General features: G+C 33.6%; 17 protein-coding genes, 3 long non-coding RNA genes and 1 pseudogene across 24 annotated transcripts in view; 8 read left to right on the top strand and 13 right to left on the bottom strand.

The window, feature by feature from the left end:
- Positions 1–7,067, bottom strand: part of LOC133196487 (uncharacterized) — an 8,671-nt gene extending 1,604 nt beyond the window's left edge. Inside the window, exons 1-4 of the long non-coding RNA XR_009722359.1 lie at positions 7,000–7,067; positions 4,651–4,665; positions 1,562–1,600; positions 405–437 (exon numbers count right to left, since the gene is read on the bottom strand). This is a non-coding gene — a long non-coding RNA (uncharacterized LOC133196487). The remainder of the gene's footprint in view (positions 1–404; positions 438–1,561; positions 1,601–4,650; positions 4,666–6,999) is intronic.
- Positions 7,068–50,063: 42,996 nt separating this feature from the next.
- LOC133196061 (uncharacterized) lies at positions 50,064–52,083 on the top strand (annotated as a pseudogene).
- A 1,202-nt stretch (positions 52,084–53,285) lies between these two features.
- Positions 53,286–57,623, top strand: LOC133196486 (protein phosphatase 1L-like). Its single transcript, XM_061332372.1, has 5 exons — positions 53,286–53,559; positions 53,973–54,164; positions 54,478–54,646; positions 55,536–55,666; positions 56,188–57,623. The coding sequence occupies exons 1-5, from the start codon at positions 53,386–53,388 to the stop codon at positions 56,575–56,577; spliced, it is 1,056 nt and encodes a 351-aa protein (XP_061188356.1). The 5' UTR covers positions 53,286–53,385; the 3' UTR covers positions 56,578–57,623.
- A 3,805-nt stretch (positions 57,624–61,428) lies between these two features.
- LOC133197468 (myosin essential light chain, striated adductor muscle-like) lies at positions 61,429–65,824 on the bottom strand. Its single transcript, XM_061333525.1, has 6 exons — positions 65,693–65,824; positions 65,183–65,210; positions 63,412–63,558; positions 62,531–62,698; positions 62,289–62,375; positions 61,429–61,963 (listed from the first exon to the last, which is right to left on the bottom strand). The coding sequence occupies exons 1-6, from the start codon at positions 65,693–65,695 to the stop codon at positions 61,923–61,925; spliced, it is 474 nt and encodes a 157-aa protein (XP_061189509.1). The 5' UTR covers positions 65,696–65,824; the 3' UTR covers positions 61,429–61,922.
- Positions 65,825–70,090: 4,266 nt separating this feature from the next.
- On the bottom strand, positions 70,091–78,493 carry LOC133197466 (myosin essential light chain, striated adductor muscle-like). Its single transcript, XM_061333524.1, has 6 exons — positions 78,419–78,493; positions 78,045–78,072; positions 72,828–72,974; positions 72,426–72,593; positions 71,115–71,201; positions 70,091–70,720 (listed from the first exon to the last, which is right to left on the bottom strand). The coding sequence occupies exons 1-6, from the start codon at positions 78,419–78,421 to the stop codon at positions 70,680–70,682; spliced, it is 474 nt and encodes a 157-aa protein (XP_061189508.1). The 5' UTR covers positions 78,422–78,493; the 3' UTR covers positions 70,091–70,679.
- Positions 78,494–80,169: 1,676 nt separating this feature from the next.
- Positions 80,170–83,131, bottom strand: LOC133196485 (uncharacterized). The gene is made up of 3 exons (XR_009722358.1): positions 83,056–83,131; positions 81,726–81,796; positions 80,170–80,291 (listed from the first exon to the last, which is right to left on the bottom strand). It is a non-coding gene; the product is annotated as an uncharacterized LOC133196485 (long non-coding RNA).
- A 5,662-nt stretch (positions 83,132–88,793) lies between these two features.
- LOC133196060 (peroxisome proliferator-activated receptor gamma coactivator-related protein 1-like) lies at positions 88,794–92,186 on the top strand. The gene is made up of 3 exons (XM_061332009.1): positions 88,794–88,807; positions 89,220–89,281; positions 90,214–92,186. Exons 1-3 carry the CDS (start codon positions 88,794–88,796, stop codon positions 92,184–92,186), a joined length of 2,049 nt encoding a protein of 682 aa, XP_061187993.1.
- An 8,313-nt stretch (positions 92,187–100,499) lies between these two features.
- On the top strand, positions 100,500–104,383 carry LOC133196484 (uncharacterized). The gene is made up of 2 exons (XM_061332371.1): positions 100,500–100,577; positions 102,034–104,383. Exons 1-2 carry the CDS (start codon positions 100,535–100,537, stop codon positions 104,238–104,240), a joined length of 2,250 nt encoding a protein of 749 aa, XP_061188355.1. The 5' UTR covers positions 100,500–100,534; the 3' UTR covers positions 104,241–104,383.
- Positions 104,384–113,782: 9,399 nt separating this feature from the next.
- On the top strand, positions 113,783–115,443 carry LOC133196483 (protein enabled homolog). The gene is made up of 2 exons (XM_061332370.1): positions 113,783–113,871; positions 114,572–115,443. The coding sequence occupies exons 1-2, from the start codon at positions 113,826–113,828 to the stop codon at positions 115,243–115,245; spliced, it is 720 nt and encodes a 239-aa protein (XP_061188354.1). The 5' UTR covers positions 113,783–113,825; the 3' UTR covers positions 115,246–115,443.
- A 793-nt stretch (positions 115,444–116,236) lies between these two features.
- Positions 116,237–119,272, top strand: LOC133196482 (uncharacterized). Its single transcript, XM_061332368.1, has 2 exons — positions 116,237–116,364; positions 117,026–119,272. The coding sequence occupies exons 1-2, from the start codon at positions 116,319–116,321 to the stop codon at positions 117,877–117,879; spliced, it is 900 nt and encodes a 299-aa protein (XP_061188352.1). The 5' UTR covers positions 116,237–116,318; the 3' UTR covers positions 117,880–119,272.
- A 3,283-nt stretch (positions 119,273–122,555) lies between these two features.
- Positions 122,556–125,716, bottom strand: LOC133196481 (uncharacterized). Its single transcript, XM_061332367.1, has 2 exons — positions 123,965–125,716; positions 122,556–122,701 (listed from the first exon to the last, which is right to left on the bottom strand). Exon 1 carries the CDS (start codon positions 125,092–125,094, stop codon positions 124,072–124,074), a length of 1,023 nt encoding a protein of 340 aa, XP_061188351.1. The 5' UTR covers positions 125,095–125,716; the 3' UTR covers positions 122,556–122,701; positions 123,965–124,071.
- Positions 125,717–132,955: 7,239 nt separating this feature from the next.
- Positions 132,956–146,924, top strand: LOC133196059 (uncharacterized). Its single transcript, XM_061332008.1, has 7 exons — positions 132,956–134,537; positions 140,280–140,411; positions 141,056–141,138; positions 145,445–145,513; positions 146,076–146,223; positions 146,556–146,626; positions 146,827–146,924. Exons 1-6 carry the CDS (start codon positions 132,956–132,958, stop codon positions 146,621–146,623), a joined length of 2,082 nt encoding a protein of 693 aa, XP_061187992.1. The 3' UTR covers positions 146,624–146,626; positions 146,827–146,924.
- A 2,782-nt stretch (positions 146,925–149,706) lies between these two features.
- Positions 149,707–195,013, bottom strand: LOC133197465 (serine/threonine-protein kinase mig-15-like). 5 transcript variants are annotated; one of them, XM_061333519.1, is made up of 35 exons: positions 194,718–195,013; positions 194,289–194,354; positions 193,850–193,906; positions 193,683–193,727; positions 193,252–193,332; positions 192,886–192,934; positions 192,625–192,686; positions 192,164–192,254; positions 191,981–192,053; positions 191,733–191,790; positions 191,450–191,504; positions 191,164–191,242; positions 190,660–190,829; positions 189,890–189,968; positions 188,815–188,859; positions 187,049–187,269; positions 185,112–185,192; positions 182,071–182,105; positions 181,343–181,482; positions 180,610–180,624; positions 178,958–179,019; positions 178,540–178,637; positions 160,338–160,431; positions 157,229–157,356; positions 155,707–155,953; positions 155,387–155,452; positions 154,643–154,788; positions 153,976–154,039; positions 153,645–153,745; positions 153,085–153,234; positions 152,141–152,200; positions 151,077–151,155; positions 150,661–150,741; positions 150,417–150,556; positions 149,707–149,958 (listed from the first exon to the last, which is right to left on the bottom strand). In XM_061333519.1, exons 1-35 carry the CDS (start codon positions 194,766–194,768, stop codon positions 149,875–149,877), a joined length of 3,153 nt encoding a protein of 1,050 aa, XP_061189503.1. In that variant the 5' UTR covers positions 194,769–195,013; the 3' UTR covers positions 149,707–149,874. The 5 variants fall into 5 exon arrangements, with proteins under 5 accessions (XP_061189503.1, XP_061189506.1, XP_061189504.1 ...); XM_061333522.1 differs by lacking the exon at positions 152,141–152,200 and having other exon boundaries at positions 194,718–195,012; XM_061333520.1 differs by lacking the exon at positions 180,610–180,624 and having other exon boundaries at positions 194,718–195,012.
- Positions 195,014–209,607: 14,594 nt separating this feature from the next.
- On the bottom strand, positions 209,608–210,054 carry LOC133196899 (uncharacterized). The gene has a single exon (XM_061332747.1). The coding sequence runs from the start codon at positions 210,052–210,054 to the stop codon at positions 209,608–209,610; it is 447 nt and encodes a 148-aa protein (XP_061188731.1).
- A 10,477-nt stretch (positions 210,055–220,531) lies between these two features.
- LOC133196898 (uncharacterized) lies at positions 220,532–221,004 on the bottom strand. The gene is made up of 2 exons (XM_061332746.1): positions 221,000–221,004; positions 220,532–220,913 (listed from the first exon to the last, which is right to left on the bottom strand). The coding sequence occupies exons 1-2, from the start codon at positions 221,002–221,004 to the stop codon at positions 220,532–220,534; spliced, it is 387 nt and encodes a 128-aa protein (XP_061188730.1).
- A 2,497-nt stretch (positions 221,005–223,501) lies between these two features.
- Positions 223,502–224,799, bottom strand: LOC133196480 (uncharacterized). Its single transcript, XM_061332366.1, has one exon. The coding sequence runs from the start codon at positions 224,686–224,688 to the stop codon at positions 223,744–223,746; it is 945 nt and encodes a 314-aa protein (XP_061188350.1). The 5' UTR covers positions 224,689–224,799; the 3' UTR covers positions 223,502–223,743.
- A 4,966-nt stretch (positions 224,800–229,765) lies between these two features.
- Positions 229,766–230,470, top strand: LOC133196478 (uncharacterized). The gene is made up of 2 exons (XR_009722357.1): positions 229,766–230,001; positions 230,289–230,470. It is a non-coding gene; the product is annotated as an uncharacterized LOC133196478 (long non-coding RNA).
- Positions 230,471–233,123: 2,653 nt separating this feature from the next.
- Positions 233,124–238,329, bottom strand: LOC133197464 (uncharacterized). The gene is made up of 3 exons (XM_061333518.1): positions 238,272–238,329; positions 234,000–235,641; positions 233,124–233,656 (listed from the first exon to the last, which is right to left on the bottom strand). The coding sequence occupies exons 2-3, from the start codon at positions 235,627–235,629 to the stop codon at positions 233,610–233,612; spliced, it is 1,677 nt and encodes a 558-aa protein (XP_061189502.1). The 5' UTR covers positions 235,630–235,641; positions 238,272–238,329; the 3' UTR covers positions 233,124–233,609.
- Positions 238,330–255,731: 17,402 nt separating this feature from the next.
- LOC133196897 (uncharacterized protein F54H12.2-like) lies at positions 255,732–257,445 on the bottom strand. Its single transcript, XM_061332745.1, has 2 exons — positions 257,130–257,445; positions 255,732–256,969 (listed from the first exon to the last, which is right to left on the bottom strand). Exons 1-2 carry the CDS (start codon positions 257,443–257,445, stop codon positions 255,732–255,734), a joined length of 1,554 nt encoding a protein of 517 aa, XP_061188729.1.
- Positions 257,446–265,469: 8,024 nt separating this feature from the next.
- On the bottom strand, positions 265,470–266,543 carry LOC133196477 (uncharacterized). Its single transcript, XM_061332365.1, has 2 exons — positions 266,120–266,543; positions 265,470–265,903 (listed from the first exon to the last, which is right to left on the bottom strand). The coding sequence occupies exons 1-2, from the start codon at positions 266,538–266,540 to the stop codon at positions 265,470–265,472; spliced, it is 855 nt and encodes a 284-aa protein (XP_061188349.1). The 5' UTR covers positions 266,541–266,543.
- Positions 266,544–268,188: 1,645 nt separating this feature from the next.
- LOC133196476 (phosphatidylinositol 3,4,5-trisphosphate 3-phosphatase TPTE2-like) lies at positions 268,189–279,064 on the bottom strand. The gene is made up of 14 exons (XM_061332364.1): positions 278,763–279,064; positions 277,515–277,721; positions 276,954–277,046; positions 275,674–275,840; positions 275,321–275,385; positions 275,139–275,199; positions 274,731–274,812; positions 274,429–274,579; positions 272,055–272,135; positions 271,330–271,435; positions 270,447–270,544; positions 268,981–269,076; positions 268,723–268,796; positions 268,189–268,336 (listed from the first exon to the last, which is right to left on the bottom strand). The coding sequence occupies exons 1-14, from the start codon at positions 279,059–279,061 to the stop codon at positions 268,234–268,236; spliced, it is 1,683 nt and encodes a 560-aa protein (XP_061188348.1). The 5' UTR covers positions 279,062–279,064; the 3' UTR covers positions 268,189–268,233.
- Positions 279,065–288,358: the final 9,294 nt, after the last annotated feature.

Genomic DNA, 288,358 nt, shown 5'->3' with positions numbered 1-288,358 from the left:
ACTTCTATCTAGCATAGCTAAGCTCATTAATGTTAGATTTAGGAAATTTGGTTCATCGTAAAAAAGAGGACATATTCAGCAGAAAGAAAAGCTTCGTATATCTTAAATTTGAATTTTTACAATATGTTGATTTTACACAAAAATATACCTTTTTATCAACAAATAGAAAAAATAAGAAAAATAAAAATCTTGGTTTAATCTTGTCAAAATATTGCTGAAAACAAAACAAAACAAAACAAAACAAACAAACAAAAAAAAAAAAAAAAATATTTATCTCTAAAACATTCTTGCATTTACGCTTGCATAGTCTTTTTATAATGTATATTAAAGGACTTTAAACATGCATACCTGAAACAAGAATTAGAGAATTAGAACTGGAAATGTCATTCCAGAAGAATACATACCTGCCGCAGATCTAGCAATTCGAATTGGAGTCACTGCAATGCAAATCAATAAAAAAAATTTTTAAATAAATTAATATTACGAAACAGAATAAATCACTTTAAAATAAACAAAATATGGATCTTTCTCAAACTGGTAAATGAAAACTTATATACGTTGCTTCATTCTTCATTCATTCATTCATTTTCTCTCTCTCTCTCTCTCTCTCTCTCTCTCTCTCTCTCTCTCTCTCTCTCTCTCTCTCTGTGTGTGTGTGTGTGTGTGTGTGTGGGTGTGTGAGGGTGTGTTTGTGTGTGTGTGAGAGTGTGTTTGTATGTGTGTGTGTTAGTCTCTCTCTCTGCAAAACCTTATATTTTAACAATTGTAAGAGTAGAGATCTCATATTTTGCTCACGTAGCAATGATTTTTGTCCTTTGTGTTCTGTTTATTATCAGGGGTTACCAAATTCGTGACTATTGAATCCATACGTTTTAAATTTTCATTTATCAATATAAATCACCTTTTATTTGGCAAGAAATTTTTGTGTTATTCCGCATGGCCCTATGCCTGCAAAATTTCATTTAAGAATGTATTTCTATTATTTTTAAATTTTCAAATACTATAATATTTTTAAAATTTGTCTTATCTATACCAAAAAAATGTTATTAGTATTTGTTGATCTACTGTATTTGTCGTCGACAAAAATGGCAGCATGTCCTTTACCAACATCCACCTAATTTTGTAATAACGTATGGTCTATTGTTAACAGTGCTATTGAACCTGTTAACGCCTATTCGTCAAGCAAACTTAAATTATGACATAGTATGTAGTGTGAGTTTACCTTTTCCAGTAATTCAATTTGCATTTTTCTTAAGGTTTTTCCTTGACTGAGTAAGTGATGTAACCCTTTGACAATTTTGTATTGAAAATAATTGGCTAACAAATTGTACAAAAATGCCGTTCAATATTTAAGAACAATAGCTGTACAAATTGGTGATTGTGAACTCATACGTGATGCCTCAAGCAAATTGCTATCTACCTCTTAGAGTGTGCAAAAGGAGATTGTTATTGGGGGTAAAGGTTTCATATTGGAATATCTCATATGCAGACTTTTCTTTGTTGAAATCTATTATTAAAAGTTCCTTAAAATAGGTACTGAGAAATTGTCAGTTCCACTTACCATGACGCGCTCCACCAAGACCACGTCCTTCAACTTGGGCTGTAATAAAGTAGAAGCTATCATAAACTATTTATAGGGATGCATTGCTTATTGCAGCATGGAGGACTGGGCTGCTCTGAACATGTAAGTTTAAGTTTTGGTGTATGGGATTGAGGTGGAGAAGTTACTCGGAATTAAATGTTAACTATACATTAAAAAGCTTATACATCGGAATGTTCTCCCTTTATAAATTACGAGATACACAATATATTTACTTCCATGCAGTACATCTTTTAAAAATATATATGTTTTTCATATGTAATTTACAAAGTTGCTTATCATTTACTATCTATGAAAGCCTAGAAGGGTCAAGTAAAAAATAAAAAAAAAATTTAAAAAGTCGTAATAACGAGATAAAAAGTCGTTATTACGAGATAAAAAGTCGTAATAACGAGATAAAAAGTCGTTATTACGACTTAAGAAAGTCATAATAACGAGATAAAAAGTCGTAATTACGACTTAAGAAAGTCGTAATAACGAGATAAAAAGTCGTAATTACGATTTAAGAAAGTCGTAATAACGACTTTTTATCTCGTTATTACGACTTTCTTAAGTCGTAATAACGACTTTTTATCTCGTTATTACGACTTTTTATCTCGTTATTACGACTTTTTATCTCGTTATTACGACTTAAGATTCTTAAGTCGTAATAACGATTTTTTATCTCGTAATTACGATTTTCTTAAGTCGTAATAACGACTTTTTATCTCGTTATTACGACTTTTTATCTCGTTATTACGACTTTCTTAAGTCGTAATAACGACTTTTTATCTCGTTATTACGACTTTCTTAAGTCGTAATAACGACTTTTTATCTCGTTAATACGACTTTTTATCTCGTAATAACGACTTTTTATCTCGTTATTACGACTTTTTAATTTTTTTTTTTATTTTCTTATTTGACCCTTCTAGGCTTTCGTAACTATCGACAAAACGACAGGTCCCATTTTCTAGAAAATTTATTTTACTTATCGCATAAAAACGTACTTTAAACAGTTTGTGTTTTATATTCATTAAGTCAAATATATTTTTGATGATAGGTGAAACATGTGTCTGATTCTAATTTATACTTTATGCAGCCAACAATTACTTGAGGAAATGATGAAGTTTAAAATGGTATCGTTTTTGTTCGATTTTTATCCGATTAGAAGCTTTCCGTATATCTTCTCGACTATAGTCTCGATCATTCAGACGCATGCCTTTATCACACAAATCGAAGCGGTTTGATGATCAAGACTAATTTCCATTGTTATCGGAAGAATTTGGTTTGAAACTTAATCGAGTTCATGATTGATCTTGCTCGTGACATTAATTGTCCTCACTAATAATTAGTACATCTTGCATAAATATTTGGTTGGTCATTTTCCACACTTAACTCATGAGTGATTTTGAGATCTAAAGGTCAAAGGTATGTTTATACATGTATAAAGTAGTAATAGTAATATCTTAGTTATAAATATAGGACCATGAAATCAATTATACAATCTGGGAGATCAATTTGCTTGATTAACGAGTGTTGACAGATTAAACTATGAATGAAAAAAGCCCATTCACTTAAGTTTTATTTTCACAAAAAGAAAACAAAAAAAAAATGATGGCGTGAGTACCTTGTCTCAAAACTAAATTTAAGAATATAGGAATTACAGGCACGTCTAAATAAAACAAAATCATGATATTTTACTACATTTATTTCCCGGGCGACAATTGATGGCAACATCAATGTTTTCTTGTGTATAGTGCTACATGTTTATTTATTTCGTATTCCGATCTCTCACTTTATTTTTCATTCATATACAATTTAGAAGAAAAATTAAAATATATATATATATATATATATTTTTCTCACTCTCAGACATTGGCAATGTATTTTTTTTCTATCATACAAATTTTGATGGTTTTAAAGATTCGCAGACTAAAGACAAATTGTCTCTAAGAATATCAAGTAAACTATAAAACTTCTTTATCCATACAAATGACTTTTTTAATGATCATTAAAATATTTTGGTCTGCATTTATAATAATTGAATGGATTTTTACAGAACTCTGGCAATTTTCATAGAGCAAAACTTTGTTTTAAAGTGTTGGTTAGAATCATTTAGGCCTACCATTACGGTCGCCCGCGTGGCGCAGTGGTTAGAGCGTCTGCTTTAGAGTCCCGGAGTAAGGAACGGATCCTTACGTCGCGGGTTCGAATCCACTGAGACGTGGAGACCGGTCGTTCGGATGAAACCGTATAAACCGAGGTCCCTTGTCGCAGTAGGTGTTGGCACAAAAAAGATCCCTCTATGCTCAATGGCCCTGAGTGCCGAGTAAAGGTCTACATTTGAAGCCCTTCACCGGTATATGGTGACGTCTCTATACGAGTGAAAAATTCTCGAGAGGGACGTCAAACAACAAACAAACAAAACAAATGAAATTCTCAATTTTTTCTTCATAATTTATTGTACTTACATTTAAAACATGATTTTGCTTATTTTATCAAATGAGATATATGTACATAGCTACCATATTCAGGAAAGTTCGTTGGTTATTAGAGTTTTTAGTAGGTAGTCATTTAGATATAAAAGGGATCAAAAGAAATAAAGCAGATGTCGTAAACATAATTTAACTATTGGTATCATATTATTTTTTTTAAAATATGCAGAAATGGAATAAAAAAAACTTTGAGAATTCTCTTTAAATAGCGCTCGATCAAATGGGATTCCAGGAATCACATGTGTAAATGACTATTATTTCCTTTTGGGAAAATAAAACCAATGAAAACAATATACAAGTTGAATTTTAAATTTTCTGTTTTGTATTTATTTTTCTTTCTAATTCTTCAATTTCATATGACTCAATATACTATATATCAAAGTAACTATTTTGAAAAGCTACCAGTCTAGATTATTAAATATAATTAGTGTCTGACAATCTGTTGTTTACATATTTAAGCAGTTTTTATTAGGACTTTTTACAAAATACATACGAATAAAAAAATCCAAAAGCAGACATTATGATCAATAAATGGCAATACAAATGATTTTGTCAAGAGTGGAAATGTTAACTTACCAGTTCCCCAAATACCTAAAAAGAAAAAAAAATAAAGATCACATTTTCCATCTACTCTTATTTCATGTGCAATGTGGTATTTCGCAAAAAAGCTCTATTTCATAATATTTTTTTAATTTAGTAATGAAAGAAATATCACGTAACACATGAACAGGTAGTGGCGAAATTTAGTGTATAATAATCAAATTTAATTCTAAAAGCATAAAATATAATTTAAACATAGGTAAATACATTTAGGTATTGTTATAAAATCGATTTTTCAAGAATCAAAGATATAGCGATGTCAATTCTCAAAAATGTTATTTGAAACACAGGTCAAAAACATTAGTTTTGATCTGAAATTATCAACAGATTCTTGCAAACGATATACGATTTATAAGAGTGTTATTAGCGGACCTCTCCAAAATAGCCTAGAAAAATTATACATCCGACTTATAAGCGGATCTACTAAAAGACGAGTATATAGGGTACTGATGTATGCTGTAATACAAGTAGAGCTTTTCCAAAAAGCTTACCGTCTTTAGCAACAACCTTAAACTATAAACTGACCTAAACAAGACTATAATTCTTGAAAATTTCTTGGCTTTGTATTTTTTCATTTAGTTTTTTCCGACATGAGCCCCGGTTAACAGATGCTCGGCTGTCTCCGTAAACTTCAACTCTGCTGCCAGGTTCATTTGGCAAACCTCGGCTGATTCCCTCACCTTTGTGATACATGTAACTCGATACCTCGAAGTCCGCTGGACCGAGGAAAAACTTCGAGAGATCAAGAGTTCGAGTTTTCAAGAGTCCGGAATTTTCCGGATTTGTTGACAGGTTTTAAAATTAGTCTTGCCGGATGTAATGATTTTCATGCAGTGCTAACCTTTTACACGTGGTTTTTATAAAACAACGATATTTTTTCGTAATTTAGTTGAATATTTCATTAAACTGAGTAAAGCGAAAATGTATATTGTCATTTCATGTATATTTATTTAATCTTTGTAATACGGACATCATATTACGCATTCGTTACATGAAAACGACATTTTACAGCATCGTACATAGCATTGACTATTCCAAACATGATCATTGAAAGCAGTTCTTTAAGTATTTGTCCAATAATAGTCGTCATATTGACATTGAGGCTGTTTCTGCTTTTTCATATTTCTTTGACACTGACTCGAAATAAAAATCAACTTTGTGTTTCGTCTTTTAATCAATATATTACTACTTTTCACTGACATTGTGTCTCTAAATGGTCGTAAGACAGTCGCTGATAATTATTTCAATAGGATATAGGCAAAATATGATTAATTATAAATCAATTATCACCTTGTAGCATAAGTGTCACCTGAATAAACATCTTGTTCCTCGAGACCCGCGTCTTCTGCCGGGGGCCATTTAAATGTCCAGGTAAAGGTGCTAATTATATAACCTTGTGAACACATAGCCAATTCGAGGTATCGAGGGTAAATTCTAATAGAATATGCATAGCGGGACTGCATTTTGACTTCGAGGGATCAAGGGTTTCGAGAGATCAAGAGTTCGAGAAATCAAGAGTAAATTTGCTTAGTTATATAGGGGAAAATTCGGGACCGGAGACTCACTTCGAGCGATCAAGAACTTCGAGAGAACGAAGTTCGAGCCATCAAGAGTTAACTGTATGTAGAGTTGTACGAATCGGCCGAGTGCTGCCGAGATTAGAAAGACTGAGCAAAACGAAGGGAAAAAGAATACATACAAACTGTAAAGCTTGCATGCAATAAAGATAAATTCTGTTAACAATGAAAATATGGAAACTTTTTTTGTTAATTGCTATAAAAAACTATCATGTTATTTCGAATTTATTACTACCAATTTCCACTGTTCGTTTTGTCATATTTTTTTACGATTGAAAATCTTGAAAAATTGTAAAGTCATACGAAAATTAGATCATCAGAAAATTATCTCCCTTGCCTTGAACAGCATTTCAACCAATGAAATAATTGAAAATTTTCTCATCATGCAATTAATATCAATCAGAAAAGAGAGGAAGTGCATAGTCCTAAGACTGTAAAATACTTCAACTCTGTATACCGTCTTCCAAGGAAGACGGTAATAATTGCTATAACTCGTCGTTAGAATTTTTGGAATGAAATGCCTTCCAGATGCTAAAACAATTTGCACTATGATTCAAAATTTAACATCACTGCATAATGCAAATGTAACAAGGTAAACGTACTATTTTCTAAAATTACTGAAACTCAATATTGAAAATATAGTGAATGTAGGCTTCTCAATATTAAAATATCTAACACTTAATGCATTTTTTATATTTCTCTTGATTATGAAGCAACTCACATGAAGATAAATTTAGAAATTACTTACAGAACAATACAGCAAGAATCAGGACAATCTTCATTCTGCTCCTCTGGAAGAGATAAATAAAGTTCCCACAGAAGGTCTATCATATACACCTGCTGGTGACGTTATTGATTTAAGGAATAACTGTCTAATTTTTTGGATTCATGATGTGATCAATCGAGTGGCTTGCGTGATAATTTGCATAAAATTATCACGCAAGCTAATCGATTGATCATCGTCATGAATCCAAAAAATCTGACAGTTATTCCTTATATTTACATGCTCCTGATTCTGCAAATTCCCGTGCTAATAGCCCGCTTCTCTATTTGTCCCGCCCTGCACGTGATTTTTTTTAACAGCGCCTATCGATGAACCAGTAGATTTATGTAGAAATAAAGATTTTTTACAAATTATAATTTTATCTCGGACAAAGACATTGGAAATGTAAATATTTGTTAATAAAGAAAAAAGTCAACATTCAATTGGTCAATTTTCTATCCAATCAAAATGTTTTTCTTGTCACTCCAAAAAATACTTACATGTAGCATATAAATTCCAAATACTGCAAATACTGCCAAAAAATACATACATACGAGGTTCGTTGACTGAGGTGATAAAATTGATACTATTGTAACCTATTCTTACAAAATTTACAAGGAACACAAGTAATAGCTTTTCAAAAAGCTTGCCTGACTAATCAATCAATATCTATGGAACGTATATGCAAGAGAGGTGCTAATCGTTTCCGTCATCAAGGAGCGACATAGTTGCGATACTTCATTACACAAGATTCTCAAATTCATAACCAAATACTACAGATTAACGAATATCTCAGACATGCCACTATTTGGTCATTTATTAGTTAGCCCACGGGCTGACTAGTTACGTTGGTGCACTAGCGTAGATTATAATCAAAGGCGGATCCCGGATCCAGCACCGGTGCGCCGGGCGTACGCCCCCCCCCCCTACATATAAGTAGAACATATATGTTTATCATCCTAAAATCAAGGAAAAACACCTTATTAGTAAGAATTCGTCAGCTTCCGGGGGCTTCGCCCCCGAACCCCCATTAGGGCTTTGCCCTGGACCCACTGGGGTTTCAATACAGCCCCCCCAGACCCCCTTCCTTCTACTGCGCCCTCCCGTTATGAAATTCCTGGATCCGCCACTGATAATTCTGGGGAAAATAGTTAGATGATTCGTTTTAAAGAAATTCATATTACATGTACTCTCTTACTAGAGGGCTCACTTCTTCATGCACACTCCCTGGTCAGTGATAGATTGATGAGACGGCCTCTATTTATAGACTGGTCTGTTTTCCGTCGTTCTCGACGACGAAGTAAATTATGAACAGTTTTAACTCAGAAAGTTGTCTTGAAGTGTTTGAGACAAAAATGCTTCAATGCTGCTCTAGAAATCAAAGTAAATGACCTGTACATTTTATAGCTAGCGCAAAACAAGAATGATACTAACCCCCCCCCCCCCCCCCCTGGACAAAACTCACGCGATGATGGTCTTACCATATATATGTACATGTACTATAAATGAGTTTAAAATACATCTTCAGTTATATAAAGTTTTGAAATTGTTTAGTTTTTCTTTTCAATCGATTTCAGGACCTTTCTCAGTTTTATAATAACGTGCTTTTTTATGAAATGAAAAATGAAAAGTACAGATCATGATGTCTTCTTCATTTTGCCGATTCTTTACTTGGAACCTTACGGGAGTGAAGCCCATTCCTCTACGGGTACTGACCTACACTCTTGTCACTGTATTAAAAGGAAACCCTTGTTCATCACAAAGCATGAAATAATATGCTACTCGCTGGCTTTCTAAGCTTTTTTTAAAAACCTAACCTTGCAATGTACATTATTAATAAATGTAATATTGAAAGAAAGGCTAGGTGGAAAACAGACTGAATCAAGAAGGGATGTCCAATTTACTAGGTGGAGGGAGTTTGTTTATGATTAGACAAGTCCACTTATGGGATAAATAGTAAGAATAATCATCAAATCCATTGCTTTAGTCAGGGACCTATATACTAACTAGTACATAGGTCCCTGCTTTAGTGTTGCCTGTCCATGTACAATGTGTTATCTAATAAAATGAGATAAAATTTACTGTTAATAAAAAATCTGGAGCTTAAGAATCATGTTAAAAGAATAAACTTTATTTATTTCCATAGAAGTTATCACACCCATTTAATAGAACAACCCAAGAAAAAGGCGCGAAGATAATTTTCATGTGACATTTGGCGCGAAATCATTGTGTCACCCCTTTCTTAGAAGGCAAATGGACTGATCCAGTAGTTTAGAAACGCAGAAAAAATGTTACACGGACATGTCCGTACAAAGAATCGCAAAGAATAAACATGTGCATGCAAAAGAACTGAAGGAATTAAACACATTATTATTTTGCATCAGTTATATGATTCTTTCTTCTGCAAACTGTATTTGTTTAAATGCAGGTAACAAATTCCGATGTAAATCAGCTTGCACAAAATCTAGTTCATTAAGAATGATTGCTTAGTTTCGGATCCCTGAAATATTAATCCTTATACTGCCTGACGCACGTGGCGTCAGGCAATAAGATAACAAAAGTGTTAGAAATGTTGAAAATTTCAGATTGAAACGTTGATTATTTGCCAAATTATTACCAAATAAAAAAGACATTATATGATCACCCGGCGCTGTCTCTGTTTAGTTTCATGACGTCCGACAACGTCATTGTTTCTCAAGCCCGCTTCCTCTACCTCATACACTTATCTCGATGCGATTCTTTGGGGTTAAGTAAGGACTTAATCCTGTTTTGTTTATATGACTTTAAAATGTCATGAACAGCTGCTTTCGATGCATATAATATTATAAATGGATCTATACATAGGGAAATTCCTCACTTGATTATGTCAACATATTTAGCTTGTCGGAGTTCAATATTTGCTACTCATGATCAATGTCACTTTTCGACATGACTGACTTTTGACTCCCTGACTACAAATCGACAGTAACTGTACATCTCTCATCTCTCTGAATCTTTTTTGCATTTAAAAACAAGTACTCTGGATACACTTTATTTCACTGTAGTCCGTTTAAACATTTCCTAGGTCTATACCAGTCTTTCCAAGGGTGAAACTTTATAGAATGTTAGAAAAAGAAACCCCTCCCCCTTTTCGATGTAATTTTCAAGTCCTTAATTGTTTTGACACTCCATAGAAAATGAACGATAAAATTTTATAGAACTTACAGAATTAGGTAAAAATTGCAAATTTTACGGAACAATCATGCCATACCACATTCCTGAATTAACAGGCTTTTTGGATGACAAATGCTCGTATCAAAAGAGTTTTTCTCAGTTAAACTCAGATAGAAAAAAAAATGTCATATTCGAGGTTGCGCCGACTGGACATACCATTGCTGACAAAAACATTAACAATTTATTAAAAAATAAAACTAATGATTTATGGTTTATTCTACAGATAGAAAAGATGACGCTAACTAACTGTGTTAAAATTCATTGATGTACCTAAAGCGGTTTTAATTTTATGGCACTAGTCCACGAACTTTTTAGATAACCCCTCGTACACACACACACACATATATATATATAAAATTGGGGGCTTAATGAATTTATTAGATAATTCAAAAGCCAAACATTCACGAAAATAACAAAGAAATAAAGAAACATTAAAGATATTTATTTCTTCAAACGTCGCCTTTTGAATAAATAAACTGAAGAGAAAGAAAAATTTAAGAGTCAGTTAAATCACATTATTTATCATTTTGAAACTCTGAATAGCTTTGCATTGATGATGTATACAAAGTGATTAAGTAATTTATTCAGCTGTACAAGACCAGGTTCACAGTGCTTGACAGTAAAGTACAGTCTAAAACTACATTAAATACATCTTTCATTTACTCAGTTATCGAAAAGACCCGATGGACTTGTCAATGCAAATTTCTTTGATTCATTTAAGGTGCATGAAACTTTCACAGTTTGTATATGCTTAAAGGGTGTTTGTTTTGAAAAAACGCAGAGTTTATTCGGTGAGAAACAGAAATGATCGTTTTTTTAGGGAACATCAGCAGTTTTATTGTGCATCAAGCTTGCAGCTCAAAATCTGGTCCATGCTAATGATGTTTCCTGTATAATTGAGTGCAAATGTGTAACAGGTGAAGATAACGAACAGTGATCGATCTCAAAAATCTATAAACAAAACAAATATGTGAAGAGAGCATGAAACACGGACCCCTAGATATTCCAGAGGTGGGATGAGGAGTAAGCATCCCCCATTGACCGGTCACACCCGCCGTGAGCCCTATGTATTGATCAGGTAGACGTAACTTTCCGTAGTCAATTCAGTATAAAAACAAAGGCCTAACAATTGGTGTGAATCAAGTCAGCCAAAATACGACCCAATGATAGGTTATATATATTGCTAACAAGGTCATTATAATGACCATAACGTTTTCGAAATGCCGACATTAAATAAAGGTATTGAAATCCCTATAACATCAACTTATCAGTGAATAGCATGCCTCGCTTAAAAAATTTATCGTACTCGCAGCAAGCTCTTGAGTAGCGAATAAGTTGAGAGACAAAACACCATAAGCAGGTGATAGTGGGATATTACTACATAAATAAGGAAAGTTGACGATGGAAAAGCTGAAATTATCTTGTTTGTCATACAGTTTAGTTCTTAATTGGCCTTTATCGTCTATAGTCAGTAAAACATCCAATACCTTGCTAGAAACGTGTGTCTTTTATTCAAAAAACCTCATTTGAAAAATAGGTAAAATTCATACGTAAATCATTTTTTCTAAACTGACTCTCCATTGATTAAGATATAAAAGGTTTGCTATTTTAAACCGGCATTTTTCAGATGTATCATATTATTAGTACTTTAAAACAGAAAACGGAACTTCCCTCTTCCCTTTGTTAAAAAACAATAATGATATCACAATTATTATCATTGTGAAACTTCAAGCCTTTCATTTTGTCATTTATAAAACTTTTTGTCTTTATATCTAGACAGTTGAATATCAAAACATTTCACACTTTTAATTGTGCGTATATTACTATTGAAATACCCCTTCGCGAAAAAAGCATACAAAACTTACCCGCCAGTGAGTGTGTAAGTGGGTAAATGGGTGAATTCATGACAAACGGAAGTAATTTTGTTAACTGTGGGATTGCTCAAATTTGCGAAGCATTTAGGCTTGTTAATATCCTATAAGCATTTTCTTATTCCAAATTTTAAGTTATATTCATGTATTAAAAGGGATTCGAAATTACCGGAATTATTCTTCCGATGAATTTCATTATCTTGTTAGCACATACAACCTATCATTCAGTCAAATGCTGACTGACGTTCTTCATACTAATTGTTAGGCCATTATTCATACACTGAACTGTCTACGGATTTTTCCGGGTTTTTTCCCGATCATGACGGGGGCGCGCAGCGGGTGTGGCTGGTCGGCGGGGGATGCTCACACCTCCATGGCACCTGATTCCACATCTGATATTTCTGGAGGTCCATGTTTGCTCTGCTCCAAATTTGTATTGCTTCATTGGACTTTCGAGATTGAATACTGTTCGTTATATCATATTTCATTTCCTTTATTAATATAAATTATATAATAATGTCATATTATAATATAATTATATATTTATCTATTATTAATTATAATGTAATTATAATATATTATAATATCTTTCATTCATATGTCGACTCGATATATCCTAGTGAACGTGAAATAAAGGACACCACAGAGTCTGCCAAATCTGTTACATTTTTAGATGTTTTAATGACTTTAGATGATAAGGCCAACGAACAACTAGAATGTATGACAAACGAGATGACGTCAGCTTTTCCTTATTTATGTAGCAATATTCCACAATTACCTGCCTATAGTGTTTATAAATGTCTCCCAACTTATTCGCTATTAAGAGAATAAGCGAGGCTTGCTATTCACTGATAAGTTGATGTTACTGGGATTCCAACAACTTCGATTCAAGTCAGCCTTTCGTAGATTCTATGGTCGTTATAATGATCTTGTTAGCAACTATAACTTATCATTAGGTCGTATTTGGTCTGACTTGTTTCATACTAAATGTTAGGCCTTTGTTTTTATACTAGATTTGACTAGGGCTTACGGCAGGTGTGACCGGTCAATAGGGATGCTTTCTCTTCCTAGGCACCTGATCCCACCTCTGGAATTTCCAGGGGTCAGTGTTTAATGCCCTCTTTATATATTTGTATTATTTATAGATTTTTTTTTAGATCGATCACTGTTTGTTGTCTTCATCTTTTACATTCTTGTTTTCAAAATTGATTCAATATTGTTATCCAGTATATCAATGCTATTTTTTTTTTTCAAAAGATTCGAACATTCTGTAACCTAGTATTTTGCATTTATTAATAAGCTTATTTTAACAGATTCGGTTTTATTAAACTCAATTCACTAGAGTATGTCCTACTGACGAAAATTTTACTTGGTGGTCCGGAATTCAAACGGTATAATTAAAGTAGTTATAAGTTGTGAACTTTTTTCCTCTGCTTATTCTTGACATTCGGACATTTTTTTCTATCAAGAAGAAATGACAGGATGTCATAAAATCTTATTGTTTGTTTCGTTGGTTAATGTTAGTGTCTTATTAGCTACAAACGGAATTAACTTCAGAACAATATGTATTTAAATTATAGAAAGTATTTCTTTCAAAGAGGTACAATAAGAACTGCTTTATAATGCCTTTGTTCATAAACAAATAATATAGTGAAGGGTCAGGTATTAACATTAATGTATATTTACATTCAGTGTAATTTTCTTTATGAAATCCACTGGAAACCTACAACATTCGATACCCAATAACACACGCGAAACCTTGTCACTGTGTGGTAGTATATACATGGTAGGAACTATATGCATTTTCAATGCTATAGGAACACCAGAATGTATATTGTTTAGCTCTATTTGATTAAAAACAATTATCTTATTAAATTATTGTAAAATCATAACAATTTTACGTTTAAAATTAATTTGTTATTTTTTCCCTCGCAATATTCATTTGCGTTATTTACCTTTCCAAAGTTACAATGGCTCTTACGTCTATTAAGCACACCAGTTCTGAAAGGCGCTAAATTCATAATAAAGATTAAAGAAATTAACAATTAACAAGAAATAAAAATAGAGAATGTAAATATAAGCATTGAATTCTTATGTTTGGATGTCGTCGGTCCTATAACAGCACTTGTCCGTGCCGACAATTTATCATACCGCGCTAACGCGCGGTATTCAATTTGTAGGCACGGCCAGTTGCTGTTATAGGACAGACAACATCACAAATAATAATTCCATGCTACAATACAACACTTGTTTTCAAACCGAATAATATGAATTATGTAGAATTAAGTTTGTAATATGTTTAGAAAATCTTCGGGAATAAATGTCGGACCAAATGATTCGGAACGCTGGAAATCTCTTCATCTAAGAATCAACATGACCCACATAGGAAAAGTCGGTGAGTTCAATGAAAGAACAGAAAGTTTCTCGAATTATGTGGAAAGACTTGAACAATTTTTTGCGGCAAATGAAGTTAAGGATCAAAAGAAAGTAGCAGTATTTTTGTCGATTATTGGTCCAACGACCTATGGAGTTTTGAAAAAAAAAAAAAAAATAGTGCAACCGGACTTGCCAAAAGAAAAAGAGTACAAAGACTTAGTAAAAGTGTTGCTGGGGTATTACATGCCCAAACCATTAGTGATTTCCGAGAGATTTAAATTCAACAAGTAATAGTTTTTCAAAAAGCTTGCCTGACTGAACAGTTAATATCTATAGAACACATAAGCATGATAAGAAATAAATGTTTCCGTCCAGTTTTGAAGTTAAGGGGGGGGGGGTCATAATATTTCATTACCTTACATTTTTAAGATTTATACAAAACATCACGATTTTTTTATCTTAACTTTTTTGCGACTCTTCAGAAGAATGGAAACTTATGGAAAAGTAAACATTTAGATAACGATATTTATTTTATCTCAAATAACAGGAATACAAGTGGAATGTACATGCATAAGGATAACATTTGAAAGAAGTTAACATGACATGATATTGAAGATTCCTTAAATAGTTTTAAATTAAAATATAGTAAGTAAGGAAAACAAATTAATGTGATTAATTTGTGCTGGGAAGCTGTGGCTTTGTAGAGGTTACATTAATTAATTTCAAATGCACAGAAGATCAGAAATGCCAAAAACAACTGAAAATATGATAGCTATTCATAATACCAATTGAAAAAATTTAAAATGAATATCGAATTGTAGCGTGCACTTTAATGCATAATTATTTTACGGAGAACATTAATCTCAGAATTTTGAAGACAAATAATAATTTATTTCACAAACTTAATATAACATTTCCGAAGGGGGAGAGGGGGGGGGGCAAAAATTGACAAGCCAAAAAAAAGTAAACTGCAAAAACTCGAAAATCCTCTTTCATAGTGGGGGGGGGGGGGGTTCTGTAACTCCGATTTCTCGGCACATTTTTTTTAATGCTGAAATTTGCTTGTGTTCAACTGTACAGCAGCAAAAAGTGGGAGGGGGGGCAAGTAGCTTCAAAACGACAATTTACATAGTAAAACTATATCAAAAAGGCTATTCTCAGAAAAAATGGGGGGGGGGGCAGCCCACCATCCCCCGCCGCGTACTGAAGGCCTGTATAAGAAGTAAGGACATATAAGGACGTGCATGATGAAAGTTCCACAATGTTGGATCCAGGGCAAAATGTATCAAACCAGTTGACCAAATGTTCAAAAGATTATCATTATAAAGTAAAACTGCACACAATTTCCCTTGTTGGTGTGGAGTCTATTGAAAAAAATCGTAAATATAATTATGTTTGTTTGTTTGTTTGTTTTTTTTGTTTTGTTTTACGTCCCTCTCGGGAATTTTTCACGCATATGGAGACATCACCATTTGCCGGTGGAGGGCTGCAAATTTTGACCTATACTCGGCACTAAGGGCCACTGAGCAGTGAGGGATCTATTTCGTGCCAGCACCTACTGCGACACGGGACCTCGGTTTTACGGTCTCATCCGAAGGACCGGTCTCCACGTAACGCAGTGGAGTCGAACCCGCGACGTAAGGATCAACTCCTTACTCTGTAATTCTATAGCAAACAGTCTAACCACTGCGCCACGCGGGCGACCGTAAATATAATTATGTCTGAAGACTAAAGATTGATTGATTATTTGAATGAATATTGTTTAACGTCCCATTTGAGAAATTTTCACTCATATAGAGATACCGTGTGTTATGTTATGTTATTTAAGAAAGAGAAATTTTTTAGTTAAAAAATTTTAAGAATGAGGTTAAAAGAACAAACTTTATTTCCATGGAAGTTATCACACCCTTTTGATAGAACAAAAGAAAAAAGCAAGACAAATAGACTAATCCAATGGTTTAGAAACGCACATATGTTTGTATAGGGAATACCAAAGAATAATCAGGTGCAAGCAAAAAAAAAAAACCAAACAAACAAACAAAAAACAAAAAAAAAAAAAAAAAAAAAAAATTAAAAAAATTAAAAAAAAAAAAAAACCCAAAAAACTGAAGGAAGTAAAAACCTCAATATTTTGCTTCAGTAATATGATTCTTTCTTCTGCAAGATGTTTTTGTTAAAATGCAGGTAACCAATTCCGATTAATATCAGCTTGTTCAAAATCTATCTCACTAAGTATGATCTCTTTAGGACCATGGAACAAATTGATCCTTATACTGCCTGACGCTTGTGGCTTCAAGCAATAAGCGAAATCATCAGGAGGATGAAAGCGTGAACTCGTATGTAGTTGAGTTTAAGAGGCTATCCACACATTGTGAGTTTGGGGGATTTTTACCTGAGGCACTTAGAGATCGACTAGTTTGTGGGTTACGGTCAGAAACAATACAGAAAAAGCTGTTATCGGAGACAAATTTGGATTTCAATAAAGCGGTCAAGATTGGGAATGCCATGGAAACAGCTGAAAAAGACATGTTGACATTTTTGACTCCTGATCAAGGCATACACAGTGCTGAAACAAAAAAATATGTGAGAAAATCTAAGAACCGAAAGAAATTTCAAAGTCAATATGCAGAGGAATGTTACCGATGTTGGAATAACCATAGCCCAAAGGAGTATAAATTCAAACACAGTAAGTATTTCAAATGTCAGAAAGTTGGCCATATAACGAAGAAGTGCCACTTGAGAAAAAAATTGGAAAAACCAACATTGTTTGTGACTAAGCAGGATGATGAGACAGATTGATCAGATTGCATTTGTTGTATTTTCTGTACCAATGAAACTGACCATAGTAGAAGGAAGTTGAATATTAACATAACTGTGGGAGATGAAGAGGTTGTATTTTTAGTAGACGCCGGGAGTGTCCGTACCATTGTAGTTGAGGCATTTTACAAAAGACAATTACCGGTAGAGCATTTCAAGCTCACAAAAACAGATACTGTTCTTCGTTCATATACTGGAGATGAAATTGGACTGCTGGGAGTGCGTAGAGTTCATGTAAAGTACCAGGAGCAAGGGTTTGCCCAGCTACCATTGCTAGTTGCCCAAGGACATCGACCTAGTTCATTGGGGAGGGACTGGCCGTCAAAAATAAAACTCAACTAGGAAGAAGTCTTTGCAGTCACCATGAAGTTGAAGCCCTAAGGAGGGAATACAGTGACATATTTCTACCAAGCACAGAACCAATAAAGGGTTTTAAAGCACAAAGTAGATTGAAGGATGCATATGACGGACATCCGATATTTTGTAAAGCACGTACAGTACCGTATGCCTTTAATGGAAATAGAACTGAGAAAATTAGTTGAGAGAAATGTTCTTAAAAAAGTAAAAAACAGCTCATGGGCAGCTCCTATTGTGGTGGTTCCAAAGGCAGACAAGTCAGTAAGGATTTGTGGAGGCTATAAAATGACAGTTAATGGGGTCATTAGTGATGAGCGGTGCATACTGTCCAATACAGATGACATGTTTGCTAGCTTAGCAGGCGGACAAAAATTTACAAATTTGGATCTAAGTCTAGCCTTTTCTCAGCTAGAATTGGAAAGAGAATCTCAATAATACTTAACCATCAATACTCACCTTGGATTCTTTCGATATGCCAGGCTACCTTACGGAGTTAGTTCTGCAAGTGCAATATTTCAGTCAGTGATGGACCAAGTTCTATTGTGATTAGATCATGTGGTATGTCGAATAGATGACATTCTAATTGCAGCGACTGATGATATTACTCACCTGAATACGCTTCGAGAAGTGTTCCGACGTCTGCGAAAGCATAACACTAAGTTGAAAGCAGAGAAGTGTGAGTTTCTTGCAGACCACGTTGTCTATATGGGGTTCCTGTTAGATCATAATGGAGTACACCCAGCTGAAGAAAAGGTCAAGGCCATGAAGGGCATCTAGACCCACCGAAGTAAAAGAATTAAAATCTTTTTTTGGTTTGGTGAATTACAATGGTGCTTTTCTGCCAAACTTAAGTACTGAGTTAAATCCACTCCATCAGTTGTTAAAAAGCATGAACCGTGGAATTGGACTGCTGACTGTGAGGAAAGTTTTAATGTTTGTAAAAAGATGATCACTGAGAGCAAACGTTTAGTGTTTTATGATCCCAACAAACCTGTACGTTTGTCGTGTGACTTTTCCTCTTATGGGGTCGGAGCACTTACGTCACATGTAATGAAAGATGGTTCGGAGAGACCAATAGCTTTTGTCTCCAGAACACAGAGTGAAACCGAGAGAAGCTATGCTCAAATAGAAAAAGAGGCATTATCATCAGTATTTGGAGTAAAGTAATTACATACGTACCTGTTTGGACGCAAATTTACGTTGGTGACGGATCACAAACCATTGTTGTTGATTCTTGGACCAAAGAAGGGTCGGAGTTCTTCCATAAGCTGCAGCAAAAATGCAACGTTGGGCGCTGATCCTGGAAGCGTATCAGTATGACATGCAGTACAGATCGTCTGAACAGCATAGAAATTGTGATTCCTTATCGCGATTGTCATTACATGAGATAGAACAGGAGGAAACAGAAGAAGGAATATTTACATTGGATATGTGCTTAACAATCTCTAGTCAGGAGATAGCGATAGCTACTCGAAGAGACCCGATTATGTCGAGAATGTTTGATTTCACTCTGAATGGTTGGCCGGCTCATGTAGAGGATGCTGGTTTGCAACCTTTCTTCGATAGAAGGAATGAACTTACACTGTAAAAGGGATTGATCTGGTGGGGGATGCGAGTGATCATTCCAGAAATGTTTAGAGGTCGATTGTTGCTAGAGCTGCACGAGGAACATTTGGGAATGTCTCGCACAAAAGCCTTAGCCAGGGGATATCTTTGGTGGCCTTATCTAGACAGGGATATTGAAGACATGGTTGAAAGAAGTTCAGCTTGTGCATATACAAGAAACACTCCAAAAGAAAGCCCCCTGCATTCTTGGATTTGGGCTTCTAGACCGGGTCAACGGGTACATATAGATTATGCAGAATATGAGGGACACTTCTTTCTTGTTATTGTAGACAGCTTTTCAAAATGGCTGGAAGTCATACCTGTGAAGTCCACCACAAGCAGGAATACCATTTAAAAATTAAGGACATGGTTTGCCTCATTTAGAATACCTGAAGAAATAATAAGTGACATTGGACCCCAGTTTACATCTTCGGAGTTTCAAGACTTCATGAAGCAAAGTGGAGTTAAGTATTCAATTGTACCACCCTGTCATGCTCAGTCAAATGGTTTGGCTGAAAGAAGAGTACAGATTCTTAAAAAAGTATTAAAGAAGCTAGACTATGATGGTCATAGATGGTCTCTTCAGCAACGACGTCCCAACTCTCTGTTAAGGTATCGCATCACTCCACATAGCACTACTGGTATATCACCACAGAAATACTTCTTAAGAGTCAGCTACGAACCAGGCTGAGTTCCATTAAACCTAATCTTCGGGAGCGGGTGGAGGAGAAACAGCAATAGATGACAGAACAACATGATGTGTGAACATTTTAAAGTAAGGGAATTTCAGAAAGGTGAACAAGTTCAAGTGAAAACAACTGTTCCAGGACAAAAATGGAAGTGGATATCTGGTGTGGTTCATAGGCAGTTAGGACCCTTAACGTATAACGTAAGAGTTGGAAAACGCATTGGTTATTGCCATATAGATTATCTATTAGCATCGTCTGCTACATTGCTGGAGCCAGAACCTACATCACAACCACTTCATGTAGGGTTAGCATCTTTTATGGAAACAGACACGGATAGGGCATTGAAGTCTCCGAAAGAACCAGAGAAGGAAGTTCCTGAGATGGTGGAAAAGCCAGCAAAGCTTCTGGACTTATGGAAAAAAGGATATGGAGGTGCCTGATCAGACTAATGCAGCACCCGAACGTCGCTATCCACTCAGGATGAGGAAACTCACCCAAAAAAATTGTAAAGTGAAATATTAGGTGAACTAATACGACATGTTGTATTACCTGCCTAACGAACAGGATTAATAGATTTATACGCAACAGATGAATTGATTCCATTGAAATCAATTTTTTTTTTCAAACAGATTTAAGAAAGAATTGTCATCAACTGTAAAACGATTCTAGTGAGTTCATCTTTAATTTTGCGAAAACTGTTTCATTTCTTAAAGTATTGCTGACTTTAAACACTAATGGTTAACTAAGCTTTAAACTTTTTTGCAAAATGCGTGATTTAAGCTTTCCCATGTCAACATTTGTTTTCTTTATAGCAGTATTATATTCCTCCTTCACCAACGAGGTTATAAGGCATACTATAAAACATGACCTGGTCCGTCCGACCGACAAGGTGTGTCATCAAAGTGACCCGACCCTTATATATCTTCAATCCAAATTTTTGTCAAATTCTTCTTTTTTTAATTACGCTAAATTTTCAGAACAAAGGACTTTATTTTACTTTGATTTAATACCTCCTTAACATCCTTAAAATGCAACAAATAAATATATAAATAAATGAAATAAAGAAATGAATAAACAAAATGATCCGCATGATGCTCTAGCAAACAGGATAATTTTTCAAAATGTTTACTTTAATCGACATTGTTGGAAAACTCTGTAACGTCATCTTTTCAAAGGTTTAGAACTTATTGTCGAGTTCATTTAACCGTCACGGTAGCTCTGTTGTTAGAGCCCTGTTTCCTTGATTGGAGGGTCGTTGGTTCGAACCTCGGGCGCGACCGGCCTAAGATAAAAAAAAATAATAGGTAGCAACTGTTCCTTTCCCTAGCGCTCGGCGGCACTTTGAAATTGTGGTTCTTTTGGATAAAGCCTTAAAAACCGAGCTCCCGTATCACGACAAGCGTTGGCACGATAAAGAACCCACACTGCTCGATGGCCCTGAGTGCCAAGTAAAGATCTAAATTTTAAGCACTTCACCGGTATATGCTGATCATCTCTATATGAGTGAAAAATTCTCGAATGGGACGTAAACAACATACAATCAATCAATCAATTAACTACATAAGAGCATGCACTACCTGCTAACAATTTTTAAACCAAGGCTGACAAATTAGATGATGCTACAGTATTATCACAAACCGGATAATAGTCAAAATTTTCACACTCTGTGGTCGACACAATTACCCATTTTGTAAATATATCTGTCTGTCGTTATGTGGAATGTTGACTGAAGCTAGATATTCAATATTTAGTCAATTACATGTATTCAATATTTAGTCAATTACATGTATTTTCATACTGCAATATTTCCATTTGTTGTGTTTTTCTACTAAGCCAACTGTGAAATTGATTTGAAAGTCATTTTTGCGTATACTCACGCGTAGAAACTTAAAAACATTCCTTAATTGTTAACAGTTTTTTCGATTTACCAGATCATGAAAAAAGTGTCCGTGACTCAGTGGATGCGTCTTCCTCCATTGCACAAGTCTGATTTTTACAGGGTCGATGTTTGCTCTAGATCTGCTTTCAATTTCATTTTTTTCAAGTGAAATTTTAGCTCAATCAGTGTTCGTTATCTTCAAATTCCAACGTACCCATGGCTGCTTTTGTGTATAGAATTAGCTTATTGACATAATCATGTTATACAGGCGATAGTGTGTTGTAACTACATTAGAAAATAAATTTAACGATGGAAAAACTGAAACAGTCACCTTTGTCATATACTGTAAATAGAAGTTCGAATTAAAGTCTATAGTCACGAAAAAACATTCAAATATGAAACAGCTGTTGAAAACAGAAATGTAATATGTATATATGACGAATGGTGATAAATCTCTAGCATCAAGTAATGAACACTATCAATCAAATCTTGCATAGTCGTATTTTTTCAAAAAAAAAAAAAAAAAAAACTTGCATTAAATTTTCAACATTTTCAAAAACAAATATTTGCTCTTATATTTAGAGCATGACACATTGCTTGAATTAAATGCTCCGACATAATGCTTATAATAATTTTTATGAAAAAGGCGAAAGATAACGAACATTGATAGATCTTAAAAAACTACAAACAATATAAATCTATTAACAGGGAATAAAATACAGACTGTTGGAACCTCAGAGGTGGGATCAGGTGCCTAGAAGGAGTAAGCATTCCCTGTTGACCGATCAAACTCGCCGGGAGATCGATGTTTTGATCAGGTACACGGAATTTTCCCTAGTCAAATTAAGCATAAAAAGAAAGGTCTCGAAATTGGTATGAAAAGCATCAGTCAAAAATAAAACCAAATGATATGTTTGCTAACAGGGTAATCACAACGACCAAAGAAATCTGACATGGTGAGTTTGCCTTATCTTTGTACATATGTTGCTTAGAATATACAAACCCTGAATCATACTACTACCCTATTTAAGCGTGTGACTTCATTGATTTTCTTTTCATGTAAATTTAGAAGCGTTTTGTGTTAACCATGCAACGTTTCGGGGAACCCGTGAAGTGAGCGTTCGATAAGCGTATGGGAAAAGTAGGACAGATGCCATTTTATTTTAAATATGGTTGTCGATTGGATAGGATTTCAAAATGTGATGTTTGTAACTATCAATATCCGGCTAAATTATATTTGTGATGTTTTATGAGTGATAATAAAACAGACCTATACGTAAAATTATTATATGTCGTTGCGTATATCATATATATATCTTTGGTTTTTTTATTCTTCAGTGCAAAGCTAGACAGCAAATGAACGTGTGAAAACTACTATTTGTCATATGAAAACAGCAATTTTAAGGACATTAAATTTGATACTCCGAGAGTGCTTTATGCTATCCTAGTTCTTTTTTTTTAATTACACAATATAATTTTTAAAATTAATTAAGCTCTTACACTTGCTTTTAAAATTGTTGCCTTTAACTCGATATTTAGATATATCAAAGAATTTCATGGGTCTTTTTTTGGCTGACTTGTGAATTAGTTGTTAATGTGTCGTCGATATTTCTGAATGTCGATTTCAAGGCCACAATAAGTCTTCTTCTCATGTTTTTAAAAGTCTTTGAATAAATTCTGCTTCGTATGAACACAAAAATAGGTCTGCAAAAATAGGGCGCAATTGTTACCAATGGGAATATTGTCAATCATCTTAAAAGCCTTACAAATGTTTTGCGGACAAGTAACTTGACGTAAAGAGGGGTTTGTTTCATACCCTTTTTAAAGGAAAAACACCATTTTGCAGTTTTGAACAAATTTTCTACAAAAACATTAAAATCTTGACACATTTGCAAGGTGAATTGTTGATGCAGGCAGATTCAGTTCATGTTTCTTTACTAAACTAAATTACTTGCACTAAATTTTCGAGGTAGCAGCTGTTCTAATAAGCCAAAACTTTCTCGATAGAATATGGGTGAAACAACATTCCATGTTACAGTCAATGTTGGTTAGTACAATAAATAACCCTAAAGTTCTGGCCGTCAGCACCATTCATATGAAAAAAAAATTACCTAGAGCAGTTGTCGTTTTTTCTTGTGGAAAAAACATATCGAATGGGACCATAGACAACAGTCAATTAATACCATACATACTGATAGCAAAATTCAAACACGTTTTAAAAAGAGATTTTGTAATAATATTTTCATGTGTCTCTAATGAACTTCAGCGTTTCTTATTTTCTAGAGAAACACATACCCTTTCGTAGAACTTTGTAGTTTTCTTTTGAAAGTTCTTATATGTTGATTTTCTTAAAAGCAATAGTCTAGTTTGCGATCGATCTAATCTGACTTATAATTTGATAACATATTTTCAAACTTTTATACATTTTGGACATGATAGCTTCCTACCTTTGTCTGAAAAATTTGTCCAAATATTTTACCGCAGGTTGTGATAGAATTCTCCATGAGGTTCAATTCCTTTTAAATCACTATTCACTAGCAATTTATGACAATGTAACTTTCTTCTCTAGTATGAAGCTTACATACTATTGTCACGTCTTATTAAACTTCAGGGTTTTTAGGAACAAAAGTCAATAAGAACAAATAAGAATAATTATACAAACTTAGATAATTTTGATAATGCAGCAAATATGATATATTCTTTCCAAAAAATTAAAAATATAATTTTAGAATATGCAAATTTCCTCTTTAGAAAAAAACTAGTTGTCAGGAACTCTTCTAAAGTACCAAAGTACCCACAACGTTATTTTTGACATAAAAATACGATAGGATATAACAGGAAACAATTATGGAGCGATTAGATTATAGAAAGTATTGTTCTTGTGTGATTTCATATTTGCTTTATTCTACGAGATAAAATGGTGTAAATTCGCAAGGTTTGCAGAACGAATGTACATCTTCTTAATGACATTCATAAAGCAAATGTAAAAATTACAGATGTTTTGTTTATCTCATATGATTTCAGTTTTTAATACTTTGAGGCTGTAAAAATATGTTGATTGATTTCTTCCGAAATCCATGACGCGTAAATCGTTGACATAAAAAAACTTTCCTAATAATAAACTCCAAACTACGAACCTAGCCCCGGGGTCATGAAGCATTTTTGGACTTAAGACACAATGTGTACATTGTCAACAAACTTATAGAAAGCAATTAAAATTTAAAATATTATTAAAATTTATTTCCTTTTTAATGTTAAGTATAAATTTCAAATGTTAGTTTTTGATAAATATCCTTTTTGAGTTACTGATATTTCGACTAAAGTCTTAGACTGCTTCATGATCCTTGGGCCTGATGCACGATTTTGACTATGAAACAAAACTGATTGGATTGAAAACTCAGTTTGTCATAAAATCTATAGTACAAAATTTTATGGGCCTTCTTTGATGCATGTAATTGTTTATTATAAGTTATTTAGTATGTCTATTTATTTAAAGAATTTAAAATTTTAAAAAAATGTGAATTTTAGGGATATATTTGGGGGGGGGGGTTCCCATTTTTATATAAAAATAAGGTATGGAGAACATGTATGTATACATGTAAAACTTGATTTTTTCAAGATTTTCATTTTACTAGAAACCCAACACCCTCTTCTCTTTCATCTACATTAGCATATTTCATATTTTTATTTGCCTTAGCTTCCAGTGATTCGCCATGACATATTAATTGCCCAGACAAGATTGCACGGAACGATAAACAGACGAAAAACTTCAATAGCGGAGGATTAAATAATAATTTTTTATACATATTTTTTTATACATATTTAGATATTCAGTCAATATTGTTGCATTTATATTTGAATCGTTTCAATAGATTTATTTACGATACATTTGAATGGAATCTCCCCGAATTGCTGGTCATAACCATCCTTACAACATTACAAACTGCTACAGTGCATTTCAAAGGGTTTTTGTTGTAAGCTAAGCATTTAATTATGATTTTTTGAAAGATGAAGTCTCGTAACTGCAACGGTTTGTACAAAGAAATGAAGTAACTCGTGGTAGCGCTTTAAGAAAATTAGTTTGCAGACACCATTGCAATTATGAGACTACATCTTTTTGTTAAAAATGATTATTCAATGCTTATATTTACAATTTTCACTCACTGTCTTTTCTGCAAATGTGATTTTTATTTCACAATCTCTGTGTTATCCCTAGAATAAGTTTCACTTAACGAAAGTGTCATTTAAATCTCTTCAATATGATCGTGAATTTGATTTCCGCACTTGCAGAGCGTACAACGTTTATTACGTCAACATAAAATCAGAACTAAAATCCTAACTTTTTTTAACACCGTATGCCAAGGGCTTATGAGGAGAGTAGCGTATCAGAAACCCTTGGCTAGCGAAGATGTCCACTTATATGAACATAACATTAAGGCACATATAGTCTTGGGTGAGGGTTGGGTGGGGGCGGGGGGATGTTGCAGGGGCTGTCCCACTCGCCACCTTTTTTGAAAAAATATTTTTTTATTTTAAATTTTAAAGATAAAAATGTTCAATGAACGTTCCCTCCCCGTTTATGGACCTTAACTTCCCATTAAATTAAATTCTGAGTAAGGAGAATTATCCTTTTACGGGGGGTTGGGGTGGGGGTGAGGGGGCGGAGGAGCTAGCCAAACATTTTTTTAGTTAAGTTGATAATTCTTTTCTTATCCTGCCCCTCCCCATTTTTCAAAATCGATCCTATGTCCTGACATTTATTTTCTTTACATTGCACCTAATATAGAGTTAAAAACTCCAAATTAATACTACTGGTTATGTCAATTTTAACACCGTTTTTCTCATTATGTTTGGCAAGTACTTCATTGAATGTAAACAAGTAACATGGCATAGATTGTTTAATGTGTTTGTGTCATCTAATCATTGAATCATACAATAAAACAATTATTGCTGGGGGGTTTTCGGTCAATACGATGATTTAGCCACCTTCAAAGTACAATATTCACCTCGCCCTTCGGGCTCGGTGAGTATTGTACTCCTCAGGTGTCTTAATCATCGTATTGACCTCAAAACCAGCAATAATTGTATAATATAATCAACAGTAAATAATTGCTAATAATAATTATTAATACCTAATAATAAATATTATAATAAAAATAGGTCCGTCGGGTATTTTTTAAATTAGCTTGGGCGAGTAATGTAGCGTACAGTATATAGGCAGGGAAATACTTCATCGATAGAATATAGCTTTTGACGCTGAACCACCAAAGAAATTCCAACTTTAATTTTATTATATGACCAATGTATCCAATATTTTGAATCATTTCATTTTTTAATTTAATGCTTTGAAGAAAAATCATAATAGTGCGGCACATGGCAATTGGACAATCATTTATACAAAAGAAGGAACGAATTCAGGTGTACTTTGCAACAATATATTTGACAAGTGGTGTAAATCAGATGTGGATACTAAAAAATTCCAAGGAACTTTTGGAAAATTTGAAATCACAAAATTTTACCAAAATCAATAACATAAAAACTTACGACTTTTCAACTCTATATACAACTATTCCCCAAGATAAATTAAAATCCAGGCTTTTTGACATCATTGACAACTGCTTTTTCAATAAAAATGGAATTCGTAAATTTACTAACCTTGTCATTGGTAATTTGCAAAATTATTTTTGAAAAAAAATTCTGAATGTACACACATGTACTCTGAAGTTGATATTAAAAAGATGCTTGAATTTCTGATTGACAATAATCTATGTAGTTTTTGGAGACCAGGTCTTCAAACAATCTGTTGGAATTCCCATGGGTATCAATTGCGCCCCGTTATTAGCAGACCTATTTTTGTATTCATATGAAGCAGAATTTATTCAAAATCCTATACACGAGAAAAAGAAAACTCTTGTTGTGGCCTTCAACTCGACATTTAGATATATCGACGACGTGTTATCAATTAACAATAGTTATTTCCATTCATATGTCTACACAATATATCCAAGTGAGCTTAAAATAAAAGATACCACAGAGTCTGACACATCTGTTTTATATTTGGATATTTTACTAGAAAAAAGACGTTAATGGTAATCTAACAACAAAGCTTTATGATAAACGTGATGACTTTAACTTTTTAACTTTATACCCTCATAATCTACATATGGGGTTTATATTTCTCAGTTGATTCGATACGCAAGCACATGCTCTACGTATGAACAATTTAGGTAAGTTATTGACAAACAAGTTGAAGAAACAAGAATATCAACAGTCTCGTTTAAAGTCGTAATTTTGCAAGTTTTATTTCGGTCGATACAATGACCTTGTCAGCAAAATCAACTTAACACTGAGTCAAATGCTGACTGACATTTTACATATTTGTAAGGTCATTATTTACACACTGAATCGTCTACGGTTTTTTTTGTTTTTCCCGATCATGACAAGGAGCCACGGCGGATGTGACCGATCGTCAGGGGATGTTCGCTCCTCCATGGCACCTGATCCCACATCTGATATTTTGGAGGTAAGTGTTTTCTCTGCTCCCGATTTGTATTGTTTGAATGGACTTTTGAGCTTAAATGCTTTTCGTTTTCTTCATATTTCACTTTATATACTCGTGAAAAAAAAAATCGCGTCTTTATACACCTTCTTGAAGGCTGAGAAAGATTTTTTAACAAAACATTATTCGGTTTTGGTAATATTCTAGAAAGACTTTCATTAATATTCTTGAAAAAGTTCTGAAAGAGATGCTTTACTTTTTTACTGGTCCACATACTTTCAAGCATATGTCCACTTACCATTGTAATCTGCATCAAGGTCACGCCCATCAACATTGGCTGAAAAAGCATAGAAAGTAAGAATGCAGTATTATTGAATTTGATTGATTTAGATTTAATTCTCCAATTTCATCAGTTTATATTTTTGATGTACCATTTCCCGTCTTTTTAATAAATAACTGCTAGCTTCTAATTCCCCTTCTTAAATTAAATATAACTGAATTTAGTATACAAAGTATGAGGCTTCATAGAAGAGTGTGGACACCGTAACTTTCACAGACTTTGACAATTGCGCTGCAAAAACGGTGACATTTCAACCAATATCAGCCGATCTATTTTTACCCGGTAGTATTAATTCTAAGCTCAGCACATTTCTGATGTATTTAAACACACAAGTGAAAAGCATTTCCACACAGACATTTATCAAAAGTATACATTATGTTGAATCTTGGTGAATATTTTGTACATATTACCAATAGAAGAAATTCTGTCCCGGAACGTTAAAAAGCCACAGATTAGACAGCTTCTGGGAAAAGTGATGGAGCAAGGTCTGCTTTGAAGAAAATCCTGATTAATCCAACTCATGATGGCCGCTTGTGCACTCTGCAGGTGCATGGTGAAGAATGACAAAATTTGGACGATTGTATTTTTATTCTAATTGCGTGGACCAATTCCCAGCGAAAACAAAGCCAGAAGTAACAAACAGGAAGTTATCATTATAATATATTATATGTTAAACTAGCAATATTGTAACATGCAGTTATGTCATTAACATTTGTTACAAGGAGTTTGATGATAGACATTGAAAAAGGGCGGGAAAAATTTGCCTCAAATATCTGAAAAACACAAAAATTCTTATTCGAAGTTGAATTCGATCAATTGTTTTCTCAGAAGCCCGCGTCGAACTGTTCCTTGAGAAAACATTAAATTAAATTTTTTAGGTGATATTTTTCTGAAGCTGTTATTATGTTATTATTGATAGCTGTTTTTTAATTTTTTTTAAATTTTATTTTACGATGAAAAATACATGAATGTTACCTCTGTGGTTTTATATCGAGGTCAATGTTAGATAAATTAATACGTTTTCTTTTCCTTCAATAGGTAATGCTTATAATCAGGTATAAAGATACCAGTTTTAATTATGTCAAAACTGGAAGGAATCAAACTGCCAAGAATTTGTTGTATTACAAAATTTAATAAAAATATATATGATAAAACAAATATAAGCATTTTTTTAAATATCTTTCATAATGTAAAAATCGAAAGTTTATTTTTTATATGTAATATTACTATGGAAAAAAAAATCAATAAAAGCATGACAAATAAGTAAATGCTGTTTTTAAGAGAATAATGCGGCATCAAAGATTGAGAATAGTACATAATGATTAGACACTCGCTCTGTTCAATGCAAAGCAAACATTTTAAATTAAGATCTAACATTTAAATTGCCTATTTGATTGCTTATTTGAACTACAGAATAGAGGTATAAATATTGCTTATCACCACAAGAACGAAACATTCAACTGCTTGATTACGAAATGTCTAAATCATATATTCTGCATCTTCTCATTACCTTCACAGTTCATTATTTTAAAGTTGCCAAACCCACAAGATTTATGCAAAGTTTTGCAGAAGAAAAAAACTTTTATCCAAAAGACTCCTGCATCTATTTCAATAGTATAAGGAGTAGGTTCATGTGCCTTGGTACTTGCTTGGACATAGTACATGGTTATTATATGTTTAGTTACAACAGGCATTCCACTATATGCATGTGTTGTTTTGAACCAATGCTGGGAAATATCCTAACGGGGCCTGCGTGGGAATCCTTCGTACCGTGTAAGTAGTCAACGGAGGAAATGTCATTTTTCAAGCCGGTTTTTTTTTCTTCCAGAAATAAATATTTATTTTGTTTTCTTTGTCAACGTGCGTGTTAGGTGCAAGAACATTTTAATTTTTTTCTGACGGTGTATGAAAAATTGATGATAAGTAACTGCCTACATTTATAAAAATCACCAGCCTTCTAAATATTTGATTTCAAGTAACATTTAGGCTAGTTATGAACTTGATATATGACTTATATTCAGAATAGCTTAAAACGTTTTCATTTTGAGCTTTCCGTTATGTATTCAAGAAGTATTCAGGAAATTATAAGACAAATGAATAATTCATGTGTATCAATTTGATATATCTAATTGCAGCGAACTGCTTTGCAAATTATACCTTCTATGACACAGAGGAATTTAGTATTTGTTTAAAATACTACTCTGAATTGAATACTTACGAGAAAGCACGTCAGAATTGTCAGGCAGAAGGAGGTGATCTCGTCAAAATCGATTCTAAGAGGAAATATGACATCTTCAAAATTTATTTGGGTAATATTTTGTTTGATTTTGTTTCTTGAGGATAAGATATAATTTTTAACTTGAAGAATTTAATATAAGTTCAAAATAATTAAGATTATTTTCTGGTAGTGAGTCATGTTAATTCTTATGTGAGCAAAACATTGTCATTAAAGAGACAAACCACATAGAATACGTATGAGTGCCACAAACATTGATCCTGATAATTGATCACAAGTTTGTATTCTACAAAATTATTGTTATTGGCGATTTTTTCCATTATTTTTCAGAACTATTCAAAGCAACTGGAGAGTTTTTAACCTGGATCCAAGCTGAATTGGAAAACGGAACTTGGAAATTTCATGATGGAACACCGATACCAATGGAAGGGGCCTGTGAGTTTGCAAATTCAAATAAACCTGGAGAAAACCACATGAGAACCAAAAGCAAAAATGAATTTATCTGTTCGGATATTCCTGGAAGCGTTGAAAATGGTTATGTCTGTGAAAATATTCTGAGAAGAGAATAGTGAAATTTCATGATAAAAAACTGTGTGAAATAAATTACTTCCGTCGTTTATTGTCAACTCTGTTTTTTAAGGTAGGTCCCTACTCGAGTGACGTCATCGTTAGTGGTACTTAATTGAAAATACATAATTATGAATAATAGAATTATTGTAAACTTTTTAAAATGATATTGTATTAATAGCAGTGCGGTGTGAACTTGATTCCATGTCTAAAAGGATCTGCTTTTCAACTTTACAAAATGTTGTAATTGACGTGAATACACACGCACTTTGTATAAATCCATCTACTATTCATACAATATTTACAGTAATAACTAAATTCATAAAAACAGTAATGTAGTGTTTTCTTAAAATAAAGACTCTTACTGTTTATCAAAACAAACAAATGAAGTCAGTCAGCTATTTTCTGAAGAAATATGTTTCATTGATAGTTTTCAAGTTGATTTTGACTGATTTTTAGGGGGTATACATGTTCTAGAAGTTGTAGAAAGAAGAATTGTCTGTGAAGTACAACAAAATATTAATTCTTTAAACAAAATAGATGTAAATCTAATATTCTGAAGAAAAAAGAAGGCGTTAACCATGAAAATCTGAGAATACGTACATAAATGTCAAATTTTGTGATAATTTTAATTTTTCCATTTGGTATACTTTGCCCCAAAATTTTAATCTTTGTTTATATAGAAATGAACGTTATACTAATTATGAATTTTTAACATAAAAGCAGATACTTTGATACATTTTGAAAGTTATTTAAGGAATTAATTTACTAGCTACCCAATTTATACGGTATAAACTGGGGTTAGGCAGTTTTTGCTTAATAAACCGCGGAGCGGGTTATGAAAAAGCGTAAACTGTTCCAACCCAGTTTATACCGTATAAATTGGGTAGCTATTAATTTCATTCCTTACAATTTAATTTTTCATTCATTTAGTGTAAGAAAAAAAGATGATTTCCCTTAAAAAATGACTTCAAATTGTACAAAATTTAATTGTAACATCAGGCGGATCGATACGTTTTCGACGCAAGTCATTGTGACGTAGGCAACCCAATTTATACAATATAAAGTAACTTTTTTATCCAATCAAATATTGCGTTATAACCAGAATTAAATTATTTTGCTATAATTTTGTGTTTAGATTACCAAAATATATTTTCATTTTAGATAGTGTGATGAAAGAAGGGGGCATACGTCTTCTATAGTTTCTGGACTGAAACGTTACCTGTCAAGATGTCTATTTTTGGGGCTTTTTAAAAACATAAGATATTATTCCAATGATTTAAGTGGAAAATATTACTCAAACCAAAAATATGCCGAGTAGGGACCTACCTTAAATATAAAGGAACGAAGAAAATAAACTATATTATAAACATTTTGAGTAAGTTTTTCTATTATGCCACAAAAGTAATGAGTTTCACTATATACCCTGAAGAATGCTGAATCACATCGGGAAAAAGTTATAACACACACCGGAAACAGTTATAACTCACGACGGAAGCAGTAATAACACACGATGGAAACAGTAAATGTTATAACACTCTTCCGATCATTCTTGCGTGCTTTTATGATACATAATTGACTATTTTACAAATATTGACTGGGGTTGAGGGCAACATTGATTATGTTAGCCCCCCAAGGGATGAAATATTGCCCGACGCGGAGCGGAGGGCAATATTTTCGTCCCGAGGGGGCTAACATAATCAGCGTTGCCTGAAAACACAGTCAATAATTGTTTTGTTATATGAAAAACAAAATAAATCTTTTGATTTCATTCATGAATATTCAGCAACTCATATGTATCCAATTCATTATCTACACGTTGATCTTCAAGTTGTCATGGTGTTACCTGGGGTTTTTTTTATGTGACGTTATGTTATTTGGAAGTCGCGACGATATCATTACGTCACAATATATCAATCTACTTATCAGAATCAAAATAAATGATATTGTGGGAAAACTCTCTTTGCCGGTCAATAGATAGAGAATATTACATACTTAAATCCATATCATATGTCATATCAGCCCGAGTGGCCCCATATCAGGCTAGCCCGAGGGCCGAAAGGCCCGAGGATTAATATGGGGTCCGAGGGCTGATATGGCATATGATATGGATTTCCGTATGTAGCATTCTTTTTATATATCTAAAATACTTAATATGCGATTTCACAGAAAGTCATTTAAGAATGTTTTAAACGTGTTTATGACCCTTTTTTAAAAAATCTAATAGAGCCAATTTCATGTATTTGAAAACAAACTAACTCCACAAATTTAAGTAAAGAATTAGAATTATATTACATGCATGTATTTTTAAATAAAATCAAGCTAATTAACTTTTAAACTTTATACAAACGTTACTTCCGGTTTGATATGGATTTTTGCACACCGGTCCGATACTTGATATGGATTTTCGGACCGGTCATTGATATGGGGTATTGTGACGTCACCCGTTACGCACAGTGCGGAATCGGTGTATTTACTACTTAGTATATGTAATGAAAATTAAATGACCGTCAATATTTTTCGGAGGAGCTAATACATGTATCAGTTATGTTGACTGTTTCTCTATATAGAGAATATAGAGACTATTCTTTAATGAATATAACAAACCAGAATATTTGCAACTATGTGACAGAAAAGCCCTGTAGTGTTATGTCACCATCTGCCTTCGGCATCAGATGTGATATATGTATAATATGACTATGCCGTTTACTTCGATGTATATGAACAAAATTGCATTCTATTTCTCTTTTTTGTCTTATTAATAGTAGTCTTTTATTTATTTTATTTTTTTTTTTTGGGTCTATTTTATTTTAAATAAAGCAATTCTAGACTAATGTTAAGATAATTTTATTGAATTGATATATCGAATTTAGAATGAATGTTTTCTCTCACTTTATTCGATATTTATTAAGTTTACAGCTATTATTAAGCTATAAAAGATACCACGAAGACTGACACATTTGTTTCGCATTTGGATATTTAACTGACAATACATCCTCTATTTTTAAGTAACATTCTACTATGTTTACGTCCACTGAATATTATTTCCTTTACTTCTTATGAAAACCATTGCCGTTTATCAGTCAGTTAACAACACTGAGCAAGCCACTTGCAAAGATTTCTTGAGCAATGGCTGTTCCATCAATTAAACATACAATGATACACACATCTACAATACAATATTTAACATATTTATACCCCCGCTCCGAAGGAGAGGGGGGTATACTGTTTTACCCTTGTGTGTCTGTCTGTCTGTCTGTCCGTCTGTCTGTCTAGCTGTCTGTCTGTCTGTCTGTCCGTAACAAATTTTGGTCGCAGTTTTCTCAGCAACTACTCATTGCAGATGCTTGAAATTTTAACACAATCTTTGTTTAGGCATGCCATATGGTGGGATTCATTTTTGTACTAATCTGATGTCAACTTCCTGTTTATCCGTGCATCTGTCCGTACCATGCATAACAAACTTTGGTCGCAGTTTTCTTAGCAACTACTCATCGCAGGTGCTTGAAATCTTAACACAATGATTGTGTAGACATGCTATATGTTGGGATTCATTTTTTTACTAATCCAATGTCAATTTCCTGATTATCACTGTGTTTGTTCATAACTGAACTTGTGTATTCACATCAGAGCCGGGGTATTATTAGTGAGCATTGGCTCACAGGCTTCTTGTTAATTTTACTTTGAATGTTTTTATACAGATATAAATATAAACAATAAAATGTCTTTCTTTGTTTGTTAGTACTGGAATTAACGTTTTACATGATTTACATAACCCGCTTACGAAGGTTATTTATTTTTTCTGCAATAGCTGCGACATTAATTACCGTACTAACAACCAAAGAAAGCATTTTATTGTTTAAATCACCCGCAATTCGCGTTTATGTCTCCAAAATGATTCTGTACGCAAGAACATGTTCTCAGTTTTTATAACAAGAGGCTACTGAAATGTATGTATTTACAGGGCTTTGATTGATTGATTGATTGTATGTTGTTTACGTCCCATTCGAGAATTTTTCACTCATATAAAGACGTCACCATATACCATATACTCGGCACTCAGAGCCATTTAGCAGTGAGAGATCTTTATCGTGCCAACGCCTGCCGTGACACGGGGCCTCGGTTTTTAAGGTCTCATCCGAAGACCCTCAACTTTCACCTCAAAGTGCCGAGCACTTGACAAAGGAACAATTGCTACCTATTTTTTATCGACTTAGGCCAGTCGCGGCCGATATTCGAACTCACTACCTTCCGATCACGGAGCGAGCGCTCTACCAACTGAGCTACCTTGACGGTTACAGGGCTTTAAACAAGCTTGTATAAAGTAAGCATTTTGCAATTTTCTATGGTCGATATAATGACAATGATTAAAAAACATATCGTTGGATCATACTTACTGTTGGTTACGCTTTCTTATTCTAATTCCAACTTTTTATATACTCATACTCTGAAATACATAAACATGGTGAAAATAAATTCACTGCCACAAAACCTTATATTAGTATTAATATTTTTTATGACCCAAAGACAAATTCCATACTCTAGCGATTTTTTTTCCAAATACTATTAGCAAATGAATTCGGTAACTTAAAATATTTTTTTTTAAATTTCCTACCTAAGAACACGTTATGTTTCTCTGCATAACATATAGTTTTATTTTAAAATTATATTGAATATATATTTGTCAATCAAATATCAAATTTGATCCAGATGATTTAAAATATTGAAAATGCAACATCATGCAGCAATATCGATATCGTGATTATTCTCAATGAATCTCCTGAACTCCATTAGATATGTTTGTCTTTCGTCCTTGATTAAAGGATACGAATAAAGCAATATACACATTCATGGGCATTATAGATTAGAAATCTAAATATCCATAAAACGATACCTTTTATGAATAATCCATAGCCACTTTACATTAAAAGCTTCCTTTGTTAATTTCTAGCTTAACCTTTTTGTTCTTGAATAAGATGAGTGCATTTCGATTTTTGAATTTGATAGAAAAAAAGAACTGTTTAGATATAACATTTAAATCTTAATTAGGATTATTAGTTTGCTGTTGTTTTTTTTTTTTTTTTTTTTTTTTTTTTTTTTTTTTTTTGTTTTTGTTGTTGTTTTTTTTTTGTTGTTTTTTTTTTTTAAAGAAGGGAAAAGGTAAAGCGTTATTCGCTTTAAACGATGTTATCAATTAAAATATTCATTAATAAAAAATAATTCCTCTCTTTAATGTGAACTCTAAATAATTCATTATACTGATAAGACCTAATGGGTTTATGGATCAACTTTTAAAAAGTGAAATAAAAATAAGACACTATAGGATCTGTCAAATCTGTTTCCTTTTTGAATGTTGTACTGATTATAAACGATCAGCTAAATGTATGACAAAAGAGATGACAGCTTTACCATCGTTAACTTTCCTTTCTTGTGCAGTAATGTTCCCTTATCACTTGCATATGGTGTGTACGTCTCCTCAACTTTTTCAATACTCAAGAGCATTCTTCTTAAACCGAGACAACCTACTTACAGATAAATTGACGTTACGGGGATTTCATTAAGTTTTTTCAGCATTTTGTAAATTCCATGGTCGTTAAAATATAACCTATCATTTGGTTGTATTTTGGATGAGGTGTTTCATTCCAGTTGCTAGACCTTTGTTGTTGTTGTTTTTTTACCTAAATTTAACTGCGGAACGTTCCTTCTACCTGAGCAATAGTGCTCACGACTGTTGTGACCGGTCAACAAGGGATACATATTCCTCCTAGGCACCTGATACCACCTCCGTAGTTGACTGAGGTCTGTGTTTTATGCTCTGTTGACAGATGTGAATTGTTTTTGGTTGTTTTTGAGATCGATCACTTTTTATTATCTTCACCTTTTTCATATCAATCGAAGTAAAAGGATGGTGTGTGAAAATTGTGGTTTAATTAAAACATTTTATCATTACTTGTTACTGATATAAATAAAGCTGTTATCAGTATCAACGTAATTGACAGACTCTTCACTTACAAAAAAAGTAACAAGAAACAAGCAAATTCAAAGAATTGTGTCCCCCACTTTCGGTATCTTAGTGGATGGGATGCCATTATTAATGACATATTGTGGCTGTCTTGTTTGTGTGTCCTGTTTTCTCTTGTCTTGTCTTGTCACAAGTAATGCACATGTGAAAGAAAATATCAAAAACCAGAGTATACAATAGGAAAGGTCTTGAATAAGGTAATGCACATGTCAAACGTAAATGCCATATCTTCTCTCAATCGAAAGTTATCAGCAATGTTATAATTTTTGAAAATTAGGTCAAACTTGGAAGTTCATGGAATTCAAAATCATAGTACACTTGGAAATGCTTGTCACGGGTAATGCACATGTCAAATATGAATGCCCTATCTTCGCTCCTTCAAAAGTTAGCAACACTGATGAAGATTTGAAGATTAAGTCAAACTTGAAGGTCAAGGTCACGGGGTCAAATATCATAGCACATTCGGAAACATTTTGCACAGTTAATTAATGCACTTGTCAAATAATAACCCCTATCATATGTCATTCAAAAGTAATCACCAGAGTTAAAAGTTTTTAAAAATTAGGTCAAACATGAAGGTCAAGGTCAAGGGGTCATAAATCATAGCATGCTCGGAAACACCTTGTCACAGGTAATGCACATGTCAAATATGAAAGCCCTAACTATTCTCAATCAAAAGTTATAAGCAAAGATAAAATTTTAAAAAGTAGGTCAAATTTCAAGGTCACGCGGTCAAAAACCATAGCATATCTGGAAAGGTCTTGTCACAGGTAATGTACATATATAATATGAAAGTCCTATCTTTTCTCATTCAAATTTTATGACCAATTTAAAATAATGTTAAATTTTGAAAGGTAAGTCCAATGTCAAGGCCAAGGGGTCAAAAGTTATAGTATATTTGGAAAGGCCTTGTCACAGGTAATGCATAAGTGAAATATAAAAACCCTATCTTTTCTCAATCAAAAGTTATAAGCAAAGATAATTTTTTTGAAAAGTAAGTCAAACTTCAGTGTCAAGGTTACAGGGTAAAAAATCGTAGCATATTTGGAAAGGTCTTATCAAAGTAATGTACATCTTTAATAAAAATGCCCTATCTTTTCTCATTCAAAAGTTATAACTAATTTAAAGTAATGTTAAATTTTTGAAAAGTAGGTCAATCTACAATCTACAAGTATATTTGGAAAGGTCTTGTCAGAGGTAATGTACATGTGAAATATGAAAGTCCTATCTCTTCTCATTCAAAAGTTATGACCAAGGATAAAGTTTTTGTTACAGACAGATTGACAGACGGAGAGACAGCTAGACTGACAGACGGACAAACTTACAGACGATTGAGATTTAGTGTCGCCTCGCTTTCGCGAGAGGGGGGGGGGCAAAAAAATAGATTATTAAGATTCAAATTCATAAGAACAATTAATATTTTAATATATCAGAACTTGGACACTCACTTTCATGTATAACTTTTTTATCGTAATTAGACTTAAACAATTTTAGATTAACTTTATTTGCCGAAGTGACAATAATTCCAATCAAACAAGGCTAATCTGCATAATTAAAGAATATGCACTGAAATGAAATTTGATACATATAATGGAGACTCAGTTTCTACATTAATCTGTGGATACTTACATATAAATATTTGAGTAACCAAAGGTCAAGGAGAACATTAAATCGTGAACGTATCAATAAATATTGAAGGAGATGAAAATATTTTTGAAGTTATGTTTTATCTGTTCTGTGAGTGTTTGAATTGTGTTAAAAACATCAGTTTTTTTAAGGACATGCGCTATAATTATGCAGTTAAGGTTTTCGATTTCCCAGCGGCGTCTTGTCTAGAGTTCCACTCTATAAGAAACGGACTTCATTGCTTCTCGAAGTGCTTTAAAAAAACACTGCAAACCTTTTACATGTTTAGTCACAACGTGTCGAACTGTCGTTGCATGTGTTGTCTAGATAACACTGGAAGTGTTTTAAATGATTTCAGCTGGAAATCGTGTAGCCTTGTGAGTATTAAATATTCCGTGATTAACAATTCAAACCTTTGAAAAGAAAACGGGTATACATATTTCCAAAGCAACCACTTAATCCACATCGCTAATAAACGGTGATTTTTGAAAATATTTTTCTTAACTTTGGGTTAAAAATGTACCACTCCCGTACTTTGTTTCGTATCACATGCTGTTAATAGCCATCAATATAATAAATGGTGAAAAGAAAAGACAGGGTAATAAAAAAAAAAGTTTGAAACCCAGAACGAACAAACAAGCTTTATTATTGTTGAAAGACTTATTTCCTTCTTTGAAAAATGAAGTCAAAAGTATTTAAAGATCAATTTTGCATCAATAGGAGTTTTGTATCATAGATATTCGCCTTTGTTGGATGGCAAGATTTCATCTATATCTAATTTATATCGATCACAAATTGTTTATATTAGGGTACATATTGACGACTGTTGAAATATATATATATATATAGTAAAACTCGTACACGGATATAGCGAATTTACGAATATAGCGAAGTTTTTTGCAATCCCCGGCAAAATTATTGACAATTCTTTGTAAATTTATCATAAAGCTTTGTTGTTAGTTTATCATTAACGTCTTTTTCTAGTAAAATATCCAAATATGAAACAGATGTGTCAGACTCTGTGGTATCTTTTATTCCAAGCTCAATATACCGTGTCGACATATGAATGGAAATAACTATTGTTAACTGATAATACGTTGTCGATATACATGTATCTAAATGTCGAGTTGAAGGCCACAGCAAGTGTGTCTTCTTCTCATGTATTAGATTTTGAATAAATTCTGCTTCTTATGATTACAAAATTAGGTCTGGTAATAGGCGTAATTGGTTCCAATGGGAATTCCGACAGATTGTCGGAAGACCTGGGCCAGGTTTTACAAAACAACTTACGACTAAGACCAAAATGTAATTTTGCGAATAACTTTCTTTTTCACATTTATTGGAAAATGGTTTTAATCTTTTTCAAAAGCACAGAGAGTTATATTTTCATGCTAGCAATTTTTAACATAAAAATTAATTTTGCAGGATTTTACAATCAACTAAAGATTTTGGACTTAGTCGTAAGTTCTTTTGTAAAACGGGCTTCTGGTCTCTAAACACTGCATAGATATTGTCAATCAGAAACTCAAGCATCTTTTTTTTATCAACTTCAGAGACTCAGTACTTGTGTGTACCATCAGAATGTTTTTAACAAAATAATTTTGCAAATGACTAATGACAAGGTTAGTAAATTTTCGAGTGTTTTTTTTTTTAAGCTGCTGTCAATGATGTCAAAAATCCTAGACTTTAATTTGTTGCGGGGAATGTTTGTATAAAGTGTTGAAAAGTCGTAGGTTTTGTTGCTGTTGATTTTGGTAAAATTTTATGATTTCAAATTTTCTAAAAGTTCTTTGACGTTTTTAAGTATCCACATCTGATTTACAACACTTCTCGAATATATTTTACAGTACTCCTTAAGTTTCTCCTTCATTGCTGTTAATATCTTAGTGAGGAGTAAAGAAGGAGGCTTGGTTGAGCAATTACTGGAACCCGCTATGTATCTTTGTTTGTAGGGATTTTTATGAAGTTTAGGAATCCAGTATAAGTATAGGTATCAAATAGGTCTTTGCTATACAGAATATCACTTTTTATCCAGTTTTCATAACAAAGAGGTATAGAATCACATTGAACAAGATGTGTTTGTGAAACACTGATGCCCCCGTATAGCAGCTTATTGCGAAGGTTAAGTTTCTCAAGTGATTGTTTCAAAACTTGTTTCAAAGAACATACTCTTGAAATATGGAAGCCCTAGCCCAAATCATTGCAAAAATATGGCGAAGGTTAGAGATTTTTTTCAAAAGTAACCCACACGTCAAGGTCAAATGGTCAAAATTAATGGTGCCCAAGGAAAGGTCTTGTCACAACATATAGACAAAAGAAATTTGAAAGCCGTAGCACCAACCATTCAAAAGTTATGGCCAAGGTTTAAGTTTTTCAAAAGTAGATCAAAAGGTCAAACTCCAAGGTCAAGGTGTCAAAATTATTGGTATGCAATGAAAGGACTTGTTTCAAAGAATATATTTGTGACATATGAAAGCCTAAGCACCATCGTTCAAAAGTTACGGCCACGGTTAAAGTTTTTAAGGTCTTTTAATAGACACAATCGTGAAATATCCCTAGCATCAACTGTATAAAAGTTATGGCCAAGGTTAAATTTTTGTAAAGTTTTGCAGAAGTGTATTTTCCAAATGATTTCCGCTAAAAATCGGTCACTCTTTAAAGTACAAATTTGTTTAACTTTTTTTTTTTTTTACATTTGTTAAAGGCAGAAGAGCTTCACCATAAAAAGCGGAATTCTTAACATTAGAAAAAAAACAACAGTATTTCCAAAACCACAGAGACCTATTTTAACTTTATAATTAACTGATATGTTTTTAAGATTTTTAATATTATTCAACATCTTATATATTATACGTCTTTTATCCAATATTCGTCTCATTCAAGACGCATGGGCTACAGAAAATTTACTCTCTCAATTAACAGTGCTTATTCCACCTTGTTCAATTTTTCCAATTCACGTATTTCTCTTTTATATGTATTTGGGCCTCTCACATTTAAGGATTAATAATAAAATTTATTCATATGGATGTTGAGATTGTTAATTCATATTATTTCGAAGCAGATTCTTTTTCATACGTTTTTTTTTTTAATTTTGGATAAAAATATCAAGTTTCTGTCCTCGCTATGAGAACCCTTCCACGGTACCACGGTACGGAGGCACTCCTGGGTTCCTTGTATATTTGAGAGCAATTTGTTGGACGATGACTCCAAGTTTGTTTTCACCAGGCCATTTTGATGGATCAGTGTGAATTGTCCTAATGGTGTCTAGGCCCGTGCCCCAGTACACGTTAACAGTAGACTCGGCAAAAATCGTACAAGTGCTAGAAGCTTCAAGTTTTTCTCGCATTATAATTACTTGTTTTTCAGCTTTTGCAGACACTATTTCCTCCATTAGTCCCAGATTTTGCTGACCTTCCGGGTCCCTTATGGAATTTCCTATTTTTTTAGCATCCAGCGCTGTGGGAGCTCTTCGCATCTTCTCAGCTGCATCTAAATTAACTGCACGTAGCGCTTTTGTCATCTGATAAGTACTAAGTATATGTTCAGCTGACTGGTGGTGTTCGCCATAGACTTTTATGTCGTAAGGGAAAAAGTTTGTAATTGGATTTTCTTTACCTTGAAATGCAACGACATTTTCAGTCTGCTTATAATGATGGCAGTCCGGAGATCCCAGGCCACACTCTGCAGGCTTTTTCACTGATGCATTGCTGAGTTCTATGTCCAAATTCTCAACAATTATAGCACTGAAGCTTTGGTGGGGTGGTAACTTGACCATAATGGTAGAGAAGACATTTTAGACCAGCACATGTAACGTTTCTCGGAAGAGATTTGTTAATCAGTGGTGCGATGGATAAAAATCTATTGCCGTTGAGTACACTAGTCACTGGATGGATAAGAGGATGTCTGATGTTCTCATGTTTGAGATCGCTTTCGATAATAACGTTGTTCAACATCTCAAAAATCGCACTATCGTCAACAGACAGGTGTAAGCTATTGATAATTATCTTGAGGACCTGGTCTTTGGAGGTTTTGTACTGGTTGAGTAGGGATTAGTGTAACAAACCTGAACGGAAATGTTTAATTCGAACTTCAATCCTTTTGTAGTTTTGACCGCGGTTCCACACACGGGAGATAAACTTGAAATTTTTATAAAACGTTTGTTTTAGGCAATTTTTCGAATTGTGATGGTATAGATTTTATCACAAATATGTCAATCAAAGATAATTTATGAGAAAAAAGTCGAAAAGGCCTAGGGGTCTATACCGGGGGCATGGGCGTCCCTGTCCTCAAGCACCCATGGATGATTGGGGTGACATGCAAATGAGCATTAAAATTTCGGAATATTCACTTTTAATCTAGGGGTCAAATGGGGGTCGAAAAGCAATTTTTTTATTTGATAAAAACCTGGTCCCCAGGACTCCTCATACATTTTACACACTAGCCATCTACATATGTAATGTCATGCAAGATGTTTGGAAGGGGGTGCTTTGTAGATGTGCAATACGGTTTTGGAATTTTAGATTTTCACCCAGAGGGTCAAATGGGGGTCGAAAAAGTACGTTTTTCATTTTATATAAAAACCTGGTTTCCAGAAATCAGTAGCCATTTCATCTTTTGCAAGATGATTGGAGGTGTCCCGCAGGTGTGCATTTAGGTTTTTGAATTATCATTTTCACCCTTGGGGTCAAATAGGAGCCAAAAAAGGTTTTCAACTTCCAATTAGGGCCTTTTTCTTTTCAGTAAAAACATTTTTCTGAAACTTTTTCTTTAAAAAAGCAGTATTTACTTCACCACAAATGTGAGTTTCAGACATGTAATGGATTTAATGTTTTAAATACTAACATAAGTGGCCCCTGGTCAAATGCTCACCTGTGCATTTTATGCTCAATTTCATACATGCATGTATACATATTTTATGGAAATTGACTTTGTTGCTTCTTCGCTACTCAGGTAAATGGGAGCTAGCGTACATTAAGAGGCAAACAGTTACGTGCCGATATTACTGGCTTTTGACAGCATTTAGTTATGGCTGCTTCAGTTCGATATTGCTGGTATTGTGTACACAAATGGGTTGATCAAAAACAAGGTAGATCTATTCATGCTTCCTGGGATAACAAAATTCAAATATTTAGACTTTATTTAGAACTGGGAATACAAAATTACCAATTGAGACTTGTAGATAGTTTAAAATCATTAGAGAGAATAGAATTTGTGAATTATGTAACTGCAGTGAAATCGGGAATGAATTTCATTACTTTTTTAAATGTACTTATGTATCTATAAAGAATTCAAGGGCTATGTACTTGCCAAAATATTTTCAATCGAATCCAGATGTTTTGAAATTTGAAATTCTTTTTAATGTAACAAATATTAATCAATTTAGCAAAATTTGTGAATTGCTAGACATATAATTGAGAGAATTGGCTCTCTTCGTTGGTATTACACTCTGTTATCCTATGCATCTTGTGAAATGGTGATTCTGCAACTAAATGCAATAAATTATAATTTTTTTTTCTTATCATCTTGTACTAAAAGCAAAGGATATCGAAAAGTAGGGAAAAAAATGGTTAAAATTACAAAGGAGATGGATTTCACTTTCAATTTTTATTAAAGTTTTCTCTTATAAGATATGTACAACATTAGTGGTAACTAAGAGACAATTTAGTTCAGTTTAGTTTAGATCAACACTAACAGTAAAGGGTACTTTGGAAACGTAAGAAATTGACACGCTTCATTAACGGCAGTGATATTGACACGCTTCATTAACGGCAGTGATATTGACACGCTTCATTAACGGCTGTGGTATTGACACGCTTCATTAACGGCAGTGGTATTGACACGCTTCATTAACGGCAGTGATATTGACACGCTTCATTAACGGCAGTGATATTGACACGCTTCATTAACGGCAGTGATATTGACACGCTTCATTAACGGCAGTGGTATTGACACGCTTCATTAACGGCAGTGATATTGACACGCTTCATTAACGGCAGTGATATTGACACGCTTCATTAACGGCTGTGGTATTGACACGCTTCATTAACGGCAGTGGTATTGACACGCTTCATTAACGGCAGTGGTATTGACACGCTTCATTAACGGCAGTGATATTGACACGCTTCATTAACGGCAGTGATATTGACACGCTTCATTAACGGCAGTGATATTGACACGCTTCATTAACGGCAGTGGTATTGCATTTGCTATACGAAATTTTTAGTAATGAATATCGTTCTCTACATTGAATCTTGGAAGCAACTGAATGCTAGGACCGATGTTAGGAACCAGGCAATATTTATCAGCAGTGTGCAAAGCATGATGGGACAGGTAATTTTAGGGGCATTCATAAGCGTGGGACAAGCAGTTTTTTAAAAGTAATGTAGATGGGAAATCTATATTTTTCTTCTAAAAAACTGTATGAACCAAAAATTATCACAATTAAAACAAATTACCATTAGTCATACAATATATGTACACTGTAAAAAATGTGTTTACAATTCAAACACTTTTCTAAACACTTTGTTGTCATCTCCTTTTTATATATTTAATTCCTAGGGATGTAATATTTCTTAACATGTCTTAGAAAGTGTTTAGCATTTAAACACTTGTGTGCTTAGAAATTAAACATATCTAAACACATAAACACAAGTGTTTAAATTCTGAACACATAACAGCAGAAGTGTCTAATATCTAAACACATCATAAATATAATTTGTTCCTGAAGAAAAACATTTGAAAAAACACTCTTGTAAATTAAGGCACAAAAAGTATACGTTTTTTAATGCGCATAATTGTCTTTGTTTGATAATCACCGTAGCTTGTTGTGTTTTCTTTGTTTAGATAAGCGCTCAAATTAACGTTCAAATATATGTGTGTCATTAATATTTCCGGGAAGATAACTCTGCACTTACAGTAAAACGTGTTTAATTTCTAAACGCGTTTTGATATAAAACATGTTAACGAGGTTCGCTCCTGAGCTTTTGAGCAGATTTTTATTTTAACCTATATCTAAAAAAATCTGAGTAATGCTTTAATTCTTACAATAAATTTGGATTCTACAATGCCAAATAAACTATATTCAGTTAAAACTCCATGATTAAATTCCATACCAAAAGCATTAAGTGAGGAACTATATTTTGTGGCGGAAGGTTTTTTAGAAGAAAATGATCATTTTTTCTCTTTTGAAGTATTTAAAGTATGTTAAGTTTGGATTCCTATTTTTACATGCAGTCTGCACACAGAGTTATTTTGTGCAGTGAACTGTTTTATACTGGTCCTAAATTATATATTTAATAAACTGTCATAAATTCAATCATCATATTTGATAAGTAAATCAAATATATTGTGAAAATCAAGAAAAAAAAATAGCCCTAATTTAAGCTCAAAATTAGCACTATTTTAGTAATATCTAAAAATTAACATCACAGACCCCCACTTTTAACTTTCTTTTCTGAATATACAAGATACTTTTAACCATTCTTCTTAAATTCAGTAAAATGTCATTACTTTTAAATGAGTTTTTTGCTTGTTAAATTTGTAATGCTAGCAAAATGAAATTTTTTGAGTGCAAAAAGGTCAAATAATTGAATGTGCGGAGTAATTTAAAAAATTTTTTCGTTGTCAAAAATTTTAATGGGTCTATTCAAGATGAAATAAAACTGTGTTTGTTCCCATAACTTATTTGAATAAAAAATATCGGAGGAAAAACTTAAAAAGTTGATTTATGTGTAAGACGTTTTTACAGTGCAAAAAGGTCAAACTATATGCTCTGTTGCGCCAAAAGAAGCGCATTGACCCCAGTTTTTTGTTTTGATTTTTAATTAAGCTATGTGTATAAATTCCTAAAATATACTTGATAAAAAATTCTCATTACTTTTAATGTCAGGATCCAACCTCCTTAAGACTTAAGTGTTTAGTTGTTAAACACAATACTATACACGTTTAGATCTAAACATGTAATAGAAGTGTTTATTTCCTAAACACAATTTTTACATTGTATGGAAATACCTTACTATGAAACATAATACTATTTTTTTAATATTCATATCAATGTATTTAATAATGAAGTCAGAGAACATTTCATAGTCAATATAATAGGAAACAATCACTCTAAAGCGCAAAAAATAAAAAAAAATCTATACTTATAAATTAATAAATTTTGCAAATAAATTCCGAAACTGGTGAACCAGAGTTCTTTCTTACTCCTCTAACAATACGCTATATACAAGATTATGTCCGTAAACTATATTTAGATTTCACTCGCATAGGAAGTATCGTAAATTAAATCAAAAGTCTACTTACATTTTCTATAAACAGCCAAGAAATAGCAAAAACTTGAGTACGGTGGCGTTTCCTGTTGGCGGATCTAAGTTACTGACAATTTTTAATGAAACTGACAATAAGCAATTGTTTATTTATTTCGTAAAACGTCATCACTGAATTATTCAATCAAAACTTGATTTAAATGATGTAAAAGAAATACAGTGTAAGTTATGATAACCGATTAAAAAGAGAAAGTGTAAATTATTTTCGTAATTCACCGATCCTAATATTGACGGAAGCTTCTAGAACATCATATAGCATCGAGCCCGATGTTAAAAAGAAAAACAAGGTGATTATAGCTGCACGAACATATACTTCGTTATAATCTTGCTTATATGAAAAGAGAAAATTAATTAATAAGGTATTTTCAAATACAATTAAAGGTGTAAAATTTTGTCCTTTAATCAATACATTTCAGTTTTTTCTCTGAATACAGTCTTTTGTATCAAATACTCAGCCTATTCATAGGGCGTTAAAAACTTAAGCTAATTTTTACACAGATCCTGTACTTGGGTTTTGGTTTATAAATATGCATGCGTGTACCTTATTGATATGTAAAAAAAGTAAAGTACATTTTTTAAAATATCAAAAAGGTACATAAATATTCATAAACCAAGACCCAAGTACCTGTGAATTTTTACCCCCCCCCCCCCTCCGCAAATCAATTTATCAGTAAAATGTGCATATTCGCTGCTTATATCCTTGACGGAAATGAAATAAGAGCATCTGAAGTACGAAATCCATAACATAGTATAACAGGTTTCACAATAAACGTCAATTAATAAAATTGTTATTTTTCAAGATTTTTACAAAAAGGGGGGTGGGGTGGGGGACGTACATCTACTTCATGCGGGATTTTGAACGAAGTATTTCTTCCTGCTATAAGCCTGTAGGCCTGTAGGCTGTCAGTAGAAACTACAATTATATATTTTCTGTCGGTAGTGGTATAAATTCAATTCCCCGCGCTTGCGTGGGATTTCATTTAGTAAAAATACATTTCTAAATATAAAAAACATTATAAGGAATAAAAGGAATGTTGAATGACATCGGAGATAAAAATTCAGTATTTATTACAATTATAAAAATTTAAAATATGAAATAGTTGACGGATCTAAGGTTTTAAAATAAGAATCAAAATACAGTACGAGCAGAAAAAAATAATTATAATAAAATAATCAATTTAAGAGTCACTGACGTGATCTTGTACATAAATTACCACTTGAAAAAAGAATCCCTGTCAATGAAAAAAAAATTAACAAAATGCCTCCCTAAAAAGATGGGTTTTAAGAAATCTTTTAAAAGTGTGCACAGATGATATGAAGGTAGACAGTTCCAGAGGGACGCTGCAGCCACATCTAAACTTCGATTGCCATATGTGGAAGTTTTACATTGCGGTCTTCGCAGTGTCTGCTTGTTTACTGATCTAAGAGAACGACCAGGTTGATTGATGTTGATGAGCTCCACAATCATCTTCATGGCCGTAGGAACCGGGGGGGGGGGGCACGGGGGGGGTGTGCCCCCAATAATTTTGCCGATATATTATAGTATACTATAGAAAGCATAGCTACTATATGCATGTGCCCCCTCAATAAAACGTCTGTTGCCACCCCTTCGAATTCCCCCCCTTTTTTTTTTGCTTGTCAAGGAATTTTTGGTAGTTTATAGTGCCTCCAACTGATAATATATGACTGTGCCCCCCCCCCCCCCCAAATTGAAATTGATTCCTACGGGCCTTATCTTCGCTAGCCAAGGGTTTCCGATCCGAAATCTACTTGTAGTAGAGTAGACCTTTGGCTAGCAAAGATGCTCCACAATGTACTTTGGTACTTTACCTAGTTATTTAGTGAGGCGACCAATGTAATGAACCTAGGAAGATACCGAGATACTGTCGCTGAACAATTGTACTAAAAGCAACAAGAACCCAGTATAATATCTGCGAGGTTTTCATGTCAAGTTATGGACAAAACAATTACGTCGTCATTTTCCTCTTTCTTGAAAAGAAAACCTGATGTTGAGACGATGGTTTAAATGCTACTTTAAATGATAATTGGACTTAATATTACAATTAACAGAAGATCACTGCTCCATCCAATATTAAAAAAGAATCATTTTAAGGAAATCATTGATGCTATATTTCATTGATAATTTCAATATTTCTAGTCTTGTGTAAAACAATAATTGACCATTACAAACACAAAAAAGTTTATGCTGCTTTTATTGATCTTAGAAAAGCATTTGACACTGTATGGAGATTAGGTTTATTTCATAAACTCCTTGAATCTAATATTTCCCAAAATATGTTTAATATTTTATTTTCTATGTATAGTTACAAAATAAGTAGAATAAAATTTTCTGATGGATTAAGTGATGTATCCAATTCTGAGTGTGGAGGAGATGTCTTAAGCCGCACGCTCTTTAATGTATTTATTGATGGTATTGTCAGTGACTTGAAAAATGGAAAATATGACCCTGTGCAGGTAAACAATATCCATGTAAATTGTCTCTTATATGCTGATGATATTATAATCTTTTCTGAAAGCAGAAGTGGTTTACAAACTAGCCTTGATATTCTCAGTAACTATTGTTTCAACTGGAAACTGCAAGTCAATGTAGATAAATCCGAAGTTATGATATATAACTCGAATGGCAAGCCTCAAGGGAATGAATTTTATTTCAATGGTAATACAATACAAATTGTACCAAAATATTGCTATTTAGGTAATACGATGAAATGTACATGTAATAGGAGGTTTAATTTAGCAACAGTTGTGCTTATTGAAAAAGCTAGAAAAGCATGTTTTAAAATGAAAAGAATTATTGGTTTTGATACATGTAACCCTTGTAAGCTTTAAGAAAAACTTTTTGATGCTATTGTACTTCCAGTTCTTCTCTATTGTAGTGAAATATGGGGAGTGGATTCTCTCATTCAAAGATATTTCAGATAAAGAAAAATTTCACTTAAAATTTATTAAAGATATTCTTGGAGTGCATTGCAAAACACCCAATACTGGTTGTCTTGCAGAATTTAAAAGTTGAAAATTTCTGATTCTTTGGCTTTTAAACTTTACCAATCCACAAGTAATTGCAATTCTTGGACTAAGAAATCATTTTCTATTCTAGATAATCTGGGATTTTCAAACATTGCAAAATATAAAGGTTCCATTCAACACCTTTTACCCAGCATAAAGCAAAGAATTATTGACCAGTGCACTCAAGAGCAAACATCAACAAGATGTGTTTGTGAAACACTGATGCCCCCATATGGCAACTTATAGCAAAGGTTAAACTTTCTCAAATGCAAATCAAATATGTTGGTACCCAAAGTAAGGTCTTTTTCGAGGAATATACCTGCGAAATATAAAACCCTAGCAGCAACGATTGAATAGATATGGAAAAATTTAAAGATTTTCAAAAGTAAGTCAAACATCAAGGTCAAGTTCAAATGGTCAAAATTAATAGTGCCCAAGGAAAGGCCTTCTAACAAGAAATACACATGTGAAATATGAAAGCCCTGGCACCAACCATTCAAAAGTTATGGCCAACGTTAAAGTCTTTCAAAAGTAGGTCAAACTCCAAGGTGAAAGGGTCAAAGTTGTTGTTATCATAAGGAAGGTCTTGTCACAACGATTACATATATATGTGAAATATGAAAGCCCTAGCACCAACCGTTCAAAAGTTATGGCCAAGGTTAAAGTTTTGCAAAAGTAAGTCAAACTCCAAGGTCAAAGGGTCAAATTTTAAAGTTGTTGGTATTCAAAGGAAGTCCGAGTACATGTAACAAGGATTACATATGTGAAGGATGGAAGCCCTAGCTCTAACCGTTCAAGAGTTATAGCCAAGGTTAACGGAGTTTTTTTTCAAAAGTAGGTCAAACTCCAAGGTCAAAGGGTCAAAGTTGTTGGTATGTGAAGGAAGGTGTTGTCACAAAGAATATAAATGTGAAGTTTGAAAGCCCTAGCACCAACTATTCAAAAGTTATGGCCAAGGTTAAAGTCTAAAAAAATTTCAAAAGTGGGTCAAACTCCAAGGTCCAGGTCAAAAGGTCAAATTTTATAGTACCCAAAGAAAGGTCTTGTCACAAGAAATACACACGTGAAATATGAAAGCCATAGCTCCAACCAATCAAAAGTTATGGGCAAGGTTAAAGTTTTTGCGGACAGACAGACAGACAGCTAGACAGACAGACGGACAGGGCAAAAACTATATGCCCCCGAATCTTCGATTACGGGGGCATAAAAATCTTTGGTTCAGAAAAACTTGAATTCTATAAAAAATTATACTCAAGAAAAAGAAGTCTATTTGTTGATTTACTCAGAAAAAGATCTCAGAGATCCTCTCTTAGTAGAATTAGGTTTAGTGCACATAAACTTGCAATAGGAAGTGGTAGATATATTCCACACCAACAAATGAAAGACGTTGTAATGCTTGCAATACTGATGTGATTGAGGATGAAATTCATTTTCTTTTCACTGTAAATCTTATTCTAAGCTAAGAAACACATACCTTAGAAATATTTATAACATAACAAAGAAAAATATTAATCTTTACAATGAAAGATACATGTTACAATTATATGTAAACAGTTATATACATAACGTCTTAAAAGTTACTGTGAAATTTAGAAGTCAATTACATAATACTACATAAAAAGTATGTAAACATTATCAAATAATGTTCAGTGGGCCTTTGCCAATTATTGTAATTGTGTTTTTGCCAATAAATATTTGTATTTGTATTTGTAAATTTTGCTACGCGTTCACATCACCGAAAATACACCAGGAGTAAATTAACTCGTATGTAAAAGTTAATTTTACACCTAATTTGACTAGATGTAAATTTTACACTAGGAGTGGAAATGCTCACGAGCAAATCTCTCCCCAATACCGTTCAAATGCGCTAAAATGCATCCTGATGCAAAATGTGCATATATGTAAAATCTTCCCACCATTTGTGCGGATGGTCCACTTTTTCATATATATAGAAATATGATATCTTTTTAAAATGCAATTAAATTTCAGCGTTTTTTTTTTAATTTTGAAGTGTGTTTAATCAGACATGAAAAACACACGATACACAAAATACACCATGTATCCAACAGTCTTAAATGGATTTTTGTGTTTGTGTGTTTGGGCACTTTGTTCGTTTCTTTTGCTTTGTTTTTGTTTTAATTTTATTTTTTTTTATTATTATTATTATTATTATTATTGTTTGTTTGTTTATCTATTTTTTTAAATTAGTTTCCAATTTATTCGCAAAACTTTTATTCTTCCGCGAAAGTTATGCGTTTATTCATTCATTTATGCGTAATATCCACAGGCACTTGTTTCTGTCATAATTGTTTTAATTAACCCAATAATATGAGCTAAAACATTTACATGTTTTACTGACAGAAACCATCAGGGGCTCGGTTTAATGCAACGGAAGGTTTTGTATTTTGTGTATGTCTGTCTAAATATACCTGATATATACATGTACTCATTAAAATAAAAATCGCTGAAATTCACAGTTAAAAAACTTTTTTCAATGTAAATAAAAGCATTGAAATACGATTTATAAAACTGCGAATTTCAGAGATTTTTGATTTTTATGATCATCAATAGTTAATAGGGCCGAACTAGCAAAGGTCCGAAATATCTGGAAACCCATACAAAGCATTGGGTACATCTACATTCAGGATGTGGCACTTTTAATAGTGTATTACGAACAATATAAGTGACTCAATATTTATTTTTTGTTTCATATCATAAGCATGGTTTTATTTCATTTGAAAAACATTAAAATTAGCAAAATTCAATTGCTCCTGATCTTTTATAATTGTAAACTCGAAGGCAATTCTTTCCACTAGTTTTACCGCCATCTTTCATTTTTTGACAACAACATCCTCTCGGCTCTCTTGCGAGTGGGACCATCAGACGATGCTCTCCTGAACACATCCCTCGCGATGACAGAATGACTGTTGTATCCCTCCTCAGTAGATTTCTGAGGAAGTACCTGTTCAGTGTCGAAGCTTTGTTGTTTCTGTGCCTGGTGTTTTTCTTGTATCACTCTGTCTACAATTCGAACCCCCTGTGGAGGTACATATTTCCCTCCAGAGAGAATAGAAACGATGCAGTAAAAAATAAGGTCAGTGAAATGTCAGGTGTAAGCATAAAAGTTATAAGTTATGAGAGATAATCTCGGATTTTACCTTTGGCTTTTGTTCCAACTGCTTACCTGTCACTTGGTCATTAGCCTGTTAGCAGTGTTCATGAATATTCATGACACATATCATGCAGGTATAAATCACAATAAAAGAATTGTTCAGGTACTAGTGAGCCATATTTGCTTACTTTGCTTTTTTTACAGCTAAAAAATAATAAATGATTTGATTAAAAGAAAAGAAAAAAGAAAATGAAAACTAAAGACTCACTTATTTTCAATTTTTTTGCAATCTTTTATGGTTTTTGTATATAAAATGAACAAATCACACATGGACATACCTCATGCTCTAAATTGTTCCCTGTGTGTGTTTGCATCGATGATCTACTTCTTGACAGACAAATAAACACCCCAATGTTCTCATGCCGCAGCAGTCTACTGGAGTGTCATGGGAACTACAGAAAGAGGGAGCGGCAGCCTATGCTATACAGGGGAGGAGGCCCCACATGGAGGACAGGTTTAACATCGTCATAGACCTGGAAGAAACTGGGACATCTATTTATGGCATTTTTGATGGACATGGAGGGGAGGTATGGTAAAGTCACTCATGAGATAAAGCCAACCTATTCATATGAGAACAAAAATTTTTAATATTATTTGAGTAACCCTTAGTTTGGAGCAGTATGATAGGTTTGATTGCCAGTGACCAGATAGCTTAGCTGGTAGAGCACTTGTCTTAGGTTCAGGGGACACAGGTTTGAATCCTGACTTGTCATATTTTCTCCCTTCCTATTACAAACATAACAGGAATGTCTTCCATTGTCTTACAGTAGTTTTATGTTTTCTCATCTTTCATTGGTAAGTTTCAGAATATTGTTGATTTGTTTTCTTATTGTTTTACAGTTTGCTGCTGATTTTACAGAGAAAACTCTCTTTAAGTACTTAATGATTCGGATAATGAGTTCCTCGTTAGACGACCAGACCGGGAATTTTACTGAGATGATAATAGATGAGGTGTTACGAGTGGATACACAGCTGATGCAGATTGCTAGGAATAATTCTGACATATCAGGTAAAGTCATGTGATTATCAGGGAAGGTCATGTGATGAATTATTACCCCCCGTAGCTTGCTTATCATTCACACATGGTAAACATAGCTCAGTGGTCGTAAGTGTTTAGTCACTAACCAAAAGATCACTGGTACAAATCCCACTATCAGCACTAGATGTTGTGTTATGTCCTTGGATAGGGCACTTTATCTACAATGACTAAAGTCCACCCACCTGAAAATGAGTACTGGCTTATGCTGGGTGTTAACCTATGATGGATTGGAGTCCCATCATGGGGAGTCAAAGCCATAGGAACTGGGGGGGGGGGGGGCACAGGGGGCTGTGTCCCCCAATAATTTTGCCGATATATAGATTACTATAGTAAATGTAGATACTATATGCTTGTGCGCCCTCAATAAGAACGTCTAATGACCTTTTTTTTTTTGCTTGTCAAGGAATTTTTGGTAGTTGATGACCTTTTTTTTCTGCTTGTCAGTTGAATGCCCCTTCAACTGAAAATGTATGGCTGTGCCCCCTCCCCCAACTGAAATTGCTTCCTACGGGCCTGGGAGTGCAAGACTCTTACCCACTCAGTACCACAGAAACCAGTTGTAAGAGCTGGCTCTATGAGTTCCATATTGGCTTTGGAAGGATTTAATTTGTCATTCATATAATAATTTATTAATATGAGAAGAAATGTATTATGTGTTTTTTTTTATGTGCAGAAACTTCAGCCATTGACCAAGAGTTCAAATTTTTTAGTTGGGGGGGGGGGGGACTTATATTTCTTATTTTAGAAGAACCACTCACTGATTTTGATATGATTGTGACATTTTTAGTCTTAAGGTATGACTGCACTATTTGGTTATTTTTATGTGGTATTTTGCACCACTTTTATATTTTTTATTTAGGTACCACAGCATTGTTTGCATTTCTGCGAGGGGATATCCTAACAGTGGCCAATGTTGGTGATTCCAGGGGCGTACTCTGTGATAAAAATGGAACAGCGATACCTCTGTCTTATGACCATAAACCATACAACGTAATTATATATGGTTTTACAGTTAAGACTATAATGCTTCCCACCAAGTTCATGACTTGAACAAGTATTCTAAACTGAAACAAAATGATGTTTTCTTGCACTGCTATAAAATAAGACCATTTAGGACTGTCCAAGATGTTATATAATTGTAACTCCAAAGAAGCTATTACTGTTGAATACTGAGTATGTTAGAGCTGCTTACATGTATGTCTGCAGGAATTTTATCACTGAAACAATTTGAATTAACAAACATTGTTAAATAGGTGTTTCAATAGTGTTTTTCACAACCCCAAATCACATCTAAATATGTGTGTAAATGCATTTTACCATTGAAAATTTGGTCATTTCCCCCCAAATTAACTGTGTTTTCCCATTTTTTTTTTTAAATTTCAAATTCTTCTCAAAATGGATTAAAAAAGATTGCTTTTAAAATATGGATAAAAAACACTGTTCTAGAATTAATCTTTTGAATGTTTAATGATTGATAATGTTTAACGATTGATAATGTTACTTATTTCCAGGTAAAGGAAAGACAAAGAATTAAGGAGGTGGGGGGCTTTATCAGTTTTAACGGAGTCTGGAGGGTAGCAGGGGTCCTGGCCACCTCTAGAGCCTTGGGGGACTTTCCCCTCAAAGACACAAAAATGTTGACTGCTGTTCCAGATATTCTGACCTTTAACCTCCGGTTTCTTCAGCCCTATTTTATGATCTTAGCCTCGGACGGTTTGTGGGATGTGTTCTCCAATCAGGAAGCGGTAGACTTCCTTAAAGATCGCCTGGACGAGCCTCTCTTTGGTGCTAAAAGCCTTGTATTACAGGCCTACTACAGGGGTTCCCTAGACAATATATCTGTTATGATTGTTAATTTTAGCAATGGAAGAGTTTCTAAATTTTCCAGCAAAAAGTCTTGACATATTTATTTTTGGATTATTACTTGACAAGATTATATTTTGTAGTCATATACTCAGTTTTAATGCTAAATGTCTTGGTGCAATTTTTTTTCATATCATGCTCTGCAATGTGCCTGGATCTGAAAAAGATGCGATTTATACATTTTTTTGAAAACTGTGTCAGTTTTCAAAATATAATTTATGTTTATATTGGTGGCAGAATTTAGATCTGTACATATATTTTGATATGCAGCAATATTATGACAGTTTATATATTTGTACGCAAGTTGGAGGAATAACTCTGATAATTGTAGTGTATGATGTAGACACAGCGGTCAGTTCTGCTGGTCTTTAGCTCTGGGCATTGGGCAATACAACTTAAAAAAGAGAAAACATATTACCCTGTGTTATTTGTTAAACCCTAAGACACTGCCATGTCAAATTGAACTTATATTTGTATGATCTGATTAAAGCTGTTACATGTATTTATATTATTTTGGATACATTACCAATCATTAGTGTTGTGATACATTTGTTGCAATTTAAACCTAGTCAATATATTGAAGTATGTGTGTATACTGTATGGTGAGACACAGCTTTTTATCATTTACAAGTATATTTCAGATATTCATTTTGTTAATTTTGCCAGCATCACAGTGTCTTGACTTAATCAAAATGACAGGACTTTATAGTTTTCTTTTTAGAAAAATGTTCAGTTCAGTTTATGAACTTTTCTGCTGAACATCTGATTCCATTCATTTGAGTTTATAACATTCACAAACTCTTTGAGTAGGCAGCTACATGTAACAAAATCTCCAGCTTTAGTCAGTATATGCAAGAATTTAGCAAATGTACTTAAAGAAAATTTATTTTTTATTTTATTGTGACCAGATACTGAGTATCAGGGACCTAGATTTATGAATGCTGTTTTGTGATGCATCCATGATGTGTTTACTGCATTTTTACATAAGAAGTTTTGAAAAATATAATTTTGTGACTGCAACACTAGACAGTACATACAACTGTGAGGTTGAAAATAAAGATTTGATATCATTGTATTTTATACACCTCTGTGTTAAATTATTTTTACAGAAAAAGAAACAAAACCAGAAGTCTCTGATGAGACTGTAGTTCTACTGGTTTGTACTTATAACAAATGAAGATAAAAATAGCACTTGGACTTGAAACTTTGCAACAGCAATAAACAGAATGAAGATCCTTGGTTTACTCTCTTTTTGTGGCAAGATTTATTGCAATCATCAAAACTGTAGGAGGAGTAGCCTTCTAAAAACATTTTACAGAAATTTCGATTTTAGTAACCATGGCAACAGCATTCAACAAAATCAAAAAAAAAAATAAATAAATTAAGTCAATTATGTATCTTAGTGTAGTCTGCTTGTGTGCCAAGTTATATTGAAATCGGATCAAAACTGTAGGAGGAGTAGTGTTTTGAAATTTTTCACAGAAATTTCTATTTTTTGTAACCATGGCAGCACCGTTCACTGAAACCAAAAACCGATACACAGAAATATTTACATTAGCTGTGTTTTTCTACTAAGCTATGAAATTGATTTGAAAGCCATTTTTTGTACTTTCAAGCGTAGAAATATACAGGAAGAAACTCGCGCTAAAGTGACGTCACAATGAGGCTACAGCGACGTTAATAACAATATGACGATATAGGGCAGCGAGAAATTCAAACATTTAGTACATTTTTGGTGCATTTAATCCTATAAAATGTAAATATAAGGAATGTTTTTAAGTTTAGTGTGAATTATTGGTGTGTAAATCACACAGACTTGCACGTACGCATATTTTTCATGAAGCGCTAGCACGCTTCATAAAATATGCCTACGTGACAAGTCTGTGTGATTTACATACCAATAACTCACACAAAACTTAAAAACATTCCTTAATTATGTGTCTTAGTGTAGTCTACTTGTGTGTTAACTGTTAAGTTATATTGAAATCAGACCAAAACTGTAGGAGGAGTAGGGTTTTGAAAGAATTTCACAGAAATTTCTAGTTTTAGTAACCATAGCAACACCGTTCATCGAAATCAAAACTACATTTACAGAATTATGTGTCTTAGTGTAGTCTACTCGTGTGCCAAGCTATATTGAAATCAGACTAAACTGTAGGAGGAGTAGCGTTTTGAAAAATTGTTTACAGACAGACAGACAGACGCTATACAATTGAGAGACACATTGTGTAAAATATTACAGTATGGGGTTACTTTCAGTACTTAGATCCATAGTGGGTGCATTTTCTGTACATTCTTTCACACTGCTGTTTTATGTTCATATTTTTATTACAGAGTGGGTGAATTTAAGTGCAGGGTTCTGCATGTCCATAGTTACTATAGACAAGTCCCATATTTTGTCTGAAAATTATTGCGGGGTTGAAGTTCTTGGAAAATATTACATGTATACTCTGTACAAGTATGCAACCCATAAAGGTTTTTTGTTTGTTTGTTTTTGTTTTTGTATTGTTTTTGTTTTTCTTTTGTTTTGTTTTGTTGTTGTTGTTGTTTTGTTTTTTGTTTTTTTTTTTTTGTTTTTTTTTTCTTTCTTTTCTTTTCTTTTTTTGTTGATTCCTGTAACATAAATATCGCCGAAAATACCGTAAATTTAATTGGAGTTATCTTTCTTGATACATCTGCGTGGTAAACGCAAGCATACTGGATACCTGTTACTGTGTTTTAGTACATAATTTATATTTAGAAAAATGTATTTTTACTATACTTATATGAATACAATAAAATTTTATTTCATTCAATTTGCAATGTATGAGATTTTTGCGACGCTGACGTGAATAGTAAGCACTCAAATTAATCATCAAATGAAATGGACAACCAATGAGATGAAAATTGTATTTTGTTGTTGTTGCTGTTTTGGTTAATACCGAACTGCAAAAATTAATAACACAACGGAAAAGTATTATATAACTTAGATACAACAATTGAATTGAGGATAGGACTGATGCCATTAGTTAGATGGGGATAAGAGTAAATCTTTCAGAATTGATATTTTCTGATCATAATTTGCTCCTTGACTGCCTGTCTATCTGTACTCTGGAGATTCAATAAAGAAATAACTATGATGTTACCAATTTTTTCCGAAGTGTGACTTTATTATTTTAATGATATGAATTAAATTTATTTTCAAATACAAAGTTTCTAGTAAGATTGCTTCGTGTACTAATCAAACCGACTGCAACACTGCGTGTGTGAAATAAAGTACTGTCCTTTCTGACATACTTTATTTTATCAAATAAATTCTGCAATATGACTACCAGAATTTATTTGATAAAATAAAATATGTCAGAAAGGACAGTACCATTACGTCCATTAGCACCAAAAAGTAGAGAAAGAAGCCTCCCCCCCCCCCTCGAAAATAGATTTTTCGAATTTGGTTTTGTTTTGTTTTTGTTTATTGATTGTCATGGGTTTTTTTTTTTGGGGGGGTGCCCCCTTTTAAAACCGTTGCTAAGGGCCTGGAGTTATGTTACATTCTCTCTCTTTCTTTATCTAACCTTAAAGCTGTGTTTTTTTAAGTGTGTTATTTTCTCCGTCATCAGTGTACCTTGTAGTACACATGGCGACCCTCTTTTTTGATAAATATATTTCAGGCCCCAGGATCATGAAATAGACTTAGACTTGAGTCAAATTTTCTATTGCCTTTAAACAGTTTAATAATTGTTGAATTAATCTCTAAATTTGCAGATAACACTTTTGTTAAGCAACATTGATAATTAATGTTTGGTCTGTTTGACTTCTACAACATTTTAGCACAACATAAAAATTTTGACTTAAGCTTAAGATGTTTCATGATCCTGGCGCCAGGTTAGGATTTTTTTCTTCTATATATTGCCTTTCTCTTTATTTTCTGATTTGCCAGAATTCCTCAATGATTTACAAATAGCACCCTAGAAAATAAGTGATATTATTCCTTTTGAATTATTATAATTCATAGTCTTCAGTACAACCGTACCTGTATCAAATTCAAAAGTTCAACTCGGAGTAAACTTACAGTACTATGATAATTATTTGAATGAATTAAAATGCTAGTATGAAATATACTGTTTGATAAATGCTTTTCATGAAAAAAAGTTTTCTCTGTGAGAGACAGTTGTTCCTTGGAAATAACAACCTGGTGCATGCAGATATAGTGTTGATCGGTTAGTTTCGGGGTGGGTGGATCATAAGTTAATCCATCTGTTTCTGTAAATTACGCTTAATGTGATTTTTTTTTAAAACAAGTCTCAATTAATATAATATAAGGTTCATAAACCCTCTGCTCACTCATAGAAAATGTTCCTTTAACTCTTATGATTTTCCAAAAGAAATGTATTTTTTAAGTGAAATACAAACAATTATAGCATAGCTTGCGGGGTAAAATTGGACAAAAAAGACATTTCAACTTGACAAACTTATAAAGGAATAATAGACATTTATGTCATGAAGAGTTAACTCTTTTATCAGAGTATCGATGAACCTTAAATGCACACAATTTTAGCGTTCGGACTTCCTATGGAGCAAAATCTGACATAAACTTGACATTGTTATAAAGGAATAATAGTCATCTCTTCCAATGAGAGTTATCTCTCTTATCAGAGGGTCAATGAACCTTAAAGAGGCTGAGCATTTTATTCAGTATACTGTCATAATTATACATGTATATATACTTCCTCCATGGCGTCTACTTGGTGTAAATCTTTTTAAAGAGGCCAACATTAGATATGATACGGGTGTTCTTTCCTTTACACTTCCTTTAAAATTGCCCATAAGAAAATTTATCTTTTTCTTGCACGCAGTACCCATCCTTCTATATTTAATTGAGAAGTGTAATGCAAAAAGAAAATAAAAATGTCTAAAAGAAAACAATTTTTTTTTATTTGGGAAAAATAATAAATAATACACTATTCACTCAACAGAGGATGCAAAAGGGATATCCATTCCGACCTCATCTCATTTATACCAACTTTCGAGCATAACTGTACATTACGGGTCACATGACCCAATGATGTCTTTACCGATGATGTAACCAACCGGTACCGGTTTAAAAGAAGACTGATGTGTAGAAAACAGACGGCAAAGTTTATGTATAAGCTGGAGAGGTCTTGCGCAAGAAATCTGTCTGGAGGTTTTCTTTTTTTCTGATGTTTCCTAGCATTCCGGATGGTAAATCAATTCCAGTGCGCATGTCCGAGATTTTTAGATGATGTTTCACTTGATCGCAGCAGCATGCGTAAAACTTCTCCAGCCGATGACGTCACTGTTGTAAATGTTTTGTAGACGGGGATTTTTTGTTTTAAGTGTATGTTGATGTGTTCTTGTGTTAGAGTTTCTGTTTTCAGTCTCCTTCTTAGTCGGGGTATGGTCCAGCCATCACTTTCTTGATGAATTCTGAAAAAAAATAAAGAAATGTTAACCTGAAAATATTCAGGACTGCATGAGAAATCTCAGAAAGTGGAACAAAATTAAAAATTTTAGTAAACTAATACTTAAAGTATTCAAATAATTTTCACTAATGAGAGGGTTCAAGTTCATAATAGGTTAAAATATAAAAATCCACCTCAAACTCGCTCTTGGCAAATGCTATAGTGATTAAAGAGAAATTCTACAATGTGAACTAATAAACGAATTAAGTAGTTCACAGACTTGTTATTTTCCATGTTAGTAATGAGTTTCTTTACTTTTTACATTTACTCCCCGCTGGCTACAAACTTACCCTCGTATTTGATGTTTCCGTCAAGGTCTTCTTGTAAATCTGTGTTTCTAATGATTTCGTCAACCTGGTCGTCACTCAAACGCTCACCTGAACAAGAAAAGATCACGTGGTTTATGACAATGGCACGTTACAACAAATTTAAACTTTCTTCAAAAGTATGAAAGTAGTATGAATGTAGTACGAAGAACAGTAATGTTAAACTGATTTGCATAAGGAAACGATGATTAGATCCGCCCACGTACCAAGTGAGGAGAGGAGATGTCTGAGCTCAGCCCCAGAGATGAATCCTTGTCCCTCCCTGTCGAAAGTCTTAAAGGCCTCCATGTAGTCGGCGAAGGTTCCCTGTTCCAGGGTGTTAATGATTGTTTCGTGGATGGGGAGGAACTCCTCGAATTTGTAGGCCTTCTCTCCTATAATGGAAGGAACTTATTAAGTATACAAAATTTTGCATCCATAGTTCGTCCTAAATCCGTAGGACATATCCCACAATTTCCCAAAACTCCAAGTGGAATATTTTTTTCCGGTATTACTTTCAGGATATATAGTGGGATCCAGAGACGTGTACCTCCGATAAATCTCTACATACATAGAGTTATCGTTCTTCACAAAATTGAGAGAAAATATGCAACTTTATCTGCATCTTTTTTTCTTTTAAGAAACTAATTTGATTTTAATTTAGATACTTTTAATACTAGTAATATTATAGTATTCTTGCAAAGCTATATTTGTTTCTCCCTCGACCCAAGGCATTCCCATACCAAAACTTTCTCTGAAAATCCGATAATTTCTTGGAATATCTCGAGAAAATTTGGCAGATGTTAAAAATAAACTCTTCATGAACGCCCTCAAATGAAATTTAATTTTATGATTGTTTTAGGTCAGCTCTCTATAGTAAAGTAAAGCAAAAAATAGGAGTACATCATTTAAAAAAATAACTTTTTTTAAAAGATCGTAGATATTTTCCTACCCACCAAATTCCATCTTATTCTCAATATTACCCGTCTGCGAATTTCTTCCTTACATTAAATCCTTCCTCCTATCCATATTTTCCTATGAACCAAATCAGAACTTCCCTTCCGCCAAATTCATCTGCGAGCTAAATTTACCATCTCTTTATCCTTACCCATCTTTTTTGTTCCGCCATTCTTTTCGACGATCTCTACGGTGGGGTTCAGACCCACACAGCGGCAGACGTCACCAATTTTGGCGGCATCGACTTCTCCGTCACGACCGTCCCAGAAGTCAAAAAGCTCAAAGACTTCCTTGGCCTCTGAAATTTACAAATCAGTACGTTAAGAATTAATTAACGATAAAAAAAATTTAAAGAATCAGGAGAAATGTTGGTAGTACGGTAATTAGCATGATCCCTGTATAAGTGATCTTAAGGTTCACCGTCCCTGAGTTCAGTTCACTCATACATGTATCAAATTTTGCTTTAACGTTAATGATTTCTAATGAATCTTATTATCATAAGTAAAATGTATACAATTTCAGCATACCTCGTGGGGCAAAAATGACAGAAATGGCCTTTTAACTTGACAATAAGTCTTTTATCCCAGATAGATTTATCTCTCTTATCAGAGGGTCCATGAACCATAAGTTAAAATACGCATTCTGTCCGTCCGTTTAAAATGATAATGGACAAAACCCAAATGACCATGTCAGCAGTATCATGTATATTTAATCAACAAAAAGATAACTTTAATATTTGGAAAGGATATTAGGGTGTTAGGGTGATTTTATTCAAGCATGTTCCTTAGTTCTTAGACAAGAACGACAGATTCTCCTTGAAATGTTAGACTAAATCAAAATATTGCTTTTATGGGTGCATAGGTTAATTAAGCATAAATGATAGCGGTTTTAAAAATAAATATTTATTTTTCCAAATTAAGGCAGTTTATTACATTTATTTAAATTTTAACCTGAAAATTTACTTCCTTTTCATTATCTCCCCTTCCCCACTCGAGCACTATCTCTCCTAATCTTCTTTGTGTCTAAGATTTTTCCACATGCACTTGTTTATCAGTATTTTCATTTCTATGGGAAAAAATGACAGAAACAAGTGCCCGTGCATTTTTTCCCCTTCCTACACCTCTGCAATTCTATGCCTCTGTCTAACAGAAAGCGATAACAGTTACACGATACTGATTCACACCATCTTTACACATAGATCCAGCGAAGATAAAAGTAATGCACAATGCGCGTGCGCGCATGTGGTGTGTAGGTGCGCTCTCCTTGTAAGGCCGGCGGCGGAAACGGTATAAATTGAACTGCTGCCAATCTCAACAAGTTTCTTTTCATTCGAGTATTTGCAGCGTTTCTCTGTTTTTCAGATTAGGAAAATGCGAACTACAGCATTATAAATAAATGTAAAGTTTATATATCAAGGGATATATTTCCTCAATTGTTTTCTCCCTTAACCCCTCTCAAACTGGCTTTTAATCTTTTATTTTCAAGTATTATTATTTATCTTAATTTAGTTATTTATTTTTGCATATCAACCTCAATCTCAGACATATGATTCCTAACGCCAAATTATTTCCATATGCCTCGCATATTTTTCTCAACTGTATACGTTCTGCATTAATTACAGTGACGTAATCGTCAGTGAAGATGTATGCCCCCCGCTGAGAATGTTTTACACATGCCAGAATTTCTCCGTCGTAATATAATTCTTTCATATTGTTAAATTTACCATAAGAAAGAAAATATTTATGTTTAATAGAAAATTGCGCATGCGTTATAAAGTTCGATTTATCTTGGAGTAAATCCTTCTCTATAGTTTTTCACATTGCACACAAGTGTCTGAGATTTTCTAGATTCCTTTTAAGAAACAGAATCCATGCTGTTAAGAGGAAGAAAATTAATTTATCACACGGGACAACTCTCCATACCTTCAATTTCTTCTTTGGAAAGTTTGGACTGAAATATAACAATGCTCACGTGTAAATACAACTTTCACATGCACGTGTTTAGTATTGTAAAATATATAACGTGTTATCCATTCCTGGATACAAACATTGCATTTTTATTATTTAAGAATTTTCAATGCCTCAAAGATAAACTTGATAGCATGCAATGAATTATGGAACATATATGTGTACATTTATTTATAAATCTAAAATGAAAAAAAAAGAATAGGTAAGTTTTCAGTAATTTCTATGTGCGAACACTTAAATATAAAAGAAATTAAGGCCCAAAACCCCCCTCTTTTATGCATTCATTTTTTACACAATTAGTGCGCATCTTGCAAGCTCTGTAACCTTGATAAAGACATGTACACTGTAAAACAGAAAAACCTTATCGAAATCATCAATCATACAGAAGCCGATGCTGAGCTGTAAGTAAATCGTAACAGGCAAGTACGTGAGTACATAAAGAAATAAAAGTCAGTTTTTACTTACCATCTTGCTTATCTATCGCACCGCTGCCCGATGTGAATGCTTCTAGATCAAGATCGGAATGCCTAGTAACTGTAGATCATTCCGAGCACTTATGGCTTTACCTACATTGGGCGATCTCATTTCACAGAAAGGGGTGGAGTGTACCCTTACATGTGTTTTGGCGCAGCGTTATTAATTAGCATAATTATCTTTTTATCTGCGTTTCACAATTTGCAATTAGTAAATGCGTAGTATTGTTGAATATAGCTTTTATTTTTTATAAAAGATTACATTAAAAAATAGTAAGTCTAAGCATAGTTTTACCTGTTTAAAAAAAAAAGTTTTTTCGCTACATGGATCGAAAGTTTTTTGCAAAGAAAAAAAAATCTTGCATTTTTAAAAAAAAAAATGACATAAATCCTAGTTTGTTTATGAAATTCTTATTTAGTGGTCATGATTTAAAAAAAAAAGATGGGGCTTATGACATATATGGCAGGGCTGCAATGTATTGCTGCACTGCGCAGACTGCGGGACGGAAGGAACCAATATTGCAGTCAAAAATATCTCCTGGCGCTATGTTTACACGACTTGGAACACACTGGAAATGATTCTGCGTCTTTTGTTTTAATAATAGGTGACCTCAGAACCGATTATATCTTTATTGGATAGTGCATGTTTCTTTGTAAAAACAACACAAAGATTTTGGTATCTTTTCCCCGATAAAAACGTCTCGGGCTTTACCTTTGACAGAATGCCACCTGGAGATGGTCTCGGGATTTACCGGTGATGGAATACCACCTGGTGATGGCTCGTGATGACCCCCTGTCGGGGGCGCTACATATGGCAACACTGTATCGATGTCGAGACATTCCGAAAAGCCACCTAAAATGAACTCTTCCTCCTGCAGATAATTAATACCAGATCGAAGACTCGTGGGCGCATGTCGGGGAATTCATTGATACTTGATCCCCCGCACGCGCATGCATGAAGCTATTTTATTTGGGTAATATGCGCCACATCTTATAAAATCAACAAATATTTTATTACATAATTGAATTCAGTAAATGAATTTCTGGCAAACTGTACGCAAAAAAGAGATTTATCAACAAACAAAAACAACAGATTTGTTTTTATTTGTTGGCTCCGATAGATGTTTACAGCTGGAAAAAGCATGCTTTGTAAATGTGTCCAATTTCTAGGGGATGAATTGATTGTTTCTCTCTGCGTCAGGTCAGTTTCAACTTCGTTATCAATCTGTGAATAAATTATGAAATCTTTCTCTTATGACCATGATCTGAATTTTTAACCCTGGATGTTTAACAAAAAAAAAAAAAAAAAAAAAAAAAAAAAAAAAAAAAAACGCAGATGTCATAATACATGAATAGAGAACATGTGGAGAGGAATACTTAAGTTATCATTAGTTCTTGTGTCCAATTCCGTTATAATATCAATAAAATGTGTTCAAAACACATGAATATTCACGATTCAGGAACGAAAGAAATTAAGACTAAGACCAAAAAAAGAAGCTGATTTTAATTGTTTTGCAACCTAAAAAAAAATAAAAATGGCTTGCATAAAAATACTCTAAGTTCTTTTTAAAAAGATCAAATTCATTTTTAAATAAATGTTAAAAAAGAAAACTTTCCCGCAAAATTACATTATAGTACTACGGGACAGTGCCTGGGCGAAGTAAGTCAGACTTGATTTGCAGCGATTGGAGCTACATGTATACATCAACATTGTAACCCTCCAGCTCAACACCACTAAAACAAAACTCTTCCGTGGTCAGAGAGTGGTCTATCAGTTTACTACACTATGCATTATTCTTGGTGATAGAAGCGATAACCGTCCTTGTATGATTCAAAGTAGCTTGACCCCTACTATTTCTAACACACTCGTAAAGAAAATGGATTAATGCAGTTCAGCTTGAAGCTCTGTCTGGAGAGATACCATCTCCATATCAAAAATGAAACCATAATCTGATGTATAGGATTTCCGTCAATCTGGCACAGTCAACCATATGTCTGACCAATACTTTGTCTGTCTATCATATTTTCCAGTAAAATTATCACTGCATGATCGTGGTTTCTAATTTATTAGATTAATCAGCGCATTACTATCCTCGGTCCTCTGTTTGTAAATAAACCTTTCTATCCTTCACACATACATTAATACTCACTGCTTTTAGTGACTAATTCAAAAGTTTACAGAAATTGTCAACAAAAAGGATAACTGTTCCTCAGACTAGGGATTAAGATGAAGAATCAGTGGTCACCTTCTATAATGTCTTAATTATCCATTGATTATTAATTTTACCATATATGTATCTTCCTCAATTCCTTAAGACACAGACCTTTTAATTCGACGGAATAAAACTGGGGTATAATTTTTTTTATTCCTCCAACCTGAGGACATAAGTTTACTACAAGTACTTCAATACAGTTTTTGGTAGATTTTCTGTTCATAGTATATATATATATATATATATATAAATGTGCTTTTGATACACTGTAAGTCTTTGACGATCTGTCTCCTTAATTCTTCCCTCTAAGATGTTCGTACAACAAGCTACAAAACTAGACGCTCTTGGAGATGAAATTCGCGGACAGATATATCGCAGAGCAACAGATTCATCCATCTTCAGTTTTCCGAATTACAACAGTTTTTTTGCAATTGTCCCCTGCTTTCGCGAAAGCGAGGGGACATTAAATCTCATTCGTCTGTCAGTCTGTCCGTCTGTCAGTCTAGTTGTCTGTCTAGCTGTCTGTCTGTCTGTCACAAAAACATAACTTTTGAATGAGAAGAGACAGGGCTTTCATATTTTACATGTACATTACCTGTGACAAGACATTTCCAAATATACTATGTTTTTTGACCCCGTGACGTTGAGGTTTGACCTACTTTTCAATAATTTTAACATTACTTTAAATTGGTCATAAGATTTGAATGAGAAAAGATATTATGGATTTCATATTATACATATGCATTACCTGTGACAAGACCTTTCCAAATATACTATGGTTTTTGATCCCATGACTTTGGCCTACTTTTCAAAATTTTTATTTTTACTTATAACTTTAGATTGAGAATAGATAGGGCTTTCATATTTGACATGTGCATTACCAGTGGTAAGGTGTTTCAATGCATGCTATGATTTTTGACCCCTTGACCCTGTTTGCCCTAATTTTCAAAAATTTTAACTTCGTTGATTACTTTTGAATGGCACATGAATGGGCGTTCCATTTTGACAAGTGCATTACCTGTGTCAAAATGTTTCTGAATGTGCTATGATATTTGACCCCGTGACCTTGACCCTCAAGTTTGACCTAATTTTCAATTATTTCATCAGTGTTGCTAACTTTTGAAGGAGCAAAGATAGGAAATTCATATTTGACACGTGCATTACCTGTGACAAGCATTTCCAGATATACTATGATATCAAATCCCATGACCTTGACCTTGAAGTTTGACCTAATTTTCAAAAATTTTAACATTGCTAATAACTTTTGATTGAGAGAAGATATGGCATTTACATTTGATATGTGCATTACCTGTTTCAAGATCTTTCAGATTGTGCATGTACTCTGGTTTTTATATGCATATATATTTTTTCATTTGTATTACTTGTGACAAGACCTTTCGGATTTTATTATATTTCACCTCATGACCTTGATCTTGAAGTTTGATGTAGTTTTGAGAGGCTATAATCTTTGCCAAAACTGTTATTTATTCAACAATTTATGTCTTTTTTGTATAATGCACAGACAAGACAAGACACACAAACAAGACAGTTACAATATGCCATAAATAATGGCATCCCATCCACTAAGACACCGAAAGCGGGGGACCAAAATGCTTTAGATTTGCTTATTACACTCCCACAATACTGGCAGCTAAAACGCTTGTTAGAGTTATGCCCCTTTATCGCACATTCAACGTCAAAGAGTGCAGCTAGGAATCCTGGGAAGGTAAACGAAGTAACAAGAATAGGATTAAAATATATATGTTCTATTAACCGATACATGCTTTAGGCAGGGTAATACGTATAATGCGAGTGATGTAAAATACACTTGCGACAAAAAGGTGTCGCAGTTTTTCACAGTACGTGGATTTGTAGTTCTCTGGGCCAAAGTTCTGAAGGTACCTGGAGGATGGAATACGGGACACTTTATCTAGCGAGCAGAAAGGGCAGAGATTGAACTACTTATTTTATTCAAAATATTAGACGTTAAATTATCTATATTACAGAAATCCCTCTCTCTTTCTGTGCAAAAATAAAGGGGGGGGGGGGTTCCAGCCCCCGGAACCCCCCTCTAGATCCGCCAATGTAATTTCTTTTATGCAGCACTTTTACATGTAGAATATGAAATCACGCAATATGACAAGTTCCTTTTCTCATATAAAAAAAAAACACCGAGAAATAGTGCAGCATTTTATTATTAATCTATATATTACTATAATTTACATATAAATACAAAATATGTCAATTCATCGTTTAAGCTTCTTTATCAGTTTTGGTAAATCCCATGTCCTTCTTGGAATGAAATTGATTTCTTTAAAAACACACGTTAAAAAAGATACATTCTGACGAGAGTTAAGTTTATAAAAAGATAGTGCGATATTCACTCAGCAGAGGATGCAAAGAGGATCTCCATTCTTCTATACGTGTCAACTTTCGAACAAACTGTACAAAACAGTCACATGACGCAATGATTGATGAACTGTTATCCGTTAAGAAGCAGATTTATTCAAATAACATCACAAAATGAAGGGAAAAAAATCCATTCGTTTTTATAACACTTCCAGTGATTAAAACATCTCCAGTGCGCATGTTCAGAATTTAAGTTTAGTCTGTCGGAGTAACACACAGAAACACAATATCTAGCCTTTGAAAATCCGTCAATGAGACTTGTAACTTCCACGTGAAAAAGTTAATGACCATTGCTGTATAAAATTGTAAATGTTTTTTGAATATGTGTTATTTTAAAGATTTCTTTTTCAATAACGTCTAGTCGGGGTAAGGTCCGGCCATCACTTTCTTGATGAATTCTGCAAAATAAATAAATGAACTTTAGAAAACTAACAATGATACAGGGTTTTACAACATTTCACAAGCCAATTAGAATGAGTTTCCTATCATGTTGTAAATTTTGAATTTACTAGGGGGAGGTAAATGCAAAATTTACAACATCCCCCTAATAAATTCAAAATTTACAACATGATATTCCTATCGGAGTAGATTTCGGATCGGAAAACTTGGCTAGCAAAAATGGGCTCTACATTGAATGGACATTTTTTCCACTTCTATAAATACAACGAAAATAGCGAAATAATTCTTCAGGTCAACGAGAAGGAACATTAATATAAACCCGTCGGAATTGACTGTCCCTGGCTAGATTTGCTCTAATATTCTGTTTCACTTTGACTACCCTATATAACGTACCCTCATATTTGACGTTTCCCTCCAGATCTTCCTGTAAATCTGTGTTTCGGATGATTGTGTCCACCTGGTCATCTGTCAAACGCTCACCTGATCAAGACAAAAACGTTGTTTCAATTTTTTAAAAAAATGCCCTTTTTAGAGATTAAATCTAATGCAATACGCATGCATAATACAAAAGCTTACGGTAAAAAATAATTATATTGTTACCTTAAATGACTTAAGGTTAATCAAAATTTATTAAGAAATCTGTAAAACACCGAATATTCGAATCTTAAATTTATATTCGAATATCAACTCATCGAATGAATATTCGAATGTTCGAATATTCGTTGACATCAATATTCACGGCAAACATATTATTTCGCAAAATAGACATAAAGGGTTATTTGAGTATTTTAAGAAAAAGAGTATTGATTTAACTTAAATCAATAGACTCTTTTTCTTAAAATACTCAAATAACCCTTTATGTCTATTTTGCGAAATAAAATTTTAACTATGTTTGCCGTGAATATTGCAAAATTAAAGCAAGAGGCTCAAGGTCCGATTACTATACTAGCATACGTCCTCATATATGATAGTCCATGATAGGACAAAAGTAAATCGTTAATTGTGTACTGATTGTGAATAATTGCACATAACATTTATTGCATATTTATACTTTTTTTGGTTTACCTATATACACAACTTTGATTCTCTCTCTGACTGGGTGAAGAGTCGCCTATATAAACTCTTTATACACGTGGTATAAAATCGTTAATATTGAGTTTATCTACTTCATTTCAACAAAGAGTACGAGCCATTTACACAAGGGAAATGTTTAAAGACAACAATTATTGATGTAAAGAAATCCGTGATGCTTATTTGATTACGGAAAGTGCATGCAAATAAAGTATTTAATTATTATAGGTGCATGAATTGATTACAAATTAAATAATTAAGTAAATAAATGCAGTGTATGAAAGAAAGAGGTCAATTCATTTATTGTAGATCTAAGGTCAGATCACTCTTACTCTAAAAAAAACTCACCACAGAATTGATATATGTTGTAATACATATAGATTTATTTAATACTAGCAGAGGCCTTCTATACTTTGAAGTTTTGAACTATACATGTATATAGTAATTAACATTAGTGCCACTCATTTCATGCTTGTATGTTATTTTGTTGTATCATTTGCATTCATATACCCCAGTTGGGGTCTTTGTCTTAAAAACTTGAAACTTAAAAAAACTTGAAACTTGAAATTCTTCAGTGTGCAGTGTATAAGAGGGGTCCTTAATCATATTTCGCGAGGGGGGGGGGGGGCTTACCAAGTGAGGAGAGGAGGTGTCGAAGCTCAGCACCAGAAATGTAACCTTGCCCCTCCCTGTCGAAAGTTTTGAAGGCCTCCATGTAGTCCGCGAAGGTTCCCTGTTCTAAGGTGTTCATGACAGTCTCGAAGATTGGCAGGAACTCTTCGAATTTGTAAGATTTTTCACCTGAAATTGATAACGCACTAAGTATGTAAAAAGAGCAGGCAAAAATTTTAATCGTCGAGAACTAGATCATTGATCATTATATAAAGTTTAAACAGTTAAAATCATTAGTCATTTTATTGGCAGTGCATATTGTTTTTTAACTTTGAAAATTGATTAATCTTTGTTAAAATTTATCGCAAAAATAAACTTTTTCTCAGGAGTCTAAATATTTATTATCAATAACCATTAGCTTACCCATTTTGGATGTTCCGCCATTCTTTTTGACGATTTCCAAGGTTGGGTTCAGACCCACACATCTGATGACGTCACCAATGGCGGCAGCATCAACCACTCCGTCACGACCGTCCCAGAAATCAAAAAGATCGAACACTTCCTTGGCCTCTGAAATGCAGGAATAAAATAAAGGTGAACCTTATGAACAAACTGAGCAATGGGCTGAAAGATCGGGTTCACTGCACTGGCATATTTAGCAAGCCAGCGTGGGTGGTTGGGGGGGGGGGTGTTAATCACCCCACACCTCCGTCCTTTAAGAAGAGGTATTCCTTTTAAAACTTTATGAATATATGTTTGTACATAAAACCAGGTAACTTTTTTCCTTGCAGAATTTCCCTTCCTTAGAAAATATTCCGCGATTATCCTTTGCTGTGATTCATAAAGACTTGTTTTTGGGTTACTTATGCACACACGTATCATGTTCGCATGTATACAGGTTATCTAGTGGTGAATCTAAAGGATATATTTTGTGGTTTGATTATGATTGAAAAATCGTTTGGATCTACTTATTTTTTGTTAAACTATCAATTTTCAATAGAAGTATCACAGTCGAAAGCCAGTATTTTGCAGTATCGAAAGTCTGTGTCGGTAGATACCGCTTTTTTGGTTGTTGTTGTTTTTGTTTTGCTTGTTTACAGATCATTAAGAGAAAATTGGCTTGCATTTAATGCAAACAGAAAGAATTTAAGGAAAACAAACAGTTTCCTGTAGAAGTGAAGTACAGGCGCTTTTAAATTTTTAAATCAGTAATAAAGGCATGCACGGAGTATCGGGCTAAAAACAGGTACGTGGTATCGGGGTAAAAACAGGTACGTGGTATCGTTGTAAAAACAGGTACGTGGTATCGGGGTGTAGGAGGGGGGGGGGGTCTCAGATAATTGATATTTAGATGCCTACAAAACTTTCTTATCGTAAGACTTAATCTCTCATATCTTACGTTAATCTTACATTAATCTTAAAATCGACCTTAAATCTTAAGAGAAATAGATACCCGTCGTAAGTCTAAAGTGAAGGCTAAAGTGAACATGGCGATAGGCCATTTTTCTCTTGATGTCTTCATGATTGGCCAGTCCCCCCCCCCCCCCCCCTGAAGTTGGTTGGTGATTTGTCCATATGAGCACACAAAAATTGAAGAACACATGTCAAAACACAGCAACTAAGGTAACAAAACGCATTCACTTATTTAAACGGGTGATAATATGATTCGCTGCTGATCATGTTTCGATACTCTGCGAAACATCTAACGTTTCAAATTCCTATTTATCATTAACAAGCCAAACCAAAAAGCAAAAACCATTCTACAGCATTTACTAAACAAACGATAATCTAGGGAATTCAATCCGTTAGGGACTCTATAAATAACTTCTAAGAAATCGACAGAGGCGGGTTTGCAACATGTCAACATGCGTTATAGTTATACATCCTTTTACACAATCTCTCACCAGAGGGTGTATTACGCTTCGCTACGTAGCGGGTACGATAACTCTGGGCAGAGATTGCCTTTTACAGCATATAAACAGTTAAAACAGCAAGTTTTAAGTTCCCATTTTCAAAAGTCTTAATTACATCCCTGAATGTTCGAGCACAAAAATAGTGCATGTATTCATGTATGTCTTCCTATTTACAAATCAAACTAGTAAAAAAAAATATGATATACTTCATGTAATGTTACATGTCATAATATAATGACCTATCTATAATAATTTTATCTATTGTGTTATCGGACACCGGTTAGAACGGTACATTCGGGGTGGCGGCAATGCGTGACTCGGGGTGGCGGCACCGAGGCGAAGAAAACATCAACACGGTGATTAAACCTGAATTTTTTTCATATTTTCAGACGTGTTAGATCAGAAAATTGTATTCTATGGAAGAGAGCAAATATCAACCTACCTCTGATCGTTTAAAGCAGCCTATAAGAGTGCTCCGTTTTCTCAAACACTCCTCCTCACTTTTCGGGGTATCAACGTTTTCGACTTTTGACACAATATTCTGTTTCAAAATTAACCTCAGAAGGTTTTTTTCCTTATATCTTGAACAGTAATAAAGTAATACGATAGAATAAACTTCGATCCTACTTTATAAGTCAATATATTTTACTAAGTAAGCCAATTTAGGCTTCAAACTCGATGCGACGCTCGGGGTGGCGGTTTCTGTGTCTTGCGGGGTGGCAGTATGTCTGAGAAATAGGGATTATTTTTTCATGCAGCGTTCTCCTGGCCCCCTTTCGAGACAAAAAAAGATTCAGATCTCTTAGAAGAATTAAGATTATGTCATGACACGGTGTTATTTCGCTACAGATGTGGCTATGTCAAACTTTAAGAAGTATATTTTTTATAATTTAAAGACCGGAATGAACAAGGAATAGACACTATATAATGATAGTAGTGAGTTGCTAATATTGATATTACTTTATACAGTTCCTACATTTAAGTTTTGAACAGAAGTCCAAATTAGGCAGAATAATCAAGATAATTACAATCAATGTTTATATACACATATATAAATCCTTGTTGTTGTCCCTACAATAAAAAAACAACTGAATGACTGCATGTTAAATTATTAATTGTGATAATCTGCTTACTCGGGACATATGTTCAAAGCCGAAAGATAGGAGTTTTAAAAAGTAACAAAATAATTATATTGTGGGTGTCAACTTTTTTCATGAAACCCCCTGTCTTTTTCTTTAAAAGTCTTCTTATTTTTTCAAAAAATATATATAATTTTATCCCTGACCTGTGATACACATAAATCGACAATTTTAGTTTAGTGGGAACCTGCCTGGAAAATGATGTATACAGGAATACCGCAGATCAGAAAATGGGCAAACCCACAATATAATTATTTTGTTACTTTTTAAAACTCCCATCTTTAAGCTTTGAACATATGTCCCGATAATCAGATTATCACAATTATTAATTTAATAGTCATTCAGTTGTTTTTTTTTTTATTTCGGTGACAACAACAAGGATTTATATATGTGTATATAAACATTGATTATAATTATCTTGATTATTCTGCTTAACTTGGACTTCTGTTCAAAACTTAAATGTAGGAACTGTATAAAGTAATACTAGTATTAGCAACACACTACTATCATTATATAGCAGGTACGTAGCAACAGGGGGGGGGGGGGGGGAGGCATGGCTCCCCCACTTTTTTCCAAAGACTTTTTTTTTAACTATTTGAAATGTAAATTAAAAGGCCACCCCCCCCCCCCCACTTTTTGTTGTAGAATAGTAAAATAAGGGTTTTGTAGTAGTGTATGAATAAAATTTGGTACTAAAAGAAGTTGGAACCTAACAATCCCCCCCCCCCCCCCCAACGAAATAGGATTTTCGAGCTCGGACAATTCTCCTTTTTTTTTTTTTTTGCTTGTCAAGGTTTTTTCCAGGTCAGTTGAAATCCCCCCCCCCCCACTTTCAAAAACGGTGCTACGTTCCTGCATAGTACCCATTCCTTGTTCATTCCGGTCTTTAAATTATAAAAAATATACTTCATAAAGTTTGACATAGCCTCATTTATAGCGAAATAACATCGTGCCAAGACATAATCTAGATTCTTCTAAGAGATCTGAATCTTTTTTGTCTCGAAGGGGGTCAGGAGAACGCTGTATGAAAAAATAATCCCTATTTCTCAGACATGCTGCCACCCCGCAAGACACAGAAACCGCCACCCCGAGCGTGGCATTGAGTTTGAAGCCTAAATTGGCTTACTTAGTAAAATATATTGACTTATAAAGTAGGATCGAAGTTTATTCTATCGTATTACTTTATTACTGTTCAAGATATAAGGAAAAAAACCTTCTGTGGTCAATTTTGAAACAGAATATTGTGTCAAAAGTCGAAAACGTTGATACCCCGAAAAGTGAGGAGGAGTGTTTGAGAAAACGGAGCACTCTTATAGGCTGCTTTAAACGGCCAGAGGTAGGTTGATATTTGCTCTCTTCCGTAGAATACAATTTTCTGATCTAACACGTCTGAACATATGAAAAAAATTCAGGTTTAATCACCATGTTGATGTTTTCTTCGCCTCGGTGCCGCCACCCCGAGTCACGCATTGCCGCCACCCCGAATGTACCGTTCTACCCGGTGTCGGAGAGGGGGAAGAGGTTACAGTATCGAGGAGAATATTACATTTAATGACGTTTTTACAGTTCGTTTTTAAAAATAAGCAGCTGGTGTCTGTCTGCCTTCATCTATTTCCGCTCTAACCCAACCCTTGAACATTGGTATCCATGGCAACAAAAAGTGCTTATGTGCTGTAGCTTAATGTATATAGATAACTAAATTTAAATGTTTTGCATTCCTAACAAATTTAAATAGATGTAATATTATTCATTTGGGTAAGAAATGCATTCGAAAGGAGACTCGATATATTTCCTTTGAAAAAGATAAAAATAATGTCTTATTGTAGACAAAGCCACGTAAAGAATCATCTTCCATGGAATTATGTAAGATCCCTCCGATAACGTCACATCGAATTAAAGCTCCCTCCCTGATTGACATTGATCCTGTCAAGATACTGGTATACACAAGGCGCGTGCCTGCGCGTGCCTGCGAGCGCGGTGCGTAGGTACATTCTCCTTGTGCAATTTTAGTCAGAATCCATACAGCAAAATTTAATACAAAAGATAAGAAGAAACTGATGAATTTGAACTTTTGCCAAGGAATGTCAGAAAACAACGCTAGCCGTAATTAATCCGTGTCTCTGTAACCATTTTTTTTTAGGAAAAAGAAAATGGGGTTGAAATTGTAAGACGTACATTGTACATTTTCCCTTTTCTTTTAAACTAAAAGCTCATTATTTTTCCAATATTCAAACGAATTATATATTAGTACATGTAGCAAAGTTTTATTACGTTATTCCTTTCGATTTTAATAAATTGATTTTTAATATCTTATCAAATATTGAGAAAAGCCACAAGTTCATTAATAATCACTGACGTACCCTCCTCCCTCCCCCCTTTTTCCTATCTCCATTATACTGCCTGTCGGGATCATTTTGACATCAGTGTTAAACTCTCGTATGCACCCAATCGAGAGTGGAATTTATCAAATTAAACTTGCACTGCACAACACAGGATGAGATTTCTAGGTTTCTGCAAAAATTAATTAACCCATGCTGTTAATTAAAAGAACATTAAGGGGGGGGGGGGTAACACACAACTCTCCATACCTTCAATTTCTTCTTTGGAAAGTTTGGACTGAAAAGTAACAATGCTAACGAGTAAGCGAAATCATTGTAATTTTAGGCAGATCAAAAGGCTAAATTTGATTTGTTTACCGACGAGAAACAGGTTCTTTCAAAAATAAAATCTTTCCACTAAATTATTACAAGGAATATTTTGCATATAGCCAAATGGTCGAATCGTCTTTATTCGATTTTTTCGTTAAAATGGAAATAAAAACATCTTTTAAGTATTTTTTTTGCTATAAGCATACTTGCTTAGAATTTTTTTAAGTGTACTTGTCAATTGAAATTGCTGTGTTGTATTAATTAGTGCCTATTTCAAAATGAAATGTTAGTAAATTTACAGTGAAGTTTCTTACCATTTTTGATGATCTGCTTTTAGGCTGAAGTGAACGTTACACAATCTAAATGCTGGAATTCTGACGATGGGTCTCGGCAGGGATATATATACCGAGGGTGCTTCAAGTGGAGCACTGCGCACAAGTCACAAACGCAGCGGCGCAGAAGATGAAATTAAAAAATAGCAAAGTAAATTCTGGAGGAGACTATTGACTTGACTTGGAACACTCGAGTGAAATCCTGCATCACGTTCATGGGTTATACATGTACTGCATGCACACATTTATTTTATTTATCTACAAAGTCACTGGGTGAAATAAGCAGTTTCCCGTCATGGGAAACTATATGGAAACCACATGGAAACCTCATGTTTACATCATGTTTCCTAGTGGTTTCCGCAGCGGATGCCAGGTTATTCCGTCAAGTTTCCGTACCACGGAAACTACTACGCTCCGATTCCATAAGGTATCCCGAACCACGGAAATCTCAGGAAACCTGAAGTTTCCTGAGCCTCCATGTAGTTTCCCGTAATGGGAAACCTGAAGATTCCACTGGTTTCCATAATTAGCAAACTATGTGGAATCGGAGCGTAGTGGTTTCCATGGAATGGAAACTCGATGGAATCCTCAGATTTCCCATGAACGGAAACTAGAGGAAACCTTGTGATTCCTCAAGTTTCCATGACTCAGGAAACTATATGGAATTGGAGCGTAGCGGTTTCCGTGTGATGGAAACTTGGTGGAATTATCTGGTGTCTCATAAAAGGAAATTACAGGGAAACTTCAAGATTCCCTTATTTTTCTGAGACGGGAAGCAATGTGTAATTGTGGTGTAATAGTTTCCATACCATGGAAACTACAGGGTAGGTTGAGCATTTCAATTTCGAAAAATGATTGACAAGCAACTGGAAGCTCAAGGATCCCTGTATTTTCCATGGTTAATTTTTCTTGTCTAGAATGTGAAAAGAGAACAGCAGGTTTAAATCAAAATATGTATTATTAATTTCCTTGGTAAACTCTGTTTTCTTTTCAAAATCTATCAAGAAAATGTATAAAAAGGAAAAAGCATTATCAAATCATATGTTTAATAATTCATTTGATGTGCAAAAACATTATTTGAAAATGATATCAAAATAAATAAAATCATATATCTTGGTACACAATGAAGTAGTCTTTCACATCTAAGTCCATTCATAAAGACTTCTTTAAATACTCTATACTTCTTTCAACACCAGCTTCCTTTGTATTTTCTTCACATCATCTGCGATCTGCAATATATTTTCATATAAAATTATTATTTGATGTAAGAATTGTATGCTTAAAAATTATTTAGAAATCTTACAAGATCACTCAATGTCCTTTAATGTACCAATATCAGTGATTATAATTAGTTTCAGTCTTTAAATTTAATGACATGAAATCCGAATAATGAACATTACATAGTAAGGTTTTAAGCCAGATTAATATTAAAGCAGGTAAGATTGAGAATATGACCATCTCGTACATGTAGAACACTGCTTTTAGTTGAGTGAATTGGAGAGAAATGTGCTCTGGACAAGGATATTACGAATCTTTTTTTTTTCTTACTGACATTTGACCTAGAAATTTTGTTAAAGATCACTAAAAACCCTTCATCCCATGGCACACAAGCAAGATCATACCAAGGGAAAAAAATTATGCTCTGGAAAAGGACTTTAAATAAAGATATATAGTGTGTTTTGATACTGACCTTTGACCTTGATACTTGGTCCAAGGTCACTTTTTACCCTCCATCCACAGGCACTCTATGAGTTAAATTTGAGTGAGATTGGGCTAAGAGGAGAAAAAATATACTCAGGACAAGTGATATCAGATGGACAGACAGATCATCTCATGGCATCTGCAGAACAGGACCCTAAAAAAACAATGCACATACATGTTAAGCTATATCCATACAAGTCAATATGAATTCATCATATGTTGCATTGCATACACATGTTTTAATCATGTTTAATACCTTATGAATAATTTCATATCATATTGCATGTACACTCAGTTTACATACAAATAATCTAAATTTCATCAAAAACGACCAACATATCAGCCATTCAAGATTAAGCTAATCAACATTCAGTACAAGTTCTATATGCTATATCATATGTACAGACACATACTAGTATTATTTACCTGCATTCTAAATCTTGTTTTATGTCATTGAAAATTAAGGCGATAGCCATTACCGATAACCAGTTTTTACCCCCAATTTACATACATGAATGTTGTAATGTTTGTTCAAAACTTCTCATTTATAAATATTATCTTATAGTATATTTAGTTAACATATACCTACAGTTAACGCTTCAAAGTGTTTCATTGAATATTTTAGAAATGACAGTCATCAAAATACTGACCAGCCAGAAATCAGTAAATTTTTATTTTTCATTTTTGTCTTGTTTCATTTAACATATTTCAATGTTAGAAAGTTTTAGCAAGTTATAATATTTACTACTTTAGCATAGCCATACAGTTGAACTTTGGCATCTTGAATACCATAGATATGTCAAAGTAATTTGGAAGTATTCTTTAAATAAACAAATATTCATTATTCTTAAAAAAAAGTCTACAGGTTACAAAATTATAAGTTGCTCAACAATGATCATATCAATAATATCTGAAAGAGTTGATCATTTCCCCTTGGGGTGAAGGGGGGGGGGGGGAGGGGGCTTCCTCTGTACAATTTAAAATATCCTTACTTTGTGTCAACCTTGGTTAAAATTAGTGTTTCTTGAGAAGAAGTTGAAAATGTGAAAAGCTCACTGATGGATCAACAGTTTGATGGACAAAAGACAAAACAAAAGGTATCAGAAAAGTTCACTCGAGTTTTTAGCTCGGGTGAACTAAAATCCTCACTGCATGGTGTATATTATGCTAGACATCATCCAGACAGAAAATTTTATAGAGAAGTGAAAAAGACTCCAAGCCATACAATTTCATAAGGCCAAACAAAAAAATATGTTTGTTTACTGTTACATGCTGAAATAAAATAGGGTTGGTAGGTAGATTAAGATGCATGTAAAAGTTAAACTGACGAATGAGTGACTTATGGATTTTTACAACGAAAAAAAATTTGGGTTGCACTTGGCTATTAGATATTGGGTTGGGGGGTTGGGGTTGGGGTTGGGGGGGGGGGGGGGGGGGTAACCGTAAACAAACATTTTTTTTATTATGCCTAACCTGTTGTAGTTTGCAGCTGGTAGTTCAACATTCCAATTAAAATTGGAATCAAGTTCTTTTCTTTTAATGCAATTGTCATACATGCCTATTTATGATTGAATTTATTACCACTTACCACATGATCACATCTTGATTCATCATACATCTTTAGTTACTGGTTCTCCTTTAATGTCAATTTTCTTCTCTCTGAAAGAATATATTATGTACAGTTACTACACTGTATTGCATTCTGATTTCACTTATAAGATCAACAATAAACAAGAGTCCTAGGGGCCATGTTTCAACACAAGTTTCATCTTTCCTGATACAGTGGTTCTAGTGAAGAAGATTTTCAAAGATTTTATCCTATGTATTCCTACGTAAAACTTGATCATCAATTGTGGCCCCACCCTACACCTGGGGGTCATGATTTAAACAAATTTGAATCTACACTGAATCTACACTTCCTGAGGATGCTTCCAAATAAGTTTAATTTTTCCTGGCCCAGTGGTTCCAGAAAAGAAGATTTTAAATGATGCCATTAATTTTTCATTTATTTGTAATTATATCCCCTTAGAAGAAGATATGGTCCTTCATTTAAATAAAGTTGAATCCCCTTTACCCAAGGATACTTTGTAGCAAGTTTGATTGAAATTGGCCCTGTGGTTCTTGAGAAGAAGATTCAAATGTGAAAAGTTTAAGACAATGACAGCGACAGACAAATTTTGATCAGAAAAGCTCTTTTGAGCCATTGGCTCAGGTGAGCTATGACTGATTTGTTTGATGTACTCCAAAAGATCCATCATAATCACCCCTACCCAATCATTTTTTTAAGTATTTTAATTTTACTTCATTTTTTTTTTTTTTTTTTTGGTTTCAGGGAAATAAAGTTCGTTTCATTATAACGTTGAGGTTTATAATTTCTCCAAGACACTTGTTTTAACGAGAATGAATATTAAACCTGTCTAGCTGTCCAGTGTGTAATGAAACATCAATAAATTTCTAATTCTGTGTTTTTGTATGACAAAAAATCAATTTGTTAGATACTGCCAAAAAAAAAATCTACCTAATGGTCCTTTTTTCCACAAACTATAATACAATGGAATTTGCTTCCCCAGTCTGTTGTCCAAGCCACTAAAGTAGAAATTTTTAGAGAACAGCTAACCCCAGCTGTCCTCAACAGTATCATGTAAAAAGTAACATTTCTTTTAATCACAAATGTAAATAAAAGCACAGTTTTTTCTTTATATTAGTTTGCTTAGGTCACGCATGCGCACCAGCAAGTAATCTTCAGCGCTCTGAAGTTTTGTTGTAAATAGAAGAAGAGCTCTCTCTTTTAACTGTTTAAATTTCCATCGACGATGATGTCTTTCGTGAATAATCTGATAAGTTGAGATTGCGGACACTTTTTGTTTAAATATTGATGACGTAATCGTAATTTAGTAGGAGAAATAATTCATTTTTACCTTGTCGTTACATCATAAAAAGTTCCAGAAGTCCAAAAGTACAACAAGTTGCATTCCGAGAACACATGTATTCAAACCGGATATATATTTGTCTGTATTAAGAAAGAAACCATATTCGGTACAAACATTATTATCCGATTTAACAACGAAAAAAAATTTCATACACATTTATTTATTTATAGAGAGAGAGAACTATTATAGTAAGCATTCATTTTCATTAAAAAAAAATCTACAAAGGCGAAACATTAACATACAACATACAGCATGGAAAAAGACAAATGTGGTGCCATAGGGCCTTACTATACAAAGTCTACTATCTATACATCTATGATTGAACGTAAAACACTAAATATTGTATAATTCAAGTTTCTCTTTCCGTTTTTTCAATGTGTAAACTAACATATTTAAAACTTTGATATCGAACTTTTCAAAATGGCGTCAAAACGAATGTGGTCTTCGATGGGAAAGATTTGTTCTGCCCGATATCAGTATTATTTACCGTAAAAAGTATATAAAAAATTACGTACACTAATCCTTGGTTGTTGATCATTGCATTTTTCATAGTTTTAAAGACACTGGGTGGCGAAAACATCGTTAACTTTTCACATTTGCACCTTACACCCGAGTCCATCTCCGTCTTGCTCAACTCCAAAAATGGCGCCTCGTGAAAATTGACCAATGAAATTAAAGGCTCTGCAGAGCGATGCATTATGGGAAACGGAACCTGTTTACGTTAATTATGTTAGAGGGTATTAAAAGTTTTTATATATAATATAATTTCCCTATTACGGTGATTATGAGTTCATATCCTTAGTGAAGTTCTTCACTAATCATAGAAAGGGGGTGTTCTTCAATAAATTTGCTGATAATTAGTATACTATAGAAAACAAAGAGGTTTTCTGAGGGTGACCAGAGACATTTTATGTTTCTGGTGTGACCCCTCAAATTATTTGACTTGGGGGGGGGGGGCTTGGTACGTAGTGCCCATCCAAACAGAAAATGTCCGGTTACCCCCCCCCCCCCCCACTACTTTTTCATTAAATTATTCATTATTCTGATTAATGTATAATATCACAACGAAAGATGTTAAACCTTTATACATGTATACATGTTTTAAAATTTGAAGCGTCAGAAAATGAATATTAGTTGAGGACCGTAGAAAATAGGGGGAGGGGGGGCATAGTGGACATGCCATACGTCCCTAAACATATTTTTTGCAGTATAGAAAACAAAGCTTATTTCCTGTTGCGCCCCTCAAAATAAACGTTTGATGACTCTTTATCAGCTCTTTATTATTTTGTGACAAGAATGTTGTCCTTTGATCATGAAGTCTGCCGTAAATTTCGATCTGCATTTGGCTGCAAATGAACTACATGACATGTATACAGAACAGTATTTTATTTTTAGTGATGATGGAAAAGTTCGGTGTCAAAAATTGCTAGTTAGTAGAAGGAATCAGGGTATGTTAGAATAGTATACGCTTGTGAAAATCAAGACAAAATAATTTAATTACCAGCAAGGACGGTTCAAGAATAATAAAGATTTGATGATTTTTTTCTCTTGTTCGGCTTTAGATACTATTTTGAACCCCCTCCTTTTTTGGTTTCGATTTTAGCCTGATATCAATAATAATCAGTGGACGAAATTGCTGGACTTTTTTCCATTTGCTATATTTTACTTCAAACATCTTTGCCTTTAGTTAAGATAATTCTCACCGTTATAATGTATCAGAATTTTTTCACATTAATTAAGTTTGAAAATTGATTTATAAAAAAGAGAGTAAACACAAGGTGAAAAAGAACGAACAAATATCTAAGCAAAGGTAGGGAAAACAGTATTTTAATTTGGAAAACACCGGCCCGTAGAATGCGGGGGGGGGGGGGGGGGGGGCAGGGGATGAAAGTAAATGGTTATGCTCTTCTTCTTTTTTTTTTTTTTTTTTGGCTTGTCAGATTTTTATGGAAGCCCCCCCCCCCCTTTTGAAACTGTTGCTACTGACCTGAAACACATAATTAAAATAAGCTCAGAATTATTGTAGGTAACCTACAATCATGTCCATTGCGTTCAGAATTTTAGTCGTGACTGGTAACAATTTGTCAATACTTGATCATCTGATTTGTTGGAAAATAATGCCCGGTGTATACTCGTTGATGTGCAGGGCTGTATTATATACGTGGCTTTAGCTGTTCAGCCAGTACCGCCCTGTATCTTTCATATATAACTTTTTTCTGGTAATTTCTGGTAAGGTTTGCTAGTTAAGAACTTTCTGGTAAAGTTTGTGCCCCAAACTGAAATTATACAGGCCTGTGGTTTGAGTAGACAGTTTTGAGTGCAGTTTTTTTTTTTAAATAAGTAATGGTACATGTAGGGGTATAAAATCAAGAAATGGACGGCATGTATAAAGAAATGTTTGTACATGTATTGACAATCACCACATCAGTACATTATACCTAAATATCGAAAGAAACTATTTTCTCTCCATTTTTTTGAAGGAGGGGATTGGGCTTAAATTTGAAAGGGGTAACCTTCCGTTTAACATAATACTCGATTTAAAAATATTAAGTTTTCGCTAAGCATCTACTTGTAAAACAATTAATAATTTTTTCTTCTTCAATGAATTGCCTTAGCATGCAGTTCTTCAGAAGACGTTGTTCTTAAGGAAAAGAAAATCATGTTATATAAATATCATAGACTTTTCTTTATTTAGAGCCATCATTGGTCTTTGTGTACAAAATGGCTATATTAAATATACGTGCATGTATGCATTTAAGACCAACATTATTGTAATTCCCTGCGAAAAATAAAGACATTCACTATATCAGGGTCTGTGTACAGATATATATAAAAAATAAGTTATTTAGTTAACACTCATTAATTTTGTATATGAATATTATTCTGCTGTGTTATCTTATCAATGTCTTTGTAGAGGACTATATACGATTTTCACACAAAACATTAGTAATTTAGTTCTTATGTTGTATAATAGATCCACCTGCATCCTTTCTCATAAACAATTTGCGAATTAAGCAGGCAACAAAGTTGATAATTAACAATTCTTTCTATGTTTTCAATATTCAAAGTTTACATTGATGTCAAACAAGGACGATTCGTTATTTACCGATTAAGAAATTTTATTTCATTTATCTAGTATGCACTTACAAATTTGTTTGAAAAAGAATTATGATTTATCACATAACGAGAATTTAAATTTATTCTAGACCGATAGAAAAGTATATATAATTTTTAAACGGTTAGGAAATTTTGTTTTTTAATCAGTAATGAAAAAATAAAATACAATTCTTTTTTTTCCTTCTCTCATTGAACATCTTAAAATTAATGTAGCTTATTTTATCAATATTCTGTGGTCTTATTGATAATTTAAATTATTTTTTTTAAATCAAATCAATGGCCAGCAGTTATCACCTAAATTTAAACTGAGTTTGTGGAGACTAGGTGTATGTACATGCTTGACCACAGCCCATTGTTCCCCTTAAGGTAGAAAACCCTCTCAAATCACATAGAATATACAAAAAATACACAGTCGCAGGTGTCTTCCCGACACGTGTCTCCACCTGTGGCAGGTACCCGCGATTACAAGGGTTAGCGCAATGATTGAATTTTATCTAAACAGTTTACACTGATTTTTCTAAAATTAAAAGTTGTATTAAATCTTCTCTTACTACTAATTCCAATTCGCGTGTCTTTATGAGTTTTACCGAGACTAAAATGTTAAAAAAATCTTTTATTTGTCACAGAATGTTCAATTTTATTACACAGTATTACACAAACAGTTTTTTTTTTTATTATTCTTTTGATACACGTTTCCAAAATGTCTATTATCGGGAAAATAGGTGTAAACCACAGCATACGTGTTTTCCATATCTGGAAAACATGCAGGAAACTACAGATTGATAACTTCCATATCGGGAATATACGTGGAAACCACTACTGCATGTTTCCGTGGTTTCCCATATTGGGAAACTTACGGGAAACCACAGGTTGATTGTTTCTATATCGGGAATCTACGTGGAAACCACTACTGCATGTTTCCACGGTTTCCCATATTGGGAAAATAATGGGAAACCACAGGTTGATTGTTTCCATATCGGGAATCTACGTGGAAACCACTATGTGGTTTCCATAAAATGGAAACTATATGGAAACTACTGATGTCACGATTCCCATATGTTTCCATCGGGTTTCCAAATTTGGGAAACCTGGCTTTTCATCCTGTGAGTGTTTATTAAGAAACATTGTTACTGATATTGACTCTTGTTTGTTTTTCATTTGACTTTTTAAGTATGTCCCTGACCCAAAGGAAAGTTTCAATCTTCGAATTTTTCAAATGACGCCAATATATTTTAAAATAGTTTAAAACTGTGGCTATTGTTTCGTAGAGTAACAATTAAACCAACAGACGAATAAAAATGAAGAGAACAGTAAAGTCTTTGTACCTTAGTTCAGAGGGTGCTTGCAAATACATATGCAACGACGCAAAAACTTCAAAATATAAGAATTAATATTGAATTTTACTTTATTGAAATTGATATTTGAACATCCAGCAGGAGCTAGAGTAATTTTCATGGCGTTAATAGTCTTCAAGATTATTTTTAACAAAAAGTGGCATGCAGGCAGACTAGCGCCTATAAACACGTGCAAATGATTCTCGAATGAATCGCATTTTTTTAATCTTAAAAAATTCAACGTGAAGATTAACTTAGTTTTGTTTTACAAAAGAAACAGAGATCTAATTGTCTTCGAGAAACATTGGGCTGCAATGTTTTTGTAAAATTCATGTCTGCATTCAACGACATGTGCAAAGCTACGCTGATATTCTTATACTCATTGTTGTAATTTGGTCGGAAATACAAGAACAAACTACCAAAGTCAACATCGAAAACGAATTTGGTTAATCTTAAAAAAAAACAGTTAAAAGATACCCATATTGGTACCATTGAATAGAAAAGACTGTCACTTGCAGCTCTGCAGAAAAGAAGTTTTATATTTTATAGGACGTTATCGTCTCCTGGTAAAGTAGGTATTAAAAATGTATGTAGCACAGTATGCAAAGGGTATTTAATTTCAGAATAGCGTTGTTCTCTCTCTCCGTTGACAAAGGTATAGAATAAGGAACCGGAAGTAGATGATCTGGACTCAATGTTTCCAAATGTTTCCATCCAAAATAAGAAAAGAAAAAAAAAATTAGAAATTCTTTAACCTACAACAGTATTTGCTCAGAGTGAAATGAATTACTAAAATATGTTGATGAGTTCAAAAGGTTAGCACTTTTTTTTTATGGCGCCAAAGTTTCGAAAATGGCGTCGACCATGAACTTAAATGAGGACAAATAAACACAAAACATAATGAATTGACCAAAGTCGCACAAACAAAGGGAATATCCGTCATGGCTTCAGAATTCAGTTCAGTTTATATGTAAAAAGAAATATTTGTCCGATGTATTTTAAAGCAAGTAAGTCGATCTATTGTACAGTAATACTAATCATTGACCCATGTTGACCAATCAAATACGTTTGTCTATTTGTCCAGTACACTTTGTACTGTCAGTGGTCTGCAGCGTGCGTTAAATTGTGACGTCACCACCACCAAGTCGTAAATGTCGTCTGTCATGTCGCGCATGAGTCCTTCGGTCATATATTGGCAGACGATGGACGACTTTTCGTAGATTTGGGATTTAATGTTTCGAGGATATTTGTGTATCATTCACTGAAGGATAAACTATGATCAAAGCATGGTAAGCCAGTTCGTTATATGCATTTCAAATATAATTCTACTACAATATTTATTAAATGCGTCTATTTTTGCAATGATTTTTTTAAAATATAAAAGTTAATCAATAAAATAACTCTAAACAATAAATTTAAGCATCAATGAAGAAATTTTTTTCGATCCGTTTATTCTCAAATTAGTGACTTCTCATCATTGACCAATTCTTGTATTCTACTAAAAAAAAGTGTTGCAAACATCGTAAGGTCATTTTTCAAAATCTTTTTTTTTTTCGGGACATATACCTTTATATTTTTTTCTCGTTTTCGTGTTTGAATTTATTCCTTTGGCTAATTTTTATTTTACCGATACAGAAAGTACTTAGAATTCTTTGTAAAATACAATTTGATATAAAATGTCCTTATGATTTTCTGTTTCAGCGGACAGATGGCTCTCCGAACAGTAATGGCGTCTCTAGTAATTCTTGAGATGATGCTTAACGGTAATAATATACGTTCACAGAAGTGCTAATCTTTTTTTAATATACAGAATAGAGTTATTAAGAGGGCTTGGTGGTTGTGGCCATTTTCAGACTATATTGATCTCCTTTAGAAGAAGAGCTCCATATAAAAATATACAAAAATGATCAAATTTTAAAACTAAAATGTATGACATTTTTGTTTGACAAATGATAGTTGACAGCTTAAGATATCATATCTAAAAAATTACCAGGTAAGTTACATCTGATGGTTAATTTGTTGACCCCCCAGCCTCCTTAAGGACACTTCTTTAATTTTATAACAATGAAATTTTTTTTTTGTTTTGATAATGCAAAAAATTCAGAATTGTTCTTGCACAATATATGTAAATTTTAGTTACCCAGTCGTTTAAAATGTTTATAGTATTGTATGTTTTATCCCATCCGATTTGTTTATTCATAGTGTATATATCGCACCAAACTCAGCTGCGTATCTTTCTCTGTTTACATTATTCTATAATGTTCTATACATTTCTAACAAATATTGACGTAATGCAGAGGGGAAAATATTGACGAGTTCCATATCTATAACCTTATTCTTATTTCACGGGAATATAAAAACATGTTTTTAAAAATTTAACACCACTGGATCATGTTGATAAAACGGATGTATGAAAATTAACATGTACAAAGTATAATGCAATAAAAGTTCAAATAAATGAATAAGTAAATAATAAATGAATAAATAAATCAATATTAAATAGAGGAGAAAAGATTTTATTCTTCAGAAATTGTGTTTTTGTGAGCTGATGACTTTGAATTCCTTTTTAAATCTTGTATTTTTACGCTATGGAGAAAAATAGCTTTTTACGCTATGGAGAAATATAGTTTTTTACCCTTTGTGTTTTAGATATGTTTCAATCGTTTATAATATTCTCTATTTTTCTGTATTTTAGGTGTGTCGGGACAGTTTGCACCCTTTCCCGGAGGATTCCAAGACCCTTGGGGACCTCAGTCATTTCGTCGACAGTTTCCTTCCCCAGAATCTAACAGAATGCAGCCCCTCACTGCACGGAGGTTCTCCTCTAGGAACCCACCCTCCAGGCAGCCCGACAGCTGGGGACAGCCATGGCGACAGCCGCGTCCACCTTTCTTTGACCAAAACGCCCGGCAGATGGCGCGACGAAATAGCGTTAGTGTAATTAACCCCGCACCAAATCAAGCTTCCGGAATCGACACTATAGCCTCGCTTCTGTTAAACAGTACCTCCCAGACAGGACCTGGACTTTCACCACAACAAATTCTGAGTCAAGTCCAGAGTTTGAATTCTCCCGGGGACTCTTCGAATGGCTTATCACAAATATTGAATTTTGGTAAAAGTTTACTGGAAGGAGCATTCAATACTAGAAAATCAGTTAAGAAAGAGTCTCCAATTCCGCCATCTGACGTCACAACAAAGGAAATAAAAACCCAAACAGAAAAAATCAATGATAATGTTCAAGTTCCCAAAAATATAAAAAATACAAATGAAAAACAACAGAAGGATATTGGAAGTGTAAAAGATAAAGTTCCAAACAATGTTGTCGTACAGGAAGAAATAAGTGGACCAATAAGCCCAAGCGACGTAAAGCAAGTAAATGAAGCCGTTAATCCAATAGATAATCGACCGACGGATTTTATAAATCCGGTTGATCCCGTCAACGTAAACCTGGAAGATCGACCTACAAACCCTATTGACATTCGCCCTATAGACGGGTCAGAATTAGTCGGGTTGGAAGTTCTTCCATCAGACGCGATAAGTCCTGGGCGTCAGATCAACGATAGACCAATCATTCATCCAGAGGATGGTATCCACAGAATAAACCCAATAACTGGACTTCCGGAATTTTCTAATGCCAGGCCTGTTACTGGCGTGTCTCCAGGAGACGTTGTGGACCGCAGGCGGGGTCATCTTCACACTGATGGAACTTTTCACGACTTTCCCGCAACACTGCACGGTAACGACACACATGACATTATATCTGTACTTGACCCTGTGACAGGAGAGACAGCTGTTTTTCCCGCCATCGACTTCAACGCTGACAAAAGCCAGAAAGATTGGAATCCAGCTGAGAACCGCGCCGCGTGGTTGAGGGAGCGAAAGAGAATGAGAAGGTTGAGGAAGCAGAACCAACGACTGCGAGAACTGTTGAGACAACACATGAATGAGGTTCATCCAAGTGAACTGGTGCCTGTAAACGAAAACGGACTGAAGCCTGGTGACGTCATTCCCGTTATACCCGTTGTACCTGATTATATACCATCTGCTACACCTTCTCCAAACTTAGTATTTCCGAACGATCCTGGAGTTAATTCTGGAAATCCTGTACCCGAGCCCGAACCTATCTTACCGGGTAACCCTCTAGGTCCTCAAGGACCACAGCCTGGTGACGCCATTCCTGTCGGTGACGTCATACCCGAACCCGAGGTTCCAGGATACATACCAGCTGCCACTCCGTCCCCAGTCATTAAGGTGCCGGGTGAGAAAAAAATACCGCCTGTTACGGGCGGTAAGAAACCTTTACAACCAGGTGACTTTTTCCCAGTGGATGACGTCATTCCAACACTTCCGGGATACATTCCCTCTGCCACGCCATCTCCCGTGCTTGTTGTTCCTAAAGATATTGAATCTACGTACCCAGGTGTCATTAATCCGCCAGTAAATCCAAAGGACGTCCTGCCGGTGAAACCGAAAGTTCCGGACACGTTTATTTTGCCCGCTACACCCGCGCCAGTTATTAAAGTCCCACCAACCACAAAACGTCCCCAGCCACCTCCTCCCCCACCCCCTCCACGCCGACCCCCACCACCCCCTCCAAAAAAGAACAATAACTTGTTGAAGAACCTAGGTATTGGATTTGCTTTAGGCAGTCTGTTCTTTGGAAAATAAAACTCAGTTTGTTAAACTTTAGGTTAGCAATTTGTAATGTGATTACATCATGTGTGAATGACTAGAGAATTTAACGCATTAAAAAAAGAACGATCGAGATACAGATTTTATAAAAATGAAATTTTTTTTCCATAAATATTGTATACAGCTTTGATTATGCTTCTGATTTCATACCTTACTCGCAAAATTTGGGTTAAGTATTTTTAAGCAATATTATAAGTTAATTAATTTCTGTCGAATTTTTAAATAGTTTAGTTTTTTCGTAGCTCGAACTTTACAGAATTCTCCTACCAATGAAAGCGACGTAATTAAAATTGCAGCGAAAATGTACCAAATATAGAATAGGCTACTTTTAAGCAAAAGAAATAACGTTTAAAGAGAATATTAATTCTCTTTAAATCATATTAAAAAAAGATCTCATTTACATAGTGAACAATTTCATAATTTGTTCATCATTCTGAAATTTTATTTCATCGCACGGGAGTCGATCAAAGGGGCATTAATGAGATTTTGTCTAGTTGTATGAGATCGGCAGTGATCAACTTCAATCTTATTATCATTCTCATTCACCTGTGTATAAATATTTCCCATTTAGAATTTAATTAAATGCAAATGTAAAAGTACGTGTTATCATTCTTATGTATTTACCTGTTTCATTTGATTTTTGCAATGTATATATATATATATATATATATATATATATATATATATATATATATATATATATATATATATATATATATATATATATATATATATATATATATATATATAACTGTCATGAACATGTTGGTATATTTTTTCTTCTACGAAATCCATTTTATGCTGGCAAAAAAATGTGATATAGTTGTGCTATAAATAAATTTCCTCTGTATACGTAAATGTACGTCTATATTTATGCTGTGTCCTTTCAAGCAATAAATGATATGACACATGTACTAAAGAGCCCTGTTGTTTTTATTACTGAACAAACGATTTCCGCGGTTTACTGACGGATACGGACATAAAATTATCGTTTCACAAATAGTTTGATATGATAATATGATATAGTGATATGATATTGAAGATAAAGAACAGTAAACCTACTCAAAAGTTCAAAGTGAGAGCAGAGCAATTATGGGCCCCTGAAAACATGAGAGGTGGGATCAGGTGCCAAGGAGGAATACAGCATCCCCTGTCGACCCTGTCCTCCTTGTCACGATCGGCTAAATAGAAAATCCATAGATAATTCATTTTAAAAATAATGGTGTAACAATTTAATTGAAAAACGTCAGTCAGCATTCAGTTTGATGGCAGGCTGTTTTTTTGTTTGTTTGTTTGTTTTTTTTTGTTTTTTGTTTTTTTGTTTTTGCAAACAAGGTCAATGTATCGACCAAAGGATAAGAAGTGTTGAATTTAAACGGAATTGCTCATACTTTAGTAACTTATTTAACACATCAACATCAAGTAGCCTGTCTTAGTTTTGAAGTTGATCGTACGCAGAACAGGCTCTTGGGATTTTGTGTGACACCGGGCACAAAGATGATAGGTAGGTTACCCATCGAATCAACTGAGAGACATAGACACCATATGGAAATGATAGTTGTATATTGTTATAGATGTAAGGGAAGTTGACAATAGTTATTAGGATTTAGTTGTTAGATTGCCATCAATGTCTTTCTCTAGTAAAATAAAAATTAAAACGAATATTTTTAATTGATTAAACATCGTCGATACATGTATATCTGAATGATGAACTGAAGGTTACAGCAAGATGCTTTTATTTAGGTAAGTTATTTAAGTTTTCGAATAATTTTGATACATACAAAGAAAAAAAAAAGAAATTAAACAGGTGTGCGAATAATGTCTATAGATTGCAAAAATTTTCCTTTGATGAATATTCGATAGAATTGTTTTCATATTTTAACGTTTTACAGTGTGTTAGTACTAGCAGTTATTGAGCTAAATTTAGGATGTAGTGAAATATGGACATAAACAGTAATCAAGCTCAAAAGTCCACTGAAACAATACAAATTAGGCGCAGAGCAAACACAAACATCTAAAAACATCAGAGGTAGGATCAGGTGCCATGGAGGAGTAAGCATCCCCTGTTGACCGGACACAATTTTCGTGTCACCGGCAGCTGAAAATTCAACATTTAGTTTCAGCAGAGACATAAATTGTAGTTGATCATTTCATTTGATCACTGTAAATTTTCCATAGCCACTCCATTCATTAAAATACATATTCCTTGAGAAAATGTCATTTTAACAGACGTATACATATTTTGGTTTCAATGTTTCAAAGTATTACAGAGAGTAAAAAGGAAATAAGTGTAAATAAAAAAGCATCTCGCTGATAAACACAGCATTCTTTATATACATGTATATATTAAAGTTAGTAGACCAAAATGACAGTAGTAAAAAAAAAAACTGAAAAAAAAGTCGATGAAAAGATAAAAAAAAAAAAAAGATTTCAAAAGCTCTTGCAGTTACACTTAGCAATACCACTCGGAATCCCATGACCTAATGGAGATATTCCCGCGTATTAATAGTGGATAGAGTAATTACATGTAGCAGAACACTTGTAAGTAGGAACCCAGTAAAAACTTAACAAAATATCCAACCCTGTCTCTTTAACTTTGACAGATAAACCAGAACTAAAATGCCACCTCTGTAAGCGTAGACAGGGATTAAGGACAGAAAATTCTATGTGAAGTTGATCACAAATGATGATACCCAGACCACACGTGCAACTATGGATATTGAGTCATTTCAGGTCGTTTTTAGAGTGCAAAATGTGTCCCTTGACCTGGGCTCTCTTGGTCCTGATATTTATTTGTGAATCTAATCACGGGTATCTTTAGGATTCACTCCATCTCAGTCATGGGTGTTACATCCCAAAAACCAAACATCTGATAATTGTTTGGTCGAAAGAAAAGAATTTTTAATCTTCACACAACAAACATTTACATATATGTCATGTTCTAAATCTTTAATTTACTTGATGGGTGTAGAAAAATGTTTATATGTTCTAAAATTTGTATTTATACTCATCCTGAAAAATCAAAACCTCAGAAAATTATGCATTAAGCTTATAAGTGCAGGTCATTGCAAACCTTCTTTCTATTATTTTTTAAAACAACTATGAGAAAAAGTCTTGATTAATCAGCTCCCTTTATTAATTGTGTATATTTTTAACAATGGAAGATGGTACAGATTTACAGCGCTTGTTTCAGAGAATTTTAATCTGGTATCTTAAAGTGCAAACAAGTCTCTTAATTACAGGAACTATTGATATATAAATTACACGCCATTCAGACCGGAAAAAAAAATAAAAAGAAACAAATTAATTGAAAAAATAAGAAAGCAGGTTGACCAATATCCTTAAATTATCCTGAAGAAAACAATCAAAAAGAACCCCGCCCATTCTTTCTCCCCACAGAGTGTAAATGCACCGGCCTATATTTTGCTTTGGTGTGACGTGATTACTATACACTTGCCCAGATTTTTGGCATGTAGGAATAATCACTCATAATAGATTAATTATTTGAGCAAATTGATTGATAAAAATGAGATCTGTAATGACTTTAATAAAATGTGACATGCCCGACCACAAACCCAAATGATTACGCAGAAAAACAATATGAAGGCACGGCTCGTTACTTCCGTTCGCTTCTTAGTGTTACATGTGAATTAATTATTAAAAAAAAAAAAACCTTCGCCGCTTGCGTAAAATAAATTTGTTTTTTTGTTTTTTGGTAATGTATAAGTTTTACCTGTTGGTTATGATTGCAAATGGCAGTGCAAGGGGATTTCCCTGTGATATTTGGTGTGATCTGTTGATGCTAATTTGTGTCCCCCCTTTTCTATTCCATTTAATTTTGATGAAAATATCTGTGTTAAGTGATTACAAGAGGCAAAGACTGTTGTCTTTTTTTTTTTTCAATCTTGCTGAGAATGAAAACCGAATTATGTAACATGAATGACAGTTCAACTGGGTTAATTAGTGTTTTCAAAGTATATTTGAAACAGACGAAAAGTCATTCATTCCTTGAGTTACGTCTATAGAAAAGGGGTTACTTTACAAGAAAATATTATTTTCATTTGAAGAAAAGTGAATGTTATAGTTGGCGTTCTCTATTTAAATTGTTGGGTGTGTAAATGAATGGTGTTGTCCCTGTGTGTTATTGTTTTCTGACTTCTAGTGCTGCTCTTTTAATGTTGCTGAGTGATGTTACTGTCTGATGTTGCTGTCTGATGTTGCTTTTTGATATTGATGTATGTTGCTGTTTGATGTTCGTGTGTGTCTATTTTTTGGTCTGTTGTTGCATTCTGACGTTGCTGTCTGGATGATGTTGGTTTGATGTTGCTGACTAATGTTAATGATTGATGTTGTCGTCCTAAGTTCCTGTCTGATATTGAGGTCTGTTATTTCTGATTCATGTTAATGGCTGATGTTGCTGTCTGATGTTGATATTGATGTCCGACATTGCTGTGTAATGTTAATGATTGATTTTGTCGTCCTATGTTGCTATCTGATGTTGATGTTTGTTATTTCTGATTGATATTAATGGCTGATGTTGCTGCTTGATGTTGCTCTCTGACATGGAAGTCCGATATTGACTGATGTTTTTGTCTTTTGTTGTTATCTGATGTTGAGGCCTGTTATTACTGACTGGTGTTGTAATCTTAAGAGACCAGGTTTTCCAACAATCTGTTGGAATTCCCATGAGAACTAATTGTGCTGCGCTATTAGCAGATCTGTCTTTGCATTCTTTTGAAGCAAAACTAATCCAAAAACTTCTACACGAAAAGAAGAGGTCTCTTGTTATGACCTTCAATTCGTTGTTTAGATATATCTATATATCAATATTTGTTTTCATTCCTTTGATTCGATATATTCCATTGAACTTGAAATAAAAGACACCACAGAGTCTGAAACACCTGTTTTAAATTCAGGTATTTTACTAGAAAATGACATTGTTGGCAAACTAACAACTAAACTTTATGATAAACGTGATGACTTCAACTTTGCTATCGTCAACTTCTCTTATTTTTCTATATAGCAATATACCATTCCCACATGTATGTGGAGTTTATGTCTTCAAGTTGATTCGATATGTTCTACAACGATTGGTTTTTAAAACAAACAAGGCAGGCTACTGACAATAAGTTGATGATACAATGATATCAACAATCCAGTTTAAATTCAACATTTTGCAATTCTGTGGACGATACAATGACCTTATTTGCAAATTCGTTAAGCCGAATGCTAAATGACGTCTTTCATCCCCTGCCGACCCGTCACACCCGCCGTGTGCTCCATGTCATGATCGGGAAATAACAGAAAAATCTGTCGACAATTCGATGTGAAAATAATGGCCCAACAATTAGTATGAATAACGTCAGGCAGCATTTGACTTAATGATAGATTGTATTTGCTGACAAGGTCATTGTATCGACCATAGAACTTACGAAATGATGACATTAAACGAGACTGTTGATATTCTTGTTTCATCAACTTCTTTGTCAATAGCTTACCTCGTTTTAGAAATTGTTCATAAGTAGAGCATGCTCTTGCCTATTGGATCAACTGAGAGATACGAGGAGTGATCAAAAAGTTCCCGAACTAATTGATTTACTTCCATAAAAGAAATGACATTAGGTTTCAGTGTTCATTATTTTTTAACGTAGTCCTCTCCGATTTAAATGCACATCTGCCACTGTTCTGCCCATGCGCGAATCACGTGATACAGGTGGTCACGTGACATGCTCCGTAGCGTTCTGTTCAAGGAGCTAAAAGATTTTGCAGAGTCTTATATTTCTTACCATGCAAGTTATTTTTTTAACAAGAACAGTCCATTTGTCGGAAATGGCGAAATCTAGGAAATAGGATGAATGGATAAGGATATCCTTTCCCAGATTTAGCATGGTGACCATCACAACTCGAGCCCTCTGTCTTTGGAGCGTCGTTTATCCAATGTGGATAAAGTATGGGCGCCTTCTTTTTATCATATCTTATATGTTTAAAGTCTAAAGTAAATGATATTTTAGGGATTTCATAATTATAATATTGTTAAGATATTCAACCATTTTTCTAACTTTAACTTGGTGATCTTTCATGACAAACTGCTCAACTATGGACACATCTCTTTCCCAGCTTGCTCTCACTGGGCATAGAATAAACATCATTTTAAACCATCTTCCTTCCTTCACTAAAAAAATAAATCCAATAATGATTGGACTTGTGGCAAGTCTTTTGCCTTCATAAACTTTGCACAAATTATCATATGATACTGCAAAGGAATTTCCAAGATACACGTGAAACTTAACAGCCGTTCGTTGCTGGAGTACGACTGAGTAAATCATTTTTTGTCATCAGTCACCTACATATTGACGTCATTTTCACATTGTGACGTCACATACATGGTGCAAAACATTACATTACATATCATATTTATAGAACATGTGTATGACTATATGTGTGCCAAATTTCATTCTGATCTGAATTGTGATTTTGTAGATATAGATATAGTACGCGAACTCTTTGATCACTCCTCATATACACCCCTTATACAGGTGATTAGGGTATATTACTTCATAATTAAGGGAAGTTGACGATTGAAAAGTTAAAGTAATCACGTGCATCATAAAGCTTTGTTGTTAGATTACCATTAACATCTTTTTCTAGTATAATATCCAAATATGAAACAGATGTGTCAGACTCTGTAGGATTATTATAAAGCTTGGTTGTTAGATTACCATTAACGTCTTTTTCTAGTAAAAAATCCAAATATGAAACAGATGTGTCAGCCTGTGTGGTATCTTTTATTTCAAGCTCACCGGGATATATCGTGTCGACATATGAATGGAAATAACTATTGCTAATTGATAATACGTCGTCGATATATCTAAATATCGACTTGAAGGCCACAGCAAAAAATTTGTTTTTTCTCATGTATAAGATTTTGAATAAATTCTATTCATATGAATACAAAAATGCTAACAACAGGGTGCCATTGGTACCCATGGGAACTACAACAGATTGTTGGAAGACCAGGGGCCCGTTTTACAAAAGAACTTACGACTAAGAACAAAAACTTCAGTTGATTGTAAAATTTTGCAGAATTAATGATTCTGTTTACAATTGCTAGCGTAAAAGTATCTTTCTACATACTTGTTAAAAAGATTAAAACCATTTTCTATTTAATGTAAATTAGAAAGTTATTAGCAGAATTAAATTTTGGTCTTAGTCGTAAGTTCTTTTGTAAAACGGGCCCCTGGTCTCCCAAAACCACATAGATATTGTCAATCAGAAACTCGATCATCTTTTTAATGTCAGCTTCAGAGTACTTGTGTGTACAATCAGATCGTTTTTTAACAAAGTAACTTTGCAAATGACCAGTGACAATGTAAGTAAATTTACGAGTTCCATTTTATTGAAAAAGCAGCTGTCAATGATGTCAAAAATCCTGGACTTTAATTTATTGTCGGGAATGGTTGTATAGAGTGTTGAAAAGTTGAACGTTTTGATGTTATTGATTTTGGTAAAATTTTGTGATTTCAAATTTTCCAAAAGTTCCTTGGAATTTTTTTTATTCATTATCTCCACATTTTATGTTAATGACTGATGCTGCAGTCTGATGTTGATATTCCTTTGGTGTTGCTGTCAAATGTTGCTGTCACATGTATCTGATGTTGCTGTCCGACGTATATGCCTATATTTTTGTCTGTAAGATCTTGTTATTTTGTGATACTATTGATTTCCTTCCTGGTTAAGATAGACCAAAACCTCAAACCTACAACCTAGAAATAGAGCTAAATAGGAGTTAATTATATCGTCTTCCAGGATATAAATTAATTGCTTTCAGATATAAGAATTCAAAGAAACACCCTCCATATGTCCGCTAGCCCACTGTAAGCTGTATCATAATTAAAATTCTAGCTATAACTCTAATGTTAAAATTTTACGTAATTTATCATATCGCCCGTGAATGGTGTCTGCCCAGAAAAGAAAATGGTATATTGCAAAGGTGTGCAATCGATCTTTAAAATCGGATCATTATTCACCGAGATAAAACAATTCTTAATTGTAACTTAGCGTACAAAATGTTCTCTCAAAGACCAAAAAAATACACCATTTGTATGATACTAACGCCCATTATACGCCCCTTCTGAAACTCGACAATCCATTATATTGCCAACTAGAATGGAGTATGCAAATCAATCGGCAGTAAATCATCGAAATCAAAAACAAGAGTGTTGTATCTAATTATTATTTAATTTATGACATAACGGGGACGATTTTGACTGGCATAAATATAGAGTTTTGATTGAACGTAGATCAGAAGTGTGTGATTTGTCGGAATGATGGGAAAGTGGTGGATTATTACCTTTCTTTGTGTACAGTGTAAGTCCTCAGCATTGCTTATTTTTGTTTCGAAGACCATACATTTATTTCTGTGAAATGTTAGCGATGTTAGCGAACATCAACATTTCTGTGAAACCTAAGTCAATGTATTGGGGTGGAGAGGTGGGGATAAGGTACATATATTCTGATATTTAATAGACTCCCGATACAAGTCTATATTCAAGAGAAATGCAATGTTGTGGATACTAACAAAACTCTGAAAATTTTTATTTAGAAATTAAATGAAGAAATTGTAGTGAAATATTTTTTTTAGAATGTGAGTGTAAATAAAACATCTGTTTATAACGGGGTTTTTTTATGGTTTCTTTTTTCTTTTAAACAAAATTGTTATTTATTTAGTTTAGAAATTTGTAACAAGAATTTGTAGTTAATAGAAAATAGGTAAAAAAAAAAAGAAGCCAATCCAATGCCCCTTCCCCCCTCCCGTGACAGATTTTGTCTAATTATATCATTTTTACGAAGAAACCTCCATTCAGTGAGCATGACTGTGATATATATACGATATTCGATGCAATTTTTCATTATAATTTCTTAAAAATTGAATTGACCATGCAAATCATTTCTTGACTTCTGGGAAAAAGGCAGTTTTTACGCACTGCAAATTCATTTTAAAACCTCCATACTATATGTATTATAGTAATTAGAATAATCTAAAGACAGCACCTTAAACTATCGAAATGATAGTTTTATCGTCAATTTAGGGATTAATTAAGCCGATGGATGTGTATTGTTTCTTTTCTATTTTAATCACAATGACAGTGGGATATATTCCTTTCTCTTCAAGTGTAGGCTAATTTGAAGTCAAAGACTTCGAATGAGCTTTTAGACCTGAATCCCCTCCTACTTAGAAGGAGGACTCCCGAAAATCTCATGATTTTTTTTATGAAATGGAAGCAAGAAAGTGGGTTTTTATGTTATGTTTTTTTTTCTTGTTTTAGTACCACAAGTTATGTAAGTTTCCTTTCATCACAATTTTAAAATTTTCTGCATCTATCATTATCATTTGCATTGACTTCTGAAAATCTTTCCAGCTAGATTTTCCCCTTTTTTCATATATTTTTATAAAATACTTTTCCGTATATTTAATGAAAACATGTAGGAATTTGCTCTTTTCTAGCTATCATAAACAGATATTGAAACAGCTAATCACTTATTTTCTAAAACCTTAGTTTCAATAAACATAGAGAGAAAGAAAACTTACATTTATGTGAAAAATACACTTTTCTTCAAAAGAGTTTTAAAAGTGATGATTAATGACCCGAAATAGACATAATCATTATTTCCGTTGATATCGATTTCCTCTACAACCCCAAAACTCACAGACTACATAAATTATACCCCAATTTAATCCTTTCATATCTAGTTTGCTTTTCATCTTTCAGGATTTGTTCTTTTAAGTAAAAAACTTAAAATGTATTTTTTTTTTCAAATACAGATGTATCAGCACAGACCTCAGACCCCACGGGGGGGCTTGATTTAGATTCCTTGCTGGCAGAAATTAACGGTTTCGCCCCTGGTAGACAAGGGACCTCGGGAAAATCAACACCAGGAAATTTAGGATCCGCCGTAGCAGATATTCCTAGACAAGCAGGAACAGGCGTCTTAGATCATGTAGATTTGGAGCGTGCCATCCCCGGAACAGGCACAGGTGCTCTAGATTTAGAGGCTGCCATTAATGACATCACTAAAGAGCTACAGCAAAATCTTGCAGCAAATCCCGGTCTTCAGGGACTTGTTACCGGAGGTAACGGAGATTTTAGTAACATAGACGCTCTTTTGAATTCATTTGGAGGTGAGACTGGTACTTCCGGTGTAAATACAATTGAAGGCATTGCAAAAGATGCAAGTCCTGCTTTCGGTTCATCTGACTTGTTTGGATCTGCTGGAGGAAATATTGCTAGTATCCCATCATTTCCTTCGAAATCAAGTGGAGCTGCGTCCAACAGTGGCGGTCGGCAATCTATCTCTTCAAAATCTGCGACTGAAACATCCGAAAGTAATATTCAGCAGAATGTTCCAGAACTTTCACTTCCTAATTTAAACGATTTATCTTTTGATCCTTCTCCAGTAACACCCAAAAAGGAAATAACCAAACCCCCACGTGACCCCTTTACAACACAAACGGTAAACCAACAGCAGATATTATCACAAACCATGGAGACCTTACCCTCCACACAAACACAGGACACCGACTTTTCACGATTCAGCAATGCCGCTTTCGCTCGTAACGTGCCACCCGTCGCCACTCAGCTTCAGGAACTCAACCGTGAAAATACAAACTTATTTTCACTTCCTGAAACCCGTGGTACAGGACAAATCCCCTTTGGTCAAAGTATACAACCAAATATCGCCCAACTTCGGGATCTCAGAAGTAGGTTTACCTCATCCGACACATCAAGACAACGGCCACCAAATTCCCCAAGTACTAAGCTAGAAGACTTATCAGCTGCTGAGCTCCGGCGCGCACTTTCCGAAGTAAATAAAGAAATCGACAGGCTGTCTGTACCGTTGAAAAGCAACAGACAAACATCCGGGACAGAAAATGCCATAGTCCCGGATGTAAATGAGCAGGCAGCCATTATAAATCCTGGACGTGGAAGTTCTACTTCTTCAGTCAGATTTCAACCAAATTTTAACTCTGGACGACTTCCTGGAACAACAGGATTCGAATCTACTCCACCTCTCGATTCTTCTTTAGCAAACGCTTTTGAGCTACCGCAATCAGAAAATCTCTCCTCAGGTCCCACCAGTGGTATCGTGGGGGCTGGTGCATCTCCATCTCTTCAATCCCGTGGCTCAGGTGGACCCGAATCAGAACAGTTTGTGACAGCCGCTCGTCCTCAGATTGACCCTCTTAGCGCACTTCAAAACGTAGGAGGTGGAGGAATACCATTTGGGGCACCATCTTTTGGATTTTCACCCAATATTGGAAATCAGTTTTTGGGACTTCCAACTGTAGGCGTTCCTCCAAGAGGTGGAGTTTTACCGGGTCAGATTGCCCCTAACCTTTTACAGAACCAAGTGCTGCCAGGATTTGGTCAACCGATACGGCAGCCAGGTTTTATCAATACAAATCGTTTAAATTTTGAAAGAGGAAGTATTTCAGGGGAAAACCGAGACCTAAGGTCAAGTCTGCCCAACTTGATCTTTGAAACCCCAAGTAATGGATCTCCTAATAGAGACAGATTTGAACCGCCAAACCGTCGGTCTCCTGAAAGAAACGGATTCAATGAGAATAATAGATTAAATGACAACCGTGGAGAAATAATCCGCGGTGGCAGACAGGAAAATGTGCGAAACAGACCCCGCGACAGTATTGGAAACAGGTCCACAGACAGAGGGATAAGAGGAAATAGGCCCCAAGACAGGAACGTCAACAGTATACTGAGCTCTATCAGCAGACAAAGATCACGTGATTCAAACTTGATCAGGAGACCTTCCAATAATCGCAGAAGAGTCCCTTTTCCTGGTAATTCGGATAGAAGGTCAGGAATACGTCAAAGTGGTAGGACAATACGACAACGCCGACCGCCTGTGCTAGAACGAGGCAGATTTTTCAGTGACAGGCATATATCTTTTTCAAGACCTAGGGAGAGTCGTTCCCGCCGTTTTCGACACTTCCGTCCTCGTTTTCTTCTGTAGGATTTCTTCTACCAAGAACAATCAAATTGAATGTGTGTGGGTGTAAATGGCTAGTTATAGCATTTTTATGGCGTGTGTATTTTTTATATGATTATATTTAAAAATTTGTACATATTTATTCTAAGAATAAATGTTTTTAAGAAGATCGTCTTTCACTCATCTCAGACAGAAGGAACAGCAAGAATAGTAATAAATAACAGAAATAGGTGACTTTAAATAAGCGGTCTCAATTGAAATCAAAGGTGTGTGTTTCGATAACAGAGTTCTTTGTTCTTTAATTGAATTAAAAGACAATGAAAGGTTTCCATGTACAATCTTACATCCTATTCACGTATCTAAGTTTGAACTGATCAATCAATCAGTTTTAAATGGCAGGATAATTAGACTACAAACTTGTGATGTAAATTAATCAATTGATCGATGACGACTTTGATCGATTACTTTGTCATTTTCCATACATATTTCCACTCATCAATAGGATCCTATGTACAGTATGATTATACTGGCAATTGTATGAATACCACAGAATTCTGAACCGCCCAGGCGTTGATTAAATGTGATCGTTTTAACAAATCTTTAGTGTTCTTGAATTTGATAAACTCTTACTTCCTTCATTGAAATTCTTGATAAATGAAGGCATAATTTAATGAAACGTATTGAGTACAATATTTGTTTTTTTGCAAAAAGGAACATTAAAGAGTAATTTTACTCCGGGATATTAATAATTACCCAAAATGAAATGATGAAACACTTAAATCATTATACGAATTAAAACATCTTTGTAAATATCTTAATGAAATCGAATCGTTCTGATTAAGGTTCTACCATTGGATCAATCTGTTTTTGTTTTTTTGTGAAGGTTGTGTGATTGGGCCAGGGCGATGGATATTTTAACGTATGTGCCAAGAAAGACAACTTATGAAAGAACCCAATGGATTAGATGCATTCTATACAAACGTATAAATGCGCCTTGGGATCTCATGCGGCTGGAATCTAATATTTAATTTCCTCGGGAAAGGAAAACGGCGCTTAATTGCAATTGACCACGTAACAGTTAAGGGCGACATTATTATAAAGGAAAAAAAATGTACCCTTCAAATTTTCAGCCCATTGACAGCATTTCAAATAGACGATTAAGTGTCTTTTTTTTTTTTACTTGACCTACTAAAACGATTATTTATCTCTTACATTTACATTGATTGTAATTGATACAAATATAAAATTTATAAAATATTTAGAAATTGTAAACTTTCTATGATGTTAAAAATTTTAACCTTTTTGCCGTCATTCTGAAAAAATCTATAAATTTTTTTATCACTTTGTAAGAGATTGTGAAACAGTGAAACAGTGCGGCTAAAATTATTCCTTTAACTTACAGTGTATATAAACATGATTTAGTTGTTATTAATTTTCATGATTGTTTGAGAGAAAAAAGTTTGTACCATAGGTCCTTAAGGATATTTAAAAAATCGTAATAAACTTTTCCTTTCCTCTTGATTATAACACGTTAATGCTCTCAATGCTAAAAAGGAAAATAACACGTTAATGTTCTCAATGCTACAAAGGAAAATAACACGTTAATGTTCTCAATGCTAAAAAGGAAAATAACACGTTAATGTTCTCAATGCTACAAAGGAAAATAACACGTTAATGTTCTCAATGCTAAAAAGGAAAATAACACGTTAATGTTCTCAATGCTACAAAGGAAAATAACACGTAATGGAGTAAATCAGTTCTTAAAACAGATAAATGCACTTCGGGATCTCTGTTTCACAAATCCTAGCAAGACATAGGAACCTTGCCAGATCTACATGCGGAAATTCAATATTTAATTTCCGCGGGTGATGATGCAGAGAACAGCGCTTAAAGAAGGAAGACGAAGTAACACCTAAAGTTTGAAAGATAAAAAAAAATGGATATATTTTTTTAGCCCATACTAATGTCAAATTGGCAAAATTTACCTCGACGATAGAATAAACGCGCTTTCTTACATAATCTATTAAAATGATGGATATCAACTTTACATCATGATGCTATCACTCACATATATTATATCTATGTAGCCCACATTCCACATTTTGCTGAGGTTTCAATTTAACACGCCGAAATTCCAGTTGTTTAACAATACTGAGCTGTGAAATAAGCGAACTGAGTAAAAATTTCAATTTAGAACTATCTTTATTTTTTTTTTTTATTTCAAATGCAAATGTTTTCAATGCAATGAAAGGTAACAATGGAGAAATGAATTGGGAAAAAAACTTTTCCAGCAACAAATCAATCTGCCTGTATCAAAAATAAATAAATAAATAAGAAAAAGATAAAATACTACGCGTGATGTTTCACCTTAACGTTAAAATCTAATGTTGTGATATATAGAAAACGGCCTAAATTTACTGGACAGCTAAATTCAGTAATCAGAATATTCTTTTTCTAAATATTCAGCCCATACATAAATATTGACTGCTTTTTATATCAACGATAAAACAACGGACATTTCTTAACCACCTATTAAAAATGATGGATATTTATCCTGACATAATAAAAAACACATATACATAAATATGATTAACGGCTACGTATGTAACCTATATTTCACTTATTGCTGCATGATGTTTCAATTTCACGTGACAAATTTTAAGCTGCATGACATTACTGTTTTGTAAAACGAAGGAAGCACGATAAATTCAGATACTTAAATTCCTGCATGTCCTTCCACATTTAATGATTAGCTTTTCCATGTCCAAAGTGCACTTTTTTATTGTTAGATTGAAAGGAGTTTGCTTTTTGGAATTAAGCTTTTCTTATTTCAATTACTTAGCGTATTTATCTGAACTTATATTTTCCCTAATGTTTTTTCCTTACTATTCACAGATATAAATTGTATTGAACTTTAAACATTGAGAAAAATCCATCTATGTACATTTTTTATGCCTTGAAAAATATAAAATTAAGATTAGAGCGGCACACATTATTACTAAGCTAGGGATACAGAATTAAGGAGTAGTGTAGCAAGTCGAATTTATGGTTATCTTCACCTATTTCATTACGTATCCCAAAATAATATATACATAACGAACTGATTAGACAATAGATGCCACAGATAAAATTAGGAAAGACCGATGCGCTTGAATCTTATGAAATTAAAGTTCAGATATACAAAAACCATATCAAAAGGAAATGGAACGATTGTATTTATAATCTTTGCTCATTTCTTTTTTAGGACATTATATAAAAATTCAAGATGATGGGTTGATCCTGTTTGATTGCGCATGCTTTTTAGACTTTCACTGAAGGCTATTAAAAATATTCACGATAATTTTTTTTTTATCAAAAAAGTTATATATTTTAAGCTAAAAAATTGCATTGAAGTACACCCATTCTTTAGACTTACTAACTCTCCTGGGGATATCTTCTCAAATTATAAACAAACTCGCATGATTTCATTCAATGTCGAAATCTAATAAATGTATTTAATTTCTTTGGATGATGTTTTAAAAGAAACTGACAAATATTAAAGTTAATGAAAGAAGGATTTCAACAGTCTCGTTTAAAGTCATCATTTTGCAAGTTGTATGGTCGATACAATGACCTTGTTAACAAATACAATCTATCATATCGACGGTTTTTCATACTAACTGTTAGTTCATTATCTACAGATATTTTCTTTTTGCCCGATAATGACAATGAGCACATGGTGGTTGTGACCGGTCGGCAGGGTATGCTTTCTCCTCCATGGCACCTAATCCCACCTATGATGCTTTTAGGGGTCATGTTTGTTTGCTCTGCTCCAGATTTGAATTGTTTCAATTGACTTTTGAGCTTGCATGATTACTCTTGTTTATCTTTCTTTCATGGAGTAATAGCTACAGGCTGCATCCTGAGGAAAACAAATGTTTCCTGCAAGTTTTCAGTCCTAAAAATAAAATACGGACGATATTCACATCTACAATACAATGGCAGATATTTTATTTATGATCTAATGAAATGATGGATATATACTTATTTTATATAGTAATGTTAACAACGGCATACGCATATTTAATATATAGATATGATTAATGCCCATGAAATCTACATTCTTCTTTTTGTTGAGGTTTCAATTTTTGACAAACCGACATTCAAGCTACAAGTAAATCACAATATTGAGCTGTAAATAGAGAGTAGCGCGATAGAGTCAAGTGCGTCCAAAATTCGAGATACTTAAGGGTATTTTGTGAAATGAATCTACTTCCGACATGCTTTTTTTTATGACAGACAGATTAGGATTTTTTTTAATTTAGTTTTTGCTTTGGTTCTAAGATTTTCCTTATCTGTACATTGTACTTCTCTGAGCTTATTACCCAAACCTTTCTTTGAATAATGAAGACACTCATCATATTCCATATGAGGTCCGTGTTTCCTCTAGTTAACTATATAGTTGCTATAGATAACTATAGTATTTTTTTTTGTTAGGGTATACGGCTGTATTAGGGAAGTTGACGATAGAAAAGTTGAAGCCATCGAAATTAGAGTTGTCAGTTTGCGATCAATATCTTTCTCTAGGAAAACATCCAGGTAGGAAGCAGATGTGTTAGACTCTTTTGTGTCTTTTATCTTATGTTCTGTGGGATATATCAAATCAACGTGTGAAAAAAAGATTATTATCAATTTATAAAACGTAACTATATATAAATGTCGAATTGAAGGCCACAGCAAGAGACTTTTTTTCCATGTAGAAGTTTTTGCAGAAATTCTGTTTCACACGAATACAAATACAGTTCAGCTAATAAAGGGGCAAAAGAAGGACGCATGGAAATTCAAACTGCTGGTTGTTAGAAGATCTGTACTCCAAATAAATACTACATACAGGTAGCGTCAATGAGAATCCCAAGCATTTTTTTTAATATCAACTTCAGAGCACTTCTGTTTAGAATCAGAATGCTTTTTAACAAAGTAATTTTGTTGATAACCATCACAATATATGAAAAATTCGAGGTCCATATTTATTGAAGATGCAGTTTTCTATGAGGTCAAAAGCCTGGTCTTCTATTTATGCATGTGGAATGGTTTATAAAGGGTTGTAAAGTCATGTGTTTTGAGGGAGGTTGATGAGTGACATTTATAATTTTTCTTTAATTGTTTTTAAGGTTTTGTATGAAAATTTATTTTTTTTACTAGCAGAATTTAAAGAATTAAACAAAGATTATATACTAGTATGTCAGGTGGATTTAGTTGTTGCAATTTAGACTGTTATTTCGGGGTATCAAAAATTCATGGTATGATCAATATCTTCTCATGATTTTTTTTTTTCAATTCTAAGAGAGATAACAAAAGAGAACTAAATTCAATTTTCTAACAGATTATTGCGCTTGATATACACTGTTTTTCCTCGCCATATATTTCACTTTTATTTTGTATCAAATATTTATTGTCTTCTAGCAACAATGTAAACAAATTGCGCTATAACAATGAACGAAAGGCTTCAGCCTACATTAAAAAAGATACCTAATATTTCTATAATTTCTTCTGCCTAAACACGAATATTGACAATATTAACCCCCACCATGCAATGAAGGAGCTTTCTTACCTGATCTATTAAAAACAAGGGACCCATCGGCCACAACGTTCACCTAAGTTACCTTAGCCTTGAAGTTCTTCATACAATTTTAAGAAGACTTTTCTATTCCTTTGAAATTGTGACCCCATGTTATGACCCCACCCTTACTCTAAAGGGTCTCTGAATCCACACACCATGGGGATGCTTTAATATCAATATGAGTAACATGGCCTTGCAGTTACGGAGAAGGACATTCCTTTCCTGTAGATATGCATTATGTACAATTCTACCCCAATTTTATCCAACTCTAACACGGGGTCAATAATTAAAGAAAATCACACAACGTGGGAATGTTTTTCAAACAAATGGTTATATTGTGTTTCTTTAGAAATAAAAAAAAAAACTTGTATAGTTCTATGCAAAACTTTGATCCCATATAGTGTGGCCCAACGCTACCCCCTCCCCCTCCGGGCATCATTTGAACAGTTTACAATCTATACCGCCCCAGGAAGTCTTTACATAGGTTTCATCTTTCTTGTCCAGTGATTCTTGTGAAGAAAATGTTAGATTTTTCTTTTAAATTCCTATGTAAAACTTTCATTCCCTGTATTGTGACCCCGCCCCAACTCCAGGGGTCATGTTTGAACAATTTAGCATCTACTTTTCATCAGAAGGCTTCCACATAAGTTTAATAATTTCTAGCCCAGTGGTTCATGAGAAGGAAATTTTTAAAGATTTGTCTTATATATTCCAAGGTACAAATTCCCCACTGTGGTCTCATCTTATCCCCGGGGGTCATGAGTTATATGTACCTTGACCTATGAAAAGAACGATTATAGGCATTATGCCTGCTGTTCAATCCATTTCATTTGTAATGAATAAATATATTTTAAACCAAAGATTACAAACACCTATACATGTAATTGATAGATATGATTTATATCTATTTGACGTTTATTCCAACTTTTGCTGATGCTTCAATTATACTTAAATTCCTATGGAGCACGACATACTCAGATATTTTTAAAATTCAACGTCCTTAAGTATATTTTGAGTCATTTGTGTCTTCGATGACGGTAGAATACTTTTTCAGCTGATAGAAAGGCGTAATTTTCTCTTTTTTGCGGAATATGGGGTTCATGATTTTTCCTTATTTGTATTACAAAGGACATCTCTCAAAGCATTTATATCTCCAATGTCGTAGACTGGAGGGGGGGGGGGGATCTTTTGCATTTACTTATATCTTGAACAAAATATGATATAAAGATGTTCCAATGATTATGACTATTTAACTTATCATAGCCAAGACACATACACGTCACAGATATGATTTTGAGAGAATTATGAGCTTGAAACTGAAGAAACTTAAAAAAGGTTCAGAAATGCAATTAACCTAAGACGTCCCCAACAGCAATATTTATGAACTTATCGTTGAAAAAGACAGATCGCTCATTTGCTCAAGGATAAATGTAACCAGGTCAGTATATAAATAATCCATATATGATTTTTTATGCTCCAGTGAGTTTTCATCTATAATGACCTTTACATAAAATAAGATTGAATAAGATTGATACATTTCACACACAGAACACATTCTGTCCATTTTGAACTACCATCCACCCCTGGCTTTATTTGTGTTACATTGGTGTACATGTCTTTTGATGCTGATGACCGAGGGGTTTTGATTGTTTGCTCTTCTTGAATTGTAAACTTATTTTCAAAACTATCTATGAATTTAGGCACCTGATACAACCTCTGGAATTTCAGGGGTCCGTGTTTTATGCCCTCTTCAAAGTTTGCATTGTGTATAGGTATTTTTTTTTTTAGATCGATTACTGTTTGTTATCTTCAACCTATTTCAATACTATTATTTACATGGTATTTTTCATGACACTCTTTCTATTCAATAGATCATCTCCATTTGATCGATTTTGAATTTGTATTCTTTTCTGTAATGCCTTACATTGTATGAGGGGAATATATGTCAAGCAAATTTTTCGGTTTCAATGAAATGCCTAAATAAATATGCAAAAATGGAAGAATAGAGTTGCAAATAAAAAGATGAATTACATTGTTAATCTTTAATGGATTCTCAAATCAAGAAATGACCCCCCCCCCCCCCCCGAAAAAGAAAAAAAAAACAAAAAACAAAACAAAACAAAAAAATTAAAATACATGTATGTATAATGAATGTGATTGCAAAAAAGACCATTCGTGCAAAAATGAAACAGTTCTTATATTACGAATATTCAGAGGCGTGTGCTGTATAAATCATTGTGGCAATTAGATGTTAAGATTTAGGCACTGTCATAAGGATATCAACAGTCTTGTGTAGATTCAATGTTTCACAAATTCTATGGTCGATACAATGATCAAATACATCTAATAAACAGTGAATACAATCTATCGTTAAATCGAATGTTGACTGACATTTTTCATACAAATTGTTATGCCATTATTTTTACGCTGAATTGTCTACCGATTTTTCTGTTTTCATGACAAGGAGAACACAGCGGGTGTGACCGGTTGACAGGGAATACTTACTCCTCCATGGCCCCCGATCCCATCTACGATGATTTTAGAGGTCAGTGTTTGCTTTGCTCCCAATCTGTATTGTTTCAATTGACTTTTGAGCTTGAATTGATTATTATTTTCATATTTCATAATTAACATCCCAGAGCTTGGCGCACACCTAAGGGTATGTTTCCTCTATGTCTGTCAAAAGAAGTCAAACTTTGATCTTGTTAATGTTTATATATATATATTTTTAAAATACTCTTCATAAATTTTAAGTATAATTTTAAACCTGTATTTTAGTCATGCATCCGGACATAATTTATTTAATCTTTCGAAATATTTCCATATTTGAAAAAAAAATTTAAAAAATGAAATAATAAAATTTGATACATGCACAGATAACTTATTTCATCCTAGAGAATACTAAATATTTATCTCATACTATAACTTTATCTAACGATCAAAATAAAACAAAAAACAACTTTCCTGAATGACATTTCATACTATATTCTAATATTATAAATTCGGGAAAAAATGTAGATATTTATCTTTGATAATCATATTTATTTATAAAAATGGTGTAACTGAAACTGTACATTTGAAAATATAAACTAAAGTTAGTAACAATTTGACACCATTTTAACGATTCATTTGTATTCTTCTTTAAAATAGTCGACCGCGTGGTTAGAGCATTTGCTCCAGACAGCTAATCCTTACGTCCCGGGATCGAATCCACAGAGTGACGTGGAGATCAGTCCTTTGATTAAGACCGTATAAATCGAGGTCCCGTGTCGCAGTAGGTGCAGCTGGCACCAAAAAGATTCCCCATTGCTCAAAAGCCGTAAGTTCCGAGTACAGGTCTAAATTTGCAGCCCTCCACCGGCAATTAGTGTTGTCTCAATATGAATAAAGAATTCTGAAGGGACGTTAAACAGCAAACAAAGAAGCAAACAAAACTTTCTTAAAATATATGTACAATCCTTCCAACTACATGTGGTGTGCTTGTATGCAAGTTAACATGTCTTAGATATGTCAAAATAAAAAAAAAATCCTTAACTCAAGATAGTTATACATATACCTGACATAATTAGCAGGTAAAAATATACTTTATGATGTATCTCCAGAGAAAAATACATCAAGTATGCTACAGGAATTTTAAGAGAAATCTTCACATCCTAAATTTTTATCAAGGTAATTAATTTATGACTGACTACTTTTCTCAAATTAAATATAAAATACTTTAAAACAGAGGACATTCTCTATTTATCAAAATGGATTTTTTCTGAAGGTAAAACATATTCAACCAATGAGAACAAGCCTTACATCTGAGCCCACATTACGTCACTAAATGTTAACGGCCAGTAATTATCCAGCATTACAAATATCTGTTGTTCACTGGCAAAAGAGCCCGTCATTTGGTGATCAATAAAGTGATGAAGATGGATGAGAAGATCGAACCGTCCTGGGGGAGGATGTGATATTTAAAAGTAATAAATAAGACAGTACCACCATTACAGTGACAGTTCTGGACAATGGTTAGATTATCACTCTTCATTCTTCTCTTAAACTTCCTATTACGTAAGTAAGAATCTAGAAAGAAGCATTAATTATTATTAATATTAATAATATTAATTACTATTAGTATTATTAAGAAGCATTCATTAAACATAGAATATTATATAAAGATAAAATCTTCTAAAGGTAAAATTTATATCTTTTATATTTATATACGTTTACCTGTGGCATATTTCAAAGGTGGTGTTTGAAGTAATTGATAAAAATTCAATATTTGCCTAAAAAATAATGTCAGACGCTTGGTACAAATGTTTAGTTGCATGAGAAATTTATATGCACGTATGATGCGATACATTGCAAATGATGCTATGGTTATGTCCGGATTGTGACGTGACAAAGGTAAAGTCTGCTACTGTATAATAAAACACCTATGTACTGACTATTAGAACAATACCTGGTTATAATTTTGCAATTGTCCCCGTAGCAAGTACATAGGTGTATAATATTCAACATTAAAATGCTATCAAATTCGTAAAACTTTGCAAGCACATTTATTCGCATAAAACCTTCAAAAATTTTATTCATTCCATTCCTTGATTTAAATTTATAGTTATCAATAAAACGAATTTAAGAAATATATTTTGTATACGAAAATCACCTTATAAATTTTTTTTTTAATTTCATAGACATGTCTTGCATATTGTTTAAGTTATGTAATGAAATCTTTTTCTGGTCACCAGTTGTCTGCATTTATATTTGATAGAGGTCCATGGGGTTCCAGTGGCTGGTGTCGGCTATAACCGTTGTTGTCAGCTAGCTGGTACAGAATATAGCCCTTGTTGTCAAAACTTGCAATGGTTTACAGAGGTAGGTCCTGATGGAGTACCACGTGAAGTCCAGCTAACGATGGAGGAAGTCCAAAGACGCCTCCGGGAACAGAAATCTCAGGGAAACATCCACATAAATTATCACGGGGAATCAGGTCCCGTGGGAATAGAAGAGACGCCGGAAGAAGAGAAACAAAGACTAGAACTTGAGAGACTGGAAAAAGAAAAATTAGAGCAAGAGAAACGAATAAAGGAACTGGGAAAAAAATTAGCAGAAGAGAAGAAAATAAAAAAGCCAGCGGTAAAGACAAAAACAACACAGAGACGGCCAAACAGAATCAGACGGCCAAACAGAATCAGACGTCCAAACAGAAACAGAAATCCAAACAGAAGACTAACCCTGAGAAGAAATACTCGTCCACCTGTCTCGGAATTACAGCGTACACGTGATGCCAGACTTGCCAGAAATAGAGGACCTCCAAACGTTAAACCAGAAAAGAAACCAGAGAAAAAAGAAAAGTCGAAGAGGCCTAGGGGGTTAATTCCGCGATGGATTGAATCAAACCGGAAGTTGATAAATAGAGTAAGGGAGAAGGGCTTTTTTGGATAAACATTGAGGGATGGGAACATGATGTTTTGTTATTCAAGTACACAGTGGAAAAAATTGTTGATAATTATAATAAAACATTTAATATTATTTAATTATACTTTAGATAGAAGCAATTCTGCAAATGTTTATAGTTGTTGTTCTCGGATTTGTACAATACTTTAAACTTAAGTATTATCGATAAACCTAATGGGGCAGAAATTAAACGTTATAAAAACTATGACTGTGTTTCTTTAGTAATGTTTATTATTTAACCGATGATTAGAGAAGGAAAGGGTTCGACATGAATTTCACATAATGATAACATTTTATCATTTCTCCAGCTCGTTATGTGTTTCTATCCCCCAAAACCAAGAAAAAAACGATCAATAGAATTAATAGAAATTGAAATACATATGTATTCAACTGTCGCAGTGACTGATGTTTGCACTTTTCTAAGGAAGTTAAATTGAAATATATGAAGATAACGAACAGTCTTCAAGCGACATTTAAGGTTTGGAAAGGATCAGATCAAAACCAGGTAAGAACAACACGAACAGCTACAAAATAAAAAAAAACAGAAAAAAAAAACAAAACAAAAAGCAAACGAAAACAAATCCTAAATATCAAGTCAATGACATGATATGGATAGCATATTAAAAATGTACATGTATTTACTTTACTGTAAATTACAATAATAATAATGCTAAAAATAAAAATAAAATTAAAAATAATAATGGTAATGATAATAGTAATAATAGTAAAATAAAATTGACAAACATATGTTAAGTTCTAATCAATTACTGTCAAATATGTTTGTAATAGTTTCATAACTGATTTTCTCTACCAATGATAATTGAAAATAGACTGTCAAATGCAATGAACCTTGAAACTTCTCTCAGCTTACGTCACAGGCAGTTGAGAACCTATGTTACTTCAGCATTAAGAATGTGTGTTGTTTATTGGTAACAGTACTTACTGCTGATGGATTGCGTGAAGATAGATGACTGTCTTAGAGGGCGGTACACACCTGTGGGGATTAAAAGTCATAAAGCCAAGACGACAGAAAATCTCAATATTTATAATAATTCAGGACAATGTTCACATCGATGTTTTTCTCATTACTTGTTTATTTCCTTTCAGGTAAGTGTGATGAATTTCTTGAATATTTCACTCTTTTTTGTCTTTCGTTTTCGTCATTAAGGGATTCCGATTAATTTTTAGGCTTAACAATAACCTTAAATATAGCAAAATGAAATGAGAAGTTTTTCATAAAACAGGATTTTAGAAAACAGCTGTCCGAAATGAAAGCAAAGAATTCAATTTTTGAACACTAAACGATTGTTTATGAGGATGGGGTACATTCATATTTCTTTGAATCTAAAATATATTCATTTATCAAATAGAGGGGATAAATTGCTTTCTTTTAAAAGAAAACCTTGATTTTGCATACTTTTCATGCATGAACTAGGTATTTAAGACATTATCGTTTGAGAAGGGGGAAAAGAGTTATTGGCTGATAAGTCGGTAGAAATTCGTGTAAACTACGAAGGATTGATACATCGAATAATATTTTCAAATAACCAAAAATATTTTACACAATGTCAGAGAAACTTGATTCGTAGATGAATCTCAGGAAGAAAGCTGATCCGTTTAGGAGGTTGTATACTTGCAGAATTGATGTAAATATCTGTAAATTTTTGTCCTCCTTCTTAAGTAGAACAAAAACTAATGCAAATCTGGCTTCATATAAACGCTTCCCGATCATTTTCTTTTAAAACACATTTTAAATTTTTTTTAATAGGAACTCTCTGTTCTGCTCTCGTTGTTCATGGTGGACATGACCATAACCACGGTGGTCAAGATGTGCACGGACACGGTGGTCAAGATGTGCACGGACATGGCGCTCATGATACGCATGGACATGGTGGTCGGGAGGTGCATCGCCAAAGTGGATATGGCGGTCAAGAAGTGCAATGGTTCACGGAAGTCGGCCCTGATGGAATACCACGTGAAGTACAGTTAACCATGGACGAAGTCCAGCGACGTCTTCGAGACCAACAAGCTCGTGGAATCACTGACACAAAGTACTATGGAGAAAATGGTTTAGTGACGATAGACAGGGGGCATTTGAGGCCCGGGGAATTGCTTCCCGGTCCTGTCGATCCATGGGTCTCGGCAACCTTTGAGGAAGAGAAAAGAAGGTTGGAACTGGAAAGACTAAGGAAAGAAAGACTAGAACAGGAAAGACGAATAAAGGAGCTGGAAAAACGTCTGGCTAACGAGAGAAGACAGAACTCAAATAGAAGAAGGCCAAGTATAAGGAGACCTAATCGAGTAAATAATCGAAATCGATTGAATATTCGTAGAACAACTGGAGGAAATACTCGCAGACGAACTGGGGGAAATACACGCAGACTAACTGGCGGAAATACTCGAGGAAGATCTTCCTCACGTGGACGAGGCACTATACGTGGGAGAGCACCAGGCAGAAGTAGGAATGTACAAGAAAAGAAGCCTGAAAAGAAAAAAGACAAAAAAGAAAGTAAGAGACCCAGGGGTTTAATTTCGCGCTGGATCGAATCCAACCGGAAGCTGATGGATAAAGTAACCGATAGAAAGCCAAGGGGTTTCTTATCGGGTTTAGTGTTTGGATAAACAACTATAGAAAGGTCATAAAATGAAGACATTTGAGCAATGATTTTAAAAAAAGACACCGGGAAAGATATTATTTATTGTCATCCAAGTTGACTTTCCTAAATATCTTGAAGGAGAGTTTTCACTTTTTATGAATAAGGGATTGATTAGTAAATATTCTGGTAAATCAAAGCATTTTTGTTTTGTCAAAGCATTTTTGTTTAGAAACTACAGAATACAAAACAAATAACATGTGATTCAATTTTTTTACATTTTTTGTATTTTGTAAGCTAACCGTGAAAGATAAAATTGGAAATTGTCGAGTTATACACAATCAAAAGTGGAGATGGCGCTTTGGTAAAATCTCCTCGTCAAAAATACCTTTTAGAATGTTAGGAAACAAGTATTTATTGTTAGTACAATGAACAAAAATTGATTCGGTATGTCTCTGTTAAAAATATATTTTAAGAAAAATGTTTATATACTAGGGGATCCAAAAATTCAAATGCCATTCTGAATAAAACATGTAATATTAAATAAAGAAATCATTTTTAGATTCGTGTAGATATGGAAAAAAAAATTAGCAATGACAAGAACTCATGACTCCTCTAAAGAAGATATATAACATTTTCTGTAGAAATTTATCTTTGTGTAGTTACCGACATTGTACTTACGCGCTCTAGTGACATGAAAGAACAATCACGTCAGAATAGGCCAAAAAGAAACTTCAATAAATAAGAGTTTAATTAGGACGCAAAAAGAGACAATCAGAAAAATCCTTGATCCTCATCTTGTTCCATATATACCCAAATTAAAAAAAACTATTCTATAGATAGAAAATTAACAAGAATAGCTTTTTCAAAAAGCTTTGCCTTCTTCAGCAGTAAACTGACATACACCTATTAGTCTGTATTATCCTTGAGCAGTTCTTGGCTTTGAATGATTTCTTTATCAGTTCTTTACAGACATAAGGGTAGCCCTACTATATGAAAACTTGCAAAAACAAAGTAAAAAGAATAAATACAAATTTTAATGTTTGTAGGCAATAAAGAACTCATATCTGTTAACCATAAAATAGAGAAACACTTTTTAACAATTGCTATAAAAAATTAAGAAGTCATTAATTGCAATTTTCTTTTGTTCGTTATGTCGTTTTATTTAAAGGGATTTTAATTACATGGATTATATTTTCATGTATAAAATGTTTCCCTAAAAAAATGGAAATGTTCATTGCGATTATAGCAACGTTGTGTCATGTGTACTTTTCCGCCTTAATACACATTTCCCTTTCTGTCAGGACTATTTGTCTTGGCTCTTCAAAGGTGAAAGTTGAAAGTTTTTTAAAATGTTTATTTTACTGGTTAAAGTTTGTTTATTCCCTTTTTGAATATTGAATATTAAAACGTTTACAGATTTTTGTTCTTATTTATCGAAATTAAATTTCACTGCTTACAAAGAACTATATTCAAAATGTTACTCGACAACCATCAAGCTATTCCATACATACCACTTATTCCTGTGTGAAAGAACGTTAAATCTATGTTTTAGGAAAAAAAATCATATATACTAGTACTGTATACAGGGTAATTTTCGCCTTTTCATACTTGCAAACAATTTTGCCCCGTTTTCAATACGCCGTCACAGTTCTGTTTAAGAAATTATACTGTGTTCTTTGAATTCGCCCCGTCGTAAATTCGCTCACTTATGAGTAGGGCGAGAGGGGCAAAAATAAAGCAGGGGAGAAACTTTCCCTGTATACAGTTATAATAAGAAGAAAACAGTGAAATTAGCATACAGGAACAATGGGGATTTAACGGCGCTACATATACACGATAACAATAAAAAAACCCAAACCTTTACTGTTTCAATAAATAGAGTAAGAAAGATCTATGGCCGTGCAAAAAATGCATATAATTTATACAAAGTCGGTAGATTAACCTTCAAAACCAAAATTAGGACTAAAGACATGATTAATGAACATTCACATTTCGGCGCCTGATTATTCCAAGTATAGAATTTTAAACACTTAATTTACATAAACTTAGTGAAGGCAGTTTGTGTATATAAGCACATCCAATAATGTGATACCACAGTTATATTGCATTGACGATCATTGACGATCTGATAAAAATCAGATTCTAATATTTTGGTAAATGGCGAATGGTGGTTGTGTCGCCCGCGTGGCGCAGTGGTTAGAGCCTCTGCTCTAGAGTCGCGGAGTAAGGAGCTGATCCTGTTCGAATCCACTGCTGGACATGGAGACTGGTCATTCGGATGAGACAGTATAAACCGAGGTCCCCTGTTGCAGTAAGTGTTGACACAAAAAAGATCCTTCATTGCTCGATGGCCCTGAGTGCCGAGTATTGGAATAAATTTGCAGCCTTCCACCGGCAAGTGGTGGCGTCTCGATATGATTGAAATATTCTTGAGAGAGACGATAAAGAATAAACAAACAAACAATCTACTTCAAAGAAAATTAAACATCTTCGCTGTTAATTGAATGTATATAATAACCCTTTCTTAAGTATTTGAAAATAAAGGCCTAAAAACAATCATCGTAAAATATTAAGGTCCGAACCTTCATACAGGGAATCCAGATATTTTATCTGAGACTAACTTCGTTTCTATCGAGAATTCTTTGGAAGATTATGCCAAACGATGGACTAAATAGAAAAAAGTAGACCTGAACACTTCGTCAGGATGGATTAAATGTTTTTAAAAATATTAAAGAACAGTGCAAGAAATTTAAAGGCAAAATGCGAACCATCTTTCCTTAGCTTCCGTTTTCACAAAATCGGAGGTGATAAAAGAATTAGAGAGACTACATGAACAGTATGTCATGGTTCCAGCAGAGAAGGCTAGTAACAATATATAGTCTTTGCATTGTTTGTAGAGCGGATTATTGTAATTGCATTTTGGAGAATCTTGGTTGTAATTCTACGTCTGGAAATGCTATATTTACTCGCAGTTCACTTCCCAAGAATGAAATTCTTCAAAATCACATTTCAGCTTTTGTTTATATACTTTTACCACTCCAGTCAACAACCCCTACCCTACTTATTCTATTATACCTATATAGTTTACCTATACTGGATTCCTAAACTTCATAAAAATCCTTACAAACAATGATATATAGACGGCTCCAGCAAATGCTCTAACAAGTCCCTATCTTTACTCCTTACCAAAATATTATAACTGCCGTTTAGGAGAAACTTCAGACGTACTGTGCTACAGCATATTCTAAAAGTAGTGTAAATCAGATGTGGATCCTCAAAAACTATAATGTACTTTTAAAAATATTTGAAATCACAATTTTTTTTTCAAAATTCTACATCAAAACGAATGAATTTTCTACACTTTATAGAACCATTATTCACGATAAATTAAAAACTAGGCTTTTTAATTTTATAGACAACTGCTTCTTTCATAAAAACGGAACTTGGAAATTTTATTTTGGTCAGGTATACAAATAGGGGCTTGGTAGAGCATTTACTGGACCCGGCAACATATGTTTGTTTGTTATAATCAGAGGAACTGGAAGAGAGGGAAACGAGATACTAAAAATATATTAAGAACGAGCCAAAATTAATATAAGAGTGTTTCTACACTGATTTCAGCTTATCAAATCCCCAAGATAAACATTTTCTATTTTATATTTAACTGCAGAAAAAATATCAACGTCAACATTAACGCCGCATGTTCCTTGATGTCTCAAATTCTGTAGAAAAAGTAAAGCAAGAGTAACTACATGTCAAATTAGTCCTGCCTGCAAAAAATGCTGTCCATGAACAAGATACATTGCTAGTATTATTTAGGTATGATATTAATTGAATGGAATATCAAATGAATAAGCATAACTTTAAACATTCATCAGATTTTAGAACAAAATGGAGATTTTCCTTGATTATCAACTAAACTGTGTATCTGGTACTAAAATACGAAATCAATAATTTTGACTTGCCAATTTTGCCTATTAAAACATTTTGTTTCAAATTGAAAATAAATGACAGTTTTGAAAAAAAAAAATACACGTTCAAAACATTTTTCTAACCTTTATCTGCGTGTGAGGTCACTTGAAATAAAATTTTAAAATCGTAACATTCAAGTGTGCTTGTTTATAAAATAATATATTATGAGACAGCTAGGTTAATTTGTAGGTTAGTTATACAACTTAGGTATCGATAGGCTCTTAAGAAAAATGCAACATTTTAATAATTTCTTCACTTTTTAAATATTTATTTAAGGAATACCTTTTAAGTTTTATGATGTGATCAAGCAATTGGCTTGCGTGATAATTTACATAAACGCCGAAGCGTTTATAAATAAAATTATTACGCAAGGCAATTAATGATAATCATCATAAACTTTAAAAAATCTGACAGTTATTTCTTATATTTAAATGCTCTTGATTTCATAAATTCACATGTTCCAAGCCCTACATACTTCTCTCTCTCTCTCTCTCTCTCTCTCTCTCTCTCTCTCTCTCTCTCTCTCTCTCTCTCTTGTGATTTTTGTTAAAAACACCTATCGATGAAGAAGTCGTCTTATGTAGAAATCAAGTATTTTTATTATTTGAATTTTTATCTCGGACAAAGAAACTTAGAAATGTAAATATATATGTATATTGTCTTATTTTTAAAAAAAAAAAAAAGCAAAGCATATAAAATAAATAACTACAGGCACACGGATTCAGAATTGTAAAACAAAATTGAATGATGTTCAAGATTGTGTCTATATTTCAGTATCAATTCCTCTAGTACATTAATAATTATACACGTTGGTGCTGTTCTTCAAATCTGCACTTTCCCCAAGCAACAGTTATGATCTGTCTATATTTCTCAATCTTAAATAAAACACAATTATCAAAAGTTGTTTAAAAATTAGTTCTATCTAATTCAAAATTAGATACAAAATTTACATACATTATGCATTTTAACTAAAGTATCATCCTTATCGACTTAGATTCGATATGCCTTGGATTGAAATGAAAAAACAATTCTCTGTTTTACATTCCAAAACTGATATGTTACCATAACGTTGAATAGATGTTTCAGAGAATATCCGTCATCGGTTTAACAAAAGTTTCTTTAAACGTATGAGCATTATTTCTGTAGTCAGTCATATTAACTTATTTTGATTAAGGTCGTCTCATTGTTGCAACAGTATTTTGTACATTTAATGCAAATAAAAATCACCTAACTGAATGTATATTTTATTTACGACCTTCATTTATTTTGCACGATGTTCTAGTCATCAAAATACTAAGCTTAATAATCAAAATCTTCAATTTCATCGGATGGAAGGAAAGACCATTTGCTACTATGTTATTCTAGTGATCCGTAAAGTAAACTTCAACATGTAACCATCATATGAAAAGAGCTAGGCTCACTAATTCTATAAAATGGCCTTGTCCCTATACCATTTATCTGAAAAAGTCCCAATGTTTTCCATTTTAAACATTACTATAAAGAAGAGACTTAGTGCTTTCATTTAACTTCCTATAAATGAAATTTCTTTGAGAGTTCAGTTATTGCAAAATAGGTTTTACGAAATTGTAATATTCTTGAATTTCGAAGAAAATGGATGAATTTGAGCATCTTCAGCTAATAATTGAAATATGAGCCCACTCGACGATCCAAAAATGTTTTCATGGATAAGAATCTTCTGAAACTTCTTTCATTATATAATTAAAATTTTTATATCAGAGGTTGGAGGCTATGCAAAATATTGAAAAACAGCTTAAATATTTGGCCATTTTTAAAGAAATTGTCAGGAATTAAGGAACATGACGCAATCCAAGACGTCATAATACATGGGCTGTAGAGAAAATTACTTCATTTTTAATTGATATGCAGTCATCAACGGCCCAAGTAAAATTTAATATTTTTTCAACTAAAACTGAGCAGTTTTGATTTTTCAGAAATTATAGGGCCAAAAAGGCCCTAAGTGAAATTTGTTCAAATGTCTTAGGAAAAAAGAAAAGGTCATCAAAATAACACGTTCGTGAATTTGACGCAATATACAACATTTCGTCATGATTAAACACTATAGCCATTGTTTATCGTGAGATATGAGCTCATTTAGCGGGAAAGTATTTCAAAATTACCTGAAACAGAACTCTTTCTGGTAATATATCTGTATATACGTAGGCGCGATGTGTTTTTATTGCGTCCGATTGACCATACCAGAGATGGTGAGTTTTGCGATCATATGCTAAACATGCTGGTCTAAAAATCCTTGTTCCTCTGAAAATAGGTAAAACAGAAAGAGTCCATCTTTATCAATCAAATGAACAGTCTTGTATAAAACGTCACATACCAGAATGTTAAGCAGCGCATCTGTGCAGATTCCATACGCAGTAAATTTGTTTTCTGATACTGATGGATTTCCGGTGTATGTGAAACGGTGTCTTCCACTATAGTCTGTCACCTTTAAGCAACAAAAATCTGCCACTACAATATCTTCGTTTTGATTCTCTGTGATGTAGGTGGGATGGTAATACAATTTTTCGCCTGAATCGCTGTACTGGATGGCGTGGACATGTTGTCCTAAGCTGTTATACCGAATTACTTTTGTACTGATATATTTAAAACTAGTACTCTCACAATACCCAGTTCCCATACCAACAAGCAAATCCCCTGTAGAAGGAGAACTGTAAATACATAGTGGTGTCCATAATTCTGATTTTTTAACCAATATACTTCTTTTGGTGTGGTCTGAAGATATCACAGAGCTGTTATGATTTCTGTCTATATAAATCAGATCACCATTCTTGTTCATGCAGTGCACTCCAAATGCACTAGAAATTGTAACATCATTTAGATGATATGTGTCCCCTGCCGTGTTTATCAACAAGACATTATTGAGATGACTAACCCAGACTAGATCGGATGTTACATGGGAAATATGATAAGCGCTAGGTATATTTTTTGATGGGACATATTTTTGTAGTACCGGTTTTGACATCAACTTTAGCATCTCCTCACTTCCTACCCTTCTCTTTCGTCTCTCCATGACTTCGAATTTTATCAAAAATTCAGTCACATCCCAAGTTTTTATTTCCTCGTTGAAAATAATGGCAAAGGTATCATAGTTATGCAATCTGTTTGAAATAGAGATTTTCTTAATGGATAAGAGAAATTGTACTGGTCTTTTAGCCGAAAGTTCGTATGAGTGTTCATACTTCTGAATGATAGAAATGTGTCTTTTTATTGCTTGTTCCTTTTGTTCCATCATACATTTTAAATCATTGCTTATTGCAATAATGCTTTTTGAGAGGATTCACTGCATCTATTTGATTTTTAAGTATATGAGCTTTTTCTGTAATACTTTGCTTGATATTTGCTATCTCTATTTGAAGAGTGTTTATATCTGTTTTGACATTTGTTTTGAGTCCGTCCATGATCACTGTATCATATAGAAGTATATCACTTCTGATATGAACAATTTTATCTCTTAATTTTTGTCTACACGTTTTATAGACTACCTGTATATCAATTATATTATGATTTCGATGTCCGCTGCATTTTACACATATTGGTTGTTCACAAGAATAGCACCAAATTTTATACATATCTCACATTTTTCTGGTATTATAAAGTCCCCAGCCTTTGCACGGTAAATTACTCCATCATGGTATTTCGTGTCAAGATCTATCACATGTTTTCTTTCACAAGGAGCACAGAGGTTTTGTATACAAGTTTTGCAGTAAAATTCCGCCTTATCCTTACATATAGAACACTTCTGAACTTCACGATGTTTCGAAAGGCCTTTATTCATTATAGTTTTTATTGTTACCCCAAATGTTTACATCAGTCGATATGTTTTCTTCCGTTAAAAAGTTGTTGGGTGGAGCGATCTTGTTCTGTAAAAGTAAAATTTTCAAGCATTTAATGTCTTTTCTTTTCTTCTACCAATATAATGGAATAAAATTAATGAACATTAAACAATTAAGTATTGATCAGCCTATGATACATATTTGCAATTAAACGAATTTTATAAAATGTTGTCCGAAAATTTGCAGTATAAACATGCAGTACTAGGGTCATTCAAAAAATACGTTAACAATATCGCTCATCATTATATTACTTTTACAAGATTTATGATCAACACATTCTCAAGTGCAAAAACATTTATTTTATCGTTGTGTGAAGTTTCATTCGATTTGATTAAAAGGATTAAATTAGTTTCAAATTCAACATGTTTTGTCACCACGGAGTACTCTTAACTACATTGTACGTCAAAAACAACGTCGTGAAAGTTACTCACTATTACTCTTCCTCGTCATTTCTCACACGGTTTGTAGCGCCTTATTAACTCATTGAAAAGGTCTCCATTATACTTGACACATAGTTAGCAAACAATTGTTCGAGTTAGTTTGTCAGTGTTTTCATATTCTTTATTGCGTAGCTCTGCTTTTATAAGTTCCACAACAATGAAGCTACTTATCACTTCCCATGACTTAACTAAGTCTTTTGACCAGATTTTTTAATTCAAATCTGTTTCCTCGAAGACTGTAAATCCTTCGATTCAAAGTCTCTACTTATATTTTACTATATTACTATATTTTATTTTGTTTAAGCGCCATATGTTAGAGATATAACTATAAACATAAGTGTATTGTTAGAGATTTACCCAATTTTGACCTTCTAACCCTATTTTCACAGTTTCAAATTTTAAATAATTTGGATATTTATCATGATATAGTTGATTTTTTTCAATTCGAATAACTTGGATTTATTGTTAAAGTATGTCTACCTAATTTCGTTATAATATGACGCTAGATAAAAAAGTTATGACAAAAGTCTACGAACTTTCTGAATGACCCTCGTAGTTTACAAAATCATTGTAAATTTTAATTTTGAAATATTACGTTAATCATTTAATTATTTCATGTTTGTTAAATATATTATTGTAGATATACAGAGATTCCAATACATAAGATATATGGTAACCCACTTACAAAAAAAAAAAAAAAAAAAAAAAAAAAAAAAAAAGACTTGATACGTAATTATCTACCTGCGCTGAAAATGCAGGCACCTTTCTATCACTCGGCATATCTTTTTGAGATAGTTTTATTAACTGCCAAAAATCGTATTGATATCTTATGTCTCAAAAAAGTTATGTCAAAATATAATGATAAAAATATCAGAAGTGCAATACCTTTTTGTGACATTTGATCATTTGGTATTTTTTGAAGATATGTGGAATAAATAATAATGATTTATTTGGAAATGAAGACTTTCATTGTAAAAATTCAATGCAATGAGGTTAAATTTAAACAGTTGTATCTTTAGTTTGACCAAGTTATTGTCATGACTGATATTGTAAAAAAAAAAAAAGTTATGCCATGTAGGAGTGCAACAGAAAAATATGTAATGTTGCCAGAAAAACATTGATTCTTAAAATTTGTATTTCTTTCTATTTGGCCAAAATGAATTTTCAAAGTGTAAACAATAACTGGTATACCATTTAAAAGTTAAAAATGAATTAAAAGCAGAATTAATGAGAGTCAAGTATCTGTGGATATCAATTAATGTCAGGAGTGCAACATTTGATGTTTTGCTCCCCAACATGGAAAATATTTTATCAGTATATAAATGTATGATTCTTTGCTTTCTACTTTAAAAAATAAAGGCACAAAGAATATTTGTACTAAATAGATCTATCAATTACAGGATCTGTTTCAGATATATATTTCTACAGTCAGGAGTGCAATACATTCTTTGAAAGCTCCAAGTTCAATGAAGAAATGACTTCTATTCGTAATAATGAGTATTCTTTGATCAATAAGGATCTTCTTGAATAATTTAGTACTAAATTATTGCCAGTTTAATCACTGAAATCTGTTTGTTTTTCAATTTTATCAATCCAGATGATTGGTTTTTTTTTTTTTTTAAATTCACTCTTTCAATGTTTTAATGAAATTAAAGAAATTCACCTTTTCACTTTGAAAAAATGATATAAAATTCAAGTAATTCCACCACAACTTTACTGAAACAACAAAACACGTTCTGTTGTAATTGATGCTTCACAATTCTGCTTTAAAGTCTTGCATTCTCTTGATAAGGAGTGCAACAAAAAGGTTAGATTTATCGATGATAAAATATGAAAAAATATAAAGAAAAACTGAGGAGTGGAATGATTCTGGTTGACTTCCATTACTTACATTGTTTTGTCATATGAAACAAAATGTCCTGTTAAAAACACTTTTATCTTCTAAAATGCAAATGCTTGATCTATTATACTAGTATTCAAATAAATAGCTGGCAACATTTAAATTTATTTATATCTATATTGATGCCGTAGCAGGAGACACATTCCTTCCTTGGAATGGTTTGTACCATTAATAAGGAATAATGAAAAGGGTGAAGATTACAGACAGGGAGTAACTCCAAAAAATAAAGCCAAGTTTAAAAACCATTTAAATCATTTTAACAATATTGAGACTATAAATATTGCAAAATTTCATTACAACCTCATGTTGTCAAAACTTAATAAACTTTTGTGCTTTACGGTTGTAATTTTAAATCTTACTGCAGTAAGAGGTGCAACAAAACTGTTTTATAATTATCAATGAATGTCTTTACTAAACAATTAATTGCAGATAATGTTTGATACTATCATTATATCTATCAATAAATTACAGAATATTTGGACATTTTACAGTCAATTCACAGAAAAGATTTCATCACTCAATATATAATTTTAATCACATATTGAATAAACAAATAATCATATTTTAACGCCAAGAAAATATGAAAAACTTGCTATACATGATAAAAAAAATATCAAAGCGATAAATTGCTTTACAAATTTATATGACATATTGTGTGCAAAAATGTTAATAAAAAAATATATCGGATTAAGGAGTGCATCAAAATAAGTTTGAATAGGATCACTTCTAAATCTAGTATTTTTTGTAAGAAAACAAATATAAAATATCTCTTTAGCCTAAATTTGAATAACAGATTACTGAATGATTAACAAAACCTTGTTTTGGGAGAAAGTTATTGTATATTTCATATTTTTTTCATGTTAATTTTTTTTTTCAAACCAGAATTGAGACAATTGATGTAAAAAAGAAAAATTAACAATCAAAGCATATTTTTTTCACATAAACAAGAGAAGAAAATCAATCAAGTTTTAGATCTAATCGTTATATTCCTAACAGAAGACAGAAGGATAAACAACTATAATTTCTTTTGATTATGCATATTAGAGAGTCTTTAAAGATGTAGATTTTTTTTTTCAAATTAACTTCTATTAATAATAATTCTGAAATATTTTATGCACTTGTCTATCCTATTGTTACTTCAGAAATTATAACTGGCCATATATACAATATCATGGTATAATAAAAAAAAAAGTTATTGTAAAGTGAATTTAAAAGAAAATTGCCGGTCATTATTTTTTAATTCACCCTTATGCTGAATATAAAAACTTCATACAGAAATTAACAACTATTTAATCAATGTAGATCGAAAACTGAGGTATAGTAATCAATGGGGTCTAGCTTCATACCTCTTAATGTGAAAGTATTTGCCTATATGGTTGTTAACAAAACTATTGGTTCGGTCTTGACATAAGGATTTCGAAGCAATGGAAGACAACTACCACAAGAATACTATTAATTAGAGTCATAAAGAACTTCGTTTACATGTGTAAACACGACGTATTTGAATATATTTTTTTTTCCAGAAATTATTTTGAAAGCTTGGAACACCCTATGTGCTTAAAGTGTTTACTGTTGCTTTCTCATATTTAAATAAATTGTAAGATACTTACATGTAAATTATAAATGAACTTAAAAGAATTAAGATAAAATTTGTCCTTCAAGACGGTGCTCTGTATGTTTGTTCCTCGACTTTTTGGCTCCGGTACATTTATATCAAAGTACCGAAAGTATTGAGAGAGATGATCTATCCTAAACAATTGGTTTTCTGTACCCACTTAAAGAATTTTTACATGAAAAATATTTAAGAAGTACCGAGAAAATTGTAAAATTCTTATATTTCGAAAGCATTTCATATTTAGAATTCTAGAATAGCCTGAAGTATTTCATATTCCGACATTTATGACCTACATTATCATATTTATTTACCTTCATAAACCGGCTTTACAGAATACGAAAAATTGAATTGAAATCATCATCTATGCCAATTTTTTTTCACACACATCGGCGCAATGTAACAAAAATTGAAGGATAATATAAGCATTTGTGTCAAATTTTCAGAACTGATACTTTTACATAAATAGGACAGTCATCTCGAGTTCTATTTTCAAACACAAATGAGTGCTTTTGGAAATGTATCAACGGGTTTTTTTGTGTCAATAAAAACTCAAAGTACATCCACTATGCATAAATAAAACATGTATCAAAAGTGAAAATTGTCTGTATACATCAAATTACCTTTGACATCTCAGTATTTTTTGTTGAATTACAAATAATTAGGATTTAGCTATTTATTTACTATCCTAATGACCTAACAGATCTATAGGTAATCAAAGTATTTTTACAATTAATTAAATTTCAAGATCGTTATATTATATATATTTATTTAATTCCTAGAGGAAATTTTCTCATATCAAAAAGATATATTACTATTTATGAAAATATAAAATTTTTTTTTTTTTTTTAAAAAAATACAACATTGATAAACATTTTAAGATACTGTGAGGCTCTAAATCTTAAAAAAAAGTTCTAGAGTAAAGTTTCAATGGGGTCTAGCTTCATACCTCTTAAAGTGAAAGTATTTGCCTATATGGTTAACAAAACTTTTGTTTTTAAGAGGTACTTTACAAGATAACTAAGAAACTATGTACTATGTAAAACCTTTTTATTGCTACAAATTTCTAAAAATCACAAAAAATTTTACACTATCTAATATACTGTGTTCTTTTTCTTGCTGAAAAAGTCAAGAAACTAAGAAGACTCTTACTGTGTAAAAAACCCTTTCAGCTTAAATTTTTAGAATTCACAACAATTTCCATGGTAAATATCTAGTACACTATATGCGCTACTAGCTTTTTCAGCAAGGAAAGGCATACAGTATATAAGAAATATACCTTAAAAAATTATGTCATTTCTAGAAATTTTAAGCTAACAAAGGGTTTTACATAGTATGTGTTTTCTTAGTTGTCTTATAAAGTACGAACTACATGTCTAAGAAACAAATATTCTACATAAATATTGTAAGCTATAGTATAAAATTGAACATTTTGTTATTTATTAATATACATGTACTCTGAAACTTTGACGCTATGAGTTACTTTATTATGGAACTTTTTAAAGAATAAGAGTAATATTTTGTTTAAAAGTTGATAAATGGTAAAGCGGTAAAAAAAAATGTATGACTGTAAGTACCTTAACTACAATATAAAATGAAAACTGAATTTTAATGTTAAACTGAATACATGTAATTATCTAATTAACTAGTACAAAGAATTGGACTTAAATTACTACTACTACATAAATTTAGTTGAAAAATTTTGAAACTTGGATTTACCATGTAGAAAATTTTAAAGCTTTGATTCACTAGTATATAAACAATAAAACGACAATGAATACCTGCCTCTTCCCTGACTGTTATTCCATGTGCAAAAACACCCCAGAAATCAATACAGAATCATAAAGAACTAAGGGACCCAAACATCCTGAAGTGTTTGTCCTGTTCCGTGATCACGGAAACCTTAGAGATAACTGATGTGGAATTCAATAGAGGAGGTTTTGTTCAGATTCACATACTAACTGGTCTAGGGCCTGACATTGTTCTCTGGTGATAATGTTTTATCTGAGACGGAAGGCTTCTAAGTATCTTCATACTCAAGGTAATAAGTTTTTTCTTTGGTTACTTGCATGGATAATGCACATTTATGTATATACCAAAACCAAATAGACGTACTTTATTCAAATACACATGCAATGAAAATATTGAAGATAACGAGCATTGACCTATTTAAAAAATGCATTCAAGAATATGGATTGTGAACAGGCACAGACTCCTGAAAACATCATATAAGAAATATGTTTAAAAAGTTTGGAATCTTGAGTGCAGCGATAAGCTAAAGTGTGAAAAGAAATTCAAGATATGTTTTATAACGTATTATTGGAAGCTATTTTTTAGCTTTCCATATCTTATAATAAAGTGCACCTGCTATAGCCTTACTGTTTTAAATGTGTCTAGATTTCTTCTAGGATTCCATCCTGGGGCGTCTGGTTTGTTTTAAGAAAATAGTACATGTGTACAAGAAAATAAGAAGCTTCAAATTGAAATTTCAAATTTTGTGGAAGAACATTATTTTGGGGAAAAAAACAGAAAATGGATTTATGAACACAATTGTGACTTGTACCGACTGGCCACAAAAGTGAGACGATAATCTGTAAATGCACATGCGTAACAGAGATAAGACGGTGCTTTCAAGAATGTTCCGTATTTCTGGTAGGTCTTGTTAATTTCACCAGAGGAAAAAGGGCATGCGTCATTTTTGCATCTGTCTTCATTTTTTAAAAAAATAATATTTGACATATCTCCTTGGCTGAATTGTAATTTTTAACCCTGTCAGCAAATACAATTTATCATTGAGTCAAATGCTGACTGACGTTTTTCATACTAATTGTTAGGCCATTATTTACACATTGAATTGTCCACGGATTTTTCCGTTATTTTCCGATCATGACAAGTAGCACACGGCGGGTGTGACCGGTCGGCAGGGGATGCTCACTCCTCCATGGCACCTGATCCCATCTCTGATGTTTTGGAGGTCCGTGTTTGTTGTGCACCTATTTTGTAATGTTTAATGGACTTTTAAGCTTGAATACTGTTCGTTATCTCCGTATATTTCACTTTAAAAAGAATTCATATTATCGTGTCTTGCTAAAGTTCATATTCAAGGTACGTTTACCATAGGGTAAACTCTTTTCTGAAGGGAAAACATCATATAGCAATATATTTATGTTAAACATAAGCTAGTAACATTCTGCTAATAATATCAATACGTTAAATTAAGTGTAGATCTTCATACATGAAAGACAGATTAATTTGTCAAAAGTCTTTTTTTTTCATTGTCAGGATTCTTTATAAATACTGTGTAAAAAATGGAAAAGAGAGTGAAATCTACTGAGAAAGTATTTAAATGTACTCATCGGAAAAGGGAATATTACTGTAACACATGTGAACAAGGCCTCTGTTCCCGATGTAAAGAAAAACATGTCGTCGACTTGGATATGAAAATGCATGACGTCGAGATAAAGAGAGAAAGGTTTGGAGAAATTACAACACATGAAATTTGTAAAAGACATCCAGACAGAATTTATGAGATGTGGTGCGCATCATGTGAGCTTCCTGTCTGTTTTAATTGTTCAGAACACAGAAAACATGAGGTCCTAGATATCAAATCAGCATATAAAAGGAACAGACAACTGTACAAAAGTAGAATTCTTCACTTTAGAAGTGAGATTCTTCCGATGAATAGAGCTTCTTTAGCCTCCATGAAAGCCGATTTCAAAACAGAAATGGAAACTCTTCAATTAGATATCGCCAGGATCGTCCCAAAGATAACAAACAAGGTTCAGAGGCTCAAACATCAAATAGATGTTATATTTCCTGAGCAATTAAGCCAAACCTCATTTAATTTGGTCTTTTGCTTGCAATCTATGAAGAAAAAATTACAAAGGCGTATTTCCATTTTTGAGAAATATGAAAATAGATGCGTTCTGTTATCAAAGAAACCCTTGCAATTCCTTCCATTTTTCAAGAAAACTAAAATAAAAAAAGAAAAGTCCGATATCTTTAAATTGTCAATTCTCCTCTTGAATGAGAAGATCAACAAAGACAAAGTAACCAAACTTTTGGGAGCCTTTCACATCACAGGTGAAGGAAAACGAGAAGTAGGAAATGAGTGGGTACTAAAACCAATGTCTTCACCTGTGTTAAAGAAATCAGTCGCTGTCACAGGTTTGCTTGCCTGTCGTCACATCTCCTATATGTCCTCAGACCAATTTTGGGTCAGTGATACTAATAATCTCATCAAGACAAACTCGGCAGGAGACACTCTCACTCAGCAAATAAACGTAATAAACAGTGATTATGGAGTTCATACAGCGACAAATTCGGGAGAGTTGATATTTATTGATGATAAATTCAACATCAACAAAATTTCCTTCGATTCAAAAACAACAAAACTGATAGGGAAAACAGGACTGGATTCTCCACTTTGTGTCTACTTCTCACCCTTTAACGGAGATCTGCTGGTAGGGATGGGTAGATATAATTCAGAAAAACGCAGATATTCACATAGCAAAGTGATCCGGTACAACAGCAGTTTGAAACTCGTCCAGACTATAAAGAATAAAACTTCAGATAAAACGCTTTATAGCTGTCCTATCTACATCACGGAAAATCATAATAGAGATATTCTTGTATCTGACACTCGGCACTATAACTGTGGTGCTGTAGTGGTTACAGATGGTCGGGGAAACCATCGCTTCTCCTACAAAAGACATCCATCTGGACTACCGTTGGATCCTCGCGGAATCTGTACAGATACTCTGTCACATATCCTCGTATGTGATGTTAACACACATACAATACACGTGCTTGACAAGGACGGCCAATTCCTCTTTATGCTACTGAGGAAACAACAGGGAATGTTTAGATCATACAGTATGGCTTTTGATGGTAAAAATCACCTTCTCTGGATCGGGTCACGGTTTAGTAATATTTTCTGTATATACAGGTATATCAAGAGACAGGACTTTTTGACAGGTAATGGTAATTAGATTTTTTAAAAAAATTCTTTAAATAAGCTTTTGTTTATTGAATTACCGAAATATGCATAGACTCAAACAAAAAAGAGACAATACATTGCAATTGTCTTCATTTCTAATTGCTATTAATATAAAAAAAAAATTACTCTCTTTTATACTTTTTTCCCATAACTAGTAATTTAAAAAAAATTAGGATGACATAAAAATATAATCTTTATTGATAGTTACATTTATTTATTATGAATCGAGCTCTAAATATTCACTTTTCAATACTTATACAAGAATCTTGTACATCAAGCGTTTACAGAGGTTTTGGGAGCGTAGCGGAAGACAACTCTGGATAGAGAATGGCAAAAAAAAAACGACCTCAAGATGCATTTTAGCACGTAGTAAAGCTTATCGATAGTTTGAAACATTTTTGATCGGACTTGGGTTTACAAGAAATTTATTTGGATACATAGAAAAAATAATTCGTTATCCAGGTCCAATCAAAGGTGTATGGGGATTTACCCATTTATGCAAAGAGATCTGTCCTTCGATTAAAAATTGAATGAACAGAAATCTACCGTGAAGTTCGTGGTTTAAAATCAATTCCAAGTAGTTCATTTAAGATATTATATTAGACCATGATAAAGTAATTGAATACTTAAGTATCATTTATTTTCCCTATTTAGGTGAATATGAGTAACAGTAATTTGTTTGTTCATCAATACTTTGTTGTTTTTGAACATTTTTTGCCTGCTGAAAATGACAGTTGGTATATGTTTAAAATAAAAAAAGTATTAAAAGATAAAAAAAAATATTTTCACCTTTGTTTCTATTTTCAACTACTGTCAGGAAATCGATACAGAGTCATAAACAACTAAAGAACGCAAATACCATGAGTGCTTTTTCCTGTTCCATAATCAAACCTTGAGAAAAATTATGTGGAATTCAACAGATGTTTTATTGATGCCTGTACTACTAATTCCTGAGTTTGGTCCCAGGCCTGACAATTTTTTTTCTGATGACAATGACTTCTCTAAAACGGATGGTTTTTCATGTAAATCAATACTTAAGGTGGTAATTTTTTTCTGATTTCTTGCATGGACAAAGGCCAAATAGATTTTAAAAAAAACTGATAACAAATGTGAAATAACTGATCAATCCTATAAATCAATTAAGAAATACAAATCAACGTGAACAGGACAAAAAACACGGACCCCTGGAGACGCCAGATAAAAATAAACAGGAAAAAAGTTCAGACTCTCAAACACAGCGTTAATATATAATGGAATGAAGATAAATTTTATTTTGTACTAATGACAAAGGTGTGTTTTTCGTATGCTTTTACTTGCTCCATCTTATCATCTAGCATACATCTGCTGCAGCCTAACTGTCTAATATATTTCAAGATTTTTTTTTTGTTTTCCTCCTAAGACATAGGATTCGTTGTAAGAAACAGTACTTGCGGACAAAAAAATAAAAAAGCAAAGAAATAATTGTAGAATATTTGTAAATGTTTGAAGGAAAAGGCATATTTTTTCAAAATCAGAAAGGGATTCTTTCATCAAGAAAAGACTGCCTGCACTACATGTAACTGGCCAGAAAACTGCGTCGACAAGCTTTAAATGAACATGTATAACAGCGTTAAGACAGTGCATTCAAGAATGTTTTCATATTTCTGTAAAGTCTTATTCATATCAAGAGAGAAAAGAGATGATTTTTTTTGCTTATATCTTGTCTTTTGGTATGTAATAAATCTACCGGAGCCTTATTGAAATTCTGATTGAAATGAATTCATTTTACCATGTCTTCACTTCCTTAAGCTATATTCGAGCTGAGGTTCTATTGGGATAAACTTTTTTTCTGAAGGAAAAACATAATTCCACAGTACCTATCCAACCTACTATACTGAAAAGCATAATAGAGATTCATTGTAACTGGAACTATAGGAAATATAACTGTAGTGCTGTAGTGGAAACAGATGGCCGGGAAAACCTTCGTTTCTCCTACATGAGACATCCATCTGGACTATCGATGCATTATCGTGGAATCTGTACAGATGCTCTGTCATATATCCTGATATGTTATGTTAACACACATACTTGACAAGGACGGTCACTTCCTCTCAATGCTAATGTGGAAAGAAAAAAAACATTTGGACCATATCTGACTTACGACAGACCAAATCAGGTCAATGGTCGATACAATATATCATTAAGTCGAATGCTCACTCTCGTTTTTCATACCAATTGTTAGTTAGGCCATTATTTACACACTGAATTGTCTACGGATTTTTCCATTTGCCCGATCATGACAAGGAGCAAACGGCGGGGTGACCAGTTGACAGGGGATGCTTACTCCTCCATGGTACCTAATCCCATCTCTGATGCTTTTAGAGGTTGGTGTTTGCTCTGCTCAACACTTGTATTGTTTCAATGGACTTTTGAGCTTGAGTGCTGTACATTATCTTCATATAACAGTACACATCAACTTATCTGGATCAGATCACGGTTCACTATCCTTTTCTGCATATCAACAGAAGTCATGATTATGCTTTTTTGTAGGTTTACGTAAGTTCTTCGTCGATTTATTTGTGTATCTTTAATGATAATAAAATCCCAGTAAAACAAGAATACTTGAAAAATAGCACGTGATATGACACGTGGATTTATAGACAAAATCAACAAGTACCAGAAGAGATAATAGATTTATTCTAATATGTTTTAAGGACCCATTTTGTTGAAAAATCAAAACATGTTACTTATAAAAATTAATGAGAAAAAAAGCAATGTAAGATAAAACTGGTAAAGTGAAACAAAGGTAACTTTAAAAAAGATGTGCAGATAGAAAACGTAGAAGGGAGGTTTGATAACTATTTCATTCGCAGCTTTATAGTCACATTTAAAATAAATACAAACAAATTATAGTAAATATTTTAAAATGCAAACGATAAATATAATGTAGGATTTTTATGAGTATAGTACATAGCTCCATAAAGAGCTTAATATCAATGTATTCACACACACACACACACACACACACACACACACATGGAGAGAGAGAGAGAGAGAGAGAGAGAGAGAGATACCGTAGAGTTACATGTATACCTTAAAATATTTCTCTTTTTGATAAAGAAAAAGAACACTTTGGCGAAGGAATTATATCAGAGTTCCATATTATCGGTGTTTGACATGACACAACGGAATCTGTCATGAATTTGTCCTCGAAGATAAAACCTCGGGACTATACGTGCAAACCAGTAAGTAATCATCTTTGTAGGTATATGTCTGAAATAAGTTTTCAACTAAAATTATTTTTTCTAGGATATGACATGAATAATATTATTCATGAATATTCTACATATTATTGATAGTTGCTTTATTTGCAGTCTTAAATGATCAATGTTTGAAATTCATTTTTTTTTACTTTGACCTTTCATTTGATCTTGACCTCTCTTTTCTTCAATTTGTGTATTCAAAAAAACTTTTCAAGATATCTTTTTTATCAAACTTCATATGCTGATACATATAATTGAGAGCTATTCAATTGCATCAACAATTCTGGCCTTGACCTTTACTTTGACCATAACCTTACTTTTCTCAATTTTATGTTTATCTCAGTTTCAAAGAAACTATTCAATATATTTTTATAAAACCTTATATGCTGATACATATTACCTGCATCAATTTTTTAACCTTGACCTTCCCTTTGACCTCACTTTTCTTTAATGAAATAAGGAGATAACGAACATCAACCAAGCTCAAAAGTCCACTGAAACTATACAAATCGGGACAGAGCAAACACGGACCTTTAAAATACATTAGAGGTGGGACCAGGTGCTATGAAGGAGCAAGCATCCCCCTTCGATCGGTCACACCCGCCGTGTGCTCATTGTCATGATCGAGTAAACGTAAAAAAAAAATCCGTAGACAATTCAGTTTTTAAATAACCGCCTAACAATTAGTATGAAAAACGTCAGCTTCGTGTCATATATTATATATAACTTGATGAGAATTTATCAACTTTTTTTAAAACCTTGATCTTCCTACTGACCTTTGACCTAACTATTTGTTGTGTCAAAAACTGTTTTTAAGAGACCAATCAAGATATTTTCATCAAATTTCATACACTAATACAAATTTTTCATCTTCCATTACTAATTAAATGCTTGGGCGTGACATTCATGTCTCTATTGAATTATGTGTTATGTTGCTATACTAGGAATAAGTTCATAAGCTAATGTCACTGTAAAGGCTGCTTAAGGGATAAATAATTAAATGTTTTCCTTTAATTGAAAATATTATAAAAGAGTAAATCTATTATATAGGCATGAAAACATCATTATGTGAGTACAAGCTGATTTATTATTGAATGTATGATATCAATTCTTGTGTAATAATAAGTATAATTGTCATCTTGATTATTATTATTATTATTAATGCGCTCTTTCAGTTACAGTTTTCTGCATTTGTTTTTATGGTAAGTGATTTGTTTACCATTCTATGCTTCATAGATAATTTTTACAGAAAAAAAAAATGTTTTTTTCTTGTAAATCCGATTTCTTTCTCCAATTTGATTTTTAAGGTATAAATGTACATAATAGAGTTTGATATAGACTGTAAAATCAAAACTTAATTACAATATACATATACAAAAATCATCGAACAGCGAGGCTCAACCAGAGCTTGCCAAAACATCTCTAATTTTTAATGGCATGGTGTTTTTCTGACAAATACTTAAAGATATATAACTTTATTCATTATTCCGAGAAAAATACTTTTAATTTCATATATCGACCTATATCATATTTTTATCTTTAATTTTCTCTTAAAAGAAATAATAGCCGGAATATGGAGAGTTTCACTGGTAAATATATTACCTTTTAGTTTTATCGAATGATGGCTTAGATGCAATATGTGGGAACACGAGGGGCAGAAGGACTTTTTCTTTTATTTCATGTCGGTCGGGAAACACTTTCATTTTGCATTTAAGGTAGTCAAACCTCAGGTTCTGAATATCAGTAGTTAAGTAAAATGAAAATGCTCACAAAAATGGCTCTTAAGCAATATATATATTTTACCCATGGTATTTTCTTCAAAGTTCATCATTATAGTTCATCATACAATGTAGGGAAATGATATATCAAATAGAGATATGAAATGATTTCAATTTCAAGCTTCATTTCTAGACATTTTTAATTAAATAATAATTTAAAGAGTTATCATTCCTTGGCTGAGAAGCTGATATTCTTAAACCATACATCCTCATTTGTAGAAACCGGAATCATTTCGTTTGAACTGTGACATAATGAGATTTCAAGTAAAGTTGAAATCATTGATTGAGGTTGAACATTATTTTCAAAATTCGTTAGTAGAGTGATTTTTCTAATAAAATTTGAACCAATGTTTGATTTTTAAAAAAGAAAGAAAGAAACGTGCAAATATGTCCATGTATAGCTAAAATACCAGACAATGTATTTTAAAATTGTAAATTTCATGCTGAAATTTAGAGAAACAGAAATTCCCAACTGTATATGTTACTATTTAGAATTTGTACGCTTTATCATAAAGGCATGATTTAAATCATGGTTTATACTGATAAATACTGAACAGGATTTGAGAGAGATTCAAAAGGATCATTTAGGACTTTTCATGCTTTGTCCTTTTAGATTATGGTTCAACTAAGTCTGCTCCTTGTATCGATACAAGTCCCGAGGATTGTTCAGATCAGTTTGCCCTCCAAAATATCTGTAGCGACCCCAGCACGGCCATCTTTTGTAAGAAGTCTTGTGGGCTCTGCTGTAAGTACTTATATTGGAAAAAAATCCTGAATGTTTAGATGAAATATGAAGATAACGAACAGTAATCAAGCTCAAAAGTCCATTGGAACAATAAAAAATTGGAGCAGAGCAAACACGGACCTCTAAAAACATCAGAGGTGGGATCAGGTGCCATGTAGTAAGCATCCGCTGTCAACTCGTCACACCCACCGTGTGCTCCTTGTCAGGATCGGGAAAACGGAAAAATTCGTAGACAATTCAGTGTGAAAATAATGGCCTAACAATTTGTATGAAAAACGTCAGTCAACATTCGACTTCGGGCCCGTTTTGCAAAAAACTTACGACTAAGATCCAAAAAATCAAAATATTGATGTATTGATACAAGTGACGTAGAGTACAAACATTCTTTTTATAAAGAAATATAAAGAATGCATTTCATTTAAATACGGAAATCATTTTTATCTGAATTGAATTAAAACACAAATACATTGATTTTTACTAAACTAATTAAGATTGTTTTACTAAAACCTTTCAATGTTTTGAAATCGAAAATACAAACTTGTAAATTGATATAAACTTGCATAAAATGTTTTTAAGATTGCCAGATTAAATTGTATCTCCAAAAAATATGTAATATCATTTGCTTTTTTCGTTGATTTCCCTAGTTCGGTTGGACACCTGTTTAGCCTGTGATGGCGTTCATAATCCTCTTCAACCCTGTCCTGTCATTCCTTGTCATCCAAATGAGGTAAGGGAAGAGTACCATAGATGGAATGACATTTAAAGCATCCAGTTATACATGTAAACATTAAAGTATTTGGATATGCCACTTTCTTTATGGAGGGTTTTTAAGTTAGTAATGTTTACTTTAATCTATATTTTCTAAACAGTTAATGCTGACTTGTTTTATACCAACTGTCAGGCCTTTGTTTTTTATACTGAATTTGACTACGGAATGTTCCGTCTACCTGATCAATACATAGGCTCACGGCGAGCGTGACCGGTCAACAGGGGATGCTTATTCCTCCTAGGCACCTGATCCCACCTCTGGAATTTCCAGTGGTCTGTGTTTTATGACCTTTTCACATATTTGTATCGTTTATTGATTTTTTTGAGACCGATCACTTTTCGTTATCTTTACCTTTTATCTATACAGCATGTCTCCCAGTTGATTGGACATGCAAGAGCGTGTTCTATGTACGACTAATCGAGGCAAGCTATTGACAAATAAGTCGATGATACAAGGATATCAACAATCCAGTTTGTCAACATTTCGCAAATTCTATGGTCAATACAATGACCTTGTCAGCAAATATATTCTATCGTTAAGTGGAATGTTGACTGAAGTTTTTTCATACATATTGTTAGGCTATGGTGGTATATTTCTGCCCCTACATACAAGATAAATTATGTTAACATGCAACATAATTATTTATGTCAGCATGCAAAATAATTATGTTGGCATGCAAGTTACCAATCTCTTTAGAGAGTCTAATTTTATTGTTGGTAAACTTACTTACTAATGCCATTATATGACATCATACAAGCAAGATGCAACAGAATTATGTTGACATGCCACTTATTCATGTTAATTTGCGACTTATTTATGTCAACATGCAAGATAATCATGTAGACACGCAACTTATTTATGTCAACATGCAAGATATTTGTGTTAACATGCGAGTTAATTATGTCAACATGCGAGATATGTTTGTTGACAAGCAACTTATTATCCTGCATATTATCCTGACATAAATATCATGCATGTTAAAATATACCTCGCATGTTGACCTAAATAAGTCGCATGTTGACATAAATAAATTTCATGTTAACATAAAAAAAGTCGCATGTTGACATAAATAACTTGCATGTTAACATAATCATCTTGCATCTTAAAATATAACTTGCATGATGACATAAAAAGTCAGCGTATAGTTGATCGCACAATATTAATCATAATATAGTGAACCTATGGTGGCATATTTCTGCCCCATGTGTGCAAGTTATTTTTCTGTCAAATATGTCGACATGCAAGATAAATATGTTGACATGCAAGATAGTTATGTCAACATGCAACATAACTATGTTGACATGCAAGAAAATTGCAATCAAATAAGAATTATAAAAAATCTTTAATAAATCTCCAATATTGCCCAAATGTGACTTCCAATATGATAGATGCTACTTATTTATTTTGAAATGCAAGCTATTTATGTTGACATGCGAAATAAATATGTTGGCATGCAAGTTATTTATGTCAACATCCAACTTAGGTATGTCAACATGCAACTTATTTATGTCAACATGCAACTTAGTTATGTTGACATGCGAGATAAATATGTTGACATGCAACTTAGTTTTGTTGAGTAGCAGATATATCTATACTTATAAATTAATAAATTTTGCATATAAACTCCGAAACGGATGCACCAGAGTTTTTACTTACTCCTCTAAGAATACACTAGATACAATATGATGTCCGTAAACTATATTTAGATTTCACTCGCATTGTAAATATCGTACATTAAATTAAAAGTCTACTTTTATTTTCTATAAACAGCCATGAAACAGCAAAAACCTGAGTACGGTGGCGTTTCCGGTTGGCGGATCTAAGTTACTGGCAATTTTCAATGAAACTGACAACAATCAATCGTTTATTTATTTCATAAAACGTCATCACTGAATTATTCAATCAAAACTTGATTTAAATTACATAAAAGAAATAACTTGTGGTAACCGATTAAAAAGGGAAATTATGTGCAAATTATTTTTGTCATTCACCGATCTTAATATTGACGGAAGCTTCTAGAATATCAGATAGCATTAAGCCCGATGTTAAAAAGAAAAACGAGACAATTATAGACAATTATAGCTGTATAGGAACATAAGAAAAGCTTATGTGTGAATGGTCATTGAAATAATGGTAAATCATTGATAACACTATAAGTTGGGAATTATATATCGAAAGACTATTACATATATGTAGCAGGTTTTCCTAATAAATTTATCGGTAAAATGTGTATATATTCCTCACTGCTTAACATGAAAAGAGAAAATTAATGAATAAGATATTGTTCAAATACAATTAAAGCTGTAAAATTTTGTGCTTAAATCAATACATTTCAGTTTTATTTTTTTTTTATTTTTTTTTTTTGGTGTTGTTTTGTTTTTGGTTTGGTTTTTTTTTTTTTTTTTGGGGGGGGGGATACATTCTTTTGTATCAAATACTCGGCCTATCCATAGGGCGTTAAAAGCTTATTTTTACATAGATACTTGCGTCTTGGTTTATATATATGTATGAACCTTATTGATATGTGAAAAAAAGGTAAAGTACATTTTTTACATATCAATAAGACACATACATATTTATAAACCAAGACACACGTACCTGTGAATTTTACCCCCCCCCCCCCCCACACACAAAAAAAAAATCAATTTATCAGTAAATTGTGCATATTCGATTCGTTGCTTTTAATTTATCCTTGACGGAAATGAAATAAGAACATACAATATATCCATAACATAGTATAACAGGTTTCACAATAAACATCAATTAATGAAATTGTTATTTTTTCAAGTTTTTACAAAAGGGGGTGGGGGGATGGAGACGCACATGCGGGATTTTGAACAAAGTATTTCTTCCTGCTATAACCCTGTGGGCTGCAATGTATTTTCTATCGGTAGTGGTATAAATTCAAAACCCCGCGCTTGCGCGGGATTTCATCTAGTATATATAATTTTAAAAAAGTAAATATCCAAAAATGAAATCACAAATCGATGTAAATGTCTGAAGACCCAGGAATGGCGAAAAATTTTACAGTGAATATGATCAATTTGTGATTTCATTTTGGATATATACTTTTTTAAATATGATCGATTTTCAAAATGATAAGATTTTGAATTAAATGATTAAATTTAAATGCAAAAGAAATTGTGATACACAATTTGAACATTTGTGCGAGCGTGCAGATTCGTTACTACATGTACCCAAGACACGTGCAATGAGGCACAGTTCTGTTTTTTTTTTTTTTTTTTTTTTTTTTTGTCGGTAAAATCGAAGTTGATTTTAATGATCGAAAATTTATTCAAGCAAATGTTGCAGTTTAAATTATTTTCTATAATATGAGGTGGACAACAAAGTATGAATTGAACTTCCTTGGATAAAATGTCCTGGCGATTCAGAAACGTGACCGTAGATTATTAAATGTTTTTAGGGCCCCTCTCTGCGGGCGACCTATAGTAATTAGTGTGTCCGTCCGTCCACCTGTTCGTCCGAGGTCTCTTTTAAAGGGTGTGTAGTGACCTTGAACTATGTTTCAAGGTCTAAGGTTAAGGTCATAGCAGAACTGTATCTGAAAAATGCATGTAAACATAAATAAGTTGCATGTCGACATAAATATGTTGCATGTCAACATATTTATCTCGCATGTAAACATAACCAAGTTGCATGTTGACATAAATAAGTTGCATGTTGACATAAATAAGTTGCATGTCGACATAAATAAGTTGCATATCAATATATTTATCTTGCATGTCAACATAACCAAATTGCATGTTGGCATAAATAACTTGAATATCAACATATTTATCTCGCATGTTAACATAAACAAAATGCATGTTCACATAAATAAGTAGCATCTAGCATGTTGGATGTCACATGTGGGCAATATTTGAGATTTTTGAAGATTTTTTATAATTTTTATTTGATTGCAATTTTCTTGAATGTCAACATAGTTACGTTGCATGTTGACATAACTATCTTGCATGTCAACATATTTATCTTGCATGTCGACATATTTGATAGAAAAATAACTTGCACACAAGGGGCAGAAATATGTCACCATATGAACCTTATAAAATACTAGTATAAACATAACGTACAGTTGATCCCAAAATAAATCCCAGTATATCAAACAGTGTTTCAAAATTGATAAAAACAACCGTTACATTTCGTACCAGAAATATGAATATTTACGTAGATAGTTAGAGCATATTGTAAATGTCTATTTGCCGACGTACTTTATTAAGAATTTCTGATCTTTATATTTTATCAGGTTTGCTACACTGGGATTCGTGTAGTGGGATCAACAGTACGTTATGTTTATGGTTGTCTGGAAGAAAGTGTAAGTACCTCATATTTTATTTCATTTAAATACTATTACCATATGGATGAAGAATTACGTGCGCTAATTAAAAAAAAAAAAAAACAAAAAAACAAAACAAAACAAAACAAAACAAAACAAAACAAACAAAAGAAAAGAACAAACAAAAACCAAAAAACAAAACAACAACAAAAAAAAAAACAAAAAAAAACAACAACAACAACAACAAAACAAACAAACAAACAAAACAGCAACAACAAAGTTTATCTTCATCTTCCTCAAGAGCATGCAGTACCCTTAAGATTAACTGATCCGTTGCTATAAGGGATAACTGGAATAAACTGACTAATATTTCCTTGAAAATATCAAGTTAAAAGGGATTATTATGAAATTTTGCACCGCAGAGTATCCTGAAATTCTTTGCATAATGATTTTAGTTATACTTTCTATTTATTTTCGGAAAATCATTATTATAAAAGCAAATTTTTATAAGAGAGTACATAGGGATAAAGAACCTTAATTTCACTCTTAATTCCTGGCCTCCTTACATACATATATCTACACTGTTTTACTTTTTTGTTAGATCTGTTATGCTTTCGCAGCTAATGACCATATAAAAGTTAGTGACCGGACTGATAGATATGTCCACGGTGACCAGGGCACTGCTATTTGTGATGCCTGCTGTAAAGGGGACAAATGTAACGCCGCAGACTGCTTCCTACTCAGAAAGAGTAAGTGTTGAATTTACACAGCATACATTTTAGACTAAATTATTATAATTTGGTTTTAATAAATTATTACTGAGACATATTCAAAAAAATCTTTTCAACCCGTTAATATATAAAGATTTCTAAGGCCTAAATTTTTTTTTGATCCATCGTGCCTTTACCAACTTGAAATAAACTTTGACTTCGAGTTTGCTCTGAATTTATGGGTTTAAGGATGATATACTAGTATCAGAAAGACATACGCACGTGTTTCATATACACGTTTGTTTTGTTTCTTGCATATATTTGAGGCTTTTTTTTTTTTTTTTTTTTTTTTTTTTTTTTTTTTTTGACAGATATGACAATTTCTGACTTTATCGGAGGCAAAGCATCACCCACGATCCCAAGATATTCATTTGGTTAATCGGTACAACTGTGACTTTTACATGTATTAATTTATACTATATCATTTTATCTTGCCGCAACACAATGTGTCAATATGGTTCAATGTATCGATATGTTTCTTTCTTAACTTTTTTGTTTTTTAAATAATTAATGAATTTCAATTTGGAATTAAAAAAAAAAGCATAATATGTTGAATTAAAAAAAGCATCAAATATATTTTAGGTTTACTCTGGATTATAGTTTGTGTCCAGTTGTCATTGGAAGACAGAAGATTGACACTTTCTCTAAAATTGTATTTGGTATTGATTGGCAAAATGCATTGTTACAACGCCCTTTGTAAAATAACGCACTTTGAAAAAAATTTCAAAGTGCGTAATTTTTTCGAAGTGCGTTGCCAAAGCATGCAATTTATGGAATAAAAATGGTGTTGTATTCAAGTTCATTGCAATCATAAATTTGATTACACATGTGCAAATATTTATAATTTTATTTTTTTTTTATTCTTGCATTTTATAAAAATAAATTTTAAAAAAATGCTAAGTTCCAGTTCTGCATTAACTTGCGTATTTTCTATTTATATAACAATATTTATTTCGTTCAAGAAACTTAGGAGAAAGAAACATAAAATTATCTACTTACACTGAAATGTACTCAAAGTGATTAACTTTTTAAAAGTGTTTTTTAATGCTGAATTTGAAATTTCAGCAACACTTTGCAAGTACTAGTGGAAAATTCTTAAAAGTGCTTTTTTTAACACCTGAAATATACAAATTTTCAAATACTTTTTTTTTAAAAAAAGTGATATGATCTGTAATTTTGTATAATTCTAATGATTTAAATTTAAAATATGGAATTGTATCTTTAAATTACTTCCGCAAGATAATTTTTATTAATTTTGACACTATCAACATTTCGCGCAAGACATGAGCATAATGGTTTCAGAAACCAAGAATTTCAGAAATATCATTATCGAAAAACCTCAACTTAACTCATCGAGCCGCCGACTGCAAGTTACGTGTGAAATAAAATTCAATTTTGAATTCTCTTTACAAATTTTGTACATTTAAAAATGTTTAGTTGTTTAATAATTCAAAAATCGGTAAGTTTTGAATTAATTAATGCGACTGAATGGATTTGCGAACACATATTGTAATTTTGAGTTATTCTAGGATTTTAATAAAGTCTTGTAGCAACCTCGGTCCCGTCAAGAGACCAGTGACATCTCTGCAATGTCAAATACATTAGTCACCAGGAGATTGTATCATGGTTGGAGCTAGCATGTGCATATCGTGATTTCTTTAGCACAAGTTTTCTTAAGACGTGCAGCTTATTGCAGCACGATTTGTGTCATTAAAGCATGAAAACATCACTTTCTTCCTAACGAGACATTTGCTGTGGACAAATATTCTTTAACTGAACCAGGGATTGAGATACCGTGATACTGAAGATTTTACCTGTCCATGGAGGAAGCTAAGAAACGATAAAATCAAGCATGTGTCAGAAAAGCTGCCACAATAAAACTCCACACTGGTTACATAACTTCAGGCTGTTTTGTCAAGAGGCATTTTATACCAAATGGTTCTTCATTCTAGACACTAGGTCCTGATTTATACACTACTTAGATAAGTAACACAAAATGAAATTGCAGATGCATTTATTATCAGTATCAAAATTGCACTTTTGTTTCTAAGCTTGACAAATGAATATACAATCTCACTGAGACACTTAATACTGATCGCACTCCCGACACAAATCCAAAACGGATACAAGGCATACACGATTTACAGAATTACTAGTAGTAATCTATGGAGTTGCTAGGCAACTGTCATTGACACAAAAATGAAAAACAAGATGTCAGATTTCCCCTCTTACAGATACAATTGATGCTAAGTTTGGATGTTTGGGATGAGTTTTCAATGTAAATGCTAAAATGAACACATTTTTTTTTATATTCTCTCCAAAACCCTAAAATAAGTAATTTCACACGAGACTTATTGTGCAATTTTTATCTGTTTTTTTTTTTAGTGTTAATCTACATCTTATCAATAAATTAAACAGATTGATAATTCAATTTTCTTAAATTCATAGGCTTTGAAAAAAACTGTCTGGGATACTTAATTCTGACATATTTTATTCTATTAACATGTAATTACTTTGGATTTCATTCAATTAACTTTTTTCAAATGAAAAATAAAATTCCACAAACAAAATAAATATTGTCACATTTAAAGACAATGTACATGTTTCTTGTAACATGATTTCTTTCTACACAATATTTACATTTTCTACACAGCCCACAGTATCACAGAATGGTAGTGATTCTTCAAGGTTAAAAAAAAAAAGTAAAAATCATTCATCTGACATTTAAATCACCACATCTTTATTTTTAAAATCATTGACTAGAATGAAATGTTTGACTTAAAAACCAGACATAAAAGTTTTCTTTCCATTGTTTCTCATGCTTAAAGGGACCTATTTTTTTTTTTTTAGTCTGGGGATACTAAATCAAATGGCTAGTGGACACAAAACTAACGTACATTTAAGAAAACTGGCTGAAAAAAAACAGCTCAGCCATTTAGGATTGACAGACAATTTCACCATTCATAAATGTCATGAAACTTTTTTATGGTCACTTGAGGTACACATTCAATATGTCCTAATTGTCTTGAGACAGTTCCTCTGTAGATGAGGAAGAAAGATTGGACAACCCAAAATCATGGTTTCCATCTATATATTTTGAAAAATTTGATTAGAAAAATAACCATCTTTCAGTATTAAAAAATCATATCAGATTTAAAATAGATGAGAACAAACTTAGGTCAGATGAGTCCATATTAAGTGCCTGGCTCAGGTAAGCTACATACTGCTGAAGAATTCAGACTGTGCATTGTTCATTATAGGTATTTACAAAAGTAAGTATATATCTGTTGGAGATAGGAATAATTTAGCACTTGTTTGAGTATTATACTTCTTAAAATATTAAACACATTTTACATGAGAGACTTAAGGTAATTTGTCTTTGTTTCTGGAATGAAACGAAAAGAAAATCGAAAAAACACATTCAAAAGAAAGACAACGTGCAGTGAATTAGCTGCACATATCAGATCTAAACATAGCCTCATCAATTTCCAAATTTTCTAATAGTCCATAATTACAATTGTGTAACTGTTACTCATAACATATTTATGTTGCCATGGTAACCCTAGCTCCTTTCCCATTGGTGTATTTCTCGATACCCTGAGAAATTTAAATATCTCCATGGTAACAGTTTCACCAGTTGGCCAGTCCTGGTTTGTTCAGAGTCATGAAATAAATCTGGCAGCTTGAGCCCGACCTCATTGATGAAAAAAAGACCTGGAAATTAAATGAATCAATGTAAATAAAACAGTTTTTAAAACAAGTCAAATTCTTTAAAAGACAAGCTAATTTTTTTTTCATGCCAATTAGTGGTTTTGCACAATCATCCAACAATTAAATATAATAAAAAATAAGCAGGATCCAATGTAAAAAAAAATTGTGGAGAGAATTTTCAAGTTCTGTTATGAATATTTTCTAAGTTAAGTAGCTACAGACTCCCACACATGAAAAAGTATAGAACTAGTTGCTGGATAGTAAAAATTAAAGGCAATACTGCCACATGAGGACAACAAAAACAAATCATTTTATTTTGAGTGTTTGCTAAACTGGCTGTCCAGATGTGTTATAGGTACATCTGTACAATACACTGTCAATCACTGAATCATTGCTCCTACAAAAGAACTCATGCTTCTGAGTTTTCACAAACATCTTTAATGACTACAGAATACACTCACTTTATCATTTCTCTCACACAGGAACTTGAGTTTCTGAGCTTTCTTGTGCATAAACACTCCATCTAGGTGTCCAGTCTCGGCTGCTCGTATCTCGATGGCTTTGTTTCCCCACCCCATCAGCTGACCAGTGCTGATGTAGGCTAAAATAAAAACACAGATTAAAAAAAAAAACAATTCATGACTTAACAGTTTAAATTCTTAATTTTCCAAAAAAAAGTGGCATATCTAATACAGCGCCACCTACCAACAGATGTGGGCATTTCTCCCCATTGTACAATGACATTCTTAGTGACTCTGCCGCTGGAGTTCACATAAACTCCCTCATCTACAATAACAAGACAATGTAATCAATAGAACTGACAAGAATTAAGCTACATTTATTAGAAATTCATACAGGACACAAAATGAAAGATCTTTCACTAAGAACACCAAAATTTAAGTGCCTTTTAGTAGTACACTGTAGTTCAGACTATTAGATTTTATCATTCTGTATGGTCATTCAACTTTATGCAATATATTTAATTTTCATGTCATGTTGTGCATTTCCTCTCTCTCTCTCTCTGTATTTTTTTGTGTGTGTGAATGTAACTGACATGTATAGGTCATATTTTAATTGTATCTTACCAAATAGAAAATATCACTGAAGATAAAACAACTTACTATCGTAACAGCAGAGGAGCTCCATTCCGTTGGTGTCAGGTAAAATAACGATAGTGTGTGGCAGGATGGGGCCTTGAGTCTGCACAAAGAAAAAGAAACTGTTAATCGAGTATTGAGATGAGGGGAGTAGGTTCAAATTATGAAACACTTTACTTTAGATTATGACTATATGTATCAGACTTTACAATAACATGAATGCTACCAATATAGTATTTATATCCATTGTCTGAGTTTCAATGCCATCAGCTTTCAGAATCAGAACATACTCTAAATTATAATTTTATCAAGGTCTGTTGAGATTCGTCAAATTCAACACAGCACAATTTGTGTTTGCATGATCTGAGAGGGAGGGTCTGCATTATGAGAACATGCCTGTACAATTTATGAGCATCAGTAATAAATCTGTCAGTCAAAAGAATAATGTGTCATTTACTGGAATTGGTAGGGGTACACCTGAAATTTTATTCCAGGCTTGTTTTAGCGTAGCATTTCTGGTAAATTTGCAGGTGTGTGCTCTGGATGATGCTTACAGCAAAACACTGTCCAACAAAAAAACATTCAATTGTTTTCATTCTAATAAAAATAAAAATCTAACACAATGCAAAACAGACAGAAAACATAATCACCTTCTAAGCACCAACATGCAAATATATATAAACCTGCATTAGTAAAATATAACAAAATTATACATACTGATGTATTACTTATTTAAGACCTAGTGTTGTCTTTATACAATGAATAAGGTATATTTAGATAGTATTTTTGATATCTATTCTACGTTTGAAGATTTGTCTAGTTTATGTATACTCTAACATGCCAAATAACTTATAAATATTTTCAACTACCAGATTAAAACTTTTCTAGCCATCCCACAATAAATATGATCTAACATTTAGGTTCTTGGTAAGTTCTTTATTGCTGTTATGTGTTGGGTATAGAACTAAACTGAAAAAAACAAGCAATTCAAACAAATCCCAGAATTATGATCAGAAGCACTACTGCCGGTAAACGAGAACTAGTCAAGTCAATCAAGTGAATCTGGCAGGCAAACTAAAAATATTTACCTGGTGGGCGTAAAATGAGGAAATACCCGATTGGGGCGGGGACTGGGGGTGACTGCGAAACTAAAAAGTAACCAGTGGTACAAAATATAGGACTATTGTACTACAAAGTAACCAGTGGTACAAAATACTGGACTATTGTACTACAAAGTAACCAGTGATACAAAATACAGGACTATTGTACTACAAAGTAACCAGTGGTACAAAATATAGGACTATTGCACTACAAAGTTACCAGTGGTACAAAATACAGGACTATTGTACTACAAAGTAACCAGTGGTACAAAATATAGGACTATTGTACTACAAAGTAACCAGTGGTACAAAATACAGGACTATTGTACTACAAAGTAACCAGTGGTACAAAATACAGGACTACTGTACTACAAAGTAACCAGTGGTACAAAATACAGGACTACTGTACTACAAAGTAACCAGTGGTACAAAATACAGGACTACTGTACTACAAAGTAACCTGTGGTACAAAATATAGGACTATTGTAACAGTATTATAATCTGTTCTATAAAGTAACCAGTTGTGCTAAGTATACAGGACAAGTATACTATAAATAGTACTAAAAGCAACCAATGGTACAAAATACAGGACTATTGAATCATAAAGTACTAAGAAGAACATTACAGGACTAATATACTTTAAGTACTACCAAGATCATCATAATTTACAAATATCTATTAGAGAACAAAAAAAATATAAAAGACAGGTTAGGTAAGAAAGGGAATATTAAAGAAAGCTATTGGAAAACATATAAATAGAAAATCTACACTAGATCTACTTTTGGAAAATTGATCTACTCAAATGAGACATATTCACATGACATACATGTACTACACTTACTCTGACAATTGTGTCACCAAACGTGTGTCACACACTGTACTTACATGTGTGGGAATGTACAGGTCATACGGGTGTCACACACTGTACTTACATGTGTGGGAATGTACAGGTCATACGCCAGCATTTCATCCACATCAATGCCATGGAAACCACTACGGGAACCATAAAGAACCTTTAACCTTTGACCTTCTTCTACTGTAAGGTCAACAATCAATGGTTTGTGGACTAGATCAGTGAAAGACTGAAAAAAAAAATTCAATTAGAGAAATATCCAAGTGAAGGTCAAGGTCTTTATAATATGAGCAAGAGGTCACAGTGTTTCCTAATTAGTAAGTATGAATATCTCAATACAGAAAACTACAAATCAATTAGCAAGCCACATTTCAATGATACAAAGAAAGAATGCTCCAACAACAACCCCCCTCCCAAATAAAAATCTTATTTGATGACAGAGTAATTATCCTTAGCGTTACATATATTTCTTTAAAGACAACCTACATGTACAGTACTTCAAACCTTTAGTAGAAGTAAAAGATTTTTCACTCTAAACACAATTTTCTCTTATGTCTTATTTTATTTAAAAGGCCATGAATTTGTGATAAGGTGATTTTTTTAGTGAGAGCAGGAACTGCAACAGATCTCATGTCTTACCTTAAAAGCCATGAATTTGTGGTAAGGTTTGGGGGCCCAGGCGTAGATCTCTATACTCTCCTGTAGGGCTATCACAAGGAACTTAATCTTCTCATACTTCACTGTACAAACAAAAACTGGCCATGTATTATATCTATCAATCAATCCACCCCTACCTACAAACAGTTCTCAAAATCAGAGATTAATTAAGGAAAATAAGAAATATATGGTTAGGTTGAATTTATATATTTCACAGCCTACTATCTTATCTTTATAACAAATATTTCAAAAAATTGAATGATAGAAAAGTCCTCGAGTTACATCCCTTTGCCACATTATACAGGAAGCTTACCTATTTTGAAATGGACACATCCCTCCAGTTCTCCGACATTTACCCAGCCATTTCTTCTGTCATTCTGTTCATAAAAGGAGACAAATTTCTCAGGATTACGTGCTTAGATGTACGAGAGTTAACAAACAGGAATGTATAATATAATGATTCAGTAAAATATTAACACTACCATTCAATGCTTATTATTTCCGTTATTTAGTGAAGATCTTTACAGTACTATAGATCCTTATAATTTTCACACATCAATGTTCAATATACCCAGTGATATCCATACAGAATTTTACATGTAAGGCTTCTCTTGAATTTTTTGAATAACTGGAGATTCGAAGTTTAATTATTAAATATTTATTCACTTTTGATTGTAAATTCATATCTTGCATAATGTGAGTTACTTTCTGCAATATACAATACAATAGATTAATTCTACAGTTACTGTAAAAGTACTTTTACCAAGGAATCAAAATTCCACAGAATCACAATTTCTGTTCAATTCGTGATTAGAAAAATTACACGAATTTCTTAGAATTCCACCATATGCCTTAAATTTGCTTTAAGTATGCTGGGTCAAATTTCCACAGAAAATTTATGACCACATACCACAAATTAATCCCATGTGGAAAAAGTACTTCTACAGTATTTTACATTATAATGTGAGGAGTCTACTTACTGCTTCCTTTTTGAAGATTTTATTGTTCAGCCATGACAGGTAGTAGACTCGTATTTTATTTTTCTTGCCGGAGATCGTGACCAGAATGTTCTGTCCCTCCAACACTTCCATCTGCTGGAACCTCCGACGTGAGATCAACGTATAAACTAAAATAGGAATAGTGAATAAAGTAACCGACAAAACCTTATTAAGACTAAAGGTGAAAAGTAAACCAGGAATAATAATATGTAGCTTATTTGTGTAAATTAAACTGGAATGGGTAGTAAAATACTGTAGATTGGCAAATAATCATGATGGTTTCAATTTCACTATGTTCACGATTCATCATTTTTCCGCAAAATTAAACCCATAGGGTATGCTATCATTAGATTTTAAAAACGTTTAAATGCTTGTACAAAATTTATATTAATTTCTTGCAGTGTGAAATTAAATTCATCGTGATTTGTACTTGTTGAGAAACCGTGAAATTTTTACACCGTGGAATTAAAACAACTTACAGTATGTGAAACATCATAATATAATATAAACAAACATTTGCGACCTAAATTTACACATGAAGATCAAAATGTTCAAATTGTTTTTAATTTTCTAATGTAATTACTAAATAACAAAATATACAAACATTTGGGAATTTGTATTGCTGTTCAAATTAAATTATATACAAATATAATAATGAAACTATCTTAAAATTTTGATTTTGTATGAAACTGATCTTTTTTAATGTAACCTTGACCTATGACCTACCTTTTCCCTGACCACTTCTGTCCAATAGCATTAAACCATTTTCTGTGCCAATGAGTAAGTTCACCCCTAAAAAATTCAGTTTGCACTCAGATTTTTTACTTTTGTATCATTATATAATAACCTGCAATTAATTAATATAAGGAACTGTGTTAGATTCATTTCAAATCTTTTCTACAATGCCAGTCCTGTACAGATAAAGAGAGCAAACTTAATTCTAAAGAGCTTTTACAATTTTTTAAAATTTAAAATGAAAATTTACCGAGTTCCTGATTTTCAACTCACACAACACCTAAAGAAGCAGTTAATTATTAAACATGTACCCCATAATGCAGCACACAAGATGTCTGAGGAGAATTTTTTCTTGTATTTTCGGATTTCTGGAGTGTCACTCAGAGCTTCAGTCATGGGTTGTGATGGCGCCACATTGACATTAATCTGTGAGCCGCGGCGAGATGACTGGGAGGTTAAGGTTGAACCCTCAGAAGCACCGAATCCAAAGGCCGAGAAAGACATAGGCTGGTGTCTCAATCCCCCACCCTCAGAAGTATTACTGACCGCCTGACGATACTGAAATATAAAGGAGAAAGATTTAGACTGGTGTCTCAATACGCCCCATCCTGATCACTTGTTGACACTGAAACATAAATTAACATTGGTCCTCAAGCATCATTTGATGACTTACATGCACTTGTTTCTGTAATAGAAGTGTGCCCCCACCCCCATAGTTCACTGTAAGAGTGAACTTTTAATGCAGAAACAAGTGCTTGTGCTTACAAGTTAGAAAAATTTCTTTTAATTTGAACTTTCTGAGTTCAAATCCCAATTAGTCAGGTGAGTTTCGGAACAGGTATAAAAGATAAAATTAGAAAAGAATGACGACCTTTCAAAAGTTATTACTTGTCACAACCAAAAACCCAGGGAACTGATAAAGTTTCAAAACATTTATGAGAGAATGTTCCTGAATCTTAAATAACATTAACCTCTAACCCCAACTGTGCACAGACATGGTATTATACTAGGGTTCCTGAACACTTTGTTGTATAGTTTATTGCACACTATGTATATTTAATCACTGCACATCTCAGAATTCATCTCTCCATGTAGATGTTTTAATTTTACTATTTACCTAATGGTAATAATATAATAATATATTAGCATACACACACAAACAAGTAAGAATCTTTATTAATTTATTAATTACTGATATAATGCGCCTTGATGCTTAAAAGAATACCATTATTCCCTGTAAGCCTCTGAAATCAGATCCTCTCCTCACAACTGGGTATATCAGTATATAGAACAGTTATTTTTACACCCACTCTAGCTCTCTCAAATGTACCATCATGTAACAATAACAGATTTTGTTGATTTTGCTGTACAGGAAAAAAAAAAGTATATAGTGCCCGACCAAAAACCCTGTTATTGGTGAGTGGATGACTTCCTTTACAACAGCGAAGACTTTTATCTCTCCTTGGGCACTAAATCACACACTTGTTTTCATAAGTGCTGAAGCTTTTCATGGCTGCAATCACAGTACAACTAAACAGCTCTCCAGCCATCAAACCATGCTAGTCATTATAAATACATAATAGCTTTCCAACTGATGCTAACATGCACATTTATTGCTTTTCCTTGTTTTTAAGTATCTTTTAAAAAATCACCAAAATGCAACAGAAACCCCTCTGTATAAAAACTTGTGTTTACATAAAAATACAGAACTTTTATTAGAAGTAAAATGTTTTCTTGATGTACAATGCTAATTAATCTCTTTGAGACATTAAGTCTACAAAGCAAGAAATAATATTATTATGGAATATGCATGTCCAGGAAAGAGGAACTCACCTCATCTGATGTGGTCTTGTCCTGGGGCCTCTGGGGGGTGAGGCCTGAACGTGACTGGGGTGGGGTGTGTGGGGGAAGAAGATCTGGAAGTACTCCACTACTTGCACTGTGTCGTGGTTGTGGAAGCACTGAAATATAAAAAATTGTCAATTAAAGGACTCTGAACAGAGACCATTCACTAGATAAATGCCTGGTCTAAAAATGACATAAATCTCCTAGATTTGAAGTTAGATATTTTTTAACCTGATTAATCTGATTTTTTTATGGTTTGAACAATAACACTCCAAAAATGTTGAGTCTTCATTTTCATATTATGTAAGACTCGTAGGCAACACTAGATACCTTATGAGTGAGAGAGATTTACCATTGATTGATTAGGGATTGAATGGATTTGTCACTTTTTGACCAATTTAAGTCCCCAAGAAAGATACCACATTGTAACTATGATTTATTTATCACAGTGACTTTCCACTGTGTGACTAGTGGACATTTGCGGAATAGCGTACACTGGACAACAGACTTCAGACTTCGGACTTTAAATTAGGGGAACATTTCAAAGTGTAGAATTTATTAATCACCTTTGTATATGAATTTATGCAATGGCATTTAATATTATTGTTATCAAATAAACTGAATACTTCTGCGACATTTATAACAGGAAAAAATGCGAAACATTTGGATAACACTTATGTTTCAGTCAGTTTCTTCGGAATCGGAACTTACATCGAGAATGTATTTTCTTTTTTTTTTCTCTCTCTTATTTACTTTTTTTATTTACTTTTTTCTTACGTTATTTTTTATTTCATCATAATAATTATTACTTGAATTTTAAGATTTTTCAGCTTTTAAAATTGTTTTCTTTTTGTTTGTCTATTAAAACACCCCCCCCCCCCCCAAAAAAAAGAGAAAATAAACAGAAGGAAAAAAGAAATCGATGTGCCCTAATGTATATCGAATTTGAAAAGGGGAGATATGTACATTTGATTTTGCAGGAAACAATGATGCAGATTCCTGATCTCCTCAGCTTTTTCAGAAATGTAGCGTGTTATTTATACCGATTTAAAATTCGATACCTTGATGTGATGTGTTAGACGCCATTTATATACAGACCTTGTATCCAAACTTAAATTCTTATCATCAATGAAGTATGAAAATATTCATTAAAAAGTCGGATATCTCTCTCCCCCCACCCCCATCCCGCCCCACAACAACTTTTCATACAGTACTATACAGTGAAATTCTCCAATGCAAATGTATCTAAAATTAAGATGGAACCAACTACCCACCCCACCCCACACATACACTCCCCGCCCACTGAATGGGATTTTCGAGTTCTCTTTTTTCCATTTGTCATTTTTTAGGTAAGTTGTCGAACCCCCCCCCCCTCCTTTTCACAATCGATGCACATGTCTATTCATTACGGATCTTGTGAAATAACTGGAGAATTTAATGTGTTGGAATTTTCAAAAAAATTTATTCAATATTAAACAAAATGGTAAAAACGTAAAACAGTGCATTTTTTTTTTCTTTGAGAAACCTTTAATTTATTTTCATTAAATTTGGTTTCGAAATTATCTACTGTGTTTAAAATATGGTATGGTATTTTTAGTTTTTTCTACAGTAAAATATGTAATAAAAGTTTTGACAAACGCTTTCCACTCAACTCATATTCAAAAGTAAAATGTCCAAGCAAAGGAGAATTGAAAAGCATGATGCAAGTATGACCAAAAATTGTGCATGCAGAGGGTGAATCTGATGGAACGTCCGTTAATCATACTACTTACCGAACCTCAACGCGTACTTTATTCGGGACATCAAATCTACCATGCCATGCATGTTAAGATAACAACTGATACAGTGTAATTAAGAAAGGATACATACATGTAGACTGCTTTTTTGGCTAAATGATGCTCTAGAGTACATTTGATGACCAAAAAAAAAAGACTTGAGACAAAATTTATTTAATTTTTAGGCAATATTGACGTTTTTCTCACCAACAAATAATCAACAAACTATGCAGGAAATCTAATACAAAAAATGATAAAATTTGATAAGGTTTATTCATCACAAAGATCGGAAGTTGTACGTTGAGTTTGTAAATTAGAAACGTACAGAATGTAAAGTGGAAATGCACCATTCATTTGATGATTGCAGTAGGACTTGTATGAACTTCATATTTGATGCTTTTCATTTTTATAATTCATACTAATATATATATATATATATATATATATATATATATATATATATATATATATATATATATATATATAAAATACTTAATTCGAGACAATTCGATGTGGGAATTTATATACATGCACATGTTTATACACATATACATGTAAATTCTTTGCAAATTTTCTAAATAAAGCAATCAAAATAGGAATTTCAACATCCTTCGATTTAAATTTACCTATATATATTTAAAGCCTATACATTTCAGATGATTTGTTGTAATTTGATATTTTTTTCAATTTTTTATACTGGTCCCTTTGAATAGTTCGCTTTCAAAGTTAAGTCTGAAGTCCGAAGTCCGCTGTTCGCTGTACGTTATTTCGCAAATGTCCAGTATGAGTTACACAAACTGACTTAGTGTGAAGTAACCTTGCATCAGACTTACCAGTGAGTTAGACTTACTATTGACATATTCTGAGTTAAGTCAGTATGAGTTGGACTTACCACTTGGATGAAAAGTTCCCAACTGGGTTAGAGTTAGACTTACTATTAACTCAGTAAGAATTAGGCTTGCCACTTGGATGACCTAAATTTCTCATTGGGTTAGAGTTAGACCGACTTAATACTGACTCAGTATAAGTTAGACTTACCACTTCAATGACCTATATTTTCCACTGGGTTGGAGTTACAGTTACCACTGACTTAATACTGACTCAGTATGAGTTAGACTTATCACTTGGATGACCTAAATTTCCCAACTGGTTAGAGTCAGACTTACAACTGACTTAATACTGACTCAGTATGAGTTAGACTTACCACAATGACCTACACTTCCCAATGGGTAAGAATCAGACTTACCATTGACTTAATACTGACTCAGTATGAGTCAGACTTACTACTGACTTAATACAGACTCAGTATGAGTTAGACTTACCACTTGAATGACCTAGGTTTCCCACTGGGTTGGAGTTTGCCTTTCCAAGCTTGGGCCTCTGTGCTTTATCTCCAAGAACATTCTCTGATTTATTCTATAAAACAAGAATACACAAGACTTAATATTTTTCAGAGTATAATCAATAAAAATATCCAGGAAATCAACAGCACTTTATCATAGACATTTCATATATTTTTTTTTTTACTGAAGCCTCTTGTTAACTAAGGTAATGAGCAGAAAACCATAATGAGGCTATTTAAATTTATTACACTCTTATGTAAAGTGATACATATTTCTGGTATTTGTTCTATAATGACACCTGTACATCTAAGAGATGTTTTCTGACAATCAATCATTCCAAATTCAAGCTTAGCAAGTTTAAAAGGAACCTAACAGGTCCCCATAATGAACCTTCAACTTCCCTTTATTTGAAAACACACAGTGGTAGTGGTAGAGTCATTCTTTATTTCACCTTAATTGTTAATTAGTCATCCACAGATGTCCATGATCTTTGAATTTAATTTTGCTTCCAAAAATACCAATAATACCAACTATGACAACACGTGGATGGATTCAGATTTCACCAAATATGGCTAAATTACAACCCAATATTTTAAAACTAATAAATTATTGAAAATAAAGCTAATTAATTGGAGATTCATTGACCTTTTCTTGTAAAAACACTGATATTCATAATAAAAATGTAACTGGAGTATATTTTTAAAAAATATATTATTTTGAAATACGCATCTCCAGTAAGTACATCAGTTTCACAGCCAGGCATTATTTACATAAATCCCCCACTGATTACCACACATAATAGTCAGATCTTTTTTCCCCATGATTTAGTGTGGACACCTTGTTGATTTTTTCCCAGAAATTATTGATTCTTGGTTAACAATGTGACAGAGAACCCCCGATAAGGCTTCCATTACACAGATAAGCCTAATTTGATCTCAACTCCACCAGTGTTCTTTGTTATAATCAGCACACCATGGCAATGAACATGCTTTATCAGGTATTCTACTGATGCAGGGTGTTGATTAACAGCAGTATTACTATCAATATTTATGATTTTATGGAGGACTTATCTCTGTATCTAATTGGCAATGCTTTAAGATCTATCATGTCTATGCTGTAGAGGCATCCATCAATAAATCTATAATTCATATTTCTGTAATCATAATGGGGGTTCTCACAGATAGGAGAGGGAGAGCAAGGAGAGAGAGAGATTAGAGGGGAGAAAAAGGACAGAAAATGGAGAGAGAGAGAAAGACACCATGGGGATTTCTCACTGCATTGTAAATCCACTAACAACACTGTAAGGTCACAGACTCCTATTTAAAAGTAATCACAAGAATCTTGACTAAATGAAGATCACCTTTCACCAATTATCTCTTCATTATCCCCCCTGTTTTCACTCAAGCTTAGTTGACTTCACACGACTGCCCGTTGCTTTAGATGGGGCCACTTCAAAGTTCAGCTTCCCAATTTAAAGAACCTAACTTGAAGGTTAAATCAGAGACACAACTGTTCTATTTACTTTAACTTAATTCAATCCTCTAGACATTCATCAAGAGTAACTGGTTCAAAATGGCAGACAATGTTTAATTGCAATTGGAAACACAAGAAGCCAATTCTGAAACAGAACTTTTACATGAGCTTTAATAAGATGCCTGTTTGAAAAGGAGAAATTTCTGTTTTCATCTCCAGATCAAAGGGGTCCTGGTAAAAATTTAAAACTCAAAAATATCTTAGTATGAAAAATTTCACTTCACTTCCAGAGACTGTTTTCTTAAGCATCGGTCTCCAGATATCTGTAAGCATAAGAAAATGATGTTATGATGTTCTTTTCATACATGTACCCTCCCTCCCTTTCAAGAAAATGTGGGTGACAAGGCAATCCCCCCTCCCCCACCTTACACATATGATCAATATTTGTGCTGTACAATAGGAAAGATTTTCTGTATCATGTCATCATATATGGATTTCCTGTATTCAAATACCCTGCCATATTTCAATTTCAAGCACTCCAGTATAAAAAAATTAATTACTATCAAAGAGTAATGTTGCATAAAATTCTGCCTGTCAGCCATCAACAATTGATGGGACGAGTGAATGTGTCAACATCTCTGTATCGATATGTCAGCCAGGGCTTTATAGCAGAATAATAGTTCCTCCTGGAAATCAATACACCAAACTGTAATCATTGTATCCGGTCTTCACTTATCAGTTTCCCTTCCTACATATAATGTTCTAATGTTTTTTAGGAGTGGGTGTATTATGATTTGAGCCACAGAAGTTACCCATTATATGATAAAATTGTTTAAAAAAAGAAGAAGAAAAATTTTTAAAAATATATATAAATGTAATGATGTGGTCTCTAAATTAAAAATCTTTGCGAGGATGACTTCTTTTTTTTTTTTTTTTTTTAGGCTTGATGCCTGTTTCACAGATTTGGTAATCATAGATCTATATGTACATCAATCTCCATCACCAATTTTCTTTTACCTTCAACTGTGTCAATGAAAAGAAAATAATTATTACCACACTGGAATTTACAACAGATTGTTACTGGCTGCCCCCCCCCCCCCCCCCCAAAAAATCTTAACCAATTTAACAGTATTAAACGCCTGAATTTTTTTTTATTGGCCAAGGAGAGGTTTGGGTGCAACTTTTTTTAAGGGTCAGAGTTTGAAACCTTGAAACAAAAGTAATAATTCAGAGAGCTTAAACTTTTAATTCTGTCAGTAGACCCCTTCACAACCTCTCAACAGTTTGTTAGCTGTCTAATCTACGTGACTGGGACTTTCCCTTCACTGATGCCAAGCTGTAGGACCCTCATTAAACTCCAGTAAATGTTCCCCCCTTAATGACCACTCACCACTGGAATGTCCAGAATGACTCCTTCACCAAGTGGGTAGTTTATAAATCGCCCCCTGAACACAGCATTCAAAGGTTAACGAGATGCCAATGCTAATTATATGTAAGAGAAACAAATTCTGCTCATGCTACTTTGTAAATCATTGACTTGGGCCACAGAAAATTTAGGAAAAATTTCTGTATTTGAATATTTCAATGTGCTTGAAGCTTTCAATAAATCTAACACATTCCTTCTTTTAAACCATGAAAGTAGTTTTATTTTTAAAATAAGAAGCTACAAACTTTTATGTAATATGTGTCGAGAGGTCAAAACAGGTCTTCCTCTATAAGTGCACATTGATATTTAAGTAATATTGGTAACAGTTCATAACATCGATGACAAATCTTAATGCCGGCCACCTGTTCAGGTAATACCCAGGTAACTACAGAGAAGCATGCAAAGGAAATGTGCATATCGCAGCTGACAGACATAGCCACGATTATTGTATTACCAACAGTCAATATAATAGCCATTATAAAGGACAAACAAATACAGACTATGGTCTACTGATGTCTCCAAATCAATCTCCTATTTATCATACTTTAAGCATGCCTTACTGTGGAGGAAAAAAAAAAACCCAAAACGCTAATGGCATCTGTCATTATTGACACAGAGCAAAATGTTACCTGGGAATTTATAACAATCAAAATTAAAGTACCCCAGCATCCTGGCCGATTATTGATAAAAACAGGTCAATATCAAATGCTGACATTTCTCATGCTCTTTTCTATTCTGTATTGTTTCTCATGCTCTCCCCAACACCTTTTTTCAGAGATTTTTTTTTATTTCATTGTTTGCTCTTTTGATTATGAATGCCTTAGAAGTTTTTTGGGGAATCAAGAGGTGTTCCCTGTTAGAAGGCAGTGTGTGGATAATGAAGGCCATCTGTGACTAACAGGGGGTAAAAAAAATGGCAAACAGACAAGCTGGGGAGGGGACGTCTCTGGGTTAAATAGTGGCACCTGGTCCCTGGTTGGGGAGGGGGATAAGAGATTTGGTACTGCTATCTGAAATGAAGGGGGTTATCAATAAAGAAAAAAAAACCCTGTTGTATGACAATTGACTCATATCGGAGCCATTAAATGCCACTCATGTTTTTTTTTAAGAAGCATCACTCAAACTGATTTTTCGTCCTTTTTCCCTCTTAAGAAAACTGTAGTCTGAATGCAAAAGGATCAATCCTAATGAACTTAAACATACCCTTCAACCCCTTTTAATTTCAATGTACACTGCAGTGTAGGTATATTATAGCCTTTGATTCATTAAGTGATATTTTTTTTACTACCGACATGTGGTCCCCTGTTCATTATGCCAGACCAGTCTACATGATGCACTGTTTATGACCTTGTATAGACAACTGCACCCCGCACATTTCCTACCCCTATTGCGGAGAGCTGCACCTTCCTATTACCGTGATTTATACATAACATTTAACACCATACTGCTATAGAATTAGCATCCGAAAATCCCAATAACTAGCAATTTAAAGTAGATAATCATATGGCTGTTATACCTGCGGAGAAACTCTCTGTTTGTTTAAGATCTTTATGAGAAATATAAATCTTTTAAAATGATTTCCTCTGCCATCATAAGTGTCTGGTACCATTTTTAAATTCTCCAGACACAAATTTTATGTCTGTTTGTGCATACCTGTGTTTACAATAATTGCTACTCTACTGAGCATACTATAAATAAAATCTTCTTTCTTTTTTAAAACACTTACATTATGGTGCCGTCCTGACAAATTCAATGTGACAAATCCGTAATACCCAACCCTACACATATTTATAAATGAAATCTGCACGGAAGTTACAATATATAAACTTTTGAAATGCAAGACACTTCATAATGTCTGTGTCAAATGAAAATTTGTGTAATGCATGACACTTCCATATTTCTGTCAAATAGAAAACCTTTTTTCACATTAATCTGTTTATCAAAAATATTTTATTTAATTTTAATTTGCACTCAAGTCAAAAATATGAAAATTACTGACAACATAAACAACCTCTAAAAAATTAATAAGAAATCTCACGCAAGAAAGAAACAAAGGTTTCTATGGCTTCTACGGGAATATTAGGAAGTATCCCAGATGGATCATTGAATGTGGTCAATTTAGGCAGCTGTGTCGATCATTCCTAGCAGTAATGAGGGCTTTATACCAGGCCTGTTTTTCCTCAATCTGACCACGATGTAACGTGTAATGACTAAAACACCTGTGAGAAATATTTCTGTTCTAGTTTTCCTATTTTTTTTAAACTTTCTTCCTAAATTATCTACCACACCTGGATAAAGATCTTGAAACTTCACAAACTCGAGCAAAAGGAGTACAGATTGAAGACAAAAAACAAAGAAAATGCCTAGATTTTTTTTTCTCAATGCCATGTTTTAACACATATGCATCTATGTCAAAGGTGATTACAGATAATTATTTTAGTAAAAAAGGAATGAAAAAGAAGAAGAGATGTTTCATTAAGGAGAATGGCTTAGACAGACACATGTATTTTCCATTAAAACTGAGCAGCAGATCAGATCATAAATCTATTTCACATGCAATAAAAAAGAATGGAACTCTGACAGGTGAAATGAGGGGTGGACTGGGGGGATGCATTGAGATGTCCATCAGCAGCAATCATCCCGTCATCTCATTACCCGGCAATCAGGGTCAATTGAGTGTTTACTCACAACACAGGCCCAGACAATCAATGCTTGGACAATAGCCGGCTATTAACGGACCCAGACTCAGGGTAATAGAGGGGTCTGATTGGAACGATGCTGGGAAAAATCCATCATCTGCAGGTTTGTTCCCCCGCAGCTGGAGGAACTCAGGCACGTGGTACAATATTGGAAATGTTGATTGAAATTTCACCCTAATGAGAGCTTAATTCCAGGGTTTGAAGATGGCTTGGAACTGGTGTGTGTAGAAACATTATTGTTCAGTGCTAACAAAGCTGCACTGGTTCACATTCAAAACCTACTAATTGAGACTGAGTTTTTCAACTGAACTATTATGTAAGGTTTTTTTTTTTTTGTTTTTTGCAGTACTCAAGTTTTTACGTTGTATGGAGGTGTCCAACAGACAAATACATATAACAGCTGTCACATTCATATCCAAATACTAATAAGATTGAAGGAATACAAATAAACACAAAACCCTTAACCTTTACTCATATTCAAACATAGAAAAAAGGGAAATAATTTAGCACCAATAAATTTTGCATGTCTCTTTCTAGTTGATGACTGTACAAGATATTTCTTGAACTTTGTACCTATTCTCTTTAGAGAAGTGGACAGGCTTTCGCCTACATCCACTTCTCTTCGCAAGCCTTCATGTTTTGATTCTGGAAAATGTGTAAATCTCGAACCGGTGACGGTCTACACTTCAACTGACATTTCGTCTAAAATACGTCTGAATGTACGTAATAGATGTGTTATAATAACAATTTTAACATAAATACACACAATTGTCACAAAAAAACTGACCTTTAAGTATTGTTAATCCATTTTCACAAGTTCTCCATCCCGGATTTAAATTATGTGCAAGTAACTCTTGAAGTATCAAAAATCTCTAAATCGGATAATAATGGAAACTATTTTTACAAAATAATAATGAAACGAGAGAAATCGTCTACTCTGTTTAAACTAACGAGAAAGTATTTCCTCAAGTTTCATTCAAATTCTTTTGATCTTTGTTTTAAATCTTTTTTTCATTTCTTGGAAAAGGTAGAGTTAATATCGTTTAGAAATAAAAGAAAATATATTTTAGTATTGTCAGTGAGGAAGTAATGAAGTATTTTTTTAAGCTCAAATTTACATTTAAATTGTATTGAAATAGTAAAAATAAGTATAGGTAATAATATTAATTTTGAATAATAGGCTAAATCAAAAGTGAATTGTCAAAAACGTTTTTTGAACATTAAAATACGTCTTCGCCAATTTATCCAAATTATCCGACTTAAAATTTTCAATTTTTTCTAATAAGCTGTGGTAGATAAACATTAGTTTAAATCCGGGATGGAGAACTTGTGAAAATGGATTAACAATACTTAAAGGTCAGTTTTTTTGTGACAATTGTGTGTATTTATGTTAAAATTGTTATTATAACACGTCTATTACGTACATTCAGACGTATTTTAGATGAAATGTCAGTTGAAGTGTAGACCGTCACCGGTTCGTGATTTACACGTTTTCCAGAATCAAAACATGAAGGCTTGCAAAGAGAAGTGGATGTAGGCGAAAGCCTGTCCACTTCTCTAAAGAGAATACTTTGTACCCTATTCACAGTCTTGCGACTCAAATCTGACAAAGTCATTCAGATAATGAATGTGTCTATATAAGAACCCAATTACTGTCCAGTCCTAGAGCCAGATTTCACCTTCCTTTTCATAACAAACAAATGATAAGAAAAGCCAGTAATCTTTGTAAGAAATGCCTTCAAACAAATTATACCCCCCTTCATGACAGCACTTCACCGCAATGACCTCAAAAAAATCAATACACAATTTGGCAAAATTTGGAAAATTCAAACTTTGAGAAGACAAGGATCACGATTCGTAGATAAGACAAATTATACTGAGATGGGGGGAAAAGGACCCAGATTTCACCTGACAAAACCCAACCCCAGTTACTAAACAATACAGTGCACGTAGTATAAGGTTCCTGTTACATTGCAATCATTTTTTAAAATAATTTCAAAAGTTACAAACCTCTTTAAAATGGATTGTGTATTTTGCTTCAACTCTTCAACTTCCTTTAAAAATTATATCAGGAACAGAAACTATTGTAATATTGCCTCTGTCTTAGTGTCTTACCTGTACCAGTATGTAATACTATTTATCCACATCTTATCTCTACCAGAATGTACATGTAATAATATTTAACCACAATGCCTTACCTCTACCAGTATGTAATAGTATTTGTATCCACATCTTATCTCTACCAGAATGTAATAATATTTATCCACAATGTCTTACCTCTACCAATATGTAATAATATTTATCCACAATCCGATAAAACTGAAAGTTGTCATCTTCCTCATCCGCCATGACCACCATAGTGGAAGCAAATTCAATCAGCTCCCCAAGGACGCGAGAAAAAATACCAGTCCAATTGATTATTTATGTCATTAATAGAGCTCTAGGAATGCACCGTTAATACAAGTCAATACAATATAAAGGAATTCAAGCAGTCTATTTAACGGATACTATTTCTCACACCTTCATCAATATTTGTTGATCGCTGATATATTGCTGTTTGATGACAGAGGGACCGGTCATTATCTTGTGGTCACTCTAAAGCTCACCTGGAAACAATTCCCTTTTTTTGTACACTTGATTCTCCAGAGCTCCTTATAGCTTCTTTTCACTAAGAATCCCTTCTTTCCTTCAGAGCTTCAGTTCTGAGTATCGATTCATTTCCATTTGGGAAAAAAAAAACTTAATGCAATCTTTTAATTTTTTTTTTCGGACTTTTTTTAAAGTAATAGCATGCACTCAGACTCTATTTATGATGCTACAAAAAAATCACAGAAAAAAAGAGTCTTCTACAGGCTTAAATCTTCACACTTCAGTTTCCACAAAGCTAATAATCCAATCAACATGACTTCACAAGCTTGTAAAAAAAAAAATTGGTGTTTAGCTACTCATGTGTAAAATTGATGTGCGCGTGTCTGGCACCAGGCAGGTTCTCTAGTGGGAGACAGCGTACTACAAATTCCCATACAATTCCTTCCTTCCCTAACTATTCATTGACTAATGCCGACAGCGTAAAATCAGGAAATTCCTCTACATTATCCACAGATTTTCCTCTGCAGCTGCTAAAACACAGTTCTTTTATTACACTACAGTCACTTGTTTTCAAAACTTTCTTTTTTTAAAAAGTGTGTCATTCGATTTAAAACCCAAAACAGAGCGTACGATTAGCCCCCGTCACAGAGCCCACACTAAATCAGCATAAAGACACAAAGAACTGCGATCTCCTGCATTGAGAGATAATTCAATACCCTGGATTCAAGTGGAAGTCTTAATCTCTCCGACAAGGACAGATCTAAGCTTTAATTCTCTGGTCAGATTAATCAATGGTCAGTGTCTGCCGGTCAGTGTAGGTCAATACTCTGGGATTCCCCCTGTTGAAGACTGGATCCTCCCAGCTCAATAAAACATGTACTTTAGAACTCCACTAGAACAAAGGTCAAGCAATATTGGATTCTCTTCAGTTAAATGCTAATTAATAATTAAATCTTCCTTGACTGATAGTTCAATGCTCCTCCCTAATTCTGGACAAGATAAAGTGGACAAAAAAACTAATCTTTCACACTATAAGGAGTGAACAGGAAACTCGATTTCCTTTTTTTTAAAATCACACTTATAAACACATTACAGAGCTTTATCTGTTTTATCTCGTTTATGACTGTTTTATAAAAATGAAAACAAGATAGATATCTCTTCCCTCTCAAGTACAAAGAACAGAGGATGCTAGAATTACCCTCGCAGGTGTAAAGCCCAAAATCCCAGGTGAGATATTGATTGGCACAAAGGCCCTGTAGATAATTAAGCCCTCCCTCTCTCCTCCCCACTGTCTTAAACAGAACTCAGATAATGGGTGTGTATAGTGCCTTCAGATTTTATTACTTCAATATTACAGACAACATTCATCCACAGTTCACAGTTTCCTTATTGTCTCCATTTGCTGAAATCACCTGCTCATCTCCATGCTCCTATTGACCAGCCAATACAGAACAGTCCCTCCAAATTTTTTTTTTTGACAAATTCAGTCCTAGGAAACCAAATCTAAAATATTCACACTAATCGGCAAGTGACCACTTGCTCTGCATGAACCAACGTCTTTTAAATATCCAGAATTTTTCATGCACCACCTGTCCATACACATTAAACCACTCACCCAACAACCCCCATTTCTGGAATGTCCAGAGAGAATTTCTACACCATCTGCCACAGTGTAGAGTCTTTAATCTCCCTGACCCCTTTCCAGATCTACACAGCCAGGAGCATTATCCAGTGATCATTCCCCCTCTCTCTGTCCTCACCAGATCCCCCAATGTTATTGTTCCAGACACTGATCCCCCTCCTTTAAAAATAAACACTACATCAGAGTCTCCACTTCAAAGATCCCTGCTAATTGGTTTATAATACCTGACATCCTTTTGTTTAAGTTAATGCTCTCCTACACTAGCCTCGTTAATTTGGTGTTTACTGAAACCTTGAAATCTGCTCTTATTTTAAATCAGGATGGTACACTGAAAGTACCATAGCAGATTGTTTTTTACTGTGCAATTCTAAAACTTAATAAATAGAGGTTGGGGGTGGGGTGGGGTTTTAATATATTACCATCTGATGACATCAGGTAATGAGGACACAGGATCTATCTTAATACACCAAGGGGTGCTTTTTGAGGATGCCAGCATGTGCTATTTCAGAGAACAGCAGGCATATGAGGACAGTAGCAGGTGCTGAAGGCAGAAGCAGGTGCTTTCTATGGACACCAGCAGGTGCTTTCAGAGGACATCCTGAGCATATGTTTTCATAGGACACCAGCAGGTGCTGAGGACACCAGAAAGTTCAGTATGGAGACAGAATCTCTGATGATGCTAAATACACAGAACTGACATTAATGCCCCCCCCCCCCCCAAACATATAAACCTCTAATCAGAGAGCAATATGAACAATATACCAGATAGCATGTCTAGTACCCATTATATCAGGACCCCCTTACTTTCTTTAGATCAGCACTGTATACACATTCTGTTTTGCTCAGTCCTCCATGCCATATCATTCATCAGCCCTGTAATTGCTGGTAATTAACTAATTAAAGTTTTCCTTTTTTTCCTTATCAGGCATAGAATTGTTACCCTCTACTGATCAATGTCAAATAATTGTAAATGTCAAGCACTCTCTTACACAGAATAAATATGTTAAACAAACATATTATTAAATTCTCCCTTCTGCAATAGAAATCTGAAAGGGGACTAATGATGCCTCAAGTGAAGGCAATTCTATAAAAGGACCAAAATGCATAATTTATCAACATTTCTTTTTTTTTTCAAAATAACCTACATGTACTAACACATAACTGTAGATGACAAATTATGGGAGCAACACAGGTGTTCTAAAGATCCTGGCTTTGTTGTTAAAAATTCAGCACAATAAATGACGATCACTTGATACCTAGAACATTTCTTGCAATTAATTATGTGTGAACTGAGTTATCTATATCTACGTATCTTGTCTGTTAAATCATCTCCTGGTTTACTGTGATCTAATAGATTATAATATGTGATGAGTAAACATTATTCTGGATAATGACAGAGATTCGGTCATCTTCTTGGATACTAACTAAATATCAGGCAACTCCCTGATTCCTTTGGAATTTATTTCAATGGTGTCTCATGCTTTCCCAGTCCTTGCTGAATACAGTGAGAAACTATATATAAAAGTTAATACTGCTGTTTAAAATGAGAGAGAGAGACTATGAGAAGGGGGGAGAGGGGGTGTTCATTTGAGCATTAATATATGTACGAGATGTACCCTCTCAGTTTTGCCTCCCAAACCAAGAGTTCATTTCTGACACAGATGAACATGTTGAGAGCGAAAATAAATCTGGCATTTTTGGACACACCTGTATACATTTTTTTTTCTAAGATCAGAGTTTGGTTCAACAGACACAGAGTTCCATTACTTCAATAGACTGTTGCAGAGGTCATTCGAAATAATTTTTTAAAAAAAAAAAAAAAGGAGATTTAATCTATTCAGGACAACTTTGATACATCAAAACGACCTCTTTGTAACTTTTTTTGTTTTTGTTTTGTTTTTTGTCTAAACACAAAAATATCATGGTATTAAATTGTCTGAATGATTTTCCAAGGGTGATTTGCAAGGTATTATTCCTTGTAAAACATTCTTTCTCACTTGCTCTCACTTGATTGCTCTCTCTTACACACACTCTTTAACTGCCCAATGAGCTTTACTCTATGCAGAAATCGGAAAAAGCTTGAGTAAACTTTAGTAATCATTTCAAAATCATTTTTTTTTAAACTTAAAATGAAAATCTCTTTGCCATCATTACCATGTGTATTTCCAACATATAACAAACAGAATGATACCAGAGGAATCCAATCACTGGGGGGGAGTAACCAAATTTACCACAGGGGGGATACCTCAAAACTGAAACAATAACATGTGACCACAGAGCTCCCATAACAGCATCTTAATAAATCAAGCAGACCTCCTTCATCACTGCAGAGAGAGCTCTCATCTGGTTATAATGGATTTTAATGAAATCTGCTTAGTTTGATTATCCACAAAGTGCAGCCGAGCAGAAACCAGAGATGTGCACCAGATGTGTTGTCAGACATTACTTCACACACAAACTATCTACCTATAATAAACATGGCATGCCCGTAATCGGCTCTTTTTTTATTGGTCTATGATGAATCTACACATTTGCTAAACAAGACCTGACATAACAAAGATTTGGCATGCCTTCCGACACTTTGTTTATAATTTTACAGGCACGTGAAACAGGATATCTCCTATATCTCCCTAGCTTTCTTTAGCTCCAGATGATTGATCAGTACTTGTTGAAATACCATGGATATTGAGTATCTTTATTGAACTAAACACTCTGAAGTATTTAAAATCATTCTTCATTTAATTCTATTCTCCAAGCCTTAAATCTTTTTATAATTTACTATGAATCAATGTTCCCCAAATGTTATAAACAAAAGTGAAACAAGACAATGCCTTGCTCTGAAATCTGGCTGGGTCCTGTTTCATAGTAAAATGAACTCAGAAAATTCTTGTACAGGTTCAAAAGCAGCAGTGAAGTGAGGTGGAATGAATTATGATCAATTTAAGCATCAAGTGAAGCTGAAGAATCGTTTAAGGTGCCATTGACAGCTTAATAGAAGCTCCTCACTGGAACACAGGACTACTCATCCCTGATGCCACAGCACAGCATAAAACAACTGCAGAAAATTTCAGTTTTTTCGCTTAACACTAAAAAAGATGTGACTTTCAGTGCTTCTTGTAAACATGCAAGAAAACTTCTGTTTTAAAGCACTTCATGAATAGATTAGTATCTTTCAAGAAAGAAAGTTTTTTGCTCACATGAACATTAGAACCCAGAACAAGAGACGCAAAACACAAAGACAACACAGTGTCATTATTATAAGTATGATCAAACAAAGAGATCTTCTTTCTAGACATAAAAAGACAACTCTGTTACTAGACTAAAACACAAAGACAAATTCTTATTGTCACAGCTTCCTCAGACAAACAAACAACATTTGTGTCCACTGCCCACCAGATATACATAAAACAACATTCTCAGTCATAAAACATCAAAATTACTAAGAGAAAGTTAAAACTTTTCTATAATTTCTGGCTCATTTTGGTTTTGATTCCTTAATTCCACTTTTTCTTGCTTTTTTTTCAATTTTTGGCAAAAATAACATATGGCTTTGAAGTATACTATAAGCCAGTGTATGATTTTTATCTCCAAGCTACATCTTGAAGAAAAGAAAAAAAAATACGCAAGCTTTCAAAATTAGTGTCAAAATACAACAATAATATTTTGTTAACTAATTAAACCAAACCCAAACTAAATTTAAAACATCATAATGTTTATTTTTGTAGTCTGAATTCAATAGAAGCCCTTACACTATTTTGACTTCTAAGTCCTTATCAGTTAGATTTTAAGCACACAATGTCTAAAATTACATTTCCTGCCATTCATTGTGTTGCATGTGTATTTCATAATCTTGTTCAGCTGCAATCCATCCAAACACCCTTATCCCACCCTAAGTCACCTAACACAGTCCAAAATCACTCAATCAAAACAATTAAGTTTTATCTTAATTTACAGCCTGGATTCCATATTAATGACAGAAAAGTCCCATTTTTCAAGATATCTCAAATATATCTTTGAGTTTTTTCCATAAATAAAATGGGCTTTAGTTTAAAGTTTATTTATAATGCCCCTGGAATTTGCAGAGTTACTAAAAGTATATACTGAAGCAAATAAAAATTACTTTGGACCCCTCCCTCCCCGTTTAGAAAACGTGGACCCCACCGCTACCACTTATAAATAGATTCTTTTCACGTTTGGGAATGGATTTTACAGTTTTTTTTTTTTTTTTCTTTTTTCCTTGTCAAGAAATTTCTGGGTTGGAAAGTTTTTGACTGGGGTGGACCCCCAGGAAAAAATTCCTGGATCTGTGCCTGTGTGTTCTTATTTCTTTACTGACACCAAAATCCTACCAAAAAAAAAATCATCCAATGAACATCTCAAGCAAACTACTTGTACGATTAAAGGAAAAAAAATCCTCCGTCATTTATTAGCCAGTTGGACTCTCCTGGGGAAGTGAGTTGGTATCGGGGTTCACATGCCAGTAATTTCTTTCCCCGGCATTAGGCTCTACTCCATGATAATACTTTCCATATCTCAAGATCTCCAGATCGATGGTGGAGGTCCTGATAATCAGCTGAAGAGTCAGCAGGCAACTCACACACGGCCATTTATTCCATTTTTGATCAAAGTCCTGGATTGACTTTAGAGCAAAGGGAATAATGATCCAAATTAGAGCAAAGGGAATAATGATCCAAATTTTCTAGTCCCTGACCAATAAAACTAACTGGATATTGTAAATAATGAATAATTCAATGTCTCCCTGCTGATTACATTTCTACACTTCCTAAAGTCAGAGGAAGTGAAGGGTCCAATATTAATCAAAATCTCCCCAATCTCTTAAAAAGAAAGATAAAAATAGAGAAAATCAGTGGGACCTAATCTCCCTCCCTACAAATTACACTTTGTCAGTCCCAGCTGGGTATCTTTCTTTTGGCCTTTTGTTAAAAAATGCCTGATCTGTGTTGGAAAACAGTTTATGTTCAAAGAAAAGTCCTTAGTACAATAATTTTCCCTAAATTCAAATAAAATAATAATTAACAATCAATATAATAAAAGTACTCAATAGCCTGATGACTATCAATTTTATCTCCAACAACCACCCCACCCCCCCAACCCTGTCTTTAGATTTCCCACTCCCCCAATGTCAAGTTTCCATGTCTCTGTCCACCCATCCCCAATATACATATATTATAAAAACAATTATCCCAACATAGTGGGACAAACTTGATCTATTTACCCAATATCTGCCATATAAGAGTGACATAGTGTTTTCTCTTCTTTGTTGTACCTGAGTCGTCAGGTACAGTACAGGTGTTAATTTACCTCAAACGACACGAAGATTCAATAACTTCTGAACAATGATGGCACAGCTTTTCAAATATTTATCACCACAGTGTGGCCTTTATCCATTTTATAAAAATAAGGTCAAAAAAAGGTGTATTATAGAGGATAGTATATCCCTACTGAGAAGATTAAAGCCGTGTACAGACACACGGGTAGTGTTACGTACTGTATAAAGTCGTTAATGTGTAACAGTGATATTAATTATCTAATGATTCTTATACATCAAGTAATGTGTTATTTATTACAGATATCGTGATGGGGACACATTGTCTGTGTCACCTCTACGTTTGATCCTATGTATCAGTAGCAGAAGTCAGCAATAAACTGAAGATGACTAATCACAAAGAACTCTTAGGAATAAAACAGAAATATAACACAACAAAACTTAATAGTACATAAAGATCTGCTTTCACTTAACTTTTGACTTTGATTCAAGATCAATGAACATCCAATACCCAAGAATACTTTATGGGTGAAGTACGTTAAAGAAAATTAATCCAAGGGAGTGAATACGATATTGGGACAAGTGATATCAGACTGTCAGATAAAAGTGATATTACACAGGTAAAACTCAGTAAAAGATATACAAGTGATATCAATCTGACAGGTACACAGCTTCAGATCACTACAAGGGGTCCACAAAACAAGGACAGGATAAAGTTAGTAAAAAATTATCTTATTGATGTTTAATAAGATATCAAAATTATACTGACTAAAAATGATCCTAATTACTTTCATTCATTTACATCTACTTTTTAATAACTTTCTTTATAATGATTATGTAAGTCATAGATTCACACATTCAGTCTTTGTCTTAACAAAGTTTTACGGAGGCATTGACTCAGTCTTCTCCTACCATACTACATCCCCCCAATCAATTTTATAAAACTCCCCCACTCCCCTCCCCCCCCCCCACCACACACACACACATCAATTTAAGAAATCTATGAAAGTTACACAGATGGTATATTATCAGTTGTGACCATTACTTTTCCAACCCCAGTACTAGCTCAGTGTTCAGTTAGGACTGTAAGATTTCCACCCCCAGTACTAGCTCAGTGTTCAGTTAGGACTGTTAGATTTCCACCCCCAGTACTAAGCTCAGTGTTCAGTTGGGACTGTTAGATTTCCAACCCCAGTACTAAGCTCAGTGTTCAGTTAGGACTGTTAGATTTCCACCCCCAGTACTAAGCTCAGTGTTCAGTTGGGACTGTTAGATTTCCAACCCCAGTACTAAGCTCAGTGTTCAGTTAGGACTGTTAGATTTCCAACCCCAGTACTAAGCTCAGTGTTCAGTTAGGACTGTAAGATTTCCAACCCCAGTACTAGCTCAGTGTCCAGTTGGGACTGTTAGATACTAGCTCAGTGTCCAGTTGGGACTGTTAGATACTAGCTCAGTGTTCAGTTGGGACTGTTAGATTTCCACCAGGTACTAGTTGTGCCTATTTTAACCAGCCTCTTTATTTTCCAGTTTGACACTTTACATTATGTGCTTTCAAACCCATAAAATGGTGCTTTACTTAATTAAGATCACATTTATTCATTCACGCAAAAGAAGTTCTAATTTCTATTATCCCAGTATCTTCATGTAATTTGTGTTATTCATAATTTCATCAAGTTTATTATTAATAGAGGATCTCTCTCCATCACCAAACACAACCATGGGAGGGGTGGGGTAAAATTTAATCTGGGCTTCCCTTCCTTTACTCCAGCATGCTAGAGGTTTATGGTGAGATACTTTTGTCTGGACTCCGAGGTATAAGGGTAGGGGGACCTTAACAATGGCTCTTGTAGGAATACCCCTCTTCTTGATCTCGCAGTAAAGCAAGGCTTTCAGTTAAACAACTCTCTACACCCCCCTTCTTCCCAGTCTCCCAGCTGTAACATGCCTTTAATTCCCTGTTATCCCCTGATCCTCTGACCAGCTGGGTATAAATAAATTAAACAGGACCCCTCCCCTACTGATAATTAATAAAGTGTAAACTCATGATAAAGTCTTCTTTCTCCCTTTTCTCAACCTTAACCCTTACCAACCCAGAAATTGAAAAAAAATTCTAATCTTACATTCACAACTAGGAATTAATTTCGAGAACACCCACTGTTCCTATACACAATCAGGAGGGTCCTGACTTCATACAGAATGCCCCTCCCCCCTGACCTCCCAATGGTAACAGTTTGTTATCACAACCACCATCAAATGCCCTGTAATCCCCCTAATCCTGTGCCCAGCTGGGTCTGAATGAATCCGACAGGTACCCCCCCTTCCACACCATCAATCCCCCCTGTTTTATTGACTCAGTATTAACTTTATGATAAAGTCTTCAGACTTGCCTTCAATAAATAAACATATCATGGAATTAATGAAAATACTTCAACATACATGTATGTCTTACTAGAAATGTGTCTTGTATGCATGCATTATGACACATACACAACTCCAACTGATACTGACCCATACAGAAGCTTCATAACTTTATACTTCACAGTTTACCATGAAACTAAACTTTTCCCTTTAAATCCTGTTACCCCCAAACCTCTCCCTCTATCTTAAAACCCTTCTAACTTCATGACCAGCTTCAGTGACACAGGTCCACTCATAGAGAACAACTATCACCAGTAACATCTAAGATGGAGATACATGCAGACATACATGTATGTATAACATTAGTCTCATCCTACAGATGACTATGGTCCAGTCATCATCATCACGGTTACGTGACAGCTAAGACAGAAAGACAAACACACGTACAAGGTTGTCCATAAGAACTGAAATAGAAAGGGATAAGAAGGGAGTCTTTGGTTCCTTCCCTAGTGGGGGTTGAGGGGCAATGCCAGAATAACCGGGGGATTATGTCATTATAAAAGGGGAACTTCCCTGGCCCCCCGGGTTTATGCACAAATCTGATGTAACGTTAGATTTACCCTTCGGATGACCAGGGTTCCGTCAACATTGTTACAGTTACGTGACAGCTAGGTCAGAGAGACAAACATGTGGAATGTTAGACTTACCCTTCGGACGACCAGGGTTCCGTCATCATTGTCACGGTTACGCGAGTTCTCACTGACTTTGTTGGCAGGGCTTTGGTTGGAGTGTGATGGTGAAATGTCTACAAATACAGACAGCTCAAAATGATACAACAGTCATAACAACAATGCAATAAATTAATAAAGAATACATATTATGATAACGTGAAAATGTGATGAGACACAGTGCAAATATGTTCTGTGATAAACTTGTAATAGAATTCAAAAAAGTCACCATCTTCAATGACTGAAATACCATGTACACATACAAACATGTATACAAACATATACAAAGATACACAGACAGACAGGCACTTATTGGTGTGGATGACAATGGAAGACAGGGTTTCTGATGTGTCATGGTTAAATATAAACACAGACAGACAGACAGACAAACACTTACCTGTGTGAATGACCATGGAAGACAGGGTTTCTAATGTGTCATGGTTAAAACCTCCAGTAGGTCTAGAAAAAAAAAAACACAAATATATAGATCTCACATCATCAATATTTGCCTAAACTATCAGAGAAAAAAAAGATCAAATAATATAATCAGAAGAATCAACTAAAAAAAATTTGATTATTTCAATTTACCATTTTGAAGTCATATCTAGAATAGACAGAGTTAATTCTTTAATCCTGAAAATCACACATAAGCTCAGATACATGTATATTTACAATATGGCAATTGCTATCACGGATTTCTCTAATCATTTAATTTTTTTCTCTTTATCTATTGAACTTTTTTTTATTTATTGATGTTTTCCCATCTCTGCTTTTATTTACTTTTCCCATTTTTGCTTTTATTTACATGACTAACTGGCAGTGTAAACATATCCAAGAAAACAAAAGCATTAGTTTGTTCAAAATTACTGCCAGAGTTATCTACCCATTAAATTGTGTAAAACACCACCACTTCATTTCATATCCAGCACAACATAAAAACCCCACAGGTCATTCAATTATTACATGAAATACATAGCTAAATAAAACATAAGTGAGATTAAAATTTGAGGTATACCGATTAAATGCAAAAGTAATTCAAACCCAGTATACTATAGAGGGTATACAGTACAGAAAGTTATTAAAGTAATAAACATGACGATTGCTTACAAATGTAAATTTAGAAAATCTGATTAGTATAAAAAATTAACAGAAAGAGATTTCATACAAAATATTACATTGAATAATTAACAACCAAGTAATAATCATCAAATCATATATATATATGGAAAGATACATTTAAAAATCTCCGATATTCATTCGATTAACAAGCAATTAATATATAATTAAAACACACTCCAGCATGGTCAATGTATGGAGGTTTCAACAGGTTCTGGGAAAATCAAAGCTGTGTGGAGAAATTTATCTAAAGCAAGGGAATATTTAAATCCAAGGGTGTCTCATTATATCTCTTAGATTATCACTCACAATACCGTACAGCAGGTAATTTTAGCAGGATGCTAATTTTGGTTTATTTTAGCGTTATGGTAGTAACCCGCTAAAATTTTAATCGTTAAAATTATCAATATTCTTCATAGTTTTCTTTTGCAACGTGTAAAAACCATTTGTCTGCTAAAATAAATTATTGGCATACCTTTGAGCAAGCATAACGCCAAATTTAACACCCGCCAAGAAAATCTGCTATACAGTATTAAATCTCTACTACCTTATTATTTTATAAATTTTAATTTTTTTTCACAGAAAAGTTATTTTAAATAGTTGATCATAGTACAAAGATAACTAGTCATGACTGCTAGATAAAAAACAAAGTGTTCTTCCAGCTCACTTTCCTTTATGACTTATTTCAATCTGTTCTTTAAAACTTTCGTTAGTTTTTCTGGCTATAAATATTCATTACTCCGAAACTACCATGTATTCAATGGGACATAAATGAAGTTGGTTGTAACTGATTATACACAGGCTTTGGGGAGGACAGCTGTATAGGTATGTAATTATATATATGTGTTTACTATATCATGTATATATACAGAACTCTGGTATATAATGCTTTCGATAAATTGTATTAAATAAAATCTTACAAACATCACATACATAGCAGTTCTTTTTCTACAACAAACAGTCAAGGTTTTACAATCTTACTAAGGCTTCAGGGAATAATTTAGTTACATTTTAAACATCTGCTTTCTAAATCTGTGAAAATACTAGAGTTACTCTGAGCACTGTGCTCAAAAAATGATACCCTCAACTCCCATATGAGTATAATAGCAAAGTTCATTTATTTCTATGGAAAACCCCAAATATCTGTCTAATCGAAATGTAAAATAGGAGGTACACGATGGCACTATGTAATAAAAATTTTATGAAAGTCTTGTTTTATTCAGTGACATAGGAGGAGTTGCAGATAAGAGATGGATTCCCCCCAAGTATTATGGATATATGTAAGAACCTACACAGGGATAGAGACACCCCAATCACTATATACCACCAGCTTTTTTTTGGTGGTGGGGGGGGGGGGGAAGCAAATTCTCATCCTCTCAAAAATATGGATCAAAAAGGTAAAAAAAAAATAAAAATAAATGTACATATATTTTTAAGGACAGATGCACTAAACAAAGTTTTCAAAAAGTTATTATCAGTTCAGTCTAAGTCATATTTTATGTATATGGACTAAAAGACGTTAAATTTTTTAAGAACTTCAATGAAAATTCTTTCTAAGTTTATCTGTTATTGTTTATTAACTTGAGAGCTTTATCTACTGATCTCCTAATATGAAAACTACTCTATAATGAAAATTAAAAAACAAAAACTAAAACCTAAAACGTACAGAGGTCTGGCCGGTTCTGAGGCAAGAAGAGTTCCGTCCCTTGTCACCTCCTCTTCCACTTCTTCCTCCTCCTCATCTGAGGAGCCCTTCTCCTCCTCAGGAAACATGTCTATCAGCTGTTTGGCATACTTATCGAGGTCCTACAATATACAATGAAAACGTACAGGGATCGGTCTCAAAAAACCAACAAACAATATACATTTGTGAACAGGCCATAAAATAAGGACCCTTGGAATTCCAGAGGTGAGATCAGGTGCCTAGGGGGAACATACATTCCCTGTCAACCGGTCATACCTGCCATACACCCTATATATTGATCAGGTAGATGGAATAATGTGTAGTCAAATTTAATTAAAAAACAATAACCTAAAAATTGGTATGAAGTATGTCAGTCAAAATACAACCCACTGATAGTTTGTCTTTGCAAATAAGGTCATTATAGCAACCATAAAATTACCAAAATGCTGACTTAAAATGAGGTTGTTGAAATCCCTGTAACATCATCTTATTTGTCAGTAGCCTGTCTTGGTTTAAAATTGATTGTACTCAGATCATGCTCTAAAGTATCGAGTAAATTGGGAGACATTAACATCATAAACAGGTGAACATATACATATAACAAATTATTCTTTGGAATCAGGAATCATGATTTGTAATACAAAAGCACCAGGGCATATCCTATGAGACCCATATGGAGATAAGCTTTTGTAAAATCAATGAAGACATACCTCTGGTTTTTGGGCTTTACTTGAGGGTCTTTGCTCTGAAAGAGAAAAAACAAAATACTGATATTACATAAGAATCATTATTACACTTCTATAAAAGAGAGGTTCTTATAAGAGCAGCACAGGAAAAGATATATTTTAAAATGTTTAGAGTGATTTGTCCACCCATGAATGTCTAGATATATTTCTCACTCTGCTCCTCCATTTCTAAAATATAAATCCTCTGTAAACATTGCTGCTTTTAAAGACATGTAGCAAACCAAAATCTCAGTAAAATATAAATGTAAAAATTTCTTTTGATCAGACTTTTATTCCTGAATCTCTTGTTGCTGTCAGTATTAATTGGTAAGCTTCCTGCCATAAGTGGCCCTGTTATTTTCCCCCCATGCTGCTTATGAATGAGTCTGACAAGCTGAAGGGTAACACAAAATGGCTCTACTCAAAGGACACCACAAACTTACCTTCCTCTTACAGGGAAAAACAAAACTAACTAAAAGCATGCACGATCACATCAATATTTCAAGAAACTCATACTTAACTATTACAGACTTTAAACTGAAATCTTTATGCATCAACAATACTCATACATCTTATCTTATTGTGTTATTTTACATTCAGTGAAACCAAACCCAGAACCTTATCTGATATAACGATGTACCGGTACTGAGTGGTGAATTAACAGTGCTATATGTTTCAATTTAAAAGATACTTATAAATCTGATAGACAAATATAAAATTTTAGATACAGTATATATTACATGTTAAGACATGTGCTTTGTGCTGTGGTGGGGAAATGAAAGGGGTGGGGGAGAAAGAGGGAGGTTGAAAATCTTTCACTCTGGGATAAAGCACTTTGTAGGAGAAAACTTCATTAGCTACAGTTTCTCTACAAGGAAAGTTTTACAAAAGAAAAACATACCATCAAATTTTCTTTATGCATTATAAACAAATTGAATAGTGTAATTTATTTCTTTAAAAAAAGTTATTTGTTCTGTATTTCATGTCTAGAAATCCGCTGATCTTCTCTTGCCACCTTTTGTAAAACTTTCTAATTTTAATAATGGGATTTTTTTGTTGTTGCTTCTAAAACCAACAAAACACTAGGAACAATCCAATTTTTAAAAAAACAAGATTTTTCACCTGGTACAAGTAAATTGTACAATGCCAATTTTTATACAAAATTTTTTTAAAAAATTTTGTCGTCTTTACTTTATAGATAAAATCCAATTGTCATGAAAAGTTCCTGGTATAAAAAGCAGGTAAAGTTGGGCGGGGGAGGGGGTGTGTTGCGTGGGAAAAGTCCAGAGTAACTATGACAATGGAGACTGAGGATCGCAACAGCTGAACAATTGAATTGAGTATCATTTATTTATTTATGTTCAATTTGTCATAATTTTATTACCTTCAGTTTTATAGACTGCACTAATAGACATGATGACTACAGTTAAACTTCGTTATCTCGAAGTTGACGGGACCGTTGATGAACTTTGAGATATCCAGGGGTTCGACATATCGAGGGTTATAATTTTAATGTAATTCAAATAAACTTAGTGCAGTGAATATGCACTTAACAGCAAAAACATATAAAATTTCTTCTTGTTTGAAATTATGTATACGATTACTTTAATATACATGTAGTTAGCATTAAAAAGATTTTTACATTCTCTTTATAATTCACAAAATAAAAACTTTGTATAATATGCACAGAAGTATAATCCATCTTCCAACCCGGCAAGTCAACCGCTAGCATCGTTTCCCATGTATACATAACAGGATATCATCTACGCATTGTAAATCTAAAACCGGTTGCTGTCAGAATAACGCAAACAAAATATACAAAAAAAATTATTGGAGAAACATGTTCAAACATGTATAATCAGTTAAAAGAAAATATTTTACCAATAATAATATCAAATGCAAAAGAAGAAACACGCACTTTTGTCTAACAACAGAACAACAATGAATCACAGGGCACTGTAGCACAAGTTTTCACTGCGACACACGCTAACATAATGGTGTGTACTGACGATATAGGAAAAATAAATTCTAATTGCATTAAATTACAGAATTTTGTTTCACTTTAATGTTTATAATTTTCGCTTTCATATGTATAAACTATGCAAGCGCGCAGTATTGAACATATCTCTAAATACCGATTATCAGGACAAACGTACCCCAGCCACAAAACAATCAATGTGTCATCCAACCGTATGGATAAGACTAATACATACAACTTTTGGCTTGCATAATTAAAATCAATGTAAGCCATACATACACCTTGTATAATTATCGCGCTATTATCTGTTGATCACAGGAACACAGGTAACCCGTGCGTGACAGACAGGTGGCTGTTATCAATAGAGCGTTCAGTTTACATAACGGACTTGATCATCAGAGCAGAAAATCACCCTAACTTCGAGATAACGCATGTGATTTTAATGAATGGGTACACAGTTTTAGTTCGAGATAACCGGGGTATTCGACATTACCGTGTTCGACATAGAGGAGTTTATTTTAATCATTTATAAAGCAAATTTTGTCGGGACCGCGGCCGTACTTCGACATATCCGTGGTATTCGAGATATCCGTGTTCGAGATATCGAAGTTCAGCTGTATTTTGCATAAAGCACATGAAAGGAGGCTGCAGTTGCAGAAAAAAAATTGCAGGTAAAAGAAAGAAATGGTTCATGAATTAATGAGAAACTGACTAAATGCTTACATTGTATATTGTTCACTTTAAGATATGGAGTTCTAAGAAAATGGGCATTACTAATTTATTTTCTTAACCACCCTAAATTAAACTTTTAAAAGAAGACTGATATTATAGATCAAAAAACTTTGTAAAGACAAAGAAAAAGTAAATGATCTGAGGCAGCAGAATTCTAAACCACCATATCTGGGTTATCTTAGAACACCGAAAAGCAAATAAAGAAGCCTGTCATGCAAGTTAACGCTGGACTCTCCCCATCTCTGGGTTCAATTCAAATTCTTGCTCATGTGATAAAAGCCCTGAGTAAATAGCAAAAGAACATTGTCTGTGTGACCTGAGTTTTCATCCTCTGACCCGGACTCACTATTGTCCTCGGCCTCCGGGTCTCGGTTCACGTCCTCGGATTCTTCCTCCACTGGAAACACAATGCATCAAAACCATGCAATTTCACAACCAAAATTTACCATGCATGACTATAAATACCTGTTGTATGAAGATATCAAAGAGCTAAATTGTCCCTACTTTATTGTTTTTATAACACTTTAAATAACATTTATAATCTTTGGGGTGAAATATCAGAAAACTAACAAAATAGTCTTGAAATGAAGAGAATGTATTCTGAGTTAATTTCTTTGCTTCTCTACACTAATTCAACAGGTGTATGAATTCATCCTCATTTTTAAAATATACAAGTAGTAGTGTTATATCTCATATTGACCTATGGTTTGCTCTTATACTGACCTAGGCTGTAGTGGTCTCATTTCATATTGACTTATGGGCTGTAGGGTCTGATATTATACTAACCACTTGACTGAAGTGGTCTATATATGGACTTATGGGCTGTGGTGGTCTGGTGTTATACTGACCTATGGGCTGTGGTGGTCTAGTGTTATACTGACCTATGGGCTGTGGTGGTCCGGTGTTATACTGATCTATGGGCTGTGGTGATCTGGTGTTATACTGACCTATAGGCTGTGGTGGTCCGGTGTTATACTGATCTATGGGCTGTGGTGATTTGGTGTTATACTGACCTATAGGCTGTGGTGGTCCAGTGTTATACTGACCTATGGGCTGTGGTAGTCTGGTGTTATACTGACCTATAGGCTGTGGTGGTCCGGTGTTATACTGACCTATGGGCAGTGGTAGTCTGGTGTTATACTGATCTATGGGCTGTGGTGGTCTGGTGTTATACTGACCTATGGGCTGTGGTAGTCTGGTGTTATACTGACCTATAGGCTGTGGTGGTCCGGTGTTATACTGACTTATGGGCTGTGGTAGTCTGGTGTTATACTGATCTATGGGCTGTGGTGGTCTGGTGTTATACTGATCTATGGGCTGTGGTGGTCTGGTGTTATACTGATCTATGGGCTGTGGTGGTCTGGTGTTATACTGACTTATGGGCTGTGGTGGTCTGGTGTTATACTGACCTAGAGGCTGTGGTGGTCCGGTGTTATACTGACCTATGGGCTGTGGTAGTCTGGTGTTATACTGATCTATGGGCTGTGGTGGTCTGGTGTTATACTTACCTATGGGCTGTGGTGGTCTGGTGTTATACTGACCTATGGGCTGTGGTGGTCTAGTGTTATACTGACCTACGGGCTGTGGTGGTTTGGTGTTATACTGACTTATGGGCTGTGGTGGTCTGGTGTTATACTGACCTATGGGTTGTGGTGGTCTGGTTTAATACTGACCTATGGGCTGTGGTAGTCTGGTGTAATACTGACCTATGGGCTATGGTAGTCTGGTGTTACACTGACCTATGGGCTGTGGCAATCTGGTATTATACTGACCTATGGGCTGTGGTGGTCTGGTGTTATACTTACCTATGGGCAGTGGTGGTCTGGTGGTATACTGACATATGGGCTGTAGTGCTATGGTTTAATACTGACCTATGGGCTGTAGTGGTATGGTTTAATACTGACATATGGGCTGCGGTGGTCTGGTGTTATACTGACCTATGGGCTGTGGTGGTCTGGTGTTTTATTGACATGGGCTGTGGTGGTCTGGTTTAATACTGACCTATGGGCTGTGGTGGTCTGGTGTAATACTGACCTATGGGCAGTGGTGGTCTGGTGCTATACTGACCTATGGGCTGAGGTGGTCTGGTGTTTTATTGACATATGGGCTGTGGTGGTCTGGTGTTTTATTGACATATGGGCTGTGGTGGTCTGGTGTTTTATTGACATATGGGCTGTGGTGGTCTGGTGTCATATTGTTCCATGGGCTGTGGTGGTCTGATTTTATACTGACTTAGTCTGGTTTTATACTGACCTATGGACTGTGGTGGTCTGGATATCTGCTGCTGTCTCCCTGGACCTTGTGGAGGTTGGTAGGGACCAGGCCATCCCTGTTTAGAACTTGATGGCCTTTGACCCTGTCGACCTTGCTGCTGGACGGGTACGGGGCGGGAGTTCTGGGGGTGACCTTCACGCTGTTGAATCAACTGAAAGTTTCTTTTCAGTGTGGATTCCCCTGGGATCTGGAGGATGGAGCTAAAAGAAACAGTCAGACCTTACATATACTGTATACAGGGTTATTTTCGCCCCGTGTTATTTTCGCCCTTTCACACTTGCAAACAAGTTTGCCCCATTTTTAATTTGCCCAGTCATCGTTTTGTTTAAGAAATAATACTGTATTCCTTTAATTTGCCCCGTTTTAAATTCGCCCAAATGAGGGTAGGGCGAAAGGGGCGAAAATAAAACGGGGGCGAAAATTTCCCTGTATACAGTAGTTACAGCTCTTTTTTATATGTAAGATTTAGTTTTAAAAAATCTTAAAAAATGATGTTTCTTTTTCAGAGATCTTGATTTCAATGTATAGGGGACAGACTTTCATAAATAAGGATTTCAAAAGCATATGCACTTTATTCATTTGTGTTCCAAAGAGAAATCTTAAAAAGCTTTTTTTAAAAAAAAGAAAAGAAAATAAAGAAACAGCATAACAGAGAGATTGTACTTAGGATCAATTGATTTAATTATTCTGTAAAAAGAAAGTCATATAAAATGTTTGAACTCAAAAGTTGTTACAATGGAAATTAAGAGAGATAATATCTGATTCTTAAAATTTATAATCTGGCAGTGTCTGCCAAAGTGGAAAATGTTCATAAAAACATAGTGTGAATAAAATTTACAAAATATCTGAAATCAAGAGGTTAACCAGGATCAGAGATTGCCAACAAGCTCTCCTGGAATATACATTCTTAAGCTAGCCATTTTATAAAGATATTGCATGCACTTGATCATACAGGTTTGTCAGTGAGGTATATTCATACATAATTATCACTGTGAAAGTGAAAACATATGGTTTAATCTCTCATCAGCTTGTCACTGAAAAATTTAATATCTTTAAAATAAAAAAGAAGTTAAGATTCATTGTCCTTCTGTTCACTTATATAAAATTTCGCTTAATTGATAATAATTTTCCAAAAGAAATCTACATAAAATTTGTAATGCAAACAATTTCCACATACCTCGTGGTGCAAAAGTTGACATAAATTGACTTTAAAATTGAAAATATTTTAAAGGGATTTTTCAATCAAGTAAGAGTTATCTCAGACTCTTACTAGAGGGTTGATGAACCTTAAGACACATGCAAGTTAACATGCAAGATGTGTACACCTGGCCAGGTTTCTAGGTTTGACATCAGGTCATAATCTGTAGCCTCAATGCATTATCATACATGTATGTTTTGTTTAAATTATAAAATTAGTAATACAGATACTGGGACTTCGACATTATGAGAACAAACATAAAATTGGTTTTGATGTGCTTTACAGATTATTTAATAAGTAATTAAAATGATCAAAAGTTGCTTCATTCTGCCTCTTCTTACTTACATTCAAAGAAAAAAATTAACACTATCTCCTGAAAACCCTACAGATTTGGAAAATTCTTTTTGAATAAACACAAAGTAATTCTATGATCTTATAGCCTACAATTCTTTGATCTTATTCTTATAACCTACAATTCTGCAGTCTTACAACCCTGAAACCTGGTCAGATATTCACACAGAGAAGGAATAAGAACAGGTAATGTTACACTGGTCTGTTAGGATCCGGCTTGCTATCTCTACGTCTCGCCGTGCTGGGAAAGGGAAGGTCAAAAGTTATAAATAACATACATAAAACAGCTATACAGATACACTGTGCAAACACTATCAGTTTGGGGTTTCTTTTGGTACTTAGTATCTATTGTGGGGTAGAAATGTCCAATAGTCTGTACATTCATTCCCAGTGCAGCTATATGTTTGAATTTTACTAAAGAGTGGGGTGAAATTGCTAAGCTGATTCAAGGATATAAGAGACATATAAAGAGTCCCAAAAACACGTACTTTTTAGGTCACAATGTACCCTCTCATAAGAAGACTTACAGTCTATACCAAATACTCCTCACAAATGTATTCCAGAAGTTTTAATTGTTTATGAGCCATTAGGATCAGTCAGACTTATTTAAACATATTACTCCCCCCACTCCGAGTGGTTTGTTTCATGATAAATGAGAAATTTAGGTGAAGGTCATTTATTATTACAATGCACGTCTCCCCAAATTCGAGGGACAGTTTGGAAAATGGTTACCTACTCCTCTGATATTAAATCATGTCTGGGTAATTACTATAATTCTCTGAATGGAATAGATTCTAACTTTAGTATACTATTGCCCTTGAATTAGACATGTGTCAAGAAGTTGAATGAACAGACCAGACTTAATGCCTATTTTATGTAGTATTTCTTCCATATTCTGTGAAAAACACAATGTTTTACATTCACAACATATAATCATGGTACCACATTAATCTCCATGCATTCTTAATTAACTACTGAAGTTCTTCAACAAATTCATATAAAATCAAGTCAAATATACAGCAAATAATGGGTGAGCATCACCTTTTTTTTTTTTTTACTAGTAAACAAATGAAACAAATGCACACTTCATACAGCAAAAAAATTTAAACTATATAAATTTTCCTTACGATACATTCAAACCTACATGTACATGTATATATAAGCCACACCCCAACCAATAAGATCTTGCTTGCCTACATTCAGCAACAACTCCCACACAAGTACAACCCATGGCCACAGTAACCCTCCCTGATCATCCCCCCCTTGTTTACCTTGGTTCACCGGCCATGTTTGTTTCCTCCTCCTCCTCCACATCACTGGGTACCCACTCCGTCATGTTGTCCTCGTCATCTGAAATCAAGTACACCTCAAAATAAAATCAAGTACACCTCAAATTAAAATCAAGTTAACCTCAAATTAAAATCAAGTACACCTCAATTTAAAATTCTAGTAAAATCAAGTAAACCTGAATTTTAAATTACACCTCAACTTCAACTTTTGGAAAGATCATGAACACCTAATCAATTTCTAGTAAAATCAATTTAATTTTCTCAAAAAATCCAGTTCACCTCCACTTCAACTTCCTTAGTAAAATCTAGTACATCTCAATTTCATTTCAACTTTGGTATTTCAATCTTCTGAAGTTAATTCAAAAGCAGTTCAACTTTATTTCAAAGCAGAATTTATACTGCAATAAAAATTCAAGGCATTTTTAATTTCAATGTTGTTGTAAACATTTACAGTATTATGTGATTTAGAGCATATATGTCTTTGGATATTTGAACATTGCATAAATTTTGAACAAGCCGTAAATCAGTTCAACTTTATTACAGAACCACTTCTCAAAGATCTTTATATAAACAAAATGTTTCTTAGTTTAGTCACACTTATTACTTTTTTTGTGGTGTTTTTTAATTAGTGAAACTAACTGGGTGCTATTTGTATGGTGGTTCTCATTTGGGTCTTTTTTAGTGGTGTTATTAATATTGTGGTACTAATTTGGGTCTCTTTGAGTGGTGCTATTTATATGGTAGTTACTGACCCGGTCTCTTTTTGCGGTGCCTGTCTATGTGGTCCTTTAGCTGAATTCGGACCTGTCGCTCCGTGGGTTGGTCCTTTATGAATGGATGTTTAAGTAATGTTTCTGTATTTGGCCGATGCATGTAATCCTTCAGTAAACAAGTCTCAACAAAATTTGAGAATCTTGAGGACCTTAAAAGAAAAAAAAAACAGGTCTGTGATGTTAAACAGGTGGACCATGAAAATCTTAAAGGAGAAAAGATATATGTGCAAACAAATAAAATCTAACCATTATCAGTAAGACACTCAGCTATTTGTCACATAATTCTGGGCTGTGTTTAAGATTTTAGCTGCTATGTAGCTCTAATTAAAGCTACTATTTTGAACAGTAAGTCTAGCCATAACAAGTATTAATTCATACTTTTTTAATAGATATTTTATCTAGCCTATGAGCAAGGCTACCTGCGATCTTGAACATTATCATAGCCCATTGCTTTTCTTAATTTCAATCCTGGCTGTTACATACCATTTGTTTGATTTTAATCTCGGTGGAGCGTTCCTGGGAATGAGGAAGAGAGCCCTCATGGGATGCATATCACACAGCGCTGAAAACAGAAAATATTGGAAAACCTAATTCTGATTTATCTGTACAAAATCAAATCTTAATACATGTGTAACAAAAGTCACTTGAAAGTATATGTTAGCACATGGCAACAAAAGGATAATTAAATGACCATACATTTTAAAGTGTTATCTTATGTGCCTCTCAATCAAATAAATCATCTTAATGCTTTTAATTCCAGAATACTTACGTGGTTTTCCCTCTGCCATCTCTATTGCTGTTATACCTAGAGACCAAAGGTCACTCTGAAACGATAAATAAAACAGAGTTATCTCCCTTTTTGCATATTTAGGAAAACTCCATTCTTGCATCTAGTTGCAAGAAACTGAAACTGTGAAAATCATGCATGAAAAACACACAGGGGAAAATAATTTAAATTCTACAAGACATTTCTATATTTCAGTGACTGATGTTTCCATCTCCCAAACTACAATTAAATTCAGCCCCAGCACTTTTATTCTGTGTACACTCACCCTGTTGTCATACGTAGCATCTGGGTTCTCATCACAAGCAATCACCTCAGGGGCCATCCTATCATAATAAAAGAATTTAAAGTTCTCAGACCAAGCAGATTATATTTACAGATGCAAAATTCACTAACAAGTAAATTAACACAAATGACATCAGATTGCCTTGGTACGTAAATTTCATCAATTAATCCAAAATCAATAAAAAATTAAGATTGAAGAACACATCAAACTGTAAAATCACTGAGACTTACCAGTAGGGTGTCCCTATAAAGGTGTTCCTTCTGCCAATGGTTTTATCTAACTGGGCACTGACTCCAAAATCAACTAAAAACAGATCAGAATATCTATAAACATTTACATATCTGTCTGGATGTTTTTGTAGGTATTCATTTACCAAATATCTAATAAATAGAGCAAATATGCTTCTCACTGACCTAGTTTGACTTCAGCATTGTCAGTCAGTAAAACGTTTTGTCCTTTGATGTCTCTGTGTATTACTTTATTGCTGTGTAAATGTGCAAGACCCTGGAAGAAGTACACAAACTTGAGCACTAATCAGCATAATCAGAAATGGAGAAATTCTAAATTTAGTTCTTTAATTAACAGTAATAAACCGTCTAAGGCCTACCTAATCAGTTTGATTACAAAATTTACTCTAAAATTACTGTGCAATATGCATGAAACTAAGAAAGAAAATCTAAACAAAACATTGCAATCTGTTTTTGAACATGTTCAACAACTTTTTTCCCTTGATCATAAGCAGATTAAGGCTGGTAGATGAAACACTGTTGTAGTAAAGAAAGGGATCAACAGTCTCAAATGCAAGTATAAAGGTTTTTCAAACCTTCCATTAACATTACACAAAGCTTATACTCTGACAAACAAGAAGTCTTACCCGTAACATCTCTCTGCCAATATACGCAATCCATTCTTCCTTTAAACTGCTTCCTTTTGTGGCTAAAATATAAAAGTTTAACATTTTAATACTAAAATTGCTGAACAATAACTTGTGAATGCAGAGAAGTTTTTAAGTTTCCATTCTTGTTTTCCTAATGTAAGACATTGCACATCATGCATATTTTATCTATGCATTATGCATACATGTATATATTTTACCTCTCCATTTTTAAATAATTTTTTGACCTTTGACCCTTACCTTTGACCAGATCTGTCACTGAACCCGCTCCACAGAACTCCATAACCAGCTACAACAAAATATACAAAATTAAATTTAAGAAAGGTGTTGTTACTTCTGCAGACCTATACACACATGTAATGTATTATTATCATACTTGTTCTTGATTCATTTCTTGAGACAAATCTAGAACTTTCAAACAAGAAAATTATTGAGCAGTTGCATGGTTATTTACTAAGATGTTCACTTAATGCATTTTAAAATTATTTCATCATATTTGTCAATAATTGTCTTTCTGAGACTGATCAAAATAATCAGTTTTAAAATCAAATTCCAAAAATTTACCAACACTTAAATTCTACATTAAATTCAGATTAAATTCCTTGCCCATAATTGATCATCTTTTCCTGGAGGACTTTTCTTGATAAATGCTCCATAATACGTGGCAATGTTTCTGTGGTTAGAAAACTGCAACATAAAAATATTATAGAAATCACATGTCTGTTAAAATTGAGAATGGAGGGTGGGCACTTGTAATGTTTCATAATAAACATGTAATTAGTGTTTTCCCTTTATTTCAAAGTAAAGGGTTAGAGATCAATTGTAACAGGCTTTGGGATGAGGTTTATGACAAATCTCTGTGGACCTTACAAGTAATACAACAATTAAATTTTGATGTTTCTATTTCAAAGCGGCATTTTTAACAATTGAAGCGGTTAATTTGGCCGGTAGCCATTTCTTTGGGAAAACACTGTGTAATGTACACATTTTTTTCAACACATTGATTTGTCACATGTTACATTATTGTACCCACTAACCTTCTTGAGGACATTTATTTCTAGTTTAATTTCCTCTTCTTCATCCTTCAAAATAAAATTCAACGAAAAAATAAATCAAGCACTTAATATCAATACAATCAAGAAAAAATAATGTTTACTCTCGAGGATACTGTCCTTGTTTACACCTTTAACAAAAGACTCCTCACCTCGGTGACATTCATCACTTTAATGGCTGCCAGCTGTCCCGTCTTTGTGTGCCTCCCCTAAAAAAGAAAAAAAAAGCTACATTTAATGGAAGCATTGATCATGTTCCCCACATGTATTTCTGAAGTAGAGTAAAATAAGGCTTCATTATTATCCATAAAGTTAACAATATATCTTAAAGCCATGGGGAGTGAATTCACTTTGCTGTAAATGTCAATTCATTATAGGCATCTTTGCTATATGTATATGCTTGTTTTATTGTATTTTACTGTAGGTTACACATGTTCTTCTGAACATGTAAAACACTTCATCATATGAGGAAAACTTGCTGACTGTAAACATGGTAAAATGTATGTTTACAGTTCATCTTCCACAGATATGCCTTGCCATAAATTAAAAATTTGGCTTTTTAAATATCCAAACCATCGGTGGACTCCATACCTTGTATACTTGGCCATAAGTTCCATTTCCAACAACTTCAATCAGATCAAATATTCCTGCTGGGTCCTGCAAAGTATGAAGAAAAACATAAAGTTTCTGCTTCTTCTGGAAGTTGGGGTACCCCACTGGTTCATTTCTATAGTATTCTTACAAAAAATGATATATAAAGATATTGAAATGGGTAGGAATAATCCCCTGGGATTAAATGATAATGCAGAACATAAAATTTGCCTTATGTAAGAGGATCAATGTTTTTTATAGAGTCTGACAGATATTCTTCTTTGTTCACTGTTATTATGTTGTTACTTAATCAGCTGATTTGATAGGGGAATAGAAAACAATCCCGTTCTTTGTAAAATGATTGTAAATATATATTCCGCGAGTGTAAAATATGTATTATTCTAATTGAATTTATAATCCCTTTCTTACCCTCAAACTCGACAAGTCTATGTCGTCCAAACTAACGTTAGTGGAAGCCATCTTGGATTTGATTCATTGAAAAACTTCACTTCCTCTTCAACTTTGCGCCCACGAGAACCACACCACGGGTCAATACCGATTTTTTAACAATAAATAATCGTCGTTTGGAGACTGTTTTCTGTTTTAAATTGAGAGATCATCATGCAAATGGCTGCATGCATCAGAAAAAGTTTCCAAACTTGGAACTGTTCCGCTATATTTACACATGCGAGTGACAGATCAGTGCATTGTGGGATATCAGTCTAAGGGCGATAACTCTCACACAATGACATCATCCGGAACCAGGTGCGGTGCATGACGCACAATGGTATTTTATTTTGTTGTTGTTGAAAAAGAAAGAGGATATGTTTTTTTTTAAACTTCACTTGGTGAAGATACCAGGTATTTTATGAACTGACCATGTTCCCCTTGAGAGACAAAATAGTTGTCTAATCTGAAAAAAAACAATACCTAAAAAATCACTCACTTTAAAGAATAATATTCTATTTCTGTAAATCATTGCCCATTAAAAAAAAAAAAAAAGAGTCGTATACTTTTAAAAAATTATGAAATTAAAGTAGGTTGACATATTTCGAAAATAATTTTTTTTTCTCTTGCATTGTTTCTTAGTACAACCCCCTTCCTTTCTTATTTTTAAAGGGGAAAACACAGTTTATAATTATGAGTAATTATTTACAACATCAAAAACTAAAAAAAAATAGTTTTTTTTAAAGAAAAATACCAGGCCTATATTTTCACAATCTTGGATTATGTTTAACATTATGTGTTTCCGAATCTTGTTAAAAATGACAGGTGTTATATACATATCGAGATTATTGAATTATTCATAAATATAACATTTTAAACTATTTAAACAGGCTCAAACAACAACCCAGATCATTACCTTCTGTTGTCTTGGAAAGTCTATTTAAAACAATACAAGCAATAGGCAGTCTTGCATTTTGGATTTTTTTTTTTTTTTTTTTTTTTTTTGATGAAGATAAAGACATTTGACCAATTTTGACCTTCGCTAGCTAATGTAATGGTTTTTGGTCCACTTTGCTCCTCATATATGGGGACACTCTCTACCATCGGCTCATACATTCACCTCTGTCATTGGCTCGCGTATATCACAGTGATAAGCACGAGAAATAGTGCGTTTCTTTTAATTTATTTTAATTAAATGTCTGGGGGTAATGATAGTCCTTAAAGATAGATATTTACTAAATAGATATAAAACTATAAGTTTAATTTGAAATAATACTTGAAATGTTATGTTTTTAACGTTATGTCAAAAATCTTGACGGCTGCGAAGATTTTAGAATTCCTGATGGATGTCCTTCAGTTTCAGAAATGGCGTTCCTCCACGTTCAGTAATGTGTCCTCAAATCATAACGTTACATACATCAAAAGACTGGCGTGTCATAGCGGGCGCTGGGAGGATGTATATTGAATGAATCAAAAGGACTGGAAACAGGTTCTTTCAACTTCCTGGTTCCTCTTCTTAAATACAACAATATGTCATGCAATTAATATAATACATAGAAATATTTTAACAAGTGATATAAGTGAAAATTCTGTTCAATAACATAGCAAATTAAAATCTACACCTTTCATCAATAAATTCATGGACAGCAGCAAAAATTTTGTTATTAGTTTTTAAAGGCAATTGTGTCAACAATATAGAATCCGGATAGGGCCACGTAGTTCACTATCGCACCATCGAGCATGACTAAAGGGTTGATGGCGCGATAATGCGATGGCGCGATAACGATGAAGCGATGGCGCGATGACGAGGACGCGACGGTGCGATAGCGCGATAACGATGATGCGATAGCGCGACAATGCGATGACGATGGTGCGATAGCATGATGGAGCGATAGTGAACATCACTTCATCGTCATCGTATCATTGCGCCATCATCATCGCACCACCATGTCCTCGCACCATCGCTTCATCGTGCTACCGCCTCATCTTCATCGTCATAGCCCTTTCCGGATTTCATACATAACATTTTTAGTTCGACATTTTCGGTTGGGTGAACTTCTACAGCTATTAGCGACTATGGATAATGAAATAACTAATACAAATAAAATTAATATCAACCAAATTGGCTACTGGATACATTAGATACTGCATTTTTTTTAATGGTTCAAAACAGAAAGTATTCCTTTAAAAGTATCATGTTTATAATATATTTTAGCAAAAACCGTATGATAATGTTCATAGTACTAATCATATATGTTCTGCATATGAACCACAGTATTTCTGATTAATGACCCTCTTGCCAGTGGAAGGAAGTCTCAGACTGGTAAATAAACACGAATCTAGGACAAATAAAACATTTGACCTGGTGTAAACAGAAGAGGATCGTAAAACGTAATCTCCCTGATCTGCCTCTTGCATAAATTTCATTTGAAATGGTGATCGAATTAAGGTTGAAAATCTCCCTCGAAACATGGCTCCCTGATTGTTTATAAGATTTTATTTCTTACCTTTAGTATTTTTATGTATCATAGAGGGACAACCTCTAAAACTTAACAAAAAACATATCGAAATGAAGGTATGCTATGTAAGAAATTCATGCATTTTTGATAAATTAGTAAGTCTGATAAAATTATCAGAAGAAAGGGGGAGGAGGGGGCAGCATTCATTCGTCAGGAATGCCTTCATAAACTTTGGAACTTGTTTTGCAATGGAGGCAAATGCGACAAGTTTGTCTTAATTGCCATCTGCAGTGGCTGCTATAGATTGATTTTATTTTGAAATTTATAAACCCAGAATAGAGCCCTAAGGACTGTATTGTTCTGGTTTTACACATTATTACACTATTTACGCAAAGATTATCGGGGATAGCACATTAGGTGAAATATATACTATAGTATTCCCAGGGCATGCCCATTGTAATTGATATTTCTGGAGGAGAACTATCTTCTCCTGATGACTATATTAATATGCATACATTCACAATGTTTCAATTTATGCTTGCTAAATTTGAAGATTCCACAAATCACCTGAAATAAAATATATAAAAAAAACGTGTTAGGAGTGAAAAGGTTTGCTTGTTTTTGCATGGTTGATCTTAAATTAGGTCGTTATCCGATACTTATATACATATGAAAGTAAAAATAGTGAAATTGGTGTAAAGTTCTTCCTACAAATAACTGTATTCTTGTATCTTATTTTGTATGTCTTTTTTTATGATGCTGAAATTGAATAACATTCTAAATTAATCGAGCAAGTGATGTTAGGAATTAAGTACAGTTCTTTGTAAAAATCATGCAAAATAGGCATGTAGGTGATATATGAGGGTTCTCAGAATTTGATGATTTTTCACACATAGTTTCCTTTTGCCCTATAAACCATGTATGCAAAAGGAAAAATGTTCTGATTCACGATTACAATGGAAACATGGGTAAAGAAATTTCCCTAGCAACCAGCCGATTTTCAGCTTCAATGGACTAAAAAATCTCTTATCTTTCAGGCTCAAATTAAATGTAAATACTAAAAGAATTTCTTTTTCATTGCTGTTATTCTCAAGATAATGATCTTAACAGTTTTCACAATCAAAAATATAGAATAAGATTTAAAGATATATCTGTGATAGATGTGGGAATATATGCATGTTTTTCATTTTTTGCTGACTCAGCATTTTCCTTGATTTTGGAATTATTCAATGCCTAATTTTGGAATTATTTGGAAAATCATATTTATTTGAAATATTTGAAAACTTTAATCCCATATTATTTATTTAACTTACATTTAAAAATGTTCTTCAAGTCTTTGATTGTGTAATAATTATAACTAAATTCATTGTTCTATAATTATTTTGAGATGCAGAAAAGAAGATATTTTCATACGCCGGCATTCCGCCAAAAATATAGTCCGTGCTAGATTTCAAACTCAGTTTACCATTTCTATTTATAGTTGTACAATTGTGATGAGGAAAGAAAAATATCATCTTTTAAATCTCTTACATCTAAATATATAAAACATATAAGCAAATATACTTTGAATATTTCATCTAGTCAGAAACCAGACAAGAATCCCTCCTTAAGAACAATGATGTCATAAAGATTTATTGTTTTTCCGCTCCATCGGACTTTGGAGTGTCAAATAATCGGGGTTTGGTGCAGACCGTCGGACGTTGGAGTCCCATAGCACTTTGGAGTCCCACATACATATTTTACTTCCAGGTCAATATCACTATTCAGCTACATGAAATATTTTTTTTCTTAAATGAGATGATTTCTCTGGTATATGTATCTGTAAACACATAATGTACTGTCAGAATCCGATGTTCCAGCCCAGAGAAGGTGACTTCTGTTGTCATAGCCCAAAGCCTGAGTTGCATTTATCCTGCATTGTATGTTGAACAACATCATTAGAAAGTTACCCTCTTTGTCAATCATCTGAACTGTGTTCCTTATAGCATCAGACACCAGAATGTGTGATAGCCCATCCACACAGATTCCTTGAGGTGATAGTTGTGATTTTGGTGTTGGTCCTGTGTAGTAGAAGCGATGTCTCCCCCCACGATCTGTCACTACTACAGCATAGTGGTATAAATCTAACACTATTATATCTCCATTAAGGTTCTCTGTGATATATTTGGGAAATTTAAATAGTTTATGACCCGTGTTATCGTGATGTATGGCCTGGATTTGTTGTCCTGTGCTGTTATACCGCATCACTTTGGCATCCGTATAAGTAGGGTTATCTCTTTCATATCTCCTCATCCCAATCAAGAGATCTGCATTGAAGGGAGAGCAGTAGACACACCTTGCTCCCCATGGTTCTGTGCTCTTCACAAGTGTATTTAGTGTTTTGTTGTCTGTAGATAATTTGTTGATGTTATAATACTTGTATATATAAATTAGATTCCCCTCAGGAGTCACAGAGTGTCCTCCAGTACGACCAACTGTATCTGTCAAAATGTGCATACGGGTACCTTTTCTGTTTTTTAATATTATCTGTCCATTTCGATCACTAATCCATACCATGTCATTTGTCACACAGGAAATGTGAAAAACCTCTCCTACACCTTCTACTATTAAATATTTCTGAAAAACACCGGGTGATAACTTCATTGTCAATAGGTGCTCATTTCGTACTTTTCTTTTTCCTGTGGCTATGGACTGGATCTCTACTAGTAACTTCATTTCATCTACCATGTTGATTTCACTATTCACTGAGAAGGAAAAATATCAGAAATGTTCTTAACCCTCGGGATCGGGGTTTTCTTTAGATATAAAAGGAGTTGTACCGGCTTGTCAAACAATTGTTCTAATTTGTGTATAAACGTTTCTGTTTTGGTAGTGTTTCTTTTTGGTTCTTGTAAACTATATTTCAATGAGAGTTTTAATATACTGATATCATTCATTACTGAATCTGTCAGATTCTTCAACCTCCTACTTCTTTTTGTAATTCTTTGCTTGAGGTCAGCTAATTTTGACTGCACACCTTTTTTGAAATCAGATTTTATACTTTCAAGAATAGCTTGATTGTTTGGGATAAGTCAGATCTGATCTGAATGATTTTGTCTTTGTGTTTTTGTCTGCATATTTTATAAGCTGAGAAAATATCCAGAATTTCGTGTTTTCTGTGTTTATCACACTCGACACAGAATGGAAATTCACATAAGAAACACCAGCTTTCTAAACACTTGTTTTGGTGCCTGTCACAAGACTCTGGTATCATGGAATCGTCATACTTTAAACGGCCATTCACTACATCGTGGTATTTGGTGTCAAGGTCTATTACATGTGTCTCTTTGCAACGAACATAGAGATCATAGAGAGGTTTTACAGTGGAATTCGAATTTTGCCCTGCAATAAGAACACTCTGTATATCGGAAAGCTTTTCTATTTATGATTTACTGTAAAATGTGCTCCTGTTTTATTGAGTTAAGGAATTTTTCTGTTGAATTAAGTTGCAATCTGAAAATATATAAAAATCAGAATTTAATTTTTTTTACCTTAAGTTTTCCTGGCTAGTTTTACAGACAAGTACTTTGAAGTTGATATTAAAAAGATGCTGGAGTTCCTTATTGACAACATTTATGTAGTTTTTGGAGACAAATCTTCTAACAAACTTCGGAGACCAAGTTTTCCAACAAACTGTTATAATCTCGCTGGACACTCATTGCACTACTTTTTAGCGATCTGTTTTTATATTCCTATAAAGCAGAATTTATTCAAAAACTTTTACATGAGAAGAAGAAAACACTTGCCGTAGCCTTCAACTCGACGACGTTTTATCAATTAACAATAGATTTTTCCATTTATACTCAATTCATCATAGTGAGCTTGAAATATAAGACGCTACAGAGTCTGCCACTTCTGTTTCAAATTTTGATATTTTACTGATTATAGACGATAAAGGCAAACTTCAACTAAATTGTATGACAAACGAGATTATATGACTTTTCCATAGTCAACTCTCCTTATTTATATAAGAAATAAGGTATCATTTTTAAACATCTATCGGGATATAAATACGGGTTGGTCACGAGATCAAATTCCATAAAGCCCGAAGGGCTTTATGGTAAATTTGATCTCGTACCAACCCGTATTTATATCCGATTGATGTTTAAAAATGATACATTATTACTTATATTTACATTTATGACTTATTCATATTTTATATTTTCCTGATTATAATCTTTAACGCGTGAAATGTTTTATTTTTCAAACTCAACGGCACGCATTTGACCCATTGTTTGCGCGTCGACCCTTTATGACGTCACTGAGAAATTACGTCGAACGTTTATGACGCGAGGAACCTGTGTTTATACGGCTATAGATACGCGTTGCTTTCAATAGCGTTATATAAAAACATTTGCAAATGTAAAATATAGTAATATTTCCCTGTCACCTGGATATGGTGTCTCTGTTTTCCAACTTATTCGCTGCTCAAGAACATGCTTTGATTTTCAAATTTTTAATTTATGAACCAGGGCAGGTTATAGCTACTCAAAGATAAGTTCATGTTATAGTGGTTTCAACAAAAAGTCAGCATTTCAATCGTAAATTCTAAGGTCCTTATAATGACCTTATTAGCAAATATAACCTATCTCTGGGTCGACTTGTTTCATACCAATTGTTAGACCTTTGTTTTTTAACTAAATGTGACTACGGAATGTTCCTCCTACTTGATCAATGCACAATGTGACGGGTCATCAGGGGATGCTTACTTCTTCAAGGCATCTGATCCCACCTCTGGAATTTCCAAGGGTCCGTGTTTATGCTATTTTCGCAAATTTGTATTGTTTGAAGTTTTTATGAGATCACTTTCCGTTATTTAATCTCAAGTATATTATGCAATTATTTATAACATCATGATGAAACTTTTGAAAAACAATCATCCACTTGATTAAACTCATGAAAATAATGTAATATACACTGGTCCAAATACCGTTTCGGACTTTATTACCAAAATAACCAAATTTAATTATTTCAGATTCAGACACACATCCTATCGATAATATTTACAATCATATATACATTTACATTCACACACTGGTCAAATTGCCACCAAGCATACTTCATCGTATATAATATGATAATACAGTAGTTTTTAAGTAATTCATATATTACTTAAAAACGATGTTTTTGTGGCATTAGCTAAGTACAAACATATACCTAAAGTTCATTCAACATTCTGGATTCGGTTGTATCAACGGTTTAAATGGGATATTAAACCTAATCAAAGAAACACATGGAGACAACGAACAGTATTCAAGCTCAAAAGTCCATTCAAACAATAAAAATCAGGAGCAGAGCAAACACTGATCTCTAACACTAACCCTCCCGGACCTCTAAAATATCAGAGGTGGGATCAGGTGTCAAATTTAAATTCCTAATGATTCAATAGTTAATAAATGTATAAAAACGTGTTGTACAAAGCATTTATTAGGGTCATTAGATAATGTATCATTAAAGATTTACGAATTCCTTAGATCTTCTTTATCCTTTAAGAATCTCCAATAATTGCTTTTTAGCTCACCTGAGCTGAAAGCTCAAGTGAGTTTTTCTGATCACCCGTTGTCCGTCCGTCCGTCTGTAAACTACACATTTTCAACTTCTCAAGAACCACTGGCCAATTTTAAAAAACTTGGTACAAAGTGCCCTTGGGTGAAGGGGAGTTTAAATTCTTAAAATAAAGGGCCAAGTCTCCTTACAAGGGGAGATAATCAAGAAAAGACAAAAATAGAGTGGGGTCATTAAAAAATCTTCTCAAGAACCACTGGGCCAAAAAAGCTGAAACTTATGTGGAAGCATCCCGGGATAGTGTAGATTCTAAATTGTTCAAATCATGACCCCCGGGGATAGGGCGGGGCCATAATAGGAAATCCAAGTTTTACATTGAAATATATAGGAAAAATCTTTAAAAATCTTCTTGAGAACAACTAGGCCAGAAAAGCTGAAACTTATATGGAAGCATCCTGGGGTAGTAAAGATTCTAAATTGTTCAGAAAAGCTGAAACTTATAAGGAAGCATCCTGGGGTAGTGTAGATTCTAAATTGTTCAAATCATGACCCCCGGGGGTAAAGCGGGGCCACAATAGGGAATCCAAGTTTTACATTGACATATATAAAAAACATCTTTAAAAATCTTCTTCTCAAGAGCCACTGGGCCAGAAAAGCTGAAACTTATATGGAAGCATCCTGGGGTAATGTAGATTCTTTATTGTTCAAAAAAGGACCCCGGGGGGGGGGGGGGGGGTAGGATGGGGTCACAATAGGGAATCCAAGATTTACATTGAAATATATAGGAAAAATCTTTAAAAATCTTCTTCTCAAGAACAACTAGGCCAGAAAAGCTGAAACTTATATGGAAGCATTCTCAAGTAGTGTAGATTCTAAATTGTTCAAATCATGACCCCCGGGGGTAGGGCGGAGCCACAATAGGAAATCCAAGTTTTACATTGAAATATATAGGAAAAATCTTTTAAAATCTTCTTCTCAAGAACCACTGGGCCAGAAAAGCTGAAACTTATGTGGAAGCATCCTGGGGAAATGTAGATTCTAAATTGTTCAAATCATAACCCCTGGGGGTAGTGCAGGGCCACAATAGGTATTACAAGGGGAAATCTGGTAAAGGACATGTCCAAAGTTACTCAGGTGAGCGATGTGGCCCATGGGCCTCTTGTTATACTTCCAGGGCGTTTGTTTTTATGCTTGCATTAGAATTGTCATGACATGAATAGAAAAATGAGAATCACCTAAACTATGGGCCTAGATGTATCCATGACTAAATTAAATAACAATTAGCAAAGCTTAATCAAATGTTTTTTTAAAAAGCATGCAAAATTATGTATATAAGATAAGCCAATTTTTTGATCTACATTTTTCATCACTTTTGTTTTCTAACCAGTTTCTGTGTATGCAAAGGAATTGAGAGCATAATAAAATATCTCCAGATGAGGTAATTTTTCATGAACTGGAAAACATATAGGCGGCCATTAGGGAATGTTTACTTCTCCATGAAACATGATCCCATCTCTGATGTTTTAGAGGCCCGTGCTTGCTCTGCACCTGATTTTTATTGTTTGAATGGACATATGAGTTTGAATACATAGAGGATATTCATTTTTCGTAGTTAAAGATGGAATTCATTTCACGAGTGAGACAGGATGATTTGATATTTTTACGAGTGCGAAACACGAGTGAAAATATATAAAAAAAATCCTGTCTCACGAAACATTAAATTTTCTGTTTATTATATTTTCTTTTATTTTCCCTTTCCCTCTGTCTTTTTCTTCACATAGTGTCATAGGCTGTGGGGTCATAATTGAGCTGTTGAGACATGAATAGCTTAGCGGTTGTGAGATCGAAAACATTGTAACATGGATTTTGGAAAGATATTTGGTAAAAAAATTTTGCAGTTTTAATCTCTATCAAGAGAGTTTAGCTACTATCGGTATCTCTATCTTATGGCAGGCCAGAAATTATTTTTTACTTACTTTGATATCCTTTCACACTGTGACAGAATATCACTTTGGTATCCTTTTACACTGTGACAGAATATCACTTTGGTATCCTTTCACACTTTGACAGAATATCACAGAAAATCACAGTATTTCACTGTTGACAATGTAATAATGTACAATTATGGACTGTTTAGAAGGGAGACATCACCAATTATCATATCTGAGTAGGATGGCAACCCTACTTAGACCTGATAATTGGTGATATGACCCTTTTAAACAGTCCATAATAGTTTTATTATCCTGAAGAATCTAAATTATTTTTTTTCAAAGATCGATATATCATGTTACGTAATGAAATTTTTCCTCACATTCAATTTATTTACCGGTCCCGCATATATATGTTATGTAATTATATGATTTATCTCGCTTAAGACACTTTATTTTTCATCTAAAGGGAGATAACACAGTTGTCACCATGCATGCTCGCTTGCACTATTTCTTCGTCATCTGCAGGGAGACAATACAGTTGTCACCCTGCGAGTGAGGGAGAATCACGAATTGTCTCCCGCACATGACCTGCTCTAAACCAATCAGATTGACTGAATGTATAATTTTGAAGGATAATAATGTTCGTCATCTCCATACTTTATTAGATTCTCAATGTAGCTTCCCTCATATCTCTCATATTTAAGTTTACACTTTCGCATTTTTCTCTTATAGGCTAATTTGTATTCTGTTTTCATCAGATTTACACAAATTAAATTGAAGTCAAACTGACTTGTACTCCGAGTACTTAACTTTACAACTATCACTGACTGAATCATTGTTTGTTGTTTTCTTACCTTTCAGCATTGTGACTTTCATATGAACATGCCTCTAATTATACAACATAAACTTTGGGAGGTATTAAATTCATTTCTTAAATTAATTATTCTCTTAGGAAAGAAGAGTATAAATGAAAATATTTACTTCCTTTTAAATTAACATCTAGCATAGCTGTCTGTCACCATATTTATGTGAAGCAATTGTTCGATAGATTCTTCAGTAAGAAAAAAAATGTATAACACGCAGTGAGTACCTGAAAAATCGACAGTTTGACATAGTTATCTGACAAGACACATGACTGACAAAACTATGGCCCTTCCCCCAGTAATTGATATTTAGAATAAATAATTTGATGTCAAAGAAAAATTAATAAGAAGAGACTTGAAGTCTTAGATATTCTATGTTTTTGATTCCTCCCTTGTATATTGTATAGCGTAGGGTGGTCAAAATGTAAGACAACAGAGAGATCGTGATAAACTTTAAAAATCACATGAAAAAAGAATAAATAAAAAAATATTTAAATTCATTGTTTTATAAGTATATGCCATATATTTAACTAAATATATACGCACGATTAGCTGTCAAAAAATTACTAAAAAGTCATCAAAATCTGAAAGACGTCCCTGATTTGCATGGGTTCTTCTATTTAGCTGTTTTAATATCTCGAAGACAATCATTGATGTAGCTATTACCGACAGAAGCAGGGTAATTGTCCGCTCACTGAATGAACTCAAGCTTTTTAAATCAACTAGTGTCTTGCTTTGTGTTTGTTTTAATTTAAACTATCTTGACTTGCATTCACCATTGAAAATATTTCAAAGTGGCAAATATCAAATTTCCATGTATGAAGAGCAGTACGGAATTTAAATGTACATTACAACCAGGTCTATTTTATGCCCTACTCCGATTCTAAATGCTGGGTTATATATATACCATCGTTCGTCCGTTCGTTTTTTTTTTTTTTTTTTGGTTAATTTTTGTGTATTTCCACACGCTTGTCTTTGTTCGATTTTGTTCGATAGCTGTCATAAACTTACAAAATAAAGTCGACAAAGTAATTTCATACCAATAGTTTGGCCTTTGTTTTTATATTGAATTTGACTACGGAATGCTTTGTGTACCTGATCAATACATAAGGCTCACGGCGGGTGTCACCGGTCGACAGGGGATGCTTACACCTCCTGGGCACCTGATCCCACCTCTGGCGTTCTGCGTTTTCTTAAGTCCTGTCCACAGATTTGTATTGTGTGTAATTTTTTTTATATCGATCGATATCTTCACTTTTTCATTTTATATATTTTGTACGATTCTTAATGGGGATTGACTTGATTTGCGAAAAGCTTACTTTTAACGAGGAACGAGTTGGATGACATCCATGCATATCAACTTATTTGTTAGTAGCTTGCCTTGAATTAAAAATTGATCGTGCTCAGAGCATGTTCTTGGGTATCGAATCAGTTGGGAGACAAACACCATGTACATTATTGTAGATGTTGGAAAATTGCAAATAATTGTTTGTCATTCAGTCTAGTTTTTAGTTGGCCATTATCCTCTATATTTAGTGAAATGCATGGAATTTGAAACAGTGTTGTAAATTTGCAACCTAAATTCAATTTTATAGCAAAATGTCCCAAAGTTCCCTTAGTAGGCTGAGAATAAAATCAACCTATTTCGTGGGAGCTACCCTCTTCTTGTCTGTATAAATTAAGTTACTCTGAAAATCACAAGGCAGATATGGACACCCCATCCCTTCATGACTCTTCATTATTTTCATATTTCCTTATAGATCATGGTTTGAATATTGTGATTTTGAATTTTTTTTCTAGTGCTTACCAAAGCACTGAAGTGCTTTGAGAAAAAAGTAGTAAAATATTGTCGAAGTTAACTTTACCTTTTCTAGACGTACAACAAAAATCCTTAGCTGACTCTAGGTTTGGAAAGTCTTTGAGTCTTACCTCACGACTTTAGCAGCACTTTCCAGATATTATACAATGCAAGCTTTCGATCTGTACAAATATATTTCGTTTTAAAGTATTCGGCTTAGTGTTGTTCTTTTGTATTACTGTTGTGAAGAATGATAGAGAAAAAGGTTGATGGGGATATATAATAGCTGACTGTCTTCAATAAAAGATATAATTGGTGAAAATAGATCAGCATACCAGTTTAACAAAGTTTAAATCCATATGAAGCACAAACATTATTCAAGGTATTTACTTCTTAACCCCCCCCCCCCACCTTTTACGTATCTTTTTACATGCCGTCTTATCCAATTATTGTTACATAACATGATCAATTCTCAAGTTATTTGTTAACAGTTATTACGTCATCGGTCAAAGATTTTAATACAATGAAATATATGGAGATAACGAACAGAATTCAAATTCAGAAGTCCGTTCAAACAATACAAATCAGAAGCAGGGCAAACACGGACCTCTAAAACATCAAAGGTGGGATCAGGTGCCATGGAGGAGTTAGCACCCCCTGCCGACCGGTCATACCCGCCGTGTGCTCCTTGTCCTGATCGGTAAATAACGGAAAAACCCGTCGACAATTCAGTGTATATATAATGGCCTAACTATTAGTATAAAAGACGTCAGTATGTATTTGACTCAGTGATAGATTGTATTTGCTGACAAGGTCATTGTATCGACCATAGAAAAGTGGCAGATACCGCATAACAAAATAAAAACATTTTATTTCTGTTAATATTTGCATGTTTCAATTCATTTTCAAAAGTTTGATTACATCTCTAAATACCAATATTAAGAAAATTTGTGTTCTAAAATTCACGTCATTTCGCCTACTATGACGTCATATTGTATAACTGACTTAGTCAAGTCAGAATATCTGAGCGTTCCCTTCAGGTCAATATCTAGTAAATGAAAGGATCCTACAGATTTCTCTAATTTGAGAAATAAATTCCTTTTATGATGCTTTATAACTATAGCTTGGTCAAATAAGGTGTATTGGGGCATAATTTGTAGGAAACAAGACGAAAAAATCATATTTTAAATTGTCATTTTCAATGAAAAATTAAGAAAGGTCAGTCATGAACAGGGGAGTTTTTTTCCATATCAGACATAGGAAATGTATCCAGATTGTTTGCAGTCTCTCAGAAAACGGTAATTGTATGTTCTTAACCTCTTCTTTAGAATAATGTAAAATTGAATATTGGTATCAGGATTATTTTTCAGTTGATTTCAAATTGAATGTCAGGAAAATATTTTTCTACATAATGTTACTAAAACCGTAAAGTACATGGAAAAAGAAAGTTTAAATTGGTTATGACGTAATTTTTGATTTAGCACCAAAAAGTCTAAAGACATTTACTAGATCTTGACCTTAACACACCTGTCTACCACGGTCCTATAAAAGCGGGAGCATTTCAAAGTCTTGTTTTTTCAATATCGTACTGAATACAATTACTTTCATTCCAGAGAAATTAAACAAAGTAACGTTTTAATTCAATTATTCAAGAATAATTACACATTTTTAGGCTTAAAATCACAGTAATACCACATAAATTTTACAAAAAAGTTCTTATAATTTGCATGTGGTATGAAATAAGAGACTTTATTGTGGCACTTTCCCCGTCATGACACCTTGAGTTTGCAGTGACTTGACGTCATTTTCCATTATGACGTCACATATTGTAATTAAGTGAAACCACAATGTGCACTGACTTTGATACTCTTTGGGAAGCCTTAACTTACCGGCCTACTTTCAGATTATTTTCACTTGTCATTGACCGTTCACGGTAGCTCAGTCGGTAGAGCGTTAGCTCCGTGGTCGGGAGGTCGTGAGTTCGAATCTCGGCCGCGACTGACCTAAGTCAATAAAAAATGGGTTCCTTCGCCATGCGATCGGCATTTTAAAGTGAAAGTTGTGGGTCCTTCGGATGAGACATTAAAAACCGAGGTCCCGTTCACGACAGGCGTTGGCACGATAAAGATCCCTCACTGCTCAATGGCCCCGAGTGCCGAGTAAAGGTCAAAATTTGAAGCCCTTCACCGGTAAATGGTGACACCTCTATATGAGTGAAAAATTGTCGAATGGGACGTAAAACAACATACAATCAATCAATCACTTGTCATTGAGTAATTAATAATCCTTTTTCTGTATGTATCTGTGATTTCTGTTATCATAGCCCAGCCCCCGTGATGTTGTTATCCTGTTTTGTCTAGTTAAAATCAGTGCTAAGAAATGACCATCTTTGTCAAACATCTGAACTATTTTGCTTATATCATCAGTTACCAGGATGTGAGACAACACGTCTACACAGATTCCTTGTGGTGATATTCGTGATCCCGATGAATGACATGTGTACGAGAATCGATATCCTCCTCCACGCTCTGTCACCACTACACCATTCTGCAAGTCAGACACAATAATATCTCCATTATGGTTCTCAGTGATGTACGCAAGAAATTTATACAGTTTCTTTCCCGTATTATTGTGTTGAATGACCTGAATTTCTTGTCCTGTACTGCTAAACCGCATTACCTTGGCCTCTGTGTACCCATGTTTACCCTTTTTATACCTCAACATTCCGACAAATATATCTGCACTGAGGGGAGAGCGGTAGACACACTCTGCTTTCCATGCCTCTGTTTTCTTTATTTTATTTTTTCTGTCCTTTTTTACTTGTAGAATTTGTTGATGTTATGATCCCCATCTATATAAATCAGATTCCCATCTCTAGACACGGAGTGTCTTCCAGTGCAACTTATTGTATTTGTCACAATGTAAATAGGGTCACATGCTCTGTTTGTCAAGATTATTTGTCCACTTTGATCACTGATCCATACGATGTCTGTTGTCTCACAGGAAATGTGACGAACCTCATTAACTTCTTCCACTGAAAATGATTTCTTCAATACAGGTGTATGCATCAATTCCAGCAACTGCTCCTCTTTTACTTTCCTTTTTTCTGTCGCAGTGGTTTGGATTTCACCTAGTAACTTCACTACATCCTTCATGTTGATTTCACTATTCAGGGAGAATGAAAATGTGTCAGGAATGTCCTTAATCCTTGGAATAGGGGTTTTCTTTACATATAAAAGGAATGGTACCGGCTTTTCTAAACACTGTTCTAATTTGTATATAAACATTTCTGTGTGGTAAATGTTTCTTTTTAGTTCTTGTAATCTGTTTATCAGCCTCAACTTTAATCCACTTATATAATTCATTTCTAAACTAGACAGATCCTTCAATCTACAAGTTCTTTTTATAATGCTTTGCTGGAGGCCAGATATTCCTGATCGAAAAATGTTTTTGACATCGGATTTGATTATTGCTAGGATAGCCTGGTTTTTGTGGAGAACATTAGATCTGATCTATACAATTTTATCTTTGTGTAGTTGTCTGCGTATATTATAGATGTTGACAATATCCAAAATATTATGACTCCGATGTTCACCACACTCAGCGTAGGTTGGAAAGTCACAGGACAAACACCATTTATTTAGGTCCCTGCCTTCATGCACGTTACAGGGCTCTGGTATCACGAAGTCGCCATACTTTAAACGGTCAATGACTACATCGTGGTTTTTTGTGTCGAGGTCTATCACTTGCTTCTCCTTACTAAGAACACATAGGTCTCGTTTATATATTCTGCAGTAGAATTCTCGGTGCCCCTTACACTGAGAGCACCGTGGAACCTTTAAATGTGTGTAAACATCTGTATCCAGGATTTACTGCAAAATATGCTCCTGGTTTATGGAGTTTCTATTTTTTCTCTTTAATTAAGTTGTAATCTAGATATGAAAATTAAGATTAGTTTTTCTTCATTACGAACAGATGATACAATTTTTTTATTAAAAAATTCACAATAATGCCCGATAAAGTGATAATAAATTGTATAGATTTTTATGGATAATTGCAGAAAAGTAGAAATTCTAACTTCATAGAAAGTTTACGAATTCTTTACAAAATATTTGTATTTTCATCATTTACAACCAAACAAGGTCCAAAAATATATACCAATCCAGGCATTCATTTTTGTTTGTATTATTTGTCCTTAAAAGGTTTCATATCAGATTGTAGGTGAAATATTTTGGTAAAAATCAAATATGTTATGTGAATATCAATCATATTATCATAAAACAATGATTCATACTTTTAAAAAAAGGAATGATGTAATAGGCACTGGTCAGAATATTAAATATTAGTACATGGAAATAAAATATCTTGAAAATTAAAAAAAAAAAAATAAAGGTACATGGGCTCAAATGGAATCACTTTTGGATTATTTTATAGACTGCTTAAATTCATGCATACTAATTGATCTATGTATGACCAGATACTCTATTGAGAGAGTGTTTGTTTAAAAATTAAGAAGACCGAGATTTGCTTGAAAGGTCCGTCTAAGTTTTAGCTCACCTGTACAAAAGATTTTTAAAAAAACTTCTTTGATCGGAATTGTTATCTGTTGTCGTTGGCGTTCTAAACTTTGCAATTATTTTATCTTGCGTGTGTACAGGGAAAAAATCTCAAAAACAGCACTAAGCTATGTTAAAGACCGAAGTGGAAAAAGTGATCTTTGAACCTTATTAATATGTATTATTTTTAAGACTCTTTATAAAAAAGTAGCTGTATACATGTAGGAAAGGTAATATAGATATCCATAATGGATAGGTCTGTGCCGTATATCGCATTTATCAGCTGCGTGTCACGTGACTGGTATAAAAATAAATTGTAAAGTTAAGGGAGCCGACTGGGGTTTTATTGTGTGAAAACTACTGTAGAAAAACTCTTGAATTTTTTTACCATATGTTACCTTACATTGACCTCAGTATACATGCCAAGTTTAGTAAAAATCTACCGTCTGGTTATTTCTTAGTGACCATCTCAAAATACAGGTACATTTACTATATAGGATTCTATAGGGAAATACCACTTTTTCGCACTTCTGAGCAAATTATACAAATGCTACTATAGACTTTTGCTCAAATTATATTATTCATGAATAATACTATATTGTACATTTTATGCAAGAAACACTAAATTCTACGGTCTGGTTTCCAGAGGGGGCATCTCAAAATGTCATATTTCATGATATTTTCCTGTTTTTATGGAGTACTACAAAACATATGTATGTAAAGAAACAGCGTTCATTGAAATAAATCCAATGCATAATCTCTTATAAACCTAGGATCATAAAACAGATGAAGACTAAAGTCAAACTTCCATCATCTCTATAGTGCCTTTAAAACTGGGATCTAAAACTAAAAGTTTGTAGATAAAAAGTACTCTAATAAAGCCATCTGTAATAAAATAATTTTTTTCTAGACTATCTGACCTCTACATCATTTTAGGGCAATTGATAGCTTTTGACTTAAGGTATGTCACTCGTCAGCTTTTTAGAAAAGTTCAGTCAGAACCTCTAACTTCAAAACTTTTAATAACAATTCAATTTTTATAACACATTTAAATTAAACAATGTAAATTATTCAACATTCAATTACAAAACTGCTCACAAAAATAAAGAAGAAAGATTTATGAGGGACTATTTCTTTTGGCGGGAGGATATTTAGAAGAAAATTCTTCAAATCTACACATTTGTTAAATTTAATATCTTGGAACTTTAGTCCCTTTTACTCAGAGAATATTTTCCGTTATGATACGCTAGGAATATCAAGTCAAGATAAAATCTATACCGTTTTTTCCAGAATATCGCATATTTTGACCAATCAAAATTAATCATCAGTAAGTAATTTCAAAAGGACAAGGTATGGTAATGGCCGAATCTGGCCCCTTATTTGATGTAAAAATCAGAACAGTTAAAATTGTGATAGTTTGTAGTTAGAAACTTAAAGTGAGGCTTGTTTTAAAACCAGCATTTATTGTGATTTAAAGCTTACATGGAGCCCACAAGAGGGTACAGAAGTAAAACATTTTCCCGAATTTCCTCCAGTCTGTTGAAATTTGTCAAATTTGAGATACTTTCCACTTCGGGAAGCATAGAGCACGAGCTTGACTATCAAAGATTTTTATACATAAGATGCATCTGATACTAGTCTATGAAATATATAAATTTGGTAGAAAGGTAAGCTTGTGCTTTATGTTTTCTGAAACAAAATATGCTGTAAAACCGATAACAATTTGCATAAAATGAGAAAATCCGGAAAATAACATATTTTCTGACCTTCCTGTGACCTCTGTGTATCCAATAACTTAGAACCAATACTCATTTTGTGGCAGGGGTGACAACAGGTTTTTATTGATAAACTATTGCATCATTCTAAAAGACAATCCAAAACAGGAGCCAAATATGGTCTTAGCCTGTCTTGTCCTTTACATCACTGACCACAACTTTTTATATGAGTATGAGATGTGAGATGAGATGTTATATGAGATGTTATATGAGTACTTATCTAAAATATACTTTTTAAAAAATCCTTGATATAACTAATTTCACCAGTGACAAACCTTAAATGATCCTGATATCTCAGACCAGTGGAGTTTAAAATCCACCTCTGAGCTGAACGTGATTGTATCGTGCACGGCAGAGATTCTCCTACTTTTATAAAGTCAGTAACTATTCACCAACGCTGGAAAAATCACACAGTTCTCGCAAAGAAAACGATTATCATTGCAAATTCATGTTTGTCTTTTTTTACGAGCAGGCAGCATATTAAATATTAAAGGCTGTCATACGCTTCCAAAATAAAGTCAGTAAGATCAGGAAGTCAACGTAATTACGAGCATAGATGCCTCTGTAAAGTTGTTTTACATTTCTATGGCAGAGTTAATAGTCAAGTAATTGTAGCCATTGCCAGACAAAAAAAAGGATACTGAATGGATGATCAATCACCCAGTTTATTGATTTTTGTTTATTTCTTTTTTATCCAATCTCTACCTGTATTCATATTTCATATTGACAAACATCAAATTTCCGCGTACGAAGCACAGTATTGGATTCAAATATACAATAATTGCAAGCTTTTACCTGGATCATCAACGAACGAATCAGGGTTATGTCTTAATCTTCAAGATAGCTAAAAGAGGAACATTTTATCTACAAGTAAAGTATGAGGAATGAATTTTTAATATAATTTAATGTAAGGAGCAATGACTACAGACTACGGAATTGTGAACATCGGGAGTGTGAAAAAAGAACATATTATCATGCAGTTGTCTTCCTAAAAAATATAAAAACTTTTCACGTTAGTTGTATTTCCAAAGATGGTGTATCAAGGACTTCATTCTAAAACAGTGAAGATAACGAAATGTGTTCGATCTCAAACATTCTACAAATAATACAAATCTTTGTATAGGACATCACACACGGTCCACCGGATATTCCAAGAGGTGGGATCAGGACGAGTAAGCATCCCCTGTTGACCCAGTCACACCCGCCTGAGCACTTTGCATTGATCAGGTAGACGGAATATTCAGATTATGTATTAAAATAAAGGCCTAACAATTGGTACGAAAAACATCAGTCAAAATACGACCCAATGATAGGATAAATTTAACAAGGTCTTTATGACGACCATAGAATTTACGAAATGCTAAATTTAAACGAGATTTTTGGAATCCCTGTAACATAAAATTTTCTGTCAGTAGCCTGCCTTTGCAGCACACTTAAGGCTACAAAAAGGGGGTGGAGCCTAATTTGTACTGGAAAAATTAACTATGACATCATACAAAACTTAAAATTCTTAAAATACCACAAAATGAAATTATTTGCCATTTTAAGCTGTAGGAGACCATCAAACTACATCAAATCTTACTACAACATTCGGTTTTGTCATAAGTTAAATCCCAAATAACAAGGTATAAACGAGTCAGTGATCGCAATGCACTTGTCGATGTGACGTCATTTCGTAAACCTTGACGCAGTTTGTATGCAGTGATAGGCGGATCAAGTAATATTTTCTCAACGCAAAATGTATTCTATAATTAAATAAAGTATTATTTACAGATATTTCATAGGCACTAACGTGGATTCGATGTCTTCTTTACAATTTTATTAATATATTTTCCGTACATTTCCTATTTAATTGATACTGCAGTATATTTGTATGCAAGTACATCGGAGGGTAATGTAAGAGTTTTAATAAATCGATCTAGTGCAAGGGCAGACACACAATGGATCATAGTAAGCTTTTACAAATCAACTGTAGAAGTATTAAGGTATCTGAAAAGTGCTGCGATTCTGATGAAATCTTGAAAATAATTTAATTATATCTATATTCAATGCCGTTTACCAGCAAAAAATACAGCATGCCGTCATACAAATACGATTTTAACAATGAAATAGCAGAATCTATATAGGACCGTAGCACTTTTCAGAAACTACAATGCGTGTTAAAAATATATATATACTAAACTTAGAATTTTAACTTGGTTATGCCCTTGCACTAGTGAAATTCATAGGTGAACTCAATACGGCAAGTAAATGTGCTAAAATCACTTGACTGTCTCATCACGTGACAAGTCTAAATATAAAATCTATTCGTCCTCAATATGTAGTTATTATCCATAATTGCATTTGTCCTATATAAATAATGTACTAAAAATAATCGCCATCCTGATTATGAATACATTTTTAATCACAAAAATTTGTCGATATTTCCATTGCGCACCTTAACTGTACTGCGTTGGTTTAAAAATTGATGGTTCTCAAAGGATGCTGTTAAATATCAAATAACTTGGGAAACACCATACGCAGATGATGAGGGAATATTACTGCATAAAGAAGGAAAGTTGACGATGGAAAAGCTGAATGCAACTCGTTTGTTAAACAAAGTAGTTGTTAATTGGCCTTTGTCGTCTATAGTTAGTCAGTAAAACATTCAAATATGATACATTATGTGGTAGACTTTGTGTTGTCTTTTATTTCAAATTCACTAAGATATACAGAGTCGCCTTTTGAATGGAAATAACTATTGTTAATTAAAAAACCGCCGTCGATATATCTCAATGTCGAGTTGAAAGCCAAAACATGTAGAACTTTATGAATAAATTTTGCTTCATAGGAATATAAAACAGGTCGTCTTAAAAACGAGCATAATTAGTGCCCATCGTAATTCCAACAATTTGTTGGAAGACCTGGTCACCGAAGACTATATAAATGTTGTCAATGAGAAACCCCAGAATCCTTTTAACTTTAGGGTACTTGTGTATAGATTCATGGTGATTTTGAACAAAGTAATTATGTTGATGACCAATCATAACAATCGAAAATTTCTAAGCTCCTTTGTTTGTAGGGATTTTTCTGAAGTTAAGGAATACAGTATAGGTAGGGAAGATTAAACTCGTCTTGTTTGAATGTTAAAAGTATTAATAAGATTTGATTTTGAAGTTAGAAAGTGTACTGTGAGTATAAGTTGGATTTCCAGACGTAGAATTAAAACCAAATTCTTCTAAAGTACAGTTATAACAATGAGCAAACAAACAAAGACGATAGTCTCACGAGCCTTGTCTGCTTAAATGAATTCATATTGATCATGTAGTTTTTGTAACTTTTTTCAACACCTCCGATTTAGTGAAAAACGAAAGGGCAGATTAACGACGAAGGACCTAATTAATTTCTGCAATAGATTTTTTTATTCAAATCTTAATATGAGGTAAAGTGACTTTTGGTGAGTTAAAATCAATAAAAAAAAATCATATGGTCATCGAAGTAGATTTTCAATAGGGAACGTTTCAAAAGTTGGCGATGGAAATCGATAATTACTATAGGAAGTTATGGGAAACTGCCATTGAAAAAAATTCTGCAATAGAATTTTTATTCATATTAAAGGAAAATGTTAAGTAGACAATTTACCAGCAAATTATGCCAAAAAATAAATGGGTCATCGGTTTAGATTTTTCAGGGGGGGGGGGGGAGCATGTCAAACGCAGGTATAGGGCACATTTTGGGGGAAATTTTCAATGAAAAAACCTTGGCCAAATAAATAATTTATTTATAAAATTAACAAATGAATATAAATCGAAATATTTACAATATTTTTGAATTGAGAGGAAACGTTTGAATATCTTTAAAAGAATTAAAAATGTATATTTTTTATCTTTTGAAATACATAATTAAGTCAATTTGATTCAAGGCATATGCGCGGTTTTCTGCGCAGAGGCTCGAAATTTCGAATTAGGTTCATCGTAAGTTATTACAGCAGTTGAGATGAAACTTTTGTCTACAATGTTAGCAACGACCGAGAAAATCTGTCTTGACTACTATTCAGATCTTAAAATCAAGAGTACTGTAGCTTGAGTCTGGTCCATGTGTGAAGCCAAACGAGTTACACGTTTAGTCTATTTAAAGTCAGCAATTCCACATAACAAAATCCTCCAACATGTTCATGTTCTTCTTCACCCTACAACTATAGCCCTGCTGGCCACGTCATTACCGGTGACGTAAATAAAGTTAATAATGAGAAACCTAAATCACTTATTTTATAATGGACAAAATTAAGGGAACCCCGTCATATTTTCATAAGTATTATGAATTCTGTGGAAGATTACGCCAGGCAATGTGTCAAATATGAAAGAGAAGATCTTGTCATTTCGTCAGAATAAATTAAAAGTATCAGGTGGATGTTAAAATCTCACATTAAGTAATTAAATGGCAATCTATCCTTCTGTCTTCAATAATTCAGAAGTGAAAAAAGAAATAGACAGCTTACACGATAAGTATGTACTGGTCCCAGCAAACAAAGCAGGAAACAACATTCTCTTTGTTTGTAAGGCTCATTGTTTTAATTGTAGTTTAGAGGAACTGGGATTTAATTCTGCAAGTGGTAATCCATCTTATACCCATAGTTCCCTTTCTAAGGAAGTTCTTCAAAATCATATGTCAGTTTTAATTATTTTTTGATATCCCCAACAATCAAAATGAATTTTAACTTTTTTTTCAATATATAAAATAGTACTAGTAGATTTACTTACCTTGTCACTGGTCATTTGCAAAATTATTTTGTTTAAAACACTTTGATTGTACACACAAGTACTCTGAAGTTGCTATTAAATAGATGCTTGAGTTTCTGATTGACAATATCTATGTAGTGTTTGGAGATCTGATCTTCCAACAATTTATTGGAATTCCCATGGTACCAATTGCGCCCCCTTATTAGCAGACCTATTTTTGTATTCATATGAAGTGGAATTTATTCAAAATCTTATACATGAGAAGAAGAAAACACTTGCTATGGCCTTCAACTCGACATTGAGATTTATGTACGACGTACTATCAATAAACAATAGTTACATCCAATCATATGTCGACTCAATATATCCCGGTGAACTTGAAATAAAAGATACAAGAGAGTCTGACACATTTGTTTCATATTGGAATATTTTATAAGAAAAGTACGTTAATGGTTACCTATAAACAAAATTTTATGATGAACGTGATGACTTCAACTTTTCTATCGTCATCTTCCCTTACTTTTGTAGCAATATACCCTTATTATCTGCAGATGGGGTTTATGTCTCCCAGTTGATTCGATATGCAAGAGTATGCTATTTCTAAAACGAACTATTTCTAAAACGAGGTAAGCTATTGACAAACAAGTTGATAAAACAATAATATCAACAGTCTTGTTTAAAGTCATCATTTCGCAAGGTTCTATGGTTGATACAAGGACCTTGTCAGCAAATACAATCTATCATTAAGTCAAATGCTGAATGATGTTTTTCATACTGATTGTAAGGCCATTATTTATTATTTACATATTGAATTAATAAAGGTTTTTTCAGTTTTTCCTGATCATGATAATGAACTCACAGCGGGTGTGCAGGAGATGCTTACTCCTCCATGGCACCTGATCCCACCTCTGATGTTTAAGGGATCTGTGTTTGCTCTGCTCCTAATTTGTATTGATTAAATGGACTTTTTTGCTTGATTACTGTTAGATATCTCAGAAAATTTCATCAAAACTATAAACGTTAGGCCTATATAAAATACATGTATATACGTTATTTCACGCTCGCTCAGGCTATATAAAGTATATTGGCCACTTTACTCATTGCACGTTTGCGCACCTTTGACCTTTGTTCTGCAAATCTAAACAACATGCCTATAAACCCTAAAAAGGTTTCACCTCAATCAGATGAGTAGTTTTCAAAATCACTCGTGGACAAAACATAACCAAGAAGAAGAAGAAACATAACTAGAAACCTTGTTCCAGTCATGGCAACAAGGTAAAAACTCAATCTAATAACTCCGCTAAAATGCGTGAACTTGAAACTTGTTTGCACATCTGCAACCTAAACTAAAATTTATAACAAAATCAATATTGAAATACCCTGATGATCCATTACAAGGCTGAGATAAAAATCATGCCAATGGGACTAAAATTGGAATTTCGAAATTTCATGTATCATGTATAAGGCTTGCCTAGTAACAAGAAATATAATTCTTGGCTAAAAGGTTTTATAAGATCCAATGGCAATGAGGCAAGACAAAAGGATACACTAACAGACATTCCAATATAAACAGACTTTAGGTGTAGTAAAAGTCCTCAATCCAATCATAAATGCGCGTTGCAAGAGATATAGCATTATGTAAATTGAAATTTAAAAAAAGCCACCATATCTTTGTAGATCTGCACGTCTATTGATTTATATACATTAAGCGTACCAAAACTAAGATATAATGAATTAATTAAGTTTTCTGTTTTTTTTTTTTTTGGGGGGGGGGAGGGCGGGGGGGGGGGCACATATGATTATTTTTTGTTTTGCTTTCAGTCCCTTCTAGATTTTTTTTCACTCATATTGAAACGCCACCACTTGCCGTTGGAGGGCTACAAATTTAGAACTGTACTCGGCACTTACGGCCTTTGGGCAGTGGGGGATCTTTTTTCTTGCCAGCACCTATTGCAACACAGGATCTCGATTTATACGGTCTCGTCCCAAGAACAGGTCTCCACCTCCCGCAAAAGGATTCGAATCTTACTATATATGACACTTCAAAGTTAAATCATCATTATTAAAAATGGACCAGTGAAATTATTTATTAGTTTTTATATCTAGATATATCTGTACATCATCTACTACCAGATCATAATCACTTAATGAGTTAGTCATGTTGTTTGACTGTGAGATAGTCCTTTCTCTTTATGTATCTATATACATCCACTCTTTTGTTATAATCTCTTATTCCAACCAAGAGAAGGTGATTTTTGTTGTCATAAGCCAGACTTCCTAATACATTTTTCTTGTTTATTTTTGGAAGAGTGATAAGAAGTGACCGACCGTCTTTGTCAATTATTTGAACTGTTTTGCTTTTAGTATCAGACACCAGGATGTGTGACAGTGCGTCAACGCAGATTCCTAGTGGTGATAGTCGTGATCCTGATGTAGGTCCTGTGTAGGAGAAGTGATGACTTCCTCCACGTTCTGTCACCACAATACCACTGATCAAGTCAGAAACAATAACATCTTTATTAGCTTTAGGTTCTCTGTAATATATTGAGGATATGTATATAGTTTCTAACCCGTGTTATTTCGTTCAATGGCCTGAATGTGTTTCCCTATACTATTATACCGCATTACCATGGCCTTTTTGTATAACTTTTTATTAATATCACCTCCTATCGGCGCTGCAACACTAACTAATGTGATTCTGGATGCATTGGTAAGGATGAACATTTCCTTTAGCAAGTGCCTTGGACAGTGCTACGATGGAGCCAGCAATATGTCCGGAGCCAAAAAGGGTGTGGCTGCTACATCATCAGTAAAGAGACTAGAACTATCTACACGCACTGTTATGGACATGCGCTCAAGCTGGCAGTTGATGATACAGTGGAAAGGTCAGAGGTGATGCGTAATTCCTTAGATACTGTGTTTGAAATGTCCAAACTCGTAAAGTATTCGCCTAGGAGGGATACCATATTGCAACAGCTAAAGCGTGAGATGCAACTGATACGCCGGGATTCCGTGTGTTATGCCCCACTCGATGGACTGTTGGAGCTGCCAGTTTGAACAGCGTTCTAGAAAGCTACTTTATCCTTCAGTCCTTGTGGGAGACCTGAGTGCACAAAGGATTCTGAAACCTGTTTCATGATCATTGGAGTGAAAACTCAAATGCAAAGTTTTTATTTTCTCTTTGGTGTGTCCCTTGGATTTGAGATTCTCTGTCACACAGACAATCTAAGCCGAACGCTACAGAAGAAAGACCTATCAGCTGCTGAGGGCCAACACATGACAGAACTTTCCTTGACATCACTCGGTGAAATCACATGACAGAACTTTCATTGACATCACTCGGTGAAATGCGTAAGGAAGAGTCCTTCAACGCATAATGGGAATCACTCAACAAAAAACTTGATGATTTGGAGGTCAAAGAGACAACATTGCCACGACAAAGAAAAATGCCTAAGCGATTTGAAACTGGAAAGGCCCCTCCATAATTCGCAATATCAGAGAAAGACGTCTACAGACAGCACTATTTCGAAGCTCTAGATCTTGTGGTGAACTGTGTCAAGGGTCGTTTTGATCAGCCAGGTTATCAAGTGTATCGCCATCTAGAGGACGTTCTTCTGAAGTCTGTGCGTGGCGACAAGACATACAAAGAAAATGTAGACTTTGTCTTAGAGTTCTATGGTGATGATCTGGATAGGACTTCTCTCTTCACATTTTACTGGATACTTTCACGAAACAACTTAAATGATTCATCCACTGTGTCCTTTTCCTTTTTGGTGACCTTAGTGTCTCAGATGTCCCCAGCTTCCAGATGCCTATTCTCCGAGATTGTGACTCTACTGAGACTTATTTTAGTGATGCCAGCCACTAATGATACAAGTGAGCGAACATTTTCTGCTCTGCGCCAAGTAAAGACTTATCTTCGTTCTACTATGTCACAGGAAAGGCTGAATCATTTGATGATCCTGCACACGCACAGGGAGGCTACGGATGCATTGAACATTTTGACAGTTGCCAATGACTTTGTATCAGCAGGGGATGGACGGAGATTCATTTTTGGACGCTTCTAAAGTACAGTATCATTGTGTATTATTTAATGAACAGAGTTTTATTTGTCTCATTTGCATAGCTTGTTTATAAGTGCTTTTTAAATGATTAAATCAAAGATAAGTATACATGTATATCACACTGAAATTTATTCAACTACGTGCTCCTCAACTGTACTTATGACATAAAATGTAAATAAAATCACATAGAACTATTTTTTTCATCAGGCAGAGTCTTTAAGACATTGACAGAATGGAAAAATATCAATCATGAATGAATATCAATATTCTGATAGAAATTTGGATTTAAGTAAACACACGTTAATTACCCCCCCTTTTCGACCCAGTTCTCCTCCCCAATGTCAAATATTTGCCAATGCCCCTGCTCCTCTCATACCAACCAGTAGATCTTCATTAGAAGGAGAAAAATACACACACTTTGATTTCCATGGTTCTGTTTTCTTTATGAGCGTGTTTAGTGAACATGACCCAAAACCAATTACTTACTTACCAGGAACATTGCTTATTTTATGAATCCAATCTCATTACATTTACTCCAATAATAAATTTGAATTTGACACAGTGTTGCAAATCGGCAATCTTAATTCAAGCTCAAAAAAATTCTTTCTTTTTTTTAAAATATCCAAACCTTCCATTACAAGACAGAGATAAATCATGCTAATGGGACCCAAAATTGGAATTCAATTTTAAAATAACATCTATTATCTACTATGCTTGCCCATTGACATGAAAGATGATACTTTGCTTTTAGTAAGAATGTAGAATATCCAACGACAGAGAGACAGACAGAAAGGATACACTCACAGAAATTACAATAGAATCAGTCATTATTTAGAAAGTACAGGTATAACATTTTCTTGCATCTATGAAATAAAAAAAAAAACGCCAAGGTAAAAACTTTTTGAAGCTTAATGGAGTTTCTTTTTATTTTCTTTAATGTTTTTTAATCTTTTATGATGATAACGAGTTTATTTCATAAACTATATTCACAACATCCTAAATATAATCAGGGTTGTAACATAGATATAAAACAAAAATATCAATAAAAACAACCCACCATAACCCTGTTGATCTGTTTGTCTGTATTTCAATATATCTGTAACATTTAAAAAATACTTTAATTTTCTCACTTTAATGATTTTGATTTTTTAAAGTTAAATCTACATTATTGTTTACAATGACCAATGAAATAATATTTGTCTAAATGTATCTGTACATCCACTACCAAATCATATACACTTGTGAGCTAGTCAGTAACATTTTCTGTGGATCGTCCTTTCTCTGTATACACATTTGTGAACTAGTCATGTTGATCGTGTGTGAGATAGTCCTTTCTCTGTATGTATCTGTATACACATACTCTGCTGTTATGGTCTGTTGCTCCTACCAAGAGAAAGTGATTTCTGCTGTCATAGTCCAGACCCCCTGATACATGTATCTTGTTTATTTTGGTGAAGAGTGATAAGAAGTGACCGTCTTTGTCAATCATTTGAACTGTTTTGCTTTTTGCATCAGACACCAAGATGTGTGACAGTGCGTCTACACAGATTCCTAGTGGTGATAGTCGTGATCCTGAAGGAGGTCCTGTGTAGGAGAAGCGATGTTTTCCTCCACGCTCTGTCACCACAATACCACTGAACAAGTCAGACACAATAACATCTCCATTATGGTTCTCCGTGATGTATTTAGGAAATTTGTACAGTTTCTGACCTGTGTTATCGTGTTCAATGACCTGAATATGTTGTCCTTTACTATTATACCGCATTACCTTGGAATCTGTATATATATTTTTATCATTATCATAACTCATTATCGCAACTAGTAGATCTCCATTAGACGGAGAAGAGTACACACACTCTGCTTTCCATGGGTCTGTGTTCTTTATAACAGTATTTACCATTGTGTTGTCTGTAGACAATTTGTTGATGTTATTGGATCTGTCAATATAAATAAGATTCCCCTCACGAGTTACGGAGTGTCCTCCAGTATAACTTATTGTATTTGTAACACTATGTAGAGGGGCACCTGTTGTGTTTGTCAAGATGATACGTCCATAGGCGTCACTGATCCATGCCAGGTCTCTTGTAACACAGGAAATGTGACGAACCACCATAGCACCTATCACTGTGTAAGATTTCTGTAACACAGGTGTATGCATCAGTTCCAGCAGCTGTTCATTGCTTACGTGTCTTTTACTTGTCTCTGTGATTTGGATTACTCCTATTGACTTAATTATATCCACCATGTTGATTCTACTATTTATGGAGAAGGAAAAGGTATCAGGAATGATCGTGACCCTTGGGATAGGAGTTTTCTTTAGACATATAAGGAATTGTACAGGCTTGTCTAATAACTGTTCTAATTTGTATAAAAACATTTCTTTTCTGGTAATGTTTTTCTTTGGTTTTTGTAATCTAGATTTCAGTAACAGTTTACACTTTTTTAATTCATTCATATCATTCACTACTAAATCAACCAGATTCGTCAGTTTCAAAGTTCTTTTTGTCATGCTTCGCTGTAGGCCAGATAATTTTGACTGACAAATTTCCCCACCCCTTTTAATATCGGATTTAATTCTTGTAAGAATAGAAAGATTATTCAAGATAATATCAGTTCTTATGTGAACGATTCTGTCTCTGTGTTGGTGTCTGTACATTTCATAAACTGGAACAATATCAAAGATGCCATGATATCCGTGTTCATCACAGTCAGGGCAGATTGGAAATTCACATGAAAAACACCAGTTGTCTAAGTACATGTCTTGGTGGCTTTCACAAAACTCTGATATCTTGAAGTCGCCATACTTTAAACGGTCAATTACTACATCGTGGTATCTGGTGTCTAGGTCTATCAAATGTTTTTCCTTACAAAGAACACATAGATCTTCTTTACATGTTTTGCAGTAGTATTCTACGTCCCCTTTACACCGAGAACACTGGGGAATTTTCAGCTCCGTGTAGACATGTGTGTCCATTATTACGATAATATGTGCTTCTGGTTTATTGCATTTTTGAATTTTTTTTCTCTTTAATTTGTATTGTTCTTACAGTGCAATCTAGATAAATATAAAAATCAAAAATTAGTTTTTGTTAATTTTTTTTAATAGATTGTAGATAAAATTATGCTGATAATATTAAATTTATTGTTTGATTATCAACATGACAGAACTTTTGACAATGATTCATAGACTATATATGTTTTACAAGAAAATAAGTAGGCAACACTATGTCGTCGGATACGTACATAAATGAATTTATCATTTTTCTATATTGCTGCCAGCTATCTGATTGGCTCAAACTAGATCACATGATCAAGCATAAAAAGTCTTATAAATTGGGTGTTTCTATTTTAAGCTTCAAAATTTTTTTCATAAACCTGTTGTTTCTAAAATTGAAAACGTTCTTCTGTGAAGCTACAATAGTGCTGACATCACAATAGTCTTTATAAACTGAATGTTTCTAAATACAGATACTGCAGCTACTATTCGTAACTGTGACGTCATGATGGAATGACATAACAATGCCTTATATGAGAAAGTATTGAGTATTAGAAGCATGGAATTTAACACATTTCTTATTAAGTGATAAAAAAAAATAAAACTATTAAAGCCTTTTGATTCTGTATTTCGTGCTCGGTCGATATGTTTTCTTTAAGGTCTATATATCTAGGAATTGGCCTCATCAAAATGCTATAATAGTATATTGCTAATTACTGAAATTAAGTGTTCTTAGTGATATATATGCATGTGCAAAAAATAAAGAATAGTGTATGTTTTAATATAGTCTACATTTTTCCAAAGAAGGATTGAAACACCATAACCTCTATTTTGGATCTTTTTGCGATTCTTTTATCAATGCAAGTTGTAAAGAAAAGACTCCAAAATATTTTACAAGCAATAGCAAGATGTACATTATTATATATTGTTATATTAGGTAGAATATTTCTACAAAAGCAATGCCTTGCTCTCCTTAATCAAAACTGAAGCAACGATACATTAGTGTCATCGTCCGGAATTTAACATCTACCCGGAGTGGTTTTAGGTTACAAACCGGTCATCAATATAAATAGGAAGCAGGGATATCAATAAGTCTCTCTCTCTTTCTCTCTTTAAAAAAATTGAAAATGTGAATAATATCAGTTTAGCATTATCATGCGTTGAAAAAGCGTGATTCTGGCTATTTAAGAAATCTTCGAATCCAGGATTTTTAGAAGATTTACCTTGAAAACAAAATTAATTCAAATATCTATCGAGAACATGACGTTAAGATATTGGTGATTTATATTATGGAAATTAAAGAAATATACATTTTAAATACAGTGGACCTTCAGATATTCGGATGCCAGATATCCGGAAGTTCAGATTCCGGACGATTTTTCTTGGAAACGGAATTCTTTAACGTGATTTTGTCTCGTTTATCCGAAATTCCGCGTTCCGTATCCGGAGGTCTTTTTTCACCACAAAATGAATTTTTACGTTATATTTTGGTTCATTTATCCGGACGGTATTTTTTTAATTGTCTGTCAACTCTGCTCTAATTTCTTGAGCTGGGTGTAAATTGTTGTAAAACCACTGGCCTGGCTGTTTGTTTTAAAAGATGATCACCGTCGACCTGATATCAATGGCTCGGGGCAAGGTCAATTATAGGTCGATAGGTACGCACGAGACTCGCTTCTCCAACATGTATTTGATAATTAACGGAAATAATTTTATGTCTATAATTTTTCCGTAGTCGGCAAATGTATTTCTTTTACTGTTAGAGTTCAGTCGTAACATGGTTTTATGTATTGCATTTGCTACTTACAGACATGACATCGGAGTTGTTTATGTATAGTGTTTAATACGCAAAACGGATTCTGTAATTTGATGACATTTATTTTATAAAATCACTTTCAAAATTACACAATGGTTATGCGATCTCGCTTGGGATGATTATGATAAGCTTACAATAACATGTGCAGTTAATTTCACATTTAGCATTGATTGGCGTTCATATTAAATAAGACTCTACCGACAGTACGTTTTCTTTCTCTGTCAGTTCTATAGCCACTTGGCTAGGAGAAGTTGATTTATTAGACACTGGGAAGTAGAAATAATTAATGTTACCATATAAACAACGTTTCATCCAATGAAAATGTACTTTTATTTTATTTAAACAAGTATTGAGTAGTACTAACGTTACAATATACATTTATTGACTGGGTGAGAGATCAACATGCGTTTTGTCGGACCCAAGAACCTTTTTGCCTGAGGCCGTTAGGCCGAAGGCAAACAGTTTTGTTCGAGGGGTCGACAAAATGCATTTTGCTTGAGAACACAGTCAATAAATGTTTTGTTTTTTTTTACACCTTTTATTTATTTATTTTGTTATTATTTTTTTGACATACATGTATGTCGAACATACATACATGTATGTCGAACACCAACGAATGCAAATGAGATTTAGCTGACCTCGCCCATTATGTGGCGTAAGCTGTCCAACATCTCATCGACAGGTCCAATATCTTACTCCGCGGTCAAACATCGATTTTTTTTATGCCCGCTCAGTAAAACAGTTGAAATGTTTGACTTTTATTAGTATTGAATTATATAGGAACACAGTTTTAAAGGTATAACAATATCAAAGTATTTACACAATAAAACATATTGATATAAAGCAGCATTCTTCACTATTGCCAATCATATGAAAGGCCATATAACTAAAATCAAGGCAATTCAGATATCCGGACGCTCCATTTATGAGGACGATTTGACTGGGAACCAAAGCGTCCGTATAAATGAGGTTCCACTACATACATTTTAAACTTAAATTTACGGCTTCTTTTAGAACTCTTCAGTCCACTTTTTTTTTTTTGGGGGGGGGGGGGGGACTGAACAATCCTGTAGGAAGAATAGCGTTTATAAAATTTTACATCTCATTTTCATTTGATAATCGAAGACAACACCGTCCATCAAAATAAAGATTATATGGCCTCTTTACCATTAAACAGACTAAGAAAACTTCGAAATGAAACTCAAAATGCTTAGAAAAAGGCACTCTGGTGATACAGTCTATGGTTGTATAGATCTGCCATAACTTGCACTGAGATATATTTATGTCAATTTGTCATTTATGTATGTCGTGTTGTTATATATTTCTCGGTTTGTCAGATTTTGTCTCCTATTCACATGCCAAAAAATTCAACATGTCTATGGCCAGTGTGTGTCATCCATATGACAAGTCGACATATTAAACATCTGAAAATTGAACATAATTATCTGAAAAATTGAAATCATTTCTAGCAAATCGTCACCATTATCTGACAAATCAACATAAATATCTGTCAAATATAGGCATCTGATAAGACGAAAATACATCCGACAGGTTAACCTTAGTTTCTGAAAAGTCGTTATAACATTTTGTTAGTCGACAAAAGAAATAATGTCGAGCTTTCAGATAAATATTTCGACTTGTCAAATAATTATCAGGTAAGTCATTTTTTCAGATAGTTACATGTATTTTGACTTTTCATATAACAGCAATTTCCAAGATAATTATATCAACTTGTTAAAAATTTTGCTTATTTATCAGATATAATCATGACAAGTTGTTATCAGTTAGTGGGATTTAAACACCTTATATTTCTAATCATGATAATTATTATTATTTGACAAAGTGATATAAACATCTGACAAGTTGACATTAATATCTGCCAGGTCAACATAAGTATGCAGGTAGCTGAGAAATCCACTGAAACATCTGAAAAATTGACATAAACATTTGACAAGTCGACATAAACATCTGACAGAATACGCCACGACAGCCATTTAAAAAAATACTTCATACTGCTAACCTGGTTTTTTTAATTTTGGCCGATATCCAGATTTTACTAAAGTATTGAATGTTCCGTGTGAAGAACAGGAAATAGGGGTTCAACCCATCAATCCTTGCTGTAAGGAAATATACGGAATCCCTCACCACCTTTCCCTTGCATTGAATTATACAGAAGATATCCCCTCACACTATATATAGAGAGTAATGAAGGATAACCGATAAGTAGGTCACATGGGTCACTGGTCATTTAAATTACTTGCGTGCGATCGCTAAGGTGGAATATTCAGCTGTAGGTATGGGGTCACAGCAGACTTCACACTGACACTGTACAAAGCCTTTTCAAATCCGGAATTTAAAGTTTGCATTCTACATGTTCTATTTAAAGATATTTGATTAGTAAGGATCTATTTGTTACCTACACACTAAAACATGATCAAGGAGTTTGTTACAAAGTTATTAATAATAAATATAAAAATTGTGCTGTCACAGTTCTTATTTTTTATTTATTTTTGTTTGCTTTTTTGTGTAATTATACGGAGTGAAATATGTGTATTATTCAGATATCAGAAAGAGTTATCCTTCTTTGTAAATTTTTGAATTATCTTCCTTGAGTGGAAATCTTTTGTGTCAGGAGTTATCTCCCTCATTTTCTCGTGCAAGTTTTCATTCAGTCTGCCATTAGAGTTCCATCCATGAGGATGTACATGTAACATTCTACCTTCTTACGATTTGTGGCCTATTACCATGTAAGTTTTTATAGGAAACTTTTGTAACTTCATACCTATTATTTGTAAAGTTTTTTGGTGATTATTTATAGAGTTTTTGTGTATTGAAAACTTATTCAGACCGGTATTTTTTGTAAAGTTTAAAGTCACTGAAGTCACGAGAATTAGTTATTGTTATTCAATTTATCTAATATGCTTTATAGTAATTTGTTATTATGATAAGGTTTATAAGTGAGCTATTTCTATGGAACACCGTTATTGTCTTTTTGGTATATCAGTATTATAGTATTTGATTTTGTTTATTTCAGTTATTTACCTCATTCGCTCACTCGCTCATTCGCTCACTCGCTCATTCGCTTACTCGCTCGTGTAGACTCACTCGCTCACTTAGGCTCACTCACATAGGCTCACTTTGTCTCACTCACCTAGGCTCATTCGCTCATTCACTGATTGGAATATGAATTCGCTTGTTAATAAATATGGAACCAGTTACCATGTGTTCTTCAATGATCAAGTATGAGGTGTGAGGTGTGAGGTTTAGCTAGCTGTTCCAGACAGCATAAAAATTATCGTTTGGTTTCATTCTTCAAATGAAGAAGGAACTGGAAGGGACACTAAAAAGTATCTATCTTGATGTGAAAAATTCTCATCAGCTACTCAGGTCCAGCAAAAAAAAAAATCATTACTTGAGGAAGGAAGGGAAATGTAAAGAAGATTGGATACTTTGTTATTAAACAATGGCTATACGAAATATATATGTCTACAGCTTTTATAAATTTAAGACGATCGAACTAGGTTATTTCCCAAGATATAGATTTCCCTTGGGATGTAGATTCAGCCGACGTGTCTGCACTCTCAGAAAACAATGATGATTAAAATATATTTACTCATCGCCATTGACGTGTTCTCGATATAGATATATTTGGGTTAGACCCTTATAAATAAACTCCATGACAGTTTAAAGAATGATTTGATGAGCATGTTTGAAACATGATTTAAGGCATTGGAGCTGAGAACAGACAAAAGAAGGAAATTCAGCAACCTACATGTACATTAAAGTCTTTCCAAGAAGAAGAGGAGTTGATCATTTCGTCACAAAGAACGTCACTCGTGTCAATAGGGCCGTTCATTCGGACTCTCTTAAAGTCATGAGAAATCGATATTGTAACAATAATAGAACATAGAGATATATAGAGTACGTTCTACAAGACATCGTCCGAAATTAAAACAGTCGCGGCCATACAGATCATTCAATTGTCTCTCACCTAGAGACACAGATAAATGAAATGATTCAATCAAGCGATTTAAAAAATTACAGATAATGAGAGCGATCCCATTGAGGAAAGTTTTATAAATCCGAGTTTAATAGAGTTAATAAAATTAGAAACGATATGTGGAAGTTGAGAAAGCCTTAAAATGACATAATCGCTGAGGGAAGGTAGAAGTTTAAGTGAAATGACAATGATATTCAAAGAAATTTAATTCTTAAATAACACTTCAACTTGTTAAACTGCAGGATATAATAAGGACTAATTTTATTACCAATCTTCGTGTAACATTAGGCAGTCTTGAGATTGACATCATGCTTTTACTGCCGGAGGGAATTTACTCTCCCTGATAATTTGAGGAGACATATTCAAATTTCTCTTGGGGGCAATCAATTATATCCCCAAAGTGATAAAGATGATACTCAAATTACTTAAACGTATCCCCCTCCTTCTCATAGTCATGTTGTATCTATTTAAGTTCTACAAGACATCGATTGAAATTGTAACAGACGGCCACAGATCATTAAACGATTTATTACCTAGAGACATAGATAAATCAAATGTAGACTTTGGAGAAATAATACGAATAAGATTTAAAATTCAAGTGTTTTCAAAAAGAAAGCGCACAAGCCACGTAAGAATTGTAAATTTTAAATGAGGCAGGCTATTGACAAACATGTTAATGAAACAATAATATCAACAGTCTCGTTTGAAGTCATCAAGTTTATGGTCGATACAATGACCTTGTCATCAAAAGCAACCTAACATTAAGTCAAATGCTGACTGACGTTTTTTCATACTAATTGTTAGACAATTTTTTACAGTGAATTGTTTGCGGATTTTTCCTTTTTTTTCCAGATCATGACAAGGAGCACACAATCGACAGTGAATGCTTACTTCTCCATGGCACCTGATCCCACCTGTGATGTTTTTAAAGGCCGTGTTTGGTCTGCTCCCCGTTTGTGTCGTAAAATGGCTTTTGAGCTTGAATACTGTTCGTTATCTCCATATTTCAGTACTATAAAAATATTTCCCAGCGTGACTTAGAACACAATTTGACAGGAAATCCTTAGTTATAACATACAGGAGATTCTTTCGGCAAAATATACAAAAGAACAGATTATGACAATGAACTCATCAAGGGAACTTTTTTCTAATCCGAGCTTTATACATGCAGTAAATAAAAGCAGATACGAAATGTGAAAGGTTGTGAAAGTCTTTAAATGACAAACGACACACGCGCAGAAGGAAGCTTTTAAGGTAGAAGTTTTAATGAAATGGCAGGAGTATGCAAAGAAAGTTCTTGGATAAGAAAGCAACATGCAATACTGCAATGGACTATCATCATTTAACATTAAGTAGCCATGCGGTCGACACCATGCTTTTACTGCCAGAGGGAATTTACTCGCTCCAGTAAACTGAGCAGACATATGCAAATTTCTCACGGAGGAAGTCAACAATATCCTGCTGATTAAAAGATGATCCTCAAATCACTGAACTTTATCCTCTTCCTCAGGACTTCACTGCCCCTTCTCCTCCCGTAATGGACAAGGCATTAAGGATAAGGTTTAGTTTGTACATCCCTTCGTCACGATCGGTGCGGAACCAACGATGTAAGGAAAAGCTACGTGGATCGAAAACTTAATAATAAGCATAAACTATACATTGATGATTATTTAAACAAATTGATGACACTGATAATTGATAATAAATCAATAAATTAAAACATTACTGATAATGAAGGTTGTGATGAAGAATCTGATAATATAAAGATGAAAAGTCTGATGAAAAAGCTAATGATGAGGAAGAATCAGATGATTTAACCTAAGTGACATTCTCGTTAACTTTAATAACAATGATCAATATCAAGTTCCAAATTCATTATTGATAAATAGCAATGTACATTGTAGATAATTTTCAAATATATATGTCCATAAATATGATAGCAAATTGTAACACAATATGCTCGTGTTCATATGATAAATATTAGATAATGAGAAATATTTTATAATGAGAAAAATGTTTCAAAAGTAATATTTACAAAAAATAATGATAAAAAAGTATCAAATGATTTACATTCTGATTTTATAATGATCATGAACCAGCATGTGAGTGCCTGTGACCAGTACATAACGTTTATCAACATGGGACTTAAGTATTTTTTAATTATTGGACAGAATAAGACATCACTAAGATCAACAGGATCCAAAACGATACTTCTACTTTGTCATATATCGTACTAGGCATTTTTATCTTAGTGCAATGGTATTGTGATATTATATTCATGTTATCATAGATATTTAATAGTAAAAATTCAATATACAAGAATCTACATCTCTGTTCATTCTCATCGAATCCATATCAATCTTTCGAGAAAACGCCTGGTAAAGGAGTGCAGTTAAACGTATCTGAAATGACATCAAAATATGATAAGAGACGGAAACATGAAAAACAAATTTAAAAGATATATATCTTAATTCTTTTATACATCTACCGTATATTATTTTAGATTAAACATTTGAACAAAAGAATAAACATATGAAAAGAAGAGGAAAAGTAAGTTGTGCATATGGATTTAATATATAGTGCACGATATGTCCTTAAATTTACATTTTATGCCAAAAATAACTGAAATATGTTATGGTATTGCGTAGAAAAACGTGTTGAATTCACAATTATAGAATATTATATATAATATCATGTTTATTTGTTTTAAACAAAATGCATATCAAAATTATTCTGAAAGATTACCTATGCAATTGTCTGGCCACTTTAGGAGCCTACAAGCATATATTCTGTTTTTGCTGTATGACCCAATCAATAGAATTTGAGTTTTATCATCATAACTCAGGCTCCGGGACTCTTTAATTCTTTGTTGGTGCGCGTGTGCCTCTGGCAGTGAAAGGATATGACCATCCTTGTCAATCATGTGAACTATGTCAAGGCCGGTATCACAAACTAAGATATTAGAATTCGCGTCTGTACAGATCCCACGTGGTATAAAGAGTGGCCAGGATGGAGGTCCTCTGTATGAGAAGCGATATTTTCCTCGACGGTCTGTCACTACAACACCAAGGTAATAGTCAGAAACAATGACATCGCCATTTTTGTTTTCTGTGATGTACATTGGAAAGGCGTATAAGTCCTCCCCTGTTTTGCTGTGTTTGATGTTCTGGACTAACTGACCGTCGCTATTGTACCTTGTTACCTTGGCCTCTGTGTATTTACCAGAATTTTTATCATATTTTCCCATCCCAACCAGAAGATCTCCATTGAGGCGGGAACAATATACGCATACTGGATCCCATGGTTCTGTTTTCGATATTAGTCTAATTTTTATTCTTTTGTCCGTAGAGAGCTTGTTTATGTTATAATCCTTGTCTATATATATGAGCTCTCCTGTAATATTCACTGAATGCACTCCCCACACACTGTTTATTTCTCTGAGGCGATGTAAAGCGCCGCCTGTTTGATCTGTCAAAATGAGATTTTGTTTATCACTGACCCAGACCATTTGTGGTGTTACTCTAGAAATGTGATTACACTCAACGACACCTGTAACTGTTATGTATAGCTTGATTTCAGCTGTGGATACCATTTTCCGCAGTTGTTCAATTCTCATTACTCCTTTTCTTTTAGTCTCATTAATTTCAATGTCTCCAACTAACCCTGTCACATTATCTAGATTGATGTCTTCAGTAGGGTAAGATATCACAGTGTCAAAGACGTTCCTTTTTGGGGGAACGGGCGTTCTCTTTATAAATAATAGGAACTGAACTGGTCTTTTTGTTAAGTGCTCAAATTTATGTTCATACTTCTGTACTGCAGAAATATGTCTTTTGAGGATTTCCTTTTGTTCATGTAGTTTGGGGATCAAATACGATATACATTTACATATTTCCTCATGATGAACTAAATCCATTTTGTACTTCAATTTCTGAACTTTGTACTTCATGCTTATCATCATATTTAACTCAATGCCTAGAGTTTCTCTTCGGCAAATTCCAACATCAGAATTGATTGTTTCCAGGATAGTGCAACTGCTGGGGATTAACTTTTTTTTAACATTTGCAAATATTTCTCTGCTTTGTTGTCTTCGAGTTTTAAAAATTGATTTGATACTTTTGGTGTCATGTCGCCTATGTTTCAAACAAGCTGAACAGAAAGGGAGATCACATGTCACACACCAGTGTACATACTTCTTATCTGGGTGTTTTTCACATATGTCAGGCCTATTTAATGCATTGTTATTTAAACCCCATAAGTCCAGGTTGTCGAAGTGCAGTTGTGTACAATGGACATTGTGACATCGACTGGTGAAGTGGTTGTTATTTTTGAAAAATTTTATTTCTTTTTGATGTGTTGTCAAAGTATTCCCCATGATGAAATTACTCTACAATACAAAATGAACTACAATCGTTTGTAGAAAAAAAAAACATTTCCGTATAAGTTAACAAGAAAGTTAAGTTATATGCTATTAACTTTTTCACTGATGTGTCAATTTTTATTGGTGATTGTGCATTATATTTTCTAGCCTTGTCACATGCGGCGAGTATTTTTTTTTTTTTATCTACAATTGTCCTTTAAGTCCAATTCCGTCAAGAGAAATTGGATACTTTTTGATTTTAAAAGTTTCATGCATAACATCTATATGGCTTTTATGAAATATAATTTACCAAAAGAATTTAATGTAGCAATTATTTTTTTGTGCTTTGAGTTGGTATTCTTCCTATCACACGAGGTTTCACAGCAGGATATGGAAAGTAATTCTTAGTATAAATGAATTTTGCTGCTTTCATAATTGTACGTATACTCAAAAAGCACTTCAGATCAAATCAGAACGAATAATTTTTTAAGTAATTCTGAAAACAAGATTTATGATAAACAGTTTTCATCCCTAGATGCAACATGTATGCAATTTTGGTCTGATAGAGCTTGCAGTTACTTGGGAATGGACTTATCTAAAAATTTTAAACTAGTAGCTTATTCAGAGAAGAACGAGGGCGCTTTTGATTGGCATACGGCAGGAATATGGGCTCACTTGAAAAGTGAAAATTTCATTATCTGTCACATGAAATTTTAGCATTCTTTTGATATATCGGGTTCCTGTAAAATAGGAAAGGGAAATATTTTCCCGATATTGTATTTTGATTTCCTAAAAAAGAACTTGAAAATTAGCTAGATGGATCATTTGGTAGAAAATGTTACATTTTGAACATTTTTCTAAAAAATTGCTATCTCTCCATGATTTTGAAACGTTATTTGTTTGCATTTTAATTCAAAGAACATTTGTAAAAAAATGGAGAGAAGACCCAGAGACAATAAAAAATGTACTTTTTCCAAAACAAAATCCAATGTGTAAATGCGGTGCTTCATTGTCGCTTTAAAAACCACAAAGTGTGTGGAGCGGTGATAGCTCAGTAGTATGCGTTACCCGTCCAGTGCACTATTAATATCAAAGAACTATTTTTGCTTTGATCCTCGCATGGAGCGTTAATATGTTTTTAGTACAAACAATCAATTCTTTTGTCAGTTTAATTTTATGCACTGATTTATTTTCAAATAGATAAATTCTGGTTCTGTTGCACCAAAAGCTAAAGTAATTCTTCCAATCTACTTATACTTTAATATATACATGTAATTGCATTTAACTATACCCTATAGGTGTTTATTGTTTATGTGAAGCGTTATTAAATTTTACATATAGTATTTATTAAGATAAGCGGACTGATATATTAAATTCGACAAAGTATTTCAAACTAAGTCTAACATTTTTCCCATGTGCGTAACTTTGTAAAGAGTGCTCAGCTGTGGTCAGTCGACCAAATCGTAGACATTTAAACTATAAATGTTTCGTACGCCTTATTCCTGCAGATCACATGCCAAACACGCCCATCTTCTTTTAGTCAAATCTAGCTGATTGAGGAGAGTTATTTTATATCTCATATTTAGCTAAGTTTTAAAACAAAAACATTTTTGTACACATGGAAATAAATCTTTATCGTTTATCAGACAGATTTACAACCTCTGACAATATGAAAATAATAGCAATGGAATTGATAAATCTTGTACCTGAATATTTTGCCAATTTTCATAAACTTGTTAAATATTTGACTATGTTTTGTTATAAAATACACGTTCACCTTATCTTGTTGTTAAAAATATACTATAGAATCGTCATAATTATACAAAAATACTACGCGTATTAACAATTAAACCTTGCACCAGATAAAAAGCATTCTGATTTTTTTTTTTTTTCAGAATAATTTATAATATTGTTTTTGAATCAAATTCTTTTAAAACATGAACAACAATGTTAAAATATTTTTAAATTCAAAACATTTAAAGACAATTGTGTTACATATTCAAGATGGGCCTCGGAATAGGCCTCGGATAATTTTTAAAAGTCATTCTTGAAAAAAGATATATGATAAACAGTTGATTCTGGAGGGTTATTTTGGCATTTGCAATTAAATAAATAATCGTAATTTAGAATTCGATAAGATTAATATTCTATTTAAATTTACAATCAAAGTATTTTTTATGGAAGGGATACACGTCCTTTTCCACTCCTTGTATCTTCCATCCTCTCATTTTCTTTCTTCCTCTCCCTTCTTCCCTCCCCTTCCTACATATACAAAACCCTTTTCCTCCCCAGTTCAATTATCCCCCTCTACCTCCTTAACCCTTTTCCCTTTATTTCTATACAACAACTTTGTTTGATCAGTAATATATCAATCAGTAATATATCAATCAGTAATATATCAATCAGTAATATATTTAAGATAATCATTCAACAATATGAGAAACCAAACAAACTGTTATCGGTAAACATGAACTATCAAACAAATGTGTCACTGTCAAAATATTTCTAATCAAAAGAAAACGATGCATATTTAGCAGCTATTATTACATATTACCATTAATATAGAGGCTAAACATCAAATATAAATGACATGCTCCATACAAAGATAATTTTCTTCATTTTCTACACCTTTTTTAAAATTACAAAAAGAAACTTACCAAGCCTTCTTGTGTGAATTTGCTGATTTTTACATGACTCACTCCTGGGAGAAGATGGCGTCGGCTGCAAACAAATTCCAGGGTAATTTGTTACTAAAATTAGGATTGGAAAATTCCCAATTTATTTTTCTTACATGGCTTAGATTCTCATTTATAAACACGTGAGAGGCGCATTCTTGTATGCTTATCTTTCTAAAAAATCTTTTCAACACTCGAAAAACAAAATATACTCGTGTCTGCAGTCCTATTAATCTGAAAAATACATGTTCGTAAAAATTCATTTTTTCATATATTGTTTTTGAAATAGCACCAATACTTCATGTTTCCATTTCAAACTAGTGGATGTTTCTTCCATCCCAAATCACACACTTGATTACAATTACAATTGATTACAATTACATTTTATTACATATATTGAAAACAACAGATACAATGTCATTATCCTTGAAATCATTTGTAACTTTTAAAAGGGCCTGGGGAAAAAAATGAAGTTAATAATTTCTAAAATTTTCAGTATAATAAAATGACTTATATGTTGCTAGAGGATTTCACGCTGAAATATAATAAAAGCGTGTTTAGAAACTTTCTTTATTTGGAGATTATTACGAATTTCGGGAAGCGTTTGATTAACACATATTCCAGCACTTTCACGAAGTACATGTAAACTTTATCCTTAATGCTTAAGAAAAACAATTTGTCTGAAGTCCAATGAGTACCAATTGCGCCCCGGTATAAGCAGACCTATTTTTGTATTCATTTTAACAATTTAAACTCCCCTTAACCCAAGGATGCTTTGTACCGATTTTGGTTAAAATTAGTCCAGTGGTTCTTGAGAAGAAGTTGAAAATGTGAAAAGTTTACAGACGGACGGACGAACGACGGACAACGGGTGATCAGAAAAGCTCACTTGAGCTTTCAATTCAGGTGAGCTAAAAAACGTCAGTCGGCATTTGACTCAAGAAATAAGATAATTCAGCAGATTTTTTTTAAAACTGCAGTACAAAATTGACATCTGGTAAACCTTAGCTTTCACGAAGCTATTGTTTATACGAAGTTTGGAGAGAACAAGAATCATAAAAAGAATGGACGTTTGTTATATAAAGAGAATTATGTTTGATGTTTTGGAGATGCAAAATTAAGACTGGTTGTGTATACAATAATATGTTGATTTTGAATTACGTACTATGTCATTTGTCTGTCCATTTTAAGAGCAAACCATCCTTGATTCACTAAGCAGGTTGGGGGGAAAATTCCGCTATAATAGTGGTATATCACTATTATAGTGAAATTCCGCTATATTTTCAGCCGTATTTACCCTCGATTTCATCAAATAACACGCTTGCTGTTTAAAGCGCAAGTCATGGTGGGTATAAAAATGGACACTAATTGGCACCCTTACATGTTATGAATTTTATTAAATTTTCTGCGATGCGTTTAATAATGCGAACGCACTTTTTAAAACGGAAGTTACATTTTTTAACATAGCAACCAGTGATTTCGGTAGTATTCAAGAAAGACTGAATCTCAATTTCTCTCATACGTGTGCACAAATTAATGCTTGTAATAACTTTCAACCAGAATTGAAAGAGGTTTGTCGAATTTACAGAAGAAAGGATGATTTGTGTCTGCATGGTAACGGGTATGGAGGCCCGTTGTGTGGGGGAACTGAAATATATTTCAAAAATATCAAATTGATTTTAAAAAAAACTGAAATATGCTCTCATAAATTTTAATAATATGTATTCGTTGAACGCTACGGTTTAATTTTGTAAAATAGAAAAATTCTTTAATTTTAATGCTGATATATATATATATATATATATATATATATATATATATATATATATATATATATATATATATATATATATATATATATATATATATATATATATATATACTGAAAATGATATCATGCATGCATTTATAAAATTTAAAATACTAGCATACTTACTGATTCTGGACACAACAATTTTCCTTCTTTCGATCATGAATATATCTTTTATTCTATTTTCATTTTTCATTGTCCCATTCCCGTTGGTTTCCTCTACTCTATCGTTTTCATTGCTTTGAGTCTGTTCAGGGGAAGGTGACTGATATCCGATATTCAATACATCTGTTGCGGTCATTCTAGAATTCAATTTTAAGACAATATTTTCCTATTTAATTTTTTTCAATAACCTTTCAATTTCTCCTTTGAAATTGGAGTTTTCATTCTTTAGTTCCTTGTTGGCTTCTTCTAAAACGTGCAAGCGGTTTTCAATTCCTTCCATCCAGTTTTGGTCAACGTTACCTTGGATATGGTTAAATGGTAAAAGAACACACAGAATTAAGAGGAGTCCCTTTGCTGTCATTTTCATTAGCTTTAATCTTCGTGTCAAGTTCGGAACTGTATAGATAGGCAGTCCCTAACTGTTACATATAATGTTTACAGAGAAATGTAGATTTCAAAGATAAGGACAAATTGTGCCGTATTTGTGCAGTATAATTGATTACCTCAAGACCTTATCTTTTTGATATTTATTTGAGGCGAGTGCACTTTGTCAAACCCTGAATACTTTTTCGGCATAGTATTTCCAATAATAACACTATATTATACCGTATAAGCAGAATTTTTAGCGAGGATTCAATTTTTGGCATTATTAGCGAGGGTGTTTAGATCGCTAAAATTGAATATCGCTAAGAATTCATTCCGAATCAATAAGAGTTATCTTTCTTTGCATATTGACTAAGAAAGCTCGTAAAGAAGGATAACTCCGTAACACTTTACATCATTAAAGAGAGTTATCTTCCTTAGCTATTTCTTGACAATACCTGAGTGGTACGTGAGCTTTGTTCACAAGATAATTAAAGTATTGAAATCTTTGTTCCTCTCTTGTTATTTAATTCTGAACTCTCCTTGGAAGTGGTTAACTGTCGTTCCTATCTGATTGTGGTTAAGTGTTTCTGAAATGTCGATTTTGAGATTTTTGAAAAAAAAGACGATTTGCCATTGAGTGGCGAATTTGATCAAGCATAGGAACTTGTCAATGAAATTCTTGAGGATGCTGTACAAACGCCGAAAAAAAAAACGAGCGAAACGTGGGACTTACTCTACCTATTCTCCTTCAAAAGGATATGAAATCGGAAAATATGCTGCAGAATTCGGAAATTTGAAAGCTGTCGCCGAATTTTCGGTCGAGTAATTATAAGAGAATAAATTCAATGAAAGTTCAGTGAGAAATTTTAAAAAGCGTTACTTAGAAAACTTAGAAGCCAGGAAACGAAAGCGCTTTGAGAGTGGAGATATGGAATCTTGTCGTAATGAGGAAGCTGAAGGTTTAGAACTTACACCGAAAAAAGAGACAGAAAATTATTTTTAGGCGATGAACTGGACGCCAAAGTTCAAAAAATAGTTACTAAATTAAGAAATTCAGGTGCAGTTGTAAACACGTCTATTGCAAGGGCTTCCGCCAAGGGTATCGTCTTGTCAAAGGACAGGAGTTTGTTGTACGAGAATGGGGGTCATATAGATTTATCTAAAGTTGGACAAAATTGCTGCTATTGAGAATGGGCTTGGTCAAAAGAAAAGGGACAACGTCGAAGAAAATTCTTGACGTTGCTTATGAAGAAAAAAAAATAAATTTCTTAAACGAATACAGGCAATAGTGGAGACCTATAAAATCCCAGCGGAACTTATCCTGAACTGGGACCAGACAGGTGTCAATATCGTCCCTGTAGCAGGTTGGACAATGGCAACCGAGGGATCGAAGCGTGTGGAGATTAAAGGGATCGATGACAAGCGGCAAATTACAGGTATGTTTATTTACATAATTGTTCGCTTGGGTGTTGATAGGACATTTTGCTTTAAAATGAATTAAATAATTAGTTTGTGTGTCTTTTAACAGCTGTTTAATGCATATTGAACTTGTCAGCTGATTGGCATGATATAAATCGTTGAAATTTACATGTAAAAGATTCAACAAAAATCAAAGAAAAACAATCATTTATTTACAAATATATATTTTTATCAAATATTGTTGCTAATTTGATTTTTAAAAAAATAATTGATTTTTAAAGCTACATATGCTGGGACCTTGTCGGGATATTTTTTACCCATGCAACTCATCTACGGGGGAAAACCTATCAATGCCACCCAAAATTCACTTTTCCGAAAACTTTCAATATCACTCATTCAGAAAACCACTGGGCGAATGAAGAAACCATGAAAGACTACATCACAGAGATCGTTGTTCCATATATCAATAATATAAGAGACGAAGGCGATTTTTCCGTTACACAGCAAGCACTCGTTATTTTCGACTACTTCCGTGGGCAAATTACAGAACCCTTTCTCGAATTTTTGAAGAAACACCGCATTCAGTACGTAACTGTCCCCCCAAACTGCACAGACAAGCTCCAACCTTGAGCTGGACTAAAGCGTAAACAAATACGCTAAAGATTTTTTTAAAGAAGGAATTTCACGAGTGGTATGCGGGGGAGGTAGCTGCCTGTATTTCCGATGGGAACGACTGTGTAAACGTGGATTTAAGCCTTAGCAGAATGAAGCCATTAGGTGCGAAATGGCTTGTAAAACTCTACGATTATTTATGCAGCAAACCAGACATCATTAAAAAAAAGGATTTAAGGAGAGTGGAATTGATGATGTAAATAAATCAGTGCTAACGTGACTCGGACACCTGCCGATACAATATGATTTTCTGTTCTATCTATATTGCAGTGATTCGCTATAGATAAATAGTGATGTATAACCCTGTATAAATAAAATTATATCATTTATATCTTTCTGTTCAGAATGTTATTAATTTATATTTTGTAAATAAATAAAAATCGTAATTAACGGTGTATGTCTGTACTAATGGTAAGAAGAAATTTCAGGAACAGTTATATTTTCCTGTTTGGAATCAATAAATCGATCTCTAAAATTACTTCTAGCTAAAACATGTAAAATTATATACCGAATTTTAAGGAGAAATCGCTAAATTTGCGTCTCGCTTAAAATTCCACTTATACGGTAATTATTATATGCTGCATAGGGGTCTGTATAGCCCCAGCTGCCAAGCAAGGAAGGGGAGGAGTCACAGATATAGCCCCAGACGCTGATTGGTTAGGCTGTATAGCCCTCCTGTCAAGCAGACCCAAGAGGGGGAGGGATCACAGATATAGCCCCAGACGATGATTGGTTGGGCAGATATAGCCCCAGATGATGATTAGTAAGGGAGAGGAGAGTAAGATATTTTATGGAAAAATAGCCCCAGACGATGATTGGTTGGGCAGATATAGCCCCAGACGATGATTAGTAAGGGAGAGGAGAGTCAGATATTTTATGGAAAAAGGGAGGGTTTTTAATCATAATAGATATGGATACGTTAGACTGGCTTGCCTGCCTGATATGCGCGATTTTCGAACGATAGAGACAGGCAATACCAGTCGATGGATAAGTATAATCCAAGAGGAGGAGTCTATATTTACAAATATTTACTGTTAACAAAGAAAATGAGAATATTAAACTCTGAATATAGCGAAAGATTAAATGTCAAAGTGGTCTATAAATTGGTATTTTTCATATGACCTTTCTCCAACATCAGAAGAGAATTTACGTTATAATGATAGTATGAAGAAAATAAGTACATATTAAAACTACATGGTATGGTCGTATTCAAAATAAGATTTTCAAACATTCCACTTAGAAGGTTACATTCGTTTTAAATATCTAAAAACCTCTCGCATTTACGTTGAAAGTGTTCTTAAGTTTTAACAGTTATCGTGACCAATAACTCCTCTCCCGTTCTCTCTTTTTTTCCTACTCTACATCACACTTTTTCCAGAGCTGTTTTGTCTGTCATGTGCAAACTAACTTCCTCCTCCCACTTTTTTTTAGTAATACGAACTGTCATCATTTTATTCTTGGTAAATTATTCATATAGCATTATCATGTGAATGATCAAATAGAAGAAGAAAACATCATCTTGAGTTTACATAGTTACATTTTATTAATCTCGTCTTATATACAAAGGATGCAATTCATCTGACATTCTCTTCTGAAGTACTCTCTGTAGTTGTAGAAACTATCTGTCTCATTAATGTTTTTAAATATAACAACTGATTGAGATTTAAATGGATTCCTTCTACTGTTGCATTATGTCCTTTAAAACGTCGAATATCTATGGACATTTTTTGTTTTTTATCACAAATAAGCACAAAGATGTCCTCGCTCAGTGGAAATTTATTGCTGTAGGGACACGATAGTTGTACTGCTGTTGAATTTTCGCTCTTCCATTGATTGCAGTCACGGATTTCCAGTACCTTTGGTGTATTTCTTCCCCCTCGTTTCTCCTCCAGAATAACAGTGTTAACGGATAAGAGTGTCATCATTGCAATTATCGTACTATAAATGATCACTGCTCTGATTGGCCTCTTTCGAGGAACACTGTCAGACTGATTTAATTCCTTCTCACATTCCGTAACCATCAAATTGCTTATCGCTGAACTAGATTCCATGTTCTTCATTCAAATCAATACAAGAATAAAACACGGTTTTTTGTATGTTCTCCTTTTATAGTTCAGAGATGTTAGCCCTCCTTTCTCATTGGTTATCCCTATTTATATACATACACTTTATATATATTTCTTTCATTGTCAGTTATAAATTTTTTTATACATGTTTTAAAAACTCCTAAAAAAATTCTCGAAATCTTTCATAGCTTAGTTCATACCATCTCCATTTTAGTTTAGACATTTACTATCACAAAGCTTTTCAAATATACTCTGTGTTCCTTTTCACCGTCGCGTTACTTAACATGCCGTTAAGGGTTCTTTTATACAAGATAACTATATTCATTCTATTTTCTATCAGTTCATTACTTTAAGATGTTTTATACAGGAACAGCCTGACTTATCATCCCCCCCCCCCCTGCTTAGAAATCCTTGTACAAGGAAATGTTATTTAAAAAAAGAAAAAAGGGTAATACACAATGGAAAAGTTTTCATACAGTAAGTATAATGAAAAATAAAAGAACTGAAATGATTAGTGCTATGGGTTTATTTAAAGTACAGGAGTAATTAGAAACTCGTTAGAAAGTATTTTACATAAAATACATGGAGTTAATAGGGATAAAACCATTAAAACCTAAATTGAAGTTTGGAAAACCACGAACTGAATTTAAAATTGTAATGATGAATTTGTTTTAAAAAAAGTCCCCGCATGGTATAAAACAGGAAAAAACAAGATCTAACTACTAATATTAATCATCGAGGACAACAGCCATTTAAAAGTAAGGGAATTTTTTTTAAAAAACAGTTATGATTTTAAATTTAGTTCTATGTATTTTTCTTTAAGGTCCTCTTGTAAAATGCTTGATTTTTGAGATAAAAGTTTTATATCTTTTATATATCATTTTTTTAATCCTTGAATACTTTTCTTTGCTGTAAGTTTTCTGGTTAATGGTCTTGTTCTTTCTGGATGTATGTAAAAAAAATGAGAAGAAAGAAACGAAATGAAAAGATGGAGAACGTTTTATTTAAACACCCGTCATTTTTAAATAAAAAACGACGAGGAATCAGAATAAGTTATCATAAATATTTTGTTTTGTAGAAATAAAAAATAAAACAAAATAGTAAAGAATATCATACAAAGTAGTTTGATTATTAAAATAAATGAAGAGGGGCTGCAATTATTATCACGAATGTTGATGGCATCCTGAATTCATCAGGAAGACGACGAAGCAGCCGAAAGTTCTGATGAACAGCAGAAAGTAGGGAATGTCCTCGTTTTACATTGTTTTGTATATAAATTACTTCGGATGGAGGACGAACTTCATTGTCAGGTCCATTAACAAAAATGTTTATGTCACGGTGAACAAGACGTAGAGAGTTTCTTCTTAATATCAAACGTCCCGCCGATCTAGTTATAAATGGAACGAGCCATGTATCTAAGGACCCATTAATATAAGTAATTTCCCTCAGAACTGCTCGTCGGGAATTTTGAACATCTTTATTCCAAAGACAAACCATCATATAAATATGATACCGTAATTCATACGGAAGAGTGGCTTCTAGGAAAAATAAGTCTTCTACAAAACTACAAGAGATTTAAAAAAAAAAAACTTTGTTAGTCGTTGCCTATTTAAATAAAATAAAAAATAAACTAAAAAGAAGTAAAAAAAAAAAATACTTGCATTGTTCTAGTAGATTTTGAATCCATTTCTGAAAACTCTCCACAAGATTCAGAGAAAAAGTGGGTTGATAAAGTTTTACAAAGACAATAAATATTTTATAAGGAGGTTAAATCTTGCTGTCAAAAGCATTGAGAATTTTTTTTTATCAAGTGTGTTTTTCGAATCTACACACATACCTCAATTAAAAGTCAAAACAAAGAATGGGGGTTAATGCGCTTCTTTTGACACTGTTATTACGTCTAATGTATAAATCAACTTTTTATAGTTTTTCCTCCAAATAAATTATAGGAATAAAATTTGTGACATCAAGAAAGGTTTCAAATTACTTCGCATGGTCAATAATGTCTTTTTGTTGCCATTAAAAGTTTAACACTGAAGCAATAAAATCATTAGAAAGTATAATGTCATTTTACTGAATTTAAAGCAGAATAGTTAAAATTATCGTATACATTCAGAAGACAGGAATTAAAAGTAGAGGTCTGTGGTGTTGATTTTTAGATATTACTAAAAAAGTGTTAATTTTAAGCTTAAATTGGGGCTTATTTTTTCTTGGACTTGCAAAACATATTGGAGATATTTGTCAAATATGATGATAGAATTCAATGCAGTTAATTTAATATATTATACAGGACGAGCATAAAACAGTTCACTGCACAAAATAACTCTGTGTGCAGGCTGCATGGAAAATTAGGAAGCCGAACTTGACAATACTGTACTGTAAATTTTTCGAAAAGAAAATTAATCATTTTATTTTTTTAAACAAAAACCTCCCCCCAGAAAAAATAGGAACTCAATGATTTTGGCATGAAATTTAATAATGGGGTTTTAATATATCATAGTTTGATTTGCATTGTAGAATTTTAAATCTATCATAAGAACTAAAACATTATGCAGAATTTTTTAAATAGAGGTGAAAACAAAAATATGCTTAAAAGCTCAGGAACGAACCTCGTTAAAAAAAAAACAACAAAAAACTAACACACACACAGTGAAAAAACGGGAAATTTAAGGGAGTATAAAAGTTTATACAGAATGTTTAATGTAATGACATTTTTTTCCATTCAAATTTACTGATTTTGTCAAAAAGAAAGCGGGAACAATCTGATTTACCGTTGTAATATCTCAACTATAAAATAAAGATCGATTTCAACTCTAAGACTTCACATACACACATGGTTTTGTAAATATTCACCGAAATATATGCAGTTTTAAGTTTTGATATGAACATAATGTAATGTTGAAAAATGTATTCCACTGCAAATCTTAATGTCGCTTTATTTATTTACAAAATTCAAGATGAAATTTTCAGCCGTAAAATTGTTTCGAATAGATTGCAATGAATGTTAAAAAATGTCTTTTATCCTATATAAAAAGAAATCAAACCACTTCTCGCAAAGAAATGCATGGATCTCTTTTCATGCGAAGTCATAAGCATGTCGCTTAAAATCGATCAACTTCCATAACGAATTAGTTTTAAATTTCACGCATAGAATATAGATTTCAAAAAGAACTGAAACTTATTTATCTGAAAGTTACCACGGAACCTTATATCGTCGATTCTAGTTGCGATTCAGCTATTTTAGACGATAACATTTTCGGCATAACAAAATGAATTAGATAAAAACAGTTGTCTCTCTTAACAATTTAACTTCCGTAACGGTAATTCAGGAAAGTTTTTTGCATTAAAGGTATAGAAATTTATTTTATTTTCGGAGCGAAATGCTTCAGACTTTTGTTTAATATCCTAAAACAAACTTTGATTTTAACTACTGAAGAGAATTTTTTAACTTTTATTGCTGGGAATTAACTTCCGTAACGACATTTTCCCCGAAAATTTAATTTAAATTCGGATTTATGCGAGACTTCATGAATCATACTTTAGCGTTCTTTACTGTACATTAGAAACGAAAAATTGGTCAAATTCAGCTTTACTTAAAACTAATAAGAATTGATCAAGCATTAACTTCCGTAACATTTTCTTAAAATCAATGGTATCTTGAAATTATTGTAAAAAAGTTAACGATACCAGATTTGTGGACAATTCTTTGTTTTCAAGTTCACTGATATGTCCTTAGGAGAATTATGATGTTCATTTTGGTATTTGAAACAAGTATTTTTTTTTTCATGTTTTATACTCTGAATTGGTCCATTTTATCGTGGAATGACTATCCTAGTCTGGCCTTTTTTTTTTTGAGACAAAGGGGGGAAGGAGCGGCAACATCAGAAGATGCAAGGCGCGCGCGCGCGAGCTAGACAGACAAAGAGAGAGAGAAAGAAAGAAAGAGAGAGCACATACCCACCCACTTTTTTAAAATTTTTACCCATTTGGTCAAACTAACCCCCACTTTTTTCATAATTTCCATTTCCAAATGGGGGGAAGGGGAGAAGGGGGGGGGGAGTACGGGGAACCCCTCCCCCCATTTCTCTATGATTTCTCCCATTCCCAACGAAAAAAGAGGGCGGGGGCGGCGGCGCCGCGCGGCGGCGCGCGGCGATATATACAATATATATTTTCTTTATTTAAAACACACACACACACACACACCCTCACACACACACACACACACACAAAAACAAATGACTATAATACTTATATATTTTTTTCTTTTTTTTTTTTTAAAATAGGATATGGTTTTTCAGTGCCCATATTGTCCGAGAAGGTTTGAAAATGAGGAAACTTTCCGATTTCATAAATATACCCACGAGAGAGTGGAAGAATTAAATATCCTCATTCCAGCTAAATTACGGAGAATCCTTGAAGAAGAAGAAGAAGAAAAAAAAGAAGAAGTTCTATTAATTCAAAAATGTAAATGGTGTGGTGCCGTATTTCACGACAATAATGAACTTTTCCGATTTCACGAAGGACTGCATCAAACAGGGGCAGGGCCTTCAACGGATGAAGAAGAAATTTCTTATACCTTCCGTAAAGTAAACCAAAAAACGTATCAAACAAACAAAGCCATTGATCGACATTACGTCGTGAAATTAAATTCGGACCTTGTCCGGGAAAAAAAAGAGTGATAGATGTACAAGATAAACTTTCTAAGATGTTTGGTGCCACATTAAGAGACGCTACGCAAGATCTAAGGGCTGAAAGTGACTTTATTCGTGTCATCGTACACTCAGACTCTCTGAATACACCTATTATTGTCCCTTTGCGGAAAATCGAAAATATGACACCACAGGTCATTCTGGATCATATAAACCACGTCCTGACCAGTTATGAAGACATGCCCTTAGATGAAAGTTTTTATTTAGATATTGGAACCGTGCAAGTGCCTACCGGTAAGTATTTTCTCTCACGTTACTGGGAAAAGAGAGATAACTCTAACTACTTTTTTGGGTAACCTACATTTTATTTTATATAGGCGGACGTTGACGAGCCATACAGCGACTTCATGGGCCTAATAGATCAACTAAGACAAAAAGGTCTGTTATCACCATTAATAACCAGGATGAAACCTGCATGGCTCGTGCTATAACTATGGCATTTGCCAAAGCCAATCAAGTCATCACAACGGATTGGCATTTACTCATTGAGGGTGATGACGAGTGTAATTTAGAAAAGTTAATTTGGAAATATAAAAAAGTTCCTCAATGGTATTTTTCAAAATTGCGTCATCAACAGGATCCAGGACAGCGACAGACTAAACTTACTAAAGAACTTTGTAGGTTAGTCGGTGTACCTACAGATCGCCACCTAGCCGTTTCGGATATAAATACTTTTGAACAATTTCTGAATGTAGATATTTTAGTGATGAGGGCTGTAGGCGGTAATAAATTTATCAAAACCCCTCCCGAAGATAGTGTAAAACAACGCCTCTATTTATATTTATCAGATATAGAAGATAAAAAAACTGGAACCAAAAGTCCCCATTTCGATGCCATTGTTAATATTTGTGGGTTTTTTGGCAAATCAAAGTTTTGCTCACGTTGTTTAGTTCCGTATAAAAATTTACATCAATGTGAATCCTCGTGTTATGTATGTAAAAGAAAAGAAGAGTGTAGGCGTTCAAATGTGCAAATGAGTTGCAAATTATGTCATATGACTTGTCGATCACTCTCTTGTTACAAAAGCCATTTAGTTCCGCAAGGTAAACGAAAAGAATCGGCGTGTGTCAGGTGGTGGAAGTGTGTCATATGTCAGAAAGTGATAGATCGAAAGGTGCTTGACCCCGAACGACACGTGTGTGGCGAGTGGTTGTGTAAGAGTTGCGGTAAATATGTCCCAGCTGACCATCTGTGTTTCATACGCCCAAATGAAAGCAAGAAATCCATCCCAAAATTTATTTTTTTTGATTTTGAGTGCACGCAAAGCGATTGCATTTTACAGTGTCCCGAAGGATATACTCACGACCCCGCGCGATGTAAAGCCTGCACCGGACCGACTTGTTTGTTGTGTTCAAATTGTCAACAGTCTCATTGCGGAAAGTTTGAACACATTCCAAATTTAGTCATTGCTCACAAAGTTTGCGAGATGTGTATAGATGAACAACAAATCGACATTAAGTGTCAATTCTGCGGAAAGCGATGTCCTGAATGTGATCATTTTGATCATGAAAACGATTGTTTCAGTAGTGAACCCTGTGAACAGACCTGCGGTTTTCGCGAAGTCGTGTTTCGAGGAGAAAATATAAAACAAGACTTTGGTCAGTGGCTTTTTTCAGAGCAACATAAAAATTATACCGCGATAGCTCATAACATGAAAGGATATGACGGGTATTTTTTGTTAGAATATCTAGTCGAGAACAGTATCATACCGGAAGTTATCTATTCGGGATCAAAACTTATGTATATACATGTCGCGAATCAAATAAACATTCGAATTGTCGACTCCTACAATTTTTTGCCTACAAAACTATCCAATCTACCAAAAGCTTTTGGTTTAAGCGAATCAAAAAAAGGTTATTTCCCTCATTTCTTCAACACAAATAATAATCAAAGTTACGTGGGGCCGTACCCCGATCCTGCTCATTACGGATGTGATACAATGAGTAATACAGACCGCAGCGAATTTTTAACCTGGTATCAGACGAAAATTAATAACAATGAACAATTTGATTTTGCCAAAGAAATTGTAGAATATTGTCGAAGTGATGTTGATATACTTCGTCAAGCCTGTTTAAAGTTTAGAGAAATTTTAATGGAAATAACAGGTAAAGGTGACTTTGAACTAAATGACGATGGGAACATTGAATATTATCTAAAAGGTAGCGTAGATCCGTTCCAACATATAACCATTGCCAGTGTTTGCATGGCAGTTTTCAAATCTAAATTTCTGCATGAGGACTTAAAAGTTAAACTTAGACACCAGGATGAAGTCTTATGGGCAGAAGCCAGGCGATTGGATGGGGAGGTTCGCGTAAACATTCCGGGAAGGGGGTGGGTTAACACGCAGGCCTTACAAGACGAGGATTATTTTGTAGAGGAGGAGCTATTTCTCGATAGTCCCCTTGCTCAAGTTCCGTCCTCGGGATATCATCGCGATCAGTATAGTAAAGCTTCTATCGAGTGGTTAGAATGGGTTATGGAAAAGGAAAAAAGAGAAGGAAATGTTCCGATATATATAACACATGCTTTAAACGAGGGGGAATATAAAATTCCCAATTCAAAATATAAATTAGATGGCTATTGTAGGGAAACAAACACCGCTTATGAATTTAACGGATGTCTGTGGCACGGATGTTCTATATGTTACCCAAACAAACGTAGACTCCGCGTGCCGCGCACTAACCAAACCTTAGATGAACTGCTTGCGTTAACTATAAAAAAAGAAAAATATCTCAAATCTCTCGGCATGAATGTTGTGACTATTTGGGAGCACGACTTTGTGCAGTTAATGGCAGACAACACTGAGGTTTCCGACTTTGTAGCCTCTTTAGACTTACAGGAAAGGCTGAACCCCCGAGATGCATTTTTTGGAGGGAGAACTAACGCTGTTAAGTTGTACAAGAAAGTTGAAGAAGATGAAAAAATTCATTATTTAGATTTTTGTTCTCTTTATCCGTCCGTCAACAAGTATTGTAAATATCCACTTAAACATCCTCAAATCATAACTAGGGATTTTCAAAGCATTGAGAATTATTTTGGGTTAGCCAAAGTAAAAGTATTACCCCCTAGAAATCTTTACTTTCCCGTTCTACCGCAAAGAATAAATGAAAAACTAGTGTTTGCTTTGTGTAGGAGTTGTGCAGAACAAGAGAGACAACTGCGTTGTACTTGCTCTGATGAGGACCGGTGTATCACAGGAACATGGTGTACACCAGAGCTCGTTCGGGCAGTTCAAGCTGGTTATAAGATTGTTAAAATGTACGAAGTGTATCATTTTGATTGCGTTTCTATACCTGGTGACCCTTAAAATGACCTTTTCGGTGGATATATTGATTTATTTCTCAAAATTAAACAAGAGGCTAGCGGTTGGCCTGCAGACATACAAACGGAAGATGATGCTTTGAAATATATTTTTGATTATGCAGCTAGGGAAAATATTCAACTAGACCGCGATGCTATTAGCAAAAATCCCGCATTGAGATCTATTGCCAAATTACTTTTAAATTCATTTTGGGGGAAATTTGGGCAGCGCTTAAACATGCCTCAAACATCCTTTTATCACGATACTGAAGCTGACAAATTTTTTACAAGTCTTTTTGATCCGTCTAAAGAGGTCACAGACTTTCATATCATTAATGATGAAATGATCCATACTACATGGAAAAACAAAAGTGATCTCGTAAAAGAAGATTACCAGACAAATATCTTTATTGCAGCATTCACTACCTGTTGGGCTAGGCTAAAACTTTACGACGTTTTACACATGCTTGACAGACGTGTCTTATATTTCGATACAGATTCCGTAATTTTTGTCAGTAGACGAGACGATGTAGAACCAGAAATTGGACCTTACCTTGGGCAGTTGACGAACGAGTTACCTTCTCCTGACGATTACATTGTAGAGTTCGTGTCTGGTGGTCCTAAAAACTATGCCTTTAGATCACTTCAGGGAGAGCAGATCTGTCGCATTCGCGGGTTTTCACTCAATTATAAAAATTCACAAATCTTAAACTTTCATTCCATGTTAGATATTGTTACAACTGACCAGAGCAAAACTTTGACTGTTACAAATCCTGCAAAAATCACTAGGTCTAAATACTTATATAAAATTTATAACACTGTAGAAAATAAACAATATCAACTTGTTTATTCGAAGAGAGCAATACAACCGGATTCGTATGACACTTTGCCTTACGGATATTGATAAAGTTTTATAGTAATTAAATGCTCTACCTCCCCCCCCCCTCTCTCCCTCTGATGTCCATGTATTAAAAACAAGGAGGGGGGGGTGACCAGTATATTACATAAAAAAGAAGCATATCTCCAGTTTTTTTTCTTAAATTTATTTATTGTGTATTTTAACAAAATAAATTATAATGTTCTAATTAAAGTTTAAACCATTGCTGCTGCTTCTTCTTCTTTTTTTGTATAGTCTTGTGCACAGGAAATCCAGGTGGGGGTCCATTTGTTTTCTTTTTGACGATAAATCCAAAACCTTGTTGATTTTTCTTGTTCTTCTTCTTTTTTCTTGAAATTTCTTGTTTTTCTTCTTTAGAAGTTTGTGTTTGTTTTGATACTGATTGTTCTCGCGGTAATTCTTCTTTTTCTTCTTGACTGATCGGTGGCTCTTCTTTTGATTTTAAGAGCATGTCATACTTTTCTTTTGGTATTAAAAGTAACTCCCGAGACATTATTTAGTACACCCAATGACGGTTTAAGTAATATAGGTAGTATTGTATGTTCCCGTTGTAATAGTTTCCGTTTGACACTCTTCTTTACCGACTTGCTGCTCAGTTTATGAATGACGTTTTGATGAGGAGACAATCTCTTAATATAGTATTTTGTTAATGGAAATGTCCCCTTGTACACGTTTAAAATTACCTCACACAAAGCCTGTTGTTGATTTTCAGTCATCGTTTTTAATAAAGCTTTCCTTTGTTTGGGGTCCGCTGAATATAATGTTTTAAGGAATGCTGCATTTGATGTCACCAGAAGGCTCATGGTTCTCCAACTAACTCTTTTTTGTATTATTCCTTCGGTAAATATACCACGGTGTCTTCCTGTGGAAATATATGCGTGCGCAGTCTATATTGATCTTGACTGGCTGGATTCATATCAATCAGTAGGTATCCGTATGATTTTGATGTTGCTTTCTGATATGCGTCCTTGAAATACGAGGACTGACCTGGATATACTTGGGCTCCAAATGACAAGATCTGCCTCGAGTCTCTCAAGGAACGAAACAAAACCACGTAATGACAATTTAATGACAAACTTCGAAAAGTCTTTGACTGACAAAATAAATTTTGGGTTAAAAAAAACACTGTGCAGTTCTTGTGATGTGCTGTGATGCTAAAAACTGCAACGGTTTCTTCACTTTTTGATACTTGTGTCATTAAATCGTCTAAAATCAACACGGTATGTTTCATACCTTCTGTCCATTCTTCTATCTGATCTCTAGAAGGTAGCCCTTGGTATAAACTAAAATTCGGAATGTTTTGTTCCATGTCTTCGAACAAAGGTTGATACTGACTATAACAGTAAACTATTTTTTGCGGTGGAATTTCAAACATTCCGTTTGCATTTCGTAAAATGCGATAAATAAAATGGGTTTTTCCTGACATTGTTGCGCCTGATATCATACAGGTTGTGGGTGATTGAAATGGTAAAATGGATTCGTTTTCCCACCAATGCATACTTCTTTCTTCCAGTACCAGAGCTCAACTGATCAACATTTGTACTGTGTTGAAACTATTTATAAGCAACACTTTTTGTTCTCCCTTCTACAGATATTTATTTACAAACTCTTTGAGATAAGTATCAGGGTTAGCACAGCGGAGTAATATTCTTATTATTTGTGACATTAAATAATTATAACATTTCATCCATATGTAAAACAAAACATGATATCCACATGAAATACTCTCCTTGTTTTGGATCTGAACATTATTGTACAAACAATTTTCACAGTTATTTTGTAAAAACACATCAAATGCAGCGTTGTAATATCCCGGGACATTCCCTAAACTGTCGTAAAATTCGGCATGCTTCGGGCTGTGCATCCAGAACACTACCCAGTGACTTCCTGGCAAATATGAAGGATCGGTGTTGCAAATGTATGCAGATGGGTATTTGGGTACTGTTTGTGGCAGATTGTTTGAAGAAAAGACACCTCTTATTACATCGGCGGTATGCCTGTTATTTTTTGTTCGCGTTAATAACTCACGGGCATTCATACTCGGGTGTACTTAATGTCTCTTGATTGATCAATTTCGAGTAAAGCGGGAAATTCTGCATAAGCCAAACAATTTAATGTTTCTGTTGTATTCACTGCAAATTTCACTTCTAATCTGACGCTTCCCTGGCGAACCAAATTTATATAATCTTCTCCTAGATCGCTGGGAGCGAGACTAAATGCGTAAACTGCAAATCCCTCGCTGAACATGGAGCGCGTTATGCTTAGTCCGGAGTCTTTGTTCCATTTCTCAGCCACTTCAAATAGATTCACGAATGCTGTGACGTGGTTCCCGTTCGCTCCTACGTCAATTTTCATGGGTCTTGCTGGCATGCTTTCGCCATTCACGTACAGTGCAATTTCGTCTGCCAAATTTTGAAAATTATATATGTTTTTGGTGTAACTACCATTTACTGCAGTCTGGGAGATGAATGCAAAATATGCCTTTGTTGGGAGGTTGTTAGACCAAACGTTTTGCCATATAAAACTTCCAGATCCCTTAGAGCAAGTGTTCATCTTTACTTCTGTTCTTATCAATGGGTATTTGGCTGTAGTTTCTTTCAATATTTCGGCATGATTAATCAAAACACCACTGTCCACTTTAATCATGCAGGCTTTAAAGGATACGTCCAACAGTTGTACTTTGTACGCAGGAGTTGATTCTGCACTCATTACCAGTAGGGGTGCTCTGCTTCGGAATAACTTTAGATTTACGTCGACACCATTCAATATGTATTTATCCAAACGGAAAATGTCCTCGTATAACGGTCCTTCCAAATCAAAAACTTTGCTCTCCTTTGTAAATGTATACCTTTTTGCCAAACCGCCGTTTGTTCCACCGTATGCATTTCCATCGTCCATTGTTGCATCGTCTAAGAAAAATAGTTGAGATTGTAATTGCGAGTCTGAAGCATCATTGCCACTGGACAAGATGATTTTTAAATAGGCTTTCCATGGGTAATAACTAGTGTTCAGAGACACTAACTTTCCGTTCATATAAGTGTCTATCTGGGACCACAGTGACTGTAGAGGGAGGTTTATAATGCCAGTTTTTTCTTGGGCTGCTAAAGCTGTTCCATCTGCTTTGACTATTTTACATTTTACATATAAACGGCTTCGTCGTAAATCAATATATTCGTTTCCTTGACCAGGTATGGAGATTTCTATCGGGGCATCTTCCGTGTTATATGCTGACACTGGTCGGTATTCCGCATAATATATTTTTTCTACTGCAACTTGATTAGGTGGTACGGTAAATAAAGACAATTCAGCAGGTAGACCAATTTCAGTAATTTTGTCACTAAGAAAAGCCATTTCTTCTCTTGCTCTTTTCGGATGAAAATATATTGGATGCCAAGTTTGTATCCTCTATTTTGAGTTTTTTTTTTAAAGTACTGTCTGATGCTCTTTCCCCTGACTTCTTCTTCCTCCTCTTGATTGAAGTGGGGGATTTCGGATTGTTCTCCACTTTTATACTGCCTACGGGAACGTGTGGAATATTTTCACGCATTTCCTCTTTTAATTCTCCTTTGGCTCGTTCTTCTGCTGCTGCAATTGGAGTCACCTGTTTGCCTACTATTTCCTTCGGTTCTTCGACAGTAATATGTGGATTAACTGGTATCATGTAAGGTTTCTTAGAATACATTCCTGCAATGCCGCTGCCGGACTGCCTCCCTTTATAATTTCGTGGATTAAATTTGCCGTCTAACATGTTTTTGTAAAATGTTTTCCATATTCTAGGATCAGATACGTATGTTGGTCCACTCATTCTTCTTCTTTATAAACTTTTCAACTTCAATAACAATGTCACAGATGTTTCCTCTTTTAAAAATAAGGCGTCCTGTCCAGCTGCATCCTTTATATATATGTGTACGTCGTGAACTTGACCTAGTCTCGTGGACACTTCATAAGGATATGTAAATATTTCATTCGGTGCGGATTTTTTTAAACTTACACGCCTTAATAATGGAAGTTCTTTGTCCCCGACGATCGTATCCTCACATAGATTTGTGTAAATATAAACATCCGTTTTTCCTTTAGTTGAAGGTAAACAAGTCTCTAGTAATGCTACTGACCACTGCCCCATTAACGTTAATGGTCTTGGCAGATGAACATAAAAATCATAAGGCTTATTGTCCCTGTACAGATCAAGGCTATCTGTACATTTCAAAACCATCCGGATATCCATTTTATGTAAATTTACAGGTTAATCAATTCTGATTTTTTTATCCAGGAATTGTACTTTGAAGGCCACTGGTACCAAGATACCAATACTTCTTTTTCACCCTTTCTTGTCCGCTCTTTTAAAATTTTATCCACTTTCCATACAGTGTCTTCCTTTTTATTGACTTTCTGTAGTTCCTGTGCATAAAATGTACCGGAAATTGGTTCATCTGCATAGTCTTTCAGACGGTATACGTCAATACCTTCGTGACGATATCTATGGGTTATTATGAATATTTCTCCCGTCCATTTCTGATCGTATTCGCGTTGAAAGGTGTGTTTTAAATGAGAAATTCGAACTCGATCATTTACTTTGAATTTGAATTGCTTTCGTTTTGTCTTCCCTTTTATGGAAATCTTCTTTTTTCCGTTTACATGTTTATCTCTTTTTGTTCTTTCTAAAAATGCATTAAATCCAGCCTCTTCCTGTGTGTCTTTTGTTACGTTTACTGGAGCCATGTTTCCTAGTGATCTAGTCGGTGTTGCGTTAATGCTTTGAGTAATGTTTGCTAATTCATCTACAAATTTGTATGAATCTCTCTGTACAAACATTCGATGTAATATGTTCTCCAATTTCTGAATGCTACGCTCTGCAAAATTACTTTTTGTCTCGTTTTCTGTGTAAATTGTATGAATTCCTTCTTTCTTTAAAAACGATATCACCCATCTGTTTTTAAATTCGCTTCCTTTGTCCGTTCGGAGTATTTTAGGTTTACGCCCTTTTGCAAATATTGATCGTAGACCTTTAATCACTTCATTTGCTGTCTTTTGTTTTAGTGGAGCTGTAAAAAGAAATCTGGAAAAAATGTCTTGTAGTACCAAAATATACTGAATTCCGTCGTTGTACTTTGAAATATTTCTTACGTCTTGTAAATCTCCATCCCAGATAGAGTCAATTGAATCGGTTATGATATGACGTCGTTTAAATTTCCGTTGCACTCTTTTCTGTAGTGAGTATGCATCCGTATCGGACAAATATTGTCTGATTCTGTGCAAGCCAATTTTGTATTTTCCTTCACGTTTTACAACTTGATATAATTTGTATGGACCACTAAATGCGGCAGGGTGTTTTGTATCTGTCCATATATTATTTAAATAACGTTCCTCCTCCTCGGACAACATTTTTATTACTAATCAATACTTAAATATTTTAACTCTTTTCATATAACTAACTGCATACCTTTTTTGATACCACATAATTAAATCTTTCTTTTTTTACTTTTTTATTCTGCATACATAACAACATATTTTAGATCATCATTTAATATTTCATGTATTCGTTTGGATTACAGCTAGGACATTTTAACATTGACATTTGGTTGTTATGATCAAGATGACAATATCTAATATCGTCTAACTCTTTTTGAAACCTCTCTCTGAGAATTGGGATAGTCTTTTTAAGTTCTTTCCACATTGCCACAGGCAGAGAAATACCCTTTCTGGTTGCCACGATATTTTCTGAGTCTTCTGGCTTCCACCATTTTCTTATATCTACCAATTTGTACTCCTGCTCCACTGTAACATGTACGTTATGGCCGAGATGTTCTTTGTAAGAGACATTGCCATCTTCTTTTTGTGCATCTTGTAAGGCTTTGTCAATTTCATCGATACAATCCTCCGTCAATTTCTTCCATTTTTCTAAATGTAGAACTATACCTCTCTTTGAAGGATACTTTCTCCCAGTAGGACTGGTCTCAAAATATCGTATGTGTATGTACAGGTTGCCGTCATGTGTCTGTGCGGAAACGTGACAATCATTTCCTATGTCATATTCTTCAGTCGTATTCTTGCTGTATGGTTTAACTCGCTTAATATCTTTTTCCTCTTCGTCCTCTTCATGAGGTCTCTTTGATGACACTATTAGAAAATCGTCCATTTTTTAATGTGCTGTATGTTATTACATATTACTACAGCTGTTTATATACATATTCTGAATAACATTCTCCATTCCCCCCTTTTTTAACAACCATTCATTTGCTGGGGCTATATTACACCGGTAGCATTTACTCCTCCTACTATTCTATTATCTATTTATTTCTGAGGGCTTTATCTAACCGTTTTCTGATTTGCCAGGAGGGCTATATCTCAACCAATCATCTTTTAGGGCTATATCTGACTCTCTTCCCCCTTTACTTATCATCGTCTGGGGCTATATCTGCCCAACCAATCATCGTCTGGGGCTATATCTGTGACCCCTCCCCCTCTTGGGTCTGCTTGACATGAGGGCTATACAGCCTAACCAATCAGCGTCTGGGGCTATATCTGTGACTCCTCCCCTTCCTTGCTTGCCAGCTGGGGCTATACAGACCCCTATGCAGCAATTATACTGGCTTTTGTTTTGATAAATTGTCAATTCAATACCTGTCTGCAGACAAAAGACCTAATTGAAAATTTTCTTGAACATGAATAAATCTTTTACAAGAAATAAAATACTCTACTTATGACTTATATTTTTTTTTATTGATTTGTGCCTTTAAGGGAAACCTGACTGATTTTCAACAATCATTACGTATACATATATCTTAGCTGCAGTCTTTATTTTCAGATCATTCAAATTCTGTGTCAATGAAATATTCTTTCAATGATTGTTTTCAACACCTCTTCATTGTCGTTATTCTCCCCTTTAAAATTCGAGTTTTAATTCATAAAAACTTAATCTTATTCTTGAGGTTTTTTAAAAAAAAAAAAACATTGAAGATATTTTCAGTTTTTTAATAATGCTGAGATGTATGATATCTTTTTTTTTCTTTTTTTTTTTTATTTATTTTTTTTTTTTACATCTCTTTTATCTACATACCGAGGTAAGGACTGTATATAAATCTTACAAAGAAATATATGGAGATAACGAACAGTATTCAAGCAAGCTCAAAAGACCTGTCTTACCATTAAACAATACAAATCAGAAGCAGAGCAAGTACGGACCTCTAAAACATCAGAGTGGGATCAGGTGCCATGGAGGAGTGAGCATCCCCTTCCAACTGATCACACCAGCCGTGTGCTCATTGCCATGATCGGGAAATAACGGAAAAGTCCGTCGACAATTCAGTGTGTAAATAATGGCCTGACGATTAGTATGAAATACTATTTGACTTAATGATCGATTGTATTTGCTAACAAGGTCATTATAGTGACCAAAGAATTTAAGAAATGATGACTTTAAATGAGGCTGCTGATATTCTTGTTTCATCGACTTGTTTGTCAATAACTTACTTCGTTTTAGAAATTGTTCATACGTATAGCATGCTCTTGCGTATCGAATCAGCTGAGAGATATAAACCCCGTATCCATGTGATAAGGATATATTACTGCATAAGTAAGGGAAGTTGACGATTGAAAAGTTAAAGTTATCACGTTTATCATAAAGCGTTGTTGTTAGATTACCATTAATGTCTTTTTCTAGTAAAATATCCAAATATGAAACAGATTTGTCAGACTTTGTGGTACCTTTTATTTCAAGCTCACCGAGATATATCGTGTCTACATAAGAATGGAAATAACCATTGTTCATTGACAATACGTCGTCGATATATCTAAATGTCGAGTTGAAGGCCACAGTAAGTGTTTTCTTCTTTTCACGTATCATATTTTGAACAAATCCTGCTTCATATGAATACAAAAATAGGTTTGCTATCCATGCCCCACTAGTACATATTATGTTGCAGTACAGAACATAGAAAGGTTCAGAGATAAGATCATAACAAATCATGCTGATATAAAAACCTACATTATATCTTGACCCTTTGTCTTACATGTATGCCTCTTTGCATTTCACATATTCCTTCTACATTTTATAAACCAATAAAACATGCACTTAATTGCAAGCCAGTGCCAATTAATCAAACTTGAAGATATTTTTAGTTTTTGGCATCTTATCTCATAGATTATGTGCGCAAAGCTAACGAACATATTGAAGATATTCATTCCTTTCTTAAAGATAGAAAGCCTTCTTAAATAGAATGTCACATAGTAAATACATGTAACTACAATATTAAATTATTTTCCTTTGCAAGGGCAAGTACCCTTAAAAAATCGCCGAAACACTCTTTACTATATTACTATATATACAATTATGTATCAAAAAGGAAATAATGTCAAAAGTTTGGTTAAGAGTGTCGGGTCTTAATAAATTTAATGGACGAGTTTGGCTGATTGATGTCCTTTTTTCACATCTTGCATCAGATCACCAACGAAATCCTAAACAAATTTCCGGGGAAAACAAGAATAACATATCACGGTCGCTATCGCGACGATGGATTTATCATTTTTCATGAAAATGAAAATGAGATTCATGATCTTTTCTCTATAGACAATATTCATCACCCATTATTGACATTCACATATGAAATTTGTCAAAGTATGAATTTCCTAGACATGATTTGACAGAAATCTATCTAATCCTGGATTTTAAAAAGTTCATTGTGTATATTAAACCCACCAATACGTTCCAATATTTGGATCCTAGTAGTGCTCATAATCCTTCTGTTTTTAAAGGATTCATTAAAGGCGAAACCATTCGTCATTTAAGAAATACAAGTGACACTACTGCACTTAACGAAATTTTAGGCGAATTTAAAGTGAATCTCAAAAAGAGTGGCTATAGTGAAAATGAAAGCAATCAAAATATACAAAACGTCCTTGACAATTATAATAGGGACACCGCTCTCACGGTGAAAAATAATACCAAAAAACGAGAGATCCCCCTTGTTTTCGTAACCAAATACAATCCTGGACTCCGGAAAATAAAACGGAAATTAATAAAATACTGGCATATTCTTAGTAAAAATAAAGACTGCAATGCGATTTTCTCTGAATTGCCTATTGTGTCATATAAACGCAATAAAAGTTTGGATGATATGATTACCTCCTCACTAATTAAATAATCTGTACAACAGATGTGCAAATAGGCTCCTGATGAGGGCGAATTTGCAGCTAAGTAATAAACTGTAAGAAATTAAAAATCATAAACCTCGAGCTCGTATCACACCGCCGAAACACTAAATTAGTGTTGAGTCAAGTGATTTGAGGTACGTGGCTGATGGGAGCCACTTTCTTTGAAAATGCTATGGTCCTACATGTATATCTGTACATAGATTATTTAATTTAATAATGCTTAATTTGTTGCAAGTTTTGTCGACATTTGCTTTATGGTTCTAGTTAGAGGAAAATGTTTATATTCTATATTTAAGAACTTCAAAACAGATAGACAGATACTGGAAAAAGGATGATTAGAAAAAAATAACATTGAACAAGCCGTTTAATGCTTTATAAGATCTTTTTCGTTGCCATTTAAGCATTGGATTTTTGGTTTTGAAAGATGTAGGTTTCATAACTGTTACAAATTGAGTAACGCGCGTTAACGCACTGCCTTATCCGCTAATGTGATGGAAGAGCCATTCCAAAAGCTACAACCTTTAGACTTGGGTTATCTCTTTTAAGGGCAACTCTGTAGCTGCCACTAAATTCCTGAGTAAGTATGAAGATGATATCAAACATCTATAGGCATGCAGCTCCACAAGTTTGAGGTGTACGTACCGTCATTCAAGGAGAAGTATCCTTTCTGGCAACAAGTGAAGTGCAATGTATTTTGAAGACAAGTGCTGAAAGGGACAATCTATATGAAATCAGATCTTTATTATGCTCCGAAATTCTGGTAGTCACTGTACTCAGCGACTTTTTGGTAGAGCAAAATCTGAATTAAGGTCGAAAATATCACATTCTTAATTTTGTTAATCTGCATTGTCCCAAACGCATAAGTGTGACACTGGACGTTCTTTAAACATATTCTGAATTTCATTTTAATAATAGTTATTAACTATATCATGATGTTATGAATTAGATAATTCAGCTGAAAATATATAAATGCAGTACACAAATGCCATTTGCTAAACCTTAACTTTAACGAAGCTATTGTTTGTACGAAGTTTGGAGAGAACAAAAATCATTAAATGAATGGATGTTTGTTATATAAAGGGAATGTTTGATGTTTTGGAGATGCAAAATTAAGATTGGTTGTGCATACAATAATAATAAGGGAATATAAAAGTAGAAAGACCCTGCTGTTATCTTGGTTTCATTGACAGTTAATTCTAAATAGGTTTAATTTACACACTGAATTGTCGACGGATTTTTCCCGATCATGACAAGGAGCACACGGCGGCGGGTGTGACCGGTCGGCAGGGGATGCTTACTCTTCCATGGCACCTGATCCCCCCTCTGATGTTTTGGAGGTCCGTGTTTTCTCTGCTCCTATTTTGTATTGTTTAATGGACTTTTGAGCTTGAATACTGTTCCTTATCTTCATATATTTCATGTTTGATATTTTGGTGATGCAAAATTTAGATTGGTTGTGCATACAATATATAAACTATTTTGAGCTACTTTATGTCATGTGTCTGTTGACTTTAAGAGCAAACCACCCTTGTTTCACTCAGAGGATGATTATCAAACTTTTCTAACAATGTATAAATTAATGTAAGATACAAGCGAATATTCTTGTATTTTTTTTTCACACGGACCTGTATTTCGGACAATATCTCTTGAATATCAGCAAAGTGACCGATCGGTTTTAATGAAGGTTATTTCTCTTACATAAAAGGAATTGACATTTATTCCGACACCGCTTTCAGATAAAAACGGGGGAGTTTCCCATATGTATTGTCTACTAGTTCTTGTCAATGAGATTTTTAAATATGCCACCAATTTTTCAATATTTCCTATTTAATTTCAAGGAAAGATAGCGTGTTTCTTCGTTTAATAAATCTGAATCCGCTCTACCCAAGCTTAGTTTGTGACAAATTTGTTTCAAATTGTTCCTAGGATTTTAGAGAAGTTTAAAAATTTAGTGTTTTAAAGTTTACGAACAAAAAAAAAAAAAATAACGGGCAATAAGTGATCTTAAAAGCTATTTTATACAAAGTACATGTATTAATATTTCTCATTATAATTTTCGTTTTCATTACATTTTTTAATTAGAGAATTTCTGAAAACTCATGTCAAATTCAATTTTTGCACATGTTACTGTAATTTTAACCATAACAATATGCTTTTGAGTTACCATCTCACAACATATAAAATCAGATATCAAAATATTTACCTCCGCTCAGTAAATTAGATGTATTTTTTTCATTAGAGCGTTCTGGTCAAATATTGTTTAAAATCAATTTCTATAGCAAAAATAATGTATACAGGGATAATTTCGCCCCCATTTTATTTTCTCCTCTTTCGTCTTACTTACAGGCGGGCGAATTTAAAGCGGGACGAATTTAATAAACACAGTTTAAATTCTTAAACAGTACTGTGACTGGGCGAATTAAAAACGGGGAAAATTGCTTTTAAGTATGAAAGGGCGAAAATAACCTTGTATACAGTAGCTTTATCTTAAAGTAGTCTCTCAGGTTAACCTTTACATAGTTTCAATATATAATCGATCGCTGTGTCCAGAAGATTTACTCTTCAGAAATAAGATACTTATATAGCAATAAAGAACTTTTATTTCTTGATATAATCAGTAAATTATGAATGCATAAGCCATCCAGAAAATGAAGAACGCGCGCGGTTATTACTGATAATAGATCCTGTTACAGGTTCATGCGTGCGCACGAATACATGGTCTCCTACATTTGCATGAGTGACAACCAACTCACTCCCAGTTCCCCAATCACCGATTCGTAGTGTGTCAGAAGATGCGCATCCAATTGCATTCCCATTTACAATTATTTCGACACTTGCCCATGAATGGGCATCTACTTTCAATGACCAATGAAATGCATAGATTCCATTCGTGGGCACAATAAAAACTCCATCGTGTTTATTATATCCATTTCCTTCATTTATTATCACTGTGTCGAATGTTAGGGTCACGTGGGCGGGGATATTAGGTTGGGAAAAGGAATTCATGTAGGCATAGAATGCCACAGGCTGTGTAGCTGAAACTGATGTTGGATAAACTGAAATAAAGTTTTAAAATTTCAATTTGATAAAGAATTTGATATAAAAATGTAAAATGTGCATTTAAGTGTATCACAGAATTAAGACAGATGTATTTGATGTACTCTACTGTTTATTTATCTTTGTTTTAATTCTCTTCAATTTTAAAGCCAATATATTTTTTTACTTAAAATTACATCATGCATGTATGAAATTAAAATTACTAGCATACTTACTGATTCTGGGCACAACATTTTTGCTTGTTTCGACTAAGAGTGTATCATTTATGTCATTTTCATTTTTCATTGTCCCATTCCGATTGGTTTCATTTATTCTTCCGTTTTTCTTGCTTTGAGCTTCTTCAGGAGAACTTAGCTGATTTTCATCATTCAGTACATCAGTTTCAATTGTTTTTTTTAGGTCTTTGAAATTCAATTTTAAAGCGGTATTTTCCCGTTGAATTTTTTTCAACAGTCCTTTAATTTCCTTAATTTCTCCTTTGAGATTGGAGTTTTCATTCTTTAGTGCCTTGTTGGCTTCTTCTAAATCGAGCAAGCGGTTTTCAATTCCTTCCATCCAGTTTTGGTCAACGTTACCTTGGATATGGTTAAATGGTAAAAGAATACACAGAATTAAGAGGAGTCCCTTTGCTGTCATTTTCATTAGCTTTTATCTTCGTGTCCCTAACTGTTACATATAATGTGTGTTTACAGAGAAATGTAGATTTCGAAGATAAGGACAAATTGTGCCGTATCAATATAATGGTGTACCTCAAGACCTTGTCTTTTCGATATTTATTTGAGGCGAACTCAAACTCTAAACACTATTTCGGCACAGTACATCCAATTATAACGTTAACACTATATATATTATCATAAAGCCGACTTTCTAAATCCAATACCTGTTTGCAGACAAATGACCCAACTGAAAATTTTCTTGAACATGAATAGATCGTCTCCATGAGATACAATATTTACTCATGACATATCGTTTTCATTGATTTGTTCCTTTGGAGGATTGAGGGAAACCTGACTCTCAAGATTCAATACATTAATTCCATTCTTTAATATTTGTAGACCTTTCAAATTCTACATGTATTACCAAAAGAGAATGATTTGGAAATATACAGTATTCTGAAGTAACACAAAGCTGAAAAAGGGTCCAATCTCTATTGCCTAAGTGGACTTGTCCTCTCACAGGTTTTTAAAAATCTTTAGATAAAATATTTATAAAGAAGACAATAAGTTGGTCCAAGAGGAAAAACAGATAACAGTATAAAATACGTTCCTGGTTTGGATACAATACGAGAAACGTAAAGTACCGAATGTCAAGACAGTCGGAGATCATGGTGGCAAAGAATATCATGATGAGCTTCCAGTTGTACTAGGGGATCCGAAATGATGATGGTAATTACGGAAGGCAAGTACTTAAATTAGCTGGTTCTAAAACTTAAATTCAAATAGAAATGTTTTTAATTCTACCATTTCTAATCATTTTAAAAAAAAGTTTTCAGATCTTCAACAATAGCTCTCTCTCTCTCTCTCTCTCTCTCTCTCTTATATCATACAACAAAATTCTTATTCAACTGTTTTATGCACCTATATTTGTTTGTAAAATGAAGGTTCATCTTGTACTTTTAAAATATACAATTATGTTCTGTATGAGCATATCATTTAAAAAAAATTCATATATAGCTGCCATTCGAAAAACACATAATGTAGTAGAAATCACAGAGAATCTTTTTAAACATTATTGAGGTATTCCATCCCTAATAGCCTCAGATTTAATGAATTTGAATACATAACAGATGTTTACGGGTGGAATACTCAGTATATTTAGACATATTAGACATAATGCCCATTTATTACTATTAGCATGTAAGAATGGAATGTGTCCTAATTTAGGACCTTGACCTTTGTTGAAGAGTCATCTCCCTCTTTTTTAAGTAATAAAAATTAATTATAAAAAATCTATAAAGTAAAAAAATTGTTTTCAACTATCATTCTATTTCTAATGATTTAATGCATCTTTCCACCACAGTATTTATTGATATTCTTATTATCTGAATTTTTTTATTTTCAAAAAATCGATTGTCTCCATAGACTTCAATGCAATTTCTGTTAATTAATTACTGCTTAGTTAATTACATTTTTGAAACTTTCTCTTGGTAAATCCTTTTATACCGTAAATAGCTTTGAATTAATAATATGAGAGTATTATATACGTGAGGGATATTTAAGGATAGAGAATTAGGTGCTATTAGGGATGGAAAACCTTAAGACATATATTTGGTCTAAGTTGAGATCAAGATTAGGTTTTCAGACTGTTATCTCTCTTTTAATTTTAGACATTATCTCCCTTTGAAGTTCACTGTGATGCTGAATGATTCTCTGAATGCTTTCTGGGCTCGTTTCTTATGTGGATTGTCTATTTCATCCCGAGGTAAATGTAATCTGTAATAATTTCATACAAAACTCAATTATTCAAAGCAATTGAAAGTAATTCTTGAAATACATCTACCTCTTTTGAAAACGGGAAATATGCAATCTTATGAAACTATAAAATATAGATTACTTGATATGCTTCTAAAAGTTTCATCCATCACTCTTATCGAAAAATATAAATTATATCAATTTGAATGATGATCCTTTTATAATAAATGTAAAACATTCATTTTTTTTATATAACTTACAACGTTTATTAGGATATTACAATTTACGCTGAATTCTACTTATAATCTCATTATAATACAACTTACTACGTTTATTACAATATTACAATATACGATATTACAATATACGCTGAATTCTACTTATAATCTCATTACAATCCAGCTTACCTATTTTTCTCAATAAAAGCTGTATGGAACCAGAAATAAAATGCGCAGTTATCGTAAACTTTTGGAATGTTTCTCTGTGGACAACAAAATCAGGTTTTTCATTGTTTATTCAATAATTAACATCATTGTGTACACGTAAACATGTATGTAAATAAAAAAAATTATGCATTTTATATACTAGAAATTTTCAAAACTTTCTGTCATGTTACTTTGTTTCATTGAAAAAAAGGACAACAGAAGAATTGTCAAATGACTTACAGATGTAGATATAAAACGGCACTTGACGTCTTCTGAGAGAGGAGGGCAATGTAATAATGTAATCTCAATGTAATCCTCCTCTTTTGAGTATAACATCTGTAACAGAATAAGAAGGACAATGTAATAATGTAATCTCAAGCAATCCCCCTCTTTTTAATACAACATCTGTAACAGAACAAGAAGGACAATGTAATAATGTAAGCAATCCTCTTCTTTTTAGTATAACATCTGTAGTAGAACAAAGAGGACGATGTAATAATGTAATCAATGTGATCCTCCTTTTTGAGTATAATAGCTGTGATGATACAAGAAAGCCAATGTAATGATGTAATCTCAATGTAATCCATCTCTTTTGAGTATAAAATCTGTAACAGAATACGAAGGACAATGTAATAATGTAATCTCAAGCAATCCTCCTCTTTTTAGTATAACATCTGTAACAGAACAAGGAGGACGATGTAATAATGTAATTTCAATGTAATCCTCCTTTTTGAGTATAACAGCTGTGATAATACAAGGAAGCCAATGTATGATGTAATCTCAATGTAATCCATCTCTTTTGAGTATAACAGCTGTGACAGAACAGGGAGGGTCATGTAATAATGTAATGTCAATGCAATCCCCCTCTTTTGAGTACATATTGAGTACATACATTGAGTATCGGAACAAGGAGGGCAATGTAATAATAAAATCTCAATGTAAGGAGAGGGATGTTATCCTCCCTCTTTTAAACATAACACCTGTAATAGTATCCATTTTCTTTTTAAAATCGTTCGTCAACTCATTGCTTCATTATCATCCCTTGAGCTATCTATCTCATAGCATAGCATCAGTGATTCACTAACTACCCAATGAGACATCTTTTTTGTAAATGTAATCATAAAAATAATCTATATCCTCCTGTAAATGTTATTATAAAAATAATCTATATCCTCCTGTAAATGTAATCATAAAAATAATCTATATCCTCCTGTAAATGTAATCATAAAATAATCTATATCCTCCTGTAAATGTAATCATAATATAATCTATACCCTCCTGTAATTGTAATAATAAAATAATCTATATCCTCCTGTAAATGTAATCATAAAATAATCTATATCCTCCTGTAAATGTAATCATAAAATAATCTATATCCTCCTGTAAATGTAATCATAATATATTCTATGCCCTCCTGTAATTGTAATAATAAAATAATCTATATCCTCCTCAGTTAACAATTTCCCTATTCTATAAATCATGTAGCATATTTGGCTTCATTCATTCTTTCAATCAACTACTCATGCATTCCTTCACATTTACAATTTCTACTATTTATTTACAAGTATTTATAAAACTCAAGCTTCTACTCATTCATATATTGATTAAGATATCATCAACAAAAAATCAGTCTTTATGTTAATCCTATTGTCTTTCATTCTTTTTTCTTCTACTACCTCAACCCCTTACCTCAATCTCTAACTTACCTGGACGTGTTCTGGGTTGCTGAATTTCCATTCCCCACACTTTTTGTCTCCCAGCCAGATCTGCAGACTGAGATCAGACCCGTTACCCTTGCCTATACCTGACAGCAACAAACCAGAGTGAAGTATATACATATCCTTATGTGTAATGTCATTAAAAAGTTTTTAAAAGGACATTGCTTTTTTTTGGTTTTTTTTTTAATTTTTTTTTTTTTTTGGGGGGGGGGGGTCTGCATCTAATGGTTTTATTCTTTAGTAAATATGACAACGTATGCAATAGATATGGACTGATCTCCATAAAACTAATTTTTAAAACACGTATTTTTTTCTTAAGAATTTTATATCCTGTTAATTGAAAACGTAGATTATTTGCGTGCCTGAAAAACATTGTCCTATATCTCTAACATTCAATCCAAAAAATTACGTCTCGTAAAGTTCTACATGACACAGCTATCAATCAAGCCTCTTAGTTTAAGTGAACTAAGAACCTATTTATGCATAAAACATTATTATTGAATACTTCTTTTAATGATATTATAGAACTTTTGAATTACAAGGGAGTTGTAAAATTGTATATATACATGCACAATCTTATCATAATTATTGTGGAATCATTCTAATTCAAGGTCAATGTTCGTGACCAAGCAAAATCTTGTTGGTTCATGGGGACATAATTTCGTGGGTAGTTTGTATATAAAGAAGATTCAATGAATGAATATGTTGACAAAATAATTGTTCGTGGGGATACAGATTCGTGAATATATAAGGGTAATCAATGAAATCCAAAAACATTGGTCCCCCAAGAACATTGATGATTCCACAGTCCGTCATCGGACAGATTCTTTGAGAAAATTCAAAATTATCCAGCTAATTCCATGTTTTGTACCTTTTATTGAAGTTATGTGTATGGAGGAGATTCGAATTCTTCGAATAGGAGGTAATTTTCCACCAAGATCCCATTTCACTTTCTCATAATATTCGACATAACGGCTCTGAAAAGTTGGTTGACAAGATCATTACTTTAAAATACTAATGCGGTGTTTTAATAAAAGAAAAAAACTGTACCGAGATGAGAATTACCTACGATTTTATATAAAATAGTAAGACGATGTTTCAAAGTACTACATGTATATATGGACCTTTCCAAAATAATAAGATGATCTTTAGATATTCTAAGTTATAACATTAAAATCATACAAAATAAGGGATTTTCTAATAAATAAAATAAAGACCAAAGCAGATTTCTTGGAAAATATCAATATTTTAATTGCCAAATGCCTTGCAATTTACAAACGAATGAAATGCTGTTAATATCCAATTATCGTTTTATATAGAAATAATGATTGTATTTTAATGATAAACAATGTACAAATTATACTCAAAATTTTGCTCAGTTACTGAAAACCACATCATTAAAAGCCAAAACATCTATATGCTGTTTTATTTGGTCTTATTACCGTTTATGAAAATGCCTTAGGACATTTCTAACAATTCAAGATAAGAATATTGTAAAGTGCTGCATTAGATAACTATGCTGTTGCTGAATATCTTTTACATGAGTAAATTTACACATGATGACATCAAATAAAATCTTCTCTATGGATAACCTACCTGACTTGGTGTCTCTACCCCCTGGAACATACTCCCTTCCCGCCTGTCTGTCCGTCGTTCTCCAAAATAGTTCAAGCTCTCCTTAATAAAAGACAACAAAAACTGTCAAAACCTGTCGACTTCAACTGCGATCCTATCAACAAAAATAATTCCATTAGAGATTCTCTCATTTTTCCTCAGTAAAGATTTTTTTTAAAAAAATCATGTCTGATGTACAAGGTAATGAAAAAGTACAAATTAATTAATTTTCAATCATGTTGCTATTCTAAAATTCGACCTTGTTAGGCTTATTTTTAGCCTTGGTTTTTTTGTCCTCTTTATGTTCTGCTAATATATTTATGTTTTCTGCAGTTAGTGCATGAAATATATGGAGATATCGAACAGTTTTCAAGCTCAAAATATGCTTTAAATGGATGTGTTTTTATTGTTTCTTTGTTCTCAGTCTAATATAAGCTATTTTACGCTTGCTCAATTTGGAAAGGATCAATCACTATTCGAGATCTTTCTTACCAAAAAGTACTATAGTAAACTATAGTTTACCATAGTTAACCATCATAAAAAGTTTTTACTATAGTAAGTGAAAGTATTTTACTATGAATTTCAGATAGTTATATTTTAATGGTTTAAATTCCTACATGCAATTTTCTTGTATTAAAAGGGAATATTACTTGTATATTTTCATATTATTTAAAAAAGTTTACATCAATGGTATGTGATTTAAGAATATTAGGGTTCAAAATCTTCAAAAAAAGTTCTAGAGTAAAGTTTCAAGTAAATCAAAGTATTTACTATAGTTTACAATAGTTAACTATAGTAATCTTTAGTTAATTATAGAAATTGTTGGTAGGGTTTCACCTTTTTATAAACCAGGTACAAATTATATGCCTGTAACTTAGCCTTTTTGAAACAGTTAAGTCTGTCTTAGCCAAGAACAATCCATGGTTCCTATAATCTGTAAAGCTCGTTAAAACAGTTTCGCATGCACATGCCTGATACAAATTAATATGGTACCTTTATTAATGTGTATATATCTGAGCTTGTTCAATGAAATATCGAGATAATGAACAGTAATCAAGCTCAAAAGTCCATTGAAACAATACGAATTTGGAGCAGAGCAAACACAGGCCTCTAAAATAAATCAGAGGTGGGATCAAGTGTCATGGAGGAGTAATCATCCCCTGTTGACCGGTCACACACGCCACGTGCTCCTTGTCATGATTGAGTAAACGGAAAAATCTGTAGACAATTCAGTTTTTAAATAGTGGCCTAACAATTTGCATGAAAAACGTCAGCCAGCATTTCGACTTGATGATAGATTGTATTTTCAAACACTTCCACGTACATGTAGACTAGCCAGGTGCAATTTTTGCTCCCCATTTTCTATGAGAAAACCTTGTAAAAATAGTTCCATGTAGATAGACCAGGTATGGAGCATGCTTCCTTTTTTTCTATGAGTCTACCTAAGCTTATTCAAACAGCTCTGAGTCGATAAGCCAGTTGCCAGCACTTTTGTATTGTTTTCTACGAGAAAATCTGACCTTCTTCAAAAATTTATTGTGAATAAGCTAGGTATGAATCATAATCCCTGTTTTTTCTACCTGAGTTTGTTCAAACTATCTTGTGTGATTAAACCAGGTACAGGTACAAACATGTTTTCTATGTGTATACAAAATGAAAAAGGTATAAATAATGAATACAGATCAATTTCATAAATCATAAACAAAAAATACAAATCCAACAGGGAAAAACACAGACCAAGGCAAATATCAAAGATGGAATCAGGTGCCAAAAAGGAATGAGCATTTCCCTGTCCAGCAGTCACACTCGCTGTAAGATTTTCTGTATCCATTAAGAAGGAGTAATCTTCAGTCAAAATAAGTGTAAAAACATTGGCCTAACAAATGATAGGAAATTTCTCGTTCAAAAAAACAATTGAGCGATATGTTCCATTCGCACACAAAGTTATTTTATATACTATAGTATTTCAAATTTGCTGACTTTAAACGAGATTGATTAAAGTCCTTAATATCAACATATTTGTCAGTAATTTGTCAATTAAAAATCATACTTTGAAATGCTTTTACTTATCGAATCAGTTGGAGACAAACACACTATAATGGGGATAATGGAATATTACAACATAAATATACTTGAGCTTGCTGAAACAGTTCGGTGTATATTAGCCATGTACACATCATGGATTCTTGTATCTATGTTAAAAAAACAGTGTACTTGCGCTTGATCAAACAGTTCAGTGTGAATGAGTCAGGTACAAATCATGGTCCCTGTTATCTATGTGTATACCTGAGCTTGTTCAAACACTTTGTTGTTGGTTAGCCAAGTAAATCATGGATCCCATTATCTATGTGTATACCTGAGCCTGTTCAAACAGTTCAGTGTGGATTAGCCAGGTACAAATCATGGTCCCTGTTCGCCCTTTTCCACCTTTACAATGAACAGCAATAACGTTCTTCTCATCAGCTTTTAACCAGTCTTTTACATCTGCACAGAAGTTGACCATATCCCTAGAATGTTTTAAAATGCAAATGATTCATCAAGAATGCTTGATAATGTCTCTCTCTCTCTTTCTCTCTCTCTCTCTCTCATATGCTTACTATGTAGGATAGTCTCTCTATTATAATTTCAGAAAATATTAGCCTTTTTTTCTCCACCTACTTGAGTCTGGGAACATTATGGTCATCTACTCGAACTTTTTCCACTCTGTTGTGGAAAACATCTCTATTGTATGTCAGCTCACCTAGAAATATTGTATGATAAATGACCGATAAAGAAGCTAGAGAGGTGGGCAAGAGAAAGACAGAACATCAATATTTTAATACAATATCTTGTCACTCTTTAAAAAATTATGCAAATTACAAAATTCATTATATCTTTAAAGATATCATTAAAGATTTGCTAAGATTTAAAACATTGTATAAACATTCTGTCTAAGTTAAACATGTAATTGCGAATTCAGTGTCTATTTTAAAGGAATCAAATTTTCTTGTTTTAGTCATTTTACCACATCATTTACATGCATTACTCGTTTCAATCTAAATTTAACACTGAAAAATCGTTCCTTACTGCACAAGTCATAGACCTTGTAGTGGTTGGAATGCTTTTTATCCAAAAATTTCCCAACCTTCTGTAAAAGCAGATACATACATTTTTATACATGGCAAAAACTCAAGAACGTGAAAAATTGATAGAAGTCCTTTGAAGGAGGATGATTCTTTATTGATTGAGACAAAAAGGGGGAGCCTTACTCTGATAGGGTTCCTGTATAGAGAGCGCATGCCTGAAGATGGGAAGGACATGGCAATAACTCGCTCTGAAAAAGACATACATGATCAAAATTATATAATTTTTGTTAAATCACATTTGGAAACTTACAGAGCAAATTGACCTTATATAAGCAAAACAGAATAAATCATCGGGGGTCGGGGTAGGATTTTGTTCATTATAAGAAAACGATATGAATTCAAATGCCTGGGGAAATGGTGTCGGGTACTAGTTTGTTGTAATGTATCAGAGATCTAGTTCAAAGCCCCTTTCTTATTGTTTTCCAGGCCTTGGGCCATTACTTTCGTTTTTAGAGGGTGGGGTTGGGATAACTTGCCTGTAACATAACAAAGGTCTAGATCAAATCCTTCTTTCCTGTACCTCCTTTTGTTTTGGGACACGACCCTCCTTGTGGCTCTCTTAAACAGGCGGTACTCCGAGTACATAATGTAAACACCTCTTAATCCCCGGATAATCCGCACCATTCGTCCAATGATACCTAATCTAAATCATCATCGTTTTCATTGATATTATCAAATACAAGAGAAGGTAATAATTAAAGTATTATTTAAAAAAATATATATATATTTTTTTTTTACAATTATTTGAAGTGAATTATTCTTTCAAGAGTTATCCCTCTTTTTTAAAATTCAACACTTTTAACAACTGGACCAAAAATATATTAACTTATCCAACAACTATTAATTTATCTTTTTAAAAAAAGTATCAACCTTTTTTTTTAATTCATGATATTTGCTTTAAAACAATGAAACATTTAAGTTACATAATGAGTCAAAATCATGTTGTTTCTTTTAAGATAACTGTATCATAATGCGAATGATTTAATAAAAATATGAGTATAGTGAAGATACGACAAACTCAACTGTACTGTAAAGCAAGGAAAGACTGCAAAATATAAGTACCGGATACACAAAGGTTGTATCTACCGTTTGGTTGTTATCAAGCATATCAAGGTCACGGAACTTTTTTTTAGCATAAACTTGTGAACAACATTGACTTGGAGCTTGCAAAGGTGAGAAATACGCAGTAATTATCTTTTTTAAAGATTGTATCAAAATTCTTTGTCTTGTATCAAAATTCTTGGTCTACCAAAATTCAATTTTTGGTACTTGAGACCATGGTAACTTCATCTTTTCTTCGCACGCATACAATAAGAAGGAAGAAGTAAAGCAATTATATTTACGTCTTAGGCCAGACAATTTTTTTCTCCATTAAAAATAGATTTTTTAAGTTCCAAAACCTGTATTTTCTGAAACCTAATACTTTCAGGAATGGAACAAAATTTGCAACGTTCATGGCAAAATTCTATTTTTGTCAATTTTCCCGTTTGTGCGTCATGTTGTCACTTTAAACCTACACACCAATTTACAATTAAAAAAGATAATATATCAGTATTTTCCAAAAAAAAAAAAAAAAAAAAAAAAAACGAAAAGAAAGAGACTGAAATAATATCTGTTTGAAGAACTCAATGCAGTCGAAATGAATTTTTTTTTCTGCAATAATGACATAGACTGGATTTTTCAATACGAATTGAGTATATGATACTAAATTTTTGGTATTATATATTTCTTCTAATGCATTCAATAAAATACAAACCGTGCGTAGCCACTAAGAGTGAAATCTATGATGAAGGTTCCAAACACAACAATCATATCCAAAATATCAGCCCAATGACGGAAAAAGTCATCCCTGAAATAAAAAAAAAAGTTACGGGATAATCCTCAAAATCCAGAAAAAAAAAGATAAGATAAAACTCAATTACTACTGACATTTTTTTTAAATCATGAAAATAGATACAAAATCTATGCTTTAACAAGTAATAATATGAAAAATTTTAGCCATATCTTTTTTTTAAAGATTTCTAAGATATGTCCTATAAAGTGAAAAAGGACAGATTTATAACGGGGATGACAAATTTTGAAATTACAATTTCTTAATATTTTTGGAATTTTACAATTGATTCATCTGCAACCAAAATAATTTCAAAAATATACTAGTTTACCAATTCATACATTCAATTTTTTGTTTTGTTTGTAGTAAGTGTCCTGAATCTTAAAATTTTTCATTAAAACTATGAGAAACAAAACATGCGATGTTAAGAGGTAGGAGATTATAGATCCATTTCTTTTAAAATAAATTTAAGAATAGCTGAGTGACCCTTTATAGAAGATCCTGAGCATGACTTCCAAAGTGAAGTAAATGATGATAATCCTACTACAGAGTTCCAGCTGTTCGTGATGGTGAGCTGAATCCCCCGCCGCTAGATCCGTTATCACAATAGAAAGATCTAGGAGAATCAACAGAATCGTCAACAGATGGAAGGCGATGTGCTCCATAACTCTACCCACCATATAACGAACTCTCCTATAGAAAGACATAAAGCTATCAAATGAATGTATAGGTTTTTAAAAATTGATTTATCCCCCTTTTTCAAATATTCAAGGGAAGTCATGTTTATGAACACGTTTACATTCATTTACATGAACAGTCACCCGCGTGGCGCAGTGGTTAGAGCGTTCGCTCTAGAGTCATGGATTAAGGAGTTGATCCTTACGTCGCGGGTTCGAATCCCACTGTGGGACTTGGAGACCGGTCCTTCGGATGAGACCGTATAAACCGAGGTCCCGTGTCGCAGTAGGTGCTGGCACAAAAAAAGATCCCTCACTGCTCAATGGCCCGGAGTGCCGAGTATAGGTCAAAATTTGTAGCTCTCCATCGGCAAGTGGCAGCGTCTCCATTTGAGTGAAAAATTCTCTCGAGGGACGTTAAACAATAAAAACAAACAAACATATACATGAACATGTGTTGTATTCACCAACTGATACTATTTACAGGCCCGTAGGAAGCAATGTTAGTTTGGGAACACTACCAAGCAAAAATTCCTTGACAAGCAAAGAAAGAAAGGGGTCTGACATCAGATGCTATTATTGAGGGGGCATAAAGTAACTATGTTTTCTATAGTACATTATATCTAAATTATTGATTCCTACGGCCAGATTTAATCCACTTGATAAAGTAGTATCACTGTGTATCCATGACTGATGTATTTTTAATCATGAGTGGACGATATCGTATTAAACTCATTAGGGGATACCATCACTATCCATTGTTGCTTTTTTTTTTTTTTTTTTTTTTTTTTGGCAAACATTTCTTATATTATGTATGATGGGTGTAAAATGCGTTCACATATTAAATTCATAGGCAGTAAATGAAAAAAATAGATAATCTTATACTGATTTAGATGTAACTTGTGTATCAGTTGATTTTGTATCTCATGGATTCTACAATGCATATTGGCCCTTTTTTTTTTGCCTTATGAGTGATAAGTCTGAAAATATGTACAACAGAAGTGCGTGTGCGTTTCTTCTAAACACAAAAGGAAATATTGGGGAAAGATGTGATTACCCAGATGTTGTGTTTGGGAAATTAGAGGAGGGGTCCTGGCTCTCCTCCAATATAAATTTATCTCGAAGCGGTTCATCGTCACTTTCGTCATCTTCATCGTCGTCGCTCCTCTCATCGTTATCGACCAAATCATCTCTTACGTCCTTGCCCATCAGAATGAAGACGTCTGATTCTATTTTTTGAGTCTCGCTTCCCGCCATTGCTCTGGTCGTCTGCTGTCCAGTGTCGTCCTGGGACTCGTCTGCCGCGTTGATCTCGGTGTCCGAGTTCACCAATGTAATCCTCACTTCCTCGTCCATAATTAATCAAGCTTACAGACCTGTATTGTAATAATATTGATTGTGCCAATTATTATATGCATACTTCAAGTCGTTAGATGCGCCGTATTGAATTGCCATTCAAAATCTCTCGTGTTATGGCTATTGAAAGGTCTAGATTATTGCTTATTGCTGACCGTCCTGGAGTAAAGTGTTGACCATGTCGAGGCAAACTTTGATATATATATATATATATATATATATATATATATATATATATATATATATATATATATATATATATATATATATATATATATATATAAATTGTCTGTTGGCGACTAATTTTAAAAAATTTGGCCCGACTGTAGACTTTTTTTAAACTCTAGGAAGCCGTGCATTTTTTATTCATTCCAGTTTTTTTTTTTTTTTTCAACCTGTCAACAACTATTTCAATTAAATTAATGCCTTCAATTTCAATAAATTCTTAACATTAAGCAATTTTTTGTTGGAAATTTTCGATTTTTTTTTTTCAGAGTCGGGATAGGGCAAGCAAACTTTTTTTTAAAGATAGTCCGGTCTCTATGGATTTTTTTTTCAATAAAATTGCTACAGTAAAACATACTTTTATTCAGAGTAACATTTGACTTTCCTTGTCTTTTACTTCAACCTTCTTATTTTTTGACAAGCTGTGAATATAATTGCTTATCTTGAATGCGAACGGCTAACATGGCTAATATATAAATAGAAAATCAATTTCAATATAAATGCATACTCTAGATAAGTGTAAATGGTCACTTCAACCTTCAATTTTTTTCTGTCGCTTTTAAAAGAAATCTGTGTAGAAATTTACCATAATCATGATAATTTGGATGATAATGATAATTATACATTTTTTTCAAGTTAAAATATTGTACAACGCCGCCTATACGTGGTATGGATTATGAAACACCTAGGTCAACACTATTTGACGATTTGCCTCTTGTGTCAGCTTAAATTAGCGGGTCAGAGTGGCCATTGTGCTTTCTTTATCGGTTAACAGGAGAATCTATAAATTCTGTTATGTCATTAATCAAATACGGTATCAAGACATCGGCCACAATCAGTGTACGCATAAACATGTACTAGAAATGAGGAAAAATGTGGAGATTTTAAGCGTAATTATTTTTAATATGCGGATTACATAAAATTATATAATATGTATAAATATATAGTTAATCATAATATAATTGCAATTTTTTAATCATTTAACAAATATTATGAAAGCTACCATATTACACATTTATAATGTATCTCGACATTTCCTTACATTTACTATATTTACAGAAAGCTTCATGCGGATTTCCAATCAAGAATAAATGTTACCATGGTACCTAAAGCTTTTTTCACACCGACAGAGATAGAGGTACATCGAGAGGGGGAATATTGAGAGAGAGAGAGAAAGTTTTATTCCAGTTCAATATACTAGTACCACCACCAAAATAGAAAAGTGGAAAGGCATAGTTTTTAAGTGTTAAATGTTATTCGTTTTACATGTTTTATTCTGTGGATTACACATAATATTATATAAGTATTATACATTAATTATAATATTATTGCATTTTTTCAATCATTGAACAAATATATTGTGAAAGCTACAACATTACACACTTACAAAGGCGCTCGACAATTCCTTACATTTGCAGAAAGCGAGTTTTCAATAAATGATGTTATCTTCACACCAGTAGAAAAAGACGGGGGCACATCGAAAGGGTTGTGTACTGAGAGAGAGAGAATTATTTATAAACACTTACCATACTAAGTTGTGTTACAGTTCAGAGAAGCACGTTGTAAATAAACCCGTCTGTACAATCGCCACTACTAAATACGCGTGCGAATTATATTAATACAATGCTAAGTTATATCACACGTGCAGAATACATAAATACTAATTAATTAGCGCACCTGTACCCATATCACAGAGCACCGCCGATTTGCCATTATTAACTCAAATATATTTGTTCTCTCGCTGCCTTGGTGCTTAGATATCCATAATGCGGTGTGTCTAAAGTTTGACCATTGGTCAACGACCGGAACTGGGGCTCCCCAAAGGGTCTTATCAGAAGTAAAATAAGTCGACGTAAGTTTGGTCACCTGAAATAGAGGTGGATTTTCAAGTATAAGCCGAAAAACTAAAATTCAGAGAGAGAGAGAGAGAGAGAGATTTATCTGTATCATAACGTATATTAATTCTGCATGGTACAATAATATTGAGCTTCAACAGTCTAGACGAACTCCAAAAACAGCGTTTCCGGAAGTAAGAAATTGAGACTGAAAAAAGACTCCGAAAAAAGAGTCCGCGCATGCGCACACGCACAAAAAATGGCGATTTTTCGTCAAAAATGATGGGTCTACAAAAACTGTCTGTGCAAAGTTTTGGAAAGTATGGCAATTATGCCAGTACTCAGAAATGCTAAACAAAAGACTTTGGAAGAGATCGTATTTGTCAGAATTTTTATTTTATTTTATTTGCAAATAAGGAGATATTTACTTTCAAAGTTGACGTTTGAAGTCAGGTCAATTACAGAGAAAATGATACGTTTGAGAAGTAAATATGCATTATAAAAAGGATATTTATGCAAAATGGGATAATGGGATAATATATATTGTAACTGTTAAAAACTTGACTGAATTTTACACATAAATTAGCATTCCGGTATTTTTATTTGTTAGACATCTGAATTGAACGCGTAAGTTCTTACCATCGTTATTTACCTATTTTTTATCACATACGAACAAATATTATTATGAAAACATTTTTCAAACTATTGGCTATCAATATGAAATCTTTAAAAACCACTCTTCTAGAAATTATAAGGTCACAACATGTCTTCTAAAAATGAACCTGTGAATATCGCTGCTCCGTGGTGAAAAATACGCATTTCTAATCAAAATAAATACAAGTTGAGTGTCTTCAAAAACAAATAAAAGCACCTATATTGTAGGAACAACATAAAATTTAAATCAAGGAGACAATAAATCAAATAAGAAAATTATTCTTACCGGCAGTATTGAATTCAATGTCGTATATCCAATTTACTACTATGCAAGAGTTTGAAGCAATAAATAAGTCAATATCCACAAAATAATTTAATAAATATAATTATCCATTCAACAAAAATTTAAAATAAAGTCACAATGCACTAAATACAGCCATCATACACCCGTATATTTGGAGAAAGCGAACGACAATCCATCGTTTGTTTACATCGGACGCCATTTTGCCGCAATGCATGATGGAGCCAAAGACTTCGTTTTCGGAGTTCACGTCGTTTTTAGAGTTCGTCTAGACTGTTCAATGCAGGTTGGATATCAAGAATTTTTTCAGCCAATTAGCCATGAATAACAGCTGATCGATGAAACAATTTTGTACCTGCTAGATGACAAATATATATCTTATCAACCCATTCCTTATTTCACGATATATATTCAACAGAGTTTCGCAGTCGCGGATCCAGGAATTTTTTCCGGGGGGGGGGGGGTCCGGGTCCATCCCAGTCAAAAACAAAAAATTAAACCAAAAAATTCTTGACAAGCAAAAAAAAAAAAAAAAAAAAGTATAATCCATTTCCCAAACGTGAAAAACACCTATTTCGCGGTGGTAGTGGGATCCACGTTTTTAGGGGGGGGGGGGGGGTTCCAAATTAAAGTCATTTTTTATTTGCTCCAGTATATACTTTAAATAACTCTGCAAATTCTAGTGGGGGTGGGGGGGGCGGACCCCCCCCCCGACCCCCTCTAGATCCGCGCATGTTCTGACGTCATTTTCAGAATAATTCATTATACGTCATTGAATAAATTTTGAACTCCTCACCCCGACCGCCCTTCCCCACCACCACCGGGCTAAATCGATGATACTAACAACTTCATTACGTACATACTTAAAATAAGCACAACTGTATAACCAATGGCATACATATGTTATATTTAGTTTTATCCTATGTTTACCCCTTTATCCCGTGGATATGACTCATTGGATAATTTTTTCATATTCCACAGTTGTGACGTCACAATGGTTTTTGCGTTAGAGTGATGAAGTAAAATAAAGTGGAGTCCTGTATAAAACAGTGTAAAACATTGGTTGTGAAGTATTAAACATGGGATAAAAAGAATCTCCCATGATTTGTAGTTGGATATGACTTTTATCCAACTCGTTTTGTGTTTTTATCCCCTCCCCAAGGCTCGGGGATAAAAAACACACAACTCGTTGGATAAAAATCATATCCAACTACAAATCATGGGAGATCCTATATTAATTCAACAGTAGGGGATGCGGAGGTCAGTTTGCATAATATGATGCCAAAGATTTTATATGTTCTACATAGAAGTTTTTGACCTCACGGTCAGAAAAATTGTGTAGATATACGTATAAGATCATTGGCCTTGTCATGATTTGCTCTTTTTAGGAGCGTTTTTTTTTTTTATTTCTAAATTCTTAAATTATTTGTGCATAAATAATTTTAGAGAGTGTTACTTTTATCTATTTGTTATGATGTTCTGCAGGTTTCATGCATTTCGCCCGACCCAGTAAATCAACATTAAGTCATTTTCTGTCTAAATATATTATTTCAAAAGAATTTGATGCATTGGCAATGAAATTCAAACAAACAGAAGCACGGAAGGGGGGGGGGGAGAGAAGATGTCTTTTACCATGCCAAGAAAAAGTATGCATTCTAGTTTTAGAGCGAACTCAATAAAAGCGGAATTATAGTGTTTATCTGTGATTTTTCCCCAGGGAGATGTGCGTGAGGCAATTAATGTCAGCAGTTTTGAGGAAAGGATCTTAAGTTTTACTGGTTTTAAATTAAAGCTAGAATATTTATTATTTAGAAGCCTTTGCACCTCCCCCCCCCCCTTTTGTTTTGAGAATGGGGGGGGGGGGGTTCCCAAGCAAATCATGTGCGGTTAAAAAAGTGAAATAGAAGAAAAAGAAATATATCATTTCAAAAGAATTTGATGCATTGGCAATGAAATTCAAACAAACAGAAGCACGGAAAAGGAGGGGGGAGGAGGGGGTGCCTTTTACCGTCAGAAAAATTGTGTAGATATGTAGATACATGTATAAGATCATTAGCCTTGTCATGATTTGCCCTTTTTAGGAGCGTTTTTTTTATTTCTAATTTTTTTTACTTAGTTTAGCATAAATAATTTTAGAGAGTGTTACTTGTATCTATTTGTTATGGTATCATTTTCAAGCAAACAGAAGCACGGAAAAGGGGGGGGGGGAGATGTCTTTTACCGTAATGATCGATGTGTATTTTTTGCTTTTCGTCATTTACTTGAATGAATTACTTTTTTTACTTTCCTTACTGCTGTTATTTTATTTTACTCCATTAAAAACCTAGCTCAGTCGCCTTGTCTGAAATTAGTATATCTTTGGAAACAAGTTTGAAAACAAGACAAGACAATAATTTTAAAATGTCTCCGTCATTCCAATTTTCATGAAATTAAAGATATATAATGAGGATTATATGGGTTTTTTTTACCCTATGCAACAAAAAACGTGGGAGAAAAACCCACATGTAATGTTTAGTCATATATGGGTTTAAAAACCCCACGAAAGTTTATATGGGTTTAATTTCCCCATGGTAAAATTTTAAACCCATAGGGTTTTTGTGGGTTTTTTTTTTCATGGGGTAGTTTTAAGTACATGTTTCCCATATGGAGTTTTATCTTTGTCACTTAATATCTCAAAAACTACCAGAAAATGTATAACAAAAAAAAAAAAAAAAAAAAAAAAAAAAAAAAAAAACATTAAAAAAAATCCCAAGATGATAGCTTAAAAGGAAATAATAGGTGCGCAAGTTCGGAAAAATGTCCATTCCGAAGTTGTCCGTCCCACTGTCCTACTCCTCCTACAATTTTGGTCCAATTTCAACAAGAATTTGTACACAAGTATACATAACATCAAAATACTTAAAGGTGCTTGGACACAGATTTGAAGTTAATATTTTCTCAAATTTTCTGTATAATTCCATGACTTATATGTTGCTATAGCATTTCATACTAAAATACAATAAAAATCTTATTTCATCTCGAAGTTATTGAAACTTCAAATTTCTGGACGCGTTTGATTGACACATCCTTGCAGTTTCACAAGTTTTAATTTTATTCTTAAAACTTAAGAAAAGTGGCAATTTTGTTGTGTATTAATGAAAAATATTAAAACTATAATCCAGAAAATTCACAGTAGAAATGTTCGAAAGCAAAACCCAATCACAGTATTGTCAGTCCGTGCTCAGAGAGTGTGTGCAGACTTTAACAATTGAACACACCCGGTGAATCGTAAACATTAACAATAACAGAGCTCGTGCCCTGTTTACAAAAACAGTTTACGTTTCACGGGTGTATTCAATTTGTAAAATTCTGTACACAACACTGAGCACGGGCTGATGATATTAGTGAGGAGGTTTGCTTTCGCACATTTCTACTCTGAATTTTCAGAATTATAGATGTAATGTTTTTCATTAATACACAACAAAATCGCTTCTTTTCTTAAATATTAAGGATAAAGATAAAATTTGTGAAAGTGCAATGATGTGTTAATCAAACGCGTCCAGGAATTCGTAGTTCCAATGATTTCCAGATATAATAAGTTTTTAATTATATTTTCGTGTGAAATGCCATTGCAATATATAAGTCGTGATATTATTCAGAAAATCTGAGAAAATATTAACTTCAAATCTGTGTCTAAGCACCTTTAATGCTGCATATCGGTTTTTGATTTCGACAAACTACTATAGTATGTTGCCGTGGTTACAAAAAAATGAATCTCTGTGAAATTCTTTCAAAATGCTACTCCTCCCATAGTTTTGATACAATTTCAGAAAGACTTGGTACATAATCTTGTTTTAAAGTATGGTCTCTTCAAGATCCTTGATTCACTTTCTTTTTTTTTTTTTGCCTCCGTAATCGAAGATATATTTTTTTGGTCTTTCCGTTAATCTGTTTGTCCGCAAAAATTTGAACCATGTCCAAAACTTTTGAATGGTTGGTGATATGGCTTTCATATTTCACATGTGTATTCCTTGTGACAAGACCTTTCTTTGGGTTTCAACATATTTGACCTCTTGACTTTGACCTTAGAGTTTGACATACTTTTGCAAAATTTTACCAAACTTTAACCTTGGCCATAACTTTTGAATGTTTGATCCTAGAGCTTTTATTTTTCAGATGTGTATTCTATGTGACTAAACCTTCCTTTGGGTACTTTTTTGATCTTTTCACCTTGGAATGAAATTTTTACATTGGCCATAACTTTTGAACGGTTGGTGCTAGGACTTTCTTATTTCACATGTGTATTCCTTCTGACAAGATCTTTGTTTTGGTACCATCATTTTTGGACTCTTGACCCTGACGTTTGACCTACATCTGAAAAACTTTAACCTTAGCCTTGAGCTGCCATACGGGGGCATCAGTGTTTCGCAAACACATCTTGTTCTATCTAGTAAATAAGTATGATGTTACGATTCAAAACCTTTATACCCCCCCCCCTTTCCATTACCTGTAAATGTATTGTTAATCCACAGGTGTTAAATATTTTATAACTTCATTTATGCTTTTCAATACAATTTTGCATCTTAAAGCTTTTTTTTCAATTATCAATCTACATGTATTCTTTCTAATGCAAGTACAATTCATTCTGTTTTTAGATGATAAACATATCCTTCATAGATTTGCCTCCCCTTATCAATGCATGTAATCGGTCTTAAGGTATGTCACTCGTGAAATTTGTTATATCAAGGATTTTTTGACAAGTATATTTTGGATAAGTACTCATATAGTATGACTCAAAATCGCAGAGATAAAGGGGGTCAGTGTGCATCTAACTGAGCTACGGTACAATTAAGTTGACCTTTTTGCACTTAAATTGTAACTCTTTGGTTAATCACTTTAACCGTTATCACATTATATGAGATATAACCATGGCAATAAAAATAATCTTATTTTACGTAAAATAGTTTGAATAATATTTATCATTGAACAAATCATGCAAATTAATGCGCGTAAATTAGGCCTTTCAACTGCCGCTACGGTTCGATGAAAAGAACGATAACCCATTACCGGAACTTGTTTAGAGCGGGTTCGAGGAAGCTAATTGTTTTTAAGGATGTCAAGTTTTAGCATTTCCCAAGTATTCCTTCACTGTCGGGGAAATCCAGTGGTTTTAAAATTTAGCTCAAATGTTCAACTTAATTATCATGTAGTTATAGACACCGTACAATAAAATATAAGTGAAATTTTTAATAAAAATATAAAGTGAAATCCATCCCCCTTCTTAATTTTGACCTGATTAAATTTTTATACTTGATCGTTCTTCTTCGTGCTTAGTGAAAAGAATAAGATAATTTATTGTTGCATTTAATTGTAGAAATATTTATCTTTATAGATGAAGCACAACAATGCACAAACAAAAAAACATGGCATTATATTTTCTTCTTCATAACAACAGTTGGGGAGAGTTAAAAATCTTGAATATAGTCCGTTTCCAATTCATTGATCCCGTTATTCCAGGTATAGAGTGAAGGCATTCTCCTTGTTTTGGTCAACCCTTTTGTGTACCAAAGAATATAAGGAACCCTTTTGTGTACATAACAATACCAATTGAAGCAGCCTATATGTCATTCCTATAAACGATAACTCAAAAATCGGCACCTTGTTGCTCGTTTTTCGCACTTGAGTTACCTGTCCTTAAAACACCACATCGTACAAATCAAATATTGATAATTATTTTTTTTTATGATTTAATTAAAGGTATGTATAGGTTATAATCTTTTTTTGAGAATTTCACGTACCTAAAAATATATCTATCAATTGTTTATTACCATATGTATAACTTGAAAAATTAGTTGAAAGGCCTACGTAAATTATTGTGTGACCTTTTTGCACTAAAAAAAGTCTCATATTTGGGGTATTAAAAATCCAAATAGGCAAAAGAATATTTTCTTGTATCAAACCTTTTACGACTTAAGTGCTGATCGGTCAAAAGTATCGGGTAGTTTAAAATAATGAAAGAAAAAATTGGGGTCAGTGATGTAAATTTTGAAATATTGGTCAAAATATGCGATTTTCAGGCAAAAAACTGTGTAAATTTTATCTCGACTTCCTTAATATATCTTCATTTCTTGGCAATGTTTGTTGAGCGAAGGTGTAAATTTTGTTATAAAAATATAAACTGAGACCTATATTTAATATTCCAGGCATATCATAAAGGAAAATATTCTCTGAGTAAAAGTATGTGAGGCTAAAGTTCCAAGATATTAAATTTAATAAATGTGTAGATTTGCAGAATTTTCTGCT

The sequence above is a fragment of the Saccostrea echinata genome, unplaced genomic scaffold (genome assembly GCF_033153115.1).
Source record: "Saccostrea echinata isolate AGI-Se365-2 ecotype Australia unplaced genomic scaffold, CSIRO_AGI_Sech_v1 ptg000030l, whole genome shotgun sequence".
NCBI lineage: Eukaryota > Metazoa > Mollusca > Bivalvia > Ostreida > Ostreidae > Saccostrea > Saccostrea echinata.
Note: the sequence above shows the minus strand (reverse complement) of the source record. Positions and strands in the feature narration are given on the sequence as shown.

Excerpts from the sequence above, each read along its gene's own strand:
- LOC133196899 (XM_061332747.1), bottom strand. The coding sequence starts at position 210,054 with ATGTTGAGGTATAAAAAGGGTAAACATGGGTACACAGAGGCCAAGGTA.
- LOC133197464 (XM_061333518.1), bottom strand. The coding sequence starts at position 235,629 with ATGGGGAATACTTTGACAACACATCAAAAAGAAATAAAATTTTTCAAA. Across the intron at positions 233,657-233,999 it reads GTGGCCAGACAATTGCATAG|ATACGTTTAACTGCACTCCT; the intron begins GTAATCTTTCAG and ends ATGTCATTTCAG.
- LOC133196477 (XM_061332365.1), bottom strand. The coding sequence starts at position 266,540 with ATGACAGCAAAGGGACTCCTCTTAATTCTGTGTATTCTTTTACCATTT. Across the intron at positions 265,904-266,119 it reads AAATGTTGTGCCCAGAATCA|TTTATCCAACATCAGTTTCA; the intron begins GTAAGTATGCTA and ends ACTTTATTTCAG.
- LOC133197468 (XM_061333525.1), bottom strand. Across the intron at positions 63,559-65,182 it reads TTCCAAAGAAGAAATTGAAG|AGGCCAAGGAAGTCTTTGAG; the intron begins GTATGGAGAGTT and ends TGTAAATTTCAG. Across the intron at positions 62,699-63,411 it reads TGGCGGAACAAAAAAGATGG|GAGAGAAGGCCTACAAATTC; the intron begins GTAAGGATAAAG and ends CTTCCATTATAG.
- LOC133196059 (XM_061332008.1), top strand. The coding sequence starts at position 132,956 with ATGGAAAAGAGAGTGAAATCTACTGAGAAAGTATTTAAATGTACTCAT. Across the intron at positions 141,139-145,444 it reads TTCCTTGTCATCCAAATGAG|GTTTGCTACACTGGGATTCG; the intron begins GTAAGGGAAGAG and ends ATATTTTATCAG. Across the intron at positions 146,224-146,555 it reads CTGCTTCCTACTCAGAAAGA|ATATGACAATTTCTGACTTT; the intron begins GTAAGTGTTGAA and ends TTTTTTTGACAG.
- LOC133196484 (XM_061332371.1), top strand. The coding sequence starts at position 100,535 with ATGATGGGAAAGTGGTGGATTATTACCTTTCTTTGTGTACAGT. Across the intron at positions 100,578-102,033 it reads TACCTTTCTTTGTGTACAGT|ATGTATCAGCACAGACCTCA; the intron begins GTAAGTCCTCAG and ends TTTCAAATACAG.
- LOC133196897 (XM_061332745.1), bottom strand. The coding sequence starts at position 257,445 with ATGTTAGACGGCAAATTTAATCCACGAAATTATAAAGGGAGGCAGTCC. Across the intron at positions 256,970-257,129 it reads AGGGGAAAGAGCATCAGACA|TTGCAGTAGAAAAAATATAT; the intron begins GTACTTTAAAAA and ends CACCTAATCAAG.
- LOC133196480 (XM_061332366.1), bottom strand. The coding sequence starts at position 224,688 with ATGGTGGATATAATTAAGTCAATAGGAGTAATCCAAATCACAGAGACA.
- LOC133196060 (XM_061332009.1), top strand. Across the intron at positions 89,282-90,213 it reads TCTTGAGATGATGCTTAACG|GTGTGTCGGGACAGTTTGCA; the intron begins GTAATAATATAC and ends TCTGTATTTTAG.
- LOC133196482 (XM_061332368.1), top strand. The coding sequence starts at position 116,319 with ATGTTCACATCGATGTTTTTCTCATTACTTGTTTATTTCCTTTCAG. Across the intron at positions 116,365-117,025 it reads ACTTGTTTATTTCCTTTCAG|GAACTCTCTGTTCTGCTCTC; the intron begins GTAAGTGTGATG and ends TTTTTTTAATAG.
- LOC133196481 (XM_061332367.1), bottom strand. The coding sequence starts at position 125,094 with ATGATGGAACAAAAGGAACAAGCAATAAAAAGACACATTTCTATCATT.
- LOC133197466 (XM_061333524.1), bottom strand. Across the intron at positions 72,975-78,044 it reads TTCCAAAGAAGAAATTGAAG|AGGCCAAGGAAGTGTTCGAT; the intron begins GTATGGAGAGTT and ends CCTGCATTTCAG. Across the intron at positions 72,594-72,827 it reads TGGCGGAACATCCAAAATGG|GTGAAAAATCTTACAAATTC; the intron begins GTAAGCTAATGG and ends TATCAATTTCAG.
- LOC133196476 (XM_061332364.1), bottom strand. The coding sequence starts at position 279,061 with ATGGACGAGGAAGTGAGGATTACATTGGTGAACTCGGACACCGAGATC. Across the intron at positions 275,841-276,953 it reads ACTCTTAGTGGCTACGCACG|ATTAGGTATCATTGGACGAA; the intron begins GTTTGTATTTTA and ends ATGATGATTTAG. Across the intron at positions 274,813-275,138 it reads CAAGGTCTATGACTTGTGCA|GTGAGCTGACATACAATAGA; the intron begins GTAAGGAACGAT and ends CAATATTTCTAG.
- LOC133196483 (XM_061332370.1), top strand. The coding sequence starts at position 113,826 with ATGGTTAGATTATCACTCTTCATTCTTCTCTTAAACTTCCTATTAC. Across the intron at positions 113,872-114,571 it reads TCTCTTAAACTTCCTATTAC|AGGTCCATGGGGTTCCAGTG; the intron begins GTAAGTAAGAAT and ends TATATTTGATAG.
- LOC133197465 (XM_061333519.1), bottom strand. The coding sequence starts at position 194,768 with ATGGCTTCCACTAACGTTAGTTTGGACGACATAGACTTGTCGAGTTTG. Across the intron at positions 187,270-188,814 it reads CCGGATCCTAACAGACCAGT|CTCCATCCTCCAGATCCCAG; the intron begins GTAACATTACCT and ends TGTTTCTTTTAG. Across the intron at positions 155,954-157,228 it reads ACAAGACCACATCAGATGAG|TATCGTCAGGCGGTCAGTAA; the intron begins GTGAGTTCCTCT and ends TTTATATTTCAG.
- LOC133196486 (XM_061332372.1), top strand. The coding sequence starts at position 53,386 with ATGACTGTTGTATCCCTCCTCAGTAGATTTCTGAGGAAGTACCTGTTC. Across the intron at positions 54,647-55,535 it reads GAATAATTCTGACATATCAG|GTACCACAGCATTGTTTGCA; the intron begins GTAAAGTCATGT and ends TTTTTTATTTAG. Across the intron at positions 55,667-56,187 it reads ATGACCATAAACCATACAAC|GTAAAGGAAAGACAAAGAAT; the intron begins GTAATTATATAT and ends ACTTATTTCCAG.